Source organism: Erinaceus europaeus, chromosome 16, assembly GCF_950295315.1.
Source record: "Erinaceus europaeus chromosome 16, mEriEur2.1, whole genome shotgun sequence".
Lineage (NCBI taxonomy): Eukaryota > Metazoa > Chordata > Mammalia > Eulipotyphla > Erinaceidae > Erinaceus > Erinaceus europaeus.
This window is the reverse complement of record NC_080177.1, coordinates 48,004,168-48,292,525: the sequence shown is the minus strand read 5'-3', so window position 1 is coordinate 48,292,525 and position 288,358 is coordinate 48,004,168. Positions and strand designations below refer to the sequence as shown.

The 288,358-nt window shown below is 42.2% G+C and overlaps 6 protein-coding genes, 1 non-coding gene and 2 pseudogenes across 18 annotated transcripts; 4 read left to right on the top strand and 5 right to left on the bottom strand.

Annotated features, from left to right (window-relative positions):
• Nucleotides 1-44,682: 44,682 nt before the first annotated feature.
• CCDC32 (coiled-coil domain containing 32) lies at nt 44,683-60,906 on the bottom strand. 2 transcript variants are annotated; one of them, XM_007538060.3, is made up of 4 exons: nt 60,789-60,906; nt 54,899-55,152; nt 48,749-48,905; nt 44,683-45,307 (listed from the first exon to the last, which is right to left on the bottom strand). In XM_007538060.3, the coding sequence occupies exons 2-4, from the start codon at nt 55,140-55,142 to the stop codon at nt 45,169-45,171; spliced, it is 540 nt and encodes a 179-aa protein (XP_007538122.1). In that variant the 5' UTR covers nt 55,143-55,152; nt 60,789-60,906; the 3' UTR covers nt 44,683-45,168. The 2 variants fall into 2 exon arrangements, with proteins under 2 accessions (XP_007538122.1, XP_060031133.1); XM_060175150.1 differs by having other exon boundaries at nt 60,721-60,819.
• On the top strand, nt 60,652-82,957 carry RPUSD2 (RNA pseudouridine synthase domain containing 2). Its single transcript, XM_007538064.3, has 5 exons — nt 60,652-60,937; nt 61,089-61,153; nt 76,299-76,976; nt 78,424-78,720; nt 82,059-82,957. The coding sequence occupies exons 1-5, from the start codon at nt 60,652-60,654 to the stop codon at nt 82,791-82,793; spliced, it is 2,061 nt and encodes a 686-aa protein (XP_007538126.2). The 3' UTR covers nt 82,794-82,957.
• LOC103127168 (small ribosomal subunit protein eS21-like) lies at nt 80,050-80,573 on the bottom strand. The gene is given in 3 exon segments (XM_060175151.1): nt 80,050-80,178; nt 80,181-80,207; nt 80,210-80,573. Coding segments are annotated over 3 exon segments (435 nt in total). The 5' UTR covers nt 80,541-80,573; the 3' UTR covers nt 80,050-80,101.
• Nucleotides 82,958-128,624: 45,667 nt separating the features above from the next.
• Nucleotides 128,625-128,706, bottom strand: TRNAS-GCU (transfer RNA serine (anticodon GCU)). Its single transcript has one exon. It is a non-coding gene; the product is annotated as a tRNA-Ser (tRNA).
• Nucleotides 128,707-128,818: 112 nt separating this feature from the next.
• KNL1 (kinetochore scaffold 1) lies at nt 128,819-213,768 on the top strand. Of its 8 annotated transcripts, none has more exons than XM_060175091.1 (27): nt 128,819-128,942; nt 132,935-132,990; nt 133,495-133,534; nt 135,131-135,190; nt 145,778-145,839; nt 146,860-146,912; nt 147,151-147,184; nt 150,097-150,134; nt 155,706-155,758; nt 158,255-159,023; nt 160,522-165,110; nt 172,398-172,536; nt 174,104-174,171; nt 177,249-177,347; nt 182,696-182,811; nt 184,249-184,339; nt 187,675-187,791; nt 191,290-191,377; nt 198,115-198,192; nt 199,337-199,376; nt 200,237-200,338; nt 204,448-204,548; nt 206,839-206,910; nt 207,498-207,607; nt 208,147-208,265; nt 210,444-210,566; nt 212,443-213,768. In XM_060175091.1, exons 2-27 carry the CDS (start codon nt 132,956-132,958, stop codon nt 212,555-212,557), a joined length of 7,311 nt encoding a protein of 2,436 aa, XP_060031074.1. In that variant the 5' UTR covers nt 128,819-128,942; nt 132,935-132,955; the 3' UTR covers nt 212,558-213,768. The 8 variants fall into 8 exon arrangements, 7 of the variants coding, with proteins under 7 accessions (XP_060031074.1, XP_060031078.1, XP_060031075.1 ...); XM_060175095.1 differs by lacking the exon at nt 128,819-128,942 and adding an exon at nt 129,042-129,338 and having other exon boundaries at nt 161,836-165,110; XM_060175093.1 differs by lacking the exon at nt 128,819-128,942 and adding an exon at nt 129,043-129,338 and having other exon boundaries at nt 158,255-158,804.
• LOC132533348 (small ribosomal subunit protein uS14-like) lies at nt 136,448-137,555 on the bottom strand (annotated as a pseudogene).
• On the top strand, nt 143,745-145,403 carry LOC103126857 (membrane-spanning 4-domains subfamily A member 4A-like; annotated as a pseudogene).
• A 12,724-nt stretch (nt 213,769-226,492) lies between the features above and the next one.
• Nucleotides 226,493-253,304, top strand: RAD51 (RAD51 recombinase). 3 transcript variants are annotated; one of them, XM_007537763.3, is made up of 10 exons: nt 226,493-226,703; nt 228,390-228,494; nt 235,194-235,331; nt 238,964-239,081; nt 244,731-244,822; nt 246,182-246,276; nt 249,364-249,477; nt 250,296-250,425; nt 251,297-251,418; nt 251,813-253,304. In XM_007537763.3, exons 2-10 carry the CDS (start codon nt 228,408-228,410, stop codon nt 251,934-251,936), a joined length of 1,020 nt encoding a protein of 339 aa, XP_007537825.1. In that variant the 5' UTR covers nt 226,493-226,703; nt 228,390-228,407; the 3' UTR covers nt 251,937-253,304. The 3 variants fall into 3 exon arrangements, with proteins under 3 accessions (XP_007537825.1, XP_060031118.1, XP_060031117.1); XM_060175135.1 differs by having other exon boundaries at nt 226,702-226,820; XM_060175134.1 differs by lacking the exon at nt 226,493-226,703 and adding an exon at nt 226,748-226,846.
• Nucleotides 253,305-253,957: 653 nt separating this feature from the next.
• Nucleotides 253,958-287,951, bottom strand: RMDN3 (regulator of microtubule dynamics 3). Of its 2 annotated transcripts, XM_007537765.3 has the most exons (13): nt 287,823-287,951; nt 287,368-287,561; nt 283,605-283,797; nt 282,760-282,903; nt 266,554-266,833; nt 265,616-265,718; nt 259,014-259,074; nt 256,964-257,039; nt 256,734-256,811; nt 255,614-255,712; nt 255,406-255,459; nt 255,242-255,322; nt 253,958-254,665 (listed from the first exon to the last, which is right to left on the bottom strand). In XM_007537765.3, exons 2-13 carry the CDS (start codon nt 287,552-287,554, stop codon nt 254,612-254,614), a joined length of 1,410 nt encoding a protein of 469 aa, XP_007537827.1. In that variant the 5' UTR covers nt 287,555-287,561; nt 287,823-287,951; the 3' UTR covers nt 253,958-254,611. The 2 variants fall into 2 exon arrangements, with proteins under 2 accessions (XP_007537827.1, XP_060031112.1); XM_060175129.1 differs by lacking the exons at nt 253,958-254,665; nt 255,242-255,322; nt 255,406-255,459 and having other exon boundaries at nt 255,608-255,712; nt 266,456-266,833.
• Nucleotides 287,952-288,358: the final 407 nt, after the last annotated feature.

The window sequence follows — 288,358 nt, the reverse complement described above, 5'->3', positions numbered from 1 at the left end:
AACCCTCTGAAACTCTGGCACACTGGAACTCTCGAACTCAGGAACTCTCTCTTACTCTGGAACTCTCGAACTCTCGTACTGGGGAACCCTCTGAAAACTCTGGCACACTGGAACTCTCTCTTACTCTGTAACCCTGAAACTCTCGAACTCAGGAACTCTGGAACTCTGTCTAACTCAGGAACTCAGGAACTCTGGCTAACTCAGGAACTCAGGAACTCTGGCTAACTCTGGCACTCTCGAACTCAGGAACCCTCTCCCTTACTCTCGAACTCAGAAACTCTCGAACTCATGAACTCAGGAACCCTCCCTCAGGGTTCCTTGGGGCGGGGCCAAGCAGGCCCGCGAAATTAATTGGACTGATCCAATTCTCTTGGTTTGGGGAGGGCTAGAACAAACCAATGTAACGCATACGACAATTCTCCCTTTTCTTTTTAACTAAATGACTATAGTATCAAGGGTGTGGGGTGAACAGAAACATATATAACAAAAACCAGCATGTTGCCAAGGGAAGGCCTGAGGGGGCCATATCAAATGGAGAGACCCACTCGATAAAGTTTGGAAAGGGCCTGACCCATTATTGACCATGGGAAGGGGTTTCGCATGCATTTTCCCTCAAAATTTCTCTAAACCTGTCTGGGTTCCTGCCCGCCATGTCCGACAATACCCGCAGGATGGCGCTGTTATTCCTGAAGAACAAGAAATAACACAAGAGGACCAGATGCAGGATACATCCCAGGATCCATAATATGGCATGGCAGAACCTACAAAAGTTGGCTCACAGAGCCCTCTCTCCTACCCCTTCCCTGAATGTCTTATGTTATGAATGGCCAGTTGTGTTTTGTGAGTGAGTGTGCTGAATGACCAAAAATTTTTTGTATGAACCATCTGCTCAGAAGTACTCTAAATGTTAAAACCATTGTTACTAACATGCATTAACTCTCTAAGTAACCTGAGTCTGCTTATAGTCCAAAGTCAATTATAGTAAACCTCTAACTTGTCACAAGTTTTATTGTTTTTCACAAGTAAGTGATTACAGTTATCAAGCCTTCATATGAGGAATCATCTGTTCATACGGTAAGGTATTAAACTGTAAGAAGTTCCTCCATATCCAACCTATGTGAATTAGCAACATTCACATATTCTTGTAAACTTAACTGGTGTATCTTGTCTTGCCACCATAGGCCTGCCTTTGTCAGCCAACAATTTAAAGATGTTTCTCTTTATAACATCACCCATGCCACGGACATCCTTTACTACCCCCAAAGACAAATGGCTGTTCCCCTGGACATCACATTCACTGACTGCTTCCCTTAGACTTGAGATATGCTCCTACCTCTTCATATCAATGGATACATTCCCCCTTCCTTACCTGTATACCCTTAGTTGTGAGACCCTAGCTTGTTTTACTTCTTCTGCTCACAATAGGTCTTATAATTCTTTTTTTTTTCAACATTTTAAATTTATTTATTAATGAGAAAGAGAGAAAGAACCAGACTCACTATGGTGCATGTGCTGCCAGGGATTGAACTCAGGACCTCACACTTGAGAGTCCAAGGCTTTAGTCACTGCATCACCTCCTGGACCACAGTCCTATAATTCTTAACAAGCTCATGGCCTTTTGCAGCAACAGATTGATGCCATAAAGATGCAACCTATACAAAGTCACTATCATAGGCTGGACATGGCAGAATATTGAGTTGCTGTGGAGGATTTGCCCCCCTCCATCAGAACGTCCACCATGTAGAGGGCTGGCTAGCCAATGACGGGTAAGAGGAAACTAGCGCTATCCAGTCAACCTAAGACAGGGCATCTGGTACTACTGGTCAAAAATGACCAGGTGTTCCAATGACGGGTAAGACGGAAGGCTGATCCCCAACCTAAGACAGGCACAGTCCACCCTGCCACAAAACAAAGTCCGCCGAACATCAAAACATGATATAAGACAGGGGGACATGTGGGGAGCCACATGTGCCCTCAAGGTTGCTATTGGCATGGCCATAGAGTTTATGTTAAAAGATAGTTCCTGGGAATCGGGTGGTGGCGCAGCAGGTTTAGCAAGAACTGGCTTGAGGATCCCAGTTTGAGCCCCCGGCTCCTCACCTGCAGGGGAATCACTTCACAGGCGGTGAAGCAGGTCTACAGGTATCTTTATCTCCCTCTGTCTTTCCCTCCTCTCTCCATTTCTCTCTGTTCTATCCAACAACCACAATATCAGCAATAACACCAATATAATTACAACAAGAACAACTAGGGCAACAAAAGGCAAGATACAAGATACAAAAAAAAAAAAAAAGGGATAAGATAGTTCCCGCTTCCCTACACCTTAGAGTCTTTGTTAAAAGATAAGGTCTTTTTCCCCATGAATCACCCAGGACCTTCCAGATAAACGGCTGACTACCATGACAAATAATATAAAATATAATCATAAATGAATAGGAAAGATACATCCCCCAATACTCAGTTGGTCAAGGCACCAAACCTCTTCTTCTATAAAGCATTCAAATCAGATGCCCTGCTAACCACGAGAAGCAGATTGTTTGTGTTTCTTTCACAGGAATCCCGGAAAAACCATCTGAACCCCTGCACACCCTGACTTCACTCACTAGATGGCACGACTACCGTGGCACACCCCCCGAAACCCTAGATGTCACTCAACGCGATCTGAAGAATCTGATTCGCAGACTCCAAGGACAGAACCTTTTTACTGCTTGTCTGCCTTTCCTGCTTTTGCTTTGACCTGTCACGTTTTGGCGGTTCCAGCTCACAATCTACAGAAAAGCAGAATTCCAGAGGCTGACCTTCCTCATGCAGCATTTCATCCCCTGCCATTTCTCCCCCTAGTCGCCTACTTTGGACTGAGACTTCTATCGGACTTGCTGGTATACCCTTTGGACACTTTAGACAATTTTACAGCAGCTTCCTTGCCTTCACGTTGCTGGTTTTTCATAGACTGATCCTGAGTAATTCATAGACTTTACAGACTGTTGCCTTGAGGACTATACAATGCCAAATAGCCCCTCTGTTTGGTGGGTCATGCCTCCCGCCTCCCCCTCATTATGTACCCTTGCCCCTTTCCCCACCCAAACAGGGAATGCTCCTTTACACACCAATCCTTCCCTTCACATCACACTGGCTTTTACTTCTCCCCTTCATGTCCCTTCCTATTTTGTTATGTCATGTAGGCTTATGCCCAAAAGGTTTCTGCCCCATGATAGTCTTTTATAGACTTTGTACATCTTATGCTATTACTAGGTAGAAAGATAGAAAAGATGTAGAGATATTGTGAAGAGATGGTTGAGCAGGCTGCGCTTAAACCTATGAGATGAGTCTCTCCAGGTAAGTCTCTCTCTCTAAAGAGGGGTTGAGCACCGGAGGACGCATAAATCTCACAAGGTTGGCAGCCATTTAAGCCTTCCCTCCTCCACAGAAAGTCCTACATCTTCCCACCCGAGCATGGCATTCCTCTAAAACATTTAAGCCTGCTCCATTTTTCTTTACTGTGTTCATTTAGATATAAAGGGATAGGAGGAGATGTTGCTGAGGACTTATTCTGATGCAGTCTCCGCCCCCAGGTTTTTCTATGCTCCACTAAATCCTAGAGTGCCCCCTTTCAACCAATCCTGGCTCCGCCCCCAGGTTTTTCTATGCCCCGCTAAATCCTAGAGTGCCCCCTTTCAACCAATCCTGGCCCTACACGTCACCCCTGGTTGTCGCCCAATAAAAAGCCCCACGTTGGGCGCCATTTGTTGTTAAAATTCGTAGGCTCTTGCCGGGCCGGCTAGCTTCACGGTGGGTAACAGAGACGCGGAGACAACGGCTGGGGAGGGCAGCTGTATTTCTTTATTCAGAGTTCCTATGCGTTACATTGGTTTGTTCTAGCCCTCCCCAAACCAAGAGAATTGGATCAGTCCAATTAATTTCGCGGGCCTGCTTGGCCCCGCCCCAAGGAACCCTAAGGGAGGGTTCCTGAGTTCATGAGTTCGAGAGTTTCTAAGTTCGAGAGTAAGGGAGAGGGTTCCTGAGTTCGAGAGTGCCAGAGTTAGCCAGAGTTCCTGAGTTCCTGAGTTAGCCAGAGTTCTTGAGTTCCTGAGTTAGACAGAGTTCCTGAGTTCCTGAGTTCGAGAGTTTCAGGGTTACAGAGTAAGAGAGAGTGCCAGAGAGACAGAGTTCCTGGGTTTCTGAGTTCCAGAGTAAAAGAAAGAGTGTTTGCGCCACCGCAAAGAGACAGCGGAGTTCTGTTTGGTGATTAGTTTGTCTTAGTTTATGAATCGTGGTTCCTGAATAAAGAAATACAGCTTCCCTGCCCAGCCATTGTCTCCGCGTCTCTGTTCACCACCATGAAGCTAACCCGCCCAGCCAGAGCCTCCGAATTTTAACAACAGTCATTAGCATAACCATTATACTGTCTCCCCAGCCCAAATAATAGATTTATTAATTTTTTTGAATTTATTTATTTATTATTCAATAGAGACAGAGAGAGAAACTAAGAGGGGAGGAGGAGGTAGAGAGGGAAAGAAACAGAGAAACACCTACAGCCCTGCTTTACCACTCATGAAACTTTCCCCTTGCAAGTGGGAACCAGGGTTTTGATCCGGAGTCCTTGCACACTGTAATGTGTGCACTTAACCAGATATGCCACCACCTGGCCCCATCTTGCAAATCATTATTCCTTTAGTAAAACAATAAAAGAAATGTATCCTAAATTGAGATCTTCCCATGTCTCCAGTTCTGAATTTGGCATTTGGTCAAAAAACTAATTTCTCTTGTGTCCTAAATATAGCAATTTACAATGTTGTAAAAAAAACATTGAAAAAAAAACTTAATATGGGCATTTTACTGTTGAACAACAGTCACTTTTGGTCCATAAGGAGATGGCATAATGGCTATGCAAAAAAGACTTTAATTCCTTAGACTCTGAAGTCCCAAGTTCAACCCCTGTCCTCACCCAAGCCAGAGTTGAACTGTGTTCTTGTTAAACATAAAAACAGTAACATCTGATGTACTTACTTATTTTATGTGCTAATGTGGGATGAGGGAGGGGACAAAATTATGCAATATCTACTTTGTTATAAATAGTCTTCTAAAAATATAGTATACTCTGTTGTTTTTTTTTAATAAACTCCTTCTTCTAAGCAGAGAGACCTTTTTATCTGTGACTAGAACTGAGGAGACTGATACATTAAACCATATTAAAAAGAAACAGCACTCCTGATGGCAAAAAAAAAACATAAAAAAAGTAAAAGACAATGCACACTTAAGGGAAATATTTGCAAGGAGCATCACAAAAACGAAGTTTCCTATGCGGACAAATGAAACTGAACCACTCTGCTTCACCAAACACAAAAGTAAATTCCAAATGGACCAAGGACTTGGATGTTAGACCAGAAACTATCAAAACTTAGGGGAAAATATTGGCAGAACTCTTTTCCATCTAAATTTTACAGGCATCTTCAATGATACGAATCCAATTACAAAGAAGACTAAAGCAAAAATAAACCAATGGGACAACATCAAATCAAAAAGCTTCTGCACAGCAAAAGAAACCACCACCAAAAACAAAGAGGTTCCTTACAGAGCAGGAGAACTTTACATGCCATACATCAGACAAGAGGCTAATAACCAAAATATATAAAGAGCTCACCAAACTCAGCAAAAAAGACTTATCCAACAAAAATAGCAGCAGCAGCATCAACAATAACAGCAACAACAGTGGAAAAAAGATGGCTGCCAGGAGCAGTGGATTCGTAGTGCAGGCACTGAGCCCCAAAGATAACCAGTGAGATAAATCAGAAAGAGAATATTGAATATGGGATGATCTCATTCATAGACCCTAACAGAAGGCAAAATACAAAGCAGAACCTGGACTGAGAACTTGGACTGGGTTTGGTGTATTGCACCAAAGTAAAAGACTCTGGGGGTTAGGGGGTGGGGGAGGGTTCAGGTCCTGGAACATGATAGCAAAAGAGGACCTGGGGGGAGGGGGGAGGGGGTTTAATTATTATGTGGAAAACTGAGAAATGTTATACATGTACAAACCACTGTATTTTACTGTTGACTGTAAACCATTAATCCCCCCAATAAAGGGGAAAAAAAAATTTCCTGCTCTGTAAAGATCTCTTGGTTATGCAAAGAGACTTTAATGCCTGAGGCTCCAAAGTTCCAGATTCAGTCTCTCACAGCACCATAAGCCAGAGTTGAGCAGTTTCTCTGGTAAAAAAAAAAAAAAAAAAAAAACCCTCTTAAGAATAAAACAAACAGCACTAAACACCCAATACAAAAAGTGATCAAAGGGTATAACAGAATAATCATGAATCCAGGGCCTCGTCCTCACTATAAAGTAGCAATGGTAGGAGCTGTCCTACTTTCCGAAGGGAGGTCGAATCAGCCTACTCTGCAACACAAGGAAAACTGGTCCTGAAATGAGTGCAGCCCAGAATGTTCCCAGCTGTGACCATGGTCTGTGAGCTCAGACTGACAGGCACTTAGGTTATACAGGCTCCTGTGCTGAATATGAATACACATAGGCCCTGGATCAGCTTGATGGGGTAGTTATTTGTATTTATGTATTTTCTTCAATTTTAGGAGTTACTCTCTGCCCTAATCTTTTTTTTTAATATTTATTTACTTTCCCTGTTGTTGCTCTTGTTTTTTATTGTTGTAGTTATTATTGATGTCGTCATTGTTAGATAGGACAGAGAAAAATGGAGAAAGGAGGGGAAGACAGAGAGGGGAAGAGAAAGACAGACACCTGCAGACCTGCTTCACTTCCGTGAAGCTTCTCCCCTGCAGGAAGAGAGCCAGAAGCTCGATCTGGGATTCTTATGCCAGTTCTTGCGCTTTACGCCATGTATGTTTAACCAGCTGCGCTACTGCCCAACCTCCTTATTTTTTATTTTAATTTTAATTTTAATTATTTATTTATTTATTTATTTTTATTTTATTTATTTATATATATATATATTTTATTTTTATTTTTTATTTTTATCAGTGACTTAATAATTATTGACAGGATTGTTGTATAAAATTCCCACCACCAGAGTTCTATATCCCCTACCTTCCACTGGAAGTTTCTCTATTCTTTATCCTTCTGGGAGTATGGACCTAAGATCTTTATGGAGTGCAGAAGGTTGAAGATCTGGCTTCTGTAACTGCTTCTCCGCTGGACTTGAGTGTCGACAGGTCAATCCATACCCCCAGACTGTTTCTCTCTTTCCCTACCAGGGTAGGGCTCTGGGGAGGTGGGGATCCAGGACACATCGGTGAGGTCATTTGCCTAGGGAAGTCAGGTTGACACTGTGGTAGCATCTGCAACTTGGTGGCTGAAAAGCAATAATATACAAAGCAGGAAAAATTGTTTAATAATCAGGAACTTAAAAGTAAGAGTATAGCAGATGGGATTTGGGATCATGTGTTAAAAGAAGCTTGGCGCAGCTATTAAGAACAATGAACCCACTTTATCTGAACCATCTTGGACAGAGCTAGAAGGAATTATGTTAAGTGAGCTAGGTAAGAAAGATAAAGATGAGTATGGTATGATCCCACTCATCAACAGAAGTTGAAAAAGAAGAACAGAAAGGGAAACTAAAAGCAGGATCTGATTAAATCGAGAGCAGGGCACCAAAGTAAAAACCCTGAGGTAAAGGAGAAGGGTAACCCTCACCCTCACCCTCACCCTCACCCTCACCCTCACCCTCACCCTAACCCTAACCCTAACCCTAGCCCTAACCCGGGGCAGAGTTTGCAGTGAGTTACCCCCAACACTTCATCTGCACTACTCCAGCCTTTAGGTCCATGATTGTTCAATGATTTGTTTGGCTTTGTATGTTAACTCTCTTTTCAGCCACCAGGTTCCGGATACCAGCATGATGCCGACCAGACTTCCCTGGACTGACAACCCCACCAATATATCCTGGAGCCCCACCTCCCCAGAGACCCACCCTACTAGAGAAAGAGAGAGGCAAACTGGGAGTATGGATTGACCAGTCAATGCCCATTTCAGCGGGGAAGCAATTACAGAAGCCAGACCTTCCACCTTCTGCAACCCTCAATGACCCTGGGTCCATGCTCCCAGAGGGATAGAGAATGGGAAAGCTATCAGGGGAGGGGATGGGATGTAGAGATCAGGTGGTGGGAATGATGTGGAGTTGTACCCCTCCTATCCTACGGTTTTGTTAATGTCTCCTTTCTTAAATAAATACATTTAAAAAAGAAGCTTGGAAGTCTATTTTAGCTATATTCTGATAGGCCCATGACTTACTAATTTTTGCCTGGTCTGAACAGCTAACATGCAGGTGGGCTAAAAGTATTGTCTGGGAGGATTGTGTCAGAGTTGGGAATAGGACCAGAAAGCTGTATCAGGGCAGAGAGTAACCCCCAAAATAAGAAAAGTATATTAATACTGTTAACTGTAAACCCCATCGATCTGACCCAGGGCCCATGTCTATTCGTATTTAGCACAGAAGCCTGAGTAATTTCTGCATTCTTGTCCATCTGAGCTCACATTCCATAGTATAGCTAAGGACATTCTAAGCAACACTTATTTTAGGACCAGTCTTTCTCAAGTGACAGAGTATGTTGACCCAGCCTCCCTTCGGAGAGTGGAGGCAGTTTCTACTACTGTTATTCTACATTGAGGGCAAGATCCTGTAGAAGCCAACAAGAGGGTTTATGATGTTGTTCCTGTTGGAGATGACCAGTGATGGTGTAGAGAGGGATCTGTTAGAGGTCTAGGCCCATCATATGTATGTAGGAATCCCAGGATTCCCTGACAAGGGCCCCGGATAATGGGGTGGCCTGGTAGTGACCAAAAGGGGACATCATTAAAGTGTGCCAGTCTGTTGTCCTTATCCAGCTTTTATAGTCCTTACTTTATCTGACAAGGTTAATCTTAGAGTGATTGAGGGAAGTGAAATAGGAAGTAGGTGAGGAGGGTATCTAGGTATAAGTAGAGAATATTTGCTTAAGTATTTTATGGTATCCTTTTTAAGTCTATTTTCTTGCTTGCTGCACTTACTGAGTCACTGTAGACTATTGCACACTTTTACTTTAAGGTATATATTTTCCCTTAACTTATGGATCTATTTGCACATATGCCCTGTCTCATGGGCCCTGGTCTATATCTAGGTTCTATAACTATGTTAGGAGGTGTGCCACCAAAAATGGAACTTAGGAGTCCTATCGGCTAGGAAAGGTCTCACCCAAGTACTAGAACTAGAGGGTTGACAACCCAGGCCTGTGTAGTTTCTGGACACAGTCTGAAGTGAAACATGTTGAGGTGGCACTGGTTTCACTGATTTGGTTGAGATCAGCAGATGTATTATCAAATGATATGGATCAAAAGAAGCATGAAGGAAAATAAGCAAAGCCCCAGAAGTTCCATATAAGACTTTACCATGATTTATGTCCTTAAAGCTATTTATAAGTAATTATTATCTAATATACTGACAAGACCAGTTGCTTCTGGTCTCCCTGGTCTAAGATTATAGGTTATTTATTTATTTAAAAATAGGAGGAGAAAAAGAACCAGATGTCACAACAACAATAAAACAACAAAGGCAACAAAAGTAAATAAATAATTATTATGAAAAAAAAAGAACCAGATGTCACTCTTGGTACATGTGCTGTTGGGGATCAAACACAGCACCTCATGCTTGAGAAACCAGTGCTTTATCCACTGAGCCATCTCCTGGACTACACAGGTGATTTAATAATTTTTTAAATGTTATTATTAGAAATGTATTAACAATTTAAAATCAGTGTTGAAATTAAGTCAGATCTAGGGCCATACCACCCTAAACATGCCCAATCTCGTCTGAAATTCAGTTTACTAACTTGAAACTTTAAGTGCTTAGATTAAAGGAATATATACTCAGAACTGAAGTCTATACATTAAAAAGCTCTAGACATTCTATTTTTTTGCTGTCATATTGATTAAATAGTGATTTATAAGACTATAAGTTAATAGGAGTGTATATTAACACCATTCTCTACCCCAACCACCCTATAGTGGAGCTACTCTACCCCAGAATTTTTTACTTTAGTGCAGTCCTCCAAACTCAGTCAAATTCTGCTTTACTTTCCCTCTCTATTCTTTCTCAACTTCTGTTTATGAATGGGATCATCCCATACTCTTTCTGGTTTATCTCACTTAACATAATCCCTTCAAGCCCCATCCACAATGGGGCAAAGAAGGTGAATTTATTCATAACTGAGTAGGATTACATTGTGTATATATACCAAACTTTCTCAGCCACTCATCTGTTGTTGGACACCTGGGTTGTTTCCAGGTTTGGGCTATTACAAATTGTGCTGATATGAGCATAGTATATATATTCCTTTAATCTAAGCACTTAAGGTTTCAAATTAGTAGACTTAATTTCAGACGAGATCGGACATGTTCAGGGTGGTATGGCCCTAGACCTGACTGAATTTCAACACTGGGTTTAAATTGTTAACACATTTCTAATAATAACTTTTAAAAAATTACACATATCTTTTTGGATGGGTGTGTTTGACTTTTTAGGATATATTCCTAGGAGAATTGCAGGCTCATATGGAAGGTCCATTTCTAGTCTTCTGAGAGCTCTCAAGACTGTTCTTCACAGAGGTTGGACCAATTGACATTCCCACCAGCAGTGCAGGAGGGTTCCTTTGTCCCCACATGCCAGGAGCCATTTCTCTGCTTGATAGATGATAAGCTTTGAAACAATGGAAGCCCTCGAGACAAGTTTCATTTCCCCCTGGGCAGGCCATTTTCCCCTCAGGTAGACCATTTATCAGAAACAGTGACACAACACATAGTTGTGGTAGCAAACATGATTTCATCCATTATATGTTGCAAGGAACATTCCCCCTTTGAAGATTTCTCCCCCTCCTCCTCCTCCAGCACTTCCCCCTCCTTCCCCAAAGCCTTATAATGCCTGTGTTCACAATAAAATTTAGAGCTTGATCAGAAACTTGACTTGCTCTCGTTCTTCGCGTCTCTTGTCCCTATCATTTCAGGTCTCATTGGGTTGCTAGCCCCTGCTCACCGCCCTGCTGGCTGGGGCACCCACACCCTCTCCAGCATTTGCTGCTGTTACCTTTTCTGATGTATGACATTCTCACAGGAGTGAAGTGGTATCTCATCGTTGTTTTCATTTGCATTTCTCTGACAATCAATGACTTGGAGAATGTTCTCATATGTTTGTTGGCCTTTTGTATCTCTTCTGTAGTAAATATTTTGTTCATATCCTCTCCCAACTTTTGAATTAGGTCATTTGCTTTCTTGTTGTTGACTTTGGTAAACTCCTTACATAGTTTGGCTATTTTGACTATTATCTTGTCTGATGTATGGCATGTAAAGATCTTCTCCCATTCTGGGAGGAGTCTCTTTGAGTGATGGTTTCTTTTGCTGTGCAGAAGCCTTTCAATTTGATGTATTCCAATTGGCTTATTTTTGTTTTATTCTACCTTGAAATTGGGTCTGTATCATCAAGACGCCCTTGAGATTTATATGGGAAAGTGTTCTATCAATATTTTCCTTTAATTATGTTGATAGTTTCTGGTCTAACATCCAGGTCCTAGATCCATTTGGAATTTACTTTTGCGTTTGGTGAAACAGAGTGGTTCAGTTGCATTCTTCTGCATGTTTCACCCTAATTTTCCCAACACCATTTATTGAAGAGAACCTTCTTCCTCCATTTAATATTTGGGCCCCCTTATGAAATATTAGATGTCCATAGGTGTGGGGGATTTTTTCTGGGCTCTCAATTCTGTTCTACTGGTCTGTGTATCTATTTTTGTCCCAGTACTATGCAGTATTAATTATGTTGGTCTTATAATATAGTTTGAGATTAGGGAATGTGATGCCTCCATTGCTGTATCTTTTTCTTAAGATTGTTTTGGTGATTCTAGGTATTTTCTGGTTCCAGATAAATGATTGTAATTTTTATTCTATTAAAGAAAATTGGTGGGACCTTGGTGTGTATCGCATTAAATTTGTATATGGCTCTAGGTAGAATATTCATTTTGATGATGTTAATTCTTCCCATCCATGAGCATGGGATATCTTCCATTTCTTCTAATCCAACTTTATAATCCTATTCTCAACTCTGACACCATTTCCATTTTTTAGCCCATATTTATGTTTCTCAGGCAAAAATCACTAAAGTCATGGGCCTCTAAAAACATACCTAAAATAGACTTCCTAGCTTCTTACCATCCTAAAATCCCTATTCTCACCTGCTCTATTACTACTTTCTGTTTCTTATTTATTAAACATTTTGTTCTGCCTAACAATTTTCTGTCTTTCAGCCACCAAGTTGCAGATACTTCTATGATTCCATCTTGAACTCAAAACCTGGAACCTCATCTCTCCAGAGCTCTATCCTACTAGGGAAAGATAGAAACAGGCTTGGGGTATGGATTGACCTGTTGACACCCATGTTCAATGTAGAAGCAATTACTTTCAGTACCTCCAAAATAAGTTTGGTCCATACTCCCAGAGGGGGAGAAATGTTAGGGGAAGATGACTAGAGAGCTCTGAAACTCAATTCCATCAGGACCTAGAGAGAGAAGAAGAAGAAAGGAAAGACATTCAGAAGTAGTAATAGGAGTAGGTGTGACTTCGAATGGGAGAGAAGGCAGGACCACAGAAAAAATGGGCAAAAATATAGATAGACAGACAGACAGATAGATATATAAATAATAGTCAACCCATATCTGTGACCTTGGGAGAACCACTGCAGTTTCCAAAGGAGTGGGTAGGGACACTGAATTCTGCTGGTTAGAACGGTGTGAAATTATACTCCTATTTTTTTAAAATTTTATAAATCACTAATAAAAATAGGGTAAAAATCACTATATCATATCATTTATATAACTTTATTATTTGTTTATATGAAATGGAGTTCTTTTATTTTTAATATTTATTTTATTTATTTATTCCCTTTTGTTGCCCTTGTTGTTTTATTGTTGTAGTTATTATTGTTGTTGTCGTTGTTGGATAGGACAGAGAGAAATGGAGAGAGGAGGGTAAGACAGAGAGGAGGAGAGAAAGATAGACACCTGCAGACCTGTTTCACTGCCTGTGAAGCGACTCCCCTGCAGGTGGGGAGCCGGGGTTCGAACCGGGATCCTTATGCCCGTCCTTGTGCTTTGCGCCACCTGCGCTTAACCCGCTGCGCTACAGCCCGACTCCCATGGAGTTCTTTTAAGAGAGAAGAAATAAATAGTGTAATGTTTCTTTTTTAGCCAGCAAATGTTGTATATAACTGGCTAGTAACTGTCTGAGTTTGCTTAGGTGAAATAAAATATTTCAGTTTTATTTATTTTTTTAAAGAGATCATGAAGAGAAGTGGGCCTGAAATTATAAGATGCTCAACCTCATTCAGAAGATAAATGTTAAGCTAAAATAACACTGAAAAAAATATATACATACATATGTACATATATGTATATTTAAACATTTTATTATTGATTGATGAGAAAGGAGGAGAGAGAGAGAAAGAACCAGACATCACTCTGGTATATGTGCTGCCGGGGCTTGAACTCAGGACCTCACGCTTGAGAGTCAAGCGCTTTATTCACTGTGCCACCTCCCAGACCACTGTACATATATATTTTTTATTATTTATTTATTCCCTTTTGTTGCCCTTGTTTTATTGTTGTAGTTATTGTTGTTGTTGTTGTTGTTGATGTCGTTGTTGGATAGGACAGAGAGAAATGGAGAGAGGACGGGAAGACAGAGAGGGGGAGAGAAAGATAGACACCGGCAAACCTGCTTCACCGCTTATGAAGCGACTCCCCTGCAGGTGGGGAGCTGGGAGCTTGAACCAGGATCCTTATGCTAGTCCTCGCGTTTTGGGCCACTTGCACTTAATCCGCTGCGCTACTGCCCCACTACCTTTTTTTTTTTTTTTTTTGTCTGCCACCAGGGTTATCTTTGGGGCTTGGTGTCTGCACCATGACTTCATTGTTCCTAGTGTCCATTTTTTTCCTTTTCTTTTCTTCCTTTCTTTTCTTTCTTTTTCTTTTTCTTTTTTTTGCCTCCAGGGTTATTGCTGGGGCTTGATGCCTGCACTACGAATACCATTGCTCCTGGAGGCTATTTTTTCCCTTTTTTTGTTGCGCTTGTTTATCATCGTCGTTATTATTATTGTTATTGTTATTTGCTGCCATTGTTGGATAGGACAGAGAGAAATCGAAAGAGGAAGGGAAGATAGAGGGGGGAGAGAAAGAGACACCTGCAAACTTGCTTCACCACTTGTGAAGCGACCCCCTACAGGTGGGGGGTGGGGGTTCGAACTGGGATTCTTTTTTATTTATTTATTCATTCATTCATTAATTCATTAACTTTTGTTGCCCTTGTTTTATTGTTGTAGTTATTGTTGTTGTCATCGTTGTTGGATAGGACAGAGAAATGGAAAGAGGAGGGGAAGACAGATAGGGGGAGAGAAAGACTGACAGCTGCAGACCTGCTTCACAGCTTGTGAAGCGACTAGGGCCCCTACAGGAGGGGAGCCGGGGGCTCAAACCGGGATCCTTACGCCGGTCCCTGTGCTTTGCACCACCTGCGCTTTGCGCCACCTGCGCTTTGCTGTGCTTAACCTGCTGTGCTACTGCCCGACTCCCTCGAACTGGGATTCTTACGCAGATCCTTGAGCTTGCGCTATGTGTGCTTAACCTGCTGCGCTACTGCACAGCCCCCTTTTTCATTCTTTTTCAGACAGTGAGAGACTGAGACAGAGAGATAAAGGGACAGAGGGGAGGAAAGACACCTGCAGCACTGTTCCACCACTTGTGAATTTTCCCCTGTGCAGGACCTTGAACCTAGGAACTCGTGCATGGTAATGTGCACTTTACCAGGAGAGTCACCACCCAGCCCCCGATAAAAATATTCTCTCTTGGGCTCAGTTCCTGCACAAACCCATTGCTCCCAGAAGCCATGTAATTATTGACTTTAAACCTAAGAACTTTTTTTAATTATCTTTATTTATTTATTGGTTAGAAACAAAGAAATTGAGAAGGAAGGTGGTGATAAGGAAGGGTAGAGACAGAGAGACACCTGCAGCCCTGTTTCACCATTCATAAAGCTTTCCCCTTGCAGGTGGGGACTCTGGGCCACGAACCTGGGTCCTTGTGCACTGTAATATGTGCGCTCAACCAGGTGTACCACCACCTGGCCCCAACCACTTATTTTCTTTTAGATAGAAAGTTAGACACACACACACACACACACAGAGAGAGAGAGAGAGAGAGAGAGAGAGAGGATGACATACCACAATACTACTCCACTGCTGGTAAAATTCCTATGCTATGTGATAGCCTGGGGCTCAAAGTGGGTGAGCTAACTCCTGAATCCCTTATTCTTTGTTTGTTTCATAAAAGAACTGGTGGTAGTGCAGTGAGTTAAAGGTAGTGCAGCAAGTTAAGCGCAGGTGGTGCAAAGTGCAAGGACCGGTGTAAGGATCCCGGTTCGAGCCCCCAGCTCCCCACCTGCAGGGGAGTTGCTTCACAGGCGGTGAAGCAGGTCTGCAGGTGTCTATCTTTCTCTCCCCCCCTCTGTCTTCCCGTCCTCTCTCCATTTCTCTCTGTCCTATCCAACAACAATGACATCAATAACAACAATAACTATAACAACAATAAAAACAACAAGGGCAACAAAAGGGAATAAATAAATAAATAAATACAAAAAAAAATTTTAAAAGAGAGAACTGGTAAGAGAGGACAGAACACAACTTTGACCTGTGTGGTCACTGCAGATTGGACCCAGGACCTCATTCATACAAGCCTTGTGCCCTCTCTACTGAACATCTCCCCAAATGAAAGCACTTTCCACTAAGAGTTTGACAAAAATCTAAACCTTTGACATACTCAGTGGGAGAGGTTGTGAGATAAATAACAGAATATGGGACAACTTCTGCCAAAAGCAATTTAATATCATCTCGCAAAACTAAAGAGGCACTTACTTCTCACCTTACACAGCATTTTCACTTTTAGGAATTTGCCTCAATGATATAGCTTACTTACCAGAATCAGAAACCCAGGAGGTGGCTCAGCAGGTAGAGGGAAGGACTTGCTTGTTTGAGGCCCAGGTTTCCATCCCAGCAACTCTATACTAGAGCCCAGTCCCTCATCCATGATATCAATATTTAGTTATTTACTTACTACCAGGACACTGCTCATTTCTGGCTTAATGTGATGCCAGAGATTGAACCTGGGACTTCAGTGCCTCAGGCATAAAACTCTGTGGCATTACTAACAGGTCGAGCTCGGCCTCGCATGAGCTTAATGTGCAGCTTGGCGATACGAGAATCCGGCATGAAGCCCAGCCAGTCTATCTTGGCGTTACTCTCGATCGCACTCTGTCATTTCACAAACATCTCATAAAAACTGCAGCAAAGGTGGGCGTGAGGAATAACATCATTGCAAGACTGGCCAGCTCCTCATGGGGCGCGAGCGCTTCCACACTACGATCATCATCTCTGGCATTATGCTATTCCACTGCAGAATACTGTGCCCCAGTATGGTTCCGTAGCCCCCATGTTCACTTGGTCGATTCCAAATTATATTCCTCCATGAGGATCATTTCTGGAACCATCCGTTCCACCCCGGTTCCATGGCTGCCAGTTCTTAGCAACATCGCCCCGCCAGATATTCGTCAGGATGCGGCATCATCTAAGTTCATTTCCCACGTCTACACTCGACCAGACCTGCCAATATATGCGGATATCTTCGCCCACCCTGTCCAACGCTTGACGTCTCGTCACCCAATCTGGTCCCCTACGCCTACACTGAACTTCTCTGTTCCAGTCTCTTGGAAACAGAGCTGGCAGTCAGCTGAGGTAAAGAACAAACACCTCATCACAGACACCTGCAAGCGTCAACCCGGCTTTGACCTAGCACGTTATGATTGGGCCCTCCTCAATCGCTATCGAACAGGCCATGGCCGGTGCGCCGCTATGTTCCATCGCTGGGGAGCCAGAGACGACCCGAACTGCCCCTCCGGCTACAGACAGACTATGACCCACATAGTCAACGACTGCCACCTCTCCAGATTCAAAGGAGGTCTCGAAACTTTACATCAGGCTCAACCTGATGCTGTTGACTGGCTATGGAAGAAGGGCAAACACTAGAAGAAGAAGACTAATAGTGTCAATTCCCCAACCAAATAACCAAATCTTTTTCTCTCTTTTTCTCATTCTTTAAAAAAAAAAAAAAAAAGCAACATGTAAACCAGGTTATTCATTGCATTGTTGTTTGTAATAGTGGATACAGTGGAAACCATCTTAACATCCATAGATCAGACAATTGGATAATTAATTTCTGAGTCACTCAGACAATAAAATACAACAAATTCTGGGGGAGTATTTTTTTCTTCTTGCTGACAGGGCTTCAGGTTATAAAAAGGCAGTTGAAGTGGTGCAGTAGAAAAAGTGTTGGACTCTGAGGCATTAGGTCCCAAGTCTGATCTCCAGCATCATGTGCCAGTGATGCTTTGGTTCTCTTTGTTCTCTCTCATTACTAAATAATAAAATAATTTTAGAGCCGTTTTGGCGACTCGGGTGGTGATGCATTGGAGAAAGCATTGAACTATGGGGTCCTGAGTTCAGTCTTCAGCACGGTGTTAGGTTTTGCTGTACAGATGAGCTCTCTCTTTCTCAAAAACCTACTGAACCCAGCAAAGAGCAAAGGCCCAGGCAGGAAGGCCACAGGCTCCCAGCCCCTCAGTGTCTCTGGTAGTGAATGTTGTGTCCCACATTCGCCCCTACCACCACCACCACCTGTCCCTACAGAATTCTCAAGCGAATCTTTCTAGGCAAATTCTAACCCAGTGTCTCTTGGTAGCAAAGTGGAGAGGAAGACAGTTGACCAACCCCCCCCCCCCCCAATCACCACCACCACACACACACACACACACACACACACACACATTCCTGCTTTCTGGCAGAGAAGTCAGGAAATACAGTGGAGAGTTAGGGAGCTCCAGGATCATGGGGAGGGTAGTGACCTTGAGGGACTCTAGGGCCCAATCTGGACGACCTTGACTTTGTGAGAGAGAGCTAGCAATGACTTTGGCACACGCAATGCCAGGGATCGAAATCAAGACCTCATGCTTGAGAGTCCACTGCTTTATCCACTATGCCACTTCTGCTGCCTGCAAGTCTGGGTTTCCAGTTAGTGCAAGGAGCTGGGCTCAATAGACAGCTGGGAGGCAGCAGTTCCAAGCCGGCCTGGGTCAGAGCTTTCGGCACCAACGTGCCTCGGATGGGAGCCTGGGCGGTAGGGTGGCCGGTTGGGCCCAGCTTCTGCCTCGCCCAGGGTCGGCTGCACCTTCCTCCTCGGGCAGAAGTTTGGGTGCAGTAGTGGTGCGGGCAGGATACAGAGCCAGGGGCAGGGGGCGCCCAGCTCCGCGGGGCCAGCGCCTCCCTCACTGGGCGCCCTCCGTCCCGCAGGCCGGGGGCTCGTGCTCCGCAGCGCTGAGCAGCCAGCAGTTGGCGCCCTTTGGGGCCCTGAACGGGAACCTGCAGGGTCGGGGACTAAGTGGGTGTGTGGGGGTGGGGGGTTGGGGGGGCGGAGAGAGGGAGGTGAGAGGGGAGGGGAAGGGAAGATTGGTATTGGGGCCGCAGTGCCTTGGACACCTGCGCTCTGCACAAGGCTTTAGCCCAGAGTTTAATCTCCATGCTTACTCTGGAAGTCACTTAGATTGCCACCCGCCAGTCTGAGGCCAGCTCCTAAAAAGGCCTGATACGGGCCAGCTGCTTCCTACCCACTCAGTGGCCAGGAGTTCCTGAGACGCCCAAAGGCATCCCTTCTGCCACTGTCCTGTCCATCTGTCCTCCCAAACTTCCATTTCAGCTCCCATCACCCTGTATTTCTCTGTGACCTGGGCTCCCCCTAGCTCCTTCCTCAGCCCCACCCCTGGGCTTGTCCCTGATGAGTGCATCAGCTTCATTGGAACCTGGTATTCTGTTCCAGGTCCCACCTTCATTCCTGTTGCCCAACCTTCCAGTTCTGTGACTGTCTCTAGCTCCCTCTGCCCCCACCCTCCCAACCTCCTTCCTTGAGTTGCTTCTCCAGCTGCCTGGTGACTCAGGTCTCCCTACACTTCCCTTGAATCTGGGGTCACTGTACCCAAATAGTGGAACCGAATGTGTGTGGCCTGCTGTGGTCCCCCACAGCATGCATCCTCATTTGAACTTACTGGGCTGTATCAGTGGCTTCCAGAGACTGTTTGCTGGGGTCCACAAAACAGGCAATTTCCTGCTTGCTTGTCTTTCTTTAATTTTTAAAAATTGATTCATTTTTTATTATTTTCCCTTTTGTTGTCCTTGTTATTTTATTGTTGTTGTAGTAATTATTGTTGTTGTTGATGTCATCGTTGTTGGATAGCACAGAGAGAAATGGAGAGAGGAGGGGAAGACAGAGAGGGGGAGAGAAAGATAGACACTTGCAGACCTGCTTCACCACCTGTGAAGTGAGCCCCCTGCAGGTGGGGAGCGGGGAGCTCCAACCGGGATCCTTAAGCTGGTCCTTGTGCTTTGTGCCACATGTGCTTAACCCGCTGCAGGTTGTTGTAGAACAATGTCTAATAAATGGAAGTATAGTCACACTGCAAATGTAATTTGTGAAAATAAAAGTATGGGCTGTATAATACTGTTTTGGTTGCTAAATTTTAGGGGCTGGGAAAGCCTGGAAAAAATATACACCCAAGTGCCTAACCATAGTTATCTCTGGGAGTTAGACTCAGAGATAACTTTCAATTTTTTTTCTCTACTTTCTGAAATATATAAAGCATACATAAACTACATTTATATTAATAAAAACAATGCAAGCACCTTTGAAGACATGTATGAGAGAGGGAAGCAAAGCATCATTCTGGCACATACACTGTCAGGGATTGAATTCGGGACCTCACTCCTAAGAGTCCAGCGTTTTACCCACTCTGCCACCTCCTAGTTACACAGGAATGCTTTTTTAAAAAAATAATTTTATTGAGGGGCTAATGATTTACAGTATAGTTGCTGACACATGGTTAAAATTTCCCATTTCATCATGATAGGTGTCTGCAAAAGACTCTTACCTCCCAAATTAGTTCCTTTTCTACTGTCATATACTAGGACCCAAAGACCACCCCCTACTCCCCAGTGCCGCCAACCACACCCCCCACCTCCCCAGAGTCCTTTGCTTTCGTGCAATACACCAATTTCAGTCCAAAAACAAAAAACATCTCCAGCAATGAATCAGGACAGATACCCAGAAAAAAAAATCCTAACAAGTAAGAAACAAAAAAGAACTATGACAATATCCAGGCATTAGTCGAAGAAATGAATTTTTTAAGGACTATTCGTTAAGTGGTGGGCTGTTTAGGAAGGAGCCCTCCCAGGTTTTTATTCAGAATAAGGGCTATCCCTCGCCACTAGGGGGCAGTGCACCTGTGGCACAACCCTAGAACTCACTGCCTTCAGTAACACCCTAGCACCTGTGTGTGTTTCACTGATTGTGTCCTTTTCTTTTATAATATTTACTTTATTTAATTTTTATTATTATTAATTTTTTTTCATCCAGGGTTATCGCTGGGGCTCAGTGCCCGCACCATGAATCCACTGCTCCTGGAGGCCATTTTCCCCCACCACCCATTGTTGTCCCTGTTGTTGCAGTCCTGTTGTGATTACCATTGTTGTTGATGTCGTTCGCAGTTGGACAGGACAGAGAGAAATGGAGAGAGGAAGGGAAGACAGAGAGGGGGAGAGAAAGATAGACACCTGCAGATCTGCTTCACCACCTGTGAAGCCACTCCCCTGCAGGTGGGGAGCTGGGGGTTATTTCTGTTGTTGTTTTAGATTTCCCATTATATATATACATTTTCCCCCCACCAGGACTATTGCTGGGTCTCCATGTCTACAAGACTCCACTACTCCTTGTAGCCTTTTTTGGTTTTTTAATTTTTTTTAATTTTATTTATTTTCCCTTTTGTTGCCCTTGTCTTTTTATTGTTATTGTAGTTATTACTGTTGTTGTTATTGATGTCATCGTTGGATAGAACAGAGAGAAATGGAGAGAGGAGGGGAAGACAGAGAGGGGAGAGAAAGATAAGACGCCTGCAGACCTGCTTCATGGCTTGTGAAGCGACTCCCCTGCAGGTGGGAAGCCAGGGCTCAAACCGGGATCCTTGCGCTGGTCCTTGCGCTTTGTGCCACGTACAGTTAATGCGCTGCGCTACTGCCCAACTACCTTTTTTGTTTTTTAATAGAGACTGAGAGATGGGGTGGGGAGAGACAGGGAAGGAAAGACACCTAGAGTAATTCTCCCTCTTCTTCTTAAGTGCTGGGGTTCTCAGACCACTTTTTCATTCTAGTTCATGGAAGATGGAACACACACACATATCACAACAGCAACAACAATGGAGCTTCCACTGGTACCACAGCATCTCCCATATGGTGCCAGTACTTGAAGCCAAGCACTGTTGTGGCAAAGCACACACCCCATCTAGGGAGCTATCCTCTAGTCCTTAGCTCAGTATATTCTTTGGAGCAGTAGCTTGCATTATTTATCCTTTGACAACTGCTGTATTATGAAAAGGCCTGCTATGCCCAACGCATTTTGTTCTAGATTCTCGAGACACACAGACAAAATCCACTAGACAAAATGAAGCATAGTATTTGTATGCATAAAGTCCTAGGTTTAGTACCTGGCAATGCATATGCCAGAGTTGACCAGTGCTCTGGTATCTCTCTCTTTCTCTCAAATAAAAATCACAAGTAACTAAATCTCTTTTTTTCTCCTCTAGGGTTACTACTGGAGCTTGGTGCCTGCATTACAAATCCACTGCTCCTGGAGGCCATTTGTCACATTCTGTTGCCCTTGTTGTTGTTGTTGTTATTGTTGCCATTGTTGTTGCTGGATAGGACAGAGAGAAATTGAGAGAGGAGGAGAAGACAGAGGTGGAGAGAAAGATAGACACCTGCAGATTTGCTTCACCCTTCATTCCCAGCCTGCAGGTGGGGAGCCAGGGGCTTGCTTGAACTGCAGTCCTTACTCTGGTCCTTGCGCTACACGCCATGTGTGCTTAACCTACTGTGCTACTGCCCGGTCCCCAAAATAAATCTCTCTCTAAAATAATATTCACTGGGTCGGGTGGTAGCGCTGTAGGTTAAATGCACATGGTGCGGGAGTGGGGCTGTAGCGCAGTGGGTTAAGCGCAGGTGGCGCAAAGCACAAGGACCGGTAGACATAAGGATACCGGTTCGAGCCCTGGCTCCCCACCTGCAGGGGCGTCGCTTCACAAGCGGTGAAGCAGCTCTCCAGGTGTCTATCTTTCTCTCCTCCTCTCTGTCTTCCCCTCCTCTCTCCATTTCTCTCTGTCCTCCAACAACAACAACAACAACAATAATAACTACAACAATAAAACAACAAGGGCAACAAAAGGGAATAAACAAATTAAATATTTAAAAATAAATAAATAAATAAATGCACATGGTGCAAAGCTCAAGGACCGGATAAGAATCCCGGCCCAAGCCCCCAGCACCCCACCTGCAGGGGGTAGCTTCACAGGCAGTGAAGCAGGTCTGAAGGTGTCTTATCTTTCTCTCTACCTCTCTGTCTTCCCCTCCTCTCTTCATTTCTCTCTGTCCTTTTTTTTTATATATACATATACATATATGTGGTATATATATATATATATATATGTAATATATTTTCACTTATTTATTTTTTTATTATTATCTTTATTTATTTATTGGATAGAAACAGCCAGAAATCAAGAGGTAATGGGGAAACAGAGAGGGTGAAAGATAGAGAGACACCTGCAGCCATGCTTCACCACTTGTGAAGCTTTCCCCAAGCAGGTGGGGACTGGGGGCTTGAACCCAGGTCCTTGCGCATTGTAACGTGTGTGCTCAACCAGGTGCACCACCACCCAGTCCATTTTTCCTTATTTTTCATATATATTTTTCCTTATTGCTTAGAAGTGTTTTGGCTATTCATGATTGTGTGTGTGTATGTGTGTGTGTGTTCCTTTTTTTTTTAATTGAGGAATTAATGTTTTAGATTCAACAGTAAGTACAATAGTTTGTACATGCATAACATTCCCCAGTTTCCCATATAACAATACAACCCCCACTAGGTCCTCTGAATCCTTCTTGGACCTGTATTCTCCCCACCCACCCACCCCAGAGTCTTTTACTTTGGTGAGATATGCCAATTCCATTTCAGGTTCAACTTCTGTTTTCGTTTCCGATCTTGTTTTTCAACTTCTGCCTGAGAGTGAGAGAATCCCATATTCATCCTTCTGTTTCTGACTTATTTCACTCAACATGATTTTTTTCAAGGTCCATCCAAGATCGGCTGAAAATGGTGAAGTCACCATTTTTAAAAGCTGAGTAGTATTCCACTGTGTATATATACCACAACTTGCTCAGCCACTCATCTGTTGTTGGACACCTAGGTTGCTTCCTAGGTTTTGGCTATTACAAATTGTGCTGCCAAAAACATATGTGTACACAGATCTTTTTGGATGAATGTGTTGGGTTCCTTAGGATATATCCCCAGGAGAGGAATTGCAGGATCATAGAGTAGGTCCATTTCTAGCCTTCTGAGAGCTCTCCAGACTGTTCTCCACAGAGGTTGGACCAATTTGCGTTCCCACCAGCAGTGTAGGAGGGTTCCTTTGACCCCACACCCTCTCCAGCATTTGCTGCTGTTACCTTTTCTGATGTATGACACTCTCACAGGAGTGAAGTGGTATCTCGTTGTTGTCTTTATTTGCATTTCTCTGACAATCAGAGACTTGGAGCATTTTTTCATGTGTTTCTCAGCCTTTTGGATCTCTTCTGTGGTGAATATTCTGTCCAAGTCCTCCCCCCATTTTTGGATGGGGTTATTTGTTGTCTTGTTGTTGAGTTTGGCAAGCTCTTTACATATGTTGGTTATTAAACTCTTGTCTGATGTATGGCATGTAAAGATCTTCTCCCATTCTGTGAGGGGTCTCTTGGTTTGGGTAGTGGTTTCTTTTGCTGTGAAGAAGCTTTTTAATTTGATGGAGTCCCACAGGTTTATACTTGCCTTAGTCTTCTTTGTAATTGGATTCGTTTCATTGAAGATGTCTTTAAAATTTATTCGGAAAAGAGTTCTACCAATATTTTCTTCTAAGTATCTGATAGTTTGTGGTCTAACATCCAAGTCCTTGATCCACTTGGAATTTACTATTGTATTTGGTGAAATACAGTGGTTCAGTTTCATTCTTCTGCATGTTTCAACCCATTGTTTCCAACACCATTTGTTGAAGAGACTCTGCTTTCCCCATTTAATAGTTTGAGCCCCTTTGTCAAAGATTAGATGTCCATAGGTACGGGTGCTCATCTCTCTGTCCTATACAATATCAATAACAACAAGGGTAACAACAGTGGGAAAAAAATGGCCTCCAGGAGCAGTGGATTCGTAGTGCAGGCACCAAGCCCCAGCAATAATCTTGGAGGCAAAAAAAAAAAAAAAAAAAAAAAAGAATATTCACCATAGGACTGAAAAAATAATTGACCTGGATAGTGCTTCAATTTACCATGCATGAGACGCAAGTTCCAGCCTGGCTCCCACTTCACTACAGGAAGATTTAGTGCTGTGGTCTGTCTATCTATCTGGAAAAATAAAGAGAAGGAGGGAGTGGAGAGAGCCTGGAGTAGTCAAGCTCCAATACTTACAAAAGGAAGAGGGAAAATATTCATTACAAACAAAAGTGAGTGAGAGAGAGAAGGAAAAGGAGGAAAAAGGGGGGAAGGAGGAGGGAGGGAGGAAGAATGATATAAGGCTAGAGAAATAGCTCACTTGGATAGCGCATTGCTTTGTCATGTGTTTGACCAAGGTTAAAGTTCATCTTCCCCTCCTCTCTGGATTTCTTTCTGTCCTATCCAACAGCAATGGCAACAGTAACAACAACAACAAGGGCGACAAAAATGAGAAAAATGGCTTCCAGGAACAGTGGATTGGTAGTGTAGGCACTGAGCCCCAGTGATAACCCTGGAGGCGAAAAAGAAGTTCAGCCCCCAGTGCACTGAAAGAAGCTTCGGTGCTGTGGTCTCTTTAGCTGGATATCTATCTATCTATCTATCTATCTACCATCTATCATATATCTGAAAATTAAAAAGGAAAAATATGTGTAATCTTAGGAGATGCCAAATAATATGGGAAAATGGATCAGTGCAAGAAAAATAATCAGGTGAAGGGGGAGGCATATTTCCATTCTATTTACTTGTTTTTAAAGACAGATTCATTCATTCATTTAGTAACTGAGATCAGAATACTTCTGGGCTAGCCTGAGGGTGTTTCTTCTCGGGCATGTGCTCTCCAGGTTGGAGAGAATTCAACCAGAACTAACCTAGGCTGCTGCTTACTCAGCAATGTGGGAGAGGAACCAGGAACTCTTGTGGCTGAGTGGGAATGCAATGCAATGTTGGCTTTATTCATCTGCATTTATATCTTCCGAGGCGGAAGTGGTAGGTCAGAAAAGGATATACATAGGAGAGTGGGTGGAGAAAAGGAAAAGAGCGAGAATTCCATCTAACTAGTGGGGATTAAACCAATGCCCTGCAGGGCGGGTCTCAGGCAAAACAGTGATTATGTAAATAGACCACAGCAAGCAATGCAGCAGAACTGGCATAATGACCAACAGAATACCATTTGGCTCCAGCACACAGGTTTCCATGGATGGAATGGGACCCAGGATCCCATGAACACAAGTCTTACAGCAGAACCAACTCCCCAGCTGGCTGTGGTGTTTTCTATTATTTATTTACTTCTTTACTTACTGCCCTCCAGAGCCTCATATCAGTGCTTTCTACTTATCCTAGTGACTATTTTTTAAATTCCTTTTTCTTTTCAGTATCAAAGAGATAGGCAAAAAAAGAAGAGAGAGAAGAATAGATACTATAGCATTGTTCTACCATTCATGGAGGCCCTGCCCCATGGTGTACATAGTGCTCCCATATGGTGCCAGAGACTCCTGTTGCCCAGGGTAAAGTGTGAGCTGTACCAGGCAAGCTTTCTCCCCACCCCCTTGTTTCCATGTTAAGTTGAACAATCAAGGTGGACCACATTGAGGAGGTTCCACTTGAGCTAAGACAAAGCTGAGTGACTCATTAATAACAGGTAAAGGAGTGAATAAGCAAGTAAGATTGCTTCTGGGATGTATTTCTTACAGTGCAGATAGGCAACAGGCATTGCTATTCTCAGAAAGATAAATTCCAAGAAAAGATAAGATCAAAGTTTAACAGATCACAGTGGGCAGGGTTGGGGAGCTAGCTCAGCCTGTTAGAACACCAGATTCCATGCCTGAGGCCACAGAAGTTATAGTTTCAGTCACAGGCACCATCATATGCATGAGCTGAGCAGTGCTTTGGTCTCTCTCTATCTCTCCCCCTCTCCCTCTCCCTCCCCCTCTTCCTCTCCATCACTCATAATAAAAAAAAAATTTAAGATGTATTTATGATAGAGAGGAGAGAGAATCAGAGTATCACTTTGGCACATGCGATGCTGGGAGTCAAACTTGGGGCCTTGTGCTGCTAGGTAGCCACTGCACCACCTCCCAGGCGGCTTGAATTGAAAGAGAAAAAAAAATTAAGGTCATAATAGGAGCTGAGATGAAGTTCAGTGGCAGTTTATCCTTCACACGTGTGAATCCCTCCACCAAAAAATTTTGGTCCAATCCCTCATACCAAAAAATAATATAAATCATACCAAATATAGGTTAAGAGAAGACTGACTCATTTCATAAACAGCTTTGCCACTCTAAAGTAACTGCTGAGCAAACAAAGCTTGTGCTATACACAGCAGACAGTATAACAACCAGACTTAGATCCTTGAAAACCACATAGCTCTGTGGCCCAGGAGGTGGTGCTGTGGATTAGGTGTTAGACTCTCAAGCATGAGATTCTGCGTTCAATCCCCAGAATTGCATGTGCCAGAGTGATGTTCTGGTCCTCTCCTCTCATTAATAAATAAGATTATTTTTTTTAAATCACACAGACTGAGAGCCCAAGAAAGTTTGCAATAAGCTGGTAGTTACTAGCCTTGAGGGCACAGATCAAAAGACAGTAGCATGTGCCCTGGCCCTTTGATGTGGCCTAGGGTAAATGCCTAGGCTTATGCTGTGTCAGGACACAGGACCTTGGGCAACAGAGCCCTACCAAGAAGTCTGGGTGACCAGACTGCACAGTTCATATTGACTGGCACTGAAGTCCTTTCAATGCTTCATAACACTATGGTAGTCAAGTAAAGTGGACAGGCAGGGACTGGGTGGTGGCATACATGCTACAGTGTACATGTTACCAAGCTCAAGGACCCAGGTTTAAGCCCCTTGTTCCTACATGCAGGGGGTAAGCTTCACCAGCAGTGGAACAGTGCTACAGGTGTTTCTCCTTCTCTCTCTCTCTCTCTCCCCCCATCTCTTATTGTCTATTACCCTCTATCAAAAATTGGCTGCTAGGAACAGTGGAGCTGTGCAAGCACCAAGCCCCACCAATAATATTGGTGGCAAAAAAAGTAAAATGGACAGCGGGTTAAGCGCAGGTGGCGCAAAGCACAAGGACCGGCATAAGGATCCCGGTTCGAACCCCGGCTCCCCACCTGCAGGGGAGTCGCTTCACAGGCGGTGAAGCATGTCTGCAGGTGTCTTTCTCTCCTCCTCTCTGTCTTCCCCTCCTCTCTCCATTTCTCTCTGTCCTATCCAACAACGACAACAATAATAACTACAACAATAAAACAACAAGGGCAACAAAAGGGAATAAATAAATAAAATAAATATTTAAATAAAAAATTAAAAAAAAAAAAAGTAAAATGGACAAGTAGAATTGCTATGTGTGTTTTCAAAAGTTAAACAATGTGGTACAGTAGACAGAGCACTGGATTCTTAAACATGAGGTCCTGAGTTCAGCTCTACCATCTGTCACATGTGCCAGAGTGATAGCTCTGGTTTTCTCCCTAAATTATAAATAAATACATAAAATAAGCAAATCAATTTTTCATAAAAGGTTTTGTTTTTCTTAGAATGTTGCTGTCATAAATATAGAACTAGAATTGCAATGAAATGAGTCATAACTGAAATGTGTGAAGTTGGCTTACTGTCTAGAGAATTCTTTCTATATAATGATGGAATGTTCTCTAGACAAGTATAGATCACTACATAGTGTACACTGCCCTTTTTTTTGTTGTTTTTTTGCTTACAGGGTTATTGCTGGGACTCAGTGCCAACACTACAAATCCATTGCTTCTGGAGACCTTTCTTTTTCTTCATTTCATTGGATAGGACAGGGAGATAGGAGGAGAGAGAGAGGGAGGAAGACACCTGCAGAGCTGCTTCAACGACATCCACCTTCCACATGGGGAGCCAGGGGCTCAAACTGGGATCTTTGGTCAGGTTCTTGCCTTGCATACTTAAGCTGCATGTGCGCTTAATTTGGTATACTACCACCTGACCCTTACACTGTCATTTTCTATTAAAAATATATATAAATACATACATGGAGGAGGCTGGGAGGTAGTGCAGCAGGTTAAGCACAAATGGCGTAAAGCGCAAGGGCCAGCTTAAAGACCCCGGTTCTAGCCCTGGGCTCCCCACCTGCAGGGGTGGGATGGCTTCACAAAAGGTGAAGCAGGTTTGCAGGTGTCTTTTGCCTGTCGTCCCCTCCTCTCTTGATTTCTCTCTGTCCTATCCAACAACAACAGCGATAACAGCAGCAATAATAGTAACAATGATGATATACAACAAGGGCAACAAAAGGTAAATAAAAAAAAAAGCCTCCAGGAGCAGTGGATTTGTAGTGCAGGCCCCAACAACAACTCTGGAGACAAAAAACAAAATCAAAAACATATATATATATATATATATATATATATATATATAGAGAGAGAGAGAGAGAGAGAGAGAGAGAGAGAGAGGGAGAGAGAGAGAGAGACTTGAACATGCATAGAAGGTCTCTAGAAGCACCTTGAAGAAACTGGCAGTGAAGTTTGTCTCCGTCTATCCCAAGTTATTTGAAAACAGGAAAATAGGATATGTTATGTTTACTGTAGATTCTTATATATCAAAGATATTGTATATCTTTCTTTTTTTTTTAAGTCACTAGGGCTCCACCAATCTAGGCCCACTTTTTCAAATAGAGAAAGACAACAATTCTGTAAATCAACATTTCCTCAAGAAAGTCAAACTGAGGACAGAAAGATAAAAGAGGTTATATCAAAAAGACTCGCATACTTGAGGCTTTAAGTCCCTGGTTCAATCCCCTGCACTGCTCTAGTAAAAAAAAAAAAAAATGGGGGCCTGCAGGCAGTGGTGCACATGGTTAAGTGCATACACTACAGTGAGCAAGGACCCAGGTTCAAGCCCCTGGCCCCCACCTGCAGGGGAAAAACTTCACAAGTGGTGAAGTACAGCTGTAGACTTCTGTCTCTCTCCCTCTACCTCTCCCGTCTTAATTTCCCTCTGTCTCTATCCAATAATAAATAATTAAAAAAAAAAAAGAGAATGCAAAAAGAAAAAAGGGAGACAGGGAAAGAGAACATAACACTCAATGCACAAGGATCTGGGTTCGAGCGCCTGGTCCCACCTGCAAGGGGAAAGCTTTGCAAGTAAGGAATTAGTGCTGCAGGTATCTGTCTCTCTTTCCCTCTCTATCACTCTCTTCCCTTTTGATTTCTGGCTGTCTCTACCCAATAAATAAATAAAGATTAAAATCTAAAAGACACAGAGAGAGACCATAGCACTGAAACTTCCTTCAATTTGGTGGGGGCTGGGCTCTAATCTGGGTAATGCGCATGGCTAAGCAGCTCAGTATCCATGTGAGCTATTTTACTAGCTGTCTTATATCTTTGACCTTTGTACCCTGTTTATGTATTACTTAGTCAAAAGTCAAAAAGTCTTAACACAACATAAAAAAAAGAAAGCACTGCTGTTTCATGATAATTATATAGCCACCCAAATAGCTTCAGAATTAGATAATGAATGTTAGTGCTCCATTGCCAGGGTCAGGGAAATATTGTCTTAGCCTCTTTAAATGTAGTCTGACTATTTATTTATTTATTTATTTATTTTTGCCTCTAGAGTTATCACGGGGGGTGGGGCTTGGTGCTGGCACTACGCATCCACTGCTCCTGGTGGCCATTTTTTTTCTATCTTATTGGATAAAACAGAGAAAAATTGAGAGAAGAGGGGGAAATAAAGAGGGAGAGAGAAAGACACCTGCAGACATGCTTCACCAATCATGAAGTGTCCCCCCTGCAGGTGGGAAGTGGGAGCTTGAACCGAGATCTTTGTACAGGTCCTTGTGCTTAGTACTATGTGTGTTTAACCAGATGCACCACCAGCTGGATTCCTCAATTTTTAAAAAAGGAATTTATTTATTTATTAATGAGAAAGGTAGGTGGAGAGAGAGAGAAAGAACATGACATCACTCTGGTACATGTGCTGAACTCAGGACCCCATGTTTGAGAGTCCAATGCTTTATCTACTGTGCCATCTCCCAGACCACAAAGTTGGGCTTTTTTTCCCCCTGAGGGGTGAACCACTGGCTTCTGGTGAGAACGGGGTTTGAACCTGGAGCTCTGTTTGCCTCAGAGCCCATGAGCACTACACCAGGTCAGCACTCTGCATCTCTGCCTCAATTTTATTTATTTATTTATTTACTTATTTATTATTAGATAGAGACAGAGAAGAATTGAAAAGGGAGGAGGAAACAGAGAGGGAGAGAGACAGAGAGTCACCTGAAGCCCTACTTCATCACTTGTGAAGCTTTCCCCCCTGTAGGTGGGGACCAGGGACCTGAACCTAGGTCCTTGAGCACTATAAAGTGTGTGCTTAGCCAAGTGCACCACTACCTGTCCCCCTCAATTTTGTTTTTAAGAGCTACTCAAGATGCTGTTAGTTTAGTTACATGTCTCTATCAGAGAGGGACCTCTGTTCTGATTTTTTTTTTTTAAAGAATTTATTTATTCATGAGAAAGATAGGAGGAGAGAAAGAACCAGCCATCACTCTGGTACATGTGCTGCCAAGGATCAAACTCAGGACCTCATGCCTGAGAGTCTAGTGCCTTAGCCACTGCGCCACCTCCCGGACCACCTGATTTTTTTTTTTTAATCAAAGATTTATTTACTTGCTTGTCTATTTATTTAGGAGAGAGAGAGAATCAGAGGATCACTCTAACACATATAATGCTCAGAATTGAACTCAGGACCTAATGTTAGAGAGTCCAAGGCTTTGTCCACTACATGACTGTCTGGGCTACCTCTATTCTGATTTCCTAGGGTCCTCCCATATCTGATTTTCAAGATTACCTATTCTCAGGGCTGGGGAGATAGCATAATAGTTATAAAAAAGACTTTTATGCCTAAGACTTTGAGGTCCTAGCTTCAAGCTCCAGCATGACCATAAGCCAGAACTGAGCAGTGCTCTGGCCTTTCACTCTTCTCTCTTTCCTTCTCTCCCTCTCTCTCTCTCTCTCTCTCTCTCTCTCTATATATATATATATATATATATATATGTAATTTTTAACAAGATTGACTTTTCTCTTCATTTATTACATGAGAAAAAGAGTTTCACACGAGACAGACTCACACACACATACGGAGAGAGATGCCAGAACATCACACCTCCACCAATGACATTGGAGATAGAACCAGGAACTTCAGGAATGCAAGACTGATACTCTACTGGAAATTTCCCCAGCCTCAACTGCCTTGCCTTGCCTTTTATTTTCTTTCTTTTTTTAGTCACAGCTTCTGAAATGTGAATACTCTAATAGTTATACGGGGCCAGGGAGACAGTGCCATCAGTAGTGCAGCAGGCTCTCATGCCTAAGGCAGCAGAGGTCCTCAGTTCAAAAGCAACACCACAAGCCAGAGCTGAGTAGTGCTCTAAATAAAATAATAATTATAATAATTCTATGAACCACAAGTATAAACACATATCTCACAAAATACAAATTGCAAACTGAAACAAGGAAAACACTTTACCATAATAATCAAAGAAATTTTAATGATGGGCTAGGGAGAGAAATCAGTGGAAGAGCTCAAGGCTTGCAGGCCTGGGGCCCCAAGTGAGATCTCTGGTGCTGCATAAGCAAGAGTCTCACTTTCTCTCTGATGAATAAATAAATAGGCAAGCAGCCTGAAAGGTGGCACAGTGGCTAGTGTTAAACTAAAAACCATGAGGTCCTGAGTTCAGTCCTCAGTATTATAATGTTCCACAATGATGCTCTGGTTCTCCCTTATAAAAATTAAAAAATAATAACTTTTAGGGGGCCAGGCAGTAGTGCAATGGATCAAGTGCACATGGTGCAAAGTGCAAGGACCAGTGTAAAGATCCCAGTTCGAGTCCCTGGCTCCCCACCTGCATGGGGGTGGCTTCATAAGTGATGAAGCATGTCTGCAGGTGTCTTTATCACCCCATCTTCCCCTCCTCTATTTCTCTCTGTCGTACCCAACAACAACAACAACAGCAGCAGCAGCAGTAACAACAATAACAACAACTAGGGGGAAAAGAGCAACAAAAATGGGGGAAATGGCCTCCAGAAACAGTGGATTCATAGTTCTGGATTCATAGTGCAGGCACCGAGCCCCAGCAATAACCCTGGAGGCAAAAAAATTAATTACTTTCTAATGAGGATGGGAAAGCGTTGAGAGATGGATCACCCACTGGAGCTCACACTTTGTCATATGTGAAGACCACAGTTCAAGCCTTATCTTTGCAAGTTGGCATCTGGGAAACTTTCTCCACTCTCAGAACTCACCTTCTTGGCTTGTCTTTTTCACCGTCTGCAGCTTCTCTCCCCTCTCCATTCAGAAACTGTTTGTTCTGTATTCAGGCAGTTCATAATTCCGTATTCCACTTCACTACCAAAAACTAAAGAGTGGTTTGTCAATGCACTGATTCCTTGCTCAAGTTTCACCAAAGGTATGTCAATCATTGGATTCAAACAATTTGGTGTAGGGATCAGGTGGTGGCTCACCTGATAGAGAACACACATTACCATGCAGGAAGGCCTAGGTTCAAGCCCCTGATCTCCATCTGTGGGGATGGGGTATGCTTCCCTTATCTGGGATAGATCTGGGAGGCTGAGAATGGGTATTTAGGATGAGTTTGGGGTAAAGTGGAACCAAGTATCTAACAGTTTTTTTAATCTATTTTTTAATTGAGGTGGTTAATGGTTTCCAGTGCAGTCATTGACACATGGGTACAATTTCATTGTGCACCAGGACCCCAAAGTTATCTTCTGCAGCTCCCTTCCCTCCCTAGAGTTCTTTGTTTTGATACAATACACCCATTCAACAATTTTTTAAAAGATTTAGGGCCCAGGCAGTAGCACAGCAGGTTAATTGCACATGGCATGAAGAGCAAGGACAAGTGTAAGGATCCTGGTTCTAGCCCCTGGATCCCTGGTTCCACTTCACCCCAAACTCATCATAAATATCTGTTCTCAGACTCCCAGATAAGGAGATAGACATCTGAGCCCTGAACAGACATGGCAACAAGTGGGACCAAACTGGAAAGTAATGACTGTGAACATTAAAAGAGATGAAACTCACAGGCTGCTGGGAGGTGGCTCATACAGTAGTGTCCATGATACCATGTACAAGGGCCTAGGTTTGAGCCCAGGCCAAACCCAAGCATATAGGCACCCCTTAAGGGTGTAAGCTGTGGAACTGTTTCTATGAGACCTCAGTAACCCTGAGGGGAGTGAGCCCTAACTATTCACAGTGCTCACCCCCTAAAGCAAAAGGCCTATATCCAAATCATGTTATGTGCTCAGAGAATATAAAATAGTCAAACAGACCAGAGGGGGCGTTGGACTCTAAAGAATGAGGTCCTGAGTTCAATCCCCAGAATCACATGTGCCAGAGTGATATGCTCTTCTTCTCCCTCTCTCCTTTCCCTCTCCTTCTCAAGAAAGAACTCAGTGATCTTCCCAACCACAGAGAAGGTCCCACAGGGCTGGGCTGAGATGACGCTATCTCTGCTCGTTGGTCAGTAAGCAGATGTTTGTTGGGACTATGGCATTTTCTTTTTTTTTAATTTTTTTAAATTTTATTTTTTTAATTTTATGTTCCCCTTTGTTGCCCTTGTTGTCTTTTTATTGTTGTTGTAGTTATTACTGTTGTTGTTATTGATGTCATCATTATTAGATAGGACAGAGAGAAATGGAGAGAGGACGGGAATACAGAGAGGGGGAGAGAAAGATAAGACACCTGCAGACCTGCTTCACTGCCTGTGAAGCGACCCCCCTACAGGTGGGGAGCCGGGGGCTCAAACTGGGATCCTTACACCGATCCTTGGGCTTTGTGCCACGTGCGCTTAACCCACTGCACTACTGCCCGACTCCCAGAACTATGGCATTTTCATATAAGGAGGGATCAGAGCTTACCAGGTCTCCCTTCCAGATGTCAGGAGATGGGTGGGGGTGGGGTTAGATAGCATAATAGTTATGCAAAAAGACTATCAAGCCTGAGATGCCGAAGTCCCAGGTTCAATCCCCTACAGCACCATAAACCAGAGCTGAGAAGTGCTTTGGGGGGAATTGTGCTGCCAAGAACATATGTGTACACAGATCTTTTTGGATGGATGTGTTGGGTTCCTTAGGATATATCCCCAGGAGAGGAATTGCAGGATCATAGGGTAGGTCCATTTCTAGCCTTCTGAGAGTTCTCCAGACTGTTCTCCACAGAGGTTGGACCAATTGGCATTCCCACCAGCAGTGTAGGAGGGTTCCTTTGACCCCACACCCTCTCTAGCATTTGCTGCTGTTACCTTTTCTGATGTATGACACTCTCACAGGAATGAAGTGGTATCTCATTGTTGTCTTTATTTGCATTTCTCTGACAATCAGAGACTTGGAGCATTTTTTCATGTGTTTCTCGGCCTTTTGGATCTCTTCTGTGGTGAATATTCTGTCCATGTCCTCCCCCCATTTTTGGATGGGGTTATTTGTTGTCTTGTTGTTGAGTCTGGCAAGCTCTTTATATTCAACATAGTGTTGGAAGTTCTTGCCATAGCCATCAGGCAGGAGCAAGGAATTAAAGGCATACAGATTGGAAGAGAAGAAGTCAAACTCTCCCTATTTGCAGATGACATGCTAGTATACACAGAAAAACCTAAGGAACCCAGCAAGAAGCTTTTGGAAATCATCAGGCAATACAGTAAGGTGTCAGGCTATAAAATTAACATTCAAAATCCAGTGGCATTCCTCTATGCAAACACTAAGCTAGAAGAAATTGAAATCCAGAAATCAATTCCTTTTACTATAGCAACAAAAACAATAAAATATCTAGGAGTAAACCTAACCAAAGAAGTGAAAGACTTGTATACTGAAAATTATGAGTCACTACTCAAAGAAATTGAAAAAGACACAAAGAAGTGGAAAGATATTCCATGTTCATGGGGTGGTAGAATTAACATCATCAAAATGAATATAGTACCCAGAGCCATCTACAAATGTAATGCTATCCCCATCAAAATCCCAAGCACATTTTTTAGGAGAATAGAACAAATGCTACAAATGTTTATCTGGAACCAGAAAAGACCTAGAATTTCCAAAACAATCTTGAGAAAAAAAGAACAGAACTGGAGGCATCACACTCCCAGATCCCAAACTGTATTATATATAGGGCCATTGTCATCAAAACTGCTTGGTACTGGAACATGAATAGACACACTGACCAGTGGAATAGAATTGAGAGCCCAGAAGTGAGCCCCCACACCTATGGACATCTAATCTTTGACAAAGGGGCTCAGACTATTAGATGGGTACAGGGGAGTCTCTTCAACAAATGGTGTTGGAAACAATGGGTTGAAACATGCTTCAATTTCTATGTATGACTGAAATCCTCTTCACAACCTCTCCAACAACTCACTTTCAGTGATGGGGTCTCACTACCTTTAATCAGGACCTCATGGTTTAGAGTCCAATGCCCTCTCTGGGCTATTGGACATATTTTATGTTCTTTGAACACATAACATGATTTGGATATAGGCCTTTTGCTTTAGGGGGTGAGCACTGTGAATAGTTAGGGCTCACTCCCCTCAGGGTTGTGACCTGGGAGGTGGCACCCAGGGGCATGGGAGGTACACCACCTCCTGGTCCACAAAGGTGATTTGCTTTCTTCACCACCATACACAGTGCCAAAAGCATGGCAGAGACACTACAAATACTGGTTACATGAGTCTGTGCCTCAAATAATCCAGTTCTGGGTTTAAACAAACAGCTCTCCTATAGACCTAGACCTAAGGTTGCTAGGGCAGCATCCTGTGTGAAATCTTTTTATATATATATATATATATTTGTCAATTTGTTAAGCTTTATACTTTGGTTTTGTTGTTGTTCAGAGATGAGAAGTAGAGAGGGAGAGACAGAGAAGGGGAAGAGTGAAAGAGAAGAGGAGACACCTGGCAACACTGTTTTACCACTCATGAAGCTTCTTCACTACTGATGGGGGTTGGAGGCTTGAACTCAGATCCTTGTGCATGGAAGCATATGTGCTCTACAGGGTACACCACTGCTCAGCCCCTCTTGTGTGAAATCTTTTAACTGAGGTTGGGTCAAAGCTAATTGTGTTGAAATAGAAAACTGTTTCAGGTACCTGGGAAGGCTCTCAGCCTATAGGGACTCTCTCCAAGCTAGTGAGCAAGGACAGGTACTCCAGACACAGGCTTACCAAACCCAGTGATCTGAGCACATGTGCCAGGAGAGAAGTGATAGCTCTTAGCTCACGCACACTGCTTTGGGGATACCAGTTGGCTCTGCTTCTGGCAGTCACTATTTCTCCTTCCTCTAAGGTCTGGCAATGAATGTTGTTCTATTTGCTACCAATTTCTGTTTCAAGAAGACATAAGGCTGGAGAAAAGTCAGAGGCAGCAAGCAAGTCTCTCTGAGAGATGGCATCCACTTGAAGAAGTCCTAACTGGGATCCCTTGGCATTTCAGCCCCAGAGGAAATAAGACAGTGGTTTTTGTGGTCAACACTATTTTTCCTAGGAGATGTCCAATTTCTGAAAAGGAACTGGAACTTAAAGAGGTCACTTGACTTATTTATGATCACACAGCAAGCCACAAGGTAGACAAAGATAGCACCCAAGACTCTTGGTTTCAAATTTAGTTCCACTTCAACAGCCTAAGTTAAATCTGTATTCATTTCATTTGGGGAACTAATATCAAATTTGTTTTTAGTAAATGGAGGGTCATATATTTTTTCTTATTTATTTCTTTTTAGATGGAGACAAAGAAGCAGAGAGAGTGCAGGGGTAGATAGCATAATGGTTATGCAAACAGGCTCTCATGCCTGAGGCTCCAAAGTCCCAGGTTCAATCCTCTGCACCACCATAAACCAGAGGTGAGCAGTGCTCTGGTAAAAAAATAATAATAATAATTTTAAAAAGCAGAGAGAGTAAAAAAGCCACAGCACCAAAACTTCCTTCAATGTAGTGGGGACTAGGCTTAAACCTGGGTTAAATATATGACAAAGTTGGGCAGGGATAGGTAGCATAATGGTTATGCAAACAGACTCTCATACCTGAGGCTCCAAAGTCCCATGTTCAATCCCTGCACCACCATAAGCCAGAGCTGAGCAGTGCTCTGGTAAAAGTAAATAAATAAATAAATAAATAAATAGTGGTCTGGGAGGTGGCACAGTGGATAAGGCATTGGACTCTCAAGCATGAGGTCCTGAGTTCAATCCCCAGCAGAACATGTATCAGAGTGATGTCTGGTTCTTTATTCTCCTATCATTTCTCATGAATAAATAAAATCTTTAACAAATAAATAAATAAATAAATAATAACAAAGCAACACACTATCCAAGTAAGCTATTTTGCCAGCCCCATTTAAAAAAAATATTTAAAAAAATAAAAATAAATAAATAAATAAATAAAAATATTTATTTATTGATGAGAGAAATAGGTGAAGAAGAGAAAAAGCACACATCACTCTGGTACATGTGCCACCAGGGACTGAATTCAGGACCTCTTGCTTCAGGGTTCAACACTTTATCCACTATACCACCTCCCAGACTTCTCTCCTATTTTTTTTTCTTAAATTACTAATTTATTAATGAGAGGGGGCCAGGCAGCGGTACACCAGGTTAAGCACACACATTACAGTGCACAAGGACCCATGTTCAAGCCTCTGGTCCCCACCTGCAGTGGGAAATCTTCACTAGCGGTGAGGTAGGGCTGCAAGTGTCTCTCTGTCTCTTCCACTCTATCTCCTCCTCCTAACTCAATTTCTGTCTCTATCCAATAGTTAAAATAAATTTATAAAAATATTTATTAATGAGAGAGAGAACCAGAGCATCATTCTGGCACATGCAATGTTGGAGATCAAACTCAGGACATATGTTTGAGAGTCCAATACTCTATGCTTCATCATTTCCTGGGCTGTAAGACTCACCTATTTTTCTTTTTTTCCCCCTTTTGTTGCCTTTGTTTGTTTGTTTATTGTTGTAATTGATGTCGTCGTTGTTAGATAAGACAGAGAAATCCAGAGAGACAGGGAAGACAGAGATGGGGGAGAGACACCTGCAGACCTGTTTCACCGCTTGTGAAGCGATTCCCCTGTGGATGGGGATCCGGGGGCTCGAACTGGGATCCTTATGCTGGTCCTTGCACTTTGCACCACGTGCACTTAACCCACTGTGCTACCCACCCGACTCCCCAAGCCTCACCTATTTTTCAAGCCATCACATAAGCTGTCACCAATTAAGAAACCACAGTCACAATTCACTAGATTCCCCTCTGTGGAAACCTGTCTGACTAAAGTGCCAGACCAGACTAGGATCCTTCACCCAGGTATTCATGGAAGGCAAAACATCTTTCAGTCCTGAAGTTCTTTTTTGGTCCCCATACGTGATCATCTCACTTTCTCATGTTAAACTTTGTTTTTGGATTTTGTTTGTTTGTTTGTTTATTTCTAGACAGAGGCAGAGAGTAAAAGAGACCATAGCACCAAAGCTTTCTTCAATGCAGTGGGGACCAGGCTCAAACTTGGATTGTGCACATGGCCAAATGAACAGTTTTGCAACACCCCCAGCCCCTTAACCCCACTTTTTTTGGGGGGTAGTGGTTTACAGTAAATACAATTATTGGTACATGTGTAAAATTCTTCAGTTTTCTGTAAAACACCATCATACCCAGACCAGGTCCTCCTCTATCATACAACAGAAGCTGAAAGCACTCTTCCCCAAGTCTTTTACTTTGGTGCAACACACCAACCAACCCCACTTTTTTTATTTATTTATTTATTCCCTTTTGTTGCCCTTGTTGTTTTATTGTTGTCATTGTTGGATAGGACAGAGAGAAATGGAGGGAGAAGGGGAAGACAGAGGGGGGAGAGAAAGACAGACACCTGCAGACCTGCTTCACCGCCTATGAAGTGACTCCCCTGCAGGTGGGGAGCCAGGGGCTCGAACCGGGATCTTTACGCCGGTCCTTGCGCTTTGCGCCACTAACCCACTGCGCTACCGCCCAACTCCCCCAACCCCACTTTTTAAAAGTTATTTTATTCTATGGCTGGGTGGTGGTACACCTGGTTGAGCACACTTTACAATGCATTTAAGCCCCCAGTCCCCACCTACAGGGAGAAAGCTTTACAAGTGGTAAAGCAGTGCTGTAGGTGTCTCTCTCTCCCTCTTTCCTTTCCCTCTTGATTTCTGTCTCCATCAAGTAAATTAAAAATAACAAATATATTTTTAATTATTTCATTTTAATCAGAGCACTGCTTAGTTCTGACTTATGGTAGTGCTTGAGATTGAATCTAGGACCTTAAATGCCTCAGACATGAAAGGTTTTTGCATTATCACTGCTTTCTCACTGGGCCAAATTTCTATTTCTTGTATAGAAGATGAGAGGAAGGGGGTGGTGATAGATAGCATAATGGTATACAAAGAGATTCTGATGCCTGAGGCTCCAAGGTCCCAGGTTCAATCCCCCACACCACTATAAGCCACAGATAAGCAGTGCTCTGGTTAAAAGAAGAAGAAAAAAATGACAGGGAGTAAAAAGTTAGAACCATCCTAAACTATAGAAACACTAGTTTTTTTAACCAGAGCTCTACTCAGCTCTGGCTTATGGTTGTGCATGAAGATTGAACCTGGGACCCTGAAACCTCAGGCATGAGAGTCTCTTTGCATAACCATTATGCTATCTATTCTCTAGCCAACTTATGACAGCTGCTCTTTGGGAGAGTATTTTAGGAGACTTTCTTATTTTCCTTATATTGTTGTTACTGAAGGAAGATTTAAAAAAAAAATTATGGGGGGGGGAGAGACAGAGAACCAAAGAATCACTCTGGCACATAAAATACCGGGGATCAACTTGGAACCTCATGCTTAAAACTCTAAAGCTTCATACACCAAACCGCCTCCCAGGATACATCAGGAGATTAATCTTTTTTTTAAAATACATTAAAAAAAATTTTTTTTTATTTTATTTATTTATTTATTTATTTTACCAGAGCACTTCTCAGCTCTGGCTTATGGTGGTGTGGGGAATTGAACCTGGGACTTGACAGAGCCTCAGGCTTAAGAATCTGTTTGCATAACCATTATGCTATCTACCCCCGCCCATCTTTTAAAATTTTTTAAAAAAATATTTATTTTATTTATTCCCTTTTGTTGCCCTTGTTATTTCATTGTTGTAGTTATTATTGTTGTCATCATTGTTGGATAGGACAGAGAGAAATGGAGAGAGGAGGGGAAGACAGAGGGGGAGAGAAAGATATAGACACCTGCAGACCTGCTTCACCGCTTGTGAAGCCACTCCCCTGCAGGTGGGGAGCCAGGGGCTCAAACCGGGATCCTTATGCTGGTCCTTGTGCTTTGTGCCACCTGTGCTTAACCCTCTGCGCTACTGCCCAACTCCCTCCATCATATACATATATATATACATATACATATACATATACATATACATATACATATACATATACATATACATATACATATACATATACGAAATAAATCTTAAGATGAAACCTCAATGTTTTTTAAAATTTTTTTAAAAATTGTATTTATTTTATTTATTGGATAGAGACAGCCAGAAATTTAGAGGGGAGTGGGTGATAGAGAGGGAGAGATAGAAAGACACCTGCAGCCCTGCTTCACCACTCACAAAGCTTTCCCCCTGCAGGTGGGGACAGGGGCTCGAACCTGGGTCTTTGCTCATTGTAATATGGGTGCTCAGCTAGGTGTGCCACCACCCAGTCCCTCAATCTTTTCTTTTTAAGCCTATCTACCAGCTGAAAGCAGTCAGCAGTGGGGAAAAGCCTGGCATCCGAACCCCATGCAAAAACTAATCATAGGCAAGCTTGGTGTGGGCAGGATGACCACCAAGGAATAGCTTTCCTCAAAGTGCCTGGTGTATAAAGTGCCCCAGAGCCACACTATACTAATGGTAACCTAATAAAAAGCAGGAAGAGGGGTCAAGAAAGGGGACTTAGCGGTGGAACACATGAGTTGTATGTATGAGGCCTTGAGTTCAATATCCTACACAAGTAGAATACACACTGCAAAAACAAAAAGAACATCATAAATGGTGGAGCAGTACACTAATATCTCAAGAAAAAAAAGGAGTAAAAATAATAGTATCATTAGGCAATCTATTTGTTGTTTTTTAATTTTTTATTTATTTGTTATTGGAAAGAGACAGAGAGAAATTGAGAGAGAAGGGGGAGATAGAGAGTAAGAGAGACAAAGATACCTGCAGACCTGCTTCACTGCCTGGGAAGCAACTCCCCTACAGGTGGGGAGCTGGGGGCTTGAACCGGGATCCTAATCCGTCCTTGCACTTTGCGCCACATGTGCTTAACCCACTGTGCTACCACCCAACTCCCTTGTTTTTGTTTTAAATAGACAGAGAGGTAGAGAGATAAGAGTGATGACCAAGCACCAAAGCTGCCTTCAATGCATTATGGGCCAGGCTCAAACCTGTGTTGCCCATGTGGCCCAGCAGCGTACTATCCAAATGAGCTATTTCACCAGTCCCAGGCAGTCATTCCAAAAAGGAAATTGCAGGGAGCTGGGAGGTGGCTCAACTAGTACAGTGCATGTGTCACCACGCACAAGGACCCAGGTTCGAGCTCCTGCACAGGAAGGCTTCATGAGTGGTGGAGCAGTGTTGTGGTATCTCTTCTCTCTCTCTCTCTCTATATATATATATATATATATATATCTCCTCTATTTAGAGGAAAGGAAAACAAATAAAAGGCTGCCAAAAGCATTGGGGCTGTGCAGACACAGAGCCCCAGTGATATGCTTAATAGCAATAACAATAAAAATGTAAAGTACACCTGGAAATTATAACAAAAATATTCATAAATTATGCAAGTATGTGGTCTGGGAGGTGGTGCAGTGGATAAAGTACTGAACTCTCAAGCATAAGGTTTAATCTTGAATTCAATCCCTGGCAAACACACAGACCAGGGTGATGGCCAGGTCTCTTTTTTTTTAACTTTAATTTTATCTATTATTAGATATATAGAAATTGAGAGGGGAAAGAGAGATAGAGAGGGAGAGAGGCAGACACCTGTAGCTCTATTTCACCACTTGTGAAGTTTACTCCCTACAGGTGGGGACCAGGGGCTTAAACCTGGGTCCTTACACACTGTAGTGTGTGTGTGCTTAACCAGGTGTGCCACTTCCTGACCCCTTTTTATTGGATAAAGACAGTCAGAAATAAAGAGGGAAGGGGTAGATTGATAGGGAGAGAAAAAAAGAGATACCTGTAGCCCTGCTTCACCACTTGCAAAGCTTTTCCTGTAGGTGGGGACTATGGGCTCAAACCTGAGTCCTTGCACACTATAACATGTGCACTCAACCAGGTGTGCTACCACCTAGCCATTATGTCTGATTCTCTCTCTCTCTCTCCCTATCTTGTCATTATTAAATAAAAGAAAACTTTTTTTACCAGAGCACTTGCAGCTCTGGTTTATGGTGGTGCGGCATAAAGAGACTCTCGGGCATGCGTCTCTTTGCATCTTTGCATAACCATTATGCTACCTACCCCCATCCAAAAACAAAATTTTTTTAATTATGTAAGTATATGGAACAACCTGTCTGACTTTTATCCTTTCAAAGAAAACAGACACTCAACTTAGAAATGAACATATGTTCCCTGAAGATTTTTTTTTTTTTTTAGATTTATTTATTTATTGAGAGGAGAGCCAGAATATCACTTTGGCACATGTGATGCAGGGGATCAAACTCAAAACCCATGTTCAAGAGTCCAACACTTGATACACTATGCCACTTCCTAAAGATTTATTTATTTGGCACCAGGGTTATCATCAGGCAGCCATTTTTTCCTTGTTTTTTAAATTTCTATGTTATTTGATAAGACAGAGATAAACTGAGAGGGGAGAGGGAGATAGAAAGACCCACAGCTCACCCCCCTCCCTAAAGATTTTTATAAACAGCCTGCTCATTATTAGGGATCTGGATACTACTACACAGGAAACACTCAATGAAGATACAGTCTTAGCCTCCTACCCCTATAGCACTGGGGCCTAGCTCATCAGAGGGCAAATGTCACCATCTCCCTTGCATTGTCTGGAAACATCTTACCAGGCGGTATCAGGTCAACCGCACCATGTAAGCTATTCTGATGAGATTAAGTTGTATGTGAACAACTCAGGCTGCACAACATAAACAAGGAGGGAAGAGGAGGCTCCACCAGGAAAAGCTCCACAGGAGCACGCTCTTCCTCTGTCTCTCTACCTTTCTTTCTCTATCTCAAAAGCAGCCTGATGGTCCGGAAGGTAGTGCAGTAGATTAAGCACTGAAATATCAAAAATGAGGTCCAAATTTGATCCCTGACACTACATATGCCAGCTCTGACTCTCTCTCTCCCTCTCCCTCTCTCTCTATTACTTGCTCATAAATAAATCTTAATTTTTTTAAATAAGTCTTATTTTAAAGGTGGGGATTGGAGGCAGTGATGCACTGGGTTGAGCTCTCTCTTTACATGTGCAAGGACCTGGGTTCAAACCCCTGGAAGGGAGGAAGCAGGTCTAAGTGATGAAGCAGGTCTGCAGGTGTCTCTCTCTCTTTCCTTTTTTTTATATTTATTTATTTTCCCTTTTTGTTGCCCTTGTTGTTTTTCATTGTTGTTGTAGTTATTATTGCCGTTGTTGTTGATGTGTCGTTGTTAGATAGGACAGAGAGAAATGGAGAGAGGAGGGGAAGACAGAGAGGGGGAGAGAAAGAAAGATACCTGCAGACCTACTTCACCGCCTATGAAGCGACTCCCCTGCAGGTGGGGAGCTGGGGGCTTGAACTGGGATCCTTATGTGGGTCCTTGTGCTTTGCGCCACCTGCACTTAACCTGCTGCGCTACTTCCCTACTCCCATTCTCTCTCTCTTTCTAACTAGTTTTCCCCATCAAATTAAATAAAAAATAATAATAAATTGAAAAAGAAAATTTTAAAGTCAACCTGGAGCAATGAAGTCCCAGTGATAATAATAATAAAAAAAAAACACTTTTGAAACTATTCAAAAGTGATGACAAATTCTACCATCATATTCACAAGTGTAATTTGGAACTCAGCCCATTCTAAGTGGAGGAGAAACTATAAAAGAAACAAAACATACAAACAAAAAATACACAGAAGCATCCTCTTCTCCCCCACTTCCTTTGTCCACTTCCCCAACAATGAACAAATCAGACAAAGGCAAAACTCAGCATCTTTCCCTAGCACCCCTATGTTTATTATGGATGTGCTATGGAGCTCCCCAGATGTTGCTTGACTGCCCAAAGACACAGAATCCTTGACACACAGGGAGATGAGGTCATCCAGGAGAGGCAAGAAAAAATATGGCTTGCTTAGCTTAGACAGAGTCCAAAGGTTTACATCTGTATCTCCAAACACCTTGGACCTGCAGTGGAGTCTCAGCCGATGACTCTCCAGAGCAACAGAAGCTTGGCAGTATTTTGATCCAGCACACATTGGGGGTCAGTCACTTGATCCAAGAGTCACACATATCAACCCCAAGCAAGTCCTCAGAGTGCCACAAGTGTTTGCTTTGTGGAGGAAAAGGCTTGTCCCCTCCCTCTTATTTTTCCTTCCTCCTGCCGCCACACCAAGCACACTTCTTATTCCCTCTGGATTTGAGACAGCTGCTTGGCCTGTGTGTGCATATATGCGTGTGATGTGCATGTGTGATTCACTGCTCAGCTGCTGTTGGCTCATCCTCAGCCACCAGTTTCTCCACCTGTGACTCTGGGGGAATCAGATACTGAATCTCCTCTGTACTGATGGCTACTTTGTCAGGCTGAAGCCACCTTTTGAAATGTTCCAAGGTGCTAGGAGAAAGTGGGAGAGGAAGAAGAGCTGCATCAGACCTGGATAATGATCATCTCCATTCCTCCAACACGCCTTCCTGCCCACCACCCATCTCTTCCTACAGTTGTTTCTCATTGATGCCACAGGGAGAAGAGTGAGACTCCTCTGATAGCTGTGCCTTCTGGCAACTCCCAGGGCATCGTTTACCCCCCGGTGGGCACTTGGGCCAAAGGCAATGCCAGGCTCCTTGCAAATGCAGAGGCTCTAAAATCTTGATGAGAACCACTAAAAAGCATCAGTTCTGTCTATAACCCTGGAAACTGGTGAAGAGAGGAACTGTCAAGGGGAAAAAAGTATTTAAATAAATGCTCAAGTATTAGACAAAAAACTAAGCACCAAGGCTCAGGAGGTAGTGCAATGGCTTGAGTGTTGGGCTTGAGAACATGAGGTCTTGAGTTAGTCCCCAGTATCAAATGTGCTACAATGCTACAGTGCTCTGGTTCTGTCTCTTTCTCTCTTGTTTCTGGTGATATGAACATGCTGGGTGATTGAACATGCTGGGTTCAAGCCCCCTAGTCCCTAACAGCGAGGGCAAGCTTCATGAGTAGTGAGGCAGTGCTGAACATGTCTCTCTTTCTCTCTCCCTTTCTAAACCACCTCCCTATCCATTTTTCTCTAGTTATAAAAAAAGATACATAATAATTTTTTAATATTTTATTTATTAATGAGGGATAGGAGAGAAAAAACCAGACATCACTCTAGCACATGCACTGCCAGGGACTGAACTCAGGACCTCATGCTTGAGAGCCCAACACTTTATCCACTGCACCACTTCCCAGACCACCATAATAAATATTTTAAAAAGCAAATAAATAAACAAACAAGCAAATAAAACAGGCTTAAGCCTAGCCCCACATCATTGAAGGAAGTTTTGGTGCTATGGTTTTTCTCTGTCTCTTTTTAAATTTATTGCCACCAGGGTTATCACTGAGGCTCAGTGTTTACAAAGCAAAACCACCATTCCTGGGATATATATATATATGATAGAAATTGAAAGGAAGAGAGTTAGAGAGAAAGAGAGAGACACCTGTAGATTTGCTCCATCACTAATTAAGTGTCCCCCCTGCAGGTGGAGAATGAGGGCTCAAATTTGGGTCCTCGCACATAGTTAATGAGAGAGACAGAGAAACACCAGAGCACTGCTCAGCTCTGGCTTATGGTGGTGCAGGGGATTGAACCTGGGACTTAGAAGCCTCAGGCATTCAGTCTCTTTGCATAATTATTATGCTATCTAGCCCTGCCCTGAAATGCAAATTCTTTATCATTTTTTTTGCCTCCAGGGTTATTGCCAGGGCTCAGTGCCTGCACTATGAATCCACTGCTCCTGGAGGTTATTTTTTCCCATTTTGTTGCCATTGGATACAACAGAGAAAAATCGAGAGGAGGGGAAGACGGGGAAAGATAAGACACCTGCAGACATGCTTCACCATTTGTGAAGCAATCCCTGCAGGTGAAGAGCCAAGGCTTGAACTGGGGTCCTTGTGTCAGTACTTGCACTTCGTGCCATGTGCACTAACCCACTGTGCTACCACCTGGCCCCCTACACTTATTTTTTTTAAACTATAGCACTGCTCAGCTCTATGGTGGTATGGGGGATTGAACCTGAGACTTTGGAGCTTCAGGTATGAGAGCCTCTTTCCATACCCATTATGCTATCTCCCCACCCTCTCTGTCTCTATCTCTCCTTCCCTCTTGATATCTAGTTGTCTCTACCCAATAAGTAAATAAAGATAATTATACGGGGTCAGGCAGTAGCGCAGCAAGTTAAGCACAAAGACCGGCTTAAGGATCCCGGTTCGAGCCCCTGGCTCCCCACCTACAGGGGAGTCACTTCAAAGGCAGTGAAATAGGTTTGCAGGTATCTATCTTTCTCTCCCCCTATGTTTTCCCCTCCTCTCTCCATTTCTCTCTGTCCTATCCAACAATGACATCGTCAACAACAATAATAATAACTACCACAACAATAAAACAACAAAGGCAACAAAAGGGAAAATAAATAATAAAAAATAATAAAGATAATTATAAAAAAATTAAAGAGAGGGGGCGAATGGTGGCACACCTGGTTAAGCACACATGTTACACTGTGCAAGGACCCAGGTTCAAGACTCTGGTCCCCACCTGCAGGCGGAAAGCTTCTCAAGTGGTGAAGCAAGTCAGCAGGTTGTGTCTCTTCCTCTCTATCTCCCCATTCCCTCTTGATTTCTGGCTGTCTCTATCCAATAAATAAATAAAGATAATAAAACAATTAAAGAGAGAATCAGAGCAGGACTTGCATGTCACGGATTGAACTCAGGACCTTAATGAGTACAAGTTCAACACTCAAATCATTGTGCTACTTCCCAGGCCTCCACCCACATTCTTCTTCTTCTTTATTAATGAGAGAGAAAACTAGAGCATCACTCTGGCACATGCAATGGTGGGATCAAACTCAGGAGACCTCACGCTTGAAAGTGTTAATGCTTTACCCACTGCACCACAATTTGAGCTTTGGTGCTAATTTTATTTCAGAGAAAAAGAATTCCTACTTGAGGGGAGTCCGGCGGTAGCGCAGCGGGTTAAGCACACGTGGTGTGAAGCGCAAGGACCGGCGTAAGGATCCAGGTTCGAGCCCTCGGCTCCCCACCTGCAGGGGATTCACTTCACAGGCAGTGAAGCAGGTCTGCTGGTGTCTGTCTTTTTCTCCCACTCTCTGTCTTCCCCTCCTCTCTCCATTTCTCTCTGTCCTATCCAACAACAATGACATCAGTAACAACAACAATAACTACAGCAACAATAAAAATCAACAATGGCAACAAAAGGGAAAATAAATAAATATAAAATTTTTTTAAAAATTCCTACTTGAGAATTATGGAGGCGAAAGTCTTGTCTTCTCAGTTTTTTCCCTAGTAAGGCATGTGCAGTATGATAACTCTAGCTTGTACTGTCTTTCTCACTTTCTCTCATAAATAAATCATCTTAAAGAAGGAGAAGAAGGAGGGAGAGGGGGAGGGAGAAGAAGGAGGAGAAGGGAAAGGAGGAGGACCAGGTGGTGGCACACCTGGCAGCAAGCACATGTTACCATGCTCAAGGACCTGTGTTCAATGAGCCCCCTAGTCCCCAACTGCAGGGGGGGAAAGTTCAGTGAGGAGTGGAACAGTGCTGCAATGGTCTTTCCTCTCCCTCTCTAATTCTCTATCAAAATAAATATATAAATATAATAAATTTGTTTTCCAGTTATCTAAAAAAAAAATTAAATCAAGGCCAGGTAAGATAGCATAGTGGTTATGCAAAAGACTTTCACACCCAAGGTCCTGAGGTCCCAGATGTAATCCCCAAGCAAGACCACCATAGGCCAGAGCTGAGCAGTGCTCTGGTAAAAAACAAACAAACAAAAAACCTGGAACTGAGTGAGAATCAATTACCTCTCATCAGAGTCAAGTCCATCCATGAAGAACTCTGAGGCTAACTTCTCCTGCAGGAACCGATCCCAGCACTCCTTCTTGGCTTGGGCCAGTGTTCGAAGCATGTCCTTGGAAGTCACTTCCTGATTCAGACCTTTGATTCTTTTCAGCTTCTTCTCTAAAGTCAAAAATAAATAAATAATGTGGGGCTCACCAAGGTGAGTGAGGGCAAACTGAAATTAAATCTAGTACAAAAAATCCACTTAAAAATTCTCTCACTGTGCAACCAGGAAGTGACAACGTGGATGATGGGGTACTGAACCTTTAAGCATGAGGTCCCAAGTTCAATCCCTGGCACTGCATGTGACAGAGTGATGCTCTGGATTTCATGGTCTCTCTGTCTCATTAATAAATAGATAAATATTTATGGGGAAAGTACAGTTCTCTTACTGTGGGGAATTATACCTCTGGGACCAGGTGGTGGCGCACCTGGTTAAGTGCACACACTACAGTGCACAAGGACCCAGGTTCAAACCCCTGGTCTCCACCTGCAGTGGGAAAGCTTCACAAGTGGTGAAGCAGGGCTATAGGTATCTGTTTCTCCCCCTCTGCCTCCCCACCCCTATCAATTTCTCTCTGTCTCTATTCAATAATAATTTTTTAAAGGGGGAGGGCAGGCCTGGTGGTACATTGGGTTAAACACACATAGTACTAAGTACAAGGTCCCACACAAGGATCCTGGTTCGAGCCCCCGGCTTCCCACCTACAGGGGGAATTTCACAAGTAGTGAAGTAGGTCTGCAGATGTCTATCTTTCTCTTTTCTTCTCTATCTCCCCTTTCTCTCTCAATTTCTCTATGTCCTATCCAATATAAAAAAAAAGGGGAAAAGTGGCCATCAATCAAGAGGAAGCCCCAGAGATAACACTGGAGGCAAAAAAAAAAGAAGAAGAAAAAAGAAAGGATACCTGTGAATTCATTTTTGTAAATATTTATTTCCTTTTGTTGCCCTTGTTGTTTTATTGTTGTAGATATTATTAATGTCATTGTTGTTGGATAGGACAGAGAGAAATGGAGAGAGGAGAGGAAGACAGAGAGGGGGAGAGAAAGACACCTGCAGACCTGCTTCACTGCTTGTGAAATGATTCCCCTGCAGGTGGGAGCCAGGGGCTCAAACCAGGATCCTTACACCGGTCCTTGCGCTTTGCGCCACCTGCTGTGCTACTGACCGACTCCGATACTCCCTGAAATCTTATAACCAATGTTAATCACTAATAATGATCTTTTTTAAAATATCTCACATCCTGGGAAGAGGCACAGTAGATAAAACTTTTTTTTTTTGCCCCCAGGGTTTTTGCTGGGGCTTGGTGCCAGCACCATGAGTCCACTGCTCTTGGTGGTTATTTTTTCTATTTTATTGGCTAGAACAGAGAGAAACTGAGAGAGAAGGGGCAAGTAGAGAGGGAAAGAGACAGAGACACCTACAGACCTGCTCCACCACTTGTTAAGCATCCTCCCTGCAGGCAGGGAGTGGGGGTTCAAACCCTAATCCTTTTGTGGGTCCTTGTGCTTAGGACTATGTGTACTTAACTGGGTATGCCACTGCCTGGCCCCCTAAAGCACTGGATTTTCGTGTTTGAAGTCCTGAGTTTGATGCCTGGCATCACATGTGCCAGAGTGATGCTCTAGTTCTCAATTTCTTCCCCTTCTAACTAAGTACATCTTTTTTAAAAAAATTATCTCAGAGGGAGTCGGGCTGTAGCGCAGCGGGTTAAGCGCAGGTGGCGCAAAGCACAAGGACCGGCATAAGGATCCCGGTTCGAACCCCAGCTCCCCACCTGCAGGGGAGTCACTTCACAGGCGGTGAAGCAGGTCTGCAGGTGTCTATCTCTCTCTCCTCCTCTCTGTCTTCCCCTCCTCTCTCCATTTCTCTCTGTCCTATCCAACAATGACAACAATAATAATAATAACTACAACAATAAAACAACAAGGGCAACAAAAGGGGATAAATAAATAAATAAAATTTTTAAAAAAAATTATCTCAGAGGGAACTATCTCAACTAGGGGGCTTGCATGCCTGAGGTTCCCAAGTTAATCCCCAAAGCCACATGGACCAGAGTGGTATTCATGCTTCTAACTCTCTCATGTGGAACTCTTATATGAAGTTTATTATTATTATTATTATTATTATTATTATTATTATTATTATTTATTTTTGCCAGAGCACTACTCAGTTCTGATTTAGAGTGGTACTGGGGATTGAACCTGGGACCTCACAGCCTCAGGCATGACAGTCTTTTGCACAGTCATTATGCTATCTTTCTGACTAAAATCATTTTTTAAAAAGCTAGGGTGGTGCAGGAGGTGGCACAGTAGATAAAAGCATTAGACTCTCAAGAGGTCCCAAGTTCAATCCCCGGCAGCACATGTATACCAGAGTGATGTCTGGTTCTTTCTCCTCCTATCTTTCTCATAAATATATATATTTGAAATTAAAAAACTCTCACTGATAAATACATCTAGACTCCTTGGAAAAAGAGCTTCATTTGGGTGCTGGGCAGTGGCACACCCAGTTGAGTGTACACATTACCATGTGCAAGGACCCAGGTTTGAGCCTCCACTCCCCATTTGCAGGGGGCAGGCTTCACGAGCAGTGAACAGGTCTGCAGGTGTTTATCTTTCTCCATTTCTATTTCCCTCTCCTCTCTCAATTTCTCTCTGTCCTATCAAATTAGATAAAAATAAAAAGGAAAAAGAAAAAATGGTCGCTGGAAGCAGTGGATTCACAGTACCAGCACCAAGCCCAGAAATAACTTTGATGGCAAGAAAATAAATAATTGTAAAAGCTCATTTAAAAAACATATATATTGGGAGTTGGGCGGTAGTGCAGTGGGTTAAGCACACGTGGTGCAAAGCACGAGGACTGGCTTAAGGATCCTGGTTCAAGCCCCTGCCTCCCCACCTGCAGGGGAGTCACTTCACAGGCAGTGAAGCAGGTCTGCAAGTATCTATCTTTTTTATCTTTATTTATTATTTATTGGAATAGAGACAGCTAGAAATCAAGAGGGAAGGGGGGATAGAGAGGAAGAGAGATAGAGAGCCACCTGCAGCACTGCTTCACCACTCGTGAAGCTTTCCCCCTGCAGGTGGGGACTGGGGACTCGAACCTGGATCCTTGCGCACTGTAACATGTGCACTCAACCAGGTGCACCACCACCCGGCCCCTGCAGATGTCTTTCTCTCCCCCTTTCTGTCTACCTCTCCTCTCTCCATTTCTCTCTGTCCTGTCCAACGATGACATCAATAACAACAATAATAACTACAACAACAATAAAAACACAAGGGCAACAAACGGGAAAATAAATAAATATAAAAAAATTTTAAGAAAACATATATTCATGAAAAAGTACAAGAAGGAGCAAGAGAACCAGAGCAACACTTTGGTACATTCAATGCTGGGGATTGAACGAGGACCTCACACCTATGGATCTAGCACTTCATCCACTATGTCACTGCCCAGACTACAAAAAGAGCTCATTTTATACAAACAGATGATTGAAAATGTGCATTTTTCTTTTCAATTTACAATGTCTTTACTCTGTATTGAGCCAAATTAGTGTTTGACCCTAGAAAGGGAAAAAGTCATAGGTTTTCATAAATAAATTGATAACATGTTTTCTTTGAAATCACAGAAGCCCAGTAGGCATTTCTCTTAAGAAAGGCTTTTTTCTTCTGGCTTGACATGTGTACACTGTCATCTTTTTCCAACTTCTTGAAAGCAGTCTCCTGGGAATAAATAGTTCTTTTTTTTTTTTTTTCTTTCCATTACAGTTACACGAAGTGGTTGCCAAACCTCATGAGGAAGAATTAGAGAAAATGACGAGTGAACCAACGGTTCATTAGACACTGAAATTGACTTGTTGAGAACTCAATAGCAAGAATCTTTAAGATATCAATCTGGGGGGTAGGGTGGTAGCGCAGTGGGTTAAGTGCACGTGGCGCAAAGCGCAAGGACCAGTGTAAGGATCCCGGTTCCAGCCCCCAGCTCACCTGAAGGGGAGTCACTTCACAGGCTGTGAAGTAGGTCTGCAGGTGTGTCTATCTTTCTCTCCTCCTCTCTGTCTCCCCCTCTTCTCTCAATTTCTCTCTGTCCTATCCAACAACGAACAACATCAACAACAACAATAACCACAACAAGGCTACAACAACAAGAGCAACAAAAGGGGGAAAAATGGCTTCCAGGAACAGTGGATACATGGTGCAGGCACTGAGCCCCAGCAATAACCCTGGAGGCAAAAAAAAAATCTATCTGATTAATTCTTGATTAAAGAAAAGGAATCTTGGGAGTTGGGCCGTAGCGCAGCGGGTTAAGCGCAGGTGGCAAAGCGCAAGGACCTGTGTAAGGATCCCAGTTTGAGCCCTGGCTCCCCACCTGCAGGGAAGTAGCTTCACAAGTGGTGAAGCAGGTCTGCAGGTTTCTAACTTTCTCTCCCCTTTCTCTGTCTTCCCCTCCTCTCCCCATTTCTCTCTGTCCTATCCAACAATGATGACAACAATAATAACTACAACAATAAAACAATAAGGGCAACAAAAGGGAATAAATGAAAAAAAATTTTTTTAAAAAGAAAAAAAGAAAAGGAATCTTTTAACATTTTTAAAAGTTGCTCAGCTTGTGGTCTGGATATTGGTGCCTAACAAAAACTAACATCATACAGTCCATTTGAAATGATCCATATGGCTTCCTGCTGAAATATATATATAACTACTCTTTGAATTTTAAGTGTAATTATGGAATAGATTCCCCCTTCTGAAGAATATAAAAATGGATATTGCTATTTACCTTCTCACCCTCAACTACAATAATTGAGTAACTGAAGATTTTTTTGGGGGAAGGGATGAATACCAACCCCAGAACCAACAGAAACTTCATGATTTTTCACTACCCTCCCCAAACTTTTTCTGATAGACACAGAGAGAAATAGAGAGACAGAGACATCTGCAACACAGCTTGTGAAGATTCCATGCAATAAGGAGAGATCAGGGACCTCAACCCTGTTTTTATTTCTGAATAAGTCACAAAAGCTAGCAGTCACTGATGAAAATAATAAACTCCTTCTACTGCTACAAGTTACTACCACCAGTTAGTTCATCCATGTAAAAAGTATGAAGTTAATAAAGGTTAAATAAGGTCCACAGCATCACTTATGTCAGTGATACTCTGGTTCTCTCTTTGTCTCTCTCCCCCTTTCTCTTTCTCATTAATAAATGAATCGGAAAGGAAGGAAAGAAGGAAGGAAGAAAGAAGGAACCAGAGAGTGGCATAGGAGGTGGCACAGTGGATAAAGCATAGAACTCTTTAAGTATGAGGCCCTGAATTGAATTCCTGGCATCTCATGTACCAGAATGAGGCTCTGGCTCTCCCCACCACCCCAAAATAAATAAATAAATATTTTCAAATATAAATAAAAGTCAAACATTTGAGGATTTTCCCCCCATGGGAATGTAAAAAGGATTAAGCACATATGGCATGTTGTTGAACAGGCTAGGTGTTTTTTTTTCCCTCCAGGCTCAGTGCTTGCACTATGAATCCACTGCTCCTGGAGGCCGTTTTTCCCATTTTGTTGCCCTTACTGTTTCCCTTGTTGTTGTTATTGTTGTCACTGCTGTTGTTGTTGCTGGATAGGACAGAGTGAAATCAAGAGAAGAGAGGAAGACAAAGAGGTGGAGAAAAAGATAGACACCTGCAGACTTATTTCACCACCCCTGAAGCAACCTAACCCCCCCTGCATGGCTAAGACTCTAATGTTCCAGGTTCAATCCCCTGCACCACCATAAATTAGAACTGAGCAGTGCTCTGATAAGAGAAGAGAAGAGGAAAGGATGGGAGGAGAGGGGAGGGAAGAGAAGGGGAGGGGAGGGGGAGAAGAGGGAAGAGGAGGGGAGGGGAGGAGGTAAAGAGGGAAGATGAGGGGAGGGGAGAGGAGGGGGAAGAGAGGGGAAAGGAGGAAGGGGGAGGGGAGAAGAAGAGGGGAGAGGAGGGGAGGGAAGGAGAGGAGAGGAGAGGAGAGGAGAGGGGAGGAGAGGGGAGGGGAGGGGAGGGGAGGGGAGGGGAGGGGAGGGGAGGGGAGGGGAGGGGAGGGGAGAGAAAAGAAACCAATAACAACAGAACTTACCAAGAGATGCTAAGTATATTTCTGAGTCCTGCAAGGGAGCCCAAGGCTTTGTGGCTGGCTGAACTACAAAGTCTGAGACCTCACTCTGGCCTGCAGTGGGAGGGTTGGAATCCATGAAGGAATCTGAGAACGCATTGCTGGCACCATCCTCCTGGTTGGGATTTGGCAAACAGGAACAGATTTCAGCCCACAGATCCAAGCCGGATTTGGGGGGTGTAGAATCAACACTCTCAAACATTTTCATCTGGACTCAGCTGAAAAACAGAAATGTGAGTGAGCAAAAGATAGGCTTTAAAGAGCAGACTAAGTAGTTAGTACTCAGACATTTGCTTACCCACTGAAAAAAGACAACAGTCTTTTAAAAAATATTAGTGGGGGGTCAGGCTCAATAGCGCAGAGGGTTAAGTGCACATGGCGCAAAGTGCAAGGACCAGCACCGGAGTAAGGATCCCGGTTTGAGCCCCAGCTCCCCACCTGCAGGGAATTCACTTCACAAGCAGTGAAGCAGGTCTGCGGGTGTCTGTCTGTCTCTCCCCCTCTCTGTCTTCCCCTCCTCTCTTCATTTCTCTCTGTCCTATACAACACAACGACAACAATAACTACAACAACAATAAAAAGCAACAAGGGCAACAAAAGGGGAAATAAATAAATAAATAATTTAACAATGGTTTACAAGATTCTAAGATTACAGAATCCTCCCCACTTGCCCCACCCAACAATAACCATCTACTTCTCACAAAGTCTTACAGAAAGTTCGGTCACTTTTGTTTGCTAGTTCATGAATTTCAATTCCCTGTATTCCACATTTTACTGAAATCACCCAATAATTAAGGCAGCAGGTTTTTAAGAAGTGTTTAATAAGGGTTGGATGGTGGTTCAGTGCACACATTACCATGTGCAAGGACCTGGTTCAAGCCCCTGATCCCTACCTGTAGGGGGACACTTCACAAACAGTGAAGCAAGTTTGTAGGTGTCTTTCTCTCTCCCTCTCCCCTCTCAATTTTCCCTTGTCCTGTCACAAATAAAACAGAAAAAGAGGGGGGGAGGAGGAGGGGAACTGTTTAACAAATGGCCTGGGAGGTGGCATATTGGACAAAGTGATGGACTTTCAAGCTTGAGGTCCTGAGTTTGATCCCAGAAGCACATGTGCCAGAGTGATACTCTGGTTCTCTCTTCCAGCCTGTTTCTCATTAAGAAACAAAGAGAATGCTGCACACACTAAAGCAGTACAGTGCACAAAGACCTGGGTTTAAGCCTCTAGTCCCCACCTTCAGAAGGGAAGCTTCACAAGTGGTGAAATCGTGCCTCAGATATTTCTCATTCTCTCTCTATCTCCCCCTTCCCTCTCAATTTCTCTTGACTCTATAGAAAATAAAATATCTTTCAAGGGAATTTAAAAAAAAAAAAGTTTCGTGGTCTGAGAGGTAGCACAGTGGATAAGCATCGGACTCTCAAGCATGAGGTCCTGAGTTCAATCCCTGGCAGCACATGTACCAGAGTGATGTCTGGCTCTTTCTCTCTCCTCCTATGTTTCTTATTAATAAATAAATAAAATCTTTTTTTAAGAAGTTTCTAACGAAATTTAAAATGTCTTCTAGTTTATCCCCATGTTACAGTTAAAATGGCAAAGGGTTGGGGCCAGGTGGTGGTGCACCTGGTTGAGAGCACGTTACATACAATGCACAAGGAACCGGGTTTGAGTTGCTTGTCCCCACCTGCAGGCAGGAAGCTTCATGAGTGGTGAAGCAGTGCTGCAGGTGTCTCTGTTGCTCTTCCTCTCTATCTCCCCCTCCCCTCTCCATTTCTGATTATCTCTATTCAATAAATAAATAAAGATAATTTAAAAATTTAAATGACAAAGGGTGACTGGGTTTCTCTTCTGAATTCAATTTTACATGGTGAAATTTTCATTTGGTTGTTTATGAAAATAGAGACTAAGCTGACAGAGAGTGAAAGAGACCAGAGCACTGAAGCGTCCTTCAATGTGCTGGGGGCCAGCCTCAAACCTGGGTTACTTACCTGGTAAGGCATACATACACTAGCCAAGTGAGCTATTCTGCCAGCCCATAGTGAAGTTTGTTTTTAATAAATATCTAGGGCCACTGAAACAGTTCACTAAATAATGTTCTTCGTTGCTATGTGCAAGACGATCCAGGTTCAGTGCACGACACTGCACTGAAAGCAGTTCTGATGCTATGATCTCTTTCATTTCATTCTCTGTCTTCTTTTGTCCCTATCTAAATAAAAACAACAACAAAACAAAATTACTGGGCCAACAAGATTACTCACCTGGAAGGGTGCCAGCTTTGCCAAGCCAGTAACCCAGGTGTAAGCCTGGATCTCACCACACTGGGGTAAGCTTTGCTGCTATGCTGTCTTTGCCTCTCTGTCTAGCTCTGAGAAAGACAGCCTAAAGTGAAGTCTTGATATGAAAACATAACATTATACTAGGATGCAAAAGGAAAAAGTTCTTGCACTTTGTCTTTGTGGTGGCCTAAACTGAATAAGGGAATATAACTATAGGGTGAGGGAGGGGAAAACAAGATGGGTTGGGGAAATAGCATAATGGCTATGAAAAAAGCCTTTCATGTCTGAGGCACCAAAGGTCCCAGTTTCAATCCCCTGCACCACAAGTCAGAGCTAAGTGTTACTCTGGAAAGAAAAAAAAAAAAAAAAACAGCGTGCAGACACCAAGTCCCAGCAATAACTGTGGAGGCAAGAAAAAAAAAGACCACTGGGCAGAGGGTAGATAGCATAATGGTTATGCAAACAGACTCTCATGCCTGAGGCTCCAAAGTCCCAGGTTCAATCCCCCGCACCACCATAAGCCAGAGCTGAACAGTGCTCTGGTTGAAAAAAAATTTTTAAATAATAATAATAAAAGACCAACAACAATAATAATAAAAACAATAAATAAACAAACATGGGGGCCAGGTGGCCCACCCAACTGAGTGAACACGTTTCCACATACCAGATTCAAGTCCCTGATTGAGACCTACAGGTCATGAGCAGTGAAGCAGTGCTATAGGTCTGTCTGTTTCTATCTTTCTATCTCTCTATCCCGCTCCCCTCTCAATTTCTCTCTGTCCTACCAAATACAAATAAAGATAAAACAGAATAAAAATAGAATTCCTACAAGCCAGACAAAGAGGACAAATATTGGATGAGTTCACATTTGTGGGGTACATACAGTAGTCAAACCCACAAACAGACAGTAGAATGGTGGCTGCCAAGGGCTTGAGGGAGGGGAAAATGGGGTATAATGGCTCAGTTTGAGAAGATAAAAATGTTGCAGAGGGGGCCAGGCGGTAGCACAGCGAGTTAAGCACACATGGCGCAAAGACCAAGAAACAGCGTAAGAATCCTGGTTCAAGCCCCCAGCTCCCCACATGCAGGGGGGTTGCTTCACAAGTGGTGAAGCAGGTCTGCAGGTGTCTATCTTTCTCTCCCCCTCTCTGTCTTCTTCTCTCTCGATTTCTCTCTGTCCTATCCAACAACAACAACAGCTATTATAAGAATAAAAACAACAAGTGCAACAAAAATGAGAGAAATGGCCTATATGAGCAGAGGTGGTGCAGGCACCAAGTCCCAGCAATAACCCTGGAGGCAAAAAAAAAAAAAATGTAGGGAGTCCTGTGTGGCGCAGTGGGTTAAGCACATGTGGCGCAAAGCGCAAGGACCGGTGTAAGGATCCCAGTTCGAGCCCCCAGCTCCCCACCTGCAGGGGAGTTGCTTCACAAGCGGTGAAGCAGGTCTGCAGGTGTCTTTCTCTCCTCTTCTCTGTCCTCCCCTCCTCTCTCCATTTCTCTCTGTCCTATCCAACAACAATGACATCAATAACCACAACAATGTTAAACAACAAGGACAACAAAAGGAAAAATAAATTAAATATATTTTTAAAAAATGTTGGGAGTTGGGTGGTAGCGCAGCAGGTTAAGCGCAGGTGGCACAAAGCGCAAGAACCTGCGTAATGATCCGGTTGGAGACCCTCTCCCCACCTGCAGGGGAGTCGCTTCATAGGCAGTGAGGCAGGTCTGCAGGTATCTATCTTTCTCTCTCCCTCTCTGTCTTCCCTCCTCTCTCCATTTCTCTCTGTCCTATCTAACAATGATGGCATCAATAATAACTACAACGACAATAAAAAACAAGGGCAACAAAATAGAAAATAAATATATAAAATTTTAAAAAATGTTCTAGAGAGAAATAGTTACAATGGCTGCACAACAGTGTGGATGCCACTAAACTGTATATCTAAAAATAGTTAAAGAGAAGCTGGAGAGACAGTGTAATGGTTATGCAAAAGACTCTCATGCTTGAGGTTCTGAGATCCCAGGGTCATTCTCCAGCCCCATCATAAATAAACCATTCTATTTGAATGGGGTGGTGGTGGTCTGGGAGTGGTGAAACTATGGATGCAAGAGATCTCAGCTCTGCAAAATAACAACAACAAACAAAAAAAAAACAAAGTAATAAATAAAAATGGTTAACACAGTTAACTTCACATTATGAATGTTCCAGCACATATGCATGCACACAAAGGAGTTTCTTGGACATTTCCAGTGATAACAGCCATCCTGTACTTTGCTCCAATGATCTCCAAATTCAACTGCTCTGTCCTTAGTGAAATTCTGTCTTTGATATATTTGTATATGGATAGGCAGTTCCACATACATGAGAACAGTAAGAGCACCACTTGGAGCACTGTCTGTCAGAGGTTCAGTAGTTGGGCTATCTGGCTCATGTTCTCACTTTCCCTATCTTCTTCTAGCGTTTGTCCTTCTTCCGTAGCCAGTCAACAGCGTAAGATATTGAAAGACTCCACAGCTGTAAGAAATTATGATATATTCTCCTTTGCTCCCAAAAACTACGGAATTAGAGGGAATCATGCTGAGATAATCCAAATGGAGAAGGACAAACTCCTGATGATTTCACTCATTGATAGGCTCTAAGACACAAAGGAAAGGATCATCCGGGGTGGATCCTCAATGAACTAGTCTATGGCAGCAGATTCAGGGAAGAGCACTAAGGGAAGGTTGGAAATTGAAGTCCCTTTAGTGGAACAAAATGACAGCCTGGTTGGGGGTAGTGTATTGACATCCTTGGTGGAAATATGGAAATGAATCTTTGTGACAACAAAAATTCTGTAAATTAACTTAATACAATGATATTGTAATGGAAATAAAAATATAAATTTAAAAAAGTAAAGCACTGAACGGCGTTTTTATCATGTTACAGAGAATGGTTGCCTTCGGGGTCAAGTGGTGGTGCACCTGGTTAAGCGCACACATCACCAGGAGTAAGGACCCGGGTTCAAGCCCGTGATCCCATCCCCACCTGCAGTGGAGAAGCTTCAGGAGTGCTGAAGCAGGGCTGCAGGTGTTTCTCTGTCTCTTTCCCTCTCTACCTCCCTCCATCAATTTCTCTGTCTTTATCCAAGTATATGTATATGTATATGATGATATTAAAGAGAAAGAGAGAATGATAACTATCAGTCACAGTCTCATAGGACGGGTTAACACCATCTTTCAAGAGACTTGCAGCAGGAAGGCTGCTTAGCGAAAGGTATGAATAATTCTTGAAGAGCGTCCAGTCAGCCCCAGGGCCCGAAAGCCAAAGGTCAGAAACGTCAAATCGGTGGGGGACGAAGTGACGCCGGGCCCCGGATGAGCCCAGCAGCCGTCCGCACCGCAGCCCCGGTCTCTCACCCCACCCCCATGCCACAGTCTCTCCCACCCCAAGGACAGGCTGGACGAATGGAGTCCGAACGCCAAGTCGACCCTCACCACCCCCCACCCCCACCACCCCGACCCCTCCTCACGCACACAATCCATAATGGACAGATCCATAATCGGGAAGACAGGAAGGCAGACGCTCAGCACCAAGAACCTACCGGGACAGCCCGCCAGCGGCCAGCTCCGGATCAGCTGGTAGCTGGCCCGCCAACCCGGAAGCAACAGGGAGGAGGGCGGAGACTCCGCATGACGGGCCAGAGAATCCTCCAAGCAGTGTGTGACAAGGCGATGTTCTGTGCGTCGATTGGTCGCGTGCAATGCAGCGGGTTGCGGAAGTGAGCCGCAGAGTGGGCAGGGCGGTGGGCGGGATTGTTGCCAGGCTACGGCTGAGTCTCCTGTATTGCCTCGCAGGTAGCCAGCACTCAACCTGTGTAGTGTAGTCCTTCTTGTTTCCGCAGCTTTCCGATACACTCATAACCTTTCCCAAGGCTCCGCTGAACTTCCTCAACGCTTCCTTACCCAAGTTAGGGCACTGGAGTGGCTCGGGTGGAAGTGACTTCTTTCTTTATTCTCACAGAAGACCCCATTCCCACACACATGACACAGCTTTCTCTCGCTCTGGTCTCTCTTTGGCTGTATGCTTGGCTTTGTGTTCATTTGGGACCCAAGGCCGATGAAGTGGCGCAGTGGGTAAAGCGTTGGTATCTCAAGCATGAGTTCAATCCCTAGCAATCATCCCTAGTTCTCAGCTACCCCTACCTCGTGGGCAGGCGGTGGAGCACCCGGTCAAGCGCACAATTACCACATTCAAGGATTTGAGTTCAAGTCCCCGCTCCCCACCTGTCTACAGGTCTCTCTCCCTCCCTCCCTCCTTCTCAATCTCTCCTTTCTCTTTCATTTTCTTTCTGTCCTAGCCAATAGAATAGAAAGGTAGAAAAAAATGGCTGCCAGAAGCTGTGGATTCCAGGCACTGAGCCCCAGCAATAACTCTGGTGGCAACAAATAAGTAAGTAAATAAATAAGTAAGTAAATAAATCTCTTTAAAAGATTGGTAGTGCAGCGGGTTAAGCTCACATGGCGCAAAGCGCAAGGACCGGCAGAAGGATCCTGGTTCGAGCCCCCGGCTCCCCACCTGAGGGGAGTCGCTTCAAAGGCGGTGAAGCAGGTCTGCAGGTGTCTTTCTCTCCCCCTCTGTGTTCCCCTCCTCTCTCCATTTCTCTCTGTCCTACCCAACAACGACATCAATAAAACAGCAAAGGCAATAAAAGGGAATAAATAAATATTTTAAAAAGAAGAACTCTCGCTCTGATGTCCCGTCTTTTTTTTTTTTTTGCCTCCAAGTTCATCGCTGGGGTTCTGTGCCTGCACTACAAATTCACTGCTCGTGGAGGCCATTTTTTTTCTATTTTGTTGCCATTGCTGTTATTGTTGCATAGGACAGAGAGAAATATAGAGAGGAGAGGAAGACAGAGATAGGAGAGAAAGATATTCACTGATTCACTGCTTGTGAAGCGACCACCCTGCAGGTGGGGAGCCAAGGGCTCGAACCCTGATGCTTGCCGGTCCTTGCATTTTGCACCATGTGCACTTAAACCAGTGAGCTACTGCCTAGCCCCCTGGGTTTTTTTTTTTGTTGTTGTTTGTTTGTTTGTTTTTGTTTTTTTCCTCCAGGGTTATTGCTGGGGCTCAGTGCCTGCACCATGAATCCACCGCTCCTGGAGGCCATTTTTCCCCCTTTTGTTGCCCTTGTTGTTGTAGCTTTGTTGTGGTTATTATTGTTGTTGATGTCATTTGTTGTTGGATAGGACAAAGAGAAATGAAGAGAGGAGGAGAGACAGAGAGAGGGAGAGAAAGATAGACACCTACAGACCTGTGAAGCGACTCCCCTGCAGGTGGGGAGCTGGGGGCTGGAACCAGGATCCTTAAACTGGTCCTTATGCCCTGTGCCACTTGCACTTAACCCCTGGTTTTGTTTTTTAAATGACTGTCTACTGCAAGTTGGGATTCGGGGAGCTAGAAGTTATTGAATGTTTGAGGCAGTGGAGAAAATATGAGAAGTGGTCACCAAGATTGGAGATCAGACACCAGATTAGGATTTAGGAAGGTTAGCTGAGGTTGGTGGTCCAGAATGCAAAGCTACATTAACCTGCACACCTGCATGGCTTGTTTGCTTTTGTAACACTGATACTGTTGCCTGATATTTGTGAATTTGGAGATTGAATCATTCCTATTGCTGAGGCATGGAATGAATAATCACATGGAGGCATGGTAATAATGATCAGTTTGGAGACTGGGAGTGGCACTGTGAATAAAACATTGAATGGGTTGGGGAGATGTCATAATAATTATGCAAAAAGACTTGGCTCTGAAGTCTCAGGTTCAGTCCCCAACATCATCATAAGCCAGAGGTGAACAGTGGTCTGGTGCTTCTCTCTCTCCTGGTATATCTCTCATTCAATAAATACTTAAACAGTTAAACTAAAACTCATCCATCAAACCTCATGGCTAAAAGGGATATCCCAATGAGGACAACCTTTATCTGAGCCACTGCTTCAGTTTCACTGCTATGCAGTTCTGATAACTGTTTTTGCAGTTAATCATTCAATTTTTTAATAAAGTGCTTTTCTTGATTCCTGTTTTGGCAAATTAAAAAAATAAATAAATACTTAAAAAATTAAAACATAGTGCCCTGGGAAGTAGCGCTGTGGATAAAGTGTAGGACTCTCAAGCATGCAGTCCCAAATTTCATCCGTAGCAGCAGTACATGTATCAGAGTGATGTCTGCTTTTTTTAAAAAAATAATTTTTATTATCTTTATTTTGTTTGATAGAAACAGCCAGAAATCAAGAAAGAAAGAGGTGATAGAGAAGGAGAGAGGCAGAGAGATATCTGCAACGCTACTTCACCACTTGCAAAGCTTTTCCCCTACAGGTGGGGACCAGGGACTTGCACCCAGGTCCTTGCGCACTGCAATGTGTGCACTCAACCAGGTGCACCACCACCTGGCCCCAATGTCTGGTTTTCTTTCTCTTCGCCTATCTCTCTCATTAATAAATGAGTAGACTATTTAATTAATTAAAGCATTGAACTTGAGATCCCAAGTTTGATCCCAGGCATCATATGCACCACAGTGATTTTCCAGTTCTCTCTCATGAATATATATATATATATACACACATATATATATATAGTGTAGTGATTCTTTTTTATATTCTTATTTCTTTATTGGGTGATTAATGGTTTACAGTCGGTGGTAAATACAGTGGTTGTACATGCATAACATTTCTCTGTTTTCCACATATCAATACAACCCCTCACTAGGTCCTCTTGTCATCCTTTTTTATTTATTTATTTATTTATTTATTTTCCTCCTCCAGGGTTATTGCTGGGCTCGGTGCCTGCACCATGAATCCACCGCTCCTGGAAGCCATTTTTCCCCCCTTTTGTTGCCCTTGTTGTAGCTTCATTGTGGTTATTATTATTGCCCTTGTTGACGCAATTCATTGTTGGATAGGACAGAGAGAAATGGAGAGAGGAGGGGAAGACAGAGAAGGGGAGAGAAAGACAGACACCTGCAGACCTGCTTCACCGCCAGTGAAGCGACGCCCCTGCAGGTGGGGAGCTGGGGGCTCAAACCGGGATCCTTATGCCGGTCCTTGTGCTTTGTGCCACATGCGCTTAACCCGCTGTGCCACCGTCCGACTCCCCTTTTTTTTTTTTATTAAAGAAAGGATTAATTAACAAAACCATAGGGTAGGAGGGGTACAACTCCACACAATTCCCCCAATTTCCATATCCCACCCCCTCCCCCGATAGCTTTCCCATTCTCTATCCCTCTGGGAGCATGGACCCAGGGTCATTGAGGGTTGCAGAAGGTAGAAGGTCTGCCTTCTGTAATTGCTTCCTCGCTGAACATGGGCGTTGACTGGTCGGTCCATACTCCCAGTCTGCCTCTCTCTTTCCCTAGTAGGATGGGTCTCTGGGGAAGCTGAGCTCCAGGACACATTGGTGGTGTCTTCAATCCAGGGAAGTCTGGCCGGCATCCTGATGACACCTGGAACCTGGTGACTGAAAAGAGAGTTAACATACAAAGCCAAACAAATTGTTGAGCAATCATGGACCCAAAGCTTGGAAAAGTAGAGAGGAAGTATTAGGGAGGTACTCACTGCAAACTCTAGTATACTTCTGCTTTCTTACTTTGGTGCCATACTCCAAACTCAGTCAATTTCTGCTTTGCGTTTCTACTTCTTCTTTTTTTTTTTACATGCATAACATTCCCCAGATTCCCATTTAGCAATACAACCCCCACTATTTCATTCATCATTTTTCATGGACCTGTATTCTCCCCACCCACCCACACCAGAGTCTTTTACTTTGGTGTAATACTCCAATTCCATTTCAGGTTTGACTTGTGTTTTCTTTTCTAATCTTGTTTTTCAACTTCGGCCTGAGAGTGAGATCATCCCGAATTCATCCTTCTGTTTCTGACTTATTTCACTCAACATGATTTTTTCAAGGTCCATCCAAGATCGGCTGAAAACGGTGAAGTCACCATTTTTTACAGCTGAGTAGTATTCCATTGTGTATATAGACCACAACTTGCTCAGCCACTCATCTGTTGTTGGACACCTGGGTTGCTTCCAGGTTTTGGCTATTACAAATTGTGCTGCCAAGAACATATGTGTACACAGATCTTTTTGGATGGATGTGTTGGGTTCCTTAGGATATATCCCCAGGAGGGGAATTGCAGGGTCATAGGGTAGGTCCATTTCTAGCCTTCTGAGAGTTCTCCAGACTGTTCTCCACAGAGGTTGGACCAATAGACATTCCCACCAGCAGTGCAGGAGGGTTCCTTTGACCCCACACCCTCTCCAGCATTTGCTGCTGTTACCTTTTCTCATGTGTGACATTCTCACAGGAGTGAAGTGATATCTCATTGTTGTCTTGATTTGCATTTCTCTGACAATCAGAGACTTGGAGCATTTTTTCATGTGTTTCTCGGCCTTTTGGATCTCTTCTGTGGTGAATATTCTGTCCAAGTCCTCCCCCCATTTTTGGATGGGGTTATTTGTTGTCTTGTTGTTGAGTCTGGTAAGCTCTTTATATATGTTGGTTATTAAACTCTTATCTGATGTATGGCATGTAAAGATCTTCTCCCATTCTGTGAGGGGTCTCTTGATTTGGGTAGTGGTTTCTTTTGCTGTGAAGAAGCTTTTTAATTTGATGTAGTCCCATAGGTTTATACTTGCCTTAGTCTTCCTTGTAATTGGATTCGTTTCATTGAAAATGTCTTTAAAATTTATGCGGAAAAAAGTTCTTCCAATATTTTCCTCTAAGTATCTGATAGTTTCTGGTCTAACATCCAAGTCCTTGATCCACTTGGAATTTACTTTTGTATTTGGTGAAATACAGTGATTCAGTTTCATTCTTCTGCATGTTTCAACCCATTGTTTCCAACACCATTTGTTGAAGAGATTCTGCTTCCCCCATATAATAGTCTGGGCCCCTTTGTCAAAGATTAGATGTCCATAGGTGTGGGGCCTCATTTCTGGGCTCTCAATTCTATTCCACTGGTCAGTGTGTCTGTTCATGTTCCAGTACCAAGCAGTTTTGATGACAATGGCCCTATAATATAGTTTGAGATCTGGCAGTGTGATGCCTCTGGTTCTGTTCTTTTTTCTCAAGATTGTTTTGGCAATTCTAGGTCTTTTCTGGTTCCAGATAAACATTTGTAGCATTTGTTCTATTCTCCTAAAAAATGTGCTTGGGATCTTGATGGGGATAGCATTAAATTTGTAGATGGCTCTGGGTAATATATTCATTTTGATGATGTTAATTCTTCCAACCCATGAGCATGGAATATCTTTCCACTTCTTTGTGTCTTTTTCAATTTCTTTGAGTAGTGACTCATAATTTTCAGTATACAAGCCTTTCACTTCTTTGGTTAGGTTTATTCCTAGATATTTTATTGTTTTTGTTGCTATAGAAAAAGGAACTGATTTCTGGATTTCAATTTCTTCTAACTTAGTGTTTGCATAGAGGAATGCCACTGACTTTTGAATGTTAATTTTATAGCATGACACATTACTGTATTGCCTGATGATTTCCAAAAGCTTCTTGCTAGATTCCTTAGGTTTTTCCATGTATCCTATCATGTCATCTGCAAATAAGGAGAGTTTGACTTCTTCTCTTCCAATCTGTATTCCTTTAATTCCTTGCTCCTGCCTGATTGCTATGGCAAGAACTTCCAACACTATGTTGAATAGTAATGGTGATAGTGGGCATCCCTGTCTAGTACCTGATCTGAGGGGAAATGCTTCCAGTTTTTCACCATTGAGTATGATGTTGGCTGTAGGTTTGCTATATATAGACTCCACTATCTTCAGGAATTTTCCATCTATTCCTATTTTTTGTAGTGTTTTGATCATAAAGGGATGTTGTATTTTGTCAAAGGCTTTCTCTGCATCTATTGATATGACCATGTGGTTTTTGGTCTTGCTTTTGTTGATGTGGTGGATCACATTGATTGATTTACGTATATTAAACCAACCTTGCATGCCTGGGATAAACCCCACTTGGTCATGATGAACAATTTTTTTGATATACTGCTGTATCCGGTTGGCTAGAATTTTGTTCAATATTTTCGCATCTATGTTCATCAGAGATATTGGTCTGTAGTTTTCTTTTTTGGTTGTGTCCCTGTCTGCTTTTGGTATCAGGGTGATGTTGGCTTCATAGAAGCTGGAAGGGAGTATTCCAGTGTCTTCAATCTTCTGGAAGACTTTTAAAAGCAGAGGTATTAGTTCTTCTTTGAAAGTTTTGTAGAATTCATTTGTAAAACCATCTGGTCCAGGACTTTTATTTTTGGGAAGATTTTTGATAACTGTTTCAATTTCATTAGCTGTGATGGGCCTGTTCATGTTATCCACTTCCTCTTTACTTAGTTTTGGAAGTTGGTAGGTATCTAGGAAATCATTCATTTCTTCCAGGTTCTCTAACTTGGTGGCATATAGTTGTTCATAGAAACCTCGCATGATATGTTGAATTTCTGCAGTGTCTGTTGTGATATCTCCTCTTTCATTTACTATCCGATTTATTTGGGTCTTCTCCCTTTTTTGTTTTGTGAGTCTGGCTAAAGGTTTGTCGATTTTGTTTACTCTTTCGAAGAACCAACATTTACTTTCATTGATCTTTTGTATGGTTTTCCTATTCTCAATGTTATTTATTTCTGCCCTAACTTTAGTAATTTCTGTCCTTCTGGTTGCTTTAGGGTTCCTTTGTTTTCTTCTTCTAGGTCTTTAAGATGTGCAATCAGGCTGTTTATTTGTGCCTTTTCTTGTTTCCTAATGTGTGCTTGTATAGCTATGAACTTCCCTCTTAGGACTGCTTTAGCTGTGTCCCAAATATTTTGATAGCTTGTGTCTTCATTTTCATTGAACTCTCGAAACATTTTGATTTCTTCCTTGATTTCCTCTTTGACCCAGAAGTTGTTAAGAAGTGTACTGTTGAGCTTCCACATTTTGGCACTGTTACTAATCTTTTGTTGATTGTTAAGTGTTGGTTTAATTCCACTGTGGTCTGAGAAGATGCTTGGGATGATTTCAGTGCTCTTGAATAGGCTGATGCTGTCTTTGTGGCCTAACATATGGTCTATCCTTGAGAATGATCCATGTGGATTTGAGTAAAATGTGTATTCCAGTTTCTTGGGATGAATGACTCTGAAAATGTCCAATTCTTCCTGGATGATCTGTCAAGTTGAGAGAGTGGGGTGTTGAAGTCCCCTACTATGATTGTGTTACTGTTAATATATTGCTGTAGCTCTTTCAGTAGAAGTTTGATGTATTTAGATGGTTTCTCATTGGGTGCATAGATATTAATAATTGTTAAGTCCTCTTGATTGACTGATCCTCTGAGCATTAAGTAGTGTCCATTCCTATCTTTTTTAATCTTATCTATTTTAAAGTCTATCATGTCAGATATGAGAATAGCTGTTCCTGCCCTTTTTTGTGGGCCATTGGCTTGAATGATAGTTTTCCATCCTTTCACTTTAAGTCTGTGTTTGTCTTGTTGCGCTAGGTGAGTTTCCTGTAGACAACATATTGTTGGGTTGTGTTTTCTGATCCATCTTCCTACTCTGTGTCTTTTAATAGGTGAATTCAGGCCATTCACATTTATTGATATCAAAGATTGAAGATATTTTAACGCCATTCTGGTAGAGTTTTAGAGTGTTTTGATATATGTTCTATTTGTGGTGGTCCGGTTGTTTATAGGAAACCTTTCAGAACTTCTTTCAAGGCAGGCTTGGTGATGGTTGCTTCCTTCAACTGTTGCTTGTCTGAGAAGGTTTTGATGCTTCCATCTAGTCTGAATGACAATCTAGCGGGATATAGTATTCTTGGCTGAAAGCCTTTCTCATTGAGCACTCGATAGATATCTTACCATTCTCTTCTGGCCTGTAGTGTTTGTATGGAGAAGTCTGCTGCTAATCTTATGGGTTTTCCTTTGTAGGTGACTCTTTGTTTTTCTCTTGCAGCCTTGAGGATCCTTTCTTTATCCTTATTCCTTTCCAATCTAAGTATGACATGTCTTGGTGTCTTTAGGTCTGGGTTAATTCTGTTTGGGACCCTCTGGGCTTCTTGAATCTTTATGTCTTTGGTGTTGTCTAGACTAGAGAAATTTTCAGCTATTATGGCCTGGAGAACGCTTTCTTCCTCCCCTTCTCTTTCTTCCTCTGGTAAGCCAATAATGCGTATATTGTTTCTTTTGAAGTCATCCCATAGGATTCTGTTGTTGTTTTCAGCATCTCTTAATCTCTTTTTGAGATCTCTTACTTCTTTTTTAGTTGTCTCTAATTCATCCTCAATCTTGCTAATTCTGTCTTCAGCCTCATTGATTCTATTCTCTCTGCCCTCTACTGCTTTCTGGAGTTCATCTATTTTGTTGCCCTGCTCTGATACTGTTTTAGCTTGTTCAGCTAGTTGCCTTCTTAGCTCAGCAATTTCAGCTTTCAGCTCTCTAATAACCATGAGATTATTAGAATTTTCTTCCATATTCTCATTTGTTGTTCCTGCAGTTCTGATTACAATTTTTTCAAATTCTTTACTCACTCCTGTTATTATTTCCTTAGCTAATGTTTGGATGTTGAACTCGTTGTTTTGTGCTTCACCCTCTGGAGGACTTTTAGCTGGACTCTTGTTCTGGTTCGAGTCTCCATTATTTTTTCTTGTTGTTTTAACCATTTTATATAAGTTAACAGTTTTTTCAATCCCTGAGTTGGAGTTCAGTGGTGTAAAAGCCTTTTTTTTTTCCCCTGTAGGCTATGGTAGCCTGAGGGCTTTTAAACTATCAATAGGCTTCTTGGCTTAATCAATGACTCCTGACCAAGAGATAAAGCAGGGTGTGGCAGAGATAATCCAGTGGTTATGCAAAGAGACTTTCACAGCCCTTCAGCTATGCCACCGAGGTATAGGTCTTCTCCTGAGTTTCCCGGTTAGATCTCTGTGCCCTGGTGTCCCTCCCTGTTGCTGCTCCAGATTCTGAGGGTAATAGCAATGGAGACTCAGAGTTGTACTTGGTGAGTCTCTGGGGAGTCCTTTCCTCCCTTCAGCTGTCCCCTTGTTGGTGGAGCAGACTGGAGGTGGTGTCTCCACTGACAAACTGTCGAACTGTTAGCAGTCACTTAATCTCTTCTTACGCCCCTCTCTCCTCTCTGTCACCAGCCACGCGTGTTTGTACTCACGGGTGATTTACTGGGTTTCTGTGGTCATTCTAGTCCTGTCTTGTTTCGGTCCGGGTGGTCTCCTTTGGTATTCCTAGTTGATCCGGGAGAGGAGAGGAGAGGAGAGGAGAGAAAGCGATCTGCTGCTCGTAGCTCCGCCTCCGGAAGTCGAATCCCCTTTTTTTTTTTTTAAATATTAAGGAAGAATATCAGCCAGGCATGTAAACCAGCTGGTGTGACAGTGTTAGGGGATAGGCATGGTTACACTACATGACTGAGAACATGAGAGGTACTCTCACTAGTTTGTACCATGTATGAATATATAAGCTAGAGGTTCTCCTCTCAGGAGGCATGGCCATCCTGACTTCCCTTGGAAGACACTCTCAACAATGTGTCCCAGTCTCACCTCTCCAGAGCCCTATCCCACTAGGGAAAGAGGGACAGGCTGGGGTATGGATTGAACTGCCAACACCCATGTCCAGCAGAGAAGCAATTACAAAAGCCAGACATTCTACCTTCTGCACCCCAGAAAGAATTTTGGTCCATAATCCCAGAGTGGTAAAGAGTAGGGATGTTTTGGCGCCAGGTGGTGGCTCACTTGGTTAAGTGCACACATTACAGTGCACAAGGACCTGGGTTCAAGCCCCTGATCCCCATCTACAAGGGGAAAGCCTCATGAATGGTGAAGCAGGGCTGCAGGAGTCTCTCTATCTCTCTCCCTATCTCCTCCTCCCCTTTCAATTTATCTCTGTCTTTATCCAATAATAAATATATTTTGTAAAAAATAATAGGGACGTTTCCAGTGGAGGGGATGGGACATAGAACTCTGGTGGTGGGAATTATATGGAATTATACTCCTATTATCTAACAATCTTATTCATCATTATTAAATCATTAATAACTTTTAAAAAATAATAAAATAAACTATTTTATGACTTAGTGCTACAGAATAACAGAAAAACTACAGTGTATGGGAAGGTCTGCAAAAAGAAATTCTGTCAACTTCTTTACTATATTGAATTTATTGTAGCTCTAAGCCAGGTGTGAAGAAATTTTGCTCAGTTCAAGCGTGCCAGCATTCTAGCTTTGTTCAACCTATAGCAAGTTTTAAGGTATGAGGAAGTCGGGCAGTAGCGCAGCAGGTTAAGTGCAGGGGGCACAAAGCACAAGGACCAACATAAGGATCTCGGTTCGAGCCCCCAGCTCCCCACCTGCAGGGGAATCACTTCACAGGTGGTGAAGCAGGTCTGCAGGTGTCTATCTTTCTCTCCCCCTCTCTGTCTTCCCCTCCTCTTTCCATTTCTCTGTCCTATCCAACAATGATGACATCAATAACAATAGTAATAACTACAACAATAAAATAATGGCAATAAAATGGAATAAATAAATAAATATTTAAAATTTTAAAAAATAAATTTAATTTTAAAAAAAGTTTTAAGATATGGATGAAAACTATTTTATCAATTTGCACATTCTAGTTACTTTGTAGTATCACAATCGAGACTTTTACTTATATAACAGTCAAGGAGTTTGCAACCGGCAAAACCAAGGCTACAGTCCAACATTACTGCTGAGACTTAATTTTTACTTATTTGTTATTTATTATTGGATAGAGAAAAAGAAACATTGAGAGGAGAGAGGGAAAGAGACAGAGAAAGATCTGTAGCCCTGCTTCACTACTCATGAGGCTTTTCTCCTACAGGTCGCCACTACCTACTTGAACCAAGATCCTTGCAAATATAATATGTGCTTAACCAGGTGTACCACTACCTGGCCCCTAGAACACCACCAGTGTTTTATATGTGTGAAAACGGTCTGTTATACACTTATAACATGTCCCACAGTTTCCATTGGTGTGTAAAGTGATAAAAACCCTAAAATCACAACTGTTTTAGCATAATGAAAAGTCCAAAGAGCTCCTATATAAATTATTACAGTTAACTTCCCTTCTTTGATACTTTTAGCTTTCTATGATATTTTTAAAAAATTCAAGGTCGAGAACTCTCTGCTGCCTCTTTGCCCCAAGCACTCTCTCTTACTCTGCACTCCCCAACCCTGGAACTCTGACACTCTCTCACTTTGGAACCCTCTCTTGGGGTTCCTCGGGGCGGAAAACTAACTGGACTGATCCAATTCTCTTGGCGGGGGAGAACTAGGACCCAATGTAAAGCATACAACATGCAGGGGAGTCGCTTCACAAGTGGGGAAGCAGGTCTGCAGGTGTCTGTCTTCTCCTCCTCCTCCTCTCTGTCTTCCCCCTCCTCTCTCCATTTCTCTCTGTCCTATCTAAAAGTGACGACATCGTCAACCACAACAATAATAACTGCAACAACAATAAAAAAAAAAAAAACAAGGGCAACAAAAGGGAAAATAAATAAATATATTAAAAAAAAATTCAAGGTCATTCATATGTATTATGTGAATATGTGCTTTCATTAGCTTGGTTAAATATTTATTTATTTTACCAGAGCACTGATCAACTCTGGCTTATGGTACTGTGGGGGACTGAACCTGGAATTTCAGAGCCTCAGGCCTGAGAATCTCTTTGAATAACCATTATGCTATCCACCCCATCTTTATTTTAAAGATTTATTATTTTTTTATTGTTGTAATTATTGTTTTTATTGATGTTGTCATTGTTGGATAAGACAGAGAGAAATGGAGAGAGGGGAAGACAGAGGGGGAGAGAAATATAGACACCTGCAGACCTGCTTCACCACCTGTGAAGAGACTCCCCTGCAGGTGGGGAGCCGGGGGCTTGAACTGGGATTCTTATGCCTGTCCTTGCGCTTTGCGCCACCTGCACTTAACCCGCTGCACTACCACCTGACTCCCTAAAGATTTATTTTTATATTTTATTTTTACCAGAGCACTGCTCAATTCTGGAATATGGTGGTGCTGGGAAATGAACCTGGGACCTTGTGGCCTCAGGCATGAACATCTTTTTTCTTAACTGTTATGCTGTCTCCCCAGCCTTTGTTTCCTTTCCTTTTCCTATTTTTTATTAGATAGGACAGAAAGAATTGAGAGAACCAGAGAGACAGACATGTGCAGACCTGCTTCACCGATCATGAAGTATCCCTACTACAAGTGGAGAGTATGGGCTCAAACCTGGGTCCTTGTGCATGGTAATATGTGTGCTTAACCAGGTGCATCATCACCTGGCCCCCATTTACAATTCCTTTTTTAAAAATTATTTTATTATTCATTAGTGAGAGAGAGAGGTATATGAGATACTAGGTATGGAATTCGGTAGCCTCACACAAGCAAATCCTGTGCTCTACTCATTGCACCAACTTCTAAGTCACTTGATTTCTTTTATATTTACTTATTATCTTTATTATTTATTTTATCAAAGCACTGCTCAACTCTGGCTTATAGTGGTGTTGGGGATTGAACCTGGGACTTAGCACCTCAGGCATTAAAATCCTTCATAAAATCATTATGCTATCTTTCTGGACCACCTGGCTTGTTTTATTTATTTTAGAGACCGAGGCAAATAAAGGACATGAAAGAGACCACAGTAGAGAAACTTCTCTCAATGTGGTGGCAGCTGGGTGTGAACTTGGATTGTGTACATGGCAAAGAGCTATCCAAATGAGCTATTTGACCAGCCCCTACCTACCTGACCTATTCTAAATGAAGTTCTTTTCAAGAAAAATTTCACAAAATCTAAAGATCTGGTATACATGAACTAAACAAGCAAACAAACAAAAAGCAGATGTGAGGTCTGGCGGTAGCGTGGCGGGTTAAGCGCACTTGGCACGAAGCACAAGGACTGGCCTAAGGATCCCGGTTTGAGCCTCGGGCTCCCCACCTGCAAGGGAGTCACTTCACAGGCAGTGAAGCAGGTCTACAGCAGTCTATCTTTTTCTCCCCCTCTCTGTCTTCCCCTCCTCTCTTCATTTCTCTCTGTCCTATCCATCATAACGACATCAATAACAACAACAATAATAACTACAACAACAGTAAAACAACAAGGGCAACAAAAGGGGGGAGCAAAATATTAAAAAAAAAAAAAAAACAGAGGCCAGGTGGTGGCACACCTGGTTAAGTGCACATATTATAATGTGCAAGGACCCAAGTTCGAGTCCCCCATCCCCACCCACAGGGGGAAAGCTTCAGGAGTGGTGAAGCAGTGCTGCAGGTGTCTCTCTATCTCTCTCCCTCTCTATCTCCCCCTTCCCTCTAGATTTCTGGCTGTCTATCCAGTAAATAAATAAAGATAATTTAAAAAAAAAACAGAAGCAAGCATACTGATTCTTTTTTTTTTTTTCCTCCAGGGTTATTGCTGGGCTCGGTGCCTGCACCATGAATCCACCGCTCCTGGAGGCCATTTTTCCCCCTTTTGTTGCCCTAGTTGTTGCAGCCTCGTTGCGGTTATTATTGCCATTGTTGACGTTGCTTTGTTGTTGGATAGGACAGAGAGAAATGGAGAGAGGAGGGGAAGACAGAGAGAGAGGGGAGAGAAAGATAGACACCTGCAGACCTGCTTCACCGCCCGTGAAGCGACTCCCCTGCAGGTGGGGAGCCGGGGGCTCGAACCGGGAACCTTAGGCCGGTCCCTGCGCTTTGCGCCACGTGCGCTAGTATACTGATTCTAAGACTTGTAAGCACTATGGTGGTTATCTTTGGCAGGTGGGATGGTAGGGGTACAGAACTTTGGTGGTGAATATGGTATGGAACTATAAACTGTAATCTTAATCCTGTAACATACACAAATCAAATTTATTTAATCACAAATAAAGAAACTAAGAATGCAAAAAAAAATATTAAAAATAAAACAAAAGAACAAACGAGTTAAAGGGGAAAAAAGCCATAGAGGACTGTTTGTATGTTAATGTGTTATACATAAACTTTATATATACAATTTATGTGTAAATATATATATATATATATATAAAACTATAAAATTATCTTCCACATGCAACAAACATAGAGCAAATATTCACATGGAATCTACTTTTGATGAGTTTCCTCACTATGTCTCAATTCAGTTCATCCAACTCAACACATTGACTCTCAGCTCACAGTGCTCAATTCATTCTACTCACTCACAGATTTTAAATATAACTTTATTTATTAATAGTATATTACAAGATTATAAGATTATACCAGGGGCAGGGTGGTAGCGCAGCGGGTTGAGCGCACAAGGCCCGAAGCAGCAAGAACAGAGTAAGGATCCCTGTTCCAGCCCTGGCTGCCCACCTGCAGGGGGCTCACTTCAGAGGCGGTGAAGCAGGTCAGCAGGTGTCTTTCTCTCCCCCCTCTGTCTTCCCATCCTCTCTCTGTTTCTCTCTGTCCTATCCAACAACAGCAGTGTCAACAATAACAAGGCCAACAAAATGGCAAAAATGGCCTCCAGGAGCAGTGGGTTCGTAGTGTAGGCACCAAGCCCCAGCAATGACCCTGGAAGGAAAAAAAAGATTAAGAGCAGTGAATAAAACATTTAAAAATTAAAAAAAAAAAAATGACACCACACCCACCACCAAAGTTTTGTGTCCCTACCTTCCTACTTCCCAAAGATAACCACCATAGTTCTCACAAATCTTAGTTTCCTTGCTTCTGTTTTGTTTGGGTGTTTTTTTGTTTGTTTGTTTGTTTTTGGCAAGTTAGGGTTAGGGTTGATTCCACTTGTGAGTGAAACCCCTCTGGCAGTTGTCTTTCATCTCTTATTTCGCTAGGCATCATCACCACCAGTTCCATCCATTTTGTCCTAAAGGACACATCATCTTTTTGATTGCAGAATAATATTCTATATCTTCTTTAGCCAGTCATCTGTTGATGGGCATTTAGGCTGCTTCCACTCTTTGGCTAATGTAAAAAATGCAGCTATGAACACAGGAGTGCATATATCCCTTCGAATTAGTGTTTGAGTGTCCACTGGATAAATGCCCAAGAACTCACAGCCTCTCAACTCACTACTTTCTCAATTCAATGTCTACTACAGCTCAAAACTTCAACCTTGGGAGCCTTTCTCATTTCCCGGGAGCGTCGGCGCCTTACTGATTGGCTGGTGCTGAGTGACGCCCTCAGCATGCGACCCAGGAGTGCGGGGCGAGTGATTATGAGACGGGGAGGCCGGTGCTGGCTCCTGCTACTAGTATCCGGGTGCTCACGTCTCCCGTGCCTCAGCTTTCCTAGGACTTGGAGTAGCCTTGGGGGCCGGATGGCGGAGTCACACTTTGTCCAGACCCCAGCGGCGAGCGAACTGGGGGCTCCCGCTCAGCAGAATGGAGACGGGAGTGGTGAGCTGCCACCAATGCGGCGGGAGCCGGCCCCGGGGGAGGGGAAGCAGGCGCCGGTCCCCGGCAAGCGCAGGAAGCAGCGGGGCACCCCTGGGGAGCGCGTGGTGCCGCCGCCGAAGAAGCGGCGGACAGGGGTGAGCTTCGGCGACGAGCACTTCGCAGAAACTAGCTACTACTTCGAGGGTGGTCTGCGCAAAGTGCGACCCTACTATTTTGACTTCCGGACCTACTGTAAAGGCCGCTGGGTGGGCCGCAGCCTCCTGCAAGTCTTCAGCTCGGAGTTCCGAGCCCAGCCTCTGGCCTCCTATGAAGCCGCTGCCCGGGCAGGGCGCCTGCACCTCAACGAAGAGCCGGTGCGGGACCTCAGCACCGAGCTCAAGGTGGAGTGCAGACTGGAAGTGGGGAGGGAAGGGAGGAAGGTTTCCTTCAGGGTTATGAAGTCAGAGTCATTCCACCGGAAGGGAGGAAGGTTTCCTTCAGGGTTATGAAGTCAGAATCATTCCACCAACACCCTTCAATAAAGTGTTTTTTTCTTTTCTTTTTTTTTTTTCTTCCTCCAGGGTTATTGCTGGGCTCGGTGCCTGCACCATGAATCCACCGCTCCTGGAGGCCTTCCCCCCTCCCCCCTTTGTTGCCCTTGTTGTAGCTTCGTTGTGGTTATTATTATTGCCCTTGTTGACGCAATTCGTTGTTGGATAGGACAGAGAGAAATGGAGAGAGGAGGGGAAGACAGAGAAGGGGAGAGAACGATAGACACCTGCAGACCTGCTTCACCGCCTGTGAAGCGACTCCTCTGCAGGTGGGGAGCCGGGGGCTCGAACCGGGGTCCTTACGCCGGTCCCTGCGCTTTGCGCCACATGCGCTTAACCCACTGCGCCACCGCCCGACCCCCTAAAGTGTTTTTTTCTAGTCTTAATTTTTTCCATACAGCAGTACCATTTTACATTCATACCAACAATGTTCAGAGATTCCCTCTTCTTCCTCTTTTTTTTTTAATTTTTTTTTTTATAGGCAGAGAAAGGGAAAGACACCAGAGTTTCCTCCAATGTTGTGAGATCAGGACTCAAACCTGGGTCACTCTCATGACAAAGCTCACTACCCAAGACCCTTGCCAACTTGTAGCTTCTCGTCTTTTTGATGATAGCCATTCTAGTGGGTGTAATTATATAATTATGATTTTTTTTTAATTTTTTTTTATTAAAGAAAGGATTAATTAACAAAACCATAGGGTAGGAGGGGTACAACTCCACACAATTCCCACCGCCCAATCTCCATATCCCACCCCCTCCCCCGATAGCTTTCCCATTCTCTATCCCTCTGGGAGCATGGACCCAGGGTCATTGAGGGTTGCAGAAGGTAGAAGGTCTGCCTTCTGTAATTGCTTCCTCGCTGAACATGGGCGTTGACTGGTCGGTCCATACTCCCAGTCTGCCTCTCTCTTTCCCTAGTAGGATGGGTCTCTGGGGAAGCTGAGCTCCAGGACACATTTTTTTGTAAACATATATGTATATATAATTTTCACCAGAGCACTGCCCAGCCCCAGCTTATAGTGGTATCAGGGATTGAACCTGGGACTTTGGGGTCTCAGGAATACTAATACTGTGCTCTAACTCATTGAGATATTTTCCTGACCCCTTTTTCTGTGCTTTTCTTGTCCACAATCTGCCTGTTTATATCTTTACAGAGAAGAGAACACACTACACACACTGCTTTTCTACCTAGTTACTGTAGTTATTCTACTGTAGTTATTCTTCCTTATCAGTAAAGATCAGGGTATGCCTGAAAGTGTCAGCACCTGGGCTGACTGGTTGCCTATGTCATTGACAGGACAACGATTTCTTGCGAAACACTGTACACAGGCATGAGCCTCCAGTCACAGCAGAGCCTGTCCGCCTGCTTGCTGAAAATGAAGACATGGTGGTGGTTGACAAGCCTTCTTCCATTCCTGTCCATCCCTGTGGCCGCTTCCGGCATAACACAGTCATCTTTATCTTGGGCAAGGAACACCAGCTCAAGGAGCTGCACCCCCTGCATCGTCTTGACCGCCTCACCTCAGGGGTCCTCATGTTTGCCAAGACAGCTGCTGTCTCTGAGAGGATCCATGAGCAGGTTCGGGACCGGCAGGTGAGCCCATCTTTTGCCTCCTGCAACTCAACGGTTTCTGTTGAAAGACCGTCTCTGAGTTGTACATCTGAAGTAAGCTTTCATGTTTTTTTTATTTTATTTATTCCTTTCTGTTGCCCTTGTTTTATTGTTATAGTTATTATTGATGTTGTTGTTGGATAGGACAGAGAGAAATGGAGAGAGAAGGGGAAGACAGAGAGGGGAGAGAAAGACAGACACCTGCAGACCTGCAGGTGGGGAGCCAGGGGCTTGAACCGGGATCCTTACACCGGTCCTTGCGCTTTGTGCCATATGTGCTTAACCCACTGCGCTACCACCGGACTCCCTAGCTTTCATGTTTATGTAGTCAAGCACCTTACCTTTAGGAAGGTTGATACCCAAAATGCCCAAACAGGTTATATTATCTCATGTTTCAAAAAATCTTTAGTTATTTCTTATTTTTTTATTATTGGATAGAGACAGAGAAATTGAAAGGGGAGGGGGAGATAAAGAGGGAGAGAGACAGAGAGACACCTGCAGCTCTGCTTCACCACTTGTGAACCTTTCCCCCTGCAGGTGGGGACCAGAGGCTTGAGCCTGGGACCTTGTGTGCTGTAATGTGAGCACTTAACAAGGTGCACCACCACCTGGCCCTTAGTTATTTCCTATTAAATGGGTAGCCTAGGAGGCGGACAGTGGACAAAGCATTGGACTTGAAAGCATGCAGTCCCAAGTTCTATCCCTGCTCTGGTGCTGCTCTGGTGTTCTCTCTCTTATACGTAAATATTAAAAAGGGGTGGGGGCTGTGATCCAGGAGGTGGCACAGTGATAAAGCTTTGGACTCTCAAGCAGCGGGTCCTGAGTTCGATCCCTGGCAGCACATGTGCCAGAGTGATGTCTGGTTCTTTCTCTCTCCTATCTTTCTCATTAATAAACAAATAAAATCTTTTTTTAAAAAGGGAGGGGGACAAAGTAGCTTACTTTGCATAGTGCACCTGCTTTGCCATGTGTGTGACCCAAGTTTTAGCCCAGTTTCTACCACATTGAAGAAAACTTTGGTGCTGTGGTTTATTTACCTCTCTCTGCCTTTTTATCATGCTCTTTCTATCTGAAAAAGTCAGCTTAGAATGGTAAATCCCTGGAGACCCCCCCAAAAAAAAGAAAGTTGAATGGTAGTGACTATGATCTTGAGGCTTATAATTGAAGATCTGTTTTATAATCCATGTGAGTGTTTAGCATATGTCAGATTCAGTACTATATACATTGGAGCCTACCTTCCTGAATCCTTATAGCAGCCCTGGGAGTTAATTGTTTTTCTCCCTCTCTCTTTTTTTTCTTTTTTGGAGGGGCGGCTTTCACTGTTTATTTATACAAATACTCCACATAGTGATTTTCCCTGGAGTCAGAAATTCTTTGAGACAATGCCATCCACCTTGGCCAGTCGTAGAATGGAGACGTCCGACTCGCACATCTTGCGATGGTACAGCAGTTTGCGTAGGTTCTGTAAGGCCATTGAACCTGCCGGTTACCTTGTCGACCTCGGCCACGTTCATCCGAATGGACGCTAGGTCCTTGGCACCGATGATGCGGTTGCTGGCGGAGCACTTCCGCCGAATGTACAGGTCCACGAACTCCTTGGCATTGTTCTGCATGGTGGAGCCACGCCTGATGGCTACACAACGGGCGGGAACGTAGCGCGAACATAGAAAGGAAAGAAAGGAAAGTTTTCTTTCTTTCTTTCTTTCTTTCTTTCTTTCTTTCTTTCTTTCTTTCCTTTCTTTCTTTTCTTTCTTTCTTTCTTTCTTTCTTTCTTTCTTTCTTTCCTTCTTTTTTTCCTTCATTCTTTCCTTCCTTCTTTTTTATGCAGTCCTGGGGAATGAATCCAGAGCTTTCTTTGCACTTGTGTATTACCACCACTGACAGGGTTCTCCAGGCCAGAGTTTAATTTTTTTTTAAGATCTACTTATTTCATGAAAGAAATCAATCCGTGTGGGGATAGATAGCATAATGGTTATGCAAAGTAACTCTTATGCCTGAGGCTCCAAAGTCCCAGGTTCAATCCCCTGTACCGCCATAAGCCAGAGCTGAGCAGTGCTCTGATAAAAAAATAAAAAGAGAGAGGAAAGAAAGGAAATGAAAAGAAAAGGAGAGCGATGCAAAGCATCACTGGCATATACAATGCTAGGGATCAAACTAATTATCTCATGCTTATAAGTCTAGAATTCTGCCACTGCACCACCTCCCAGATTGCATCAGGCCACCTTTTCCACTCTTCCATTTTAGGGAGGGAGGACAGACAGGATAGTCTCCATAGTACTGCTCCGCCTGCCATGGAGCTCCTTGTGGTGTTGCTGTCCATTGTGATCCCAGTGTGCCAGGACTCAAATGCTGGGCCTTGCTTGCTTTAAAGCACATGCTTTACCTGGTGAGTTATCTCCTGGGGTACTCTAATTTCAAATTTTCTAAAGTTACTGAAAATTTTTAATAGTTTATATTTTTTAAATTTGTACTTACTTACATATTTTTTAAATTTCTTTATTGGGGAATTAATGTTTTACATTCAACAGTAAATACAATAGTTTGTACATGCATAACATTCCCCAGTTTCCCATATAACAGTACAACCCCCACTATGTCCTCTGTCTTGTACTTACTTATTAGCACAAGACAGGTAGACAGAAAACCAGAGTACTGCTCTAGCACATGGGATGTTGGGGATCAAACTCAGGACTTTGGAGTCTAACACTTTAGCCACTCCACCACCTCCAGCCTCAAGTTACTGAAATTTAAAGAGATTTACTGGGGGTAGAGAGGTAACATGGTTATGCAAAAGACTTGCATGCCTGAGACTGAGGACCCAGGTTCATTCTTCAGCACCACCATAAGCTGAGCTGAGCAGTGCTCTAGTTAAAATAAAAATAAAAAGATTGGGAGTTGGACAGTAGTGCAGCAGGATAAGCGCACATGGCGCAAAGTGCAAGGACCGGCTTAAGGATCCTGGTTCGAGCCCCCGGCTCCCCACCTGCAGGGGAGTTGCTTCACAGGCGGTGAAGCAGGTCTGCAAGTGTCTGTCTTTCTCTCCCCTTCTCTGTCTTCCCCTCCTCTCTCTATTTCTCTCTGTCCTATCTAACAACAATGGCATCAATAACTACAACAATAAAATAACATGGGCAACAAAAGGGGAAAATAAATATAAAAACATTTAAAAAAAATAAAAAATATTAAGTGATGGGATTGTGAATCTGGCAAGTGTGCGACAGTTTGAATCCTCTTCTGACACTGGTGGCTCCTTACTGCTGTAAATTTGGCCTTTCTGAATTTATGCTCTGTGCTGACTTTCTTTTTTTCTTCTGGTGTAGCTGGAAAAGGAGTATGTGTGCAGGGTGGAAGGTGAGTTCCCTGCTGAGGAAGTGACCTGCAAGGAGCCAATTTTGGTGGTGTCTTACAAGGTTGGCGTGTGCCGTGTTGATGCTCGGGGCAAGCCTTGTGAGACTGTGTTCCAGAGACTGAGCTACAATGGCCACTCCAGTGTGGTACGGTGCCGGCCACTCACGGGCCGCACTCACCAGATCCGAGTCCACCTCCAGTACCTGGGCCATCCCATCCTCAATGACCCCATCTATAATTCTGCTGCCTGGGGTCCTTCCCGAGGCCGGGGTGGCCACATTTCCAAGACAGATGAAGAGCTGCTGCGGGACCTGGTGGTAGAACACCAGGCTAAACAGAGCCTGGACATGCTAGATCTGTGTGAAAGTGGCCTGTCTCCAGGCCCTGCAGACTCTGCCCCTCCCTCCTCAGAGCTGGGCAAGGACCACCTGGAAGACTTGACTGCATCTGCCCAGAAGGTGGATGGAGCAGCTGAGAGAGCCCCAGAGGACCTGGGCACAGTGACCACAGCAACCTCGGCAAAGGCTGCTGAAGCAGATGTGGGTCATGAGATAGACCCTCTCTGTGCAGAGTGCCGGCTAGTGCGACAGGACCCTTTACCACAGGACCTTGTGATGTTCTTGCATGCCCTGTCTTACAAAGGGCCAGGCTTTGAGTACTGCTCACCCATGCCTGCCTGGGCACAGGATGACTGGCAAGAGGGCTGAGAGGTTGCTTGAAATGAAACAGTTCTGTGTAGTAGAATCTGACCACATGCTCAGTTTGCAGGAATGAGGTTGGGCTCCAAACAGACCTGCTCATACTTGATAACTCCTTTCCCCCTTCCTCCATCTAGAGTTCAGGGACTCTCAGTTATAAATAAGTCTTTTTTCTATCACCAGTGTGTCTGGTTTTCTTCTTTTTTTCTAAGATAGAGTGAAAAGAGACTGTAGCACCAAAGCTTCCTTAAAGCAGTGGGGTTGGGCTTAAACCTGGGTTGTGAACTTGGTAAAGTGGTGCACTGTTGTTAAAATTTGGGGCGTCAGCAGGCCGGGCTAGCTTCGCGGCGGTGAACAGAGACTTGGGGACACACGGCTGGGCCGGGAAGCTGTATTTCTTTATTCACGAACAACAATTCATAAACTAACCCAAACTAATCACCACACAGATCTCTCCTGCATCCTTTTCCTCACGCAGCCGCGCCAAGAACTCCCACACTATCTAGCATAGGGGGTGGGGAGAAAGTAAGGCGGGAAACTAGCAAGGGCCAAACCAATTTCTCCCAGAGGTGGGGGGAAGAAGACCAAACCAATATGAAACATACAACAGTGCACTATTTAATAAACTTTTATGATTATTACTTTTTTTCCCCCTCCAGGGCTATTGCTGGGGCTTAGTGCCTGCACAACAAATCCACTGCTCCTGGAGGCCAATTTTTCCCTTTTGTAGCCCTTGCTGTTACCCTTGTTATTACTGTTGTCATTGCTGTTGTTGTTGGATAGGACAGAGAGAAATCCAGAGATGAGAGGAGACAGAGAGGGTTGGAGAGAAAGACACCTACAGACCTGCTTCACTGCTTGTGAGGTGATCCCCGCTGCAGGCAGGAAGCCGGGGGCTGGAACCGGGATTCTTGCACCAGTCCTTCGCATTGCGCCATGTGCACTTAACCTGCTGTGCTACCACCCAAACCCCCCCAATTTTTTTTTTAAATATTTACTTACTCCTTTTTGTTGCCCTTGTATTGTTGTAGTTATTGTTGTTATTGATGCCGTCGTTGGATAGGACAGAGAGAAATTGAGAGGGGGGAAGACAACAGAGTGTTGTATGCTTTACATTGAGTTCTAGTTTTCCCCCGCCAAGAGAATTGGATCAGTCCAGTTAGTTTTCACGGGCCCACTTGGCCCCGCCCCTAGGAACCCTGAGAGAGGGTTCCAAAGTGGGAGAGTGGGAGAGCTCGAGAGTTCCGGAGTTGGGGAGGGTTCCTGAGTTCCAGAGTAAGAGAGAGTGCTTGCGCTGCCGCAAAGAGACAGCAGAGTTCTGTTTGGTCATTAGTTTGGTTTAGTTTATGAATCGTTGTTCCTGAATAAAGAAATACAGCTTCCCTGCCCAGCTGTTGTCTCCGCGTCTCTGTTACCCACCCGTGAAGCTAGCCCGGCTGGCTAGAGCCACCGAAATTTTAACAACAACAGAGGAGAGAAAGACACCTGCAGACCTGCTTCACTGCTAGTAAAGCAACTCCCCTGCAGGTGGGGAGTTGGGGGCTCGAACCCAGATCCTTACTCTGGTCCTTGGCTTTGCGCCACTTGCGCTTAACCCACTGCACTACCGCCCCACCCCCAATTTTTTTTTAATTTATTTCTTTATTGGGGAATTAATGTTTTACATTCAACAGTAAATACAATAGTTTGTACATGCATAACATTCCCCAGTTTCCCATTTAACAATACAACCCCCACTATGTCATTTATCATCCTTCATGGACCTGTATTCTCCCCACCCACCCACCCACCCCAGAGTCTTTTACTTTGGTGTAATACTCCAATTCCATTTCAGGTTCAACTTGTGTTTTCTTTTCTAATCTTGTTTTTCAACTTCGGCCTGAGAGTGAGATCATCCCATATTCATCCTTCTGTTTCTGACTTATTTCACTCAACATGATTTTTTCAAGGTCCATCCAAGATCGGCTGAAAACGGTGAAGTCACCATTTTTTACAGCTGAGTAGTATTCCATTGTGTCTATATACCACAACTTGCTCAGCCACTCATCTGTTGTTGGACACCTGGGTTGCTTCCAGGTTTTGGCTATTACAAATTGTGCTGCCAAAAACATATGTGTACACAGATCTTTTTGGATGGATGTGTTGGGTTCCTTAGGATATATCCCCAGGAGAGGAATTGCAGGATCATAGGTAGGTCCATTTCTAGCCTTCTGAGAGCTCTCCAGACTGTTCTCCACAGAGGTTGGACCAATTTGCATTCCCACCAGCAGTGTAGGAGGGTTCCTTTGACCCCACACCCTCTCCAGCATTTGCTGCTGTTACCTTTTCTGATGTATGACATTCTCATAGGAGTGAAGTGGTATCTCATTGTTGTCTTTATTTGCATTTCTCTGACAATCAGAGACTTGGAGCATTTTTTTCATGTGTTCTTGGCCTTTTGGATCTCTTCTGTGGTGAATATTCTGTCCAAGTCCTCCCCCCATTTTTGGATGGGGTTATTTGTTGTCTTGTTGTTGAGTCTGGTAAGCTCTTTATATATGTTGGTTATTAAACTCTTATCTGATGTATGGCATGTAAAGATCTTCTCCCATTTTGTGAGGGGTCTCTTGGTTTGGGTAATGGTTTCTTTTGCTGTGAAGAAGCTTTTTAATTTGATGTAGTCCCATAGGTTTATACTTGCCTTAGTCTTCCTTGTAATTGGATTCGTTTCATTGAAAATGTCTTTAAAATTTATGCAGAAAAGAGTTGTGCCAATATTTTCCTCTAAGTATTTGATAGTTTGTGGTCTAACATCCAAGTCCTTGATCCACTTGGAATTTACTTTTGTATTCGGTGAAATACAGTGATTCAGTTTCATTCTTCTGCATGTTTCAACCCATTGTTTCCAACACCATTTGTTGAAGAGACTCTGCTTTCCCCATGTAGTAGTCTGGGCCCCTTTGTCAAAGATTCAATGACCATAGGTGTGGGGCCTCATTTCTGGGCTCTCAGTTCTATTCCACTGGTCAGTGTGTCTATTCATGTTCCAGTAACAAGCAGTTTTGATGATAATGGCCCTATAATACAGTTTGAGATCTGGGAGTGTGATGCCTCCAGTTCTGTTCTTTTTTCTCAAGATTGTTTTGGCAATTCTAGGTCTTTTCTGGTTCCAGATAAACATCTGTAGCATTTGTTCTATTCTCCTAAAAAATGTGCTTGGGATCTTGATGGGGATAGCATTAAATTTGTAGATGGCTCTGGGTAATATATTCATTTTGATGATGTCAATTCTTCCAACCCATGAACATGGAATATCTTTCCACTTCTTTGTGTCTTTTTCAATTTCTTTGAGTAGTGACTCATAATTTTCAGTATACAAGTCTTTCACTTCTTTGGTTAGGTTTACTCCTAGATATTTTATTGTTTTTGTTGCTATAGTAAAAGGAATTGATTTCTGGATTTCAATTTCTTCTAACTTAGTGTTTGCATAGAGGACTGACTTTTGAATGTTAATTTTATAGCCTGACACCTTACTGTATTGCCTGATGATTTCCAAAAGCTTCTTGCTGGATTCCTTAGGTTTTCCCATGTATACTATCATGTCATCTGCAAATAAGGAGAGTTTGACTTCTTCTCTTCCAATCTGTATGCCTTTAATTCCTTGCTCCTGCCTGATTGCTATGGCAAGAACTTCCAACACTATATTGAATAGTAATGGTGATAGTGGGCAGCCCTGTCTAGTACCTGATCTGAGTGGAAATGCTTCTAGTTTTTCACCATTGAGTATGATGTTGGCTGTAGGTTTGCTATATATAGACTCCATTATCTTCAGGAATTTTCCTCCTATTCCTATTTTTTGTAGTATTTTGATCATAAAGGGATGTTGTCTTTTGTCAAAGGCTTTCTCTGCATCTATTGATATCACCATGTGGTTTTTGGTCTTGCTTTTGTTGACCCCCCAAATATTTTTAAGAGCTATTTATGGGTTCTCTCGGGAAGAGAGAACCAGAGCATCACTCTGGTACATGTGATCCCAGGGCTCAAACTCAGGACTTCATGTTCTCTAGTCAATGTGCCACCTCCCTCACTACCTTCTTACTTATATAAAAAGATTTATTTAGGGGGTCGGACAGTAGTGCAGCGGGTTGAGCGCACATAGCACAAAAAGCAAGGACCTGAGTAAGGATTCTGGTTCGAGCCCCAGGCTCTCACCTGCAAGGGGCTGCCTCACAAGTGGTGAAGCAGGTCTGCAGGTGTCTATCTTTCTCTCCCCCTCTCTTGTCTCCTGTCCTCTCTCCATTTCTATCTGTCCTATCCAACAACAACATCAAGGGCAACAAAAAATGGCCTCCAGGAGCAGTGGATTAGTGGTGCAGGCACAAAACCCTAGTAATAACCCTGGCGGCAAAAAAAAAAAAAAAAGATTTATTTATTAATTTATTAATGAGAAAGAGGAAACAGCATCACTCTGGCACATGCTATGCTGGTGATCAAAATGAGGATCTCATGTTTGAGAGTCCATACTTTATTCACTATGTTACTTTTTTTTTTTTCTCACCACCAGGGTTATTGCTGGGACTCAGTGCCTGTACTACAAATCCACTGCTCCTGGTGAACATTTTTCCTCCCCCCCCCATTTTTTTTTTTATTAGATAGGACTGAGAGAAATTGAAGAGGAAGGGAAGATAGGGAGAGAAAGAAAAACACCTGCAGACCTGCTTCACCACTTATGAAGCGTCCTTCCTCAAATGAGGAGTGGGGACTCAAACCTGGGTCCATGAGCTTGGTAGTATGTGCACTTAACTGGTGCACCACTGCCCAGACCCCACAGGTTACTATTTTAAGATTGATTTATTTAATGGCCTAGGTTTGGCACAGAGATAAGCATTGGAAGCTCAAAAGAGTGAGGATTGAGTTTGAGCCCAGCATTACAGGTACTAGTGGTGCTCTGGTTCTCTCCTCTACCATTAATAAATACTTTGTTGGATATACTTTTTATTGATTTCATATTAAATAGGCAGAGAGAGCTCCACATGAAGGAGAGAGAAACCAAAGCACCATTCAAGCACATACACAGGGACTTAAACCAAGAGCCTTAGACATTATCTCCCTACTCACTAAACAAATCTTGGGTCAGAGGGAGATAGGATAATGGCTATGCAAAAAAACTTTCATACCTGAGGTCCTAGATTCAATCTCCAGCACCACCATAAGCCTAAGCTAAGCTTTTGAGTTTTGGTATGTATTGAAAAAAAAAGAAAGAAAACAGAATTGGGGGCCAGGCAGTGGTTTTTTTTTTAACTTTTAAAATATTTTTATTTATTTATTATTGCATAGAGACAGAGAGAAATTGAGAGTGGAGGGGGAGATAGAGAGGGTGAAAGACTCCTGCAGCTCTACTTCACCACTCGTGAAGCTTCTCCCTGCAGGTGGGGACCAGGGGCTTGAACCTGGGTCCTTGTGCACTGTAATGTGAGCACATAACCAGGTGCACCACTGCCTGGCCCTGGCCCTGGCCCTGGCCAGGCAGTGTTGTGCCTATAGAAAACACATGTTCTACATGTTCAAGGAGCCAGGTTCAAGGACCTGGTTTCCACCTGCAGGTAAAAAATAAATAAATAGGGGCCAGGTGGTGGCACACCTGGTTAAGCACATGTATTACAATGCACAAGGACCCAGGTTTGAGCCCCCACACCCCACCTGCAGGGGGAAAGCTTTATGAGTGGTGAAGCAGGGCTGCAGTTGTCTCTCTGTCTCTCCTTCTCTGTCACCCCTTCCCTCTTGATTTCTGGCTGTCTCCATCCAATAAATAAATATAATAAATAAAATAAACATAAATAAATAAGAACTTGTTTACTTATTTTTAGCTCTGGCTTATGGCAGTGCCAGGGGTCCAACATTAGAGCCTCAGACATGTAAGATGACACTGTTGTACAAGACCATGATGGCTCTTTTGTAAAGTAAATTTCCAAACATTCTAAAGTTGAAGTTAAGATAGGTTATGAGTTTAAAGAAAATACCCTACCTGGTGAGAGAAAGCTTCACAAGTGGTGAAGCAGGGCTGCAGGTGTCTCTCTGTATCCCCTATTCCTCTTGATTTCTGGCTGTTTCTATCCAATAAATAAAGATTAAATTTTTTTAAAAAAATAGTTTTACATGTCATACTGCTGGAGCTCATGTGGAGTGACTCCAGCCAGGAAGGTAAGCTGACCAGTTCTCCCTCTCCGGCTTGAAGGGGCCCAGAGATCAGAAAGGAGACACCAGGGAGCATCTTGATACGAGCACTCAATTTATTCAGGGGTGGGCTTGGGTATATATAGAGAAAGTTAAACAAAGAACATTCTTCAAATACGTCAGAAATTACAGGTTTCTTAAAGGTCAGCTTGCCCCTACGGTAGGGGGCTGGTATGACAAGAATTGATATGATACATAAAGGTCAAGACAATTATTCTCCATGATGCAAACAGGTTAATTATCTAAAGGCATTTGAGAGAAGCATAGGGGTTAAACCAGTAGGGTAAGATAGAAGATAAACAAAACTTGATGTAAATCATAGATATCAAAGGCCATTAAGGAAATAGAAGTTTTTGGGGTTTTCTCTGGTGTTTGAGGTGTAAGATGGAGTGTGTTTCTCCTTTGTAAATGAACCTTAAAGCAGGCAGCCATGTGGCCAGCCAGCAGGAAGAAACTAAGTGCAAGAGGTCTGCAGGTTTTCTGTGAGTCTGGGAGGCTAACAAGGCAAGCTTAGTCTGGGAGACTTTCCCTCTTGGCTCATCTCTATGACGAGAGAGGCTAACAAGCGGGGTGTCTTTCCACACCTCCATCCAAGGATGGGAGAGCTCCCCTAAGCTCTACCAAGCTTTCACATAGTTCCACATCATACTATATCATCCAGAATCAGAATTAAGGCAGGTGGGGGAGACAACATACTCATTAAAACACTTTAATGCCTGATATTCTACAGTCTCTGGTTCAGTCTCCAGCACCACTAAAAGGCAGTGCTCTGATCAGAAAAAGACAAAGAAAAGGGAAAGAGAAGGAAAGAAAGAAAAGAAAAAAGAAGGGGCCAGGCAGATGTGCACCTGGTTAAGCACACACATTACAGGGCGCAAGGACTCATGTTCAAGCTCCTGGTCCCCACCTGCAGGAGGAAAGCTTCACAAGTAGTGAAGCAGGGATACAGGTGTCTCTCTGTCTCTATCTCCCCCCTCTCAATTTCTCTCCATCTGTACCCAATAATAAAAAATAAATTAAAAAGAACATTAAAAAAAGAAAGAAAAGGGGCTGGGTGGTGGCGCACCTGGTTGGGCGCACAGATTATAGTGTGCAAGGACCCAGGTTCGAGCTCCTGGCCCCCACCTGCAGGGGGAAAACTTTTCAAGTGGTGAAGCAGTGTTGAAGGTGTCTTTATCTCTCTCCCTATCACCCCTTTCCCTCTTGATTTCTGGCTGTCAAATAAAATAAAGATAATTAAAAAAATTGTTTAAAGAAAGAAAAAATATTAAGTGGTCTGGGAAGTGGTGCAGTTGATAAAACATTAGACTCTCAAGTATGAGGTCCCAAGTTCAGTCCCTGGCAGCATATGTACCAGAGTGATGTCTGGTTCTCCCCTGTCTTAATAAATAAAATCTTTAAAAAATAAGAAGAAGAAGAAGAAGACTAAATTGATTGGTTGTGTAAGAGATGGTTAGGCCTTCTCTTCAGAGGAACATGAATAAAACAATCATTTACTAAAAAAAATTTTTTTTTAATTGTTATCTATAGCCACTTGTGGTCAGTAGTTCTGTATTCTTTAGGTCAGATAATAGTTACTTGCGGTGCTTGCTAATCCTCCAGTAGAGACCCTCAGACTTCCTTATTTAGACAACGGGAAGATGTGAGCTCTGAAGCCCAGCCCAGGGGTGGAGGAGACAGTTATGCATCAGGTATAAAAGATGGGAGAAGGGTGAGGGAGGCTACTGCCTGACTGCCACTGTGGGCTATATGCCCTTTTGCAAAAGAATAAATGCCTTGCTCCAACTCTTTTGCCTTGATAAGTAATTTTAATTGGATGTCATTTACAGCAGCTAGTAGGTTGGTTTTTGTCAGCAGGGCTTCACAACTCCAGGGTAATTTTTTCAGCTAGAACCAGAGAGACAGAGGGAGAAAGGGAAAGGCTCCACAGCATCTGTTTTCCCTCAATAAGAAGAGGGTCCGGCTAGATGCCAAGTTACCCAAATGGCAAAGCAGGTACCCTCCCAGGTGAATGATTGCTAGTACTGAATTAAGGCAAAATTGTCAAGATTGATATTTTATAAGGCAAGGAATGCTTGCCAGCAAACCAGATAGTAGGGAAGAGGTGTGGAACAGATTTACCCTCAGCATCCTCAAAAGGAGTAGGCTCTGAGCTGGTGAAATAGCTCACTTGGTTAGTGTGTTGCTTTGCCCTATGTACTAGGTTTGAGCCTGGCGCCCACCACATTGGAGGAAGTGTCAATGCTGTGATTTCTTTCACTTTCTGCCTCTTTGTTTCTATCTAAAAGGGGGGGGGGGTAGGGAGACAACATAATGGTTATGCAAGACTCATGCCTAAGGCTCTGAGATCCTGGGTTCAGTCCTTGGTACCACCATCAGCCAGAGCTGAACAGTGCTCTGGTATCTCTCCTTCTCTGTATGTTTCTCTCTGTACCTCCCTCTCATTAAAATAAAGTTAATAAAATATCTAAAAATAAATAAAAATAAAAAATAAAGGTGGGGTGGGTAGGGAGCTAGTCCTGTACACACCATGATCTCAGACTTCTACACTCCAGAACTGTCCATTTTCATTTGGTTAAGAAGAATAAAATTAAGGTCCTAGGGCACTAGGTGGTGGAACACTCAGTAAAGTGTACATGTTACAGTATGCAAGGACCGGGGTTCAAGCCCCCAGCCCCCAACCCCCACATACAGGGAGGAAGCTTCATGAGCAGTGAAACAGTACTGTAGGTGTCTATCTCCCCTTCTCTCTCAATTTCTCAGTCTATCCAAAAATAAAAATAAATAAAATATAAAATTATAAAGTCCTACACCATTAGCTAAAATAAGGTTGCCTTTGTCACTTCCACTGTTACATAAAAATAATAATTGCTGACAGTCATTGAAAAAAGAGTGACAGCCCTGGTTCCCACCTGCAGGGGGAAAGTTTCATGAGTGGTGAAGCAGTACTGCAGGTGTCTCTGTCTCTCTCCCTCTCTATCTCTATCTCCTCTTCCCTCTCAATTTCTCTCTGTCTCTATCCAATAATAAATAAATAAATAAATAAATAAATAAACGACAGAAAGAAACCGAAGCATCTTCCAATGCAGTGGGGGTTGGATTCAAACACAGGTCACACCCATGGCAAAGCAATCACAACTATCCATATGAGCTATTTCACTTTTCATTTGTCTTCCAGTTATACTTTATGCACTTATTAGAGGGATATAACTTAGAAATAATAAGCATGGGGAGTCGGGCGGTAGCGTAGCGGGTTAAACATACATGGTGCAAAGCATTAATGGACCTGCGTAAGGATCCCGGTTCAAGGCCCCGGCTCCCCACCTGCAGGGGAGTTGCTTCACAGGCGGCGAAATAGGTCTGCAGGTGTCTGTCTTTCCCTTCCCCTCCTCTCTCCATTTCTCTCCGTCCTGTCCAACAACGATGACATCAATAACAACTACAATAAAACAACAAAGGCAACAAAAGGGAATAAATATTTAAAATTAAAAAAAGAAATAATATGTATGAACCAAAATATTCAGATAAGACTACCAAGAAAGTCAGAATCTGAGATGGCTTGGTAAGCTTTTTTTTTTTTTTTTTTTTAAAGATAGATGGGGGGGCGGAGTGGGCAGTGGAGACCACAGTACTGAGGCTTCCTTCAGTGCAGTGGGGACAAACCTGGCCATGAACATGGCAAAGCAGTACACTATTCAAGTGAGCTGTCTCACTGACCTATGAGCTTTTATTAAATTCAAAGAGAAATGGGCTGGGAAGACAGCATAATGGCTATGCAAAAGACTCAGGCCATAGGCTCTGAGGTCCCAGGTTTAATCCCCTGCACCACCATCAGCCAGGGTTGAGCAGTGCTCTAGATTAAAAAAAGAAGAAAAAAAAGCAATTTGGGCAGCTGGACTGTGGTACACCCAGTTGTGTGCACATTACTATGCGCAAGGACCACTACTGGAGGGGGGAGCTTCACATGAGGTGAAGCAGAGCTGCAGGTGTCTCTCTTTCCTTCTCTATCTTCCCATCTCCTTTCAATTTCTCTATGTCCTATCATGTAAAAACAAGCAAAACAAAACAGAATAGCTGCCAGGAGCAGTGGACTTATAGTATAAGCACTGAGTTTCATCAATAATTCTGGTGGCAATATAGATAAATAAATGGAATTTTTGATATCTGGGGCATTGGTTCCCTTGAAGAAAAGGTATAACTGTTTAGCAATCCAGAAGGTGGTGCAGCAAGTAAGGCATTGGGCTCTGATGAGTGAGGTCCTGAGTTTGATTCCTGGCATTGTATGTGCCAGAGTACTCTTTAGGTTTTCTCTCTCTGTCTCATCCTCTCTGTCACTAATATGAATTAAAAACAATGTAAAACAAAAACTTCAGCACCACCATCAACCAGAGAGACATGCAGCACTTTTCCTAAAGCTTACTCACTGCAGGTACAGTCTGGGACCTTGAACCTGGTCCTTCCATGTGGAGACATGTGTATTCTTCTGTGTGTGCCACTGCCTGGCCCCTTATATATTTACTAATGAGAGAGAAGTAGGGGAAAAGAACCATAGCTTCACTCTGGCAAATTCGATGCTGGAGATCAAACTCAGAATCTTACACCTAATGGTCTGATACTTTAGCCACTGCATAACCTTCCAGGCCACAAAATTATTATTTTTCAACTCAGACATTCCAAAAAGCTATTACAGTGAAATGTGTATTTTCACATGATAACATGCAACTCAAAGAATGAGTCAAGCAAAAAGAAAAAAAGAGTCAATTCTGTCTTTGCTTGCCTCTCAGAACTAATCTTAGCAAGGCTTGTAGTACAAAATCTGGATGTTTCTTTTTCCTCTCCTCTATCTATCTATCTATTTCAATCTCTCTTTCTTTCCCATAAGGGCTTCAATGGGTTCTCTTTCCCTCTGAAACAGAGATGAGAAACAAGGAGATAGAATGAAAGACACCACAGCACTACTCCACCTCTCTTGTCAAGGACCCAGGTTCAACCCCTGGCACCACAAGTCAGAGCTAAGCAGTACTCTGGTAAAAATAATAAATAATTAGAGAGTTACAGTACCCTTTGTATGGTATTCCCATGTGATAAACTTAGGCTCAAACCTGGCTCTCCATGAGCATGGTGAATGTGTGCTCTACTGGATGAGTTATCTGCTGGCATCCCCCTAAACCAGAGCTGAAGAGTGCTCTGGTAAGGGGGGTGGGGGGCAAATAGCAACACAAAGTAAAACAAAGCAAAACAAAAGAAAAAAGATCCTATGTTTAGCGCCCAGCAATGCATGTGTCAGAGTGAGCTCTGGTTCTCTCTCTCCCCTTCTCTCTCTCATGTTAATAAATAAATGAAGCAGCCCAGGCGGTTGTTCAGTGATTAGAGCATTGAACTCTCAAGTTCAGTCCTCAGTGCCAGAGTGACAGCCTGGTTCTTTCTCTCTCTCCTCCCCTTCCCTCCCATCCTCTCTTTCTCTCTTCCTCATAAACAAATAAATAAGGTGGCCAGGGAGGTGACACGGTGGATAAAGCATTGGACTGTCACACATGAGGTATAAGTTTGATCCTCACTATGACATATGCCAGAATGATGCTTTGAGTCTCTCACTCCTCCAAGTAAATAAATAAATAAATTGCTAAAAAATAAAAGAATAATTAAACTATATTATAAATAAATATTTTAAAATGTAAGCAGAAGGCAAGGGAGATAGCATAATGGTTACAAAAATAGATTTTCATGTCTGAGGCTCCTAGGTCCCCACACCACCATAAGCCAGAGCTGAGCAGTGGACTGGTTTTAAAAAAAAAAGTTAAAAAAATAAAATGTGGGGGCTGGAGGTAGTGCAGTGGGTTAAGTGCAAGGACTGGTGTAAGGATCCCGGTTTGAGCCCCGAGCTCCCCACCTGCAGAGAGGTTGCTTCACAAGTGGTGAAACAGGTCTACATGTGTCTATGTTCTGTCTTCCTCTCCTCTCTTGATTTCTCTCTGTCCTATCCAACAACAACAATAACAGTAAGGGAAACAAAATGGGAAAAAATGGCCTACAGGAGCAGGGAATTCGTAGTGCAGGCACCAAGCCCCCAGAGATAACCCTGGAGGTAAATAAATAAACAATAATGAAATGTAAGCATAAACACATTCATTAAAAATAAACAGGGATACATCCATCCAAAAAGATCTGTGCACACATATGTTCTTGGCAGCACAATTTGTAATAGCCAAAACCTGGAAGCAACGCAGGTGTCCAACAACAGATGAGTGGCTGAGCAAGTTGTGGTATATATACACAATGGAATACTGCTCAGCTGTAAAAAATGGTGACTTCACCGTTTTCAGCCGATTTTGGATGGACCTTGAAAAATTCATGTTAAGTGAAATAAGTCAGAAACAGAAGGATGAATATGGGATGATCTCACTCTCAGGCAGAAGTTGAAAAACAAGATCAGAAAAGAAAACACAAGTAGAACCTGAAGTGGAATTGGCGTATCGCACCAAAGTAAAAGACTCTGGGGTGGGTGGGTGGGGAGAATACAGGTCCAAGAAGGATGACAGAGGACCTAGTGGGGGTTGTATTGCTATATGGGAAACTGGGGAATGTTATGCATGTACAAACTATTGTATTTACTGTTGAATGTAAAACATTAATTCCCCAATCAAGAAATTAAAATAAATAAATAAATAAATAGGAACCTGGTGGCGGTGCACCCAATTGGATGCACACTTTACTACCATGCACAAAGACATAGGTCAAGACCCCAAACCCACCTGCAGGAGGGAAACTTCAAGAGTGGTGAAGCAATTCCCAAACAGACTTGATGGGCCTAGAACTCGAATATATCCCTCTCTCCATTGTTACCTGTCATTTCTATCAGGAACAACAAAATAGACCCCTTTGTGGGCCCCCATAGGACCTTGCCCTCAACTTGGATCAACAATGGTAGAGAATGTTTCATCCTCCGAAGGGAGGCTGGACAACATACCCTATGCTACACCTGAGGAAGATGGATCAATATTGGGGCAGCATGGGAGGTTCCTACTGATGACCACAGAATGTGAGCTCAGATCTACAGGGATGCAGAGGTCACACAGGCTCCTGAGCTAATTATAGGTCACAGATCACCTCAAATTGATGGGGTTTACAGTCAACAATATTTATACCCCTTTCCCATATTAGGGAGCTACTCTCTTCCCTGATCCAGCTTTCTGGTCCTTTACCCAGCCATGACATCATCTCCCCAGACAATAACTTAGATCCACCTGCATATCAGATTTCAGGCTCAGGCAAAAAAAAAAACAAACCACTAGTATAGCTACAGGCCCTTTGAAATATAACTAAAATATGCCTACTAGCTATCTACAAAATGGAGGAAACCCCCCCCCCCAACACTTCATCTACACTATTCCAGCCTTTAGTTCCATGATTGTTCAACAATTTGTTTGGCTTTGTATGTTAACGCTCTATTCAGCCACCAGGTTCCAGATGATAGTAGGATGCTGACCAGACTTCCCTGGATAGTCAACCCCACCAATGTGTCTTGGAGCTCCGCTTCACCAGAGCCCTTCCCCACTAGGGAAAGAGAGAGACAGACCGGGAGTATGGATCAACCTGTCAACGCCCAGGTTCAGCAGGGAAGCAATTACAGAAGCCAGACCTTCAACCTTCTGCATTCCACAATGATCTTGTTTCCAGTATCCTAGAGGGTTAAATAATAGGAAAGCTCAAAGGAGACTACCCGGGACCGAAACAAGACAGGACTAGAATGACCACAGGAACCCAGTATATCACCGGTGAGTACAAACACGTGTGGCTGGTGACAGAGAGGAGAGAGGGGCCTAAGGAGAGATTAAGTGACTGCTAACAGTTCAGCAGTTTATCAGTTGAGACACTACCTCCAGTCTGCTCCACCAACAAGGGGACAGCTTAAGGGAGGAGAGGACTCCCCAGAGACTCACCAAGTGCAACTCTGAGTCTCCATTGCTACTACCCTCAGAATCTGGAGCAGCAAGAGGAAGGGGCACCAGGGGACAGAGATCTAACCAGGAAACTCAGAAGACCTATATCTCGGTGGCATAGCTGAGGGGCTGTGAAAGTCTCTTTGCATAACCACTGCATTATCTCTGCCACACCCTGCTTTACCTCTTGGTCAGGAGTCAATGATTAAGCTAAGAAGCCTATTGATAGTTTAAAAGCCCTCAGGCTCCCATAGCCTACAGGGAAGGAAAAAAAAAAAAAAAAGAAAGAGACTTTTAAACCACTGAGCTCCAACTCAGGAATTGAAATAACTGTTAACTTCCACCACTGTGAACCCTTTAATTAACTTACTTAGACACAAGTCAATCCAGGCAATAGTGATCAATAATTTGAAAAGTACTGATAAAGAGAACTCATAACATAATATATAAAATGGTTAAAACAACAAGAAAAAATATTGGAGAATCGAACCAGGACAAGAGTACAGCTAAAAGTCCTCCAGAGGGTGAAGCACAAAATAACGAGTTCAACATCCAAATATTAGCTAAGGAAATAATAACAGGAGTGAGTAAAGAATTTGAAAAAATTGTAATCAGAAATGCAGGAACAACAAATGAAAATATGGAAGAAAATACTAATTATCTCATGATTATTAGAGAGCTGAAAGCTGAAATTGCTGAGCTAAGAATGCAACTAGCTGAACAAGCTAACACAGTATCAGAGCAGGGGAACAAAATAGATGAACTCCAGAAAACAGTAGAGGGCAGAGAGAATAGAATCTATGAGGCTGAAGACAGAATTAGGAAGATTGAGGATGAATTAGAGACAACTAAAAAAGAAGTAAGAGATCTCAAAAAGAAATTAAGAGATGCTGAAAACAACAACAGAGTCCTATGGGATGACTTCAAAAGAAACAATATACGCATTATTGGCATACCAGAGGAAGAAAGAGAAGGAGAGGAAGAAAGCATTTTCCAGCTAAAAACTTATCTAGTCTAGACAACACCAAAGACATAAAGATTCAAGAAGCCCAGAGGGTCCCAAACAGAATTAACCCAGACCTAAAGACACCAAGACATATCATACTTAATGGAAAGGTATAAGGATAAAGAAAGGATCCTGAAGGCTGCAAGAGAAAAACAAAGAGTCACCTACAAAGGAAAACCCATAAGATTAGCAGCAGACTTCTCCATACAAACACTACAGGCCAGAAGAGAATGGCAAGATATCTATCGAGTGCTCAATGAGAAAGGCTTTCAGCCAAGAATACTATATCCTGCTAGATTGTCATTCAGACTAGTTGGAGGCATCAAAACCTTCTCAGACAAGCAACAGTTGAAGGAATCAACTATCACAAAGCCTGCCCTGAAAGAAGTTCTGAAAGGTCTCCTATAAACAACCAGACCACCACAAATAGGACATATATCAAAACACTCTAAAACTCTACAAGAATGGCGTTAAAATATCTTCAATCTTTGATATCAATAAATGTCAATGGCCTGAATTCACCTATTAAAAGACACAGAGTAGGAAGATGGATCAGAAAACACAACCCAAGAATATGTTGTCTACAGGAAACTCACCCAACTCAACAAGACAAACACAGACTTAAAGTGAAAGGACGGAAAACTATCATACAAGCCAATGGACCACAAAAAAGGGCAGGAACAGCTATTCTCATATCTGACATGATAGACTTTAAAATAGATAAGATTAAAAAAGATAGGAATGGACACTACTTAATGCTCAGAGGATCAGTCAATCAAGAGGACTTAACAATTATTAACATCTATGCACCCAATGAGAAGCCATCTAAATACATCAAACTTCTACTGAAAGAGCTACAGCAATATATTAACAGTAACACAACATAGTAGGGGACTTCAACACCCCACTATCTCAACTTGACAGATCATCCAGGAAGAAAATCAGTAAAGACATAAGGGAGCTAAATGAAGAGATAGATAAACTAGAACTATTGGACATTTTCAGAATCATTCATCCCAAGAAACTGGAATACACATTTTACTCAAATCCACATGGATCATTCTCAAGGATAGACCATATGTTAGGCCACAAAGACAGCATCAGCCAATTCAAGAGCACTGAAATCATCCCAAGCATCTTCTCAGACCACAGTGGAATTAAACTAACACTTAACAATCAACAAAAGATTAGTAACAGTCCCAAAATGTGGAAGCTCAACAGTACACTTCTTAACAACTTCTGGGTCAAAGAGGAAATCAAGGAAGAAATCAAAATGTTTCGAGAGTTCAATGAAAATGAGGACACAAGCTATCAAAATATTTGGGACACAGCTAAAGCAGTCCTAAGAGGGAAGTTCATAGCTATACAAGCACACATTAGGAAACAAGAAAAGGCACAAATAAACAGCCTGATTGCACATCTTAAAGACCTAGAAGAAGAACAACAAAGAAATCCTAAAGCAACCAGAAGGACAGAAATCACTAAAGTTAGGGCAGAAATAAATAACATTGAGAATAGGAAAACCATACAAAAGATCAATGAAAGTAAATTTTGGTTCTTCGAAAGAGTAAACAAAATTGACAAGCCTTTAGCCAGACTCACAAAACAAAAAGGGAGAAGACCCAAATAAATCGGATAGTAAATGAAAGAGGAGATATCACAACAGACACTGCAGAAATTCAACATATCATGCGAGACTTCTATGAACAACTATATGCCACCAAGCTAGAGAACCTGGAAGAAATGGATGATTTCCTAGATACCTACCAACTTCCAAAACTAAAGAGGAAGTGGATAACATGAACAAGCCCATCACAGCTAATGAAATTGAAACAGTTATCAAAAATCTTCCCAAAAATAAAAGTCCTGGACCAGATGGTTTTACAAATGAATTCTATAAAACTTTCAAAGAAGAACTAATACCTCTACTTTTAAAAGTCTTCCAGAAGATTGAAGACACTGGAATACTCCCTGCCAGCTTCTATGAAGCCAACATCACTCTGATACCAAAAGCAGACAGGGACACAACCAAAAAAGAAAACTACAGACCAATATCTCTGATGAACATAGATGCGAAAATATTGAACAAAATTCTAGCCAACCGGATACAGCAGTATATCAAAAAGATTGTTCATCATGACCAAGTGGGGTTTATCCCAGGCATGCAAGGTTGGTTTAATATACGTAAATCAATCAATGTGATCCACCACATCAACAAAAGCAAGACCGAAACCACATGGTCATATCAATAGATGCAGAGAAAGCCTTTGACAAAAGACAACATCCCTTTATGATCAAAACACTACAAAAAATGGGGATAGAAAATTCCTCAAGATAGTGGAGTTTATATATAGCAAACCTACAGCCAACATCATACTCAATGGTGAAAAACTGGAAGCATTTCCACTCAGATCAGGTACTAGACAGGGATGCCCACTATCACCATTGCTATTCAACATAGTGTTGGAAGTTCTTGCCATAGCAATCAGGCAGGAGCAAGGAATTAAAGGCATACAGATTGGAAGAGAAGAAGTCAAACTCTCCTTATTTGCAGATGACATGATAGTATACATGGAAAAACCTAAGGAATCCAGCAAGAAGCTTTTGGAAATCATCAGGCAATACAGTAAGGTGTCAGGCTATAAAATTAACATTCAAAAGTCAGTGGCATTCCTCTATATAAACACTAAGAAGAAATTGAAATCCAGAAATCAGTTCCTTTTTCTATAGCAACAAAAACAATAAAATATCTAGGAGTAAACCTAACCAAAGAAGTGAAAGACTTGTATACTGAAAATTATGAGTCACTACTCAAAGAAATTGAAAAAGACACAAAGAAGTGGAAAGATATTCCATGTTCATGGGTTGGAAGAATTGACATCATCAAAATGAATATATTACCCAGAGCCATCTACAAATTTAATGCTATCCCCATCAAGATCCCAAGCACATTTTTTAGGAGAATAGAACAAATGCTACAATTGTTTATCTGGAACCAGAAAAGACCTAGAATTGCCAAAACAATCTTGAGAAAAAAGAACAGAACTGGAGGCATCACACTCCCAGATCTCAAACTGTATTATAGGGCCACTGTCATCAAAACTGCTTGGTACTGGAACATGAACAGACACTGACCAGTGGAATAGAATTGAGAGCCCAGAAATGAGGCCCCACACGTATGGACATCTAATCTTTGACAAAGGGGCCCAGACTATTACATGGGGAAAGCAGAGTCTCTTCAACAAATGGTGTTGGAAACAATGGGTTGAAACATGCAGAAGAATGAAGCTGAATCACTGTATTTCACCAAATACAAAAGTAAATTCCAAGTGGATCAAGGACTTGGATGTTAGACCACAAACTATCAGATACTTAGAGGAAAATATTGGCAGAACTCTTTTCCGCATAAATTTTAAAGACATCTTCAATGAAACGAATCCAATTACAAGGAAGACTAAGGCAAGTATAAACCTATGGGACTACATAAAATTAAAAAGCTTCTTCACAGCAAAAGAAACCACTACCCAAACCAAGAGACCTCTCACAGAATGGGAGAAGATCTTTACATGCCATACATCAGATAAGAGTTTAATAACCAACATATATAAAGAGCTTACCAGACTCAACAACAAGACAACAAATAACCCCATCCAAAAACGGGGGCAGGACTTGGACAGAATATTCACCACAGAAGAGATCCAAAAGGCTGAGAAACACATGAAAAAATGCTCCAAGTCTCTGATTGTCAGAGAAATGCAAATCAAGACAACAATGAGATATCACTTCACTCCTGTGAGAATGTCATACATCAGAAAAGGTAACAGCAGCAAATGCTGGAGAGGGTGTGGGGTCAAAGGAACCCTCCTGTACTGCTGGTGGGAATGTCAATTGGTCCAACCTCTGTGGAGAACAGTCTGGAGAACTCTCAGAAGGCTAGAAATGGACCTACTCTATGACCCTGCAATTCCTCTCCTGGGAATATATCCTAAGGAACCCAATACATCCATCCAAAAAGATCTGTGTACACATATGTTCTTGGCAGCACAATTTGTAATAGCCAAAACCTGGAAGCAACCCAGGTGTCCAACAACAGATGAGTGGCTGAGCAAGTTGTGGTATATATACACAATGGAATACTACTTAACTGTAAAAAATGGTGACTTCACCGTTTTCAGCCGATCTTGGATGGACCTTGAAAAAATCATGTTGAGTGAAATAAGTCAGAAACAGAAGGATGAATACGGGATGATCTCACTCTCAGGGCGAAGTTGAAAAACAAGATTAGAAAAGAAAACACAAGTTGAACCTGAAATGGAATTGGAGTATTACACCAAAGTAAAAGACTCTGGTGTAGGTGGATGGGTGGGGAGAATACAGGTCCATGAAAGATGATGAATGACATAGTGAGGGTTGTATTGTTAAATGGGAAACTGGGGAATGTTATGCATGTACAAACTATTGTATTTACTGTTGAATGTAAAGCATTAATTCCCCAATAAAGAAATTATTTTTAAAAAATCCTATAAATGAGCATCTCCTTAATAAAAATAAATAAATAAAAGTACTGACAGTGCACACACCCCGCGAGATGGCAGATGTTTCGAGTTTAGTCCCTGGCATCACATCCCAGAATGTTGTGCTGATTCTCATAATTCTTTTTTCTTTTTTACCAGAGCACTGCTCAGCTCTGGCTTACAGTGGTGCAGGGGATTGAACCTAGGACTTTTGCAGCCTCAGGCATGAGAGTCTCTTTGCAGAACCATTATGCTATCTCTCCCTGCCCGATTCTCACAAATTTTTAATTAAAAATATTTAAAAGATCTAAAATATATATATATATATATTTTTTAGGGGGCCAGGTGGCAGTGCAGCGGTCAAAGCGCAGGTGGTGCAAAGCTCGAGGACCAGCATAAGGATCCCAGGTGGAGCCCAGGCTCCCCACCTTCAGGGGAGTCGCTCCACAAGCAGTGAAGCAGCTCTGCAGGTGTCTATCTCTCCCTTCTCTGTCTTCCTCTCTTGTTTCAATTTCTTTCTGTCCTATCCAACAACAACAACATCAATAAAAACAATAATAACAACAATAAACAACAAGGTCAACAAAATGGAAAAAAAAAGGCCTCCAGGAGCAGTGGATTCATAGTGCAGGCATCGAGTCCCAGCGATAACTCTGGAGGCAAAGAAATATATACATATATATATTTAAATATTTTTAAAAACTAAGCAGGGAGCCAGAGAGTGCTGCACCTGGTTTAGTGCACAGGTTGCCATGCACAAAGACCTGGGTTCAAACCCCCACTCCTCACCTGCAGGGGGAGTTTCACAAGTGAAGCAGTGCTGCAGGTGTCTCTCTTCCTCTTTTTTTTTTTTTTTTTTTTTGCCTCCAGGGTTATCGCTGAGGCTCCATCCTTGTGCTTCATGCCATGTGCACTTAACCCGCTGTGCTACCACCCAGCCCCCTCTTTATCCCTTTCTAGTCCTCCCCTTAGCCTTTCAAACTTTCTCTGTCTCTAATAAATAAATAAAATATTAAAGGAAAGAAAGACTGCAAGCATAACCCTCTCCCCCCAAAAAAAAAGATTGGATTTTAATTTCACCTCTTCTTTCAGAACTGTGTCATGTAAGGACTGTGGGCAGACACTGGACCCTTCTTTCCACAGTACCACATTCTCTAGAGAGATTGGGTCTTCAATAGCTGGACCAGGAGAATGAAGACCATTATGGCACTGAAAAGGACTTGTGAAGACGAATTCTGGTGCTGGTGTAGTTCGGGCTCCTCCAGCAGTGGTTGGTTGATAATTTTTTGATGATTATTTTCTCAAAGAGCCACAGCCATCCGTTCCTGTAGAACTTTTCTCCAAGTTTTGCGATTACCAAGGCTCCAGCAGAGGGCGCTGCTAAGTCTTTTACTGGCTTTGTTTTACACACCCCTTTCTCTTTTTCTCTCTCACTAATCCAGGTACTTTTTTGCTTGTGTTTTTAAATAATCTGCCATGCTGTTGAAGATTGCAAAGTAAGCACAGTTCTTTTAGATCAGGAAAATGTAGAAGCAGATTAATGTACGAAGACTTACTACAATTTCACATAACAGAAATTAGAAATGAACTAAGCACAAAACCAGGGTAATACCCCTGAATACATCATAAATCCTGTGAAGACCCCAACTATTCTCACACTAGGACTATCCCTGAGCCAAGACCCTATATAAGGCCCACTAGCCTGTCCCAGGGCAGGCTCCTCAGGTCCCCTGGCTGTTGTAGCTGGGTTACTCAAGCTTTCCCCCAGCTACTACATTAAAACTTTCTTTTGACCTGCAGGGGAGTCGCTTCACAGGCGGTGAAGCAGGTCTGCAGGTGTCTTTCTCTCCTCCTCTCTGTCTTCCCCTCCTCTCTCCATTTCTCTCTGTCCTATCCAACAACGACGACAACAACAATAATAACTACAACAATAAAACAACAAGAGCAACAAAAGGGAATAAATAAATAGAATATTTAAAAGAAAACTTTCTTTTGTCTACACACCTGACTCTACTTGTCTCATTTGTGTCTAATATTTCTAACACACGGTACAGTGTGCAAGGACCAGCGTTCAAGCCCCTGGTCCCCATCTGCAGGAGGAAAGCTTCACAAATAGTGAAGCTGGGTTGTAGGTTGTCCTTTCCGCCCTCTCTCTCCTTTCCCTCTCAATTTATCCCTGTATCTATCCAATAGTAAATAAATAAAAAGTTGTTTAAGGGCGGGGGTAGATAGCATAATGGTTATGCAAACAGACTCTCATGCCTGAGGCCCCGTCAAGTCCCAGGTTCAATTCCCCACACCACTATAAGCCAGAGCTGAGCAGTGCTCTGGTTTAAAAAAAAAAATTAAAAATTAAAAGTTGTTTAAAATATTAATATTAATTGAGAGAGAGAGATGCCACACATTTCAGTACTGAGAAAGAATTTCAAAATTTTAGCCCCTGGATATGCTTATAATATATGCTTATAATCTTTTTAAAATTATCTTTATTTATTGGATAGAGACAGCCAGAAATCAAGAGGAAAGGGGGTGACAAAGAGGGAGAGAGACAGAGACACACCTGCAGTCCTGCTTCACCACTTGTAAAGCTTTCTCCCTGCAGGTGGGGACGGGGGGCTTGAACCCGTGTCCTTGCACATTGTAATACATGCACTTAACCAGGTGCACCACCACCCGGCCCCAATACATGCTTATAATCTGATTGTGATGCATTTGTAAGTAGGCCTCAATACAGGACAGAAAGACTGAAAACATAATAAAGGGTTAAGAATGTGTAGAAAGTCTGAGATAGTGCAGGTGGTTAGTGTAAGCTGGTCTTCACTGAGTGAGCAAATGATAACAAGTAGAGATGATGGTCAAACTGAACTTTTACTGTGAAGGCAGCTTCTGTAACCCTACCCTCTTAAAAGGTACCCCCACTCCCCAGTGGTTTATCTTATGTTGAAGCTAAACTTTCCCAGACACAGCTCTGCAGGAAAGATAACAGTAACTAAGGCAACCAGACCCTGAGCAATGGGTACACATCCCATCCCTTAACCTTGCAGCCTCTGCTTCTGTAATGACGCTTTTTGCTCTCAAACCTGCACCCCCTATATAAACTTGTACCGTCCCTTTGTTTGGTGCCAGAATTATCAGAATGATCTGAGCTCCTGGCCTGTGAGTAAATAAAAGGCTATTTTCTTCCTCTACCCACCTCAACTTCAGTTATCTTGATTATTAATAGAGTTCCTTAACAGTACCAGGTACCAAACCAGGAATTTCAGGATTGCAAAACCTGCATTCTACCAATTGAGCCATTTCCCCAGTTGCTCTACTCACTTCTGTTGGGATTGGCCAATTTGGGGGCTAGTTGGTGGGCATCTGATTAAGCGCACATAGTATTAAGCTCAAGGACCCTCGAAAGGATCCAGGTTGGAGCCCCCCAGCTCCCCACCTGCAGGATGGTCACTTCAGAATCAGTGAAGCAGGTCTGCAGGTTTCTCTCTGTCTCTTTCCCTCTCCATCTCCCCAACCCACTCCCCAATTTCTTTCTGTCCTGTCCAATAAAATGGAAAAAAAGGCCAGCAGGAGCAGTGGATTTGTAGTGTAGGCACCGAGCCCCAGCGATAACCCTATAGACGAGAGGGAGAGAGAGAGAGAGAGAGAGAGAGAGAGAGAGAGAGAGATTGGTCATTTTGATATACCTTAACAATTTTCCACAGGAAGTCAATATTGGAAGAAGGAGGCAAAGCTCAGAAAAAAATGGTCCAGCCCTACCTGAACTCAGGGAAGTAACATTTCCAAGGGATTTTGGATCTAAGAAGTCAAAGGTGGCCAAACAGTGACTACTGCCATCTGTCCTCGTTGTCAAAAAATCTTGTTGAAGTATTCAACAAAAGCTAACTTCTGAAACATTTTGTTGCAGACAACAGCATGAAAAAGAATGTGTGAACTAGCACGGCAAGGAATTGATGAGTACTGTAAACCAGTCTCCAGGAAACTATGAGATGGTGATGAAAGGACACTGATCCTAGGTAACACTGCCCATTTTGTAATTATAGAAACTGTATGTTGGGCTGGGGAGACAGAATAATGGTTAAGCAAAAGATTTTCATGCCTGAGGCCCCCAGGTTTCAGGTTCAGCCCCCAGCACCACCATGAGCCAGAGCTGAATAGCGCTCTGGTTTCTCTCTCTCTCATTAAAATAAGGTAAATAAAACATTAAAGGAAGGAAGGAAGAAAGCAAGAAAGAAAGAAAAAAAGAAACTGAATGCCCAGGCTGGTAAGACAGCCTAATGGTTATGCAAAAGACTTTCATGCTGGACAAAAAAAAAAAAAAAAGACTTTCAAGCTGGAACCAGGCAGTGGCGCAAGGACCCAGGTTCAAGTCCATGGTCCCAACTTGCAGGGGGAAAGCTTCTATTACCCCCTTCTCTTTCAATTTCTTTCTCTATCCAATAATAAATAAATAAATAATGTTTAAAAAAAAACTTTCTTGGGGAATGTTATGCATGTACAAACTATTGTATTTACTGTTGAATGTAAAGAATTAATTCCCCAATAAAGAAATAAATTATTTAAATTAAAAAAAAAGAAAAAAAAACTTTCTTGCCTGAGATTCTCAGATTTACTCCCCAGCACCCCCATAAACCAGAGCTAAGCACTGCCCTGGTGCTCTCTTTGTATCTTTCTCTCTGTATTTATCTCAGAATAAAACAAATTAGAGATTATATGCACTTGGGTAAGTTTATCTTCTAGTAGTCTGATCAATAAAGTGGAGTAGTAAAAGCAACTTGTGACCCAGTAGGTGGTGCAGTGGGTAAAGCATTGAACTCTCAAGCATGATGTCCTAAATTCAATCCTGGCATTACATGTGCCAGAATAATACTCTGTTTTCTCTTTCTTCCTCTTTCTCATAAATAAGCACATAAATAAATCTTTTAAAAATTTAGAAGGGTTGGGGAAGAGCATAAGAGTTATGAAAAAAAAAAAAAAGAATCTCAGGGATTTGAGCTGTAGAGCAGCAGGTTAAGTGCACGTGGTGCAAAGCACAAGGACCGGTGTAAAGATTTGGTTTGAGCCCCTGCACCCCACCTGTAGGGAAGTTGCTTCAGAGGTTATGAAGTAGGTCTGCTGGAGTCTATCTTTCTCTCCCCCTCTCTGTCCCCTCCTTTCTCCATTTCTCTCTGACCTATCTAACAAAGATGACAACAACAACAATAATAACTACAACAACAATGAAAAACAACAAGGGCAACAAAAAGGGAAAACAAATATTTAAAAATGTTTTTAATATTAAAAAAAGAGTCTCTTGCCTGAGGTTCCAAGGTCCCAGGTTTAATTCCCCACACCACTATAAACCAGAGCTGAAATTACAGAAACCAGAACTCCAAAAAGAATTTTGGTCCATACTCCCAGAGGGATAAAGAATAGGGAAGTCTCCAATGGAGGGGATGAGACACAGAACTCTGGTGGTGGGAACTGTGGGGAATTATACCCCTATTATTTTACAATTTTTTAAGCCATTAGTAAATTAAAAAAAAAACCTCCAGAACTGAGCAATGCATCAGTTTAAAACAATAATAATAGATAGATAAAAGAGCTGACTTTAAAAACAAAAACAGTGGTCTGAGAGATGGCACAGTGGATAAAGCAGTGGACTCTCATGCATGAGGTCCCAACTTCAGTCCCCAGCAGCACATGTACCAAAGTAATGTCTAGTTCTCGTTCTCTCTCTCTCTCTTCTCCTATCTTTCAAATAAATAAATAAATAAATAAATAAATAGGGCCAGGCAGTAGCACAACTGGTTAAGTGCACATGGTGTGAAGAGCATGAACCATACTAATGATCCCAGTTGGAGCCCCTGGGTCTCCACATGCTGGGGAGGCGTTTCACAAGTGGTGAAGCAGGTCTTCAGGTGCCTATCTTTCTCTCCCCCTCTCTATCTTCCCCTCCTCTCTCCATTTCTCTCTGTCCTATACAACAACAACAGCAATAACAACAACAAGGGCAACAAAAATGGGGGAAAACAATAAATATCACATCAGAGAATAAATAAATAAATAAATAAAATATTAAAAAAGAAAAACAAAGTGATGAATTAAAGTGGTGCCACTATGCAAAATGTATGATTCCTGGAGATAATAAGCAGGATAGCCCATTAAATAAGTTCAGTGAGTGAATCTTCCTGGTGTCCTTTCCTTTTTTTTTTTTTTAAATTCTTCATTGGGGAATTAATGTTTTACATTCAACAGGAAATACAATAGTTTGTACATGCATAACATTCCCCAGTTTTCCATATAACAATACAACCCCCATTAGGTCCTCTGTTATCCTTCTTGGTTGGATCTGTATTCTCCCACCCACCCACCCCAGAGTCTTTTACTTTGGTGCAGTATGCCAATTCCAGTTCAGGTTCTACTTGTGTTTTCTTTTCTGATCTTGTTTTTCAAATTCTGCCTGAGAGTGAGATCATCCCATATTCGTCCATCCAAGATCGGCTGAAAATGGTGAAGTCACCATTTATTATAGCTGAGTAGTATTCCACTGTATATATATATACCACAACTTGCTCAGCCACTCATCTGTTGTTGGACACCTGGGTTGCTTCCAAGTATGGGCTATTATAAATTGTGCTGACAAGAACATATGTGTACACAGATCTTTTTGGATGGATGTGTTGGGTTCCTTAGGATATATCCCCAGGAGAGGAATTGCAGGGTCGTAGGGTAGGTCCATTTCTAGCCTTCTTTTTTTTTTTTTTTAATTTTTTATTTATTTAGTTATTTTACTTTAAAAAAAAATTTTTTTATTTAAGAAAGGATTAATTAACAAAACCATAGGGTAGGAGGGGTACAACTCCACACAATTACCACCGCCCAATCTCCATATCCCACCCCCTCCCCAGTAGCTTTCCTATTCTCTATCCCTCTGGGAGCATGGACCCAGGGTCATTGAGGGTTACAGAAGGTAGAAGGTCTGGATTCTGTAATTGCTTCCCCGCTGAACATGGGCGTTGACTGGTCGGTCCATACTCCCAGTCTGCTTCTCTCTTTCCCTAGTAGGGTGGGGCTCTGGGGAAGCTGAGCTCCAGGACACATTGGTGGGGTCTTCAGTCCAGGGAAGCCTGGCCGGCATCCTGGTGGCATCTGGAACCTGATGACTGAAAAGAGAGTTAACATACAAAGCCAAACAAATTGTTGAGCAATCATGGACCCAAAGCTTGGAATAGTGGAGAGGAAGTGTTAGGGAGGGTACTCACTGCAACTCTAGTGTACTTCTGCTTTCTTACTTTGGTTCCATACTCCAAACTCAGTCAATTTCTGCTTTGCGTTTCTACTTCTTTTTTTTTTTTTTTTTACATGCATAACATTCCCCAGATTCCCATTTAACAATACAACCCCCACTATTTCATTCATCATTTTTCATGGACCTGTATTCTCCCCACCTACCCACCCACCCCAGAGTCTTTTACTTTGGTGTAATACTCCAATTCCATTTCAGGTTTGACTTGTGTTTTCTTTTCTTTTTTTTTTTTTTTTTTTTTTTAATTTATTTTTTTTATTTAAGAAAGGATTAATTAACAAAACCATAGGGTAGGAGGGGTACAACTCCACACAATTCCCACCGCCCAATCTCCATATCCCACCCGCTCCCCCGATAGCTTTCCCATTCTCTATCCCTCTGGGGGCATGGACCCAGGGTCATTGAGGGTTGCAGAAGGTAGAAGGTCTGGCTTCTGTAATTGCTTCCTCGCTGAACATGGGCGTTGACTGGTCGGTCCATACTCCCAGTCTGCCTCTCTCTTTCCCCAGTAGGATGGGTCTCTGGGAAGCTGAGCTCCAGGACACATTGGTGGTGTCCTCAATCCAGGGAAGTCTGGCCGGCATCCTGATGACACCTGGAACCTGGTGACTAAAAAGAGAGTTAACATACAAAGTCAAACAAATTGTTGAGCAATCATGGACCCAAAGCTTGGAATAGTGGAGAGGAAGTGTTAGGGAGGGTACTCACTGCAACTCTAGTGTACTTCTGCTTTCTTACTTTGGTTCCATACTCCAAACTCAGTCAATTTCTGCTTTGCGTTTCTACTTCTTTTTTTTTTTTTTTACATGCATAACATTCCCCAGATTCCCATTTAACAATACAACCCCCACTATTTCATTCATCATTTTTCATGGACCTGTATTCTCCCCACCTACCCACCCATCCCAGAGTCTTTTACTTTGGTGTAATACTCCAATTCCATTTCAGGTTTGACTTGTGTTTTCTTTTCTAATCTTGTTTTTCAACTTCAGCCTGAGAGTGAGATCATCCCATATTCATCCTTCTGTTTCTGACTTATTTCACTCAACATGATTTTTTCAAGGTCCATCCAAGATCGGCTGAAAACGGTGAAGTCACCATTTTTTACAGCTAAGTAGAATTCCATTGTGTCTATATACCACAACTTGCTCAGCCACTCATCTGTTGTTGGACACCTGCAGTTGCTTCCAGGTTTTGGCTATTACAAATTGTGCTGCCAAGAACATATGTATACACAGATCTTTTTGGATGGATGTGTTGGGTTCCTTAGGATATATCCCCAGGAGGGGAATTGCAGGGTCATAGGGTAGGTCCATTTCTAGCCTTCTGAGAGTTCTCCAGACTGTTCTCCACAGAGGTTGGACCAATTGACATTCCCACCAGCAGTGTAGGAGGGTTCCTTTGACCCCGCAACCTCTCCAGCATTTGCTGCTGTTACCTTTTCTGATGTATGACATTCTCACAGGAGTGAAGTGATATCTCATTGTTGTCTTGATTTGCATTTCTCTGACAATCAGAGACTTGGAGCATTTTTTCATGTGTTTCTCAGCCTTTTGGATCTCTTCTGTGGTGAATATTCTGTCCAAGTCCTCCCCCCATTTTTGGATGGGATTATTTGTTGTCTTGTTGTTGAGATTTGCAAGTTCTTTATATATTATGGTTATTAGACTCTTGTCTGATGTATGGAATGTAAAGATCTTCTCCCATTCTGTGAGGGGTCTCATGGTTTGGGTAGTAGTTTCTTTAGCTGTGAAGAAGCTTTTTAATTTTATGTAGTCCCATAGGTTTATGCTTTTCTTAGTCTTCTTTGTAATTGGATTTGTTTCATTGAAGATGTCTTTAAAATTTATGCAGACAAGAATTTTGCCAATATTTTCCTCTAAGTATCTGATAGTTTGTGGTCTAACATCCAAGTCCTTGATCCACTTGGAATTTACTTTTGTATTTGGTGAAATACAGTGGTTCAGTTTCATTCTTCTGCATGTTTCAACCCATTGTTTCCAACAGCATTTGTTGAAGAGACTCCCCTGTACCAATTTAATAGTCTGGGCCCCTTTGTCAAAGATTAGATGTCCATAGGTGTGGGGGCTCACTTCTGGGCTCTCAATTCTATTCCACTGGTCAGTGTGTCTATTCATGTTCCAGTACCAAGCAGTTTTAATGACAATGGCCCTATAACACAATTTGAGATCTGGGAGTGTGATGCCTCCAATTTTGTTCTTTTTTCTCAAGATTGTTTTGGAAATTCTAGGTCTTTTCTGGTTCCAGATAAACATCTGTAGCATTTATTCTATTCTCCAAAAAAATGTGCTTGGGATCTTGATGGGGATAGCATTACATTTGTAGATGGCTCTGGGTAGTATATTCATTTTGATGATGTTAATTCTTTCAACCCATGAACATGGAATATCTTTCCACTTCTTTGTGTCTTTTTCAATTTCTTTGAGTAGTGACTCATAATTTTCAGTATACAAAACTTTCACTTCATTGGTTAGGTTTACTCCTAGATATTTTATTGTTTTTGTTGCTATAGTAAAAGGAATTGATTTCTGGATTTCAATTTCTTCTAGCTTAGTATTTGCATAGAGGAATGCCACTGACTTTTGAATGTTAATTTTATAGCCTGACACCTTACTGTATTGCCTGAAGATATCCAAAAGCTTCTTGCTAGATTCCTTAGGTTTTTCTGTGTATACTATCATGTCATCTGCAAATAGGGAGAGTTTGACGTCTTCTCTTCCAATCTGTATGCCTTTAAGTCCTTGCTCCTACCTGATGGCTATGGCAAGAACTTCCAACACTATGTTGAATAGTAATGGTGATAGTGGGCATCCCACTAGTACCTGATCTGAGTGGAAATGCTTCCAGTTTTTCACCATTGAGTATGATGTTGGCTGTAGGTTTGCTATATATAGACTCCACTATCTTCAGGAATTTTCCATCTATTCCTATTTTTTGTAGTGTTTTGATCATAAAGGGATGTTGTATTTTGTCAAAGGCTTTCTCTGCATCTATTGATATCACCATGTGGTTTTTGGTCTTGCTTTTGTTAATGTGGTGGATCACGTTGATTGATTTACCAACCTTGCATGCCTGAGATAAACCCCACTTGGTCATGATGAGCAATCTTTTAAATATACTGCTGTATCCGGTTGGCTAGAATTTTGTTCAATATTTTCGCATCTATGTTCATCAGAGATATTGGTCTGTAGTTTTCTTTTTTGGTTGTGTCCCTGTCTGCTTTTGGTATCAGAGTGATGTTGGCTTCATAGAAGCTGGCAGGGAGTATTCCAGTGTCTTCAATCTTCTGGAAGACTTTTAAAAGTAGAGGTATTAGTTCTTCTTTGAAGGTTTTGTAGAATTCATTTGTAAAACCATCTAGTCCAGGGTTTTTTGGGAAGATTTTTGATAACTGTTTCGATTTCATTAGCTGTGATGGGCTTGTTCATGTTATCCACTTCCTCTTTACTTAGTTTTGGAAGTTGGTAGGTACCTAGGAAATCATCCATTTCTTCCAGGTTCTCTAGCTTGGTGGCATATAGTTGTTCATAGAAGCCTCGCATGATATGTTGAATATCTGCAGTGTCTATTGTGATATCTCCTCTTTCATTTACTATCCGATTTATTTGGGTCTTCTCCCATTTTTGTTTTGTGAGTTTGGCTAAAGGTTTGTAGATTTTATTCACTCTTTCAAAGAACCAACATTTACTTTCGTTGATCTTTTGTATGGTTTTCTTATTTTCATTGTTATTGATTTCTGCCCTAACTTTAATGATTTCTATCCTTCTGGTTGCTTTAGGGTTCCTTTTTTCTCCTTCTTCTAGGTCTTTAAGATGTGCAATCAGGCTGTTTTGTTGGGAAATTGTTCAGATGTGGTTGAACATTGGCAGGGCCCACAAACCACTATATTTCCATACAAGTATTATTTACAGATCCCCACTATGTCATCCCCTCACGGTATTGCTAATTCAGTTAAACCATTGCATCAGTTGCTAAGGATGCTTCCACCTTCCCAGCATGCCTTTTGCCTCTTTCCACTCCTTTCCTAGCCAATTTGGTCCCAACTTGCCACTTCTGGAATTCTCCTATAAAGTCACTCCTGTTTCTGCTTTCTCTTTTTCTCTTCCGCATCCCGACCTGGAGAAGGGCTGGTGGGCATAGCGGGAGGTGGCCATTTTGCTAGCTCCACATGGCCTAAACCCACTGTGCCTACACCCAACTCTGGGGCGTCCACGTGAATAAAGATTTATGTTCACGCTCCACCACAAGTTCTTGGTCTCTTCTATCTCACGCAAGCAACCCGACATTTGGTGCCCAAACAGGGACTTCTGGCTCCACACAGGTGGTAGACATACGAAGGCACACTAGATAAGTATACAGCCCCTTGGCTCTCTGTGGCCTCATGTTTAACAAAGGCACTGCGATTCCTTTTCTCCCTCTTCTTATTTCCCTGAGACCCCTCCGCCATGGGCGACCTTCCTTCTCATGAGGAGGTTTCCCAAACCCTCTACTCTTTTTTCTCTAGACAGTTTTTATATCTCTGGGACATTTTGCTAAGAGCCACACCTTTGATCCTCTTGACCATGGTCACAGCTTTCAGGGGATATGTAGGGCACCCTCCCAAAAGGCAAAGGGACCTTGAGGCTGCTATCCAAGACTTAAAGGAGATGGTCATTCCGCTTACCCAGCACCATACATGCTTTCTAGATAAAGCAAAGCCTGCCTCGATCCTGACCCACCCTAAGCCGTCTGCATTTTGCCCAGAGGCTCCCGTTTTGGCAGACATGTGTCTGGCTGCTGCTGCCACTTCTATGGCCCCTTCCCCTGCTGCTATGCTGCTATTGGACACATAATACCTTTTCTGGCTTCACTTTTCCTCCTGAGCAAGTCCACACATTCCCAGTAAACATTACCACCAATAGACAGAGACCATGGGGATGGTACCTGTATTCCTCCACAGATCTTAAAGGACTTCGACAGACAATTGAGGATGACAGAGTTCATGCTGCAGGGACCAGGTCCATTTTACAAGGCCTTCTCCAGAAGCTTAATATGCCCCAAGACTAGAGGGACATAGCTCACGCTACACTCCCAGGCCTTCTCTTCCTTCAATGGGAGGCATTTTTTAGAGATGAATATTTACAGCAATCCCAGAGAAATAGCCAGAATCAGCCCAAGTGGGACTTTGAGGCTCTGTTTGGAATGGGTCATTTGGGAACCGGGATTCAACAAGCAGAGGCCAAGTTTCCACCCAGCTATTTTGATCAGGTACACCTCTGCACATTACAGGCATAGGAGAGGTTAACACCCCCAGGTGTGGCCTCAGGAGTGGCCTCAGCCCCTATTCTCTCCCTTCTCCGAGAAGCTGATGAATTTAACCTAGCTAAATTCATTACCAGGGTCCAATCAGGCTTGGAGAGAAAGATTTATGATCCTGACACCCTTTTACTCTTCCTGCATTCTATTGTCTGGGATGGCATATTTCCAGACTTCTGTCAGGCATGCCTCAGTCTTAAAAACGAACATCCAGATGCCTGGATTTTAGTGACACAGGAGCTTAGATAAAGCTCTTATCAGGCACCCATTATGACACAGGCCTTTGCAGCTGCCCAAAATAAGCAAAAGGGGGCTAGCTTTCAGTGCAGTCGCCAAAGGCATTGGCATATCCAATGTTCAGAAAATAAATGGCGACCCCGCCTCCAGTCAGGGATCCAGAGGCCCTGAACACCTTGTCCTAGATGTGAGAAAGATTTTCATTGGAGAAGAGATTGATGGTCTAAATTTCATAGAAATGGCACACCCCTGCCAAATGTAGATTTAAATAGGGATTTAAACTAGGTGTGGGGCATTCCTCAGCCCCGCCTTCAAGAGGGAGTCAAGCAGGTCACCCACTAGGCGCCACACCTTTCTTCCGTAAACAAGAGCCCAGCCCGGGACCCAACCCATCGCTCCTCCCACCATGCCATGTAACAATAGCAGAGGGTGAGTTGGAGGAGGAGCGCATGGAGTATGGGAACTCCCAGTGTAAAAATAGCCAGCTGGAGCAAGTGAATGGCATGGATTCAGAGCCTGAGATTTTGTGGACCACCCCTGCTTTATAAAGGGGTCACCCTACTAAGACAGTAAGAATTGGTAATATTCCTTTTAAGTGTTGATTGATACCAGAGCAGTCAAGACAATTTTAAGGCAAGCGGAGGTTCCCCAGAGTTGGGAACTCCTTCCAGGACCACATCTACCTGGTGTTGGAGGGTTGACACAAGATTTACTCACACGAGATTCACTTGTGTGGGAAGACCCAGGAGGGACTACCAGACACTTTCGTCCTTTGATAGCTGATATTAGCACCAATTTATTGGGCAGAGACTTGCTGTAATTTCTTAATGTGGTAATATCCTTAGACGCCTCTGCGGGACACCACACTCACTTCTAGATCTGACCAGCACCCCCAATACTAACTGCCACTGTTTGTAACAGAACTCCCTGCTTAGATTGGCTTTTTTATTTTTATTTTTTAATTTTTTTTTATTTAAGAAGGGATTAATTAACAAAACCATAGGGTAGGAGGGGTACAGCTCCACACAATTCCCACCACCAAATCTCCATATCCCACCCCCTCCCCCGATAGCTTTCCCATTCTCTATCCCTCTGGGAGCATGGACCCAGGGTCATTGAGGGTTGCAGAAGGTAGAAGGTCTGGCTTCTGTAATTGCTTCCCCACTGAACATTGGCGTTGACTGGTCGGTCCATACTCCCAGTCTGCCTCTCTCTTTCCCTAGTAGGGTGGGTCTCTGGGGAAGCTGAGCTCCAGGACATATTGGTGGGGTCTTCAATCCAGGGAAGTCTGGCCGGCATCCTGATGACACCTGGAACCTGGTGACTGAAAAGAGAGTTAACATACAAAGCCAAACAAATTGTTGAGCAATCATGGACCCAAAGCTTGGAAAAGTGGAGAGGAAGTATTAGGGAGGTACTCACTGCAAACTCTAGTGTACTTCTGCTTTCTTACTTTGGTGCCATACTCCAAACTCAGTCAATTTCTGCTTTACGTTTCTACTTCTTCTTCTTCTTTTTTTTTTTTACATGCATAACATTCCCCAGATTCCCATTTAACAATACAACCCCCACTATTTCATTCATCATTTTTCATGGACCTGTATTCTCCCCACCTACCCACCCACCCCAGAGTCTTTTACTTTGGTGTAATACTCCAATTCCATTTCAGGTTTGACTTGTGTTTTCTTTTCTAATCTTGTTTTTCAACTTCAGCCTGAGAGTGAGATCATCCCGTATTCATCCTTCTGTTTCTGACTTATTTCACTCAACATGATTTTTTCAAGGTCCATCCAAGATCGGCTGAAAACGGTGAAGTCACCATTTTTTACAGCTGAGTAGTATTCCATTGTGTATATATACCACAACTTGCTCAGCCACTCATCTGTTGTTGGACACCTGGGTTGCTTCCAGGTTTTGGCTATTACAAATTGTGCTGCCAAGAACATATGTATACACAGATCTTTTTGGATGGATGTGTTGGGTTCCTTAGGATATATCCCCAGGAGGGGAATTGCAGGGTCATAGGGTAGGTCCATTTCTAGTCTTCTGAGAGTTCTCCAGACTGTTCTCCACAGAGGTTGGACCAATTGACATTCCCACCAGCAGTACAGGAGGGTTCCTTTGACCCCACACCCTCTCCAGCATTTGCTGCTGTTACCTTTTCTGATGTGTGACATTCTCACAGGAGTGAAGTGGTATCTCATTGTTGTCTTGATTTGCATTTCTCTGACAATCAGAGACTTGGAGCATTTTTTCATGTGTTTCTCAGCCTTTTGGATCTCTTCTGTGGTGAATATTCTGTCCAACTCCTCCCCCCATTTTTGGATGGGGTTATTTGTTGTCTTGTTGTTGAGTCTGGCAAGCTCTTTATATATGTTGGTTATTAAACTCTTATCTGATGTATGGCATGTAAAGATCTTCTCCCATTCTGTGAGGGGTCTCTTGATTTGGGTAGTGGTTTCTTTTGCTGTGAAGAAGCTTTTTAATTTGATGTAGTCCCATAGGTTTATACTTGCCTTAGTCTTCCTTGTAATTGGATTCGTTTCATTGAAAATGTCTTTAAAATTTATGCGGTAAAGAGTTCTTCCAATATTTTCCTCTAAGTATCTGATAGTTTCTGGTCTAACATCCAAGTCCTTGATCCACTTGGAATTTACTTTTGTATTTGGTGAAATACAGTGATTCAGTTTCATTCTTCTGCATGTTTCAACCCATTGTTTCCAACACCATTTGTTGAAGAGACTCTGCTTCCCCCATATAATAGTCTGGGCCCCTTTGTCAAAGATTAGATGTCCATACGTGTGGGGCCTCATTTCTGGGCTCTCAGTTCTATTCCACTGGTCAGTGTGTCTGTTCATGTTCCAGTACCAAGCAGTTTTGATGACAATGGCCCTATAATACAGTTTGAGATCTGGCAGTGTGATGCCTCCGGTTCTGTTCTTTTTTCTCAAGATTGTTTTGGCAATTCTAGGTCTTTTCTGGTTCCAGATAAACATTTGTAGCATTTGTTCTATTCTCCTAAAAAATGTGCTTGGGATCTTGATGGGGATAGCATTAAATTTGTAGATGGCTCTGGGTATTGATTTCAGTGCTCTTGAATTGGCTGATGCTGTCTTTGTGGCCTAACATATGGTCTATCCTTGAGAATGATCCATGTGGATTTGAGTAAAATGTGTATTCCAGTTTCTTGGGATGAATGACTCTGAAAATGTCCAATAGTTCTAGTTTATCTATCTCTTCATTTAGCTCCCTTATGTCTTTACTGATTTTCTGCCTGGATGATCTGTCAAGTTGAGAGAGTGGGGTGTTGAAGTCCCCTACTATGATTGTGTTACTGTTAATATATTGCTGTAGCTCTTTCAGTAGAAGTTTGATGTATTTAGATGGTTTCTCATTGGGTGCATAGATATTAATAATTGTTAAGTCCTCTTGATTGACTGATCCTCTGAGCATTAAGTAGTGTCCATTCCTATCTTTTTTAATCTTATCTATTTTAAAGTCTATCATGTCAGATATGAGAATAGCTGTTCCTGCCCTTTTTTGTGGGCCATTGGCTTGAATGATAGTTTTCCATCCTTTCACTTGAAGTCTGTGTTTGTCTTGTTGAGTTAGGTGAGTTTCCTGTAGACAACATATTCTTGGGTTGTGTTTTCTGATCCATCTTCCTACTCTGTGTCTTTTAATAGGTGAATTCAGGCCATTCACATTTATTGATATCAAAGATTGAAGATATTTTAACGCCATTCTTGTAGAGTTTTAGAGTGTTTTGATATATGTCCTAATTTTGGTGGTCTGGTTGTTTATAGGAGACCTTTCAGAACTTTCAGGGCAGGCTTGGTGATGGTTGCTTCCTTCAACTGTTGCTTGTCTGAGAAGGATTTGATGCTTCCATCTAGTCTGAATGACAATCTAGCAGGATATAGTATTCTTGGCTGAAAGCCTTTCTCATTGAGCACTCGATAGATATCTTGCCATTCTCTTCTGGCCTGTAGTGTTTGTATGGAGAAGTCTGCTGCTAATCTTATGGGTTTTCCTTTGTAGGTGACTCTTTGTTTTTCTCTTGCAGCCTTGAGGATCCTTTCTTTATCCTTATTCCTTTCCAATCTAAGTATGACATGTCTTGGTGTCTTTAGGTCTGGGTTAATTCTGTTTGGGACCCTCTGGGCTTCTTGAATCTTTATGTCTTTGGTGTTGTCTAGACTAGAGAAATTTTCAGCTATTATGGCCTGGAGAACGCTTTCTTCCTCCCCTTCTCTTTCTTCCTCTGGTAAGCCAATAATGCGTATATTGTTTCTTTTGAAGTCATCCCATAGGACTCTGTTGTTGTTTTCAGAATCTCTTAATCTCTTTTTGAGATCTCTTACTTCTTTTTTTAGTTGTCTCTAATTCATCCTCAATCTTGCTAATTCTGTCTTCAGCCTCATAGATTCTATTCTCTCTGCCCTCTACTGCTTTCTGGAGTTCATCTATTTTGTTGCCCTGCTCTGATACTGTTTTATCTTGTTCAGCTAGTTGCCTTCTTAGCTCAGCGATTTCAGCTTTCAGCTCTCTAATAACCATGAGATAATTAGAATTTTCTTCCATATTCTCATTTGTTGTTCCTGCAGTTCTGATTACAATTTTTTCAAATTCTTTACTCACTCCTGTTATTATTTCCTTAGCTAATGTTTGGATGTTGAACTCATTGTTTTGTGCTTCACCCTCTGGAGGACTTTTAGCTGGACTCTTGTCCTGGTTCGAGTCTCCAATATTTTTTCTTGTTGTTTTAACCATTTTATATAAGTTAACAGTTTTTTCAATCCCTGAGTTGGAGTTCAGTGGTGTAAAAGCCTTTTTTTTTTCCCCTGTAGGCTATGGTAGCCTGAGGGCTTTTAAACTATCAATAGGCTTCTTGGCTTAATCAATGACTCCTGACCAAGAGATAAAGCAGGGTGTGGCAGAGATAATCCAGTGGTTATGCAAAGAGACTTTCACAGCCCTTCAGCTATGCCACCGAGGTATAGGTCTTCTCCTGAGTTTCCCGGTTAGATCTCTGTGCCCTGGTGTCCCTCCCTGTTGCTGCTCCAGATTCTGAGGGTAGTAGCAATGGAGACTCAGAGTTGTACTTGGTGAGTCTCTGGGGAGTCCTTTCCTCCCTTCAGCTGTCCCCTTGTTGGTGGAGCAGACTGGAGGTGGTGTCTCCACTGACAAACTGTTGAACTGTTAGCAGTCACTTAGTCTCTCCTTAGGCCCCTCTCTCCTCTCTGTCACCAGCCACGTGTGTTTGTACTCACGGGTGATTTACTGGGTTTCTGTGGTCATTCTAGTCCTGTCTTGTTTCGGTCCGGGTGGTCTCCTTTGGTATTCCTAGTTGATCCGGGAGAGGAGAGGAGAGGAGAGGAGAGGGGAGAAGAGAAAGCGATCTGCTGCTCGTAGCTCCGCCTCCGGAAGTCGAATCTCCCTAGATTGGCTTTCTAATGAGCCTGTCTAGGTGGAGCAGTGGCCTTCTCCCAGGGAGAAGCTAGAAATTTTAAAACAGCTCATCCAGGAGCCATTGTCCTTGGGACACATTCACCATTCCTGGAGCCCATGAAATAATCCTGTCTTTGTGATTAAAAAGTGCTCAGGAAATTGGCGCCTCCTCTAAAATCTCCGTGCGGTTATTAAAACCATACAGGTTTGGGGCTCCCCCCAAAAGGGGTCTTCCTCTTGCTTCTGTGATTCCCATGGGAATTCCAATCATAGCTGTTGATATACAGGATATTTTCTCTCTATTCTCTTGCACCCACAAGATTGTAAACGTTTTGCCTTCTCTGTTCCTTCTATTAATAACGCCAGCCCTGCTGATAGATTTGAATAGGTGGTACTGCCCCAGGGCATGGCCAATAGTCCTACTATTTGTCAAGAGGCTGGTAGTGGGGGCACTGTGGCAGAAGCATGGCTTTCTCCAATGGCTTCATAAGCCATAGGGGGAGCTCCAAGACTTCTTACCGAGATAGATGCCTTAGCACCTATGATTCGCCAAGCAAGAAACAGATCAATTCAGGTCTTAGGAAGGGAACTGGATTCAATTATTCTTCCTTTTTCTCTCACAGATACAGAATGGCTCATATGCCACCATTCTCATTTTGCCATAAGTTTAATGGGTTTTCCAGGACAATTAGATAATAATTTTCCTTCTAATAAACTGACAGCTTCTTTACCTCTTTTGCCTTTACTAGTACCTAAACTTTTCTCTCGAGATCTCATCCCCTCTGCTCCTTCAATCTTCACTGATGGTGGAAAAAAGGGAGCTGTTCCCCTTATATATTATCCAGACCAGCAATATCCCAAATCTCTCTTTACTGAGCTTCATGATAATTCCCCTCAGTACAAAGAACTTTATGCTGTTTTCCTTGCATTAAAAGCCATACCAGAATCCTTCAACCTTTTTTCTCACAGTGTGTATACTGTTAACTTACTTCCATGGATGCTCGTTCTTATGTGAGAATTGATGACAACCCACTTTCTCCTCTCTTAATTCAAATTGCCTCTATGCTCTGTTCTCGAACCCAACCCCTGTATGTTCAACACCTTCGTTCCCACAGCCCTCTTCCTGGTCCCCTGTCTGAAGGGAATGCTGCAGCTGACTGCCTCACCCCCACAGGAATTCTCCTACCCTCTGTCTCTAATCCTGTTGACTTTCATTCCCTAACCCATGTTAATCTTAAAGGCCTTTGAGCTCGATTTCCTGATATTCCTGTGGCACAGTTGAAACTTATTCTTATTACATAGTCCTCCTGTGCAGGTCTAATCAAGACACCTGCTGTTCAAATTCTTGGGGTTAACCCCTGAGGCTTAAAAGCCAACACTCTTTGGCAAATTGATGTCACCCACTTACACAACTTTGGCAAACAAAAATATGTGTTTGTCTCAATTGATATCTTCTCTAAGTTTATGTGGGCTACAGCTCAGACAGGAGAAAGCTCAAAAAAAGCTTATAAACCATATGCTTGCTCTCCTGTTTTGTTGTAATGGGCATTACTCTTCAACTTAAAATGGACAATGAACCTGCTTTTACCAGCAAACAATTGAAAGATTTTTGTTCCCTCTGGAACATTACTCATACTACAGGCATTCCCTATAATCCACAGGGACAAGGCATTGTCGAGAGGGCCCATCAAACCCTTAAGGCGCAATTAAATAAAGAAAAATGGGGACTATACCCCTCCAAATATCCAGCTGGCAAAAGTCTTAACTACATTAAACCTCTTTAATATTTACAAAAACTCAAACCAACCTCCTATTATTCTTCGTTGGCAAACACCATACATTCTCCCAGATATTAAGGTCAAGTTGAAAGACCCACTTGATAAAATTTGGAAAGGGCTTGACCCCCTGTTGACCATGGGGAGGGGTTTTGCATGCGTATTTCCGCAGAATTACTCAAAACCTGTCTGGATTCCTGCCCACCATGTCCGGCAATACCCGCATGATGGCACTGCTATACCTGAGGAACAAGAAACACTGCAAGAGGACTGGCTTCAGGACGCACCCCAGGACCCATAATACGGCATGGCAGAATCTGAAAAATCTGGTTCACAGAGCCCTCTCCCCCCTTCTCTGAATATCTTGTTATGACTGGCCATCTGTGTTTTGTGAGTGAGTGAGTTGAATGACTAAAAAAAAATTTTTGAGTGAGTTGAATGACCAAAATTTTTGCAGGACCCATTTTGCTCAGAGTACTCTGAAACTGAATTGACTTTATATAAAAATACTGGCTGCAGCCATGGTTTCTGGAGACGTCCAGAAACAGTCCAAAAAATTGTTTTTTCCTCTTTTGATTTTTTTTAAGTCTTGGTATAAATGTGAAACCTTTAGTCTTAAACTGTGTGAGTAGAAATGGTTCAACTAAGAGAGTACAGATCTAAATTCATGTTTAAAATGATATGTCTTCATAACAAAAGTTTTTCTCCTACTGTGTGTTATAAACTACATTTTTATGTGTGTGTTTCAAGTTTGGTAAACATTAACTTAATGGTTAAAAGTGTAACTTTGAAGCTACATTCTTACCAGGCAAGGTAAAATTAATTTGCTAAAGTAACTGAGTAGTTAAAGTAAAAGTCTAAATATTTAACGTGACAATTCATCTCCAAAAGTAAAATACAAATTCCCTATACAGGACACTTTTTTTTTTTTTAAAGATTTTATTTATTTCTGAGAAGGATAGGAGGAGAGAGAAAGAACCAGACATCACTCTGGCATATGTGCTGCCGGGGATCAAACTCGGGACCTCATGCTTGAGAGTCCAAAGCTTTATCACTGCACCACCTCCCGGACCACTACAGGACACTTTTGAAGTGTCCCCAAAAATGCCCTTTAAACTAATCTTGTGACAATTAATACACACAAATCTGGCATCAATCTGACATTGTAAATGTTCAAAAAAAAACATTGTCACTAACATGTGTTAACTCTCTAAGTAACCTGAGTTTGTTTAAAGTCCAAGTAAAAAAATAGTTAAAAATCAATATATATTTTAATTAAATTTGGTCTTTCCTCTTTGACCCAGAAGTTGTTAAGAAGTTTACTGTTGAGCTTCCACATTTTGGGACTATTACTAATCTTTTGTTGATTGTCAAGTGTTAGTTTAATTCCACTGTGGTCTGAGAAGATGCTTGGGATGATTTCAATGCTCCCGAATTTGCTGATGCTATTTTTGTGGCCTAACATATGGTCTATCCTTGAGAATTACCCATGTGGACTTGAGTAAAATGTGTATTCCAGTTTCTTGGGATGAATGATTCTGAAAATGTCCAATAGTTCTAGTTTATCTCTCTCCTCATTTAGCTCCCTTATGTCTTTATTGATTTTCTGCCTGGATGATCTATCAAGTTGAGAGAGTGGGGTGTTGAAGTCCCCTACGATGATTGTGTTACTGTTAATATATTGCTGTAGCTCTTTCAGTAGATGTTTGATGTATTTAGATGGCTTCTCATTGGGTGCATAGATGTTAATAATTGTTAAGTCCTCTTGATTGACTGATCCTCTGAGCATTAAGCAGTGTCCATTCCTATCTTTTTTAATCTTATCTATTTTAAAGTCTGTCATGTCAGATATGAGACTAGATGTTCCTGCCCTTTTTTGTGGGCCATTGGCTTGTATGATAGTTTTCCATCCTTTCACTTGAAGTCTGTGTTTGTCTTGTTGAGTAAGGTGGGTTTCCTGTAGACAGCATATTGTTGGGTTGTATTTTCTGATCAATCTTCCTAGTCTGTGTCTTTTAATAGGTGAATTCAGGCCATTGATATTTATTGATCTCAAATATTGAAGATATTTAAATTCCATTCTTGTAGAGTTTAGAGTGTTCTGATATATGGCCTACTTATGGTGGTCTGACTGTTTATAGGAGAACTTTCAGAACTTCTTTCAGGGCAAGTTTGGTGATAGTTGATTCCTTCAACTGTTGCTTGTCTGAGAAGGTTTTGATGCCTCCATCTAGTCTGAATGACAGTCTAACAGGATACAGTATTTGCTGGGAAATTGTGCAGATGCAGTCACATCTGTCATGTTGTCCCCTCAGGCTATTGCTAGTTGCCGAGAGAGTTGGGACATTCTCAGAGTACCTGTTCTGCCATGTTGTGCCCTCAGGGCGTTGTCTATTCCCCGCAATGGTTGCGGTGCTCTGGTTGCTCCTCCCCCTTCCCATTCTCATGAGAGTTGTTATCCTACCCTGGAGTGCTGTGGTTACTCCTCCCCCTTCCCATTCTTGCAAGAGCTACTCCCATAAAAGCCCTTCTTCTTCCGTACCTCGCTCTCTTGCCGGCTCTTCACTTCAGTGTTTAGATGCAGGAAAAGCTACTGTGTGAGGCGGCCATTTTGCTACCTCCACGTGGCCCAACCTGTTTCTCTCTCACCCAACTCTGAGGTGCCAGCGCAAATAAAGATTTGTGTTTCCTCTTCGCTCCGGATCTCCTCTCTCTCTTCTCCGCAGCTCAGCCCTACACCTGGCGCCCAACGTGGGGCTGAGCTTCACTGACAGGAGACAGATGACCAAGGACTCATGGCTGGGTTGTACGCAGTATCTCTTTATTCATGCAGAACGCAGCAGAATCTAAGCCAAGCTAAACTAAACTAAAACTAAAGTAAAACTCACAATGCTGTCTTTATATATACTTGCCAAGTAGGTGGTAAACAGGATGTGATGTAGAGAGGGTGGAGAGAAAAGTGACTGGTGAAATTCAGGGTGTGACAAGGAGAGGGGGCGGAGCAGGTGATAATTCTACTACTAAACTACCAATGCCCTGGAGGGAGGGTGGTGCTTAGTTAGTGATTTATGTAAATAGACTGCAGCTTTGAGTGGGATCAAACCAATGCCATGCAGGCATGCTGGTGCTTAGTTATGTAAATAGAATAGTGTTAAGTAGGGGGGATTAAACCAAATGAAACAGAAGGGGTTTTTAGAAGCAGAATTAGAAGCATACCAACAAGTATTGTTGATTGAAAGCCTTTCTCATTGAGCACTCAATAGATATTTTGCCATTCTCTTCTGGCCTGCAGTGTTTGTGTGGAGAAGTCTGCTGCTAATCTTATGGGTTTTCCTTTGTAGGTGACTCTTTGTTTTTCTCTTGCAGCCTTCAGGATCCTTTCTTGATCCTTATTTCTTTCCATTCTAAATATGATATCTCTTGGTGTCTTTAAGTCTGGGTTAATTCTGTTTGGGACCCTCTGGGATTCTTGAATCTTTATGTCTTTGATGTTGTCTAGACTAGAGAAGTTTTCAGTTATTAGGGCCTGAAGAATGCTTTCTTCCTCTCCCTCTCTTTCTTCCTCTGGTAAGCCAATAATGCATATATTGTTTCTTTTGAAGTCATCCCATAGGTCTCTGTTGTTGTGTTCAGTATCTCTTAATCTCTTTTTGAGATCTCTTACTTCTATATATTATGTTATGAGTTCCCTCTCTCAGTACTTTTCAAATTACTGATCACTACTGCCTGGACTGACTTGTGTCTAAGTAAGGTAATTAAAGCGTTTACAGTGGTGGAAGTTAACAGTTGTTTCAATAGTATTTTAGTCCCTGATTTGGAGCTCAGTGGCTTAAAAGTCTCTTTTGTGCTTTTTCTTCCCTGTAGGCTAAAGGAGCCTGAGGGCTTTTAAACTATAAGTAGGTTTCTTAGCTTAATCACTGACTCCTGACCAAGAGATAAAGCAGGGTGTGGCAGAGATAATCCAGTGGTTATGCAAAGAGCTCCACCGCTATGCCACCAAGGTATAGGTCTTTTCCTGAGTTTCCTGGTTAGATCTCTGTCCCCTGCTGTCTCTCCCTGCCGCTACTCCAGATTCTGAGGGCAGTAGCAATGGAGACTCAGAGTTGCATTTGGTGAGTTTCTGGGGAGTCCTCTCCTCCCTTCAGCTGTCCCCTTGTTGGTGGAACAGACTGGAGGTGGTGTCTGTGATAAACTGCTGGGCTGTTACTAGCCACTTAATCTCTCCCTAGGCTCCTCTCTGTCCACCAGCCACACATGTTTGCACTCACCAGTGATTTGGTAGGTTCCTGGAGTCATTCTAGTCCTGTCTTGTTTGGGTCCCAGGTGGTCTCCTTTGGTATTCCTAGTTGATACAGAAGAGGAGAGGAGAGAAGAGGAGAGGAGAGGAGAGGAGAGGAACAGATCTACTGCTGCTCGTAGGCCTGCCTCCAGAAGTCTCCCCTGATGTCCTTTCAAGAGGGAAATTTCTTTTCTTTTTTCTTTTTAATATTTTTCTTTTAAATTTTTTAATTATCTTTATTTATTAGATAGAGACAGCCAGAAATTGAGATGGAACGGGGTGCTAGAGAGGGAGAAAGACCTGCATCATGGCTTCACCACTCGAAAAGCTTTCCCCCTACAGGTGGGGACCTGGGGCTTGAACCCAGGACCTTGTGCATTGTAATAGGTACACTCAACTAGGTGCACCACCACCTGGCCCCTCCTTTTTTTTTAATTGGGAGGGGTTAATAGTTTGTAGTCAATAATAAAATACAGTAACAAAAATAAATACAGTAGTTTGTACATATAACAGTTCAACCCCTTCTAGGTTCTCTGACATCATGTTCCAGGACCTGAACCCGTCCCCCCACCCCAGAGTCCTTTACTTTGGTGCAATACACCAAAAGGAGGGAAATTTCTATACTTTTCTGCTCCCATTGCCTCCGAGTTCCTCCCTGATTAAACCTGAGAGGATTTAACTCTTTCATTTTACCTGGAGTAGGTAGCCACGTTTCAGGTCTTCAGTCTCTGGCTTCTATATACTCTTAAGGTTTTACAGGTTGTCAATATATTTTTAGTGTTTCTGAGTGCATACTTCTATTAAGCGCCCACACTGAAAAGTAAATAAATCAATGAAAGGCGACCGGGCGGTGGCGCACCGGGTTAAGCCACATAGAATACATAGAATGAAGCGCAAAGACCTGCGCAAGAATCCTGGTTACAGCCCGGGGCTCCCCAACTGCGGGGGGGGGGGGGGGAGGGGGGGGCGGTTTGTGAAGCAGGTCTGCAGGTGTCTCTCTGCCTCTCTATCTCCCCCACCGCTCTCGATTCTCTCTTGTCCTTGCCAATACAAATGAAAAATGGCTGCCAGGAGCAGTGCCAGCACCAAGCCCCAGTGATAACCCTGGAGACAGAAAAGCGAAAGGAAGGAAGGAAGGAAGGAAGGAAGGAAGAAAGAAAGAAAGAAAGAAAGAAAGAAAGAAAGAAAGAAAGAAAGAAAGAAAGACTAAGAAAGAAAAATAATAACTACAATAAAACAACAAGGGCAACAAAAGGGGAAAATAAATATAAAAAAGAAAGAAAGGAAGGAAGAAAGAGAAGTCCCTCGGTGAAGCCGACTGGTTTTGAAACATAGAGGGCATATACTGAGAGCTTTGCCTATTCTTGAAATAATGACTTCCTATAGAAAATTACAAGAGAAATCCTGAAGTCTGTCTTTCGCTGTAATTTTTGAAGTGAAATTTGATATTTCATAGTAAGGACGCGAATAAACAACCCTGGGGTAATCGTCCCCAATAAGTCAATAAGTAAATAGGGTCCCTTCGTGAAGCAGGCAGACCAGTACTGGAACATTTTGGAATGGTAATTATCGTGGAATTCTATGCTCTTTTATTTCACATAAAATTTAATTTAGCACAGACGTATTTTCTTTCTTTTTTTTTTATTACTTTCCTTCTCTTTTCTTTACCTGTGAGGTAAGGATATTTTGAAAGATGATTTTCAAATATTTATAATGTGAGATTGAGAGCATTAGGGTAAAAGAACTAGCAAATCGGACCCGCACTATTCAGCTGTTTCCACTTCGCTAACTAAATTCATTCAAGTCAAAAGCAAAAAGCAGCACCGACGAGGATGGGATTCGAACCCACGCGTGCAGAGCACAATGGATTAGCAGTCCATCGCCTTAACCACTCGGCCACCTCGTCCCCAAAGCGGTGTGTGTCCTGGCAGCTATAGGGAGCAATACCAAGGGGATGTGACGTAACGTCATGGAAGTTACCATTTTGTACGGAAGCCGACTGTTTCCATAGCAACGATAGAAGTAAGATGGCTGCTCCCATTCTCTGGCTTTTTGTACGGATAAGAACAAAGGAAAGTTTCTTATGCAGCGAAGTGACCTGGAAGGAAGATAGTGTGGCCTACACTGGAAGTGACTCGGGAGGTGAGCCCTAAGGCGTCCGGAGACTTGGGGTGGGGGGAGGGGAATTTTGCGACATTCGAGGGCGGGGCCGCGGAGACGATCTGCGCACGCGCGCGGCCGGGCGGTTAAATTTGAACGCGGGTGGGCGGCTGGCTCGGTTCAGCAGTTGAGGCGGCGGCGCGGTGCAGCGGCGCGTCAGGAGCCTGAGGAGACTGTCAGCTGGTGAGCGGCAGTACGGCGGGAAGCTGACCATTGTTTCTGGGTCTTGGGAGCTTTCGGCTTTCCAGGGCACACAGTCGAACCCACGTCGTCGCCTTCCGCCCTCCCGGCGGCCTGCACAGGCCTCCCCAGCCCCTGTTCCTTCAGGCGGCCGCCATCTTCCGTCAGGCTGTGGAACCTTCCGGCGCGGCCAGCGAGGTGACAGCGGCTGGTGACCCTGGGCCGGGGGTGTCTGGCAGCTCGACGGGTTTCCGACTTCCTGAGGACACAAGAATCATTTTATTTCTTTTCTGTGACAAGGTCGGAGTGACGCGCCTGTGACGTCCGCCTGCGCCCGGGAGGGGCGTTCCCACCGGTTTTGATCAGGCTCTTGATTGGGTTCCGGGGCGCCCGTCCCGAGGGGCAGGGAGCTGCGCGGCGGGGAGACTGGGGTGCGGAGAGGAGCCCCTGAAGTAGACCTCGCGCGTTGTGACTTCAAAGCCGGGCCCTGCCCTGTCGCTCCAGGCACAGGCGGACGGGGCCTCGGTGGCTACTGCTGGCCTCCGCACGGGTGGAATGCTAATTGTGTTCCTCCGCGAGAGGCTGCAGGTGCTGGAGGCAGCTGCGCGGGGCACCGCTGGCACCAGAACTTCCTGCCTCTTTATGCCCGCGCGGCCCTGTGAGCAGGCCCAAGGACTGGGGTTCTTGGCTTTGTCTTTTAATATTCTTTTTCTTTCTTTGATAGGGCAGAGAGGAATTGGGAGAGAAAAAGACATATGTAGCACTGTTTCACCACTCCTGAAGCCATCCGCCCTGCAGGGCCTGGACCCGAGGTCCTGGTGCATGAGAATGTGTGACCGCCCAGCTCGCAGGACTGGACTTTGAAAATATACATATGATTTATTTATTTATGAGAGAACCAGATTATCACTCTGGCACATAGAAAATAGAAGGGTAGGACTTGGGACCTCGTGTTTTAAAGTCCAGTGCTTGCTTTGTTTGTTTGTTTGTTTGTTTTTACCAGAGCACTACTCGTCTCTGGGTTATGGTGGTGCAGGGGATTATACCTGAGGCTCCAAACTCAGGCATGAAAGTCTCTGTTGTCTACCTCCGCCCAGCCCAGTGCTTTTTATCTACTTCCCAGGCGCATATAGATAACTATATTTATATATCAGGCTTTAATTATTATTATTTGCCTCCAGAGTTATCGCTGGGGAACCAGGGCCAGCACTACAAATCAATTGTTCCTGGTGGTCATTTTTTCCATTTCACCAGAGCAATGCTCTGGTAAAATAAATAAATAAAAGAGGGAGAGAGAGAAAGAGACACACACCTGCAACATTACTTTACTGCATGTGAAGCCTCTTCCCTGCAGGCAGGGACCTGGGGGTCAAACCTGGAGCCTTACACTTTGTAGCATATATACTCTACCAAAGTGACACCACCCAGTCTCTCCGCCACCCCCAGTACTGCTCAGATATGGCTTATAGTGGTGTAGAGGATTGAATCTGGGCATTCAGGTGTGAAAGTCTTTTTGCATAACCAATGTACTGTCTCCTCTGCCCATAAAAAAATTTTGAGGCCGGGAGAAGGAATTGCTGTTTCTCTCAAAAAGTTGAACTCTCCAGGCTATCTCAGTTTACTGTAGCCCCTGTGGAGTTTTGGAGCTAGTCCTTTAATGTGACCTTGATAAAAAATTCAACCATGGTAGATGGGGAGATGGTGAAGAGCCAGGGCTTGAGTGAATTAAGATTGTGCGTCTCGGGGGGTCAGGTGGTAGCGCTTCTGGTTAAGCGCACATGGCACAAAGTGCAAAGGCCTGCATAAGGATTCCGGTTGGAGCCCCTGGTTCCCCACCTGAAGGGGGGTCCTTCACAAGCGGTGAAGTAGATGTACAGGTGTCTTTCTCACCCCGCTCTGTCTTCCTCTCCTCTCTCGACTTCTCTGTCCTATTCAACAACGACAGTAATAACAGCGATGGACAACAAAAGGGAAAAAAATGGCAAAAAAAAAAAAAAAGATTCTGTCTGACCCCTGCATATACAGAATAACATTCTGGGGGTGTTTTTTTTTTTTTTTTTCATATATATATATGTGTGTGTGTATGTATGTATATATATATATATATATATATTTACATTTCCTTTTTTTTTATTGTCACCAAGGTTATTGGTGGGGTTCAGTGCAGACATTACATTGTTTTTTTATATTTATTTATTCCCTTTTGTTGCCATTGTTGTTTTATTGTTGTAGTTATTATTGTTACTGATGATGTTGGATAGGACAGAGAAATTGAGAGAGGAGGGGAAGACAGGCGGAAAGAAAGACACCTGCAGACCTGCTGCTTCGCTTGTGAAGTGACTCCCCTGCAAATGGGGAGCCAGGGACTCAAACCCGGATCCTTTTTTTTCCCCCTCTAGTGCCTGCACTATGTATCCACTGCTCCTGGAGGCTGTTTTTTCCTTTTTGTTTTCCTTGTGTATCGTTGTTGTAGTTATTGTTATTGCTGCTGTTGTTGGATTCATTGTTGTTAGGACAGAGAGAAATAGAAGAGGGGAAGACGGGGGTGGGGGAAGAGGAAGATAGACACCTGTAGACCTGCTTCACCTCTTGTGAAGCGACCCCTCCCCCCACCCCCACCCCCGCAGGTGGGGAGCTGGGAGCTCAAATGCTTGGTGGCTTGTGCACTTAACCTGCTGCACTACTTCCTAGCCCCCCATTTTTTTCCTTTTTTTTTTTTAAGATTTTATTTATTAATGAGAAAGATAGGAAGATGTTGGTATGATTCATATTGGTTTGCTCCCCTAGCCCGGCCTGCTGGAGCCTCCGAACTTTAATAACAGGAAGAGAGGGGAAGGAAGCAAGGAAGGATGAATGAAATGAAAGAAAGGAAGGAAAGGAGGAAAGAAAGAGAAAAAACCAGACATAACTCTGGTACATATGCTGCTGGGGATTGAACTCAGAATCTCATGCTTGAGAATCTAATGCTTTGTCAACTTTGCTATCTCCTGCAGCACCTCCCCCCTTTCTATTTTATTTTATAGGACAGAGAGGAATTGAGAGGGGAGGCAGAGATAGGAAGAGAGAAAGAGAGATACCTGCAGTTCTGCTGCAGGTAGGGACCAGACTGTGAGCCCAAGTCCATCTATACCACTGAGGTTCAAGTCCAACTTCCACGGCAATAAAAGGAAGCTTTGGTGTGCTTTCACTCCCTCTGCCATTCTGTGTCTTTTAAAAAAAAACATACTTGGTAGGAAGGAAAACAATATTTTTATTGAATTTTCATAAGATAAATTTGCATAATATGCAAATCTACTGTACTTTGATACCTAGTTGGCTTTATTTTGGGATTAAATTACTATATGATCCATAAAGCCCATAGGGCCAATTCTTTTTGAACCATTAACTTGTATAACATCCAGTTACTTACTGGTTTTACCTTGAATACTATATATATGTGTGTGTGTGTGTATATATATATATATATATATTTTTTTTTCTTTTTCTCAGAGCACAGCTCAGTTCTGATTTATGGTGGTGCTCAAGATTGAACCTAGGACTTCCAAGACTCACAAAAGTCATTTACGTAATTATTATACTATCTTCCTAACCCAGAATTTTTTCTAACCCAATAATTTTTCCAGAAGTATTAACAAGAAAGTTGTTTATCTCAGAAATTATATATATTTATGTAGTTTTGTTTTTTTTTACATCTTTCTGGAGGAGATAATTCTGAAGTCACAGCTGTGTTCTTAATCCTTTCATAGACTGGAATTTCTCTTCTTACTTTTTCTGACATTGTGTATTTGTTACAGAAAAAAACATTTCTTCAAAAGATGAATGGAATATCTTCAGCTGCTAATGAAGAAAAGTAAGTTCAGAAAAACAACTGAATACACTAAATTCTTTATTAGACAAAGCTTCTTTTCTAACTAGTAAGACCTGCTAATATATTCTGAAATGATTTTCCATTCTATACAAGTGAAAAGAAGTTATAAAGTCATATCCCAGTTCCTATCTTTCCCTTTCCTCTTGATTTCTTCTTCTTTAAATCTTTATTTATAGGATAGAGACACCCAGAAATTGAGAAGGGAATAAAAAGAAAGAGAGATACCTGCAGCCCTGCTTTACCACTGCTGAAACTTTCCCCCTGCAGGTGGGGACCAAGGGCTTCAACCTGGGCCCTTGCACATTGTAACATGTACATTCAACCAGGTGCATCACCACCTGGCCTCCAAATAAATAAATAAAAAATATATAGTTCTATAATATGAGTTTTGATAAGAGAAGAGTGCTGTTACAGAAACAAGATAGGCTATAACAATGTCTTGAATTCGTTCTTTTTTCAATGTATGTATTTCTTTTTCTCTTGCAGTGACAGTACAGAAAGACCTGCTAGAAGACGACGTTCCTCAGTAAGGAACACTTACTTAGGGGTCGGGCGGTAGTGAGAGGGTTAAGCACACATGATGCAAAGCCCAAGGACCGAAGTAAGGACCCCAGTTCCAGCCCGTGGCTCCCCACCTGCAGGGGGGTTGCTTCACAGGCAGTGAAGCAGGTCTGCAGGTGTCTCTTTCTCTCTCCCTCTCTGTCTCCCTCTCCTCTCTCGATTTCTCTCTGTTCTATCCAACTACGACAGCAGTAACAACAACAATAATAGCCACAATGATAAACAACAAGGGCAACAAAAGTAAAACTATAGCCTCCAGGAGCAGTGGATTTGTAGTGCAGGCACTGGGCCCCAGAGATAACCCTGGAGGCAAGAGAAAGAAAGAAAGGGCAGTAGTGCAGTGGGTTAGGCACAAAATATAGCACCGAATGGGATGAACTTGACAAGTTATAGAGGTTTAATTTTATTTATTTTGGATAGAGAATAATTAAGAGGAAAAGCAGAGGGGAGAGAGAGAGATACTTGCAGCTCTACTTCCCAACTCAGGAAGCTTCCCCCCTGCAGATGAGGACCAAGGGCTTAAACCAGGGTCCTTACACATTGTAACATGTATAACTCAGCCAGGTGGCCCAGCCCCCATTTTAGAAGCTTCTACAGGAATGTTAATTTCATGGGCTGGGGAGACAACATAAAGATTATACAAAAGACTCATACCTGAGGCTCCAAGGTACCAGGTTCAGTCCCAAGCACCACTATTAAGCTAGAGTTGAACATTGCTCAGGTCTCTTTCTTTCTCTCTCTCTCCCTCTCTGTTTAATTTTTAAAAATATTTTATGTATTTATTTTTAATGACAGAGAGATACCAGAACACTGATTAGTTCTGGCTTAAAGTGGTGTTGGGGATTGAACCTGGGACTTTGGACCCTCAGGCGTGAAAATCTTTTGTATAACCATTATGCGGTCTCTCCAGCCCTGTGTCACTCTCATTTAAAGTAAATAATTTAGGGAGTCAGGCGGTGGCGAAGTGGGTTAAGCTCACGTGGCGCAAAAGGCAAGGACCGGCTTAAAGGATCCCGGTTCGAGTCCCTGGCTCCCCACCTGCTGGGGAGTCGCTTCACAATCAGTGAAGCAGGTCTGCAGGTGTCTTTCTCTCCTCCTCTCTGTCTTCCCCTCCTCTCTCCATTTCTCTCTGTCCTATCCAACAACAACAATAGCAATAACCACAACAGTGTTAAACAACAACGGCAACAAAAGGGAAAATAAGTAAATAAATAAAATGTAAACAAAATATTATTAAAAAAATTAATTATTTATTTTATTATCTTTATTTATTGGATAGAGATAGCCAGAAATCAAGAGGGAAGGTGGTGATAGGGAGAGAGACACCTGCAGCCCTGCTTCACCACTCATGAAGCTTTCCCTGTGTAGGTGGGGACCAAGAACTCAAACCTGAGTCCTTGTGCACTGTAACCTGTGTGTTCAGCCAGATGCAACACCACCAGCCCCAGTAAATAATATTTTTAAAAGGAATGTTAGTTTCTCTATCTTTCTACCCATGGTGTAACTTGAACTGACTAATAATAGAAATGCAAGATTTTCTTAAATATTTCCTCTCTTCTAGATTTTGAAACCCCCAAGGAGTCCTCTTCAGGACCTCGGAGATGGAAATGAAATAACACAGGTAAGTCTATAGTATAAATGCTTAAATATGATGACTTCCGGTGATAATTTAATTTTTTGGAAGGAAAATCAGGGTCTTTCTTGCCCATGTGTTATTTCATGTTCTGGGCAATTTCGCTGTCTCTTTTTAATTCATTCACTTATTGGATAGTCAGAGAGAAACTGAGGTGGAAGGAAGAGACAGAAAAGGAGAAAGAAAAACATCTGCAGTACTGCTTTATCACTTCAGAAATTTCCCCCTGCAGGTAGGAAATGGGGCATTGAAACCTGGGTCCTTGAGTGCTGGTCCCTTTTCAGGCGCCAGATGCCAGGATAGCTTCGCGGGTGGGAGAGAGATGACCAGGGACTCATGACTGATCTGGGAAGCAGTGCAATGCAATGCAGTGCCATGCTGGCTTTATTCATCTGCATTTATACTCTCCAGGAAGAAAGTAATAGGATGTAAAACAGGATGTGACGAAGAGAGGGTGTAGCGAAAAGAGAGTGCAAGCCAATGGGGATTAAATGGTGGAAAGTAGGGTGTGACTAGGAGAGGAGGTAGAGTGGAAAAAGAGTGAAAACCATGGGGATTAAAACAAAACAATGATTATGTAAATAGACCACAGCATTAAGCAATACAAGCGAACCTAACATGATCAAAACAGAAGGTCTTATAAGCAGAATTAGAAACATACCAACACTTGAGCCTGGTAATGTGTGATCAAGTGTGCCACTGCTCTTAGACCATTTTTTCATTCAGTTAGGGGAGGAGGAGGACAGAGGACACAGCACCCAAGTATAGCACCTCCCATGTTGTGTCAGGGCTCAACTCTGGAATGTGCACATGGTAATGCACATGCAATATCTGAAGCTATCTCTCCAAACCCTGAGGGTTTCTTTTTTCTTGTTTTTAATTTTTTTATTATCCTTATTTACTTATTGGATAGAGACAACCAGAAATCGAGAGGGAAGGGGGTGATAGAGAGGGAGAGAGACCTGTAGCACTGCTTTCCCCCTGTAGGTAGGAACCGGGGCCACAAACACAGTTCCTTGCACATTGTAACATATGTGCTCAAACAGGTGCACCACCACCCAGCCCCAGATTGCTCATTTCTTTTTTTGTTTAAATTTTATTTTCCCCTTTGTTGCCCTTGTTTTTATTGTTGTTGTAGTTATTATTGTTGTCGTTGTTAGATAGGACAGACAGAAATGGACAGAGAGGGAGAAGATAGACATCTGCAGACCTGCTTCACTGCCTGTGAAGTGCCTCCCATGCAGGTGCAACTCCCATGCAGGTGCGGAACTGGGGGCTCGGGAGTCCTTGCTCTTACACCGGTCCTTGCTCTTTGTGCCATGTACGCTTAACCCGCTGCTCTACCGCCCGACTCCCCAGATTGCTCATTTCTTATCTCCCACACATTAATGAAATCATTTGTCTTCATAAGACTAATTTTACTTTGCATAATTCTCTCAGTGTCTACTTATGTTGCAAGGGAAAGGCTTCTTTTATATATAGCTGAGATTTAAAATATTTTCTTTTTTTTTAACTTAAATTCTTTTTATTTTATGTACAGAGATGTCATTCCTACTGTAAATGTCTTGAATGGCCAATTCCAGAAAGTACATTCAGTCCAACTTAATGAATCCAATGTCCTTCGCATACTGGCGGAAATACTGACATTTGAAGCTGTATTTCCAGATCAGACTGTGCCGGTTTGAGCAGACTCAGCAAGAGCGAGAACCCTGGCTCAATTTTCTTGGGTGGCTCCAGTAGAGCTGCTGATGACCCATCTTGCTTTATCGAGTGCAACAAGGCGAAAGGAAGTGGCGAGTTCACACATGTGCTCTTCAAATTTTGTGGTCAAGTTACCCAGAATCAATTTTTTCATACATTTATTTTACTTCACTAATGAGAGGGGCAAGGAAAAGAGAGAAACTGATTCGCCAGGCATAATTTTGACACATATAATACCAGGGATTAAACTCAGGGCCTCTTGCATCTTATTCACTGAACTACCTCCCACTTTGCTAGCTGAGTCGTTGCTACCCTCTGTATATATACTAAATTTTCTTTTTTTTTTTTTTATTTTACTTTCTTCATGTAATTTCTTTTTTTTTTTTACCAGAGCACTGATCACCTGTGGTTTACAGTGGTGCAGGGGATTGAACCTGGGACTTTGAAGCCTCAGACATGACAGTCTGTTTGCATAACCATTATTCTATCTACCCCTGCCCTTATTTTATTTTTTTTATTACTGTTGTGGTTATTGTTGTTGTTATTGATGTCATTGTTGTGGATAGGACAGAGAAATGGAGAGACATGGGGAAGACAGAAGAGGGGAGAGAAAGACACCTGCAGACCTGCTTTACCATTGGTGAAGCGAGCCCCCTGCAGGTGGGGAGCCAGAGACTCGAACAGGGATCCTTACACCAGTCCGTGTGCTTTGCGCCATGTGTGTTTAACCCGCTGCGCTACTGTCTGAACCCCCTTTATTTATTTTTATTCCCCCTGAGAACTGTTCATCTCTGGCTGTTAGTGGTGTGGGGGATTGAACCTGGGACTTTGGAGCCTCAGGCATGAGAGAGTCTCTTTGCATAACCATTATGCTGTCTACCCTTGACCCATTTTCTTTATTCTGGATGAGAGTGCTGCTTAGGTCTGACCTATATGATGGTGCTGGGGATTGAATCTGGTACCTCAGAGACTCAAATATGAATATTTTTCTTTGTTTATTATTTTTTTTATAAGACAAAGAAATTGAGAAGGGAGGGGCAAGATAGAGAAGGAGAAGAGAAAGATAGGCACCTGCAGACCTGCTTCACCGCTTGTGAAGTGACCTTCTGCAGGTGGGGAGCTGGGTAATCCAACTGAGATCCTTGCAGTTCATACTATGTGTGCTTAAGCCAGTGTGCTACCTACCACCTGGCCCCCCAAAATCTTTCTTATCTTTATTTATTGGATAGAGACATCGAGAAATCGAGAGGGAAGGGGGAGATAGAGCGGAAGAGAGACAAGGCAGAGATAGATAACATAATGGTTATGCACAGAGACACTCACACTTGAGGCTCCATAGTCCTAGGTTCAATCCCCCATACCACCATAAGCCAGAGCTGAGCAGTGCTCTGATAAACAATAAAAAAATATTTTAAAAAAGTGAAAAATAGGGGTCGGGCAGTAGTGCACCAGGTTAAGTGCACATGGCACAAAGCGCAAGGACCAGCTTAAGGATTCCGGTTGGAGCCCCCAGCTCCCCACCTGCAGGAGAGTCGCTTCACTGCCTGTGAAGCAGGTCTGCAGGTGTCTATCTTTCTTTTCCCCTCTCTGTCTTCCCCATTTCTCTTCATTTCTCTCTGTCCTCCCCATTTCTCTTCATTTCTCTCTGTCCTATCCAACAATGACGACATCATCAACAACAACAATAATAAGTATAGCAACAATAAAAATCAACAAGGGCAACAAAAGGGAACATAAATTTTTAAAAAGTGGAAAAAAAACTAAAAAAAATATAATTTATAAAAAAAAAGAGAGAGACAAAGAGATACCTGTAGCATTGCTTCACCACTCAAAAAGCTTTCCTCCTATAGGTGGTGAACCGGAGGCTCAAACCTGGATCCTTGTGCATTGTAACATGTCCACTTAACCAAGTGTGCCACCACCCTTTCTTTCTTAATTAATTAATTAGAAAGATAGGAGGAGAGAGAAAGAACCAGACATCACTCTGATATGTGTGTTGCCAGGGATTGAACTCTGCACCTCATACTTGAGAGTTCAATACTTTATCCACTGCACCATCTCCTGGCCCACATGAAAATCTTATATAACCACTATGTTGTCTCCCTGACCCATATATGAGGTTTTTTTTGTTTGTTTGTTTGTTTGTTTTTTACCAGAGCACTACACAGTTTTGATTTGTGGTGGTATGGGGGATTGAACCTGGACTTTGGAGCCTCAGGCATGGGAGTCTCTTTGCATAACCATTATGCTATCTATACACCCCTATATCAGATCTTCTTTATCTACTTAGCCATTGCTAGGCACTTGGATTATTTCCATGTCTTGAAATAATGTAATGATGTGTATTTCTTTCTGAATTAATGTTTTTTCTTTTTTAATTCCTGAATTCTTTTATATTTTATTTATTATTGGATAGAGACTGAGAAATTGAGGGGGTGGTAGGGGTAGAGAGGGAGAGAGACAGAAAATCACCTAAAGCTCTACGTTACTACTCCTGAAGCTTTCCCCCTACAGGTGGGGACCAGGGACTTGAACCTGGGTCCTTGTGCACTGTAGTGTATGCACTCAACCATGCCTGTCCCCTGAATTATTTTATTGAGAGATAAAGATACACAGAGAGAGACTAGAGTCTGTTTAGCTCTGGCTTCTGGTTGTGATAGGTATTGAACTTCAAGCTTTGGAGCCTTAGTGATGAAAGTCTTTTTGCCAACTCCCCTGCCACCAGGTAAGCTATTTCATTGGCCCTTTTCTCTCCAATTTTTAATCATGTTTTTGTTGTTGTTTTATAATTTGGATTTTGTTTATGTATTTGTCTAGAAAATGAATGAAAGAGGCCACAGCACCAAAGCTTCCTTCAATGCAGTGAGTGCTGGGCTCAAACTTAGGTCACACACATGGCAAAGCAGTACATTATCCAGCCCAAACATGGTAGTTTCTTTAAAATGAAGGAGAATTATGGGGAGTTGGGCAGTAGCGCATTGGGTTAAGCGCACATGGCGCAAAGTGCAAGGACAGGTTAGGATCCCGGTTCAAGCCCCCGGCTCTCCACCTGTAGTGGAGTCGCTTCACAGGCAGTGAAGCAGGTCTGCAGGTGTCTCTCTGTCTCTCTTCCTCTCTAACTCCACCTTCTCTCTCAGTTTCTCTCTGTCTTTATCCAATAACAAATAAAAAATTTAAAAAAAAAGAGAATTATGACATGGCAATTCCACTCCATAGTATATGCCCAAAAGAACTGAAAACAGGATCTTAAAGATGCTACTCCACATAGCATACTTCTGTCATTCACAGTAGTGAAATGGCAGAAGCAGCTCAGTACTGATTGAGATGAGTGGGTAAACAAAATATGTTGATGAAATGTTATGGAAATTCTGCTGAGGAGATAACATAATGGTTATGCAAAAGACTTATTTTTTCAAATAATTAAAAATATTTAAAAAATTTATATTATTCCCTTTTGTTGCCCTTGTTTTATTGTTGTAGTTCTTATTGTTGTTACTGATGTCGTTGTTGTATAGAACAGAGAGAAATGGAGAGAGGAGGGGAAGACAGAGATGGGGAGAGAAAGATAGACACCTGCAGATCTGCCAGAGCCGAGCAGTGCTCTGATTTAAAAAAAATAAATAAAAGAGGGGGCTGGGTGGTAGTGCAGTGGTTAAGCACACATGGTATGAAGCACAAGGACTAGCAAGGATCCCGGTTTGAGCCCCCCTGCAAGGGGATTGCTTGACAAGCAGTGAAGCAGGTCTGCATGTGTCTTTCTTTCTCTCCCCCTCTCTGTGTTCCCCATCTCTCAATTTCTCCCTTTCCCATACAACAATAACAATAATAACAATGACAACAAAATGGAAAAACAGGCCTTTATTACTAGTGAATTCATAGTGCGGGCACCAAGCCCCAGCAGTAACCCTGGAGAAAGAAAAAGGTAAGGAAGAAGAGGAGGAGGAGGAAGAAGAAAGGAAAAGAAAAGAAATGAACGAAGGAGAGAGGGAAGGAGCCAGTAGAATAGCTTCATGGGATAGTGCACTGCTTTGCCATGTGCATAGAGGTTTGAGCCAAGGAAGCTTCAGTGCTGTGATCTCTTTCACACACTCTCTGCCATTCTGTCTTAGAAAAAAAAGAAAGAAGGGGGCTGGGCAGTAGCACACCGGTTAAGCGCACGTAGTACAAAGTGCAAGGATCCCAGTTCAGGCACCCGGCTCCCCACCTGCAGGGGGGTCGCTTCACAGGCGGTGAAGCAGGTCTGCAGGTGTCTGTCTTTCTCTCCCCCTCTGTCTTCCCCTCCTCTCTCCATTTCTCTCTGTCCTATCCAATAACAGCAGAAAAAAACCAACCAACAAAAAAAAATTCTTACACATACTACAATGTGAATGAACCCTGCGAACATTATACTGAGTGAAACAAACTAGTTACTTGTAAACAATACTTTTTACTTGTGAAGTGTATAGTCAACTCATGGAGAGTTGTAGTATGGTATATGCAGTGAGGGTGGAGAAAATGAAATTTTTTAGTGAATAGAGTTTCAGTTTTGCAAAATGAAGAGTTCTAGTGATTAGTTACAAAACAATGTTGATATACTGAATATTGTTGAACTGTACAGTTAAAAGTAGTTCAGTGGTCCAGGAGGTGTTGTAGTGACTACAACTTTGGACTTGACTTCATGAGGTCCTGAATTTAGTCACTTGTACCACATGTGTCAGAGTGATGCCTTGGTGATTCTGTCGTCCCCTCACCTTCTTCCACCAGTGTTAATAAATGAAGCTTTAAAAAATGGGCTGGGTGGTGGTACACCTGGTTGAGCATGTTACAATGTAAAGGACCCAGGTTTGAGCCCCCGGTCCCCACCTGCAGGGGGAAAGCTTTGCTAGTGGTTAAGCAGTGTTTTAGGTGTCTCTCTGTCTCTTTATCTCTATCACTCCTTCCCTCTTAATTTCTGACTGTTTCTATCCAATAAAGAAATAAAGATTAAAAATAATTGAAACCATACCTGCTTGACAGTACCACTTATATGAGATACCTAAAGTAGTCAAACTTATGGAAGCAGAAAGTAGAACAGTAGTTGCCAGGGACAGAGAGCAATTGGGTTGCTAATTAGCAGATATAGTTTCAATTATTCTAGATGAGTAACTTCTAAAGCGTTGCTATACAGGGGCTGGGTAGTAACACACCTGGTAAAGTACATGTGTTACCATGCCAGGGGCATGCTTTGCAAATAGCGAAGCAGTACTGCAGGAATCTGTCTCTCTTTCTTCACCTCCTTTTCACGTCAGTTTCTCTCTATCTGATCAAATTAAAGTTTAAAAAAATGGGAGTCGGGTGGTAGCTCAGCAGGTTAGCGCAAGTAGTGCAAAGCACAAGGAAGGACCAGCATAGGATCCCGGTTCAAGTTCCCGCCTCCCCACCTTCAGGGGAGTCGCTTCACAGGCGGTGAAGCAGGTCTGTAGGTGTCTATCTTTCTCTCCCCCTGTCTCTGTCTTCCCCTCCTCTCTCCATTTCTCTCTGTCCTATCCAACAACGACGACAACAATAATAACTACAACAATAAAACAACAAGGGCAACAAAAGGGAATAAATAAATTTAAAAAAACATTAAAAATAATAAAATATCTGCTGTACAACATCGCTCATATAGTTAACAGTATTGTATTATACTTAAAAGTTTGCTAAGAGGTGTTACTACAAAAAATAAAAGTGAAATGGATAAACGTACAGTTTGTCAGACATTTTGCCATTAATTTTGTTAATTTTAAAAGTAATATATTAAGGGTTCCGCGCAGAGGGTTAAGTGCACGTGGTACAAAACGCAAGAACTGACATAAGGATCCCAGTTTGAGCCCCCCAGTTCCCCACCTGTAAGGAGGTTTCTTCACAAGCGATGAAGCAGGTCTTTCTCATCCCCTCTGTCTTCCCCTCTTCTCTCCATTTCTCTCTGTCCTATCCAACAATGACAGCAACAACAACGATAAACAACAAGAGCAACAAAGGGGAAAAAATGGCATCCAGGAACAGTGGATTCGTAGTGCAGGCACCAAGCCCCAGCAATAACCCTGGAGGCAAAAAAAAAAAGTATATTAAGTTTACCATAAAAGGTAACATATTGCATACTATGTTCCTGGTCTTTCATGGTTTTGACAGCAAAATAACCACTCATTCAAAAGGATTGAGGAAAAGTACAATAGGGAGCCAGGCAGTGGCACACCCCGTTAAGTGCACATAGTACTAAGCACAAGGACCTGAACAAGAATCTGACTGGGTTCGCGTCCCCAACCCCCACCTGCAGGGGGAAGTTTCAAAAGCAGTGAAGAAGGTCTTTCTCTTTCCCCCTCTAGCTCCCCATTCTCTCGCAATTTCTCTGTCCTATTCAATAAAATGGACAAAAATAGCCACTAGGAGAAGTGTATTCATAGTGCTAGCACTGAGCCCCAGCAATAACCCTTCAGCAAAAAAAAAAAAAAGAACAAACTCAAAGGGATAGTAATCACCTACCTATAGGTAATGTTTTTTTTTTATTATTATTTTCCCTTTTGTTGCCCTTGTTTTATTGTTGTAGTTGTTACTGTTCTTGATGTCATCATTGCTGGATAAGACAGAGAGAAATGGAGAGAGGAGGGGAAGACAGAGAGGGAGAGACAAAGAGACACCTGCAGACCTGCTTCACCGCCTGTGAAGGGACTTCCCTGCAGGTGGGGAGTCAGGGGCTCAAACCAGGATCCTTACGCATGCATTTAACCTGCTGCGCCACCACCCAACTCCCCTATAGGTAATGTTTTTATATCCATTTGCTTATATATGCATTGAAAACCACATTCATGAGGAGTGAATATCACCAGCGCCATCTTTGTTGCAGTAGGCATGTCATTCACTACAGTTGGTTTGATTGAGTTCGAGTTATCTCATCCTCAGAGTAAAGAACATTGCATGGCCACAGCTATTTTATTGAACCTTTTCTGCTGCCATGACAACCATGCAAGGGACAGAACAGGACACACCAGTCACTGGTTCCACTGGGTACCATATGGGACAGCCCATAGCTCTGCATCCATATCTGTGGAAAGGCTTGGCAGAGAAGTTCTTAAAGGGGGAGCCCAAGGTCTTGGGTGTTGTACAAATCATGATTGCCCTGATGAATTTCAGTTTTGGAGTCATAATTATGAGTGTCACAGTAACATATCATGGACAGTATCCCTTCTCAGTATACACATGCTACACAATCTGGGGGTCAGTGATGTTTATTGTTTCAGGGTCATTATCAGTAGGAGCAGGGAAAAGAACTACAAAGGGTATGGTCTGAGGTAGCCTAGAGTAAACACTACAAGCTCCATCTTTGCTGCAATAGGGATCATATTCATGGCAATCAGCTTGCACATTTATTCATTCCATCCTTACATCTGTTATGGCACTAAGATGCAAGAGGATTGTGCCATGGTCATATCTATTATAACGGGTCTAGAATTCCTAGTGTTAATTTTAAGCATGCTGGAGTTCTGCATTGCTGTGTCCCTATCTGCTTTTGGATGCAGAGTCACCTGTTGTAATCCTAGTGGGGTTGTACTCATTATGCCATCCAATTCTCACATGGCAGAATCATCACCATCTGCACCATTTATGGACCATTCGACGCCAGCAATAGTTCAACAGAAAAACGTTCAACATGAAAGTAATGCAAGTAGCATGCTCGGAGAAAGTCCCAGAATCCAACTTTGATTTATAATGTGTTAAATTCAAGTCAGGTTTCCATCCCCCCCCCCCCATGAACTCAGTAACTCAGATTAGTGCTTCTTTGTCAAGAAGAACAGTTGTGAAAGGAACAAACCAGATGTTGAAGGTGTCAATAGTCTTTGGAAGTTTTTCACTCATATCTAGAGCTTGACGTAATAAGGTGAAACTAGTAAGTGAAATCTGACAAAGGACGGAACACTGCAAGGAAGCCTCCTTGGAGAAGATACATTTTTTTCCCCCACCCCCTGAGAAGATACATTTATAACCTTTTTTTTTTTTTTTTACAGTTTTGCTTATGCTTATTAGCTGTGTTTCCTTTTTTTCTCTCCTTTTTTTTTTTTTTTTTCAGTTAGTGATTTAACAGAATTTTCCAAAAATCAACATTCCACTGGCATAATTTTACACAAGCATGCATGGTCAGTGTAAGTGAAGATACTTTTGCTGTGCTGGAAAATATCTCCCATGTTTTCCAATAGTTTGGATTTTTCTGACTACTATGTTCACTTCACCCAGAATGCCACATCCCAGGCCCCTAGTTGGTTTTTTTTTTCCTTATTCCATGGTAAAGAAGCTGTACCATGTACTTGTTTTAACTCTTATTCTTAATAAATAACTTTTATTGTTTCAGTCACGGGACCCATGCTTCTTGTTGACTGAAGCATAAGGTTTTTGTTGTTCTTCCTCTTGATGAGTTTTTCATGATCTTTATATATTTTATTTTACTTGTTACCTGTGTATATTTCATAATTATTGGTAACAATCCATCATCTATATTGGATGATAAAATTCTATTTTTCATTTATGTTTGGTATCTTGAAAATACTTTTAATTAGATAGTCTGTCATTTTACCTGATTTCTTCATATTGTTTTAACATTTTTTTTCATTTTTCATCTCAATTTTGCAACACATTCTTTTGTAATTCACTTTTACTTCTTTTGTGACTTTGTAGCTGGGATGTATTAGTGTTGTTTATGAATATTCTCAAATGCTAAATATAAAAAAAAAGAAAATCACATTCATGTTTATTATTCTACTTGGGGATATTTTGGAGAAGGAAAATAACAATATCAGATTAATTCAGAATAAGACTTGGTTTGCAGTACTGAAGATATAATCACAGTCATTTTACTAAGAATCATATATTCTCTGCCCTTAGGGACCCAATGCCTTCAGAAGTAGGAAAAGTTCTCGTCGAGTAAGCTTTGCAGATACTATAAAGTAAGTTTCAAAGCAAAATAATTAAAATCTTTGGCAAATAGTGTTGCTGTATTAAATAGATTGGTACTGACTGGGATGAGTGATGTTTCAATAGGTAAACATTAGAGAATTGTTATTTAAACATTTAGCTGAAAAGAGAAACATTAGAAATATTTCTTCTAACGTAAGGAAAAAAAAATAAAATAACTATACCCTACCACTGTTACTTAGTGTTGTAATTGGAGGCACTAGTCAACCAAAATAAGCCAAAGAAAGGAAATGGAATTATAAAAATTGGAAATACTGACCGGCCTAAGGATCCCGGTTCGAACCCCGGCTCCCCACCTGCAGGGGAGTCGCTTCACAGGTGGTGAAGCAGGTCTGCAGGTGTCTATCTTTCTCTCCTCCTCTCTGTCTTCCCCTACCTCTCTCCATTTCTCTCTGTCCTATCCAACAACGACAACAACAATAATAACTATAACAATAAAACAACAAGGGCAACAAAAGGGAATAAATAAAATAAATATAAAAAAAATTTTTTTAAAAATTGGAAATACTGGCCTAGGAGGTGGCTCAGTGGCTAAAATGTTGAACCTAAGAACATGAGGTTTCAAGTTCAGTGCCTGGTATTGCATATGCTGAAGTTGTGTTCTGTTTGCATCTAGATGTTTGTAATGTTCTCTTATTTCTGCAGAATGAATTATAATATCACCCCTCTTATTTCTAATTCTTTAAAAAAAATTTATTTATTTATTGGATAGATAGTCAGAAATAGAGAGGGAAGAGAGGGATTGAGAGACAGAGAGACAACTGCAGCACTGCTTCACCACTTGTGAAGCTTTCCCCCTGCAGGTGGGGACTGGGGGCTCAAACCTGGGTCCTTGTGCATTGTAATGTGTGCTCAACCAAGTGCACCACCACCCAGCCCACTCTAATTCTTTGTATTATAATATTCTCTCTTTTTTCCTTGGTGAGCTTAGTGACGGATTTAACTATTTTATTTATCCTTTAAAAAAAATTATCTATTATTTTCTCTTCTAGGGTATTCGAGACAGAATTGCATATGAAAACAGAGAAAAAGTCAGAAAATTCAGGTGAAATATGTTTCTGAATCTTTGCTTTGAATTTTGAAATATGTTTCAGAAATCTGTTTTTTGCATCTAAATAACCAAATAATTGGTGTAATTTATTGTCTCTTATTGTTTAAAAATTATAACTTGAGTCATTGGGCAGGTTGTATGGGCAGTTTTTTTTTTTTGTTAATCTTCTTATATATGTCTTCTAATACTCTTAATTTTCTCTGAAAATATTTAATTTTTATTTTACTTTTAGAAACAGAAGGAAGAGAAAATGTTATTTTTATACAGTAAGTAAATATCTTAATCAAATTATGTTTTGAAAGCTATTTATGTCTAGTAGATGTTTTTATTTTTATTTATTTTTTTATATTTATTTCCCCTTTTGTTGCCCTTGTTTTTTTATTGTTGTTATAGTTATTATTGTTGTTGTTATAGATGTCGTCATTGTTAGGACAGAGAGAAATGGAGAGAGGAGGGGAAGACGGGGGGAGAGAACGATAGATACCTGCAGACCTGCTTCACCGCCTATGAAGCAACTCCCCTGCAGGTGGGGAGCCGGGGGCTCGAACTAGGATCTTTACTCCGGTCCTTGTGCTTGGTGCCACATGCACCAACTGCACTACCGCCCAACTCCCACAGTAAATATTTTTGAACTAATGTTTTACCACTTTTGTAGAATAGTCAAGAAGAAAAATTCTGTGTAGAATTTTATATAGTTATATCTGATAATTATCTGCATTTATAGCTTATCCTTTTAGTAGTGACAAAACACTCTCATAAGTCTTCAGATATACCAGCTATGTAAAATGATAAATACCATGTACCAACTACATCAGTAACAACAACAATAATAACTATAACAATAAAACAACAAGGGCAACAAAAGGGAATAACAATATTTTTTAAAAATTAAAAATTTTGTTTTTATTTCAATACATTACTGGGAACAAATCCAAGGTATCAAATATGTATATAACTGTCCCTCATTTGCAATATTTTATTTTGTGTGAGGGAGATACCAAAGCACTGCTCTACCAGTGGTGGCTTTACACCCATTTTAGTCCTAAGTGCTGGCCATGGTGCTCCCTTGTGGTGTTAGAAAGTGAGCACCTTATGCATGGAAGTCATATGCTTTACCGCTGAGCCATTTCATGAGCTTCTTACAATTTTCTTTTGTGTTTTTATTTTTCTGTTTTGTTTAATTTTATTGGGGGGGTTAATGGTTTACACTATAGTCTTTTAAAAAATATTTTATTTATTATTAGAGACAGATTAAAAGGAAAGGGAGATAGAGAGACAGAAAGACAGACACCTGCAGAACTGCTACACCACTTGTGAACCTTTTCCCCTAAAGGTGGGGGCCACAGGCTTGAACCTGGGTCCTTGTGCATTGTAAGATGTACATTCAACCAAGTGCACCACCACTGCCCATCCTCATTTTACCATTTTACTCACTTTTTTTTTTTTTTTTTTTGCCTCAAGTGTTATTACTGGGGCTTGGCGCCTGCACTACAAATCCAATGCTCCTGGAAGGCTTTTTTTTTTTTTCCTTTTATTGCCCTTGTTTTATCGTTGTTGTGGTTATGATTATTGTTGTCATTATATTGTTGTTGCATAGGACAGAGGGAAAGTAGAGAGAGATGGGGAAAACGAGGAGACAAAGACAAACCTGCAGACCTGCTTCACCAACTGTGAAGAGACTCTCCTGCAGGTGGGGGAGCTGGGGGCTCGAACCGGGATCCTTAAGCCAATCCTTGGGCTTTGCACCCGTGTGCGCTTAACCTGCTGCACTACCGTCTGACCCCCTACTCACAATAAATGCTTATCTTGTCTTAGCAGTATCATACTTGGGAATCAAAATGTTTTTAGTGCACTTAACCAGGTGTGACCCCATCAAAATGTTTTTAAATAGTGAATATGTGGGATTCGAGTGGTAGCGCAGCGGGTTAAACGCAGAGGGTTAAACTCAGGTGGCGCAAAGCGCAAGGACCCCGGTTCAAGCCCTCGGCTTCCCACCTGCAGGGGAGTTGCTTCACAAGTGCTGAAGCAGGTCTGCAGGTGTCTCTCTTTCTTTCCCCCCTTTGTCTTCCCCTCCTCTCTCCATTTCTCTCTGTCCTATCCAACAACGACGACATCAACAACAACAACAACAATAATAACAACAACAATAAAAAAACAAGGGCAACAAAAGGGAATAAATATATAAAAAAAGAAAATACGTTAAAAATTTTTTAAATAGTGTATATGTAAAATTATTCACTGAAATATTTACTAAATAGCAAAATATATTTAAAATATTGATGATCAATCAACCTAGTTAAGGAAAAAATTTCCATATAATTGCTTACTGTTGAACTGGAAAAGAAAATTCTCTTAGGGTCTACTGAGGGGTGTGATAGAGAAGGAGACAGACAGAGAAACACCTGCAGCCCCGCTTCACCACTTGCAAAGCTTTTCCCATGCAGGTGGGAACCAGGGGATTGAACCCAAGTCCTTACACATTATAACAAGTGTGCTCAACCAGGTGTGCCACCACCCGGCCCCCCTGCCTTATGTTTAGTTTTGTTTTTCACTAGAGTACCACTTAGCAACCACTTAAAAGCAGTTTATGGTGGTTCTGGGGATTGAACTGGGTGGGACCTTTGATGCCTGATGTGTGAAAGTCTTTTTGCATAGCTGTTATGCTGTCTCTCCAGCTCACTTTATTATTATTTATTGTTTTAATAAGACAGAAAGTGAGGTCACTTAATAACATTTTAGCACATTCTATTTTGTTACATATACATCTCCCTTTCTCTATGATAATCTGTTGTATGACTGTACCATTATTTAGTCAACTCATTATTGATAGATACTTGATTTTTGTCTTTCATTTACGTTTTAAATTTTAAAGCTAATTTCCTAGAACACTGATTCATAGAAATTTCTTTTTGAAATAAAGCACCATGTTAAGCATGTTTTATAGTATTGAAATTTGCAAAGCAATAAAAGCAATGTTTAAAGGCCTTCAATTGCCTTGGAATTTTTTTCTTCCAGTACTACATTAGTCTTTTTTTAAAAGATGTTTTTGTATTTTTCTGCTAGTTATTCTGTAAAAATCTTCCACTTCTCCTACTCTTTTCATTGTGATTTTTGGGAATTATTTGTGCATATATTCTGGGGGGAAGGAAATATATATCTAATACTTCTTAACTTTCAGGAATAAAAGTCCAGAAGATAACAACTGTGAAATTACTGGTAAGTATCACTAGGATGCTTTTTTCCATCATGTTTTTCTACTTGTCCAGACTCCTTGAGAAGAATTATGTAGAAGCATGGAAAGAATATGAAGACAGCTCTGTTTTTTATTAAATTTAAATTAAATTTAATGATTATCAAACTGTTGATCAAGTCTTCGTTCCTCTAATTTTTCTCTGTTTTGAACGGCACTCATTCATTCAAATCAGGAACTGAATGAATTTTTTTTTTAATTTCTTTATTGGGGGATTAATGTTTTACATTCGACAGTGAATACAATAGTTTGTACCTACATAACATTTCTCAGTTTTCCACATAACAATACTACCCCCACTAGGTCCTCTGTCATCCTTTTTGGACCTGTAGTCTCCCCTAGTCCCACCCCAGAGTCTTTTACTTTGGTGCAATACACCAACTCCAGTTCAGGTTCTACTTGTGTTTTCTCTTCTGATCTTGTTTTTCAACTTCTGCCTGAGAGTGAGATCATGCCATATTGAATTTTTTACTTTATAGGACAGAGAGAAATTGAGAGGGGAGGGGAGATAGAGAAGATGAGCAGCATTGGACACCTGCAGCACTCCTTCACTTATTAAGCTTCTCCATGCAGGTGGGAACTAGAGGCTTGAACCTCAGTGCTTGTGCACTATAATGCATGCACTCAACCAGGTTCACTACCACCTAGCCCCCTGAGTGAATTTTAAATTTTTTCATTTATTCCCTATATCCATTTGGCCCTGTTCTCATTCTATTCTGTCTCCTAAATATCATTTAAATCTGATTCCTATTCTCTGTTGTTTTTTGTTCCTTTTTAACTTCAAGTTCTCATTATTTCTTGGGTTATTTAATTTTTTATTTTATTTATTTATTTTAAAGATTTTATTGATTCATGAGAAATAATAGGAGAGAGAGAAAGAACCAGACATCACTCTGGTACATGTGCTGCCAGAAACTGAACATAGGACCTCATGCTTGAGAGTCCAATGCCTTAACCACTGTGCCACTTCCTGGACCACAAGATAGATACCTGCAGACCTGCTTTACCACCTGTGAAGCTACCCCCCTGCAGGTGGGGAGCCCGGGGCTCAAACCAGGATCCTTAAGTTGGTCCTTTTGTTTTATGCCATGTATGCTTACCACCACCCCCTGCCTTTGTTTTATATTTTTTTTATGGATAGAGACAGGGAGACATTGAGAGGAGAAGGGAAGATAAGGTTGGTGAGTGGTACAGCATATGGTGCAGTAGATAAAGCATTGGACTCTCAAGCAGGAGGTCCTGAGTTTAATCTCCAACAGCACATCTACCAGAGTAATATCTGGCTCTTTCTCTGTCCTATTTTTCTCAATAAATACATAGAATATTAAATACATAAAAATTATTTTTATAAAAAAATATGGGAAGGCAAAAGAGACAACTACATCACTGCTTTACCACTTGTGAAGCTTCCTCTCAGTACATAGGGACTGGGGACTTGAAAATACAGAGTTTATGCAAGTCCCTTAATCTCATCAGTTTGCAAGCTGGCACTATACAACAAATATCATGGGCTTAAACAAAACATTCTCTGACAAAGTCAAGAAGTTAGTCACTTTATCTCCCCCCCCCCCTTTTCTTTCACCTCCAGCATTATTGCTGGGGCTTGGTACCTGCACTACAAATCCAGTGCTCCTGGACGCCATCCCCCCCCTTTTTGTTGCCCATTGTTGTTGTTATGTATTATTGTTGTATAGTACAGAGAGAAATCAAGAGAGGAAGATGGGGGGGGAGAATGATAGACACCTGCAGGCCTGCTTCACTGCTTGTGAAGTGATCCCCCAGCAGGTTGGGAGCCAGGGCTTGAACCGGGATTCCTATGCTGGTGCTTGCACTTTGTGCCATGTGCACTTAACCCGCTGCGCTACTGGCTTGCCCCCACAATATCCCTTTTATGTCCTAGTCTGTCTGAGAATTTATTATATTATTTGACTAATCCTTAGTTGAACTCTTTAGTTGCAGAAATTTTGTCCTGTTCTTTGCGTTAGGAGATAGTTGAGTTTTAGGGCACATAATATACTCTCAATATTTGTTCATAAATGAGTGTAAAATTTAATATATAAGGGAGTCGGACTGTAGTGCAGCGGGTTAAGCGCAGGTGGCGCAAAGCACAAGGACCGGCCTAAGGATCCCGGTTCGAACCCCGGCTCCCCACCTGCAGGGGAGTCGCTTCACAGGCAGTGAAAGCAGGTCTGCAGGTGTCTATCTTTCTCTCCTCCTCTCTGTCTTCCCCTTCTCTCTCCATTTCTCTCTGTCCTATCCAACAACAACAACAATAATAACTACAACAATAAAACAACAAGGGCAACAAAAGGGAATAAATAAATAAAATAAATATTTTTTAAAAAAGAAAAAAAATTTAATATATAAATATTTCATTAAAATCTATTATACTCATTAGAAATTGCCATATTTTTATCTAATTATCTTTTTTTATTTATTGGATAGAGACTGCCAGAAATGGAGAAGGGAGGAGGTAATAGAGAAGAAGAGAGACACCTGCAACACTGCTTCACCACTTGCAAAGCTTTCCCCCTGTAGGTGGGGACTAGTGGCTTGAATCTGAGCCCTTGTGCCTTGTAATGTGCACTCAACCAGGTGTGCCACCACCTAGTCCTCATTTTACTTTCTTTGTCTTTTTAAGTTTTTTTGCCATAATGTTTAAAAATTATTAGAGACAGAAACTAATATAGAAGTTTTCTCCCTGCATGGGGGGAATGGGTGCTTGGTAACATGTGTAGTTAATCCAATGTGCCAGTACCCACCCTTACCATAGCTTTAAAAAATATATATTTGAGGGAGTTGGGCAGTAGCGCAGCGGGTTAAGTGCATGTGGTGCAATGCGCAAGGACCGGCAGAAGGATCCTGGTACGAGCCCCCGGCTCCCCACCTGCAGGGGAGTCACTTCACAGGCGGTAAAGCAGGCAGGTCTGCAGGTGTCTATCTGTTTCTCCCCCTCTATGTCTTCCCCTCCTCTCTCCATTTCTCTCTGACCTATCCAACAACAATAATAACTACAATAACAATGGAAACAACAAGAGCAACAAAAAGGAAATAAAATTTTTTTAATTTTTGAAACTAAAGATTTGTTGTTAAAGTTACGTGTTTTCAAATTCATTTCCTATTTTATTACAGCATTTTTCATCCTTTATTTGCATAATTCACTTGCTGTGTGAACATCTTAAAATGTTTTTGGAGGTTGGGGAGCATAATGGTTATGCAAAAAAGACTTAATCCTTAAGGCACCAAAGTTCCCAGGCCCCAGCACCACCATAAACCAGAACCAAACAGTGCTCTAGTTAAAAAAAAAAAAGTAAACCTTTATGTTTCAGGGTTTCTTTTTTTAAATTTTATGGGGGGGGGAATTAATGGTTTATAGTCAACAATAAATACATGGTACGTAGTATTTCTCAGTTTTCTGCAAAAAACTCTACTACACACGCACACGCACACGCACACACACACACACACACACACACACATACCCACACCCACACCCCAAGGTCCTCCTCTACCATCATGCATCAGGATCCAAAAGCCTCTCCCTCTAGTACTTTACTTTAGTGTAGTATACCAAACCTAGTCCAAGTTCTGCTTTGTGCTTCCCCTCTGTTCTTATTTCTCAACTTCTATCTTTGAGTGAGGTCATCTTAATACTCATCCTTCTCTTTCTGGCTTATCTCACTTAGCATAATTTGTTCAAGCTTCATCCAAGATGAGGTGAAGAAGGTGAATTCATTTTTTATTTATTTATTTTTTGCCTCCAGGATTATCTCTGGGGCTTGGTGCCTACACTCCAAATCCACTGCTCCTGGCTTTTTTTTTTTCCCCATTTTGTTACCCTTGTTATTATTGTTGTTATTGTTATTGCTGTTGGATAGGACAGAGAGAAATTGAGAGGGGAGGGGAAGATAGAGAGGGAGAAAGACACCTGCAGACCTGCTCTACCGCTTGTAAAGTGAGCCATCCCCCTCCCCCCCCCCCGCAGGTGGGGAGCCAGGGGCTCGAGCTGGGATTCTTATGCTGGTCCTTGTACTTTGCAATATGTGTGCTTAACCTGCTGTGCTACCACCTGGCCACCAGAATTCATCTTTTTTTTGTTTTGTTTTCTTTATTGGGGGATTAATGTTTCACAGTAAACAGTAAATGCAATAGTTTGTACATGCATAACATTTCTCAGTTTCCCGCACAACAGTACAACCCCCACTAGGTCCTCTGCCATCCTGTTCTAGGACCAGAATTCTCCCTCCCACCCACCCCAGAGTCTTTTACTTTGGTGCAGTACACCAACTCCAGTCGAAGTTCTGCTTAGTGTTTCTCTTCTGATCTTGTTTTTCAACTTCTGCCTCTGAATGAGATCATCCCATATTTATCCTTCTGTTTCTGACTTACTTCACTTAACATGATTTCTTCAAACTCTATCCAAGATGGACTGAAAATGGTAAAATCACCATTTTTAATACCTGAGTAGTATTCCATTGTGTATATATACCACAACTTGCCCAGCCACTCATCTGCTGTTGGACACCTGGGTTGCTTCCAGGTTTTGCCTATTACAAATTGTGCTGCTATGAACACAGGTATGCACCAGAATCCATCATTTTTAATACCTGAGTAGTATTCCACTATGTATACAGACCACAGCTATCTCAGCCACTTATATGATGTTGGACACCTAAATTGCTTCCAGGTTTTGACTATTACAAGCTGTGCTGCTACGAACATAGGTATATAAAGATCTTTTGGGATGGTTGTGTTTGGCTCTTTAGTATATATCCCCAGGATAATAATTGTAGGATCATAGGGTATGTCCACTTCTGGCCTTTTGAGAGTTCTCTAGATTGCAGTCCACAGTGGTTAGACCAAGTTACATTCCCACTAGCAGGGCAGAAGAATTCTTTTGCCTCTATTTGGAGTTTACTTTTGTGTGTGTGGTGAAATGTAGTGGTTCAGTTTCATTCTTCTGCACATTTCAACCCAGTTTTCCCAACACCACTTATTGAAGAGATTCTCCTTTCTAAATTTAAGAGTTTGGGCCCACTTTGTCAAAAATTGGATGTCTATAGGTATGGGGTATGTCTAAATTCTTAAATGCCTTGAATCTAATTCCTTATTCTTATTGTCTGGTTCATCTTCTCATCAATTTACATTTTTGGCTTTTGTTTTTTTCTTTCTCTGGAATTTTATAAAATACGAAGCTTAGTATAGAATTATCTAGATTCTTTAACATAGCATAAGAGATGTTTAAAGATCTTATGCTAGCAACTGAGTGTTGTTAGTATTTCTTAACCTGTAATCTCTACTGTTCATAAAATAAAAATGGAGAAGTGAAGGTGAGTGTTTCAGGGTAGTCTCTACTTTCCACATTTAAAATCTATACCACATTCTAAAAATATTCCAGTCACACATGCAACTTAATACCTAAGTTCAACTGATGAAATTTCAGGAAATACTTAAAACTGAAGTACCAAAGAAGAAAATTATTCACTTTGTGATATATATATTTCATTGACTATAGCTGTTTTTCACCCCCTCTATAGGAATGAACACATTGCTTTGTGCTCCTATTCAGACACAGGTGCAACGGAGAAAGGTAGGTGTTTATGCATGTTCCTTCATAGTGTAATCTCTTGACAATAAAAACATTAAAAACGGGAGTCGGGTGGTAGCGCAGCGGGTTAAGCGCAGGTGGCGCTAAGCACAAGGACTAACGGAAGGATCCCGGTTCGAGCCCCCGGCTCCCCACCTGCAGGGGAGTCACTTCACAGGCGGTGAAGCAGGTCTGCAGGTGTCTGTCTTTCTCTCCCCCTGTCTTCCCCTCCTCTCTCCATTTCTCTCTGTCCTATCCAACAACAATGACATCAATAATAACTACAACAACAACAAAAAAAAAAACAAGGGCAACAAAAGGAATAAATAAATAAATAAAGTTAAAAAAATTTTTTAAAAAAACATTAAAAACACAAAAGTTAATGGTAGCAAAAGCTTTCTATCTGAGGCTAGTAAAGCCACTGCAAATCTAAATCATAGAGAAATATATAAATTATGTTTTTTTTTTTGGGGGGGGGTTGGTGCCAGTACTACAAATCCACCACTTCTGGTGGCCTTTTTTCTTTTTTTTCTTTTCTTTTGATAAGACAGAGAGAAATTGAGAGGGGAGAGGAAGAGAGGGAGAGGAGGGGGAGAAACACCTGAAGACCTGTTTCACTGCTTGTGAAATGACACCCCCCTCCCTGCCCCGCAAGTGGGGAGCAGGGACTTGAACTAAGGTCCTTGCATTTAGTAATATGAGCGCTTAATCTAGGGCGACACTGCCCAGCCCCCATATTAGAATTCTTTAAACTTATAGCAGTCATGTGAATTATTAAAGGACTTTGTTAATGTATAGATTCTTTTTTTTAATTGTTGTTATTGGTGGTGGTGTTGTTGGATAGGACAGAGAAATGGAGAGAGGAGGGTAAGACAAAGAGGGGGAGAGAAAGACACCTGTAAACCTGCTTCAGTGCTTGTGAAGCGACTCCCCTACAGGTGGGGAGTCGGGCTCAAACCAGGATCCTACGCCAGTCTTTGCGCTTTGCGCCATGTGAGCTTAACCCACTGCACTACTGCCCAACTCCTTCAATGTATAGATTCTTATCCAGTAGATGTGGGATAAACACTGAGATTTTATACTTTCTCCTTTCTTCCTCCATTCATTTCCTTTTCTTCCTTTCTACTTCCTCCTTCCTTCCTTCTTCCCTTCCTTCCTTCCTTCCTTCCTTCATCAGAGCACTGAAGGGTAGGGCAGGGACTGGGGAGGGGAGATTGAATTTGGGGCTTTGGAGCCCTAGCCACAAGTCTTTCTGTGTAACCATTTTGTTGTCTCCCCCTACTCAAGATTCTGTACTTATAACATTATCGTAGGTAACAGTTTACTGTTACTCAGATCATCTTCCTGTAGCAAGCAGTTAGAGTATGGCCTTCCTTAGCCTAAACATTTATTTTGTGTGTATGTATGATTTTTTTAAAAAAAATATTTTTATGGGAGTCCAGTGGTAGAGCAGCGGGTTAAACACATGTGGTGCAAAGCACAAGGACCGGCATAAGGATCCCAGTTCGAGCCCCTGGCTCCCCACCTGCAGGGGAGTCGCTTCACAAGTGGTGAAGCAGGTCTGCAGGTGTCTCTCTTTTTCTCCCCCTCTCTCTGTCTTCCCCACCTCTCTCCATTTCTCTCTGTCCTATCCAACAATGACGATAACAGTAAGTACAATAATAAAACAAGGGCAACAAAAGGTAATAAATCAATAATAAAATTATTTATTTATTTATTTATTATTGGATAGAGGCAGAGAAATTGAGAAGGGCATTGGAAAGAAACAGAGACATAGGAAGAGAGAGAGAGCATTAATTGCATCCCTGCTTTACCATTTGTAAAGCTTTCCCCCTATAGATGGGGTCTAGGGGCTTGAAGGTGGATCCTTGCACACTGTAATGTGAGCACTTAACCAGGTGAGCCATTTCTGCCCCCCCCCCCAATTTGGTTTTTGTTAGAAGCAGAGAAGCAGTGGGAAAGTGAAAGATACCACAACACTAACACTTTTTTCAATGCTGTGGATACTACTCTTCTACCCAGTTTTCTCACATGGCACGTCAGCTCACTGTCCAAGTGAACTATCATTATCATCCCTACATCCCAACATCCCTACAGGTGTCTATCTTTCTCTCCCCCTCTCTGTCTTCCCCATCTCTCTCCATTTCTCTCTGTACTATCCTGTTAACAACAAGGGCAACAAAAGGGTATAAATAAATAAACAAACAGAAAGAAGGAAAATGAAATAAAGAGGGAGCAAGAAATAGCAGCACTTGCCACACTGCTTTACTGCAAGTGCAGCTTCCTCCCTGAAGGCAGGGACTAGGGGCTTCAATACCAATCCTTGTACATTAGAACATGCACACTCAACTAACTAGGTGTGCCACTGCCATCCCCACTTTTCAAATACAGTGCTGTGAATTGAACCCAAGATCACTTATTTGCAAGTCATGCTCTCTACCACCGAACTACTTACCTGGCTGTGATTTGATCTTTTCCCTATCTTTGCTTTCATTGTAGATTTCAAGTACAGAGCATAATTATGAAAGGACTCATCCAAGTGACCAGACAGCCATCTTTCCAGATGAAAACAAGATGGATTTCACAGCAAGTCACACTGTCATGATTACCAACGGCCTCTTAGCTTGTACCAAAAGTGAAAAATCTAGCAAGATAGATACTACTTCATTTCTGGCTAATTTAAAGCTTCATACTGAGGATTCAAGAATGAAAAAAGAGCCAATGTTTTCCTTGGGTCAAAATAGCACTTCAGAAAGGAAAATAAATTTCAATGACTTCAAAAAAAGATTGGAAGCTGGAAAATTTAATGCTTGTTCTTCTACAGGACCTGATAAAGAAAATTTAGAGATACCAGTTTATTACAAAGATTCAAATAGGGGTTCTGCTATACATCAAAAACATGTAGCTTTCAATGCTGATGAAAATAACAGTAATATGACTAAAATCTTAAGAGAACAAGATGATGTGATGAATTTCACCCAGTGTCATACAGTGAATATTCAGACTTTGGTTCCCACACCCAGCAAGGCCCATTTAAGGGAATTTAAAGGTGATGATACTACAATTTGTGGCAATGACTGTATGGACTTGACAACTAACCACACTGTACAGATTTTACCCTCAGCAGATAATTTATCTGAATTAGAAAATCAGACTCACGTCTTGATGGATATTGCAACAGATTATGGAACTAACACTCAGGGGATTAAGATAATCTTTAAGGATAAATTGAATACTTCCTTTCAAGATCCTTCCTTAAACCCAAAAGGTGAAATACACATTACTAGAAATTATATTAAAGGGACAGAAACTCACACAATCACACAGATGTCTAACCAAAATGTAAGGTCATTGCCAATGACCCTAGAATCTATACATTCCAGTCCAGCTATTGAATATTATAAGACATTTTTCTATTCTAGTTGTAATGATGCTATGGAACTAATGAAATGTCTCTCAAATATGAAAGAGAAGAAAATTATGCTTAAAAATAATAGTAATTATTCTAATATGCATCCTAATTTGAATGCATTCTCTCTTATAGATAAAACTGTTCATTCAGGAGAGACTAGCATGCACATTACCAAGAGTCACACAGTTGTAATAGATAGTCAAATTTTTAAACAATGTGAGGCAGATGCACAAATGACTACCACCACACCATTATCTAAAAAAAAAAAAAAAAGGTTTCATAATCACTTGATTATATCAGAGCATGCAGGAGTGAATGTAAAGTGTGGGTTAGTTCCTTTTTTATCTAAGAAAAAATTACAACAGAGCCTGAAAAATCCTTTATTTCATTGACTGAAAAAAAGACTGAAATCTTCGCAGGTGAAGATAATATGACTAAAACTTCTACAGTTAACTTAGGAAGTCAAACTCCTCTCACACCTTGTAGTCTAGCAACCAAAAATATCAGTAAATCTCACTCTCATAACAAAAGCCCTGCAGATGAATAGGTACTTTTATCAGAAAGACAATCTGCCATGAAAAATCACAGTACAGCTGTTAGCAGGCATATGTTGAAATCAGTACTAGGCCAAAATTCTAAATTTCCTGAGCCACTGAGGAAAAGTTTAGGCAGTCCCACACTTGGCTATCCTCATAACAAGACAAATATTTATTCAGAAGAGGGGCACAATATGGATCTTACCAAGAGCCATACTATTGACATTGTATTTGGTCATTCTGAAGTACTAGAATGTGGTAAGAGTAAATTAGAGAACACTAACAGCCAGCTAGCAACAATAAGACAGATAGCTGTAAAACTTCAAAAAATGTAATAACTGTTCTATAGAAAAATGAGTCTTTTTTAAAACTTTTTTTTAAAAATTAACTTTATTTATTGGATAGAGACAGCCAGAAATTGAGAGGGAAGGGGGTGATAGAGAAGGTGAGAGACACCTACAGCCCTGCTTCACCACTTGCAAAGCTTTCCCCCTGCATATGGGGACTGGGGGCTTGAACTCGGGTCCTTGCACATTGTAATGTGTGCTCAACCAGGTGCACCACCACCTGGCCCCTGTCTTTCTTTCTAGTGATATGAGTGCATTTGAAGACAAGTGTACAGGAACCTAAATTTATAAATAAAGAGCAGGATGTCAAAATATGTGGAAAGAAATGTGTTGGTAGACTAAATATCAGTAAGATTCTTCTATTTTCAGAGAGTGATGAGAATAACAAAGATATCTCTAAAAGTTGTACAGTAGAAATAAATCATAGACCTTTGTTAAGTGAACATAATTCCCATTTTGTTCCTTTGGCAGGAACTTCAGAAACAGCTTTGTATGCATGTGGTCAGGAAGACATGGAGGTAACTAGAAGTCACACAACTGCCATCGATTGTAAAACTGTCACCACTAATGAGATTTTTAGACCTATGGACAAAACTGTAATGTTTGTAGATGATCGTGATGAACTAGAAATGACAAAATCTCATACCATTTTCATCGACTACCAAGCACTGGAAAAAACTGAACTCCCAGGCACACTTAACTCTGAACTATCTGAAAAGAAAAGCCTCAAAAAATCAAAAGTGGTATCTATTCCTGCTGAGGAAAGTGTTTTCTTTCCAGAGAATGGTGAAGGTGGTGACCATTCAACAGCAAAAGTCAGCCAGCTAACTCTACCAGGAGTAGGGTCTGATAATGACCCTGGGAAGAAAGTGGCAGCACTTGTAGGTGATGGTAACATGGAAGTATCTCAGTCAGCTGTTGGGAAAAGTAGCAGACATGTACAAAATCCTGAGTTTCTGAGTGAATTAAGTCAAAGTCAGAGAAGAAAAAGCCTCAGACTCAAAAATGACAAGACTATTGTATTTTCGAAGGATGATGATGACATGGATATCACCAGGAGTTGTACAGTAGAAATTAATCATAGACCTTTGTTAGGTGAACATAATTCCCATTTTGTTCCTTTGGCAGGAACTTTAGAAACAGCTTTGTATGCATGTGGTCAGGAAGACATGGAGGTAACTAGAAGTCACACAACTGCCATCGATTGTAAAACTGTCACCACTAATGAGATTGTTAGACCTATGGACAAAACTGTAATGTTTGTAGATGATCGTGATGAACTAGAAATGACAAAATCTCACACCATTTTCATCGACTACCAAGCACTGGAAAAAACTGAACTCCCAGGCACACTTAACTCTGAACTATCTGAAAAGAAAAGCCTCAAAAAATCAAAAGTGGTATCTATTCCTGCTGAGGAAAGTGTTTTCTTTCCAGAGGATGGTGAAGGTGGTGACCATTCAACAGCAAAAGTCAGCCAGCTAACTCTACCAGGAGTAGGGTCTGATAATGACCCTGGGAAGAAAGTGGCAGCACTTGTAGGTGATGGTAACATGGAAGTATCTCAGTCAGCTGTGGAGAAAAGTAGCAGACATGTACAAAATCCTGAGTTTCTGAGTGAATTAAGTCAAAGTCAGAGAAGAAAAAGTCTTAGACTCAAAAATGACAAGACTATTGTATTTTCGAAGGATGATGATGACATGGATATCACCAGGAGTTGTACAGTAGAAGTTAATCATAGACCTTTGTTAGGTGAACATAATTCCCATTTTGTTCCTTTGGCAGGAACTTTGGAAACAGCTTTGTATGCATGTGGTCAGGAAGACATGGAGGTAACTAGGAGTCACACAACTGCCATCGATTATAAAACTGTCACCACTAATGAGATTGTTAGACCTATGGACAAAACTGTAATGTTTGTAGATGATTGTGATGAACTAGAAATGACAAAATCTCACACCATTTTTATCGACTACCAAGCACTGGAAAAAACTGAACTCCCAGGCACACTTAACTCTGAACTATCTGAAAAGAAAAGCCTCAAAAAATCAAAAGTGGTGTCTATTCCTGCTGAGGAAAGTGTTTTCTTTCCAGAGGATGGTGAAGGTGGTGACCATTCAACAGCAAAAGTCAGCCAGCTAACTCTACCAGGAGTAGGGTCTGATAATGACCCTGGGAAGAAAGTGGCAGCACTTGTAGGTGATGGTAACATGGAAGTATCTCAGTCAGCTGTGGAGAAAAGTAGCAGACATGTACAAAATCCTGAGTTTCTGAGTGAATTAAGTCAAAGTCAGAGAAGAAAAAGTCTTAGACTCAAAAATGACAAGACCATTGTATTTTCGAATGATGACATGGATATCACCAGGAGTTGTACAGTAGAAATTAATCATAGACCTTTGTTAGGTGAACATAATTCCCATTTTGTTCCTTTGGCAGGAACTTTGGAAACAGCTTTGTATGCATGTGGTCAGGAAGACATGGAGGTAACTAGAAGTCACACAACTGCCATCGATTGTAAAACTGTCACCACTAATGAGATTGTTAGACCTATGGACAAAACTGTAATGTTTGTAGATGATCGTGATGAACTAGAAATGACAAAATCTCACACCATTTTCATCGACTACCAAGCACTGGAAAAAACTGAACTCCCAGGCACACTTAACTCTGAACTATCTGAAAAAAGCCTCAAAAAATCAAAAGTGGTATCTATTCCTGCTGAGGAAAGTGTTTTCTTTCCAGAGGATGGTGAAGGTGGTGACTATCCAACAGCAAAAGTCAGCCAGCTAACTCTACCAGGAGTAGGGTCTGATAATGACCCTGGGAAGAAAGTGGCAGCACTTGTAGGTGATGGTAACATGGAAGTATCTCAGTCAGCTGTTGGAAAAAGTAGCAGAGATGTACAGAATCCTGTGTTTCTGAGTGAATTAAGTCAAAGTCAGAGAAGAAAAAGTCTTGGACTCAAAAATGACAAGACTGTTGTATTTTCGAAGGATGATGATGACATGGATATCACCAGGAGTTGTACAGTAGAAGTTAATCATAGACCTTTGTTAAGTGAACATAATTCCCATTTTGTTCCTTTGGCAGGAACTTTGGAAACAGCTTTGTATGCATGTGGTCAGGAAGACATGGAGGTAACTAGAAGTCACACAACTGCCATCGATTGTAAAACTGTCACCACTAATGAGATTTTTAGACCTATGGACAAAACTGTAATGTTTGTAGATGATTGTGATGAACTAGAAATGACAAAATCTCACACCATTTTCATCAACTACCAAGCACTGGAAAAAACTGAACTCCCAGGCACACTTAACTCTGAACTATCTGAAAAGAAAAGCCTCAAAAAATCAAAAGTGGTATCTATTCCTGCTGAGGAAAGTGTTTTCTTTCCAGAGAATGGTGAAGGTGGTGACCATTCAACAGCAAAAGTCAGCCAGCTAACTCTACCAGGAGTAGGGTCTGATAATGACCCTGGGAAGAAAGTGGCAGCACTTGTAGGTGATGGTAACATAGAAGTATTTCAGTCAGCTGTTGGGAAAAGTAGCAGAGATGTACAGAATCCTGAGTTTCTGAGTGAATTAAGTCAAAGTCAGAGAAGAAAAAGTCTTAGATTCAAAAATGACAAGACCATTGGATCTTTAAAAAGTGATGAGAATGACATGGATATCACCAAGAGTTGTGCAGTGGAAATAAATAGCAGTAGTGACCTGGAAGACAAACAGGACTCCCATTTGCTTCCTTTGTCAGTAACATCTAAAACTCTCTTATATACATGCGGGCAGGATATGGAACTCACTAGAAGCCATACAGCTGCCTTACAATGTGAAACTGCCTCAATAGATAAAATAACCATTAGACCTTTGGACAAAACTGTAATGTTTGTAGATAATCACAATGAACTGCAAGTCACCAAGTCCAATACTGTTTTCATTGATTGTCAAGAGACAGAAAAATTACTTTATGAATCCACTAAACTTGGAATTACAAAAAGTAACACCCTGAGTATTTCTTTTCCTACAAACAGTTGCTCTTTTAAAGAAATGACCAATAAACAAGCACTGGATGTAGAAGACAAAATTATTATTCACAATAAGAAAAACCATCGTGTACTACCCTTTATTCCTACTAATACATTGTCTAAGAGTCAAAGTGAAATAGAAATCAAGTCCCATAGCAATTCTGTGGATAAAGAGGTTATGGGGAAAGTTGCAGACCAGGCCTGTACATTGGAAAAAGCCCAACTTGAAAACTATCAACTAAATCGTGACAATCTGTTGGATATTAGTAACCTTAATTCAAAGCAAGTGTCATATAACCTGGAAGACCCTATAATTGCATCAAATTCTGGAAATATTAGTAATATAAAGCCAGATCTGAATAATATGGATGGAAAAGCTAAAGAATTTTTAGATTCCCAAACTGTTCATGTACCCCCTTCTTCAGTACTGGAATTAATAAGTAAGGCAAATGATACAAATATAGTGCAAGCTGCCAAGGTAGATACTTTTAACACAGAGTCCAGCAAAATTAAAGATGACAGAGCTGAAGAAAATACAACATCTTGTAATGAAGATGCCAACCCTATACCATTAACAGCAGTTGTAAAAGATAAAATGAGAAGATGTTCTTTGGGAATATTTTTGCCTAGATTGCCAAACAAGAAAAATGTTAGTGTCACAGGTATTGATGATTTGGAACAATTTCCATTAGACACAACTGATTTATATCACTTAGAAACTCAACCAGTCTCCAGTAAGAATACAGGCACTGGATTTGTTGTAACTAAGCTGGACTTTAGTCCTTCACAATATATAAATGAGGAGAATCTTCCTATATATCCTGGTGAAATTAATTCCTCAGACTCTATTAGCCTAGAATTGGAGGAAAAGGCTTTGACTGAGACATGCCAAAAAGAGATTTTGCCACTTGAAAATAAAATGGAAGAAACCTGCAATAGCCAAAAAAGAAGCTGGGTACCAGAAGAAGATGATGTTCAGAATGAGAAAAAAATCAGAAAAAGCAACACTAGGGTTAGTGATACTGCACCAGATCAGGTAAGCCCTGTCTTTTTTTTTCCCCCTAATATATATTTATTCCCTTTTGTTGCCCTTTTTTTTTTTTTTTTTTTTGTTATTGATGTCATCGTTGTTGGATAGGACAGAGAGAAATGGAGAGAGGAGGAGAGAAACATAGATGCCAGCTTCACCACTTGTGATGGGACTTCCCTGTAAGTGGGGAGCCAGGGGCTCGAACCGGGATTCTTAGCCTAGTCCTTGTGCTTTGCACCACCTGCGCTTATCCCACTGCACTATTGCCCAACTGCAGGAAAGCCCTGTCTTTGAACTAAGTTCTAAGTATTAAAAAAAAAAAAAAAAAAACTGGGTACTTTAATTTTTTTTTGAATATTTATTTATTGGGAGTCAGGTGGTAGCGCAGCGGGTTAAGCACACATTGTGCAAAGTGCAAGGACCGGTGTAAGGATCCCGGTTCTAGCCCCTGGCTCCCCACTTGCAGGGGAGTCACTTCACAGGTGGTGAAGCAGGTCTGGCAGGTGTCTTTCCCCCTCTCTGTCTTCCCCTCCTCTCCATTTCTCTCTGTCCTATCCAACAACGACTACAATAATTATATATATATATTTCCTTTTTGTTGCCCTTGTTGTTTTATTATTGTTGTAGTTATTGTTGTTGTTACTGAAGTCATTGTTGTTGGATAGGACAGACAAATGGAGAGAGAAGGGGAAGACAGGAAGAGAAAGATAGACACCTGCAGACCTGCTTCACCGCCTGTGAAGCAACTTCCCTGCAGGTGGGGAGCCAGGGACTTGAACCAGGATCTTTATGCTCTTAACCCGCTATGCTACCACCCAACTCCCAAGGTATTTTAAATTTTAGTCTTGGTTAGGTAGGAATTGAATATTTCCAATTACAGAACTGGAGAAATAGTCTTTTGTAAATCAGAAAGAAGTAATTGATTAGCAGTCAGATTTTAAAAACTTATAAGTGGCAATTGGTCACAAAATTGAAAAATAAGGGGGTACAGGTGGTGGCACACCTGGTTAAATGCACACATTACAGTGTGCAGGGATCCAGGTTCAAGCCCCTGGTCCCCACCTGAATGGGGAAAGCTTCATGAGTGGTGAAGCAGGGCTGCAGGTGTCTCTCTGACTTTCTCCCTCTATATCTCCGCCTCCTTTCTCACTTTCTGTCTCTATCAAATAATAAATAAATAAAAATGAAAATTAATGTGAATAGTAATTTTGAAAGAAATATACTGCCCCTATATAGAGTTTAGTCATTATATGTTTGCGAATGAGAATGTTTAAGTAAGGTATATATTGTTTGCAGTCATTTGGAGTGTCGTAAATATTTTTTTAAGGATCTAGGTGGTAGCACAGTGGGTTAAGGTACATGGCGTGAAGCACAAAGACTGGCATAAGGATCCTGGTTCAAGCCCTTGGCCCCCCACCTGCAGGGGGGTCGCTTCACAAGTGATGAAGCAGGTCTGCAGGTGTCTGTCTCTCCCCCTCTCTGTCTTCCCCTCTTCCCCATTTCTCTCTGTCCTATTGAACAACAACAATAGCAGTAACAATAAGGGCAACAAAATGGAAAAAATGGTCTCCAGGACCAGTGGATTCATAGTGCAGGCACCAAGTCCCAGCGATAACCCTGGAGGCAAAAAATAATAATGATAATCGAATAATAATATATATTTTAATATATTTTTTAGTATTTTTATTTATTAATGAGAAAGATAGGAGGAGAGAGAAATAACCAGACATCACTCTGGTACATGTGCTGCTAGGGATCAAACCCAGGACCCCATGCTTGAGAGTCCAAAGCTTTATCACTGCGCCACCTCCCAGACCACAGTATTTTTATTTATTACTGGATAGAGACAGAAATTGTGAGAAGAGGGGGAGATAGGGAGGGAAAGAGACACCTGCACCCCTGCTTCACCACTCATGAAGCTTTCCACTGCACTTGGAGACTAGGGCGTGAAACTGGGTCCTTGCATGCTGTAATATGTGCGCTTAACCAGGTGCACCACTGCCTGGCACCATATCATAATTTTTTTGTATACCAACTGCATAAAGAAAATACCTGAATTTTCATGAGTGATGAGGAAGTTTAGTCATATTTCTCTAATGGAATGGAGAATATCAAGGTAAGTGGGCCAGGTCCTAGCGTAGCAGGTTAAGCACACGTGGCGCAAAGTGCAAGGACTGGCGTTAAGAATCTCGGTTCAAACCCCAGGTTCCCCACCTGCGGGAGGGTCGCTTCACAAGTGGTGAAGCAGGACTGCAGGTGTCTTTCCCTCCTCTGTCTTCCCCTCCTCTCTCAATTTCTCTCTGTCCTATCCAACAACAATGACAACAATAACAACAACAATAAACAACAAGGGCAAAAAAGAAGGGAGAGTAATACCTTCCAGGAGCAGTGGATTCTTAGTGTAGACTCTGAGCCCCAGCAATAACCCTAGAGAAAAATAAAATAAAATAAATAATTTTAAAAAAGAATATCAAGGTAAAACCTAATATTTCAGAATAAAGTGACATCATTTTTTTTGGAAGACATCATTTGAAAGTTGAGAGAACCCTGAATTGGATAACTTGTGGTGAATAAAACCTACCTCTTGGGGGTCAGGCAGTAGAGCAGTGGGTTAAGACAAAGCACAAGTGCACGTGGCACAAAGCGCAACGACCGGCGTAAGGATCCTGGTTCGAGCCCCCGGCTCCCCACCTGCAGGGGAGTCCCTTCACAGGCGGTGAAGCAGGTCTGCAAGTGTCTGTCTTTCTCTCCCCCTCTATCTTCCCCTCCTCTCTCCATTTCTCTCTGTCCTATCCAACAAAGACGACACCAATAACAACAACAATAATAACTACAACAATAAACCAATAACAAGGGCAACAAAAGGGAATAAATAAATATTAAAAAAAAAAAAAAAGACAAAGCACAAGAACTGGTTCAAAAATCCCGGTTCCAGCCCCTGGCTTCCCACCTGCAGGTGGTTTCAATAGCTATGAAGCAGGTCTGTAGGTGTCTTTCTCTTCCCCTCTCTGTCTTCTCTCTCGATTTCCTTCTGACCTATCCAATAACAACGACATAAATAACAATAACAAGCACAACATTGATAAAACAAAAGGCGAAAAAAAAATAGCTTTCAGGAGTAGTGGATTGGTGGTGCAAGCACTGAGCCCCAGCAATAACTCTGAGGCAAAAAAAAAAAAAAAAAAAAAAAGAACCTACCTCTCAAACTGATTTGTTAAGTGTACATATTATGCAGGAGGACCCAAGTTCAAACCCCTGGTCCCCACCTGCATGGGGAAGGCTTCACAAGTGATGAAGCAGGTCTGCAGGTGTCTCTCTGTCTCTCCCTCTCCCTCTCTATCCCCCTTCACTTTCAATTTCCTATCAAATTAAATAAAGTTTTAAAAAATCTTTTAGAAAGAAAGAAGCAGAGTACATAGATAATAATGTTTAAAGTCTGGGCTGGAGGAAGTAGTGAAGTAGTTTATGCAGTGGACTTTCATTCCGGTAACACTATAAGTCCCAGTTCTGTCCCCAGTACTACTGTAAGTCACAGCTGAACAGTGCTAAAGAAAAGGAGAGGAAGGAGGAGAGAGAGAGAGAGAAGAAGAAGTAAACTCAGTTTATTTATTTATTTTTTTTAATTTTTTATTTAAGAAAGGATTAATGAACAAAAACATAAGGTAGGAGGGGTACAACTCCACACAATTCCCACCACCCAATCCCCATAACCCACTCCCTCCCATGATAGCTTTCCCATTCTCTAGCCCTCTGGGAGCATGGACCCAGGGTCGTTGAGGGTTGCAGAAGGTAGAAGGTCTGGCTTCTGTAATTGCTTCCCCGCTGAACATGGGCATTGACTGGTCGGTCCATACTCCCAGTCTGCCTCTCTCTTTCCCTAGTAGGGTGTGTCTCTGGGGAAGCTGAGCTCTAGGACACATTGGTGGGGTCTTCGATCCAGGGAAGCCTGGCCAGCATCCTGGTGGCATCTGGAACCTGGTGATTGAAAAGAGAGTTAACATATGAAGCCAAACAATTTGTTGAGCAATCATGGATCCCAAGCTTGGAATAGTGGAGAGGAAGTGTTAGGGAGGTACTCACTGCAAACTCTAGTGTACTTCTGCTTTCAGGTATATATTTTGCACTAGTTTATGGATACGTGTGCACATAAGCTCTCTCTCACAGAAACTGGTGTATATCTAGGTTATGGGACTTTGTTAGAAAGTGAACTACCTGAGATGAAATTAGAGTGTACTATAAAAGGAAAGGTCTCACCCGAGTAATGAAGCTGAAGGGTTGTCATTCCACACGTGAAGTCTCTGGATACAGTCTGAGGTGAAGCATGTTGAGGTGGCAATCGTTGCATTGTAACTCAGTTTATTTCAGTGATTCTGTAAGAGATTCTGAGGAAACAGTCTATGAACCTTTGACAAAATATTAACAGTAATAAAATTTATAATTTGATAGGTCATATGGAAACCCAGTATTTTTTTAATAAGCATTGAGCTGCTTTGTTCTAGGTACTGCTTAGGTGCTGGGAATGCATCTGTAACAACATAAAGATGAATTAGTTAAGGATTAATTAATTAAAAATATATTCTTCTAAAAATATATCTTCTTATGAAAATAAACTTTTTTTTTTTTTTTTTTTTTTTTGCTTCGCGGGTTATTGCTAGGGCTCTTTGCCTGTACTACGAATCCACTGCTCCTGATGGACATCTTTTCACATTGTTGTTGTTATTGCTGCTGATGTTGTTGGATAGGACAGAAAATTAGGGAAAACAGGGAGAGAAAGATAGGCACCTGCAGACCTGCTTTACTGCTTGTGAAGCAAACCCCACCTAGGGCTTGAACCAGGATCCTTGCATGGGTCCAAGCACTTCACACTATGTGTGCTTAACTTGGTGCATTAGTGCCCAGCCCCCCTTTTTCCTTTTTAAAAAAATATTTATTTATTTATTTTTTAATTATATTTATTTATTGGATAGAAACAGCGAGAAATTGAGAGGGAGGGGAGAGGCACCTGCAGCCCTGCTTCACCACTCGTGAAGCTTTCTCCCTGCAAGTAGGGACCAGGGACTTGAACCCGGGTCCTTGTGCACTGTAATATGTGTGCTTAACCTGGTGCACCACCACCTGTCCCTCTTTTTTCATTTTTTATCTCTATTTACTAGATAGAGACAACCAGAAGTTGAAAGAAAGGGGGAGATAGAGACACCTGCAGCACTGCTTCACCACTTGTGAAGCTTTCCCCCTGCAGATGGAGACTAAGGGCTTGAACCCAGGTGCACCACCACTGCCCCTGAAAATAAACTCTATACTCTAGTCATGCCCACCATGTACAGCAGTAATATACATAGGCCTGGGAGGTGGCACAATGGATAATGCACTGGACTCTCAAGCATGAGGTCCCGAGTTCAGTTCTCAGCAGCACATATACCAGAGCGATGTCTGGTTCTTTCTCTCCCTCCTCCTTTCTATCTTATTAGTAAATAAACGAAATCCACATATAATTTAATTTTGTATAGAGACAGGAATTGAGAGGGAATGGGATGATTCGGGACACGGTGCAGTGGATAAAGCACTGGACTCTCAAGCATGAGGTCCCAAGTTCAATCCCCAGCAGCATATGTACCAGAGTGATGTCTGGTTCTTTCTCTCCTCAGATAGAAGGAAGATAGTTCTCATTAATAAAGAATATCTAGGGAGTCGGGCGGTAGCACAGCGGGTTAAGTGCAGGTGGCGCAAAGTGCAAGGACCGGAGTAAGGATTCCGGTTCGAGCCCCCGGCTCCTCACCTGCAGGGGAGTCGCTTCACAGGTGGTGAAGCAGGTCTGCAGGTGTCTATCCTTCTCTCCCCCTCTCTGTCTTCCCCTCCTCTCTCCATTTCTCTCTGTCCTATCTAACAACGATGACACTGATAATAACTACAACAATAAAACAAGGGCAACAAAAGGGAATAAATAGATAAATATTTAAAAATAAATAACATCTAAAAAAAAGGGAATGAGGAGCTAGAGAGAGAAAGAAGAGAACACTTGCTTGAAGGTTGATCTCTTTAGCCATTTCTCAGGCTAAAGTGTGTGTGTGTGTGTAATGAGGGGTGGGGGTAAATAGCATAATTGATATGCCAAGAGATTCTCATGCCTGTGCCTTCCTAATTCCAAGTTTAATTTTCTGTACCACCATAAGCCAGGACTGAGCAGTGCTCTGGTTTTAAAGAGAGTGAGGGAGAATAAGAGATAGGGACTGGAGAAATCACTCACTTGGATAGTGTGCTTGCTTTGCCATGTGCACAACCCATGAGCCTGGACCCACTGCATTGAAGGAAGTTTTGGTGCTTTGGCCATTTTCATTCTTCTACCTCTCTGACTTCTCTGTCTCTCTTTAGAAAAGGAGAAGGAAAAAAAAAAAAAAGGAGAAGGAAATAAGAGAGGAAGAGAGAGAAAGATACATCTACCCAGCCATGGAGTTGCTCTTATTTTGTCTTAGTTGTTCTCTTGAACACAGAGCTCTCATTCACACACATAAGATGCACATTCTACTACTGAGCCACTTTCCCAACACACGAGCACACACATACACACACACAGACACCACCCCTCATCATCTTTTTGGAGGATGGTGGTCATCTCCAGGGCTTTACTATTCTGTACTGAATTTTCAGAGAGGCAGAGAGAGGGAAGTAAGTCACAGCACCAAAACTCCCTGCAATGAAGTGGAAGTCAGACTCAAACCTGGGTCACATGCATGGTAAAGCAATGTATAGCTCACACTAGTGAGCTATTTAAAAAATATATAAATATATATACTTTTTTTTTTTCTTTTTTGCCTCCAGGATTCTCGCTGGGCTTGGTGCCTACACTACGAATCCACTGCTCCTGGAGGACATTTTCCCCATTTTGTTGCCCTTGTTATTGTTATAGCTGTTGTTGTTAGATAGGACAAAGAGAAATCCAGAGAGGGGGAGAGACAGACACCTGCAGACATGTTTCACTGCTTGTGAAGCAGTCCCCCTACAGATGGGGAGCCAGGGGCTCAAACCAGTATCCTTACTCCATTCCTTGCACTTTGTCTTATGTGATTAACCTGTTGTGCTACTGCCCAGGAACCCCCTTTTATATATTTTTTGATAAAACTGTTTGACTTTAATGGCCTAGGTTGTCTGTTCTAATTTTCACTGTATTATTTCATATGAATCATAGGTAAATTTTATATTAGCAGTAGCTTTTCTGGTAGTGTTCTGTAAACATTGAGTCATTTTAAATATACAGATAACTTTATCTTAATGGTATTTTTTATTTAATAATTTCAGATTTCTGATCACCATACTGAAGGGGATACAGATAAAATTACTAACAGTGCATTAATAAAAAGCCTAAGCAGAACACCATCCAGCTGCAGCAGTTCTCTGGATTCACTCAAGGCTGATGGAACCTCTCTGGACTGCAGCAGTAAGATCTTCATAAAGGCTAAGCAGAAGCCATCTGATTACATTACTACTAATAAATGTATCTCAGGGGGTCAGGTGGTGGCGCACACATTACAGTGTGCAAGGACCAGAGTTCAAACCCCTGATCCTCACCTGCAGGAGGAAGCTTCATGAGTATTGAAGCAGTGCTGCAGCTGTCTGTCTCTTTCCATCTCCCCCCCCATATATATATACACATACATATGTATACATGATAAATATATTTCAATGTAGGGACTATTTGAATGTTGATCAGATTTGGGGATGTTATTAAAATAAGATTTTGGGGTGTTACTGAAAATTAGGCCCTGGAATATAGCTCACATGTAGCACATACATTTTAACAATGTACTATGGGTTTGAGCTCCCAGCCACCTTACAGGAGCACCAAGCAAAGAAGAAACTTCATGAGCAGTAGAGCAGTATTGTAGTGTCAGGATGAAGGTAAGAAGGAAGGAAGGGGAAGGGGAAAGGAAAGAGGGTGAGTGAGTGAGGGAAGGAAGAAATGAAAGAAGGAAGAAAGCCTGAGGCCTCTATTATAGAATCATGCAGGTACAAAGTCTCCTCTAGACTGAGAATGTGAGACAGGGAGAGAGAAGGAGAGACACTGCAGTATTGCTTGTGAAGCTTCCCTCTTGTGAAAGCTGGCAACTTTAACCAAGGTCCTGTGCATGGTAACATGTAGTCTAGCCCTCAATTCTTAGTTATTTTAATAAAAATAATGATGTATAGGGATTAGGGTGGTAGTGCAGTGGGTTAAGCGCATGTGGTGCAAAGCGCAAGGACCAGCATAAGGATCCCAGTTCGAGCCCCCAGCTCCCCACCTGCAGGGGAGTCTCTTCACAGGTTGTGAAGCAGGTCTGCAGGTATCTATCTTTCTCTTCCCCTCTCTGTCTTCCCCTCCACTCTCCATTTCTCTCTGTCCTATTCAACAACAACATCAATCATAACTACAACAGTAAAACAACAAGGGCAACAAAAGGGAATAAGTAATAAATAAATGAGTAAAAATAGTGATGTTGTAAAACATTAATTCCCCAATAAATTAAATAAATAAATAAAAATAGTGATGTATTAAGAGTGGTGAAGTAATGCAGCAGGTGTCTCTCTGTCTCTCTCCCTCTCTACTCCCCCACCCTTCTCAATCTCTGTCTCTATCCGATAATATATTTATAAAAATACTTAATAAAATATTTATAATTTATTCATTAGCAACAGAGAGAAATTGAGATGGAAGGGGGAGACAGAGAGGAAGAGAAGACACTTATAGTACTATTTCACCACTCTTAAAATTTCCCCCCTGCAAGTGGTACTGGGGGCTTGAGCATGGTAACATGTGCACTCAACTGAGTGTGCCTGGCCCATATTAGTAGAGAAACTTTGAATGAAACCCAGAAACTATTTAGTACTTACCCTATAAATTACTACCTTCAGGAAATATCCTCACATATAGCTTTGGAGACATGAATTATATATAATCTGAAGGATAACTAGCATTATGTTTACAGTTTAATTTGATTTGTTCATTACCTGATTTGCTTTACTTCTAGCACAACACAGTAGTCATATGGAATCACAGTATCTCAGAGACACTATTTGTGAAGACAACTTGAAGGAGGTATTTTGAACTATCATTTCTGATGCAACATGTTTCCTTGTTTTATTTTCTCTTTATTAAAAAAAAAATTAAATGTTTCACCTTAAATTCAACCCATTGTTACTGCAAGTTCTGAAACAAAAATAGCACCTGTGACAAATGGGCAATCGTTCACTTGGTAGAGGACATACTTTACATTACACAAGGACGTAAGTTCAATTCCCAAGTGACAACATGGAAGCACCTACAAAAGGAAACTGCACAAGTGATGGGACAGTGGTGCTGTGCTGTCTCTCCTCTCTGTGTCTCTTTCTTGGTCTCCTATCCTTTTTTTTTGCCTCCAGGGTTATTGCTGGGGCCCAGTGCCTGCACCATGAATCCACTGCTCCTGGTAGCCATTATCCCCCCTTTCGTTGCCCTTGTTGTTGTAGCCTTGTGGTTATTATTGTTGCGCTGATGTCATTTGTTGTTGGATAGGACACAGAGAAATGGAGAGGGGAGGGGAAGACGGGAAAAGAAAGATAGACATAGGCAGACCTGCTTCAATGCCTGTGAAGTGACTCCCCTGCAGGTGGGGAGCCCGGGGTTCGAACCTGGACCCTTAGTCTGGTCCTTTACGCCTAGCACCACATGTGCTTAACCCACTGTGCTACTGCCCGACCCCCCCCTCTTTTTTTTTTTTTTCCCCTCCAGGGTTATTGCTGGGCTCGGTGCCTGCACCATGAATCCACCGCTCCTGGAGGCCATTTTTCCCCCGTTTTGTTGCCCTAGTTGTTGCAGCCTTGTTGCGGTTATTATTGCCATTGTTGACGTTGCTTTGTTGTTGGATAGGACAGAGAGAAATGGAGAGAGGAGGGGAAGACAGAGAGAGAGGTGAGAGAAAGATAGACACCTGCAGACCTGCTTCACCGCCCGTGAAGCGACTCCCCTGCAGGTGGGGAGCTGGGGGCTCGAACCGGGATCCTTACGCCGGTCCCTGCGCTTTGCGCCACGTGCGCCCAACCCACTGCGCCACCGCCCGACTCCCTGCCTCTTTTTTTTTAAGAGTGTTAATTAAGAGTGCCAACCAGAATTCTGGCAGTAAAAAATTAATCTCAGCAGCAGGTTAGATTATCTATGCTACTGTCACTGATGAATTTGTTCTGTGTGGTCTATCATGAGCCTGTGTGTGCCGTAAACCCAGCTGACTGCCCCAGTCTGTCTCTCATCCTTTAACTGACATATATCAAATATTCAAGTGGCTCAGGTGGTAGCACACCTGACTTGCAAGCATAGGGTCCTCAGACTGATGCCTGTCATTACATGTACCAGGGTAATGCTTTTGTTCTCTTTATTTTTTTACAGTAATATAAATATTATTTATATTATACTTTATATAATGTTATTTCTATTATATTGTATATACTACATCTATATAATGTATTTTATATTAATATTTAATTTTTACATATAATTATATGTTGTAGAAATTACTACTAGGGGAACGGGAGGTATTGTAGTGGGTTAAGTGCACATGGCGCAAAACGCGAGGACCGGTGTGAGGATCCCGGTTCGAGCCCCTGGCTCCCCACGTGCAGGGGGAGGTCACTTCATGAGTGGTGAAGCAGGTCTTCAGGTATCTATCTTTATCACCCCCTCTGTTTTCCCCTCCGCTCTCGATTTCTCTCTGTCCTATCCAACAATAACAGTAGCAACAATAATAATAATGACAAACAACAAACAATAATGATAAACAACAAGGGTGATAAAAGGGAAAAATTAGCCTCCAGGATCATTGGATTCATAGTGCAGGCATCAAGTCCCAGCAATAACTCTGGAGGCCAAAAAAAAAAAAAATTACTACTAGAGTGTCTTTTTTTTTCTCCCCCTATTTCTACTACAATTAATAATGCTGAAAAAGTACTAGATGTTTTTCATTTTTTTAAAATTTTTTAAATTATCTGTTTATTTGATAGAGATAGCCAGAAATCAAGAAGGAATTGGGGGGGAGGATGACAAGCCTGAGGCTCCAAAGTCCCAGGTTCAATCCTCTGCACCACCATAAGCCATAAGAACTGAACAGTGTTCTGGTTAAAAAAAAAAAAAATTGGGGGGAGTCAGGCAGTAGTGCAGCAGGTTAAGCATAGGTGGCGCAAAGCACAAGGACTGGTGCAAGGATCCTGGTTCGAGCCCTGGCTCTCCATTTCTCTCTGTCCTATCCAACAACAATAACTACAATAAAACAAGGACAACAAAAGGGAATAAATAATTAAAAAAAAATTTTTTTTTAAAGAGAGAGAGACCTATAACACTGCTTCACCACTCACAAAGCTTTCTCACTATAGGTGGGGACCAGGGGCTCGAACTCTAGCTATTGCGCACTATAATATGTGATCTCAATCAGATGTACCACCACCAGGTCCCCACCTTTTTTTTTTTTTTTTTTTTTTTTGTCACTAATATTACGGCTGGGGCTCAGTACCTGCACACATCCACTGTTCCTGCTGGTTTTCTGGTAGAGGGTTAGAGACAGAGACACACACAGAGAGGAGGAAAGATACTTAAAGCACTGCCCACTAGTCATGAAGCTTCCTTCATGACTAGTGGGGAGCCAAGGCTTGGACCTGGCTTCCTCACTCATGGTAACAGGCACACTATCAGTTGAGCCCATTATCCCTGTTGTTTTTTTTTTTTCACATTGAATTTCACTTAGCGTTATCAAATCTGATGTCCACTCAAAGTTTAGAATACAGATAACTAAAACAAACGAGCCTGCAATAATCATCAGCATCAAACTCATAGAGTCTGACAATTATAGTGTTACTGGCAGGAAGGGGGAGGTAAGTGGAGGATCACAGGCACAGGATGTCTGGAGGTAGATGCAGTAAGTCATGTCACATATAAAATCATGTGATAATTGTAAACAAATGTTGAATCAATTAAAATACAGCATTTCAAAAATAAATGTTAGGTAAAATCCCTCAAACATAGCCTACAAATATCTGAATAACATCCACAAATATCTGCAAAATATCTTAAGCTCTTTAGACATAATTGGCGTGGTTATATTCTAAATGAATGCACTCTGATTGGTCATGTAAACTTTTTTCTTTCCTCAGAAACTCAAAGATGGGAAAATAACACTAAAAGAATTCTTGATACTCCTTCAAGTTCATATTTTAATACAGAAACCCCGACAGAGCAGTCTCCCAGCCAAAGTAAGTATTACTTCAAGACTAAGTAATTTTATTAATTAAAACATATTGTGGGGAGTCAGGCGGTAGCACAGCACGTTAAGCATATGTGGCGCAAAGCGCAAGGATGGGTGTATCCCGGTTCTAGCCCCTGGCTCCCCACCTGAAGGGCAGTTGCTTCACAAGTGGTGAAGCAGGTCTTCAGGTGTCCATCTTTCTCTCCCCCTCTCTGTCCTCCTCTCTCCATTTCTCTCTGTCCTATCCAGCAATGATGACATTAATAATAACAATAATAGCTACAACAATAAAACAACAAGGGCAACAATAGGGAATAAATACATTTAAAAAAAATAATAACTACAACAATAAAAAAACAAGGGCAACAAAAAAGAGAATAAATAAATGGATTCCCTGGCTTTAATCTCAGCCTGGTAATCTTCAGAATAGTGCACTACTCTGGTTTCTCTCTCACACACATAAATCTTTAAAAACATACATACATACATATATATATATATTTTTTACCAGAGTACTGGTCAGCTCTGACTTTTGGTGCTGTAGAGGGATTGAACCTAGGACTTTGTGGCTCAGGCATGAGAATCTCTTTGCATAACCATTATGATATCTACCCCTGCCTTATACATAAATCTTTAAAAAGAAAAGTGGTCTTCATGATAGTTTGTTTACCCATTAGGCTATATACCATGCTATGAATACAGCCCAACTTAAAAACCCAGCACCATGAGGCCAGGACAGTCCTGATACTGTTCTCTCTCCCCACCATCTCTGAAATAATAACTTAAAGGCAGTGAAATCTTGCATGTGTGAGGTCCCAAAGCCACAAAAATTTACTAAATATCATACCTGAGGTACCAAAGATTCCAGATTCCATTCCCAGCACTACCATAAGGCAGAACTGAGCAGTGCTCTGGTTAAAAATAACTAAGTAGGGGCCCTGGTGGTAGCGCAGGGGGTTAAGCGCATGGTTCAAAGCATACTGACTGGTGTAAGGATCCTGGTTCGAGCCCCCAGCTCCCCACCTACAGGGGAGTTGCTTCACAGGCAGTGAAGCAGGTCTGCAAGTGTCTATCTTTCTCTCTCCCTCTCTGTCTTCCCCTCCTCTCTCCATTTCTCTCTCTTATCCAACAGCAATGACAACACCAATAATAACTACGATAATAAAACAAGGGCAACAAAAGGGAATCAGTATTTTTTAATTAAATAAAATGAACAGTTAATACCAAATCTATGAAATATACAGTAAAATTTACACTTAGCAGAAAATTAAGTATTGGTTATTATTGTTTTTTTCCCCCTCAAAGCATTTTATTGGGGGATTAGTGGTTTATAGTACAGTTGTTTGTATAGGGACAATTTCTCATCTCATAATAGGTGCCTGCAAAACACTCTCACCTCCAACCATTATGTGTTTTGTTGTTGTTATTGTATTTAATGTTTTTATTTATTTTTCCCTTTTTTCTCTCAGGCCTTATAAAATGAAGACTGAATATTAGGAAAATAGATCAGGGGGCTGGGTGGTGGTGCACCTAGTTGAGAGCACATGTTGCAATGCACAAGATTCAAGCCCCTGCTCCCCACCTGCAGGGGAAAAGCTTCACAAGTGATAAAGAAGTACTGTAGGTGTTTCTCTGTGTCTCTCTCTTTCTATCTCTGTCTTCCTTCTCAATTTCTAGCTGTCTCTATCCAATAAATAAATATTGATTTAAAAGGGGAAATAGATCAATAGGTCAGGAAACAAATCCATCAAGATGGAGAAAGAACCCATGCTATCTCAGAATATAAATGTTAAAATCTTTAATAGGAGTAGAGCGGGGATAGATCTGGTCGGATCCTGCTGACCAGGAACAGTAATACCTGGAGAGGGCACTAGGATTGAGAAAAGAAAAAAGAAAGTGCAATGGGATCGGGAGGGCCCCAGTTCATTAACTGAGTATCCAGATTTATTTTCTCACAGTCCTTTTATAACACACAGCAAGAAGCCTAATTATGCTGGCTCTGCATAAGGTTTCATAAAACATAATCCAGGTGCATAAGCAAAGTACAGTTTCTCAAAACATGAGCAAGATATAGTTGGGGCAAAAGTTCATGTACTTAGACACTTATCATTCTCCCAGAGAGTCTGCAAAGTCTTTATCATTTTCTCAGCTTTCTCCAGTCATCCTAGGGGAAAGGTCAGGGGCTCACAGAAGGCCTACTTTGCCAGCCTTCTGCTCACAGGCCCAGGGGCCTTGCCTTTCAAGGACCTGCTGCCTCCGACAGATAGATAGCATAATGGTTATGCAAAGAGACTCATGGCTGAGGCTCCACAAAGTCCCAGGTTCAATCCTCTGTACTACCATAAACCAGAGCTGATCAGTGCTCATAAGCATGAGGTTGCGACATCCTGTATGCCAGAGTGATGCTGTTTCTCTCATTCCTTTCTCTTTTCATTAGTAGATACATGGGGGGGGGGGGGGGGGTGGCCTCAATGAAAATCCTTAAAAAAAAATAATTCAAATAGTAGAAATAAGTCCCCTGGAGAAAATTCTAGAAATCAAATCACTGGTTCAAAGGGTATGTATATTCACATTTAGATTGAAATTTTCAAAATTAACCATTGTAGGGAGTTGGGTGGTAGTGCAGCAGGTTAAATGCAGGTAGTGCAATGCGCAATGACTGGCATAAAGATCTGGGTTCGAGCCCCCGGCTCCCCACCTGCAAGGGAGTCTCTTCACAGGCAGAAAAGCAGGTCTGCAGGTGTCTATCTTTCGCTCGCCCTCTCTGTCTTCCCCTCCTCTCTCCATTTCTCTGTGCTATCAAACAGTGATGACAACAATAATAACTACAACAAGGGCAACAAAAGGGAATAAATAAATAAATGTTTTAAAAATATAAAATAAAAAGCAAAATTAACCATTGGAGAGGTTTTACATATTATACGAGGTTTTACATATTATACTCTTTACATTCACTCTCAAATCTAAGAACCTTTTAGTTGTTTTGGTCATTTCCAATCTAATAATAAAATATTTTTCATTGAGATAAAGAAAAGGTCTGGGGGGTGGCATAGTGCATAAAGCATTGGACTCAAGCATGAGGTCCTGAGTTTGATCCCTGGCAGCACATGTACCAGAAAGATGTCTGGGTTTTTTCTCTCTTTCTCTTCTTATCTCTCTCATTAATAAATAAATAAAATATTTAAAAAAAAAAAAGAAAGAAAGAAAAGTGAAAGGAAGGGAGCCATAGATCTTTAAGGGCTGGGAAAACAGCAATGACATGCAAATGTCATTCAAGTTGTTATCTTGAATGTTATGCAACTGACTTTCAAGTCCAAGGCTCTGAGCTCCCAGTTTAGAACCTCAGCACCATCATAAACCAGAGCTGAGCAGTGTTCAGTTAAGGAAAAAGAGGAAGTCGGGCGGTAGTGCAGTGTGTTAAGGTGCAGGTGGTGCAGTTAGGAAAAAGAAATATATATATATATATATGTATATATTATATTAAAGCAATACATTTTTAAAACCAATCGCTATAGGGAGATAGTAGGGTGATAATGTAAAAAGGCTTTTATATCTGAGGCACCAAAGGTTCCAGGTTCAATCCCCAGCACTACAATATACCAGAACTCAGTAGTGCTCTTGTGAAAATAATAATAACAATTAATAAAAATGAAATAAAACAACCAAATCTTCAGTGTCACATCTTGTAATTTTTCATTGCTTTATTGTTTTTTTAATATTATTTATTTTACTATTGGATAGAGACAAAGAAAAATTGGGGGGGATGGAAAGGGGAGAGACAGAGAGACACCTGCAACCTTCACCACTCCTGAAGCTTTCCCCCTGCAGGTGGGGGGCTGGGGGCTTGAACCTGGGTCCTTGCACATTGTAATGTGTGTGCTTAACCAGAAGTGCTACCACCTGGCCCCCCCATTGCTTTATTTTGCATATGCTGGAAAAGTTTGAGTTTATCCTGGGATACCAGTGATAATTGATGCTAAAGAATGAAAATATAAAGAGACAATCTAGAGGGTGGGGTAGGTAGCACAATGATTATACAAAGAGACTCTCATCCCTGAGGCTCCAAAGCCCTAGGTTTAATGCCCCGCACCACCATAAAGCAGAGCTGGTAAAAAGTAAATAAATAAAATTTTTATAAAAGAACAATATGGGAGGGAGTCGGGCTGTAGCTCAGCGGGTTAAGCGCAGGTGGTGCAAAGCACAAGGACCGACATAAGGATCCCAGTTCAAACACCGGCTCCCCACCTGCAGGGGAGTCGCTTCACAGGCGGTGAAGCAGGTCTGCAGATGTCTGTCTTTCTCTCCTCCTCTCTGTCTTCCCCTCCTCTCTCCATTTCTCTCTGTCCTATCCAACAACGACAACAACAATAATAGCTACAACAATAAAACAACAAGGGCAACAAAAGGGAATAAATAAATAAAATAAATATTAAAAAAATAAAAAATAAAAAAAAATTACAAAAAAAAGAACAATATGGGAAACTGAAATCTTTTTCTTTTAGTGACAGTTCCTTTTATTTTTTAAAAAAATTATTTATTGAATAGAGACAGCCAGAAATTGAGAGGGAAGGAGTGATAGGGAGAGAAACAGAGAGACACCTTCAGCCTGGCTTCACCACTTGCAAAGATTTCCCCTGGCAGGTGGGGAATGGGGGTTTGAATCTGGGTCCTTGGGCACTGTAACATGTACACTCAACCAAGTGCACCACCACCCAGTGACAGAAAGTTTCTGGTAAATTGAGATATTTAGATAAATGCATAGACATTTTCAGAATCCTTCAAGCTCCTGGTTAATGGGACATTCACAGTAAGCATCTGTTGAACTTTGATATTAGAAATTTGAATTGAAAAAAAATTGAATTGAAATTCTCAGTTCTAACTTGCTGAATTTAATAGAGTATTTGGGATTTTGTTTGTTTTAAAATAGGCACTCTGGAACTTGAAACAATTCATTTTTTATTAGTGATTTAACATTAATTCACAAAATTATTTGTATTCTGCTTATAAGTGAAATCATCCAGTAGTGTCTCTCACTTCTTACTTATTTCTCTTAGCATAATCTTTTACCTACAATTCTCTTCATTTAGTCCCAAAAGATACAGTATCTTTTTTTGGATGCATGTCAGTGTTCTGTTGAATCCCACAGTCATCTGTCATTAGACATTTGTATTGCTTTCATATACTGGCTATTCTAAATAGTGCAGCTATGAACATAGAAGTACATATATCCTTTGGAATTTCTGTTTTCATGTCCTTTAGGCATGTGCCTAGGAGTGATATCACTGAATCACAAGGTCTTTTTTTTTTTAATGATTCCTAAACATGACTTTATCTTATCTCTGCTTTTTTTTTCAGTTGACGGTAAATACACCCCCTACTCCAGAAGACATGATGTTAAGTCAATATGTTTACCGACCTAAGATACAGATTTATAGAGAAGATCGTGATGCTCTTCACCGAAAGATTGAAGAGTATGAAATTTTTCATTCTGAGTGTGCTTTGTTGACTGGGTAAATAATATGTGCGATGAGGTTTTAATTAGAATAGCACAAATGGGGAGTTGGGCGGTAGCGCAGCAGGTTAAGTGTATGTGGCGCAAAGCGCAAGGACCTGCAGAAAGATCCCGGTTCAAGCCCCCGACTTCCCCCCCCCTGCAGGGGGGTCACTTCACAAGCAGTGAAGCATGTCTGCAGGTGTCTGTCTTTCTCCCCCTCTCTCTGTCTTCCCCATCTCTCTCCATTTCTCTCTGTTTTATCCAACAATGACGACATCAACAACAACAATAATAACTACAACGCAATAACAACAAGGGCAACAAACGGGAAAATAAATATAAAATTTTTTTTTTAATTATACCTTAGAATAGCACTAATATAGAAAAAATGCATTTTCGGGACCAGGTGGTGGTGCACCTGATTAAGCACTCACAGTGCCTAAGGACCTGGGTTCAAGCCCCTGGTCCACACCTTCAGGGAGAAAGCTTCACAAGTGGTGAAGCAGGGTTGCAGGTATCTCTCTGTCTCTCCCCCTTTCCTTCTCCCTCTCCCCTCTCAATTTCTGGCTGTCTCTGTCCAATAACTAAATAGAGATGAAATCAGAGGTGAAATATGCGGGGCAGTATTCTTTAGTGAATCCCCATTTTTAAAAAAATAATTTATTTTCCTTTTTGTTGCCCTTGTTTTTTATTGTTGTAATTATGCTTATTGTTGTTTTTGTTGTTGTTGTTTTCCTCCAGGGTTATTGCTGGGCTCGGTGCCTACACCATGAATCCACCGCTCCTGGAGGCCATTTTTTCCCCCTTTTTGTTGCCCTGGCCATTTTTTTCCCCTTTTTGTTGCCCTTGTTGTAGCCTCGTTGTGGTTATTATTATTGCCATTGTTGATGTTGTTCGTTGTTGGATAGGACAGAGAGAAATGGAGAGAGGAGGGGAAGACAGAGGGGGAGAGAAAGATAGACACCTGCAGACCTGTTTCACCACCTGTGAAGCGATGCTCTACCGGGATCCTTAAGCTGGTCCCTGCGCTTTGCACCACATGCGCTTAACCCACTGCGCCACCACCCGACCCCCACTTGTTGTTGTTGCTATTGATGTCGTCATAGTTAGTACAGAGAGAGGAATGGAGAGAGGAGGGGAAGACAGAGAAGAGGAGAGAAAGACAGACACCTGCAGACCTGCTTCACCGCCTGTGAAGACTCCACTGCAGGTGGGGGGGGGGGGCTGGAACCAGGATCCATAAGCCAATCCTTGCGCTTCACGCCACAAGTGCTTAACCCACTGCACTACCACCCAACTCCCAATCTTTTTATGTAGCAAAGAACTAGAAAGAATTAAGTGTGTTTTTAAATCTGAACTGACTTATTCGAGCTGACTTCTGAACCAGATACTAATAAATTTGTCTATATTTCAGACTAAATATCTCTGCATTGAGTCAAGATAAACTGTTGACTGATGTAAATAGGGACCTATGGGAGAAAATGAGACTCTACTCTGATGAAGAGGTACTTTTATCTGCTTCCAAATGTGAATTGTATAGGTATTTTGAACAATATTATCTAAACTGTTGATTTGATAATTTGTAATCAGTATTTTTTGTTTGGTTTTTTTCATTTCTGGGACATCACCACTCTGCATTGACTTTTTTGATAGAAAAGAATGAGACCGAGAGGAAGGAAATAAACTACCCTACCAAAGTTTCCTTCAATGAAGTAGAAACCTGATTTGAACCTGGGCCATGCACATGGCCAAACAGCATACTATTCAAGTGAGCTGTTTTGCCAGCCCTAGTGATGACTTCTCAGTTATGCACACATAATAATAACAACAATAGTTTATTTTAATTATTGTTGTTGCTATTATTTTCTCAAAGCACTGCTGAGCTCTGGCTTACTGTAGTACTGAGGACTGAACCTGGGACCTAGAGCCTCAGACCCTGAATGTCTTTTGTAAAACACCATACTCTTTCCCTGGCCCTTCTTTTTTTTTTTGCCTCCAGGGTTATCACTGGGGCTCAGTGCCTGTACTACAGATCGATCCACTGCTCCTGGTGGCCATCTTTTCTTTCTTTCTTTCTTTCTTTCTTTTTTCGGTTTTGTTTTTGTTTTTGTTTCATTGAGAGAGGAGGGGAAGACAAAGAAGGAGAGAGAAAGATAGACACCTGCCGGCCTGCTTCACTACTTGTGAAGTGATCCCCCCAACCCCGGCAGGTGGGGAGCTGGAGGTTCAAACGGATCCTTGTACCGGTCCTTGTATTTTGTATTATGTGCACTTAACCTACTGCAATACTGCCCAGTCCCTCTTTCTTTTCTTTTCTTTTTTTTTTTTAATAAATTTTATTTTAATGAGAAAAAGGTAACAGTGAGAAGTAAATACAGAGATCACGACACTGCTTACTCTGTGGTGGTGCTGATTGAATCTGGGATCTCAAAACTGAAGGCTTGAAAATCTTCTGCATAACCACTATGTACTCTTTTTTTCCTTCTTACCTTCTTTCCTCTCTCTCTCTCTCTCTTTCTCTCTTGTAATTGTTAGATAATGTTTTCAAACCTGAACTAATCCAACATACATAATTGAAATGTATTTTAAGCTCTGTCTTTATTTTCTTTTTTAAAATGTTTTTAATGTTTTATTTATTTATTATATTGTATATATATAGAGAGAAATTGAGAGGGGAAGATAGGGAGAGAGACAGAGAGACACCAGCAGCCCTGCTTCACCACTTGTGAAGCTTTCCTTCTGCAGGTGGGGACCAGGGGATTGAACCTGGATCCTTGCATACTTAATGTGCATGCTTAACCAAGTGTGCCACCTGTGGCCCCTAAGCTCTGTCTTTGTTGTTAATTTTCGGGCTGGCTTCACGGGCAGGTAACAGAGACGACCAGAGATACACGGCTGGGCTGGGAAGCTTTATTTCTTTATTCACGAACAACGATTCATAAACTAAACCAAACTAATCACCACACAGCTCTCTCCTGCATCCTTCTCCTCATGCGGAACTCTGTAGGGGTTCCCTTGGGGCGGGGACAAGCGGCAGGCGAAACTAGCAGGGGCCAAACCAATTTTTCTGGTGGGGAGAGAGCTAGACCAAACCAATGTAAAGCATACAACAATTCCCCCTTTTTAACTAAATGACTACAGTATCGGGTGTGGGGTGAACAGAAACCTATATCATACAGGCATTTTCAAAAAAAAAGAAACTGGCACAAACATGGAGAAACATGTAAGCGAGTAACAAGAACCAGTGTGCTGCCAAGGGAAGGCCTGAGGGGGCCATTTTTTGCCTCTGGGCAAAACTTTATTAGCTTAAAAAAAACATTTCCTGCCCCTTGGGGGGGACGTACTTGCCTCGACGGGCATTTTCTAGCATGGGGGGAGGGTGAGGCCTAGAGTCCCAAGGCATGGCTGCAGTCAGTCTTTGAGAAACCCAGCAGCATAAGGGAAGCTGCTAGTTTTGTGCAAAGTGTCCGAGGTGTACCAGTGAGTGATAGAAGTCCAAAGCAGATGTCCACCGAAGAATTGCCAGGGGGTGAATTGTTGTACGTCTATCTCGATGGGGAATGTCAGCCATCGGAATTCTGCTTTTCTGTAGAGAACTTGACAGCTGCAATTCACTTACTTATGAAACAAAACTTGTAGCAGGTTAGAAGCTTATCACAATTGATAACTCTATTACAATTAGAAGTCTTTTTTAGAATGATTTTAAGGTTGTTTAAAGTTTAAACAATAGAATGTGAAAAGGTAGACATAAGTCTCTTTGCATAACCATTATGCTATACCCCCACCCACTTTAATTGATTAAATGATGAGCATCTCACATTCTGTGTGCCCTGATATACTAAGAGTTTTCTCAATTCTGAGCCAATAATTTTCTAATTTGTAATATGAAGAAGTGAGTTAAAAGCAAAAATCAAAACTTAAATTATACAGTGGGGATAGATAGCCTAATGTTTATGCAAAGCGACTCTCATGCCTGAGGCTGCAAAGTCTCAGGTTCAGTTAAGCCAGAGCTGAACAATGCTCTGGTTAAAATATATATATATATATATATATATATATATATATATATATATATATATATATATATATATATGGTCCTGAGTTCAATCCCCAGCAGTACATGTACCAGAATGATGTCTGGTTCTTTCTCTTTCTCTTCCTATCCTTCTCATTGATAAATAATACACACACACACACACACACACACACACACATGGTTCTGGTCTTAAAGTATTTAAATTAAACTGTTTGAAGCTGTCTCACTGTGGTAGGGAACTAGGAATTTGAACCTGGATCCTTGTGCACTGTTAAAAGTCCACTCTATCAGGTGGTCCCTCTATTTATTTATTTACTTATTTATTTATACTGCCAGACCACTTTTCAGCTCTGGCTTATGGTGGGGCAGGAGAATGAACTTGAGACTTTGGAGCCTCAGTCATGATAGTCTGTTTGCATAACCATTATGCTATCTACCCTCTACCCTATTTATTTATTTTATTATTGGATAGAGACAAAGAGAAATTGAGAGTTAATGAGGGAAAGAGACAGAGAAACACCTGTATCCCTGCTTCACAACTTGTGAAGCTTTCCTCCTGCAAGTAGGGACTAGGGGCTTGAATCTGGTCCTTGCACAATGTAATTTGCACACTTAACCAGGTGCCACTGTCTGGTGTCTGGCATCTGGCCCCTCTATTGTTAAATTATTAAATTTGCAAAAAAGTCTATCTAGGCATTGAATATAGGATATGGGTAAAGCTTAGTACATAGCAGCTGAAGCAGCCTTCCAGACCTTTTCTAACTCATTTGTTTCAGTGCATTGTAACTTTTGACTCCATTACAGCTGAAGGCCTTTGGATTTTACCTGAACAAAATTAAGTCACGCTTTACCAAGATGACTAAAGTCTTTACTCACCAAGGAAAAGTGACTCTCTACAGCAAATTGGTGCAGTCTGCTCAGGTAATTTAAGATATTTAATAGTGTTGAAAGATCAATTGAATTACTTAATATCAATTATGAAATATGGAGAATGTTCATTAGAACACATTAAAGATTAGAGTAAAAGTTTGAACAATTAAAAATGATAGTTGGAATTAATATTCAAAGTCCTGATTTGAGCCTTGGCATCATAAAAAAATAATTTACTAAAAGTTATAAATTCTGGCATTTTAGTAATATCCAAATATATTTATTAATATGGTCCTATACTTCATCTCAAATTTGTTAGCCATTATACATATTTAAAAATAATATATATATATATATATGATAGTTAACCCAGTAGATGACATGCCTTACCAAGTGCAAGGCCTGTGTTCAAGCCCTGGCACCACATATGGGCACTATGGACAGGGCTAGGGGAACTTAATGGATGATGGAGCAGTACTATGTTGTGTTGGGTCACTCTATCTCCCTCCTCTTCTTCATTCTTTGCTACCACAAAATAGTACTAATACTACTACTAATAATGTAGTTATAAGAAAAAACAGTAGCGAGTCAGGTGGTGGTGCAACGGGTTAACCGCAGGTGGCGCAAAACCCAAGGACCAGCATAAGGACCCCTATTCAAGCTCCTGGCTCCCCACCTGCAAGGGAGTCAATTCACGAGTGGTGAAGCAGGTCTGCAGGTGTCTGTCTTTCTCTCCCCCTCTGTGGCTTCCCCTCCTCTCTCCATTTCTCTCTGTCCTATTCAACAACATCAATAACAATAACAACAATAAAACAAGGGCAACAAGAGGGAATAAATAAATATATTAAAAAATATAAAGAATAGACAGTAGAGGGGCTGGGTTGAGTACACATGTTACAATGCCCAAGCACCTGGGTTTGAGCCCCCTGGTCTCCACCTACAGGGGGAAAGCTTCATGCGTGGTGAAACAGTGTTGCAGATATCTCTCTCTCTCCCTCTCACCCCCTACCCTCTTGATTTCTGGCTGTCTCTACCAAATAAATAAAGATATTTTTTTAAAAAAGAAAGAAAGAGAAAGAAAAGACAGTAGAAGGGCTGTATTGTAGAATTATATCCTCAAGTTCATATCTAGCTGTACAAGTGTGTGAATGGCTCTTTAAAAAACTTGTAAAGCTGGAGTTGGGCAGTAGCGCAGCTGGTTAAGTGCACGTGGCGCAAAGCGCAAGGACCAGTGTAAAGATCCCAATTCGAGCCCCTGGCTTCCCACCTGCAGGGGAGTCGTTTCACAGGCGGTGAAGCAGATCTGCAAGTGTCTTATCTTTCTCTCCCCCTCTCTGTATTCCTCTCTTCTCTCCATTTCTATCTGTCCTATCCAACAACGATGACAACAATAATAACTACAACAATAAACAACAAGGGCAACAAAAGGGGAAAAAAAGTTTTATTTTAAATAAATAAAACTATAAAATAAATGAATGAATGAATAAATGAATGAAAAAAACCTTGCAAAGCGCAAGGACCGGCATAAGGATCCCGGTTAGAGCTCCTGGCTCCCCACCTGCAGGGGTGTTGCTTCACAGGCGGTTAAGCAGGTCTTGTAGGTGTCAGTTTTTCTTTCCCCCTCTCTGCTTTCCCCTCCTCTCTCCATTTCTCTCTGTCCTATCCAACAACAACAACAGCTATGACAACAATAACAACTACAACAAGCACAACAGCAAGGGCAACAAAATGGGAAAACTAGCCTCCAGGAGGAGTGGATTCGTAGTGCAGGCACCAAGCCCCAGCAATAACCCTGGAGGCAAAATAAATAAATAAATCACTTATAAAAATTTTTTTAACTTTTCATTTCAAATAAATGAGAAATGTATGCATTATGCTTCTTTTGAAGCAATAAAATTAGCTTTTGAAGTCTAAAGTTTGAAGGGGCTTTTTTGTTTGTTTGTTTTGGTTTTTTACCAGAGTATTGCTCGGCTCTGGTTTATGGTGGTGGTGGTGGTATTGTAACTTGGACCTGGGAGCTTCAGGCTTTAGAGTCTGTTTGCATAACCGTTATGCTCTCTACCCACCCATGAAGTCTGAAGTTTTAATTTTTTTTTTAATATAAAAAAAGAAAATGCTAGTGGGTAGAGCAATACCATAAGTGGTTATGCAGAGACTCATAACAGGTTCTGAAGTCTGAAGTTCAATCCCCTGTACCATCATAAGCCAGAGCTGATTAGTGCTCTGGTAAAATGCTTTACTAATGGACTAGTTTCCCCCATATTTGATTATATAAATTTCTTTTCACAAAAAAAAAAACAAAACCTTAAGGAACTCATATTAGCACCTTGTGTTGCATGGAAATGCTGGAATGAAGTATAAAAAAATGCATTTGTCAGAGGAAATTTCTCTGCTAGTAGAGCGCAGGATTTTCATGCCTGCGGCTCCCAGTTTAATACCCAGTGCTACATGTATCCGGAGTGTGATTGTGGTTCTTGGTTTTTATACCAGAATTCAGCTCTGGTTTGTGATAGTGCTGGCAATTGAAGTTAGACTTTTGGAACCTCAGGCATGAACGGCATTTTGCGTAACTATTATGCTGTTTCCTCAGCTCTCTAGTGGGATTTTGGCTTTTCTATTCTTTCTTGTGAAACTCTTTCTTTGTATCACATATGAAATGAATAAAATAGTGTATTTTTTTATTTATAAAAAGGAAACATTAGTAAACCATAGGACAAGAGGGGTACAACTTCACACAGTTCCACCACCAGAACTCTGTATTCCATCCCCTCCCCTGATAGCTTTCCTATTCTTTAACCCTCTGGAAGTATGGGATGCAGAAGGTGGTGCAGGGGATTGAACCTGGGACTTCAGAGCCTCAGACCTGGCAGTTTGTTTGCATAACTATTATGCTATCTACCCCCACCCTTAATTATTTATTCATTAAACTTTAAAAAATTGTATTATCATTATTTATGTATTGGATAGAGACATCCAGAAATTGAGAGGGAAAGTGGTGGTATGGAGGGAGAGAGACACCTGCAGCATTGCTTCACCACTTGGAAAGCTTTCCCCCTGCAGGCATGGACCAGGGGGCTCGAATCTGGGTCCTAAGCACTGTAACATGTGTGCTCAACCAGGTGTGCCACCACTTGGCTCCTCCTTTATTTATTTATTTTTAACCTACTTATTTTCTTTTTTTTTAAGTTTTTTTTTTATTTATTAATGAGAAAGGAGGACAGAGAAAGAAGCAGACATCACTCTGGTACTTGTGCTGCTAAGGATTGAACTCAAGCTCATGCTTGAGAGTCCAGTACTTTATCCACTGCACCACCTCCTGGACCACCCTACTTATTTTCAAAATTAATGTATTTTATGATTGTGAGAGAAAGCAAACCAAAGCACCATTTTAGCATATGGAGTACTGAGAGTGAGTCCAGGGTTTCATATATTCATGTCCTATGCTTTCTTACTGATCTTCTGACACAGCAATGTCAGCTGTTTAAAGTACTTATGATGTTATTATGGTTTACTTGGAGATTTAACTGGACTGTAATATTATATATTTAGAAGGAAAAGGAAAAACTTCAGATGAGGATAAATGAAATGGACAACATACTTCAGAAGATTGATAAGTGCCTCAATGATGTGGAAATAGGTAAAGTATTTGGAGTATTTTTCTAAAGAAAATTCACTTGTATCTAAATGTTTCTCTGCAGTACAGGTTGCAGATAGCATTGTGTGTAAAGCCTTGGATTAGCAATTTGAGACATTATATCAGAATAAATTAAAACTCCATTACTTTGGTAATCCATGATACAATAAACAAAAGATGAAAGGATACTAATTAAATAATACTTCATAACATGCAATTTGCAGGGGGTTATATATATATATTTTTTTTGTTATCTTTATTTGATAGAGACAACCAGAAATTGAGAGGAAGGGGTGATAGACAGAGAGAGACACCTGCAGCACTGCTTCACCACTTGTGAAGCTTTCCCCTGCAGGTGGAGACCAGGGGCTTGAACCCAGGACCCTGTGCTTTGTAACATTCACTCAACTACGTGTGTCACCACTCAGCCCCCACTCTTGTGTTTTTTCAAATATACTTATCTCCATTTGAGAATCTGTGCTCATTCTCTTTGATCTCTCATAATCCTGATTTATTAGTATTGTTGTTCTGAAATTGCCTGCTCAAAGATCACAAAATTCCATATAATTATCAGTTTTTAGACAGCTTTATCATTAGACACTGCTGATTATTCTCCCTGAAATTTCACTACCTCAATCCTATTCTTTTCTCCTGGGCTTAACATTCCCTTTAACTTATTTTTTCCTCCTCTTCCTTCTTCCCTTCCCCCACCACCCTCCTCTTGGGCTGTACCGCTTCCAGCTGACTTTCAAATAGAAAAAGTGAGACATAGAAAGAGAAAGAAAACACAACATCAAAGCTTCCTTCAGTGTAGTGGGGGCCAGCTTGAACCCAGATGGTGCACATGGCAAAGCAGTGCACTGAGTTATTTTTCCAGACCTGTTGGCTTATTTCTGTAGTTCCAGAGTAGTGGGAACCAAGCTAAAACCTGGGACATGCACATGGTGAAATAGCATTATCTGAGTAAGTTATTTTTCTGGCCTTAGACCATTCTTCTCTTGAAACCGATATGGCTGCCTAAACTTAGAAGGACAGACAGACATAAAGGTAGATTCCATAACACAAAAGCTTCTTTCAGTGTGCTGGGGCCAGGCTAGAACCTGGGTTATGCTCATGACAGTGTAAGCTATCTTTGACTCCCCACCCCCACCCCATCTTTTATATATCCAAACTCTTCCTCTATTGGATTTATTCACCTCTCATATTTTAGAAATACCAGTAACCACATTTCACCTTTTTTGTTGTGCCTTCATTATTATTTGAGCAAATATGAGTACCTACTATGTGTCATGTACAGTGGTCAATGCTAAGAATATCATGATTGAAAATGTTTTTACTGAGCAGGGGTAGATAGCATAATGGTTATGCAAAGGGACTGTCATGCCTGAAACTCTGAAGTCCCAGGTACAATCACCTGCACCACCATAAGCCAGAGCTGAGTAGTGCTCTGGTGTTTCTCTCTGTGTCCATCTCTCTCAAAAATAAAATAAAATACTATAAAAAAAAAAAAAGAAAGAAAACATTTTTACTATGGAGCTACAAGAGAATACAAGAATTTTTTTGTGTGTGTACTTTGGAAAACAGGTTACAGAGCTGGATAGATAGCATAATGGTTGTGCAAAGAGACTGTCATGTCTGAGTCTCCAAAGTCCCAGGTTCAATCCCCTGCACCACCATAAACCAGAGCTGAGAAGTGCTCTGGTTTAAAAAAAAAAAAAAAAAAGGTTTAGGAGATGGCACAGTAGATAAAGTATTGTACTTTCAAGAATGAGGTCACAAGTTCAATCCCCAGCAGCACATCTATCAGAGTGATATTTGGTTCTTTCTTTCCTTCTGTCTTTCTCATGAATAAATAAATACCTTTTTTTCCCCTCCAGGGCTTTCTTTGGGGCTCAGTGTCTACACTAGGAATCCACTGCTCCTGGAGGCCATGTTTCCCATTTTTGTTGCCCTTGTTGTTATTGCTGTCATTGTTGGATAGGACAGAGAGTTTGTTTTATTATTGTAGGTATTGTTGATGTTGTTATTGATGCTGTTGTTGTTGGATAGGACAGAGAGAAATGGAGAGAGGAGGGGAGACAGAGAAGGGGAGAGAAAGATAGACAATTGCAGACCTGCATCAGTGTCTGTGAAAGGACTACCCTGCAGGTGGGCCGGGATCCTTTTGTCAGTCCTTGCGCTTTGCACCACGTGCACTTAGCCCGCTGCACTACCGCCAGACTCCCTTTTTTCTTTTTATTTACTCTTTTCTTTTTGTCATGTGCGTTTAATCCACTGTGCTACCACTTGGCCCCCTAAATATATTTTTTAAAAAAAAAACCAAAAAAACGAGACCAAGTAGTAGTGCACCTGATATAGTACACACAAAATAGTGTGTGAGGGCCTGGGTTTAAACCCCTCAACCCAGGAATTGGGAAGTAGCGCAGCGGATTAAGTGCAAGTGGCACAAAGCGCAAGGACCAGAGTAAGGATCCTGGTTCAAACCCCCACTTCCCTACCTGCAGGGGAGTCACTTCACAGGTGGTGAAGCAGGTCTGCAGGTGTCTGTCTTTCTCTCCTCCTCTCTGTCTTCCCTTCCTCTCTCCATTTCTCTCTGTCCTATCCAACAACAACGATAGCAATAATAGCATTAATAACTACAACAATAAGACAAGGGCAACAAAAGGAAATAAATAAATAATAATAATAAACTCCTTGGCCCTACCTGCAGGGGAAACTTCATAAAAGATAAAACAGTGTTGCAGGAATCCCCCTCTATCTCCCTCTTCCTTCTCTCTGTTTTTATCTAAAATTAAGAAGTAAATATAAAAAAAAGTCTAAAAATAATGATTAAAAATAAGAGTAGTAAATAATGATGATTTTAAAAAATTAGTATCATGGGCCAGGCTGTGGAACACCTGGTAAAGCTCATACATTACAGTATACAAGGACCCAGCTTCAAGCCCCTAGTCCCCACCTGCATCATGAGTGCTAAAGCAGGGCTGCAGGTATCTTGTCCCTTTCCTTCTAGTATCACCCTCTCCCCTCTCAATTTCTCTTTATCCAATAATAAATAAACATTTTTAATGTTTTTTTATTTTTTACATTTATTTAGCTATTTTCCCTTTTCTTGCCCTTGTTGTCTTTTTTTAATTGTTGTAGTTATTATTGTTAATTGATGTCATCGTTGTTAGGACAGAGAGAGAAATGGAGAGAGGAGGGGAAGACAGAGAGGGGAGAATAAGACACATTCTGGTATCTCTCCCTCCCTGTCTGTCCCTCCTTCTCAATTTCTCTTTGTCTCTAATAAAAATAAATAAATTAAAAAAAATAAAGAACTGGGGAGTCGGGTGGTAGTATAGTGGGTTAAGCGCACATGGCACGAAGCGCAAGGGACTGGCTTATGGATCTGGGTTCGAGCCCCCGGCTCCCCACCTGCAGGGGAGTCGCTTCACAAGAGGTGAAGCAGGTCTGCAGGTGTCTACCTTTCTCTCCCGCTCTGTCTTCCCCATCTCTCTCCATTTCTCTCTGTCCTATCTGACGACGACAACAACAATAATAACTACAACAATAAAACAAGGGCAAAAAATAATGAATATTTTAAAATTTAAAAAATAAAGAACTGTACTGTGTTTGGATATGACAAAAGAATTTTAGTAATGCCTCCAAGATTTCAAAAACAATTTTTTTTTTTTAACCAGACCACAGCTTAACTCTGGATTATGGTGGTATAGAAAATTGACCCTGGGGGGTGGGGTGGTAGTGCAGCGGGTTAAGCGTACATGGCGCAAAGCCCAAGAACAGACGTAATCAGGATCCATGTTGGAGCCCCTGGCTCCCCACCTGCTGGGGAGTCGCTTCACAAGCGGTGAAGCAGGTCTGCAGGTGTCTTTCTCTCCCTCTCTCTGTTTCCCTCTCCTCTCTCCATTTCTATCTAACAACGACGACAACAATAATAACTACAACAATAAAACAACAAGGGCAACAAAAGGGAATAAATAAATATTAAAATAAAAAAAAAAAAAGAAAGACAGAAAATTGAACCTGGGTGGTCCGTGAGGTGGCACATTGGATTAAGCACTGAACTCTCAAACATGAGGTCCTGAGGTCGATCCCAGGCACACGACTACCAGAGTGATGCTTGGTTCTTTCTCTCTCTCCTCCTATCTTTCTCATTAGTAAATGAGAAAAATATATTTTTTAAAAATGAACCTGGTACCTTGGAACCCCATGCATAAAAGAAAGTCTTTAAGACATTTTGGGGAGTTGGGCGGTAGCGCAGCGGGTTAACTGCAGGTGACGCAAAGCATTGTTGGATCAAAGGTGATCCAACAATGACAACATCAATAACAACAATAATAATAGCTACAACAATAAAACAAGGGCACCAAAAGGGAATAAATTAATTTTTTTAATTAATTAATTTATTCCCTTTTGGTGCCCTTGTTGTTTTATTGTTGTAGTTATTATTGTTGTTGTCGTCGTTGTTGGATAGGACAGAGAGAAATGGAGAGAGGAGGGGAAGACAGAGAGGAGGAGAGAAAGATAGACACCTGCAGACCTGCTTCACCGCCTGTGAAGCGACTCCCCTGCAGGTGGGGAGCCGGGGTTCGAACCGGGATCCTTATGCCGGTCCTTGTGCTTTGCGCCACCTGCGCTTAACCCGCTGCGCTAAAGCCCGACTCCCATAAATTAATTTTTTTTTTTTAATTATTTTAGAGAGTCGGATGGTAGCATAGCGGGTTAAGTGCACGTGGCGCAAAGAGTAAGGACCAGCATAAGGATCCCCGTTCCAGCCCCGAGCCCCGGCTCCCCACCTGCAATATTAGATATTTTCCATCTCAAAATGACCATGAAATGCTGCTATTGGAGTATATTGCTATATAGCTTAAGGTTTACTCTCTGACATCTAAAGCAAATACTTCTATGAATCTATAGTTATGAATCACTGCATATTTCTAGGAAAGATTCATGTTTGTAATATATTCTTTGTAAAAAAACTTTTATTTGTGAGTAATGGTAGGTTACCAGATTATATGATTACATTGTGTAGTTCCACACCACCCCCACCATCAGAGTTCTGTATCCCCATCCTCCCACCTCCCAAACATAGCCACCATCATTGTTACAAGTCTTACAGTTTGCTTGCTTCTGTTTTTTTTTTTCCCAAGTGTTCTCTCTTCTCTTCTCGTCTCTTTTCTCTCTCTCTCCCCCCCCCCTTTTTTTTTTTTAACCAGAGCACTGCTCAGCGCTGGTTTATGATGGTGTTGGGGATTGAACCTGGGAATCTCAGGCATGAAAGTCTGTTTGCATAACCATTATACTATCTCCCTCGCCCATGTATCAGTTCTTTAGAATCCACCTATGAGTAGTCCCGGAGGTGGTGCATTGGGTAAAGCATTGAATTCTCAACCCGAGTTCGATCCCTGGCAGCACATGTACCAGAGTGATATCTTTCTCTCCTCCTGTCTTTTTTTTCAATATTTATTTATTTATTCCCTTTTGTTGCCCATGTTGTTTTATTGTTGTAGTTAATTGTTGTTGTTGTTATTGATTTCATCGTTGTTGGACAGGACAGAGAGAAATGGAGAGAGGAGGCGAAGACAGGGGGAGAGAAAGATAAACACCTGCAGACCTGCTTCACCACTTGTGAAGCAACCCCTTGCAGGTGGGGAGCCATGGGCTTGAACCAGTATCCTGTCCTTGCACTTTGCACCACCTTCGCTGAACCCACTGCACTACTGCCCGACTCCCGCTCTCCTCCTATCTTTCTCATGAATAAATAAATAAATTCTTTTTTAAAAAAATCCACATATGAGTGAAACCGTCCGTTATGTTTTGTCTCTTTACTTATTTCACTAAGCATAATCACCTGTCGTCCCGTCCATTTTTTCCCAGAGTACACAATATTATCTTTTTTGATTGCAGAGTAGTATTCCATGGAATATATCCCATAACTTCTTTAACCAGTCATCTGTTGATGGGCATTTATATTCTTTTTTTTTTTTTCCCTTTTGCTACCCTTTTTTTTGTTGTAGTTATTATTATTGTTATTGATGTCGTCGTTGTTAGATAGGACAGAGAGAAATGGAGAGAGATGGGGAAGGTGGGGAGAGAAAGATGGATACCTGCAGACCTGCTTCACTGCTTGTGAAGCGACTCCCCTGCAGGTGGGGAGCCCAGGGCTCGAACTGTGATCCTTACTGGTCCTTGCGCTTTGCACCACGTGAGCTTTGCACCTGCTGTGCTACCTGACTCCCGGCATTTATATTCCTAATACTTCATTTTAGAACTATATGTCATTTTCATATTTATTTATTTATTGGTTTTGTTTTTAATTTTTTTATATTTATTTTCCCTTGTTTTTTTATTGTAGTTATTATTGTTATTGATGTCATAGTTGTTAGAACAGAGAGAAATGGAGAGAGGAGGGGAAAATGGGGCAAGAAAGATAGACACCTGTAGACCTGCTTCACCGCCTGTGAAGTGACTGCCCTATAGGTGGGGAGCCCAGGGCTTGAACTGGGATCCTTACTGGTCCTTGCTTTTCACACCACATGCGCTTAATCTGCTGCACTAACGCCTGACTCCCTGTTTTTGTTTTTTACCAGAGCACTGCTCAACTCTGGTTTATGGTGATGCAGGGGATTGAATCTGGGATTTAGGAGCCTCAGCCGAGAGAGTCTCTTTGCATAACATCATGCTATCTACCCCGCCCTCTTTATGTTTTACTCTATTCTTATACACATTTGCTAATTTAGAAACTAAGAGTTTGGAGCATGAAGAAAAAGACAGTTTTATGGAAGAATGGGGTTCTGAAGTGAAATCTGCAGAGAAAGGTAATTGAATTAAGGAAATAATGGGAAAAAAAGTTCTATGTTTATATATTTTCTTTCTTTCTTTCTTTCTTTTTTTTTTTTTGCTTTCAGGGTTATCACTGGGGCTTGGTGCCTGCACCACGAATTGCTCTTGGAGCCTGTTTTTTTTCACCCTTTTGTTACCCATACTGTTTATAGTTGCTGTTGTGATTGTTGTCATTGCTGTCATAGTTGATAGATAAGACAGAAATTGAGAGAGGAGGAGACGGGGGGGGGGGGGTGGGGGGGGGTGGGGAGAGAAGGATAGATAACTGCAGATTTGCTTCACTACAGATGGGAAGCCAGGGGCTCAAACCGGGATCTTTAAACCGGTCCTTGCGCTTTTCGCCCCGTGTGCCTAACCTGCTGTACTACCATCCAGCCCCCTCTTTCTTTTTAACCACAGCACTGCTCAGCTCTAATTTTTGGTCCTGCTGGGAATTGAACCTTGGACCTCTGGTGTTTCAGGCATGAAAGTCTGTGGTGTTAATACTATGCTGTTTCCCCAGCCCCTATATATTTATTTCAAATACAAAAAATCTTTTCCTTTGGTTTTTTATTTATTATTGGACAGAGACAGAGAAATTGAGGTGGGAGAGTGAGATAGAAGAGAGAGATAGAGAGATACCCTGCTTCACCACTTGTGAAGCTTTTCTCCTACAGATGGGACTAGGGGCGTGAGCCCAGGTCCTTGCCCATGTAATGTGTGCGCTTAAGGTACGCCCCCGCCTGGCCCTTACTTATTTATATAGAGAGACTAGAGCATCGCTTCTCATATGTATTGCTATGCTGGAGGTTGAACCTTACACATGCAAGGGTATTGAACCATCCCTCTTACTGAGTTTATTTATCTAGGTGGAATTAAGTGAACTAGAAAAAATTTAAGTGATTTATTTATGGGGTGAAGGGGTCTATCCAGAGCATCTCTCTTGTGTATATGATGCTGCGACTCAAATTCAGGACCTTATATTTGCAGATTCAGCACTTTATCCTGAGGCTTAAGAATCCAGTGTTTTATTCATGTGCTGCTTTCTGTGCCTCATGAACTAGAATTTTCAATAACACAGATGGTTTTGGTAGCAACATTTTAATGTGTCCATTCTGTTGTGTTGTTTTTGTTTCAAAGAACTGGAACAGTTGAAAACTGAAGAGAAAGAGCTTCAAAGGTCAGACTTCAATTGGATGCTAAATTCCACAAATCTGTTACTTCCACTGTTCAGAAGCTGACAAGAGTGGGGATATAAGTATTGTTTACAGCTGACTAAGGGGTTCTGTTGCACTTTGTTTTGTTTTGTTTTGTTTTGTTTTGTTTTGTTTTGTTTTAAAGACAGAGAAAGAGTGAAAGAAACCATAACACCAAAGCTCCCATCACTGTGGTTGGGGCTAGCCTTGAACCTTGGGTCACACATATGACAATGCTTCTGCTATACTTTAAACTTGACCTTGAAGACCATCTTTGTCAATTATACTTTCTAAGTACTTACTGTGTACCAGGTATTAACCCAAAACAATGTTACTCATGCTTGAATAATATTAGGATCCTTTTAAAGAAAATAAAACATAGCATTAACTGCTTTTATATCATATAAATTACATACGTTACCATGTGCAAGGACCTGGGTTCAATCCCTGGCTACCCCACCTGCAGGGAGCAAGCTTCAGAAGCTCTATATGTTCACCACTGGCTGGCTCCCAGATAGCATTACAATGACATGTGATATTTATCTGAAATTAAATTGGTTCAAGCAAGTGATTTAACAATGTATAAGCTCTGTTTAACTCTGATCAGCTTAAAGATTGTCAAGAATGTTTTTGTGGGTCCTAATTTAAGAGTCATTATGGTAGGTCTTTTCTATATAGACTCACACCTAAAGAAATAACTTAGAAATAACTAAGAATTCCAAAATTGATGCATTCACTTCATCAGGGAGCCATCTAGCTTTATGACTTCTTGAAATAAACCTTTTATTTTAGTGGAATTCAGAATTATCTAACAATAGCCTTATCTTTCTGGTTTTACCTGTAGAAATCTCTTAGAATTGGAGGTGCACAAAAAACAGACCCTTGATCAAATAAACTTAGTGAGAAAACAAACAAATGAGACTGAAGAGCTACTGGATCAACTGAGGTAAAGAAAATCAGCTTTTTGTTTTTGTTTTTTGTTTTTGTGGTGCATGGATTGAACCTGGGACTTTGGAGCCTCAGGCATGAGAGTCTCTGCATAACCATTATGATATCTACCCCGTCTCTTGTTTTTCTTTTCTAAAATAGATAGATGTTATATGACTGGGAAATGGCACAGTGAATAAAACCTCAGACTCAGAAATATGACTTTGGCATATCATGTGCCAGAGTAATGCTCTGGTTTTCTCCCTCTCTCCTCCTCCTCTTTCTATCATGAATAATCTTTTGGGGCAGGGGTAGATAGAATAATGGTTATGCAAAAAAAATATATATATATATATCAAGCCTTAGGCTCCAAAGTCCCAGTTTAAATATCCCACACCACCATAAGCCAGAGCTCTGGTCAGTGCTCTGGTAAAATAAGTAAACAAATAACAAATGATTTTTAAAAAATAAAACAGGTATTAGTTTTTGCTTTTACTGTGTGTGTGTGGTTGACGTGTTTGTAATGGTTATCACCTCTTTTTATTATTATTTATTCCCTTTTGTTGCCCTTGTTGTTTTATTGTTGTAGTTATTATTGTTGTTGTCGTTGTTGGATAGGACAGAGAGAAATGGAGAGAGGAAGGGAAGACAGAGAGGAGGAGAGAAAGCAGACCTGCTTCACCGCTTGTGAAGGGACTCCCCTGCAAGTGGGGAGCAGGGGGCTCAAACCAGGATCCTTACTCCGGTCCTTGCGCTTTGTGCCACCTGCGCTTAACCCGCTGCGCTACTGCCCGACTCCCGGTTATCACCTCTTATAGCCTATGTTACACTAGATACTCAAAGAGAGGCAGTGTGCTCATACTAAGCTAAAATGAGATAGAGCTATAGAATTAAAATTTTTAGGGGGGTGGGCAGTAGCACACATGGCGCAAAGCACAAGGATCAGCATGAGCATCCCGGTTCAATACCCTGGCTCCCCACTTACAGGGAGGTCGCTTCACAAGTGGTAAAGCAGGTTTGTAGGTGTCTTTCTCTCCCCCTCTGTTTTCCCCTCCTCTCTCCATTTCTCTCCATCGTATCCAACAACAAAGAGATCATTAACAGCAATAATAATAACGATAAAACAACAAGGGCAACAAAAGGGGGGAAAAGCCTCCAGAAGCAGTGGATTCCTGGTGCAGGCACTGAGCCCCAGCAATAACCCTGGAGGCAACAAAAAAAAAAGAGGGAGTCTGGCGGTTGTGCAGCAGGTTAAGCGCATGTGACGCAAAGTGCAAGGACCGGGGTAAGGATCCCGGTTCCAGCCTCTGGCTCCCCACCTGCAGGGGAGCCACTTGATAGGCGATGAAGCAAGTCTGCAGGTGTCTTTCTCTTCCGATCTCTGTCTTCCCTTCCTCTCTCCATTTCTCTCTGTCCTATCCAACAACAACGACATTAATAATAACTACAACAACGAAAGGGAATAAATAAATATTTTAAAACATTAAAAATGTTTAAGTATTAACATCTTATATTGGCTACAGTTGGACATGGGAGATAATATAATAGTTATGCAAACCAGATTCTCATACCTGAGACTTCCAGGTCCAAGATTCAATCTCCTGCACCGCCGTAAGCCAAAGCTGAGTAGTGCTCTTGGGGGGGATAAAAAAAAATATATATATATATGTGTGTGTGTGTGTGTGTGTGGGTGTGTGTGTGTGTGCTACAGTTGGTCTTTCAGTTCTATAACTACAGGTTGGAGTCTTTTTTCTTTCAAAGACATAAGTTTATACATTCACAATCGTTTGTGTTTTTTTTTTTTTATTTTTATTTATAAAAAGGGAACACTGACATAAACCATAGGATAAGAAGGATACAACGCACAATTCCTACCACCAGAACTCTGTATCCATCCCCTCCCCTGATTGCTTTCCTATTCTTTATCCCTCTGGGACTATGGACCCAGGGTCATTATAGGGTGCAAAAGATGGAAGGTCTGGCTTCTATAATTGCTTCCCCGCTGAACATGGGCATTGACAGGTCGATCCATACTCACAGCCTCTCTCTCTCTTTCCTTAGTGGGGCAGGGCTCTGGGTAAGTGGAGATTCAGGACACGTTGGTGGGGTCATCTGCCCAGGGAAGTCGGTTGGCATCATGTTAGCATCTGGAACCTGATGGCTGGAAAAAAGACTTAAGATATAAAGCCAAACAAATTGTTGACTAATCATGAACCTAAACGTTGGACTAGTTCAGACAAAGAGTTGGGGGAGGGGTCTCCATTTTGTAAATAGTAGGACTATTTTAGGTATATTCCAAAGATCCCATGACTATACTAGTTTTTGTTGGGTTTTTTTTTTGTTTTTTTTTTTCTTGAGCCTGACATCTGATATGCAGGTGGATCCAAGTTATTGTCTGGGGAGATGATGTCATGGCTGGTAAAAGTAATCTTATTTTTTAGACTTTTTAAATTATATTTATTTATTTATTGGATAGAAACAGTCAGAAATCAAGAGGGAAGTGGGGGATAGAGAGGGAGAAAGACAGAGAGACACGGGCAGACCTGCTTCACCACTCGAAAAGCTTTCCCCCTGCAGGTGAGGACAGGGACTCAAACCCAGGTCCTTGCACATTGTAACCTGTGCTCAACCAAGTGTGCCACCACCACCCCCTTTTTTTTTTTTAAGTGAAGGCTTTGCACATTTAGACCCTTCAGATCTGAGAAACTTTTTAAAAAGTATTTATTTATTTTAATGGAAAGAAAGATCGAGAGAGACACCAGCACATCGCTTACCTTTGGTTTATAGTGGTGCTAGGGATTGAACCTGGGGCTTCAGAGCCTCGGGCATGAAAATCTTTTTGCATAGCTATTATACTGTCTCCCTAGACCTACATTCACAGTCTTTAAATGAAATTATTGACTCCTAACCCCCCCCCAAAAAAAAAAGAAACTAGCAGGTGGCACTAGTGTTCATCAGGCAGTATCAAAAATTAACTATGGGTCAGGCAGTAGCACACCAAGTAGAGTACACACATTGCCATGCACAAGGCTTGGGTTTAAGCCCCCAGTCTCTCTCTACCTCTAGCTCCCCATCTCCCTCTCAGCTTCTCTTTTTCTATCAAAAGAGAGAGAAAGAAGAGGAGAGTGGACTAAGCCTATGGTACTTATAGATTCATTATGTAAGCCCCAACCCTGGTAGTAATAAAAAATAATTAAATAAATAAATATAAAGGACTTAACTTTCAGGATTAAAGGGGTGGCTGAGCAGTATAGCGTATGCTTGAGATGCTAGATCTGATTCCCATCACTTCATGAAAAATGGCACCTTGTCTTTTCCAATCAGTTTTTAATTTTTTAAGATGGTAAAGAAGTTCACTTTTTATTTCCACCAGAGTTATCACTGGGGCTCAGTGCCAACACTGAAAATCTTTTTATCTTATTTAATAGGACAGAGAAAAATTGAGAGGATGGGGGAAACAGGGAGAGAGAGAGACCTGCAGACCTGCTTCCCTTTTTTTTTTTTTTTCCTCCAGGGTTATTGCTGGTGCTTGGTGCCTGCACCACGAATCCACTGCTCCTAGAGGCTATTTTTTTTCCTTTTTTTTGTTGCCCTTGTTGTTTTCTTATTTTTTGGTGGTTATTATTATTGATGTCATTGTTGGGTAGGACAGAGAGAAATGGAGAGAGGAAGGGAAGACAGGGAGAAAGATAGACACCTGTAGACCTGCTTCACTGCTCATGAAGCGACTCCCCTGCAGGTGGGGAGCCGGGGGCACGAACCGGGTTCCTTAAACTGGTCCTTGCACTTCATGTCATGTGTGTTTAACCCGCTGTGCTACCGCCCAACCTCCCCTGCTTCACTTCTTGTGAAGCTTCCCCACAGCAAGTGGGCAGCACGTGCTTGAACCCCTGGCCTTGTACATAGTAACTGGGTGTGCCTCCACTCAGTCTCCTAGGTTAACATTTCTTTAAATTAATTAATTAATTAATTAATTAATTAATTAAATAAAAGGGCTTTTGGGTTGGAGAGTGTGCTGATTTACCATGGGCACAACCCAGGTTTGAGCCCAGTCTCCCCCCCCCCCCACCCCCAATGCTGTGTTCTTTTACTCTTTGTAAAAACAGTTTTTGTCTTTTCTCTCTGCAGCTTGTCTGAGTGGGATATCATCGAGTGGAATGATGATCAAGCTGTGTTCACTTTTCTTTATGACACAGTAGAGCTTACTATGACTTTTGGAGAGCAAGTAGGTAAGTAGCTAAGTAAAATAATTTCTGTGGCCCAGGTGGTACAGTGGATAAGAGGTATAAGCATGAGTTCCTAAGTTTGTTCCCTGGCATCAAGTGTGCCAGAGTGATGTTCTGGTTCTCTCTGTCTCAAATCCTGTCAATAAATGAAATCCGGATTCAGGTGGTAGCGCTGCGCGTGAAGCACACATGGCAAAGCGCAAGGACCAGCATAAGAATCCCTGTTCAAGGGAGTTGGGCAGTAGCACAGCGGGTTAAGCGCACGTGGTACAAAGCCCTAATGGACCGCGTAAGAATCCCAGTTCGAACCCCTGGCTCCCCACCTGTAGGGAAGTCACTTCACAAGCAGTGAAGCAGGTCTGCAGGTGTCTGTCTTTCTCTCCCCCTCTCTGTCTTCCCCTCCTCTCTCCATTTCTCTGTCCTATCCAACAAAGATGACATCAAGAACAACAACAATAATAACTAAAACAGTACAACAAGAAGGGCAACAAAAGGGAATAAATAAAATAATATTTTTTTTTAAAAAAAGAATCCCTGTTCGAGCCCCTGCAGGGGAGTCGCGTCACAGGCAGTGAAGCAGGTCTACAGGTGTCTATCTTTCTCTCCCCCTCTCTGTCTTCCTCCTCTCTCCATTTCTCTCTATCCTATCCAACAACAACGACATCAACAACAACAATAATAACTACAACAATAAAACAACAAGGGCAACAAAAGGGAATAAATAATTTTTTTTTAAATGTGTGTGTGCGTGTGTATGAAAATCATAGCCATTTTACTTGCATGGATCCTGAAAAAATTTGCATAAAAATTAGGAGTCAAAGGAGATCTAGATTGATTTATTAGAAATGTAGTACAGCGGGTTAAGCGCAGGTGGCGCAAAGCGCAAGGACCGGCATAGGGATCCTGGTTCGAGCCCCTGGCTCCCCACCTACAGGGTAGTCCTTTCACAGATATTGATGCAGGTCTGTAGGTGTCTGTCTTTCTCTCCCCTTCTCTGTCTCCCTTACTCTCTCCATTTCTCTCTGTCCTATCCAACAACAACAGCATCAATAACAACAACAATAATAACTACAACAATAAAACAAGGACAACAAAAGGGAATAAATAAATAATTATTAAAAAAATAGAAATGTATAGCATCTTTTTTTTCTCTCATTATATTGGGTAGTTAATGGTTTACAGTACAGTTGGTAACATATAGGTATTTATTAACATAGATTTCTCACCTCCTCCTGATAGGTATCTGCAAAACACTCCTTTTCCCAACTGAAATTCCCCCCCGGGCCCCAGCTGCCTCTTTCCCAAAGTTCTTTGCTTTGGTGCAATACACCACAGCCAATTGCAAGTGTTTTCTCTTTCTGTCCTTGTCTGTCTGTCTGTCTGTCTGTCTGTCTCTCTCTTCTTCCTCCCTTCTCCCCCCCACCTTCAGCTAAGATAGCATATGAGAATAGAATTAATCCAGAATGTCAAGTCCAAAGCAAAGGCGCAAAAGGGGCTATGTTTTGGTATGAGCAAGGAAGGTCCCTCAAAAATGTTAATGAAAAACAATCCACTAAAACAAAGTTCTGGGTTGTAGCAGTGAAGTCCAGTTAGTACCAGTGACTCTGGCCTCCAGCATTTATTTTGCTCCTGTGGCTTTCATGGGTGCACAAGTCTACTTGGACCTCTGCTTCAACTTTTGTGCTTCAGCCTACACGTTCCCTTCTTCCTCAACCTGGCTTTCATCATGCCAAAGCTTCCAGGAAGATGGCGTTAGGGCCAAGAGTTCTGTACTTATTACTTAAGTTCCACCTATGAGTGAGAGCATCTAGTAGTACTCATCCTTTTTTTTTCTTATCTCATTTAACATGATTTCCTCAATCTCCACCCAAGATGAGGGGAAGGAGATAGCTTCTTTTTTTTTTTAATTTGTTTATATTTTCCTTTTTGTTGCCCCTGTTTATTATTGTTGTAGTTATTATTGTTGTTGTTAGATAGGACAGAGAGAGATGGAGAGAGGAGGGGAAGATAGAGAGAGAGAAAGACACCTGTAGACCTGTTTCACCGCTCATGAAACGACTCCCCTGCAGGTGGGGAGCCGAGGGCTCGAACCGGGGTCCTTACGCTGGTCCTTGTGCTTAGCGCCACCTTCACTTAACCCTTTGCAGTACCACCCAACTCCCGTTTCTTTATTTTCAATATCATCAGACCATTTACCTTATACAGAGAATAACAGGATTTAGATTAACTGAGTTGCATGTGACTTAAAATTGGATAATAAAAAGAAAGATTCCCCTTTTCTGTTTCTTCCTAGTTGGTGTTCCTTTCTTGGATAAGACTTTTTATAGGAAGATCGATAATTTGAATTTTCAGTCTCTGTTAGATGGTAAGTTCAAAGATTTTAAATCACTAAAAATTTATTGGTAATTTCAAGTATAAGTGGTTCCTTGTGAGATAGGTATTATTCCCTGTTTTATAAAGTAGGAAACTACAACTCAAAGTATCTATAGGCCCAAAAGATAGCTCATTGCATAGGAGCTTTATTGATATTCACCCAAACTGGTAGAACTCTGGCTCCTCATGGAAGGGCTCTGCACCAGGGGGTTCTCTGGTGGTGAGGGGTGTCTGTGTCTGTCTGTCTGTCTGTCTCTCTCTCTTTCTCTCATATAGAAGTATATAAAAATTAGTTCAGGAACAGTGAAATTGTGTGTATGTATGGCCCTGGCACCAAACATACAAAAAGAATAAGTGTACTGAGGATTACTAAGATAGTAAGAAAAGTCAAGATTTAATCTCATGCAAGACTGACTTAAGTTCATTGCATGTATTGATTTATTTGCTTGAAATAAAATGAAAAGGATCCATGGACACGTGGTAGTTTGGAAGTATTTTTAGATTTGATAATAATTCTAGCTTGTATGTATATCAAGTATTTAAATAAGTAATGTTCAACTTTTGATTTCCCCCCCTCAGAGGATAAAGCTCCTCTTTCCACCTTGTTAGTTCATAAGCTTGTCTTCCAGTACATTATGGAACAAGGGTCCTGGAAGAAGAAATATACTACACAGCATCAGGTACCCAAGGTAAATTCTGATTTCAGTATTTAAAGAAAAATGTCGTGGTCCAGGAGGTGGCGCAGTGAATAAAGCATTGGACTCTCAAGCATGAAGTCCTTAAGTTCAATCCCCAGAAGCACATGTGCCAGAGTGATGTCTGGTTCTTTCTCTCTCCTATCCTTCTCATGAATACATAAATTCTTTATAAAAAGAAGAAAAGAAAAATGTCATCTGTCTCTAAAAGTAAAGCTGAAATTTTATGTATGTAGTAGTGAATCTTGAAGTGGTAAACATACTAAATCTAACTTTGGGAACTTTTTTCTTTTTTAATTTTTTTATTAATTTTATTTTTGAGAGAGATGCAGAGAGAGAGAGAGAGAAACACCAGAGCACTGCTCAGCTCAGACTTATGGTGGTGCCGGGGATTGAACCTGGGACTTAGGAGCCTCAGGCATGAGAGTCTGTTTGCATAACCATTATGCTGTCTCCCCCGCTGGGAACTTCTTTATAAGAGCCATAAATAATGAAATCTTTTCATGATATCTCTTTTTCCTACTTTTCATAAGATGCTTCAAGAAATCTCACTGGTAACGAGTCGTTGCAGACTTCTTGGAGAGGAGATTGAGTTTTTAAAGAGATGGGGACCAAACTATAACTTAATGAACATAGATGTGAATAATACTGAGTAAGTGTATTTAGTTCTCTAGAACTGCTATAACAAATACCAATAACTGGGTAGTTTAAATAGCATAAATATATTGTCTCACAATTCTGAAGTCTAGAAGTCTGACATTAGTGTGTCAGCAGGGTCAGTCCCTTCTGAGAACTGTGAAAGAAATCTGTTCCATGACTCCTATCTTCTTGTTCTTTGCTATTAGTCTGGTATTCTTTGTATGTATATAACTTCGTCATCTGCATTCTTCTCGTGTGCAAATCTGTGTCCAAATTTCCCCTCTAAGGACTCTGGTAATTTTGGAACTGAGCCTATAGAACTTCATCTTAACTAAATTTTCAATGACCCTATTTTCACAAAAGGCCTTATTTTAGGTTCTGGAGTTCAAAGCTTTAGTATATGAGTTTTGAGTAAACCCTGTTCAACCTATAACAATAATTCATTGAAAACTTATTAAGAAGCTGGGGAGATAGCATAGTGGTTCTGCAAATAGACATTCATGCCTGAAGCACCAAAGTTCCCAGGTTTAATCACCTGCAACAACGTAAACCAGAACTAACCAATGTTCTAGGAGAGAGACAAGAAGAAAAAAAATTTTTTTTTGATTTTGAGTGTCCATATGGTGACTCACTCAGGAGAATGCACACCCTGCCATGCTCAAGGACCTGAGTTCAAGCTCCCATCCCAACCTGCAGTGGGGGGAGCTTTACAACAGTGGAGCAGTGCAACAGGTGTCTGCCTCTTCTGTGTGTGTGTGTGTGTGTTCTCATCCTCTCTTTCCCTTCCCCTTTGTCTATCTCTATCATACATTACCATGTGTAAGGACCTGGTCCCCTCCTCCAGGGAGGAAGCTTCATAAGCAGTGTCTCTTTCTCTCTCTCTCTCTCTCTCTCTTCCTTCCCCTTTCAAATTTTCTCTGTCCTGCCTAATAAAAAATAAAAATTTAATTAAAGGAAAAAGGGGCTTCCAGGAAGGATAGATTAAAAATAAATACATAAATAAAATATTTAATTTTATTAATGACAGTGGAATAAAAAAGGACCATAATGATTTGTTTTGAATGTGATTAAAAACATTCATTTATAAGGGCTGGGTGGTGGTGCACCTAGTTGAGCACACACACTGCAGTGCATAGCACCTTCCTTCAAGCCCCTATCCCCCACCTGCAGGGCAGAAACTTCACGAGTGGTGAAACAGGGCTGCAGGTGTCTCTCTCTCTCTCCATCTCTATCTCCCCATACTCTCTCTATTTCTGGCTGTCTCTACCCAGTAATAAATAAATAGAGATTTTTAAAAACAAACAAAAAATTCATTTAATTATTTAATTTTACTAGAGCACTACTCAGCTCTGGCTTATGGTAGTGATGGGAACTGAACCTGGAACCTTTGGTGCCTCTGGCAATAAAGATTCTTTGCATAACCATTTTGCTGGATTCACCAGCCCTGTTTAAAAATACTTATTTTAATGAGAAACTGAGACTTCTGAGCCTTAGGTGTGAAAGTCTGGTGTGACTCACTACAGCATTTTCCTGGCCTGTTCCAAATGTCTTTACCCTTTGTTCATTGACAGGGGAAATAATTTTTGGCTCAGAGAGAAAGTTAACCAGGTACAATGTGTGCCTTGTCATTATTACATAGCCTACATTTAAGTCCCAAGACCACATGCAAGGTGTTATGACACTGGAGGTGCAGTGTTTCTATCCCTTTCTGTCTCTATCTCTATCTGAATGAAAAAGTAGCCCAGAACTCGGGCGGTAGCACAGCAAGTTAAGTGCACATGGTGCAGGGCACAAAGAACAATGTAGGGATCCCAGTTTAAGCCCCAGGTTCCTCACCTGCAGGGGGGTTGCTTCACAAGTGAAGCAGATCTGCAGGTATCTATCTTTCTCTCCTTCTCTCAGTCTTCCCCTCCTTTCTCGATTTCTAATAACAATAGTGATTTAAAAAAGGGGGGGGGCAACAAAAAATAGCCTCCAGGAGCAGTGGATTCATAGTGTAGGCACTGAGCCCCAGTGATCACCCTGGAGGTGAGGCAAAAAAAAAAAGTAGCCTAAAGATGTGGATATGCACATATGGGAGACCCCAACTTAGCAAAAGGAAAAAAATTTGCACACAAGTTTCACATGGAAACTGTTGTTTGTTCTATTTTTTTACTTCATATTTTTTAACTGAGGCTCTTGTCTTTTACAGATTAAAGCTTTTATTCTCTAGCTCTGCAGCATTTACAAAGTTTGAGATAACTTTGTCTCTCACAGCTAATTATCCATCTGTACAGTTACCTTTATCCATTCACATTCACCTTGGAGACATTGGGTGAGTACAAAACCAACAGGATATGACTTCCTTGTGTTAGATCATTTGAAAAGTTTTTTTTTTTAATTTCTTTATTGGGGAATTAATGTTTTACATTCAACAGTAAATACAATAGTTTGTATATGTATAACATTCCCCAGTTTCCCATATAACAATACAACCCCCACTAGGTCCTCCGTCATCCTTCTTGGACCTGTATTCTCCGCATCCACCCCAGAGACTTTGGTGCAATACGCCAATTCCATTTCAGGTTCTACTTGTGTTTTTTTGTTGTTTTTTTTTCTGATCTTGTTTTTCAACTTCTGCCTGAGAGTGAGATCATCCCATATTCATCCTTCTATTTCTGACTTATTTCACTTAAAATGAATTTTTCAAGGTCCATCCAAGATCGGCTGAAAACGGTGAAGTCACCATTTTTTACAACTGAGTAGTATTCCATTGTATATATATATACCACAACTTGCTCAGCCACTCATCTGTTGTTGTACACCTGGGTTATGAAAAGTTTCTGAGACCTAGGAAATGGCTCAGTGAATAAAGTATAGAATTCTCAACCATAAGGTCTTGAATTTGATCCCCAGTGTCACATGTGCCAGAGTGATGTTCTGGTTTTTCTCTCAAATAAGATAGATAGATAGGTGGTCCAAGAGGTGGCGCAGTGGCTAAGGCACTAGACTCTCAAGCATGAAGTCCTGAGTTCAATCCCCAGCAGCACATGTACCAGAGTGATGTCTGGTCCTTCCTCTCTCTCTCTCTCTCTCCCCTTCTCTCATATCTTTCTCATTAATAAATAAATAAAATATTAAATATATAGAGAGAGATAGATGAATGGATGGATACATAGAAACATACAAAAACTCATGGTCCAGGAGGTGGTGCAGTGGATAAAGCACTGGACTCTCAAGCATGAGGTCCTGAGTTCAATCCCTGGCAGCACATGTACCAGAGTAATGTCTGGTTCTTTCTCTCCTCCTTTCCCATTAATAAATAAAGTACATAAAAAAAAAAAAAAAAAAACCTCCCTGAAAGTGCTCAGCAAATAGACCACAATGAAAGTAAAATGTCATTTTGAAGAAGTTGTTCTTTTAAAGTCAGTGACCTATATTGCTATCTAGTCATTGCTAAGAGACTGGTTGGTCTATTCTTTTATACTTGCTTATTTATTTTATTTATTTATTGGATAGAGACAGAGCAATCAAGGAAAGGCAGAGATAGAGAGGGAGAAAGACAGAGACACCTGCAGTAGTGCTTTACAACTCCAGAAGATTCTCTCCTGCAGGTAGGGATCAGACCCTTGAACACTGGTCCTTTTGCATTGTAACATGTCCACTCAACAAAGTGTGCTACCACCTGGCCCCCTTGCTTTATTTTTTAAACAATCCTACCTAAACTATTAACCAAGAAGGTAAAAATTTCACATAAGCTTCACCCATATCACATATAAACTTTCATGGTCTTTAAAAAACAAAACTGTTGGGAGTTGGGCACAGCAGGTTAAGCGCACATGGTGCAAAGCACAAGGTCTGGCATAAGGATCCCGGTTCAAGTCCCTGGTTCCCCACCTGCAGGGGAGTCCCTTCACAGGTGGTGAAGCAGGTCTACAGGTGTCTATCTTTCTCTCCCCCTCTCTGTCTTCCCCTCCTCCCTCCATTTCTCTCTGTCCTATCCAACATCGACGACATCAACAACAATAATAACTACAACAATAAACAGCAAGGGGAATAAATAAATATATATTTTTTTAAATGTCACCTAAACTGTGCAGTTATAGTGCTTTTCTCAGTTTAGTCTGTTTAAGTATTCATACTCAATATTTGGTAAATGTTCAGGCTATTTATAGATTATCTAGCATAAACTATTATTTTGTTATTTATAGCAAAGATGAAATCACTGCTGTTCTGTCTAAAGTGCCACAGAAGGACAACTACCTCAAGAATGTGGTCAAGCACATTTACCAAGATCTGCTTCAGGACTGCCATTTCTCCCCCTAGACCCATGGGCCACAGCTATAACAAGCAATTACAATGTACTTAATGATACTATGTCAGAGTTTCCTTTGTTGTTTAATCTTTGTTTTTACATCATAGATAGAAGCCTAGTAAAATTCCTTTTGATGATATTACAGTTTACAATATGATTTGTAAGTTTTTACAGTAAGAAATGATCAAAGACCTTCAATAACCTGCTGTCTGCTTGTTCACTTTTCTAGTAAAGGTTTAAGTAGAACACTTAGAAGAAAATTCTCCTGGGAGTCAGGCTGTAGCACAGCGGGTTAAGCGCAGGTGGCGCAAAGCACAAGGACCGGCATAAGGATCCTGGTTTGAACCCTGATTCCCCACCTGCAGGGGAGTCGCTTCACAAGCGGTGAAGCAGGTCTGCAGGTGTCTATCTTTCTCTCCTCCTCTCTGTCTTCCCCTCCTCTCTCCATTTCTCTCTGTCCTATCCAACAACGACAACAACAATAAAACAACAAGGGCAACAAAAGGGAATAAATAAATAAAATAAATATTAAAAAAATAAAAAGAAAAAAAAGAAAATTCTCCTAACTGAAGCAGTACTCTATCCTTTGTTATATGCTATAAATCGTAACTTTTAAGTCCAAGAGGAGGAATCACCACTAAAAAACTTTAACTATTTCCCCATATATAGAATTATGATTTCTAGGTTGCTTTGCATCTGCCTAGCAGATATATCTGGAATACAGACAAGTCTGTTTACAAACTACTCATTCTCCTTTTTTCCATTGCAGACATACTACTGAGTTATTGGGAAAGTTATGACATATTTTGTTGTTTTTCTATGCAAAAATGCATCATATTTCTGACAACTCAAGAGAATAATAGTACTCAACTACTGCAATGGTTGTCATCTTTTCTGGAGGGGGCCTGGCATTCTTTTATTATATAGTATCAGTGTTTTCTCAATAAGTATAATTTTGACCCAACATATGTATAAATATATTTTTTTTCTTGTGATACATTAAGATCAAGAAAAATGTGTGTGCTTGTGTGTGTGTTATGTATAGCAGAGCTGGTGAAGTGACTCAGCTGTAGAGCACTGACTCAGCATATGTGAGGCTTAAGGGTTATCTCTACACCAAATGAGAACAATTAGGAGAAACGTGTTGGTGTTGGAGCAGTGATCTGCACTCACACTCATATGTGCGCTCTCTCCAAAATAAAAGAAGGTACTATGGAGCTGACTGTACTGTGGAGCTGACTCAGTATTAAAACATGCATTAAGACCCTAAATTCAATCTCTAGCTCAATGTTAAGAAAATAATAGGGGCCAGGTGGTGGCGCACCTGGTTGAGCGCATGTGTTACAATGCCCAAGGACCCAGGTTCAAGCCCCCGGTCCCCACTTGCAGGGGGAAAGCTTCACAAGTGGTGAAGCAGTACTACAAGTGTCTCTCTGTCTCTCTTTCCCCCACCCCCTCAATTTCTGGCTGTATGTATCCAATAAATAAAGGTGGGAGTCAGGCGGTAGTGCAGTGGGTTAAGTGCAGTTGGCACAATCACAAGGACTAGAGTAAGGATACTGGTTTGAGCCTCCAGCTCCCCACCTGCAGGGGAGTCGCATCACAAATGGTGAAGCAGGTCTGCAGGTGTCTTTCTTTTCCCTTCTCTGTCTTCCCCTTCTCTCTCCATTTCTCTCTGTCCTATCCAACAACAATGACATCAATAACAACTACAACAATAAAACGAGCAACAAAAGAATAAATATTTTTAAATAAAGATAATAAAACAATAAAGGTATACTTTTCTGCATTAGCAGTTACCATTTTTCTAAAGATGCTTTTTAAACATTTTTATCCTTTCATTTAAAATATAATTTATTTATTTGATAAAGAAATTGAGAAATAAGAGGAAGATAGAGAAAGAGAGGCACCTTTAGCACTGCTTCACCACTCAGGAAACTTCCCCCAGTAGTGGGGACCATGGGCTTGAAGCTGGAGCCTTCCACTTCATTATATGTGCACTCAGTCAGGTGCACCACCACCCAGCCCCCAATGTCTTAATTTTATATACAGAATTTTTTTTTTTGCCTCCAGGGTTATAGCTGGAGCTCGGTGCCTGCAATACAAATCCACTGCTCCTGTAGGACATTTTTTCCATATATATATATTTTTTTTTTTTTTTGAGAAGGGAGGGAAAGAGAGAGAAAGAGAAAGGCAGACCTGCTTCACCGCTTGTGAAGCAACCACTATGTTGGGGAGCCAGGGGCTTGAAATAGAATCCTTGTGTGGGTCCTTGCACTTCCTACTATGTGCACTTAACCTGGGTTGCTTGGCCCCCTGATTTTTTTAAATATTTATTCCTTTTTTGTTGACCTTGTTTTATTGTTGTAGTTTTTTTTATTGATGTCGTTGTTGGATAAAACAGAGAAATGGAGAGAGATGGGGAAGACAGAGAAGGGGAGATAAAGTCACACCTGCAGACCTGCTTCATCGCTTGTGAAGCGACTCCCCTGCAGGTGGGGAGCTGGGGCTAGAACCAGGATCCTTAAACCGGTCCTTGCGCTTTGCTCCTCGTGCGCTTAACCCTGACTCCCAATTTTTTTTTCATACAACTTTATATGTTTCAAGTCTCTAGATTCTGTAGATGAGTGCAATTATCCTGTAATTGTCTTTTACTTTTTACTTCACTTAGCATAATCACTTCAAGGTCCATACATTTTGTGCTGGTACTCGTGTGGATCAGAAGTAAGCCATACTGGCCTCTTGTGTTAGCTCTATGGCTAACAACAGGAAAAGACCAGGAGACCATTTAGTCACAAACAATCCATTTATTGCACAGAAGGCAGGGTTTAAATAGCAGAAGGGAACAAAGGATATTTTTCACATTTGGCGGTAAGGGTGGACTTTGAAAGGTCAGAACCCCCATGGTGTAGGTTCTAAGGAATGATTAGTGGCAATTGGGTAAGAGTCAAATAGCTGAAGGTGTTTAGAAGGACATGTTAATTATCTCAACAAGGGAGAAGCAGAGTATAGCCTTGAAGGAAGATAGAGTAGTTAAATCAAAGTGGAGGAGGGGTTTAAGGAAATAGGAAGAGCCTTTTGGTCAAGGCAGAATGTGTGATCACAGCAGGTGAACTATAGTGAACTTTAAACCATTTGGTTTATAACAAGGAAATGAGTTAAGTGTTAGGGGGTATAGGTTCTTGTGATGCTTGGGAGACTGACAAGGGGAAACTGAGTCAGGAAAGCTTTTCCCTCCATGCTCAATCCATGGAAGGGAGAGGCTGACAGGTGGGGTATCTTTTCAGACCTCCCATCTCTATGATGGGAGTTCCCCTATGCTCTTACCATGCTTTCACAACCCCTCACCAGAGGACACATCTTGACTTGAATAAAATCCTATCCAGAGTTTTCATTTTTATTTTAGTTTCTATTTTAATTACTAATGAGAAATCTAGGATAGAGAGCAAGAACCAGACATCACTCTAGTACTTGTGCTGCCAGGGACTGAACTCAGGACCTCATGCTTGAGAGTAATGTTTTATCCACTGCACCACCTCCCTGACCACCAGAATTTTTATTATCTTTATCAGATAGAGAAAGCCAGAAATTGAGAGGAATAGGGAGATAGGGAGAGAGACAGACACCTGCAGCCCTGCTTCACCACTCGTGAAGCTTTCCCTCTGCAGGTGGGGGCCGGTGTTCAAACCCAGTCATTGTGCACTAGAATATGTGCACTCAACCAGGTACACCACCCAGCTCCCCAGAACTTTTATATTAAACTAAGACAATGTATTGTTTAATTGTTTAGAGTACTGTTGAAACATATTTCCTTTGGGTTTTTTTGTTTGTTTGTTTTATTTACTTGATAGGACAGAGATACTGAGAAGGGAAGGGGAAGTAGAGAAGGAGAGAGAAACATCTGTAGTTCTATTACACCACTAGTGAAGCTTTCCCCCTGCAAGTGGAGTCCAGGAGCTTGAATCTTAGGCATGATAGTGTAACCACTCGACTGAGCACATCACTGTCCAGCCCCTGATAATTTATATTTTAAGCTAATCCACTTTATATTTTAGAATCACACTGAAGTTCTATGGGTTCCATAGTGTTATCTTCCTTGTTGACTGATTGTTACTTTTGAGTTACTAGTCAGGTCATTTTGAGGCCAGGAGATAGTTTGTCTAGTACGGCATAGTGCCTTACCATGCACGAGACCCTAGGTTCAAGCTTTTGCACCACATGGGTACAACATGGATGGTACCTGGGGAGGTCCACAGATGTTGGAACAGTGCTGTAGAATTCTCTGTCTCTCCCTCTTTCTCTAAAAATGGAAGAATGAAGACAGTTGGCCCAAGGGATCAATGCTAATCAGTAGTGTCACACATATGACTCTGGTGCTTACCCTTGGAAATTGAATTCAGGACTTAATGCTGGTGAGACCAACGTTTTGTCTAGGCCACTCTGGTTCCATGTTTAAAGAAAAAAAAGTTACATCTAATTTTTTTCTTCTTTTTGCCTCCAGGATTATCACTGGGGCTCAGTGGGAGGCCATTTATCCTATTTTGTTGCCCTTGTTGGATAGGACAGAGAGAAATTGAGAGAGGAGGTGAAGACTGATAGACACCTGCAGACCTGCTTCACCACTTGTGAAGCGACCCCCCCCCCCCCCCCGTGGGGAGCTGTGGGCTCGAACCGGGATCCTTAGACTGGTCCTTGCACTTTGCACCATGTGTGCTTTAACTTGCTACTGCCCAGTCCCTACGTCTAATCTTCCTTTACAATTCATCTTTCTCAGCTTTCTTTTTTAAATTTTAGGTTCATAATTAATAATTTGTTTGGCTTTGTATATTAACTCTCTGTCAACCACCAGGTTCCAGATGCTAGCATGATGCCGACCAGACTTCCCTGGACAGACAACCCCACCAATGTCTTGGAGCTCTGCTTCACCAGAGCCCTTCCCCACTAGGGAAAGAGAGAGACAGGCTGGAAGTATGGATCGACCTGTCAACACCCATGTTCAGCGGGAAAGTAATTACAGAAGCCAGACCTTCAACCTTCTGCATACCACAATTGGGCCCATATTCCCAGAGGGTTAAAGAATAGGAAAGTTATCAGGGGAGGGAGGAGAGGGGATACGGAGTTCTGGTGGTGGGGATTGTGCGAAGTTGTACCCCATAGTTGTATCCTATGGTTTTGTCAATGTTTCAGTTTTATAAATACAAAATTAAAAAAAAATAAAGATAATTTTTTTTAAAAAATGGAAATACAAGACTATAGGCTAAGAGAGGTACAATTCCCACTACTAAAACTCCATATTCAATCCCTTGATGGCTTTCTTATTTATTTTTCTTTTTTTTTAAATTAATTTATTTATTTAAGAAAGGAGACATTAACAAAATCATAGGATTGGGGGGGTACAACTCCACACAATTCCCACCACCCAATCTCCATATCCCATCCCCTCCCCAATAGCTTTCCCATTCTCTATCCCTCTGGGAGCTGGACCCAGGGTCACTGTGGGTTGCAGAAGGTGGGAGGTCTGGTTTCTGTAAATGCTTCCCCGCTGAACGTGGGCTTTATTTATTTTTAGACTTTATTCATAAGAAAGATCAGAGAGAGAGAACCAGGCATCACTCTGGTACATGTGCTGCCAAAAATTAAACTCAGGACCTAATGCCTGAGAGTCCAATGCTTTATCCACTGTGCCACCTCCTGGACCACAGCTTTCTTATTCTTTATCCCTTTGGAAGTATGGACCCAGGGTTATTATGGGATGCAGAAGGTGGGAAGTCTGGCTTCTGTAATTGCTTCCCTCTGAAGATAGGCATTGACAGGTTGATCCATACTCCCATCCTGTCTCTCTCTTTCCCTAGTAGAGTAGGGATCTGGGGAGGTGGGGCTCCAGGATAGCTTGGTGGGGTCGTCTGCGCAGGAAAGTCAAGTTGGCATCATGATAGCGTCTGGAACCTGATGGCAGATACCTCTAATTTTAAAGAGGGAGGGAGAGACCAGAACACCCAACTCTACATGCAGTTCCAGGTATTGAAGCAAGGGCCTTATGAGTTCAAGTCCTATACTCTATCTGCCAAGACACTTCTCCAATTACTACATGACCTTTAAACTCAAACTTCAACATGAACTCATTTGCTAAAAAAATTAAGATGTAGGGAGTCAGGCAGTGGGTTAAGCTCAGGTAGTGCAAATCACAAGGACCAGCATAAGGATCCCGGTTTGAGCCCCCAGCTCCCCACCTGCAGGGGAGTCACTTCACAAACACTGAAGCAGGTCTGCAGGTGTCTGTCTTTCTCTCCCCCTCTGTCTTTCCCTCCTCTCTCCATTTCTCTCTGTCTTAACAATGATGACATCAATAACAACAATGAAAAAGAACAAGGGCAACAAAAGGGAAAGTAAATATTTTAACATTTTTAAAAATAAAAAATAATTAAGATAAAAAATAATTAAGATAACCTCTGGGGCAAGGTTATGATGATCTATGAAAACACCAATAAAGCGAAATCAAGATAGCCAAGCTATCAGAAATAATTTAGGAAATTGTCAAGAAATTTGAACAAATACAAACAGCTGAAATTAGCATAGAAAAATGGATTAACCGGCCAGTCAACACCCATGCTCAACAGGGAAGCAATTACAGAAGCCAGACCTTCCATCTTCTGCAACCCACAGTGACCCTGGGTCCATGCTCCCAGAGAGATAGAGAATGGGAAAGCTATCAGGGGAGGGGGTGGGATATATGGAGATTGGGTGGTGGGAATTGTGTGGAGTTGTAACCCTCCTACCCTATGGTTTTGTTAATTTATCCTTTCTTAAATAAATAAATAAATAAATAAGGAAATTCAAAAAGAAAAAAGAAAAATGGATTAAGATAGAAATTCATGATCTCAAAGACTCAATTGGATAGATATGAGAAAATGAAAATGTAAAATGCATAGCTACAGTGTTTGAAGGATATTTTGCATTCCACTTGCAAGTCAAGGAAACAGGCTTACCCAATTAGAAGAGAGAACATCAGGAATAGAAAACAAAACAATCTGGAGTCATGCGCAGCAGGTTAAGCGCATGTGGCACAAAGCACAAGGACCCTGTAAGGATCTCTGATCAAGCCCCCAGCTCCCCACCTGAGGGGAGTCACTTCATAAGTGGTGAAGCAGGCCTCCAGGTGTCTATCTTTCTCTCCCCCTGTCTTCCTCTCCTCTCTTCATTTCTCTCTGTCCTACCCAACAACGACATCAATAACAACAATAAAACAAGAAGGGCAACAAAAGGAAATAAATATTTTTAAAAATTAAAAAAAAAAAATGACCATACTCTGACTTTAAAGTGGAAGAGGGGGGAAAAAAAGCTTAGAAAAAATGAAACAACTCTTCTTTTTTTTTTCAATTTTTTAAATATTTATTCCCTTTTGTTGCCCTTGTTTGTTTTTTTGTTTTGTTTTGTTTTGTTATTAGGGAATTAATGTTTTATATTCAACAGTAAATACAACAGTTTGAACGTGCATAACATTTCCCAATTTCCCATATAACAATACAAACCCCACTAGTCCTCTTTTCATCTTTTTGGACCAGTATTCTTTGGTGCCATATGCCAATTCCAGTTCAGGTTCTACTTGTGTTTTCTGATCTTGTTTTTCAACTTCTGCCTGAGAGTGAGATCATCCCATCTTATTGTTTTATTGTTGTAGTTATTATTGTTGGTGGTGGTGGTGTCGATATTGGATAGGACAGAGAGAAATGGAGAGAGGAGGGGGAAACAGAGAGGGGCAAAGAAAGACACCTGCAGACCTGCTTCACCGCTTGTGAAGCGACTCCCCTGCAGATGGGGAGCCAGAGGCTTCAACCAGGGATCCTTATGCTGGTCCTTGCGCTTTGCGCCAGCCACGTGCACTTAACCCGCTGCGCTACCGCCTGACTCCCATGAAGCAACTCTTAAAAAGTGTATCTTTCTCTCTGTATCCCTCTTTCACTAAAAATAAATAAAATAAAAAAATTTTTAAATCTCATTAAATATTTAGAGCTGGGGAGATGGCATAATGGTTCTACAAGACTCCTGCCTGAAGCTCTGAGGTTCAAGGTTCAGTGCCGAATTGAGCAATGCACTGGTATTTCTCTCTCATCTTACCCTCTGTGCTTCTCATTAAAATAAATATTTAAAAAGCTAAATATTTAATAACAATTATGGGATGGTCAGGAGTGTTATAACTGGTTGAGCATACATGTTACCATGTCCAAGGACCTGGGTTCAAGTCCCTGCTCCACACTTGCAGGGGGAACACTTTATGAGTGGTGAAGCAGATCTGCAATTATCTCTCTCTCTCTCTCTCCTTTCCTCTCCATTTCTCTCTGTCCTATCATATAAAATAGGGGGAAAAAAGAAAAAAAAAAAAAAAAAATGGCTGAAGGGGCAGTGACTCATAGTGCCAGTACCAAGCCCTAGCAATGACCCTGGTGGCAAAAATTTATGTGTGTACATGTGTGTGTGTATATATATATATATACTTTTTTTTCTCAGAAGAAAGAAGAATGGAGCAGAAACCATATTCACAGAAATAATAACATCATTCCAAGTCTGGGATGTAGATACAAAAGAAGAGGAAAAAACTCCCAAATTCCCAATCTTCAAATAAACCTACACCAAGATACATCATTGTGAAATTATTAATAAATATTTTTTCCAAGCATTCCAGGGAAAAGAAAGCAACTTATAAAGGCAGCACAGACTTATATCAGACTTCATAGCAGGAACCATGAAGGCCAGGAAAGAGAGGGGTGTTAAAAGACAACTGGTAGCCATACATACTTCACCTTGTAAGATTATCATTCAAGTATGAAGTACCAGAGGGAGTCGCGCTGTAGTGCAGCGGGTTAAGTGCACGTGGCGCCAAGCGCAAGGACCAGCATAAGGATCCCAGTTCCAGCCTCCAGCTCCCCATCTGCAGGGGAGTCGCTTCACACGCGGTGAAGCAGGTCTGCAGCTGTCTATCTTTCCCTCCCCCTCTCTGTCTTCTCCTCCTCTCTCCATTTCTCTGTCCTAACAACAATGACATCAATAACTACAATAGAACAAGGGCAACAGAAAAGGAAAATAAATATTAAAAAAAAAAAAAAAAAACAGTACCAGAGTGGTCCGGGAGGTGGCGCAGTGGACAAAGCATTGGACTCACAAGCATGACGTCCTGAGTTCCATCCCCTGCAGCACATTACCAAAGTAATGTCTGGTTCTCTCTTTCTCCTCCTGTCTTTCTCATAAATAAATAAAATATTTTTAAAAAACTACCAGATATACAAAAACTAAAGCACTTTTTCATTACCAGACTTGGTTTGCAAGAATTACTGAAAAATAAAAACAAGGGGGCTGGGCGGTACAGCGCCTGTTTAAGCACGCATAATACTATGCACAAGCATCCCAGTTTGAGGCCCCGCTCCCCACCTACAGTAGGGAGCACTTCCCAAGTGGGGAAGCAGGTCTATAGTTGTCTTATTTTCTCTCTTTATCTTCCCTCTCAATTTTTCTGTCCTATTGAATAAAATAGAAAAGAGAGAGAAAGAAAAATGGCTGCACCATTAAAGAAAGATAGAAACAGGCTGGGGGTATATATCAACCTGCCAATGTCCATGTCCAGCAGAAAAGCAATTACAGAAGCCAGATCTTCCACTTTCTGCACTTCAAGAATTTTGGTTCACACTCTCAGAAGGGGTAAATGTTATGTGAATGATGACCAGAGAGCTTTGAACACCAGGACCTGCAGAAGAAGACAGAAAAACAAAACAAAAAAAAAAGACAATCGGCTGTACAGCAGGTTAAATGCACATGGCGTGAAGCGCAAGGATCAGCATAGGAATCCCAGTTTGAGCCCCTGGCTCTCCACCTGAGGTGCAGGGGGGGAGGTCACTTTACAAGTGGTGAAACAGGTCTGCAGGTGTCTTTCTCTCCCCCTGTCTTCCCGTCCTCTCTCAATTTCTCTCTGTTCTGTCCAACAACAACCAGCAATGGCAACAATAAAAATTAGAGCAACAAAATGGGGAAACTGTCCTCCAGTAGGAGTGGATTTGTAACAAAAAAGACACTCAGAAGTAGTAGGTGTGACTTAGGAAGGCAGGATCATGGTTATATATATATATATATATATATATATATATATATATTCAACCCATTTATGACCTTGGGAGAATTAACACAGTTTCCGGTGGAGGGAATAGGGACACAGAACATTATACAAAGGTGAAGGAACTGACCTAAACCATTGCTGAAGTGTCCCACAAACTCCCCCCACCAAAACTGTGGCTACAAGAGGCAGTGTTTTTCCAGTCACAGTGTTGGATGGAAAGGCACTTCACCTCTGCTGAATTGACTGAATCCTTTTCACCTATCAGAGCTAAGTGCTGAATTCTACATGTGTATCACACATACACACACAAACACATATGGCTGTTGGGTATTACCCCGTATCATTACCTCACCCCTAAAGCAGCTAGGAATCTACTTTTATTTATTTATTGAAGAGACAAAAAAATTGAGAGTGAAAAGGAAGATAGACACCTGTAGCACTGCTTAACTGCTAAAGAAGCTTCCCCCTAAAGGTGAGGACTGGGGGCTTGAACCCAAGTCCTTGAGCATGGTAACCAGGTGTGCTACCCAGCCCCACAATTTACTTTATTAGTGTTTTAATAGTGATTGACAAGATTGTAGGATAAGAGGGGTAAAATTCCATATAATCCCCACCACCAGAGTTCCATATCCCATCCCCTTCACTGGAAGGTTCCATATTCTTTTTATTATTTATTTATTCATTCCCTTTTGTTGCCCTTGTTTTTTGTTTTTTTATTACCAGGGCACTGTTCATCTCAGGCTTATGGTGGTGCAGGGGATTGAACCTGGGCTTTGGAGTCTCAGGCATGAGAGTCACTTTGCATAACCATTATGCTATCTACTCTCTGCCCTGTTTTATTGTTGTTATTATTGTCATCATTGTTGGATAGGACAGAGAAATGAAGAGAGAAGGGGAAGACAGAGGGGGAGAGAAAGATAGACACCTGCAGACCTGCTTCACGGCTTGTGAAGTGACTCCCCTGCAGTTGGGGAGCTGGCCCTAACCGGGATCCTTCCGCCGGTCCTTGTGCTTTGCGCCACCTGCGCTTAACCCGCTGCGCTACCGCAGGACTCCCAGGTTCCATATTCTTTATTCCTCTGGGAATATGAATCAAAAGTCTTTATGAGAATCTACTTTCTATCAGCATAAATTTGCCCACTCTGAACATTTTCTTTCTTCCTTCCTTCATTATTTATGAGAAAGAGAACCAGAGCATCATTCTGGTTTAGCCAGTGCTGGGGATCAAACCTGGGATCATCACACTTGCAAGTCATGTGTTCTCCCAGTGAACCACCTCTTAACTGCAATCTGAACTTTTTTTGTTTTTGTTTTGCCACCAGGGCTATTGCTGGGGCTTGGTACTAGCACTACAAATTCACATCAGGTGGCAATTTTTCTTTCTTCCTATTTTAATGGATAGGACAGATAGAAATTGAGAGGAGAGGGAGAGAAGGACACTTACAGACTTCCTTCACTGCTGGTCAAGCATCCCGCGCTGCAGTTGTGGAGTGGGGTTTGAACCTGATACACCATTGCCTGATGTCTCTCTCTCTTTTGCCTCCTGGGTTATTGCTGGAGCTTGGTGCTGGCACTATGAATCTACCATTCCCAGTAGCCATTTTCTCCATTTTTGTTTTTCCTTCCTATTTTATTCTATAGGACAAAAAAAAAAAACTGACAGGTGAGGGGGTAGATTCTAGAGAGGAAGAGGAAGATAGACACCTGAAGACCTGCTTCACCACTTGGGAAGTGTCCTCGCTGCTGGTGGAGAGCAGGGCTTGAATCCCAGTCCTTGCTCATAGTACAATGTACGCTTAACCGGGTGTGCCATCACCTGGACTCCTCAATTATTCTTCTTTGTCTTATCATCCACATGACCAACAAGGTTGTTGAGCTTAGAGGAATTCCACTGAGAATGAAATCAAAGAACTTATAATTTTTTTTTTTCTTACCAGAACACTGCTCAGCTCTGGCTTATGGTAGTATGGGGGATTGAACCTGGGACTCTGTAGCCTCAGGCATGAGTCTCTGCATAAACATTATGCTATCTACCCTCTGCTCAAGAATTTATAACTTGGGGGTGGGTGGGTGGAGAGAATACAGGTCCAAGAAGGATGACAGAGGACCTGGTGGGGGTTGTACTGTTACATGGGAAACTCGGGAATGTTATGCATGTACAAAATATTGTATTTACTGTTGAATGTAAAACATTAATTCCCCAATAAAGAAATTTTAAAAAATTGTAACTTTTGAAAGGATATTAAAGGCAAGAACTTAAGCAGGACTTGGTAAGGATAATGCAGGGATTAATAAAACCTCTCCTTTAAAAACATTTTTTTGGGGGGTCGGGCGGTAGCCCAGCGGGTTAAGCGCACGTGGCGCAAAGCACAAGGACTGGAGTAAGGATCCCGGTTTGAGCCCCGGCTCCCCACCTGCAGGGGAGTCACTCCACAGGCATTGAAGCAGGTCTATCTTTCTTTTCTAGCTTGTGTCTATCTTTCTTTTCCCCCTGTCTTCCCCTCCTCTCTCCATTTCTTTCTGTCCTATCCAACAATAAACGACATCAGCGGCAATAATAATAAACACAACAAGGCTACAACAAAGGTAACAAAAGGGGGGGGGAAGGCCTCCAGGAGCAGTGGATTCACAGTGCAGGCACTGAGCCCCAGCAATAACCCTGTAGGCAAAAAAAAATTTTTTTTCTAATATTTAAAAGAGACAGACATCAAGAAGGGAGGGGATAGAGGGAGAGAGACAGCCATCTGTAGGCCTGCTTCACTGCTCATGAAGCTTTCCCCCTGCAGGTGGGGACCAAGGACTTGAACCTGGGTCCTTGTGTACTGTAATGTGAGTGCTTAAATGTGCCACCACCCTGCCCCCCTTCTCTCCCCTCTCTATCCATCCTTTATTCTCTTCCTTTCTGAAGTAGAGCAGGTATCTCTCTGTCTCTCTACTTCCCCCTTCCCCTCAATTTCTGGTTGTCTGTATCCAATAAATAAATAATTGATTTTCAGCCACACTCATTCCTCTAAGAGACTGTTTAGAGTCTGACAGCCACCATGGCTATCACTGGGGTTTAGTACTTACACAATGAATTCATCGCTCCCAGGGCCCCCCTTTTTTCCCCTAACCCAGAGCACCACTCAGCTTGTGCCTCTGGTGGTGCTGGGAGTTAAACCTGGGGCCTTGGAGCTTTAGGAATGAATAAAGAAAAAAAATTTTTTTTTCTTTATCAGAAAGAGACAAATTGACAGAGGAGGTGGGACAGAGAAAGACACCTGCAGCCCTACCTCACTACTCCTGAAGCTTCCCCCTGCAGGTGGGGGCCAGGCACTTGAACCCGGTTTCTGGCTACAACTCCACGTCTTCACAGCCGTCTACTTATCTCTCCCTCACCCAGGACACCCGGTTGCTCCTCTTAAACTGGAATCACAGTCACACTTCTACTAAAAGATACCGATATTCACCTCCCCAAATCAGAACCTCCCTCTCCAGCCTGACTTAGCGTTCCGCTATTTCTTTTTTTTCCTCCCCTAGCTGATTCCCACTGCCATCCGTGTCCTAGAGTCTCGTTAGCTCTGTCACCTCCAGGGACCCGGGAAGCGCCTGTCGCTCGGAAGCCCGCACAAGTATCCAAAAAGTTGTTTACTGAGCAAATTCAGCGCTACCCGCCGAACCAACCAGTCCCTAACTCCTTGGAGGCGCTCGGCCGACAGGGCGTCCGCTGCGCATGCTGGGAGATGTAGTCTCCGGTCGCCCCGTTGCCTCTTGGGAGTTATAGTCCTTGATCCCATAAACAAAAGAGGGCAGCGACTCTCCCATCCAGAATCAGTCCTGGCAGCTGGGGGCAAACCAGGGAAGCCGCACTACCAAGGCAGGTGAAGGCCCTCACGCCGCCTCTCCAGCCTGGCAGGTCAGCAGCGTCCGGGAGACGCTCCGGGGAAGGGCGCAGTCACGTTACGTTGACGCGGGCGTGGCCCCGCCCCGAGTCTTGGCGGGATTTCCGAAGGCTGGAGCGGCCCTGTTGCCGAGCCTTCAGGCCCAGCCTGTGGGGAACCGACACCCGGACTGAAGTGAGCGGGTGCTCGAGGCCGCAGTTGAGAATCGAGAGAGGCTGGAGGAAGGGCGCGAACGAGGTGACCGAGGTTGCGTCCGGTTCAGCTGTGCGTCCCGCCGCAGCGAGCGGCGCGGTGAGTGGGAGCGACCGGGGTTGGAGGTGCCCGCCGGGGACGCGGTGTTCGGGAAGCGGGGAGGGGCGCGGGACTCGCCGCGCTTCCGGTCAGTGCTGTTCATCCTGGCATTTTGGTGCTGTGCGCCGACCTGCAGCTGCCTGTGAGCACCCACTGAGATAAGCGCCCTGAAATTCAGGTCCCAAATTGGGGAAAAACCCCTCTGGGAGGCACGTAAACATAGGACAGACACCCTGTCACCTCTCAGTCCAGCCAGAAACACCCCTGCCCTCAGTTCCTCAAAGACAGGTTTCTGCCACTCAGTAGATGTATGATACTATTGATCAGTTTTGCTCCGATGCATTTAAAAAAAAAAAAAAGAGCGGGACATAGTTAACTTTTTAAAAAAATATTTATTCCCTCTTGTTGCCCTTGTTGTCTTATTGTTGTCGTCGTTGTTAGATAGGACAGAGAGAAATGGAGAGAGGAAGGAAAGACAGAGAGGGGGAGAGAAACACGGACACCTGTAGACCTGCTTCACCGCTCGTGAAGCGACTCCCCAGCAGTTGGGGAGCCGGGATTCTTACTCTGGCCCTTGCTTTTTTGCGCCACCTGCCCTTAACCCGCTGCGCTACAGCCTGACTCCCCATAGTTGACTTTTTAAAAAGTATTTATTGTTTGTTCACTTACTAGAGAAAGAAAACCAGAACACCACTCTAGTATGCGCATTACCAGGGATTGAACTCAGAGCCCTGTGCTTGAGTTCTGCGGTTTATCTACTGCATCCCCTCCCGGTTATTTAATTTTGTTGTTGCCAGGGTTTCATGCCTTCATCATTTCCAGTTCTCCCATGTGGTGGCTGAAGACTCACCCAGGTTTTTGCACATGACTAACTGTGCACTCTTTTGTGTGAGCTATCTCCTAGCTGCCCCCTTCCTTATATTTTGTTTCTAAAATGAACAGTGGTCACTTTTGCTAAGGGCTCTCTTGTTCTAGGTAGTAGGGTAAGTTGATAAGGTGTTGTCCTTTATTTTATTTGTAAAATGGAAATATTGACAAGACTATAGGATAAGAAGGGTACATTTCCACACAATGTCCACCCCCAGAGCTCCATATCCAATCCCTTCCCTTGGTGGCTTCCCTATTCTTTATCCCTCTGGGAGTATGGACCCAGGATCATTATGGGATGCAGAAGGTGGGAGGTCTGGCTTCTGTAATTCTGCTTTCCCACTGAACATGGGCATTGGCAGGTGGATCCATACTCCCATCCTGTCTCTCTCTTTCCCTAGTGGGGCAGAGCTCTGGGGAAGTGGGCCTCCAGGACACATGGTGGGGTTCTCTCCCCGGGGAGGTCAGGTTGGCATCGTGGTATAATCTGGAACCTGGTAGCCTCTCCGGAGATTTCCAGGCTGAAAGCAGCTTCCTTGCAGAGCTCACACCAAGGTGTTGTCTCCAGGCTGCCATCTTGGCTTCTCCGGTGTCTGTCCTTTCTTTTGTGATTAGACAAAATGTAATTCCTAGAGGTTAGTGACAAAACTAAACTTGAAGCTCTCTTTTGTTTTCTTCCTGATAACTTCCTGTGTTTTTCAGGGTTGAATATTCCGAGTGATGGCTATGCAGATGCAGCTTGAAGCAAGTGCAGATACGTCTGTGGAGGAAGAGAGCTTTGGACCACAACCGGTTTCAAGATTAGAAGTATGTGCTTCCGGTGGGGGTAGATAGCATAATGGTTATGCAAACAGACTCTTAAGCCTGAGGCTCCGTCAAGTCCCAGGTTCAACTCCCTGCACCATCATAGGCCAGAGCTGAGCAGTGCTCTGGTAAAAATAAAAAAAGTATGTGTTTCTGCTGTAGATTTTGGAATTATAATGCTGAACTAGATTATTCTATCTAGTGGGAGAAATCAAATAAACTCTTGATTTACCACCTAAAACCTTAGGTTACATTTTTTTTTTATTTTTTATTTTTTATTTAAGAAAGGATTAATTAACAAAACCATAGGGTAGGAGGGGTACAACTCCACACAATTCCCACCACCCAATCTCCATATCCCACCCCCTCCCCCGATAGCTTTCCCATTCTTTATCCCTCTGGGAGCATGGACCCAGGGTCATTGAGGGTTGCAGAAGGTAGAAGGTCTGGCTTCTGTAATTGCTTCCTCGCTGAACATGGGCGTTGACTGGTCGGTCCATACACCCAGTCTGCCTCTCTCTTTCCCTAGTAGGATGGGTCTCTGGGGAAGCTGAGCTCCAGGACACATTGGTGGTGTCTTCAATCCAGGGAAGTCTGGCCGGCATCCTGATGACACCTGGAACCTGGTGACTAAAAAGAGAGTTAACATACAAAGCCAAACAAATTGTTGAGCAATCATGGACCCAAAGCTTGGAAAAGTGGAGAGGAAGTATTAGGGAGGTACTCACTGCAAACTCTAGTATACTTCTGCTTTCTTACTTTGGTGCCATACTCCAAACTCAGTCAATTTCTGCTTTGCGTTTCTACTTCTTTTTTTTTTTTTTACATGCATAACATTCCCCAGATTCCCATTTAGCAATACAACCCCCACTATTTCATTCATCATTTTTCATGGACCTGTATTCTCCCCACCCACCCACCCACCCCAGAGTCTTTTACTTTGGTGTAATACTCCAATTCCATTTCAGGTTTGACTTGTGTTTTCTTTTCTAATCTTGTTTTTCAACTTCGGCCTGAGAGTGAGATCATCCCGTATTCATCCTTCTGTTTCTGACTTATTTCACTCAACATGATTTTTTCAAGGTCCATCCAAGATCGGCTGAAAACGGTGAAGTCACCATTTTTTACAGCTGAGTAGTATTCCATTGTGTATATATACCACAACTTGCTCAGCCACTCATCTGTTGTTGGAAACCTGGGTTGCTTCCAGGTTTTGGCTATTACAAATTGTGCTGCCAAGAACATATGTGTACACAGATCTTTTTGGATGGATGTGTTGGGTTCCTTAGGATATATCCCCAGGAGGGGAATTGCAGGGTCATAGGGTAGGTCCATTTCTAGCCTTCTGAGAGTTCTCCAGACTGTTCTCCACAGAGGTTGGACCAATTGACATTCCCACCAGCAGTGCAGGAGGGTTCCTTTGACCCCACACCCTCTCCAGCATTTGCTGCTGTTACCTTTTCTGATGTGTGACATTCTCACAGGAGTGAAGTGATATCTCATTGTTGTCTTGATTTGCATTTCTCTGACAATCAGAGACTTGGAGCATTTTTTCATGTGTTTCTCGGCCTTTTGGATCTCTTCTGTGGTGAATATTCTGTCCAAGTCCTCCCCCCATTTTTGGATGGGGTTATTTGTTGTCTTGTTGTTGAGTCTGGTAAGCTCTTTATATATGTTGGTTATTAAACTCTTATCTGATGTATGGCATGTAAAGATCTTCTCCCATTCTGTGAGGGGTCTCTTGATTTGGGTAGTGGTTTCTTTTGCTGTGAAGAAGCTTTTTAATTTGATGTAGTCCCATAGGTTTATACTTGCCTTAGTCTTCCTTGTAATTGGATTCGTTTCATTGAAAATGTCTTTAAAATTTATGCGGAAAAAAGTTCTTCCAATATTTTCCTCTAAGTATCTGATAGTTTCTGGTCTAACATCCAAGTCCTTGATCCACTTGGAATTTACTTTTGTATTTGGTGAAATACAGTGATTCAGCTTCATTCTTCTGCATGTTTCAACCCATTGTTTCCAACACCATTTGTTGAAGAGACTCTGCTTTCCCCATGTAATAGTCTGGGCCCCTTTGTCAAAGATTAGATGTCCATAGGTGTGGGGCCTCATTTCTGGGCTCTCAATTCTATTCCACTGGTCAGTGTGTCTGTTCATGTTCCAGTACCAAGCAGTTTTGATGACAATGGCCCTATAATATAGTTTGAGATCTGGCAGTGTGATGCCTCCGGTTCTGTTCTTTTTTCTCAAGATTGTTTTGGCAATTCTAGGTCTTTTCTGGTTCCAGATAAACATTTGTAGCATTTGTTCTATTCTCCTAAAAAATGTGCTTGGGATCTTGATGGGGATAGCATTAAATTTGTAGATGGCTCTGGGTAATATATTCATTTTGATGATGTTAATTCTTCCAACCCATGAGCATGGAATATCTTTCCATTTCTTTGTGTCTTTTTCAATTTCTTTGAGTAGTGACTCATAATTTTCAGTATACAAGTCTTTCACTTCTTTGGTTAGGTTTACTCCTAGATATTTTATTGTTTTTGTTGCTATAGAAAAAGGAACTGATTTCTGGATTTCAATTTCTTCTAACTTAGTGTTTGCATAGAGGAATGCCACTGACTTTTGAATGTTAATTTTATAACCTGACACATTACTGTATTGCCTGATGATTTCCAAAAGCTTCTTGCTAGATTCCTTAGGTTTTTCCATGTATACTATCATGTCATCTGCAAATAAGGAGAGTTTGACTTCTTCTCTTCCAATCTGTATCCCTTTAATTCCTTGCTCCTGCCTGATTGCTATGGCAAGAACTTCCAACACTATGTTGAATAGTAATGGTGATAGTGGGCAGCCCTGTCTAGTACCTGATCTGAGGGGAAATGCTTCCAGTTTTTCACCATTGAGTATGATGTTGGCTGTAGGTTTGCTATATATAGACTCCACTATCTTCAGGGATTTTCCATCTATTCCTATTTTTTGTAGTGTTTTGATCATAAAGGGATGTTGTATTTTGTCAAAGGCTTTCTCTGCATCTATTGATATGACCATGTGGTTTTTGGTCTTGCTTTTGTTGATGTGGTGGATCACATTGATTGATTTACGTATATTAAACCAACCTTGCATGCCTGGGATAAACCCCACTTGGTCATGATGGACAATCTTTTTGATATACTGCTGTATCCGGTTGGCTAGAATTTTGTTCAATATTTTCGCATCTATGTTCATCAGAGATATTGGTCTGTAGTTTTCTTTTTTGGTTGTGTCCCTGTCTGCTTTTGGTATCAGGGTGATGTTGGATTCATAGAAGCTGGCAGGGAGTATTCCAGTGTCTTCAATCTTCTGGAATACTTTTAAAAGTAGAGGTATTAGTTCTTCTTTGAAAGTTTTGTAGAATTCATTTGTAAAACCATCTGGTCCAGGACTTTTATTTTTGGGAAGATTTTTGATAACTGTTTCAATTTCATTAGCTGTGATGGGCCTGTTCATGTTATCCACTTCCTCTTTACTTAGTTTTGGAAGTTGGTAGGTATCTAGGAAATCATTCATTTCTTCCAGGTTCTCTAACTTGGTGGCATATAGTTGTTCATAGAAGCCTCGCATGATATGTTGAATTTCTACAGTGTCTGTTGTGATATCTCCTCTTTCATTTACTATCCGATTTATTTGGGTCTTCTCCCTTTTTTGTTTTGTGAGTTTGGCTAAAGGTTTGTCGATTTTGTTTACTCTTTCGAAGAACCAACATTTACTTTCATTGATCTTTTGTATGGTTTTCCTATTCTCAGTGTTATTTATTTCTGCCCTAACTTTAGTAATTTCTGTCCTTCTGGTTGCTTTAGGGTTCCTTTGTTGTTCTTCTTCTAGGTCTTTAAGATGTGCAATCAGGCTGTTTATTTGTGCCTTTTCTTGTTTCCTAATGTGTGCTTGTATAGCTATGAACTTCCCTCTTAGGACTGCTTTAGCTGTGTCCCAAATATTTTGATAGCTTGTGTCTTCATTTTCATTGAACTCTCGAAACATTTTGATTTCTTCCTTGATTTCCTCTTTGACCCAGAAGTTGTTAAGAAGTGTACTGTTGAGCTTCCACATTTTGGCACTGTTACTAATCTTTTGTTGATTGTTAAGTGTTAGTTTAATTCCACTGTGGTCTGAGAAGATGCTTGGGATGATTTCAGTGCTCTTGAATAGGCTGATGCTGTCTTTGTGGCCTAACATATGGTCTATCCTTGAGAATGATCCATGTGGATTTGAGTAAAATGTGTATTCCAGTTTCTTGGGATGAATGACTCTGAAAATGTCCAATAGTTCTAGTTTATCTATCTCTTCATTTAGCTCCCTTATGTCTTTACTGATTTTCTTCCTGGATGATCTGTCAAGTTGAGATAGTGGGGTGTTGAAGTCCCCTACTATGATTGTGTTACTGTTAATATATTGCTGTAGCTCTTTCAGTAGAAGTTTGATGTATTTAGATGGCTTCTCATTGGGTGCATAGATATTAATAATTGTTAAGTCCTCTTGATTGACTGATCCTCTGAGCATTAAGTAGTGTCCATTCCTATCTTTTTTAATTTTATCTATTTTAAAGTCTATCATGTCAGATATGAGAATAGCTGTTCCTGCCCTTTTTTGTGGGCCACTGGCTTGAATGATAGTTTTCCATCCTTTCACTTTAAGTCTGTGTTTGTCTTGTTGCGTTAGGTGAGTTTCCTGTAGACAACATATTGTTGGGTTGTGTTTTCTGATCCATCTTCCTACTCTGTGTCTTTTAATAGGTGAATTCAGGCCATTCACATTTATTGATATCAAAGATTGAAGATATTTTAACGCCATTCTTGTAGAGTTTTAGAGTGTTTTGATATATGTTCTATTTGTGGTGGTCTGGTTGTTTATAGGAAACCTTTCAGAACTTCTTTCAAGGCAGGCTTGGTGATGGTTGCTTCCTTCAACTGTTGCTTGTCTGAGAAGGATTTGATGCTTCCATCTATTCTGAATGACAATCTAGCAGGATATAGTATTCTTGGCTGAAAGCCTTTCTCATTGAGCACTCGATAGATATCTTGCCATTCTCTTCTGGCCTGTAGTGTTTGTATGGAGAAGTCTGCTGCTAATCTTATGGGTTTTCCTTTGTAGGTGACTCTTTGTTTTTCTCTTGCAGCCTTGAGGATCCTTTCTTTATCCTTATTCCTTTCCATTCTAAGTATGACATGTCTTGGTGTCTTTAGGTCTGGGTTAATTCTGTTTGGGACCCTCTGGGCTTCTTGAATCTTTATGTCTTTGGTGTTGTCTAGACTAGAGAAATTTTCAGCTATTATGGCCTGGAGAACGCTTTCTTCCTCTCCTTCTCTTTCTTCCTCTGGTAAGCCAATAATGCGTATATTGTTTCTTTTGAAGTCATCCCATAGGACTCTGTTGTTGTTTTCAGCATCTCTTAATCTCTTTTTGAGATCTCTTACTTCTTTTTTAGTTGTCTCTAATTCATCCTCAATCTTGCTAATTCTGTCTTCAGCCTCATTGATTCTATTCTCTCTGCCCTCTACTGCTTTCTGGAGTTCATCTATTTTGTTGCCCTGCTCTGATACTGTTTTAGCTTGTTCAGCTAGTTGCCTTCTTAGCTCAGCGATTTCAGCTTTCAGCTCTCTAATAACCATGCGATTATTAGAATTTTCTTCCATATTCTCATTTGTTGTTCCTGCATTTCTGATTACAATTTTTTCAAATTCTTTACTCACTCCTGTTATTATTTCCTTAGCTAATGTTTGGATGTTGAACTCGTTGTTTTGTGCTTCGCCCTCTGGAGGACTTTTAGCTGGACTCTTGTCCTGGTTCGAGTCTCCATTATTTTTTCTTGTTGTTTTAACCATTTTATATAAGTTAACAGTTTTTTCAATCCCTGAGTTGGAGTTCAGTGGTGTAAAAGCCTTTTTTTTTTTCCCCTGTAGGCTATGGTAGCCTGAGGGCTTTTAAACTATCAATAGGCTTCTTGGCTTAATCAATGACTCCTGACCAAGAGATAAAGCAGGGTGTGGCAGAGATAATCCAGTGGTTATGCAAAGAGACTTTCACAGCCCTTCAGCTATGCCACCGAGGTATAGGTCTTCTCCTGAGTTTCCCGGTTAGATCTCTGTGCCCTGGTGTCCCTCCCTGTTGCTGCTCCAGATTCTGAGGGTAGTAGCAATGGAGACTCAGAGTTGTACTTGGTGAGTCTCTGGGGAGTCCTTTCCTCCCTTCAGCTGTCCCCTTGTTGGTGGAGCAACAAGTTGGAGGTGGTGTCTCCACTGACAAACTGTCGAACTGTTAGCAGTCACTTAATCTCTCCTTAGGCCCCTCTCTCCTCTCTGTCACCAGCCACGCGTGTTTGTACTCACGGGTGATTTACTGGGTTTCTGTGGTCATTCTAGTCCTGTCTTGTTTCGGTCCGGGTGGTCTCCTTTGGTATTCCTAGTTGATCCGGGAGAGGAGAGGAGAGGAGAGGAGAGGAGAGGAGAGGAGAGGAGAGGAGAGAAAGCGATCTGCTGCTTGTAGCTCCCAGGTTATATTTGATAATTGATTTTAAAACACCTTGTAGGGCATAGATTTCAGATTGTTTACATGTTCTTCATAATTCTTTAAGACAGCTCTGTTAGGTAAGTAGCTATGACAGTTACTTATATTAGACAAGATGTGACACAAAAGCTTAAATTTGTCCGTGGTTTTCTTAACTTGCAGCAATGTGGCATCAATGCAAATGATGTGAAGAAATTGGAAGAAGCTGGATTCCATACTGTGGAAGCTGTTGCTTATGCACCTAAAAAGGAGCTAATAAATATTAAGGGAATTAGTGAAGCCAAAGCTGATAAAATTCTGGTAGGTATTGCTTGTGTGACAGGGAGACATCAGTGAGTAAAATATCCAAAACAAGAACGGTCTTCTTCAACTCCTCTTTGTGCTGTCCTGTTTCCATATCCAGGGGTGACATTGCTAACCAGTAATCTTTTTTTTTTTTTAATATTTTATTTATTTATCAATGAGAGTGATAGGAAGAGAAAGAGAAAGAACCATACATCACTCTGATATATGTGCTGCTGAGGTTCAAACTCAGGACCTCATGTTTCAGAGTCCAATGCTTTATCTACTGTACCACCTCCTGGACCACAGTAAGTTGAGATTTCTCTAGGGAGTTATAGTCTCATAGATTGTGGTATACATATGGTAATTTGATCATCAAAAATAGAGTGTTCTGGTTTCTTTCTTTCTTTTTTCTTTTTTATCTCTAGGGTTATTGCTGGGGCTTGGTGCCTACAGTACAAATCCACTGCTCCTGAAGGCTATCTTTTCCCCCTTTTTGTTGCTCTTGTGGTTCATTGTTGTTGTTGTTGTTATTGCTGTCGTTGTTGGATAGGACTGAGAAATGAAGAGAGGAGGGGAAGACAAAGAGGGGGAGAGAAAGATAGACACCTGCAGACCTCCTTCACCACCTGTGAAGCGACCGCCCCCTGCAGGTGGGGAACCAGGGGCTCAAACCAGAATCCTTACACTTTGCGTCATGTGCTCTTAACCTCCTGCACTACTGCCCGGCCCCCAAGTACTCTTGTTTCTTTTCTTAGTAAAGGGAAAAGTAACAAGCATTCATTAATTAGTATATTAACACTAAAAACAATTTAGAATAGTCATTGGCATAGAAAAGTGTTGACATAAGAAAATTCACTGACATTGTGTGTGTGTCATAAGCAAGATTCTACTTACTTATTTTAAATATTTTTATTATCTTTATTTATTGTATAGAGACAGCCAGAAATTGAGAAGAAGGGGGAGATAGGGAGAGAGACACCTGTAGCTCTGCTTCACTTGTGAAGCTTCCCCCTGCAGGTGGGGACTAAGGGCTTGAACTGGGTTCTTACACACTAAAACGTGCACTCAACCAGGTGCACTACCACCCAGCTCCTTTATTTATTTATTTTTACCAGAGCATTGCTCAGCTCTGACTTATAATGGTGCAGGGGATTGAACCTGGGACCGCGGAGTCTCAGTCTTGAGAATCTGTTTGCATATCCATTATGTTACCTTCCATGCCGAAGATTCTTTAATAATGACAAGACAATTTGGTTTCAAGTATATGCTTGGCCTTCTTCTTTTTTAAAATATTTATTTATTTCCTTTTGTTGCCCTTGTTTTTTTTTTTGTTTTTGTTTTTTTATAAATATTTTTTATTATTCCCTTTTGTTGTCCTTGTTTTATTGTTGTAGTTATGATTGATGTCGTTGTTGTTGGATAGGACAGAGAGAAATGGAGAGAGGAGGGAAAGACAGAGAGGGGGAGAGAAAAACAGACACCTGCAGACCTGCTTCACCACTTGTGAAGCGACTCCCCTGCAGTTGGGGAGCCGGGGGCTTGAACCGGGATTCTTTTTTTTTTTTAATTTTTTTTTAATATTTATTTTATTTATTCCCTTTTGTTGCTCTTGTTGTTTTTTTATTGTTGTTGTTGTTGGTTAGGACAGAGAGAAATGGAGAGAGGGAGGGGAAGACAGAGAGGAGGAGAGAAAGATAGACACCTGCAGACCTGCTTCACTGCCTGTGAAGCGACTCCCCTGCAGGTGGGGAGCCGGGGTTCGAACCGGGATCCTTATGCCGGTCCTTGTGCTTTGCGCCACCTGTGCTTAACCTGTGCTACCGCCCGACTCCCTGCCCTTGTTTTTTTTATAGTTTTAGTTATTATTGATGTCATTGTTGGATAGAAATGGAGAGAGAAGGGGGAGACAGAGAGGAGAAGAGAAAGATAGACACCTACAGACAGACCTGCTTCACCGCTTGTGACTCGACTCTGCTGCAGATGGGGAGCCGGGTGCTCAAACCAGGATCCTTATGCTGGTCCTTGTGCTTTGTGCCGCCTGTGCTTAACCCACTGCGCTACTGCCCAACTCCCTTGCTTGGCCTTTCTTTCTTTCAGCAGCATAAAAGTGACTTAAATAAAAAAATAAAATAAATTTTTTTTAAAAGTGACTTAACTGGCATAACCAAAATAAGGTAATTCCTTCCTTCCAACACTGCTGATGGTGGTGCCAAGGATTAGGCTGGTACATTGCAGCCTCATGCATGAAAGTCTTTAGCATAACTACTATGCTATGTATCATGCCCCCAGTTTCTTTCCTTTTTCTTCTCCTTTCCTTTTGCCCCTCTTTTTTCTTTTTCTTTTTTTCTTTTTTTTGCCTCCAGGTTTATTGCTGGGGCTCAGTGCCTGCACTGCTCCTGGAGGCTATTTTTTCCCATTTTGTTGGCCTTGTTGTGCTTGTTGTAGTTGTTATTGTTATCATCGCTGTTGTTATTGGATAGGACAGAGACATGGAAAGAGGAGGGGAAGACAGAGAGGAGGAGAGAAAGAGATACCTGTTTCACTGCTTGCAAAGCAACCTCCTGCAGGTGGGGAGCCAGAGGCTCCAACCGGGATCCTTACGCTGGTCCTTGCGCTTTGCGCCATGTGCGCTTAACCTGCTGCGCTACCGCCTGACTCCCTCTTTTTTTTCTTTTTCTACCAGATCACTGCTTAGCTGTAGTTTTTGGTGGTGCTGGGACATTTGGTGCCTCAGGCATGAAAGTCTTTGCATAAGCTTTATGCTACCTTTTTTTTTTTTTAAAGTTAGTTTATTTGAGGGACCAAACCAGAACATCATTCCAGCATGTGCCATGTTTGCAATTGAACTCAGACATCATCCATGCTGTCCCTTGAGCTACCACTGAGCTACATGCTTAGAGGCTTCTTATGCCTTTGTTGTTATGTGGTATCACAGGTTGAACCTAGGGCCTCACACATGGAAGGCTTGTGTTCTACCTGCTAAACTTCCTTGGTTGTTTTTTGCTTGTTTGTTACTGTTTAGCTCTGGTTTATGGTGGTTTATGGATTGAGACCAAGAGCCTCAGGTATGAGTCATTTACATAAACGTTATGCTGTCTCACCAGCCCTCCTTTGCTTTGCTTTCTCATGTATTATAGGTGGGAGACTAGGTTATTGATTTCAGATCTTTCTAATCTAGTAGTTTACAGCTATAAGTTTTCCTGTGTTATTTTTCTGGCTTATGATGATGCTGGAGACTGAACGTGAGACCTCTGGTTCCTCACACATGGAAGTCTGTTGCATAAACTGTTCCTTTTTCCCTATTTCAATGATATATATATATTAATATTTATTTATTTATTCCTTTTTGTTGCCCTTGTTTTATTGTTGTAGTTGTTGTTGTTGTTATTGTTGTTGGATAGGACAGAGAAATCAAGAAAGGAGAGCAGACAGAGGGGGAGAGAAAGATACCTGCTGACCTGCTTCACCACCTGTGTAGTGACTCCCCTGCAGGTGGGGAGTCCAGGGTTCGAACCGGGATTCTTACGCTGGTCCTTGCACTTTGCGCCATCTGCGCCTGAAGATTTTGTTACATGTCTCTTCCCATTTGTATGTCTGGTTCTTGTTTTACTAAGCATGTTTTGTTGATCTGACATTTCTTATTCTAGACTGAGGCAGCTAAATTAGTCCCTATGGGTTTCACCACTGCAACTGAGTTCCACCAAAGGCGATCAGAGATCATACAGATTACAACTGGCTCCAAAGAGCTTGACAAACTACTTCAAGGTATAATAATTCCTTGTCTTATGTTTCTCACTGCAGTTAATCCTGCATGCAGGTCATAGAACAGATCTTAAGTATTTATATAGACTCTGTTAGAAAAAGTAAAATGGGGGTGGGGGATGGGGGGTAGTAGTATAATGGTTATGCAAAGAGTCTCGTGCTTGAGGCTCTGAAGTTCCAGGCTCAATCCCCTGCAGCATAAGCCAGAGCTGATCAGTACTCTGGTTAAAAAAAAAAAAGTGAGTCTGATTTAGTAGGTCAAAATCATCTGTAGTGGACTGGGAGTTCCTTCATCTGGTACAGCACACACTTTACTATACATGAGGACTTAGATTGAAATCACCCACCATCACCATGTGGAAGCAGTATGTGGGGCGGGAAGCTTCACAAGCAGTGGAGTGGTGTCTTTCTGTCTCTCACCTTCTATCTAAAACCAAATAAAAACAAAACTGCTAGAAGGTATGGAATCATGCAGGTGAGATGCTCCAGTGGGGGTAAACGTACTTGGAAGACAAAGGAAACATTTTAAACTCCATTTAATATTACACTTAGAGAGTAAACTCCTAACCTAAATAACTATAGATATCAATTTATAGTTTACCACAAGGTTGAAAATCTAATGACTAAAACATTCCACATTTGAAATATTTCATGAGGCAGAGGGACCAAAGCATCACTGGTATATGGGGTGCTAAAATTGAACCCAGGACTCAAACTTTCAAGTTTTGACTTTATTTTAAGAACAGTATTTTTACTGATTTCACTTTATTCATTTAAGGACATTATTTTTATTGATGTCAGATAAATATTTGTTTTATTTTATTTTTACCAGAGCTCTGCTCAGCTCTGGCTTATGGTGGTGTAAGAGATTAAACTTGGCACCTCAGAGCCTCAGGAATGTTTTGCATAACCCATTATGCTGTCTCCCCTACCCACCACTTTTATGATTTGTTGTTGTGACAGCTTCACTGGTCGAGGGTCAGCATTCTCAGATAGAAAGAGACATGGGAAGAAAGCTGCCACAGCATGGAAACTTCCTCTCATGTAGTAGAGCTTGACTCAAACCTGGGTGGCTTACCTGCCAGCAGACACACAATCAAAATGAGCTATTTTGTCAGGCCCATCTGATATTTAAAAGCTACACTGTGGGGAGTTGGGCAGTAGTGTAGCGAGTTAAGCTCATGTGGTGGAAAGCACAAGGACCGGCATAAGGATCCCTGTTTGAGCCTCCGGCTCCCCACCTGTAGGGGAGTCACTTCACAGGTGGTGAAGCAGATCTGCAGGTGTCTATCTTTCTCTCCCCCCTCTGTCTTCCCCTCCTCTTCATTTCTCTCTGTCCTATCCAACAACAACATCAGTAACAACAACAATAATGACTACAACAATCAAACAACAGGGCAACAAAAGGGAATGAATAAATAAATATTTAAAAAAATTAAAAGCTACACTGTTTACCAATATATTGTAGAATACACTATAATCTTGCTCTCTTTTTTTCTTTAATCAGAGCACTGATCATCTCTGGTTTATAGTGTTGTGTGGGGATTGAACCTGGGACCTTGGAGCCTCAATCATAAGAGGGGTTTTTTTTCCCATAGCCATTATGCTAATTACCCCCACCTCCACACTAATCTTTTTTAATAGGTAATTTTGTTTAATTTTTTTTTAATATTTTTTGTAAATGTTTGTTTATTCCCTTTTGTTGCCCTTTTTTATTGTTGTTATTATTATTGTCGTCATTGTTGGATAGGACAGAGAGAAATGGAGAGAGGAGGGGAAGACAGAGGGGGAGATAAAGATAGACACCTGCAGACCTGCTTCACCACCTGTGAAGCGACTCCCCTGCAGGTGGGGAGCCAGGGGCTGGAACTAGGATTCTTCCACCAGTCCTTGCGCTTTGTGCCATATGGTAATTTTGTTTATTAAGGAGAGAGAACCAGAACATCACTCTGGCATATTTGATGGTGAGAATCAAACTCTGGATTTAACAGTCCAGCACTTAATCTCCTGTGCCACCTCCCAAGCCACAGAATGCATTAATCTTTAAAACTTTCTGTGTGTATATGTATGTATGTATGTATGTATGTTTAGATGTAAACCAAGATTATTTTGCTTTTTAAGTAATGTCCTTAAAGCTTAGTAAACATAAATTATTATAAGTCATTTCAGAAACGACTCTTTTTTAATGAAGCTGTTTTAAAAATGCAGTTTCTTTTTTTTACTTACTCATTTTGGATAGAAACAGAAAATGAGATGGAAGGGGGAGATTGGGTACAAGAGAGACACCTACAACACCACTTTACTGCTCATAAAGCTTCCCTCCTGCAGGCCAAGTGGTGGCGTACCTGGTTGAGCACACATTACAATGAGCAAGAACCCAGATTCAAGTCCCCAGTCCCCACCTGTAGGGGGAAGTTTCACAAGCAGTGAAGCAGGGCTGCAGGTGTCTGTCTCTCTATGTCCCCCTTCCTCTCAGTTTCTGTCTGTCTCTACCTAATAAATAAAGATCATAAGAAATAAAAACTTAAAAATAAAAAATAAGATGACCTCCAGGAGCAGTGGATTTGTAGTGCAGCCCCAGTGATAACCCTGAAGGCAAAAAGAAAAAAATTTCTATTTTATTAGTTGGAATTAAATGATGCAGAATGATGGAGGTAGTTCACTTGATGTGGTATGTTGTGTACCTTGCCATGCAAAGGTCCTACATTCAAGCATTAGCACCATATGTTTGTATCATGGCATTGGCAGGAACTCTGATGCTGTCATATCTGTCTCTGTGTCTCTCTCAGATTAAAAAAAAAAAAAGGAATAAGTTTCTCATGAGGAACACTGGAACTGTGTATGCATGAGACCCTGGAACTCTTCTTCCCTGAATTAAATATATTTAAAAATAACATTTATATGTAGATCTGTATATTAGGGCCCAGTTAAGCATACATATTACAGTGTGCAGGGACCCAAGTTCAAATCCCTGGTTCCCACTTGCAAGTGGAAAGCTTCATGAGTGGTGAAGCAGGGCTGCAGGTGTCTGTCTCTTTTCCTCTCTCCCTCTCCTCTCTAATCTTATCTCTGCTTCTGTTTAACAGATAAATAAAAATAGATTTGTATATCTACATACAGATTCAAATATACATATAGCACAATGATACCAAGCACATAGGAAACACTTAGAAATGTTAGTGGACCAAGCAGCATAATGGTTATGCAACTTTCATGCCTTAAGTTCTGAGGTCCAGGTTCAGTCCCCTGAACCACTATATGCCAGAGCTGGTAAAAAGAAAAAAAAATCATGATATTTATAATTTTCTCCTCCAGGATTTTCATTGGGGGTCAGAGATTTCACAGTTCCACTATTTCTGGCAGCCAAGTTTCTTTTCTTTCTTTCTTTTTTTAAATATTTTTTTATTTTTATTTATTTTATTTTTGAAAGAGAGACAGAGAAACACCAGAGCACTGCTCAGCTCTGGCTTATGGTGATGTGGGGGATTGAACCTGGGACTTAGGAGCCTCAGGCATGAGAGTCTGTTTGCATAACCATTATGCTATCTCCCCCGCCCCCTTTTTTAATATTTATTCCATTCTGTTGCCCTTATTGTTTTATTGTTGTAGTTATTGATGTCGTCATTGTTGGATAGGACAGAGAGAAATGGAGAGAAGAGTGGAAGACAGAGGGGGAGAGAAAGATAGACATCTGCAGACCTGCTTCACCACTTGTGAAGCAACTCCCCTGCAGGTGGGGAGCTGGGGGCTCGCACCAGGATCCTTAAGCCAGTCCTTGAGCTTTGTGCCATGTGTACTTAAACCACTGTGCTACCACCCGACTCCCACAAGTTTCTTTTCTTTATAGTGAGTGGGTGGGAGAAATCACAAGAGAGATAGACAAAGAAAAAAAGACACCTGTAGCACTTCTCCACCAGCTGTGAAGCTTCTCTGCAGGTGGGGATCATAGCTTGAACCAAGTGTGTGTTGGGGGGTTTGGGAGCAGATAGCAGAATGATTATGCAAAGAGACTCATGCCTGAGTCTTTGAAGTCCCAGATTCAATCCCTTGCACCACCATCAGCCATAGCTAATCAGTGCTCTGGTAAACAAACAAAAAAGACACCAGGTCCTCAAACATGGTAACTTGTGCGCTACCAGATGAGCCACTACCGTATTTACAGTTCTATTTTTGGATAATCACTGGTTGGCTTGTGATGGTATAGTTATATATATTGTGGTAATCACTTACACATGATAAAATTATATAGAACTACATACATACACATAGATACATGTGTAAATGGAGAACACTGACTAGGTACTAGATTGTATTTAACAAGAGTTATCTTAAGGGAGTCGGGCGGTAGCGCAGCACGTTAAGCGCAGTGGCACAAAATGCAAGGACAGGAGTAAGGATCCAGGTTCGAGCCCCCGGCCCCCCACCTGCAGGGGAGTCACTTCACAGGTGGTGAAGCAGGTCTGCAGGTATCTATCTTTCTCTCCCCATCTGTCTTATCTTCCTCTCTCGATTTCTCTCTGTCCTATCCAACAGCAATGGCAACAATAATAACTACAACAGTAAAATAACAAGGGCAACAAAAGGGAATAAATAAATAAATATTTTAAAGAGTTATCGTAAATGGTATAGTGTTGGACAGCTGGGTAAAAAAATGCTTAGAGAGGGATTCGTGCAGTGGGTTAAGCGCATGTGGCGCAAAGCACAAGGACCGGTGGATGCAAGGATCCCGGTTCAATCCCCTGGCTCCCTATCTGCAGGGGCATCACTTCATGGGTGGTGAAGCAGGTCTGCAGGTTTCTTTCTTTCTCTCCCCCTCTCTGTCTTCCCCTCCTCGCTCCATTTCTTTCTGTCTTATCTAACAACGATGACATCTACAACAACAACAACAATAATTACAACAACAATGAAAAAAACAAGTGCAACAAAAAGGGAAAATAAGTAAAAAAAATAAAAATAAATGCTTACAGGGGGCTAGGCGGTAGCATAGCGGGCTAAGCGCACATGGCACAAAAGCGCAGGGACTAGCGTAAGGATCCAGGTTTGAGCTCCAGATCCCCACCTGCTGAGGGGGGGGGTGTCACTTCACAATTGGTGAAGCAGGTCTGTAGGTGTCTTTCTCCCTCTCTTGTCTTCCCCTCCTCTCGATTTCTCTGTCCTAGCCAACAACAGTAATGACAACAATAACAATAAATACAACAAGGGCAACAAAAATGGGGGAAAATGGCCTCTAGGAGCAGTAGATTTGTAGCGCAGGCACCAAACTCCAACAATAACCCTGGAGGGGGAAAAAATGCTTAGATGTCTTTGTAATTTTCAGTGAACTATATTTAAAAATAAAGTGTACCTTTAAAATTACAGCTTGTTCAAAATTAGACTTCCAAACTGTTAACTTCTTTCTCATGAATTTCAAAGACATTTCTGGGATTGTTGCTTTTAAACATTAATGTGCTGAGGTGTTTTTTTGTTTCCTTGTTTTCTTTGCATAACCATTATGCTCTCTACCCTTGCCCCTGTTTCCTTGTTTTCATATGAAAGAGAAAGCATCAAGCCAGAGCATCTCTTCAGTATAGATGGTGCAGATCATGGGAGAAACTTTAGGTATGCAGTTCCTGTACTCTAATAGCTAAGAAATGTTTCTTATTACTCTTTCAGGAGGAATTGAGACTGGATCTATTACAGAGATGTTTGGAGAATTCCGAACAGGGAAAACCCAAATCTGTCACACATTGGCTGTAACATGCCAGGTAAGCTATTGGGAATCTCAGTAATTAAGCAAGAATGAGTTGATTCTCACTCTTTGTAAGCACCTATTGGGTGGGCCTTAATAGATACTTTATCAGGTTCTCAAGTATTGCTTCTGTTTGTTTAATATTTTATTAATGAGGAAGGAGAAGAGAGAATCAGACATCTGGTACATGTGCTGCCAGGGATTGAACTTGAGACCTTAGACTTGAGAGTCCAATGCTTTATCCACTCCACCACCTCTCAGATCACTTGATTTTTTTCAATTTTTATTTCTTGTATGTGGTGCAGGGAAAGAACCCAGTATACTATAACACTGACCCCATTCCTTCCCTTGTCCAACTTTTATTATGTATTTTTTTTCTTTTTTAAATATTCATTTATTCCTGAGAGAGATAGGAGGAGAGAAAGAACCAAACATCACTCTGGTACATGTGCTGCCAGGGATCGAACTCGGGACCTCATTGTTAAGAATCCAATGCTTTATCCACTGTGCCACTTCCCGGACCATTATTATGTATTTTCTAACAGAGACCTATCAAAGTACTTCTCTATCATTCATGGAATTTCCTTTGTATTGTCCGTGGTGCTGTATAGATGGCTGGTGCTAGGGATCAACTGCAGGACCTTGTGGATTGTAAGGAATTTATCATTTGTTGACAGTCTCAGATTTATATCCCCCCACCTTTATCTTCTCAGTGCCTACTCCCCAATAGCCAATCGTGAAATTGATTTGATTTAGCTTAAATTTAAGATGACAAACTTTGGGGCTTGGATGGTGGTGCACTCGCTTAAGTGTACATGTTACTTTGCACAAGTACCTGAGTTCAAGCCCCTCCTGCGCGTGTCTTATTTTTCTCCAAAACAACACACTCTGCTTCATAAATGTAAGTTCTACTATTAGATATATAAATTTGGCCTGGATATGCTTTGATTAGTTGACTAATGCATCAGCATTCCTTATTTAAATGATCTAAAAAAATTTTACACTTGGAAGAATGGTCATAGAATTTATTATGTACCTTGAACTATATTTCCAAGCAGTACAACTCTGGCAATACTCTAGTCTCACATGCTATGGGACACAGTCAGTTACAAATATAGTTACATTTCTGTCAGAAGGGACTTTCTTCCTAAAGTGTTTCTCTTGTTTGCTGTATAGGAATGGGGGAAATTATCATCATGGGAAAGTTGGTCGGTGATATCAGAAGTATGGTATTCTTTCAGTGGTGGGTATGGTATGGAACTGTACCCTGTGAACTTACAATTTACAAGCCACTATTAATCACAAATAAAGAATGACTTAATAATAAAAAGAAAAGTATGATATTCATTTCCATATTCATCTTTGTTCTCTCTAGCTTCCCATTGACCGAGGTGGAGGTGAAGGAAAAGCCATGTACATTGATACTGAGGGGACCTTTAGACCAGAACGACTACTAGCAGTGGCTGAAAGGTAGGTTACTAGAGCAGATGATAGAATCACTGAACTTGTTACTATAGTGATTGCCACAGCCAGTTTGACTAAACAATCCCTCTTTTATTGTTCTGTATCCCAAAGTTTTATATTTGAGTTAAAAGAATAAGCTTCCTCAATAGAGGAAAGCATTCCGTAGATATATATATATGTATGTATGTATGTATGTATGCATATATGTATATAAATACACACACATATATATATATTTAAATTTTTTGTATTTATTCCCTTTTGTTGTCCTTATTTTATTGTTGTAGTTATTATTGATGTTGTTGTTGGATAGGACAGAGAAATGGAAAAAGGAAGACAGAAAGGGGGAGAGAAAGATAGACACCTGCTGACCTACTTCACTGCCTGTGAAGTGATTTTCCTGCAGGTGGGGAGTCAGGGGCTTGAACTGCGATACGCCAGTCCTCACGCTTTGCGCCACCTGCGCTACTACCTGACTTCCTGTAGGTAAAAATGTATGGATCACTGTCAGACAAAGTTAAAAATGAGATCCAGCTATGAGCTGTTTGGGGAACCACTTGATTCAAAGGTTAAAAATGAAAGGATATGTGGTCCAGGAGGTGGCACAGTGATAAAGCTTTGGACTCTGAAGCATGAGGTCCAGAGTTCGATCCCCGGCAGCACATTTGCCAGAGTGATGTCTGGTTCTTTCTCTCTCCTCCTATCCTCATTAATAAAATCTTTAAAAAAAATAAAGTGAAAGGATATAAAAAGATTCCTTGGAAACAGTAACCATAAAAGAGCTGGAGTGACAACGACGACATTAATAACAACAACAACTACAACAATAAAACAACAAGGGCAAAAAGAGGGAATAAATAAATAATTTTTAAAAATTAAAAAAAAGAGCTGGAGTGTTCATTGACTATAGTAGTATTAAACAAAGTAGATTTTAAGATTAAAATACTAGAGACAAGTCAGTTCATTAATCAGGTTATAATTTTTTCCTTTTAATTTTGTAGTTATGTTTTAAAATATTTCATTTATTATGAATAGAGACAGAAATTGAGAAGGATGGGGGGAGAGAGACACCTCCAGCACTGTTTGACTACTCATGAAGCTTCCCAGCTGCAGGTGGGGATGGTCAGTTTATAATTTAAAGGTCAGTTCATTTTGGGAAGATGTAACAGTTATAACCATAAACACCACCAAATTCTTAAGAGTCCTAAAATATTTGAAATAAAAGTGGATGTATTTAAAGATCTATATCATTCTCAATGCTGGATAGGACATGTATCAGATGTTCTGGTGATGGCATCTGGATAATTTATAGTTAAGAGTGACAGTCTGAATGACAGTCTCTTTAATATTACTATCTCTACATGGATTACTAGACTGCTTCTTTAAAAGATTAATCATGCCTGGCAGAATAGCTCACCAGATAAGAGTGCCTGCCTTACCATTTTGCATGGCCTAGATTCAGGTGCTGTCACCATACAGGACTGCCACTAGAATGAGTAGCTTTGGTACTGTGGTCCTGTCCTTTCCCTCCATATGAAAAATTGACCCATGGCTCAGTCACCATTATTTTTCTTCCTATATAGAAACAATTTGTATGGTGGCCTGGGGAGTGTTATAGTAGATAGAGTCTTAAGTTCAGCCCCTGACATTGCATGTGTCAGAGTGATGCTCTGGTTCTCACTTGTGATAATAAATTAGTCTTTAAAACGCAAATTATATGAATTTATAAGATCTTGTTTCCTTTATTTCTTTGCATAGAGACAGAGAAGTTGAGGGGGAAGGGGGCAGATAGAAAGGAGAAGAGAGCACTGCTTCAGCACTAATGAAGCTTCCCCCTGCCAGGAATGGCTTAAACCTAGGCCCTTATACATGTATGAGTTCAACCAGGTGTACCACCTGTTAACTTGTTTATTCCAGGAGAATATTGTTTCCTTAGTTTGGAAATTCCACTTTTTAGTTCAAGATTCCCAAAGAATAAATTTGATTTAATCTGGGAATCAGGCAGCGCAGCAGATTAAGCACACATGGTGTGAAGCAAGGACTGGTATAAGGATCCCGGTTTGAGGCCCAGGCTCCCCACCTGCAGGGGAGTCGCTTCACAGGTAGTGAAGCAGGTCTGCAGGTGTCTGTCTTTCTCTCCCCTTCTCTGTCTTCCCCTCCTCTCTCCATTTCTCTCTGTCCTATCCAACAACAACAATAACTACAGCAACAATAAAAAAAAATTGATTTAATCTAAAGTCTTACCAGGTAGATCTCAAAAGTTCACCTAATGTTCCCAATAGAAGGAGAATTGCAGTGTGTGTGTGTGTGTGGTCACTGAGTGAACCTATAGTCTCCCACAATACCTCAAAGTGGTCTCCCTAACCCATTTTTTGTTTATTTCTTGAGAGGAAAGTCAGCTACAGCTCAGATTAACCACCCATGGTGTTGCTCCCAAGTGATGCCAGGGCTTAAACCCAGGGTTTCATACATAGCAAGGTATGCGATCTACCAGTAGATCTTTCTACCAGTAGATCTTTCTCCCAGCATATGGAATTACGTTTAACACCAGCACACTTTTTCCCTGCCTCACACCTAAACACTTCCATTGATTCTAATGAACTTATTTCTTTCTTTCCTTTTTCCTGAGGCTTTGAAGACTCAGACTTGAGAGTCTCTTTGCAAAATTACGATGCTCCCCCGCTTTTTTCCTTCTTAGAATTTTTAGTTAGGGGTTGGGGTAGATAGCATAATGGTTATGCAAACAGATTCTCATGCCTGAGGCTCTGAAGTCCCAGGTTCAATCCCCACACCACCATAAACCAGAGTTGAGCAGTGCTTTCATAAAATGAAAATTTCAGAGGAAACAGTGTGCCACCACAGCACCACTCCACTGTTTGTGGACCCCACACACACACACCCCAACGCCCCATATGGTGTTCCTGTGTGGTACCAGGTGCTTGAACCTGGGTCTTTGCATGTGGCAAATTGTGCACTCTACCAAGTGAGCCCCCAACACATTTTTCTACCCAGCCAGGTAATTTCACTGTTAGAAATTAATTTCACATTTGCTTGAGTTCTATGTACAAACTAAAAATGTTCTCTTTCCTCAAGATATGGCCTCTCTGGCAGTGACGTCCTGGATAATGTAGCATATGCTCGAGGGTTCAACACAGACCACCAGACACAGCTCCTTTATCAAGCATCAGCCATGATGGTAGAGTCTAGGTATGTGCACAGTAAATATACCAAATGTGTTCCCAGGTTCCTGACCTTGAGTCTGGATTAGGTTATTTGGCCAAACTGGTAATAACTTGAAGTAAAAATGAGATTTACATGTGTCAGGGAGATAGCACCATTGGTAGTACAATAGCCTGACACACTGACAGTCTCAAGATCATTCCCCAACACTGCCATAAGGCAGCGCTGAGCAGTGCTGTGGCTAAATAATAATGAAACAGTTATAACAGGGGTAGTTAGCATTAATGGTTATGCAACAGACTCATGTCTGAGGCTCCAGTCCCAGGTTCAATCCCCCACACCACCATAAACCAGAGCTGAGCAGTGCTCTGGTTAAAAAAAAAAAAAAAGTAGCAGCTATATATTTTTTCCTTTTGTAGGCAATATTATTTTGTAGTTTAAGTCATCAAAACTGCTTACTAGATAAAGCTGTTGCTCACCTGATTTTGTTACATGGTGTCTCAGACATAAAGGCTGTATGGTTGGTTCTGTTTTGTTTTTTAACCAGAGCATTGCTCACCTCTGGCTTATGGTGGTGCAGGGGATTAAACCTTTTTTTTTTTTTTTAAAACCAGAGCACTGCTCAACTCTGACTTATGGCAGTGTGGGGAACTGAACCTGGGACCTTGGAGTTCTAGACATGAGAGCCTCTTTGCATAACCATTATGCTTTCTCCCATGTGCTATACAGATATTTTCATAAAACATACAAGTGTATGTAGTATACAGGTGTTACTATGGATATGAATTTTAGGGTGATGACAGAGGAATCTGACAAACTAGATCTCAGAAAATCCTTCCCCGTAGGTACGCACTGCTCATCGTAGATAGTGCCACTGCCCTCTACAGAACAGACTATTCTGGTCGTGGTGAGCTCTCAGCCCGACAGATGCACTTGGCCAGATTTCTACGGATGCTTCTGCGACTTGCTGATGAGGTCAGCACCGAGAATGCCTGCTTTCAGGGCCCATGAATTCCAGGACATCAGTGTAGCAAGGGTGGGGGTGATAGGTGGGTAAGAGCACAGGACTTGCATGCCCGAGGTTTCATTTAATTCCCCAGTGCACCATGTGCCGGAGTGGTGCCCTGCTTCTCTGGCTTCTTTCTCTTGTCTGTCGTGAATTTTTCTCTTTTTCTTTTTTATCTTTATTGGATAGAGACAGCCAGAAATCGAGAGGGAAGGGGTGATACAGAGGGAGAGACAGAGAGACACCTGTAACACTGCTTTACCACTTGCAAAGGATTCCCCCGCAGGTACTGACTAGGGGCTCAATCCTGGGTCCTTGTGCACTGTAGCATGCGCACTCAACAGATGCACCCCCACCCAGTCCCATCCTCTGATTTTATAAACAATTTTTTGTTTGTTTTTGTCTCCAGGGTTATCACTGAGTCTCAGTGCCTGCACTACAAATCCAGCTCCTGGCGGCCATTTTTTCCATTGTTGTTGCTGTTGTTGTTGTTGCTGGATGGGACACAGAGAAATTGAGAGAGGAAGGGAAGACAGACAGGAGGAGAGAAAAGATAGACACCTGCAGATCTGCTACACTGTTTGTGAAGCGACCCCCCTGCAGGTGGGGAGCCAGGGACTTAAACCAGGATTGTTGCTCCAGTCCTTGTGCTTTGTACTATGTAAGCTTAACCTGGTGCACTACTGCCCAGTCCCACTTTTTTTTTTTTTAAAGATATGCTACCAAGTTAGATATGAAGAGAGACTTAAGTTGCAGGGGGGTGTATGGGCTGGCAGGGCTTGGCTGTAAATTCCTTAGAATGTCTGTAGTAACTGAAAATAACATCCTTTTCCTAATCAGTTTGGTGTAGCAGTGGTCATCACCAACCAGGTGGTAGCACAGGTGGATGGAGCAGCTATGTTTGCTGCAGACCCTAAAAAACCTATTGGAGGAAATATCATTGCTCATGCCTCAACAACCAGGTAAAGTGATGGAGTAGATGACTTGGAAAGTCATTTACTGAGAAGTAGACAGGAAGATAAATCATTTCCCCTTCTAGCTATTCCAGTGTGATTAGATACAGAAACCCTTGTTAAATCTAATTACCATGCAGTGTTCAATACAGGTGTTTGCTTTAGTTCATAAAGGGATTTAAACCCTCAAATGGGGAAGAATGAAGAATTGATATGCCTCTCCCTAATTATTAAGTAATTATGTCGATCTCAAAAGTGTGATAGTGAGCATAAGGGAGCAGGACAGAAATGGATCTCTCCAAGTTGGAAGTGTTCCAAGGAAAATTTATGTTTAAAATAATTTTAGGTCTATTACAAGAATGGAATTTGAAATAACTTTAGTGCTGTGGTGTTTTCTGTTCAGATTGTACCTGAGGAAAGGAAGAGGGGAAACCAGAATCTGCAAAATCTATGATTCTCCCTGTCTTCCTGAAGCTGAAGCTATGTTTGCCATTAATGCGGATGGAGTCGGAGATGCCAAAGACTAAATGAGCCTGCCTTTGCCTGTGTCCTAGTGGAAAGACCTGCACCCTGGAGGGTTCTTCCAGGAAATCAGCTGTTTTATCAGTTTTTCTAATAGTATGCACAGGTCAGTAGTCACAAACTGACCTAAAGAGTTTACTATTTGTACAGTGTATTTATCTCTGTGTATTGGTATTGGGAGGGGAGGCATAGAAAACCTTTCAAATCAAAGCTTTGCCGTTGACTCAAGGCTAGTAGCTATCTGTCTTTTGTCTCTAAGAGACAAACTTAAAACTGGAGACCTGACTCTTCTGATTGGATAATGTTGAAAATAAGGCCTGAGCTATGTAGCAAAAGGAATTGTCATTCTTTTTGCTGCCAGCAGAACTAGCCCTGTCAGGAGCAGATTTTTAAGTTTGAATGCCTGGACTGTTTCATATAAAAAAAAGTTTAGTTAAGGGGCACCAAGCAGGTATTTCTGGGTCCCCATCTTCATCTGTTTGCTTGGTTCTTGAATTTCAATCATCTCAGCTGTTCTCAATTAGATTCAGTGTGAGATTGCTAATTAGTCATCTGTAGTGAATATGCTATCTACAGGAGTAATTCTGGTCCAAGCTGAATATTTCAGTGTAGGAACTTTTTTTTTTTTGCGTTAATTTTTAAAAGAGGAAGTCCTGCATTTATTAGTTGGTTCACTTTATTGTTAACTCGATTAAGAAAATGTCCCATAAAGTCTCATATCAGAGGTCCAGTGCTTGCCCTGTAATTCTACACTATGTATTCAAGATCCTCCTTTTCTCCCCCAGCCGTCCGTTAACAGCTTTCACATACTTAAAAGGGCCTTAGCTAGTATAGGGAGGAGAGGCAGTTTCCACCTCTGCTCTGGCTCCTTTGTATATAGAGAGACAGGAAGACACTCAGTTAAATGCAGGGTTTTTGGGTTTTTGTTTGTTTTTTCTTTGCTGTTGTATTACAACATCCTATTCCTTAACTTGATGGAGAATGAAGGACACCTCAGATGTTCTTTTGTTTCTCCACCCGTCAGACAAACCTGGCATGGTGTGATAAAACCACAGATTCTGGAGTGGAAGCTTGGTTCTTCCAAAAAAGCATATATTTTGTTGTATAAAGTATATAAATGATTTTGATTTAAATGTGGCTCAGGTTTTTATTTTCAAATGCTATTAGGTATGGTGATTTGGGGCTTCAAGAGGGAAGCATAGGGAATATCTGCCCAAGTACTCGGCTTTTTTCAATTAAACTGCCTTGTGTTTTACAAGCAGTTAAGATTCTACCAAGTAGTGTCAACCAGCTTATTGTAAACTCTTCAGTGCTGTTTTCCTATTTGTCTCTGATAGCTTGTCCTAGGAAATAAAGACATATCATGTCCCTGACTTTGGTTTCCGAGTGACGGCTGTCTGCAGTCTGCTCTTTGAGGTCATCTGTTCACGCTGCTGCTGATGGTCCTGATGGGTGCAACCTAGAGGCTGCCCAGGCCCCATGCACAGGTCCATTCCTGGGGACCATGGACATCACCACTGGGCTCACCTCTTGCTTCTTGTGTTTCCTCCTGGGAGGGCTACATGCTGTCTCACCTAGACAGCTACAAGAACTAAGGGTGAAGGGTCAATCCTCTCCCTAGTGGCCCAATCCCGATCTTTCCTCATCATGTCTACATTCCTGGCCCGCTGCCCCATCATGTCCTTAGTCACAGTTACCTCTCTGCAATTATGACCTTATTTCATTTTATCTTTTTTTTTTTTTTTTTTAATATTCATTCATGAGAAATGAGAAAGAACCAGACATCACTCTAGTACATGTGCTACCAGGGATTGAACTTGGGACTTCATGCTTGAGTCCCAATCAATGCCTTCTCCACTGTACCACCTCCCAGACCACCAATCATGACCTCCTGATCTCTGATGATATTCTGGGACCACATGACATTTGATAAGGCCTCGCCCTGTAGGGACCCCCTTGAAACAAAATCTACATAAACCATGAGAAAAGAAGACATGTTATGAAATAATAAGCCAATAAGCATAGCAAGGGGAATATAATCACTTTGGTTTATTTCAAGTTTGTACCAAAATATATTCCATGTATCTCCTCATATCATTTCAGTCTTATAAAACTCATGCCACCTTCTGTTGCAAAAGCTGTCATGATTCTGGAAATCATGTGATCCTGCCTCTCAGCCCAGAAATTCAGTTAGAATACACTTAGTGGAAAGAGGAAAGTATCTGGACCATCCTCCCCTTTACCTTAGTAGGAAGAAAGTGATTTTAGGACTATATGCTTTGGTGTTAAATATTTAATCAGTGAAAAAGAAGTGAATTCTGTGTTTTAGTCCCATAGCTCTTTGCTGTGCTTCTACCTTACCAGCAGTGGGAAGGAAAGCAGCCTCAGTGCACTACTAGTCTTGATGGTCAAGAATGTATGTAAGGGAGAAAACAGAAACCCAGGTCTCAAGTACTTACTTCCCCAATTTAGGTTATGTAAGGGGCTAGAATAAATTAACCAGTGGATAAAGGGCAAGAAATTGGGGGAAATTGCAGCAGGTACTAGTCAGGCCAAGGGATCAGGCTATTCCTATAACCAGTCTTGATCAGTTGCCTGATCTGGGAGGGCCCAAGGGAAGAGACTTGATTTCCCCCCTTAAATAGTACTATCCCTGAAGTCAAAGTTCATTAAAATGTGCTTATTTTCCTAACATTACTTCCAATTCTTCCAGGTCCTTCTGGAAAGCGAAATCCTAAGGAGACAAAGAGAAGATAACTAAGACCCAAAATCTAGGCCAATATTTTCCAAACCACTGGTCTAGAAGGCTCCTGTGCTTCCTTTCCAGGGTTCTTTTATTCTTTTTCTTAGCATGTCCAGTATGACTTAGGTGATAATATAGGCAGGAGTCATGGGAAGCTGGGGCTGGAGAGAGCTCACCAGCCAGGCACGCACCACCTCGCTCACAGCCCAGGTTAGAGCCACAGCAACACAGGACACTGATCTCTAGCTGAATAAGAAAGTGGCTTGAGGTGATGAAACTGCACATATGCAAGGCTTGGGCTCTGCAAAAACAAGGCTGGAAACTAGTATTAGAAATACTAGTTACTAGCGCAAGGACTGGCATCAGGATCCTGGTTCAAGCCCCTGGCTCCCGATCTGCAGGGGAGTTGCTTCCCAGACGGTGAAGCAGGTGTGCAGGTGTCTGTCTTTCTCTCCTTCTCTGTCTTTCCCTTCTCCATTTCTCTCTGTCCTATCCAACAACAACAACAATAAAGGGGGCAACAAAAGGGAATAAATAATAACAAAAAAAACCTCTTTGAATTGTTACCTCTTTAGTAACATTTGGCAGCTCCAGGGCCAACTTCATCCACTCTCTAGCTTCAGCATTTTTCCCCAGTTCTCTGTAGCACTGAAAGGAGACAATAGTGAAAACCTGGGAGCAATAGCATTAACATTTATACTTTTCATCTATGTTGAAATAGGTAAATTTACCTTAGAAATATATATTCTTCCTGCTTTGGAAAATCCTGGCTGTAATTCTTCTGCCTGAAAAGGAGGGAGGAAGGAATTGTCAGAGACTGCCCTCCAGTTCCCAACCTGGCTACCCCCAGAGGAGGACTTTTAAGCTTTTCAGGTGGCTATGACTTTCCTGTACAAGAGACAAAAGTTTCCACCTCCCAGAAGCCTCCCCCTGTGGTACCTTCAGGAAACTCTGGAGGGCGTCCTGCAGAGTAGCACTGAGAGGGCTTTCAAACAACGCTGTAGCAGTTTTTCTCTCTAGCCAGCTTAGGTGAGAGACCTGCCATCAAAAGATTCAAGTATGAAAAGAAAATGTTAAGGGGGCCAGGTGGTGGTGCACCTGGTTGAGCGCACATTAATGCGCAAGGACCCGGGTTCGAGCCCCCAGCCCCCCACCTGCAGGAGGAAAGCTTTGCAAGTGGTGAAGCAGTGCTACAGATGTCTGTCTCTCCCTCTCTATCACCCCCTTCCCTCTCAATTTCTGGCTGTCTCTATCCAGTAAATAAAAATATAATAATAAAAAATAAGTATCTTTAACAACAGATTTAATAAGCATCACTCTTGGGACACACAATGCCAGGGACCGAACCTGGCACCTCAACTCTTTCCACTGTGCCACCTCCTGGGATACAGGGACATTGAATGTTTTGTAGTAAAAACAAACAAGATGTGGTCTGGGAGGTGGCACAGTGGATAAAGCATTGGACTCCAGCATGAGGTCCTGAGTTCGGTCCCCAGCAGCACATGTACCAGAGTGATGTCTTTCTCATAAATAAAATCTAAAAAAAAAAAAGAAGAAAGAAAACAAACAAGATTTTGGGGCCAGGAGATAGGTCACTGTACACTTTACCATGCAGGACTGGGTTCAAGCACCCAGCCACTACATACAAGTAATACACAAAAGGAAAGCTTCAGGAGCTACTAGTAAAGCAGTATGGTGGTGTCTTTCTCTCATCCTTTATCTTAAAGGGGCGAAAGGGTCTCATCAGGCACAGAGCACCAGCAATAACCCTGGTGACCAAAAAATATATACACACACATATATATCTGAAAGCTGGCAAAATAGCTCACTTAAGTAGTTCACACTCAGCCCCTACCACATTAACGGAAGCTTCGGTACTTGTCTCTGCCTCTATCAAAAAGGCATCAAAGTGATCACACACATACCCAACCCTTGCTATAATAGACCTTTCAGAAGAAATAGCACCTGAGTCAGCACTTAAGTCAAAACAGGCTGAGGCTAACCCTGCTGTTGTGGCAAGATCTCTGACACATCGTTTCAGCCATAGAAGTTAGCTCACCTGGTAGCACCATCTGCCAAGAAGAAAGTGATTCATGGGGTTTCCTGGCTGGAGAGCAATGGCTTTGTCCACATGCTCCTGCAGAGAAAATGTAAACACATCAAGAGACACCAGAGTTCAGTGAAGGAAGGTGAGTCAGAGGCTGTAGCATTACCCTTTCTAAGAAGCTAGGACAGCAGGGGGATCCAGACCAGAACAGCACTAAGACAGGAGGCGGTGCCTTTCCTCACCTTGAAGCTAAAGCCACTCTGGATGCGCTTCTGGATGCCCTCATGCTCAGCCAGCTGACCACAAAGCACCGCGTACCTAAGGGCAAGAGCAGCGGCCAGCTCAGGGACTGGGCTTCCCAACCATGGTCTCTCTACCCTGCCCTCTGTCCCCTTAACTAGAGTGAAAATATTTTTATCTTTTGAAGATTATTTATTAATGAGAAAGATAGGAGAGAAAGAACCAGACATCACTCTGGCACATGTATTGCCGGAGATTGAACTCAGGACCTCACCCTTGAGAGTCTAATGCTTTATCCACTGTGCCACCTCCCAGACCACAACTGAAAATATTTACACCTTTTCTCACAGACCTGTTAGTTCCATATTCTCCACCAAGTAGCTGTGGCTCACAGTTGTTCAAAGTGTACTAGGTACAGAATATACAAGACACTGAATTCTAACAGTAAGGCTCTCGGTCTAAACACACACACCCATGGACATAATAGCCAAAGATATAATTTGGAAGCAAAGTGACCTGAGTACACACTAAAAGATCTCATTACCTTGGAACTACGGATTTGTCCTTGGCACCTGAAAACATATTCTAGAATATACTGTGTTGGAACACCGAATTTCAACAGTTAATATAGGATTTCTTTGTGGTGGCAGGCCTCGCACTATCCCACTCCTGGGCCAACTGTTGTTTCTGAAAAGGCAGTTGATGTTAGAAAAAAAATGTAACTGAGGGCTGGGAATAGCATAATGGTCATGCAAAAGACTTTCCTTCCTGAGGCTCTTGAGGTCCCAAATTCAATCCCTGGCACCACATAAGCCAGAGCTGAGCAGTGCTCTGGTCTCTCTCTCCCACTCTTTATCATTAAAATAAAATTTATCTTTAAAAAAATGATAATTGTTAACCTACAAGTATCTGATCCAAAAAGTGTTGTTTCTTGTGTTTTTCATATATCAAATACTTCCAGAGGTTCAAGTCCATGTTTAGTCCAAATAGCAATTCTTTTTTTTTTTAATATTTATTCCCTTTTGTTGCCCTTGTTATCATTATTGTTATTGTTGTCATAGTTGTTGGATAGGACAGAGAGAAATGGAGAGAGGAGGGGAAGAGAGGGGGAGAGAAAGATAGACACCTGCAGACCTGCTTCACCATTTGTGAAGCGACTCCCCTGCAGGTGGGGAGCCGGGGGCTCGAACTGGGGTCCTTATGCAGGTCCTCGCGCTATGCGCCACCTGCGCTTAACCTGCTGCACTTAACCTGCTGCGCTACCGCCCAACTCCCCCCAAATATCAATTCTTTAGGAATAGCTAATAAAGTATAAACCCAGGGTAAGGGAGATACTGTTATGCAAAAAGACTTTAATTCTCAAGGTTCTAAAACCCTAGGTATAATCCCTAGCACCAAGGTAAAGCAGAATTGAGCAGCGCTCTGGTTTAAAAAAAAAAAAAGTATAATCCTAATTTCTAACCTTGGGAACACAGGAGCTATGAGAACACCAACAAAGTCTCAGCAACAAGTGTGGAAACAGCCTCTCCCAGCTCACACCCACGTCTCAGAACAAAGGTGGGATGGGAATGCTGGAACCAGAACTGGGGCATGAACTGGCCCTTGCCAATGCAGGCGAGTAGACCTTTGCCTCACATGACACTGCACATAGGGCTGCAAAGCTCACAACCACATTTCCTCATGCTGGCCAAGCAAAAAAAAAAAAAAAACAGCCAAGTCTACTACAAGCTGGGGATACAGGTGGGGAGAAAGCTTGTGCAGGAGAAAGGAGATGCAAACTGCCCCAGCCTTCCTGAGGAGCAAAGCAACCACAAGATATCTGGCCAGCATGATTCTTACAAAGCCACTTATTTCTCCAATCCCCAATAGAAAAGCTTGTGTTCCCCCACTGACTTGTCTCAAGACCTGTGCATCCCTTACAAGTGGGGGCAGATGGAGTTTCTTTAAGAAAGGCTAGAGGTCTCTCTTCCCCATAAGCTCTGGCAAATGCCTTGTGAGGTAAGGGCCATGAAAAGGAAGGGCTCTTCCTCAGATCCAGCAGGGGGTTATTACCACTGGTGAATGTCAGCATCCTTGTCTCCCTTCTGCAGTGCGGCCTCCGCTGATTCTTTTCCTGCAGGAGAAGGGTGGCCCAGAGTTGAGAGAGTCCCATGCACATTTCCAAAGCAGAAGTTATACAAGAATGACAGTTCTAGCTCTTACTGCTCCCTACCCAACCTGGACTTGTCCAGAAGGAGCTGTGAATGTGAGAACTGCCCTACTTCCCACCATTCTCTCATCAGCGGCTCAGCTATCTTGTTTTACAATACCTGATAAGGACCAAATGACACTCAGAAACTGTTCTCAATATCTTACCCTGAAAAGGGGTTGATTTAAGGTCTGTAGACAGGTTTTAGGTTTTCTGTGAACCCCTCTCAAGTTGTAGACAAGTTTAGATACTTGTGAATTTTTACTAAGAAGGATTCAAAATTTTGAGCAAATTCTCTTTGCATAGCCATCAGCCCTGCCCTAGCAAATTCTCAAAAGAACCCCAAACTCACCAGAGTCAAGTGGACAAAGATGACTTTTACCTATTCTTACCTAAGCTTTTAGCCACTAAGATTAACAAAGCAAGGTTTAAGTATGTGAAAGCTCTGGAGGATTCCCTAGACATTAAGGAGCCTGGGGCATTTAGGATAAGGACCATCCAGCCTACACATTAATTTCTCTGCTTTGCAAAAGGAGACTTTTAAAAAAATATTTATTTTCCCTTTTGTTGCCCTTGTTTTATTGTTGTAGTCATTATTGTTGTTACTGATGCCCTTGTTGGATAGGACAGAGAGAAATGGAGAGAGATGGGGAAGACAGGGGGAGAGTAAGACAGACACCTGCAGACCCGCATCACCGCCTGTGAAGCGACTCCCCTGCAGGTGGGGAGCCGGGGGCTCGAACCAGGATCCTTAACACCAGTCCTTGCGCTTTGCGCCATGTGCGCTTAACCCACTGTGCTACCGCCTGACTCCCAAAAGGAGACTTCTTAAGACAGGCAGAACTTGGGCCAGATACGGGCACATACTATAAAACTCAAGGACCCAGATTTAAGCCCCTAGTGCCCATCAACATGGGTGAAGGCTTCTTGAGTAGTAAAGCAGTGTTGCAGGTATCTCTCTCCATCTCCCCCTTTCCATCTCAGTTTCTCTCTGTAGGTATCCAATATATGAATCAAAGGGGTCAAGTGGTGGCACACAAGGTTGAGCGCAAATTACAGTACGCAAGGACCCAGGTTGAAGCCCCTGATTCCTACCTATACGGGGGAATGCTTCACAAGCAATAAAGCATTGCTGCAGGTCTCTTCCCACCCCACCCAACTTCTGTGTCTATAAAGAAAATTGTTTTAAGTCCAATATATGAGTTAAAAAAAAATGGGCAGAGCCTGGAAGGAATATGGAGAAAATTGGACAAAAGTATTATTTCCTCATACTTATAGTAATTATGGAATGATATAGTTACGTTCAACAAATATAATTTTTCTTTTTTTAAAATTTTCTTTTTATTTATTTATTTTACCAGAGCACTGCTCAGCTCTGGCTTATGGTGGTGCAGAGGACTGAACTGGGACTTTGGAGCCTCAGGCACAAGAGTGTCTTTGTATAACCATTATGATATCTACTCTCCACCCACAAATGTTTATTTTACTTTTTATTTTAGATGAGACAAATTGAGAGGGAATGAGGAGATAAAGAAGGTCAAGTGCCCCCTGCCCCTATAAATACATTAAGACAGCTGATAGGAGCCTACATCCCCTTGTCCAAACACAAAAACCATGTGACCTGATCAATGAGAGATGATCTCACTGAGAAAATACAGGATTAATGAGAGAACCAATTCTTGCCAAGCTAGGCTGAGGAACAGTGATCACCTGAGGTCCCAGAATAATTGCTTCCTAGTAATCACACTTTTCTCTCTTTCTTCTTTTCTTTCTTTCTCTTCTAGTTGGGGGGATTAATGGTTTACAGTAAATATAGTTGTTGTTACATGTGTAAAATGTATCAGTTCTCTGTAAAACACTCTCAACCCCCAGACTGAATCCTTCTCCACCATCAGCACTAGGACTTGAAAGCCCACACACACCACCACCCCCAAAAATCCTTTTTTAAAAAAATAAATAAGTGCCTTGTACAATAATTTATTTTATTTAATCTTTTTATTTATTTATACCAAAGCAGTGGCTCAGCTCTGGCTTATGGTGATACAGGGGATTGAACCTGGGACGTTTGAGCTTCAGGCACTAGAGTCTCTTTGCATAACCATTATGCTGTCTCCCCAGTCCTTTTTTTTTTTTTTTTTTTTTGCCTCTAGGATTATTGCTAGGGCTTGGTGAAGCAGGTAGGTAGGGAGCTGGGAGCTCAAACTGGGATCCTTGCGCTGGTCCTTATGCTTAACCCACTGCACCACCACCCAGCCCCCTCCTTTGGGGAATTTTTTTAAAAGCTGTCTATGAAGAAACTAAGTATCTGCCTATATATTTTTATTTATCTATTTTTAAAGATTTTCATGCCCAAGACTCTGGGGGCCCAGGTTCAGTCTCCAGCATCACCATAACCCAGAGATCACACTCCCTTACTGTTCACATTAAAATAAATAAGATAGATAAATAGGGGTCAGTGGTAGCGCAGTGGGTTAAGCGCATGTGGCGTGAAGAACAAGGACCAGATTAAGGATCCTGGTTCAAGCCCCTGGCTCCCCACCTACAGGGGGTCACTTCACAGGTGGTGAAGCAAGTCTGCAGGTGTCTTTCTCTCCCCGTCTTCCCTTCCTCTCTCAATACCTTTGTCTTACCTAACAATGACATCAATAACAACAACAACAACAAAAAAAAACAAGGGCAACAAAAGGGGAAAAAGCAAATTAAAAACAAACAAACATATATATATATATATGTTTAAATATATATATTTAGTGGTCCGGGATGTGGCATAGTGAATAAAGCACTGAACTCTCCAGCATGAGGTCCCAGATTCAATCGCTGGCAGCACATGTACTTCTGGTACAGAGTGACGTCTGGTTCTTTCTTATTTATTTATTTATTTATTTATTTTTCCTTTTGTTGCCCTTGTTCTAATTATTATTGTTGTTGTTACTGATGTCGTTGTTAGATAGGACAGAGAGAAATGGAGAAAGGAGGGGAGACAGAAAGGGGGAGAAAAAGATAGACACCCGCAGACCTGTTTCACCACCTGTGAAGTGTCTCCCCTGCAGGTGGGGAGCCGGGGGCTCGAACTGGGATCCTTATGCTGGTCCTTGTGCTTTGCGCCATGTGCACTTAACCCACTGTGCTACCGCCCGACTCTCATCTCCCTTTTTTAATATACATATGTTTTATTTATTTTTTAATGAGAGGGATAGGAGGAGAGATTGAAAGAACCAGACATAACTCTGGTACATATGCTGCTGGGGATCAAACTCAGGATCTCATGCTTGAGAGTCCAACACTTTATCCACTGTGCCACCTCCCAGACCACCTTTCTCCCTTTCTATCTCCCCTCCTTCTCAATTTATCTCTGTCCTGTTCTATCAAGTATAAGAGGAAAGAAGGGAGGAAAATGGCTGCTGGGAGGCATGGATTCACAGGACCAGCAACAAGCTCCAGCAATAACCCTGGTGGCAAAAGAAAAAAGAAAAAAAAAGAAGAAGGGAGTTGGGTGGTGGTGCACAGGGTTAAGAGCACAAGGCACAAAGCGCAAATAGTGGCGTAAGGATCCCAGTTCAAGACCACGGCTCCCCACCTGCAGGGGGGTCGCTTCACCAGTGGTGAAACAGGGCTGCAGATGTCTATCTTTCTCTCCTACTCTCTGTCTTCCCCTCCTCTCTCAATTCCTCTCTGTCTTATCCAACAACAACAAAATGGAAAAAATGACTGCCAGGAGCAGTGGATTTGTTGTGCAGGCACTGAGCGCTAGTGATAACCCTGGAGGCAATAAAAAAAAAAAGGGAAAATCCACAGAGCCTTTAAAGATAAACATATCAAAAAAAAAAAAAAAGATCAACATATCAGGGCTAAGCAGTGGCACACCTGGTTAAGTGTGTGTTAAGCCATCAAAAAGCTTCAACATTGGCAAAACAGAACTGCAGGTGTCTCTATGTCTCTCTCTGATTCTCCATCCCTCTTTCCCTCTCGGTTTCTCTCTGTTCTATTATATAAAGTTAAAAATTTAAAAAGGGGGAGTTGGGTAGTGGTGCAGCAGGTTAACCAGTGCACAAGGCGCAAAGCACAAAGACTGGTATCAGGATCCCAGTTCAAGCCCCCGGCTCCCCACCTGCAGGGGGGTCGCTTCACAGGCCGTGAAGCAGGTCTGCAGGTGTCTATCTTTCTCTCCCCCTCTCTGTCTTTTCCTTCTCTCTCCATTTCTCTCTGTCTTAACAACAGCAGCAGCAATGGCAACAGTAACAGTAAGGACAACAACAAGGACAACAAAAAGAAAAAAAAAAGGCCCCCAGGAGCAATGAATTTGTAGTGCAGGCACCGAGCCCCAGCAATAACCCTGGAGGCAAAAAATAAAAATATAATAGAGGGACGGGCTGTAGCGCCACACACATGGCACGAAGCGCAAACACCAGCATAAGGATCCCGGTTCAAGCCCTCAGCTCCCTTCCTGAAGGGGGACACATCACAAGCAGTGAAGCAGGTCTGCAGGTGTCTATCTTTTTCTCCCCCTCTGTCTTTTCCTTCTCTCTCTATTTCTCTTTGTCCTGTCCAACAATAATGACAGTGATAACAACAATAACAACAAGAATAAACAACAAGGGCAACAAAAGGCCTCCAGGATCAGTGGATCTGTAGTGTAGGCACCGAGCTCCAGCAATAACCATGGAGCCAAAATAAATAAATATATGTTTTCTTAAGAAAAAAAAAAAAATCACCATCTGTCCCCCAGATTTGTCCAGGGGTTCCATGGTCCAGATGCTAGACTTGCTCAGCACTGGGTATAGCTGCTCCTCTTGCTACTGCCCACCTGCCTCCACCCTCAGGGTTCATGATTTCTAAGTATTAATAAGAGATGGTCAGTGATCAAAGACAAACACAAGGTAGTTGTGGATACCAAGAGTGCTGGGGGAGCCAGGCGGTAGCGTAGTGGGTAAAGCGCACTAGGCGCAAAGCGCAAAGACTGGTATAAGGATCCCGTTTCGAGCCCCCGGCTCTCCACCTGCAGGGGATTCGCTTCACAGGCGGTGAAGCAGGTCTGCAGGTGTCTATCTTTCTCTCCCCCTCTCTGTCTTCCCCTCCTCTCTCCATTTCTCTCTGTCCTATCCAACAACAATAACTACAACAATTAAAAAAAAAAAAAAAGTGCCAACAAGGGCAACAAAAGGGAATAAATAAAATAAATAACTAAATAAATAAAAGTGCAAAAAAAGGGAAAATAAGTACAAAAGAATTAAAAAATAAGTAAAAACTTTTAAAAAGTCTAGAAGCTAGTCAGAATACGCACCTGCAACACAGATGGAGAAGGGCAGTAATTCTTGAAGAGCAGCAGGTGGTAATTAGGCAAGTACCTTTTATTAAAATCTCAAGAAATTTTCCTGAAAACCTCTATCCATAAGCATTCACCTCAATCAGCTGTTTCTGTTTCTTTTCTTTCTCTTTTTTTGACTATTTATTTATTAATGGGGAGAGCACATCAGAACATCGCTCTGGCATGTGAAGCTCCAGGGACTGAATTCAAGACCTCACAAGGCTCACAAGCACTCTATCCACTGCACCACCTCCAGGGTCACCTGTTCTTTCTATTCAGTTGCTTACTACAGAGACTTCAAGGTATTGTTTGAGAACACATTACCAGTGATTGCATAAAGTCCATAAAGTATACATCTGTGAGGGGGAAACAGACAAGCCTACTCCAGATTAGTTAACCTGAGCTAAATAAACACAGAACTGGAAGCCCCTTGGTGGCACCAGTCGCAGAGACGTGACCAGGTAGGACACACATCATCCATCTGCCACACAAAACTAGTCACTTAAAACCCCAGGATTTAGGCAGGGGAGATAGCATAATGGTTATGCAAACAGACACTCATGCCTGAGGCTCCAGAGTCCCAGGTTCAATCCCCCGCACCACCATAAGCCAGAGCTGAACAGTGTTCTGGTGTTTCTCTGTGTATGTGTGTCTGCATCTCTCTCAAAAATAACATAAATAAATTAAAAAAAAAAAAAAACAGGATTCTCTGAGCTCTTGACATAAATCACATGTACCCACTTTCAAGGTGTAGACTTTGCCACCAGGTTCAAAAGGTCTGAAGGGTTCCTAAACTGGCAAGTGGTGCTCTCCCAAACTGCTTCCTAATAGGTAAACACAGAACACTCATCACATCAGGTTCCATCAAGGAAACCACATCCCTGACAGCAGCAGAGCTCCCCAGAGGATCTCAAGAGGGGGTTCTTATCTCCTTGTGGTTGGGAGTGGAAGCAAACCATCCAGCTAATGTGATATAACTACTCTGGAAGCACTAAGTACCCTAGTTACTAAGTCCCTGCCCTATAAAGAGCAGAGCACTCTGTTCCAAGAAGGAAGCAGTGAGCTCTGGAAGCTAGTTTGTACCCAGTTACATAAGTGACAACTATCACTCCCAGCCTGCATCTTGATGGTCTTTCCCACAGGGAGCCTGTCAGCACTCACCATCCTGGGCATAGAGCTGCTTCTCACTCGCCTCCTCACTGAGCTCACACATGTCACTGTAGGCCCGTGCCAGGCGCCAGAGGAAGTCCTGCCGGCCTCCATACTGCAGAAGAAACAAAAAGGGGTTATCTCCTTCCCTCAGCTGCAAAGAGCTCTCTCCCCATACCTGAGGGTGAGTCTCCAAGCTAACTTATTTAAATCATGAAATCACACTGGTCTTATGCAACCCTCCACCCCCACCTGATGGCCATGTATCTCTACTCAGTAGAAGACATGACAGCTGAATGAGGAAAGGTCAGCTCCAACATGACACAGCAAGAGACAAGTAACTGTTGTTTTTTTTTTTTTTTAATATTTATTTCCTTTTGTTGCCCTTGTTGTTTTTTGTTGTTATTGATGTCGTTGTTGGATAGGATGGAGAGAAATGGAGAGAGGAGGGAAAGACAGAGGGGGAGAGAAAGACACCTGCAGACCTGCTTCACCACCTATGAAGCCACTCCCCTACAGGTGAGGAGCCGGGGGCTCGAACCGTGATCTTTGTGCCACCTGCGCTTAACCCGCTGCGCTACAGCCCGACTCCCACGGTGAATCATAAGGAAAGGGATTGTGGTTGACTTACACCATTTGTCACTTGAGATAGAAAAGTTAAGGGCAAGTGGGCAGACATCTTGTGTTCTACCTCAAGGGAAATAAATGGTGGCGGTGGGGGGGAGGGTTTCCAGTTATTTCCATGGTTTCTCCTGCTACTCTTGCAGTGTTTCTACAGAGGCAGCCATCTGCCATGCTCAGAGTAAGGTTCCCCACCCTGCCAGCCAGAGGCAGAGTCAGCACCTCACTCGCCTTCCTTCCCAGGGCACCGTGCAGGGGGGGTCAGCACAGGAGTCTGCCTTCCTGGTGGGGAGAGGACAGGAGAAGCAGATGGGCAGCCCCGGCCTCACCACCAGCTTCTTGTTGAGCAGCAGCTGGAAGCCTTCCCGCTTGTCCTGCTCACTGCCCTGGTGCAGCTCATCCACCTGCTGGAGCAGGGGCAGCACATCTTCCAGGCCGGGGGAGTCTTCAGCTTCTGGAGCAGGTGCCAGGCCCAACACCTCCACCTCCAGGTCCAGAGAATCCTTCCTCCCCATCTTCACAGTCTCGCAGCTCACTTCGTCTTCCCCATCCTCACTTTCCCTGTCAGAGTCCCGCTCATAGTCAGACTCAGCATTGGCCGTGGTGTAGCTGGCAGAGAGATGGGGGTAGGGTCAATGGAGGTGAGTCACCAACCTCAGAGCCCCTAGGGATCACTCCAGGACATTCTCCAAAGCACCACTTGAGAACCATCCCCACTGCTCTGGACATTGTCCCTGAGGGAAACGTTTTTGTGGGAACTATGGGATGGGAAAATTACCCCAAAGGGAATTATCACAGCCTTGATAATTGATAATCCAATATGATAATCCCCTACTTAGCCACCTTCAAGTCTGGCAGAAAAGAGGAAAATGAAAAAAGCCTAGAGCAGCTCAGGAAAAGGCACAGATGGAGGTCCCTGGGAACACATGTTATAGCGTTGATTCCCTCCCTCACCCACTCTCTTTCTCTCATTAAGAAATAAGATATTTTGGAGTAGGGCACCAAAGTAAAAATCTCTGGGTGGAGGATGAGAGTAAAAAAATAAATAAATAAACAACACATACTTTTTTAAAGGGGAGGAGGCTGGGGAGATAACAATGGTTTGGCAAAAAACTTTCATGCCTGAGGCTCTGAGTTCCCAGGTTCAATCCTCAGTACCACAAACCAGAACTGAGTGCTCTGGTGACAATCTCTCAATCTCTCTCTCTCCTGTTCCTCTCTCTCTCCTTTTCTCTGTATCTTTCTCATTAAAATAAAAGTAAATAAACATCCTAAAAACTGGGGGGAGAGGAGGGGAGAATGATAGTCCATGGTAATATTCTACCTGGTGTGAGGATCCAGGTTTAAGCTCCTGTCCTTACCTGCAGGGGGAAAGCTTCACTATCAGTACAGCAGTGTTGTGGCTATCTTTCCTCTCTCTTTTATCTTCTATCAAAAAGAGGGAAAAGGTCACTGGAAACAATGGAGACATAAGTAGACACCAAGCTCCATTGATAACCCTGGTGGTGGAAGGGAGGGTGGATCCAGAAAGACAAGTATCAAAAGATTACAAGAGATCTCAGCATAGAAGAATTAAAGAAGGGAGGGGTCTCGGCAGTGAAATAGCTGACTTGGATAGCACACACAGTGCTACTTTACCATATGCATGACCCAGGTTCGAGGCCGGCCGCCACCACATTCAAGGAAGTTTCAGTGGTTTCATTTTCTCTCTCTCGCTTTCTTTATTTCTCTCTCCCTTTGTCATTTATTCTATCAGAAAAAATCAGCCATGAGTGGCAAACTCTGGAGACAATAAACAAACAAAAAAGGGTGACTGGAAAAATAACTCAGCTAGTAGAGTATCAGCCTTGAGTCCCTGAAGTCCTTGGTTCGACCCCTGGCACACGTATCAAAGTGGTACTCTGGCTTAGCTCTCTCATTCTCTGTCTAATGTGTAATAATAATAATAATAATAATAATAATAATATATTTTAGAATTATTTATTTATTCCCTTTTGTTGCCCTTTTTTATTGTTGTAGTTATTGTTGTTGTTCTTGATGTCGTCGTTGTTGGATAGGACAGAGAGAAATGGAGAGAGGAGGGGAAGACAGAGAGGGGGAGAGAAAGATAGACACCTGCAGACCTGCTTCACCGCCTGTGAAGCAACTCCCCTGCAGGTGGGGAGCTGGGGGCTCGAACCAGAATCCTTATGCCGGTCCTTGCACTTTGTGCCACGTGCGCTTAACCCGCTGCACTACAGCCTGACTCCCAAAATATAATTTTTTAAAGAATAGAGCCTGGTAGTGTTGCATCTGGTTGGGCACATGCCACCACCATGTATAAGAAGAACCTGGGTTCTAAAACCCACCTGCACGGAGTAATTTCATGAGCAGTGTTGCCCTATGTCTCCCTTCCTTCTCAATTTCTCTTTTCCTTACCAAATAAAGAAAAATAAAGGAGGCCGGGCAGTAGCGCAGCAGTTTTAGCACAGGTGATGCAAAGCGCAAGGACTGGTGTTAAGGATCCCGGTTCGAGCCCCAGTTCTCCCACCTGCAAGGGGGAGGTCACTTCACAAGTGGTGAAGCAGGTCTGCAGGTATCTGTCTTTCTCTCCCCATCTTCCTCTCCTCTCTCCATTTCTCTCTATCCAACAACGACAGCAATAACAACAGCAATAAACAAGGCAATAATTCTTAGTGAATGAATTCTTAGTGCAGGCACCAAACCCCAGCAATAACCCTAAAGGCAAAAAAAAAAATTAATTAGAATTAATGGAGGGAGTCAGGCAGTAGTGCAGCGGTTAGCGCACGTGGCGCAAGGACTGGCCTAAGGATCCCGGTTCGAGCCCCTGGCTCCCCACCTGCAGAGGAGTCGCTTCACAGGCGGTGAAGCAGGTCTGCAGGTGTCTATCTTTCTCTCCTCCTCTCTGTCTTCCCCTCCTCTCTCCATTTCTCTCTGTCCTGGCCAACAACAATGACATCAATAACAACAATAATAACTACAACAATAAAACAAGGGCAACAAAAGGGAATAAATAAAATTTAAAAAAATTTAACAAAAAAAGAATTAATGGTATTCTATTTCTATCTTTTAATACATGCAGCTGCTTTAGTGAGCACATATTATTCTAATTAGAAACAAATGTTTAAAATAAAGATGCAGGTGGAAATGAGCTAACCTGAGCAAGTCAGGCTCAAAGGTCACTGATCTTTGCTTTATCAGCCAAAGGCACCTGCCACAACCACTGTGGGTAAGTGCCAGCCTGAGACAGACACAAACATCAAACAAGTGTGATGTACTTTTGCCCTAGGTTACAGATCAGGCCTGGGAATAAGGGTGGTGGTGGTGGTGGTATGAAAAACAACCTTCCAGGCTTCCACAAGCAAGAAGTCTCTAGAGAACCCTGAGCTTGAGGCTTCCCTGTAACAGCCATGGTCCTCCTAGACTTCAGCCTCCACCATCAGCTAATGATGGTGTTTCCCATAATTCCACACAAATCAGACAAAGCTAAGCAAGGGGGAATGTGAACCTTCCTGGGGTCAGAACCAGACCAGAGAGTCTTCCAGACTGAGTTCAGGGAAAGTTGGTTATGTTAGAGAAGGCTCTGAGCACAGGGAAGAACTTGTGATCATTAGGCAGAAGCCTTTCTCCATCTTGAAATGAAAAAATGGGGGCATAGTTCCCACAGTGGGAGCTAAAGAGAAAAAAAAGTAAAACAGGAGTCGGGCACTAGTGCATTTATAGCTGTTGTTGCTAGATAGGACACAGAGAAATGGAGAGTGGAGGGAAAGACAGAAAGGAGGAGAGAAAGACACCTGCAGACCTGCTTCACCATCTGTGAAGTGACCCTCCGCAGGTGGGCTCTAACCAGGATTCTAACACTGGTCCTTGCGCTCTGCACCATATGCGCTTAATCCCATCCCCCTTTTTTAAAAAATATTTTTTAAATATCTTTATTTATTGGATAGAGACAGCCAGAAATTGAGAGGGTAAGGGAGATAGAGAGGGGGAGAGAAAGAGAGACACCTACAGCCCTGCTTCACCATTTGCAAAGCTTTCCCTCTGCAGGTGAGGACCAGGGGCTTGAACCCAGGTCCTTGAGCACTGTAACATGTGCACTCAACCAGGTGCGCCACCACCTGGTCCCAAACAGATGCCTTTTTTTTTTTTTCATCCTTTCTGACCTTAAAATTTCAGGCGGGGGTAGATAGCACAATGGTTATGCAAAGAGATTCTCATGCCTAAGGCACCAAAGTCCCAGGTTCAATCCCCTGCACTACCATAAGCCAGAGCTGAGCAGTGCTCTAGTAAAAATAAATAAATAAATAAATAAATAAATAAATAAATAAATAAATAAATAATTTCAGAAAGCAGATGGACAAGGAGAAACCTGGGATTGGATTTCAATGAGTGGTCCATATAATGGCAGCCTGGAGTGCGCACAAGGAACCCAAAGTCCTGACAATCACAGAGTTTATTCAAGTCCCTACTCAGCCCAGGCAGACTCAAAGGCTAAGGGCGCTGCAGGGGTAAAAAGCTGAGGAGAGACTGCCTTAGCCATGCTAGAGGTCTCTAGTGAGAAAGACCCCTGCTAAAGCACAGGTGAAGGCAGTCTTCAGGAAGCTGGCCAGGGAAGCTCTGCTATTCTGTAATGTGTATCTCTAGATCTGAAAGGCCACAGAGTTCACAACCACTGAAACAGAGCTGGCAGAGCCCACTTGAGTGCGAGAACTAGGAGGGAGCACCCTGCTGCACCTCTTCCAGAAGCTCTGGGTTGGCCGGCCACCAGTGCCCCTATGGCCCAGCGTGTATTCAGTAGGCAGAAGAATGCCCCTATGAAAACAGACATCAGGTGGTCCGGGAGGGGGCACAGTGGAGAAAAGCATTGGACTCTCAAGCATGGGGTCCTGAGTTCAATCCCCAGCAGCACATGTATAAGCGATGTCTGGTTCTTTCTCTCCTCCTATCTTTCTAATAAATAAAATCTTTTTTTTTATTTTCCCTTTTGTTGCCCTTGTTGTTTTTCATTATTGTTGTAGTTACTGTTGTTGTTATTGATGTCCTTGTTGTTAGATAGGACAGAGAGAAATGGAGAGAGGTCGGGAAGACAGGGGGAGAGAAAGACACCTGCAGAGCTGCTTCACCGCCTGTGAAGCGACTCCCCTGCAGGTGGGAAGCCGGGGGCTCGAACCGGGATCCTTAAGCTGGCCCTTGAGCTTTGCGCCACCTGCGCTTAACCCACTGCGCCACCGCCCGACTCTCAATAAATAAAATCTTAAAAAAAAGAAAGGAAGAAAGAAAAAGAAAGAAAGAGAGAAAGAAAGAAAGAAAGAAAGAAAGAAAGAAAGAAAGAAAGAAAGAAAACAGGGCGGGAGAGACAGCATCATGGTTATGCAAACAGACTCTCATGCCTAAGGCTCCTAAATCCCAGGTTCAATCCCCCGCACCACCATAAGCCAGAGCTGAGCAGTGCTCTGGTGTTTCTCTCTGTGTCTCTCCCTGCATTTCTCTCAAAAATTAAATAAATAAAATATTTTAGAAAAAAAGAAAGAAAACAAAACAAAAAAAAACAATCAGGCTCATGGATTCCAGGACTTGAGATCATGTTGTACCAGCTGCTCTCTCTAGAGCCACACCATTCTCATACACTATTTAGCCTATTTTTTTTGGGCACCAAGGTTATCACTGGGGCTTGATACCTACACAACTACATCACTTCTGGTAGCCATTTTGTCTTGATAAAGACAAGAGAGACATCTGCAATACTGCTCCAATGTTTGTGAAGCTTCTCCCCTATAAGTGGGGACTGGAGGCTTTCAGTTCTTGAACTTTTTCATGTTTCTCTCTTTTCTTTTCTTTTTCTTCTTCTTCTTCTTCTTTTAGGTAGAGATTGACAGAAAGAGATCATAGCACCAAAGCAGTGTGGGTTGGGCCCAAACCAGGGTTGTGCACATGACAAAGCAGTGCACAACTTCTCCAGTCCCAGTCCTTAGACTTGTAGCCCAGCCCTTAGAGAAACCTACCAGAGGGAGAAGGGGCACATTTTGTTTAAATCTGTAACTGTTGAGATGAGCCAAAAATCAATAGGGCCCTCTAGAAAGTACCTTGGAAGTGTGGATTCAGAAAAAACACCATATTCTCACAACGGTGAGAGGCCCACAACTCCCTCTAAGCAAAGAGGCTAAAGCTGTTCTTGCTTGGGGTGATCTCCTAAGTCAGTGGCCCAGAACTCAGTCACACATACATTCTCTCTTTCTGGAAATTTCTTTTCAGTTCTTCCTAAGTCCCACCAGAAGGGCTAACAGGAGGCAATCAAAGACAACCAGGCATGCATCCTGGCCCAACAGACTCAGTGGTAGGGGAGATAAGACTAACCTCAAGGAGGTGATAAATGCCCAATAAGGAGTGGCAGTAAGGCTGAAGTTCACTGCTCCTGGCTGGTGTGGCTGGAAAGGTTGGCAGGAGCTCTTCAAGGCTGAGTTGTATTACCATTATTATTTTACCAGAGCACTGCTCAGCACTGCCTTATGGTGGTGCTGGGGATTGAACCTAGAGCCTCAGGCATGAAAGGCATAGGCATTTGTATAACCACTATGCTGTCTCCCCTCCCAGCTAAGCTGTACTGGTCCAGTGGTCAAGGAGCATATCCACATGGTCAATTCCTGGGGAACTTGAAATCTCATCCTCTGATTCTGCAAAGAGGCACTCTTTCCCCCAGCCCGTGTTCAAAGCCATTCCAGAGTCTGTAGTCTCCTCCCACAATTCCCTCTGACCTACATGGAACTGGTTGTGGCCGCTGCCCCAGATGGCAGTCAGCTGAACCAGAGTCTCACACTACATGCCATGGGATCAGTCATGGGGCTAACTCTGCTGGAGCTGTGTGACTCAGAAAGCTTCTCTTCCTCCCATGTCCCCACAGGTTTGCCCAGCTCCCACTTTCTGGTGTTGAGAGGCCCAACACCAGGCAGTGAAAACCCAGCAAGTTTCTCTGGCTAACCTATGGTTCTCACTGATGCAGTGTGTGTATAAATTCTTTAGATCACTGAGGGCCTGGAGTTCATTGTGACTGGAAACTCTCCTGTTGTATCAATTCCCTTCCTGAGTGACCTGCTTCCCTGGGTGGAAGACACTCCTGAAATCTCACTGCCAACTACTTCCTCCCTCTCTTCCATCCACAGGTGTTAGTAGCAAGTTCACTTTAGACCACCCTCCCATAACCATCTGACTACCTCTCTAGCCCAGAAGTATTAGGTAAATCCATAGAAAAGAGTTAACTTCTGTCAGTTTTGGAGGCTATAGTATGAATCCGACAGCCCAGGCAATGGTAGTCACAGGTGGTCCCACCAGGACTTCACTTGTTTTAAGAACCTGAACTCTGCAATAATAATAATAAAAAAAAAGATATTGTGTCCTTTGGGACAAAAATGGATGGAACTGGAACTAGAGGTGATTATGCTTATTGAACTAAGTAAAGAGATGAAAGTCAACTACCAGATGGTTTCACTCATATGTAGAATCCAGAGAATTGATTTACATGAACTTGCTAAAAAAAAAAAATTCAAACAAAACAGAAGCAAACTGTAAGACCTAGGACAACTTCCAGCCATGACATCATCTCTCCAGACAATAACTAGGATCCACCTGCATATCAGATTTCAGGCTCAGGGAAAACAAACAAACAAACAAAAATAACTAAACTAGTATAGCCACAGGCCCTTTATAATAGAACTAAAATAGGTCTACTAGCTATCTACAAAACGGAGACCCCCCCCCCCCACACTCCCAACCCTTCATCTGTACTACTCTAGCCTTTAGGTTCATGATTAGTCAACAACTTGTTTGGCTTTATATGTAACTTTCTTTTCAGCCACCAGGTTCCAGATGCTAGCATGATGCCAAACAGACTTCCCTGGACAGACACCCACCAATGTGTCCTGGAGCTCTGATTCCCCAGAATCCCACCCCACTAGGGAAAGAGCGAGGCAGGCTGGGAATATGAATCGACCTGTTAATGCCTATGTTCAGCAGGGAAGTAATTACAGAAGCCAGACCTTCATTCAACCTTCTGTATCCCACAATGACCTTGGGTCCATACTCAAGTCCAGAGGGTTAAAGAATAGGAAAGCTATCAAGGGATGGGATGGGATACGGAGTGCAGGTGGTGGGAATTGTGTGGAGTTGTACTCCTCTTATCCTATGTTTTTTTCAGTGTTTCCTTTTTACAAATAAAAAAAATAACAATAAAAATAAAGACTTATGAGAAGTAAGGTGAGGTAGGAGGGTAGGGATACAGAACTTTGGTGGTGGGTGTGGTGTGGGACTATACATTGTAATCTTACAATCTTGCAAGAAATATTAACGAAAAAATTTTAAAAAAAAAGAGGAACCTGAGTGAGTGAGGACTGGGAGGTGGCAGTAATGAACTCTTAAGCACGGTGTCCTGAGTTAATAAATAAAATGTAAAATAATAAAAATAGGAGCAGCAATTAGATGAAGAGAACAGCAGTGACAATGAAAAGAGAGTGTAGGAGTGTAGTGCTACTCTTCCAAAACCAAACAAGGACAGGGAAGTCCAATGGCCCAAACAAGGAAACAGGGCAGGATTTCTTGAGTAAGATGTACTCGACAAACTATCACTATGTGCAGATCTTATGGGCAGTGAGCTGCTGCAGCTCTTAGTAAAAGGGAAGAACCTCCAAAGCTGCATGTGATATGTCTTCCTGTGTCCTGGCAGCCTCAGCATGTAAGCCTACACAGCCCTGTTGGCAAGAGAACAGAACTTACAATCTGGGAGATGGCACAGTGGATAAGGTGTTGGATCCTCAAGTATGAAGTCCTAAGGTCAATCACAGGCATCACGTGTGGTAGAATGATGCTCTGATTCATTCTATATCCCACCCCTCTTCTCTTAAACAGATAAATACATCTTTTAAAAAATATAGAGAAAAAAATATATATCCACATGTCAATTGCTGTACTGTAAACTATTAACCTCACCAATAAAATGATCATATATATATGATATATATATCTCGCAAGGACCAATGTAAGGATCCCGGTTCGAGCCCCCAGCTTCCCACCTGCAGGATAGTTCCCACAAGCAGTGAAGCAGGTCTGCAGGTGTCTATCTTTCTCTCCCCCTCTCTGTCTTCCCCTCCCCTCTCAGTTTTTCTCTGTCCTATCCAATAACAATGACAATAAAAATAGGGGGAAATGGCTTTGAGGAGCAGTGGATTTATAGTGTAGGCACTGAGCCCCAGCAATAACCCTGGAGGCAAATATATATATAAAATATCAAAGCACAAGAATTGGCATAAAGATCCCGGTTCGAGTCCCTGGTACCCATCTGCAGAAGAGTCGCTTCACAGGCGGTGAAGCAGGTCTGTAGGTGTCTATCTTTCTCTCCCCTTGTCTGTCTTCCCCTCCTTTCTCCATTTCTCTCTGTCCTCTCCAACAACGATGACATCAATAACAACAATAATAATAACTACAATAAAACAACAAGGGCAAAAAAAGGGAATAAACATTTAAAAAATAAATAAGGGAGTCGGGCTGTAGCGCAACGGGTTAAGCGCAGGTGGCGCAAAGCATAAGGACTGGCATAAGGATCCCGGTTCGAACCCCGGCTCTCCACCTGCAGGGGAGTCGCTTCACAGGTGGTGAAGCAGGTCTGCGGGTGTCTATCTTTCTCTCCCCCTCTGTCTTCCCCTCCTCTCTCCATTTCTCTCTGTCCTATCCAACAACGACAACAACAATAATAACTACAACAATAAAACAACAAGGGCAACACAAGGGAATAAATAAATAAAATAAATATTTTTTTAAAGTAATAAATTAATTAATTAATTAAAATATATATATATATATATATATATATATATATGTATGAGAGAAAGAGAGAATACAACTCAGGGGCTTGGAGATTGCTTACCCAGTAGAGCACACACTTTACCATGTGCAGGGATTGGTATGTATAATCCTGGGCAAAGCATCACAACCTCACCAGGACTCAAATCTCTGAAAAATAGAGAGGAGAGTAGTACCCACAGTGTAGGATCCTTGTGAGGGTTAAGAGAGGGAAAGCTTCTTAGCACTGAGCACAGCGCCTGTCACAGAGGAAACATAAACAGTGGTGTATAAGGTGCTTCAGCTGAAGAGAGACAGTTCTGCCATGATCATCCTGAGTGGTGTTGAAAACTTCCAGTTTCCATGTGTATGGTCATTGCTAAATTACCTTGACCTGACAGGCTTATTTATTGCCAAACAAGCTGAATCCATTGCTAAACTGGCCTGGTCTAATCTCTGAACCAACCTTTCCCTTGGGTAAGAAGCTAGGTCACACAGAGTGCTAAGGAGCACTTGCCATTACACCTCACATGGGCCACCAGGAGGGGTGACCACATAGCAGACAAATGCAGATGCTGCCAGCAACACTGTCAAGCACTGCAACAGAGAAGCTTGTAAAGCTTTATCTTTGGGACTCCAGTTTCAAAATGTTCACAGTTTAAAATAAAAAATAAATAAATAAATGGGGTTAATAGTCAACAATATTTATACAACCTTCCCATATTTAGGAGCTACTCTCTTCCCTGATGCAGCTTTCTAGTCCTTTTTCCAATCATGACATCATCTCCCCAGACAATGGCTTGGATCCACCTGCCTATCAGATTTCAGTCTCAGGGGAAAAAAAAAAAAACTAAACTAGTATAGCCACAGGCCCTTTATAATAGAACTAAAATAGGTCTACTAGCTATCTACAAAACGGAGACCCCCCCCCCCACTCCCAACTCTTCATCTGCACTACTCCAGCCTTTAGGTTCATGATTAGTCAACAACTTGTTTGGCTTTATATGTTAACTCTCTTTTCAGCCACCAGGTTCCAGATGCTAGCATGATGCCAAACAGACTTCCCTGGACAGACACCCACCAATGTGTCCTGGAGCTCTGATTCCCCAGAACCCCGCCCCAATAGAGAGGGAGAGAAGCAGGCTGGGAGTATGGATTGACCTGTCAATGCCCATGTTCAGCTGGGAAGCAATTATAGAAGCCAGACCTTCCACTGTCTGCATCCTACAATGACCTTGGGTCCATACTCCCTGGGGGTTAAAGAACAGGAAAGTTATCAAGGAAGGGGATGGGATGCAGAGTTCTGGTGGTGGGAACTGTATGGAGTTGTACCCCTCTTATCCTATGGTTTTGTTAATGTTTCCTTTTTATAAATAAATAAATAAATAAATAAATAAATAAATAAATAAATAAATAGGGAGTTGGGCAGGTTAAGCGCATGTGGTGCAAAGCGCAAGGACCGTACAAGAATCCCGGTTTGAACCCCCAGCTCCCCACCTACAGGGGAGTCACTTCACAAGCGGTGAAGCAGGTATGCAGGAGTCTGTCATTCTCTCCCCTCTGTCTTCCCCTCCTCTCTCCATTTCTCTCTGTCCTATCCAACAAGGACAACATCAATAATAACAACAATAATAACTACAACAATAAAAACAAGGGCAAAAAAGGGAATAAATATTTTAAAATCTTTTTTAAAAAAATTAATTTAAAAGCTTTGCAACTGGGGAAATAGCTTAACTGCTAGAGATCAAGTCTGAGGTTTATAGTTCACTTCCTGGCACTGCATGCTCAAACTGATGTTCTGGCTTGTCTTCCTACCTAATGTAAAATTTACTCACACATTTAATAAATTTAAGGGGCTGGGTGGTGGCACAGCTGGTAGAGTATACACAGTATTATGTGCAAAAACTCAGGTTCACTCTCTTCTTCTCTATCCCCTTTCCCTCTTGATTTCTGGCTGTCTCTATCCAATAAATAAATAAAGATAATAAAAAAAAAAGGGCTGGGTGGTAGTGCATCTGGTTGAGCACAGGTTACAATGTACAAGGACCCAGGTTCAAGTCCCCAGTCCCCACCTGAAGGGGTCACAAGTGGTGAAGTTGTGCTCAGGTGTTTCTCTGTCTCTCTTCTTTTCTATCCCCCCTTCCCTCTCCATTTCTGGCTGTCTCTATCCAATAAAAAAATAAAAATAATAAATAAATAAATCTCAGGTTCAAGCCCCAGTCTCCACCTGCAAGGGGAAGCTTCACCAGTGATGGAGGAGTGCTACAATTGTCTCTTCTCTCTCACCATCTCTGTCTGTCTTTCACCTTCTACTGAAGATAAAGAAAAAAAGGGGGGGGGGGTTTGGCTCCAGGAGCAGTAGAGTTGAGCAGCCATTGAGACCTACCAATTATCCTGGTGGCCAGGTTTCCGATGCTAGCATAATACCAACCAGACTTCCCTGGACAGACAACCCCACCAATGTAACCTGGAGCACCGATTCCCCAGAATCCCACCCCACTAGGGAAAGAGCGAGGCAGGCTGGGAATATGAATCGACCTGTCAACACCCATGTTCAGCAGGGAAGCAATTACAGAAGCCAGACCTTCAACATTCTGCATCCCACAATGACCCCTTGGGTCCATACTTAAGTCCAGAGGATTAGAGAATAGGAAAGCTGGGGGACGTTCAAAGGAGGGGCTACAAAGCAGTAGCAGCTGTGTTTCTCTCCTCTTCTATCCCGGATCAACTAGGAATACCAAAGGATATAATCTGGGACAGCAACAAGACAGGACTAGAACGACTTCAGGAACCCACCAAATCACTGGAGTGAGTGACTAAGTTATGAAGCCTACTTATAGTTTAAAATCCTTCAGGTTCCCATAGCCTACAGGGAAGAAAGAGAACAAAAGAGGCTTTAAGCTACTCTGTTCCAACTCAGGGATTAAAATAATATGAAACAACTGTTAATTTCCACAACTGTGAACTCTTTAAGTACCTTACTTAGACACAAGTCAATCCAAGCAAGAGTGATCAGTAATTTCAATAGTACTGAGAGAGGAACCTCATAACATACTATATAGAACGGTTAAACCAACAAAAAGAAATACTGGAGAAATGAACCAGGACAAGAGCCCAGCTAAAAGCCCCCCAAAAGGTGAAGCACAAAATAATGAGGTCAACATCCAAACACTAGTTAAGGAAATAGTCATAGGAGTGAGTAAAAAGTTTGAAAGAATTGTCATCAGAAATGCAGAAACAATAAATGACACTCTGGAAAAAAACACTAATTATTAGAGATTATTAAGGTTATTAGAGAGCTGAAAGCTGAAATAGCTGAGCTAAGAACACAACTAGCTGATCAAGCTAAAACAGTATCAGAACAGGGTAGCAAAATAGATGAACTCTAGAAAACAGTAGAGGGAAGAGAGAATAGAATAAACGAGGCTGAAGACAGAATTAGCAAGATCAAGGACGAATTAGAGACAACTAAAAAAGAAGTAAGAGATCTCAAAAAGAGATTAAGAGATACTGAAAACAACAGAGACCTATAGGATGACATCAAAAGAAATAATATATGCATTATGGGCTTACCAGAGGAAGAGAGGGAGGGGAACAAAGCATTCTTCAGGACATAATAGCTGAGAACTTCTCTAGTCTAGACAACATAAAAGACATAAAGGTTTGGGAGTCGGGCAGTAGTGTAGTGGGTTAAGTGCAAATGGCGCAAAGCTCAAGGACCTGCATAAGGATCCCGATTTGAGCCCCCAGCCCCCCACCTATAGGAGGAGTCGCTTCACAAGCAGTGAAAACAGGTCTGCAGGTGTCTATCTTTCTCTCCCCGTCTTCCCCTCCTCTCTCGATTTCTCTGTCCTAACCAACAATGACAATAGTAACTACAACAATAAAGCAACAAGGTCAACAAAAGAGAATAAATAAATAAATATTTTTAAAAAAGGAAAAAAAAAAGGTTCAAGAAGCCCAGAGTCCCAAACAGAATTAACCCAGACTTAAAGACACCAATACACATCATATTTAGAATGGAAAGGATTAAGGATAAAGAAAGGATCCTGAAGGTTGCAAGAGAAAAACAAAGAGTCACCTACAGAGGAAAACCCATAAGATTAGCAGCAGACTTCTCCACACAAACACTACAGGCCAGAAGAGAATGGCAAGATATCTATCAAGTGCTCAATGAGAAGAGCTTTCAACCAAGAATATTGTATCCTGCTAGACTGTCATTCAGACTAGATGGAAGCATAAAAACCTACTTAAGCAACAGTTGAAAGAATCAACTATCACTAAGCCTGCCCTGAAAGAAGTTCTGAAAAGTCTCCTATAAACAGACCACCATAAATAGAACATATATCAGAACACTCTAAAACTCTACAAGAATTGTGTTAAAATATCTTCAATCTTTAATATCAATAAATGTCAATGGCCTGAATTCACCCATTAAAAGGCACAGAGTAGGAAGATGGATCAGAAAACACAACCCAGCAATATGCTGTCTACAGGAAACCCATCTAACTCAACAAGACAAACACAGACTCAAAGTGAAAGGATGGAAAACTATCATACAGGACAATGGCCCACAAAAAAAGGGCAGGAACAGCTATTCTCATATCTGACATGATAGACTTTAAAATAAATAAAATTAAAAAGATAGGGGTAGACATTACTTAATGCTCAGAGGATCATTCAATCAAGAGGACTTAACAATTATTAACATCTATGCACCCAATGAGAAGCCATCTAAATAACATCAAACTACTGAAAAGAGCTACAGGAAATATTAACAGCAACACAGTCATAGTAGGGGACTTCAACACCCCACTCTCTCAACTTGACAGATCATCCAGGCAGAAATTCAATAAAGAAGTGAGGGAAAACATTAATTCCCCAATGAAGAAATTTAATAAAAAAATTTTTTTTAATGTTACTGAGAAAAATTAAAAAATAATTTAAAAAAATAGGAAAACTATCAAGGGAGGGGATGGGATACGGAGTTCTGGTGGTGGGAATTGTGTGGAGTTGTACCCCTCTTATTCTATGGTTTTGTCAGTTTCCTTTTTATAAATAAATAAAAATTAAAAAAATAATAATAACAATCCTGGTGGCAAAAAATTACAGCAGCCAGGAGGTGGCACAGTAGATAAAGTGTTGGGTATTCCAGCATGAGGTCCTGAGTTCAATCATTAGCATCACATGTAGCAGCATTCTGGTTTTCTTTAATAAATACATATTAAATATATGTAAATTTAAAAGGACACAAACCACTTAATTAAAAAGGCCTTCGGGGGCGGGGAGGGGTCAGGCAGTAGTGCAGCGGGTTAAGTGCACTGGCATAAGGATCCTGGATTGAGCCCCAGGCTCCCCACCTGCAGGGGAATCGCTTCACAGGCAGTGAAGCAGGTCTACAGGTGTCTAGCTTTCTTTCCCCCTCTCTGTCTTCCCCTCCTCTCTCCATTTCTCTCTGTCCTATCCAACAACGAATGACATCAACAACAACAACAATAACACAACACGGCTACAACAACAAGGGCAACAAAAGGGGGGGGGAGGCCTTCACATAGCCCATGGCCAAACACAAGACTGTCGATGAGACCCCTGCCTGCCATGTCTATAGTCAGAGCCACTGCACCACTAGTTATTTAGGGCAGCAACCCTCCCCATACCTGTAAAGGCGGCAAGGGAGTGTGAGCAAGCCTCCAGCCTCTCAATGGGAAGATGCTACAAAAATCAGACATCACACCACTCAGTGAGGAAAAAAAACCATAGAATTATGCTTCTGAAGTCCTTGTTGATAACACAAGTTAAGTGCCCAACTAATGATACAGAAGAAAGAAAAATATGGAGGGCCAACAAAATAGCTCACTTGGATAGTGGGCTGCTTTGCCATATGTACAACCTAGGTTCAAGATGCCACCACACTGAAGAAAGCTTTGGTCTCTTTCACTCTCTCACTCTGCTTCTCTGTCTCTATCTTAAAGTAATAATAATATGTTTACATAGATATAAACTTTAACTGGTCAGCTGGCAGAATGCAAGACTTGCATGCCTGAGGCTCCCAGCTCAATTCCATTTTATATCATCATCATCATCATTATCATTATTATTGTTATTATTTAACCAGAGTACTGCTCAGCTCTGGCTTATGGTGGTGTGGGGATTGAACCTAAGACTTTGGAGCCTCAGGCATGAGAATTTCTTTGCATAACCATTATGCTATCTACCCTCTGCCCCTCCCAATCTCTCTAATATGAAAATTTTATTTCATGAAATAAACAAAAGTATACTTAGAGAAAATAGGGGGCCAGGTGGTGGTATACTTGGTTGAGCACACAAATTACAATGCACAAGGACAAGAGTTCAAGCCCCCAGTCCCCACCTGCAGGGGAAAAGTTTCATAAGTGGTGAAACAGTGCTACAGGTGTCTCTGTCACTCTCCTTCTTAATCCCCCTCCAATTTCTGTCTCTATCCAAAATAAAGACAAGAAATTTTTATTTAATTTAAAAAGAGAAAGAGAATAGCTGATGCAAGCAGTAAAATTTGTTTGTCTGGATGACATGAGACTTTTCTTGTTTCACCCACCTCTGTATTTATATTTATATACCCTTAACCCAATCTGAAAATCTTTTCCACCTGCCTGAACCAAGTTTTCCATGGATACACATTATCTGCACAAGACACGAGCATGACGGAACCACACTGTCTTCTGGAGACTCACCCCCCTTCACTCTCAGCATCTGTGAACGTGGCTCCTGAGGCAGCTGTGAAGTAGACAGAGCTGGAGCCAGTGGAGTCACTCCTCTCTCGAGTGAATGGAAACCTTCTCCGTCGAGTGGCTCTTTGGTTCTCTTCCATGTGAGATCTGCAAAGCAAGTTCCTGTCAAAAGGGTGCCTCTAGGCCCCATCAAGTCTGTCTTTCCCCTCACCGTAATAGTGCCTCTTAGCACTGCTCTTCATTAAAAGGCCAACAGAGGTGGTCTGGGAGATGGCTCAGTGGATAAAGCACTGAACTCTCAAGCATGAGGTCCTGAGTTCAAGCTGTAGCAGCACATGTACCAGAGTGATGTTTGGTTCTTTCTCTATCCTCCTATCTTTCTCATTAATAAATAAAATATTTAAAAAAAAAAAAGATCAACAGAGTAAACCCTGGGCCTATACCTTCAGAAACAGAAGAGCTCCCTGGACCCTACCTGCATGAGCAGTCTCGGTTAGTAAGAACAAGACATTTCAAGGGCACACACAAGCAAGGAACTTATATAAAGTAGGTACCAGCAACTGACTTTCCTCCTAACTAAATGAGAAGCTATAAAGTTGGATGCTTCTTTAGAAACAGATGACAAAGGTCAGAAAATATCTTAGGTGGAAAAGCTAGAGGCAGGGAAGTCAGGTGCAAGGGAGAAGGCAAGTGAGGAGGGCCAGAGAAACAGTACAGTGGTTTATGCAACAGACTCCCATGCCTGAGGCTCTGAGGTTCTAGGTTCAATCCCCAGCACCACTAGAAGCTGAGCAGTGCTGCGGAGGGAAAAAAAATGGGGAAGCAGGTGAGGAAACTGCATTACTTACCGAACCCCCTCAACAATATCCCCAGCAAGTGCCTGCAGGCTGCTCCGTAACTCTTCTACCTCCTGCCGCAGAGCCACCAGACTGGTTAGCACAAAGTCCAGGCGGGCCAGCACCTCCTCCTGCCCTTCTCCTGGAAGACTGGGCAGCACCACAGCATCTCCAGCCTCACCTGGGACTGCACGCAGTGGCCTCACTAAAGGGAGAATAGGAGAGTGAGGCCTACAGCCAACAAGAAGAAAGGATGCTGCAACTGCTTCTTACTGCAGTTCACTTTACGGGTAAGATCTTTAAGACTGAGGTAGCATGTGTTCACTGGTAAATTCTGTCATCAACCTCTAAACAGGAGTCTCTGTTACAAGAACCTTCAATATGCCACAGAAGATACTATAAAACACTTTCAGAAGTGCAATGCCTAGAAGGTAGAATAACTGTCCTACTAAAGTACAAAAAAATTTACACAGATATAGTGTCCAGATACCATGTAAGTAACACTTAAGCTTAAAAAAAAGGGGGTGGGGGCTGTTTGAATTTTACTTGAATAAGAGAGAAGAAAAACCAGAGCATCATATTCTGGCACGTGTGGTGCTGGGTTTTGAAGTCAGAACCTCACAATGTAAGTCCTATGCTCTATCACTGAGCCACTGCCGGGCTAGCTTCACCGGAAAGAGAGATGAGGAACTCGTGGGGGCGTGGTAATACAATTCTTTATTGATACAGACACTCCAGAGTCGGGTGTGAGCACAGCGGGTTTAGGCCACGTGGAGCTAGCAAAATGGCTGCCTCCCGCTATGCACGCCAGGCCTTCTCCAGGTCTTCTCCAGGTCGGGATGTGGAAGAGAAAGAGAGAGAAACCAGGAACAGCAGCAGGTTTTATAGGGTAAAAACAGAATTGGCTAGGGAAGAGGGTGGAGAAAAGAAAAAGGCATTCTGGGAACTTCCTTAGTTGTGGTTGCTGTAGTTTTAGCTGGCGGGAATTAGCAATACCCTGAGGGGATAAAGTGGTGGGGGATATGTAAATAATACTTGCATGGAAATATAGTGGTTTCTGGGCCCTGCCAATGTTCAACCACATCTGTACAATATCCCAACAAGCCACCTCCCCTGCCCTGATCTCTCATGTCACAAAGAACAGCAAAGGAAATGCAGTTCCTTTCATGAACTTTATTCAGTATCATCAAAAAAGAAAGAAAAAAAAAAGGACGAAGAGAAAATGGGCAGTTACTAAGAGAAAAGGCATACTCGAAAAAGTGGTCTGGGATGTGGCACAGTGGATGAGGCAATGGATTCTCAACCATGAAGTCTTGAGTTCAATCCCCAGCAACACATGTACCAGAGTAATGTCTGGTTCTTTTTTCTCATTCCTATCTTTTTCATGAATAAATAAGTTCTTTTTCTTTTTAATTTTTTTAAATCCTTATTTATTGAATAGAGACAGCCAGAAATCAAGAAGGAAGGGGGTGACAGAGGGAGAAAGGCAGAGACACACCTTTAGCACTGCTTCACCATTCACAAAGCTTTCCCCCTGCAGGTGGGGACCAGGGGCTGTTAATAAATTCGCATTGGTCCAGGAGGTGGAGCAGTGGATAAAGCATTAGACTCTTAAGCATGAGGTCCTGAGTTCAATCTCCGGCAGCCATGTACCAGAGTGATGGTTGGTTCTTTCTCCTCTCATCTTTCTCATTAATAAATAAAATATTGGGGGTTGGGCGGTGACACACTGGGTTAAACGCATGTGGCGCAGGGACCGCAGGGACCGGCATAAGAATCCCGGTTCAAGCCCCCGGGGCCCCACTTGCAAGGGAGTCACTTCACAGGCGGTGAAGCAGGTCTGCAGGTGTCTATCTTTCTCCGCTCTCTGTCTTAACCCAATAAAACAAGGGCAACAAAAACGAAAATATGTGGTCCGGGAGGTGGCGCAGTGATAAGCTTTGGACTCTCTAGCATGAGGTCCCGAGTTTGATCCCCAGCAGCACATGTGCCAGAGTAATGTCTGGTTCTTTCTCTCTTCTTCTTTCTCATAAATAAATATTTTTAAAAAGAAAAAGAAATGAACAAAACCTGCTTTTTTTAAAAAAAAAAAAAGAAACTAAATATCTAAAGAATGTTTTAAAAGAGAGAATTCTAAAAAATAATAATAAATAGCTAAAATAACTGAGCTAGAAAACAGGAAAAGAAACCTGTAAGGTAGGACTCACAGTCTAGGCAAGCATAAGCCTGTTAAAGAAAATCTAATAAGATTACAGAACACACCCCACAATGTTCAAGGATGTAGAACAAGAGAGATCCCTGGGAATGTGGCCACTTCCTCCCAACCTCAAGAGAAGACAGCCCACTACTGAGAAGTGAACAAAAGCACAAGGGAAGGAAGGAAAGGCAAGCACATATGAATTATTAGGTTACTTCCAGATTATAAAATGCTGCCAGTGTGGCCAAGGAAGCAACGTAAGGCAATGAATGGGCTCTTAAACATGAAGTCCTGAATTCAATATCTAGCATCATATGTTCTGGGGTGATGCTCCAGCTCTCTAAATTCCCATTAATAAGTAAATTTTTTAAATAATAAAATGCTAACAGTTACAAAATAAGTTGATAACTCTTTGAGACCTCTACTAAAACTAAATTTTCAGAACCATTTCACATCTATAGTAAGAGGAAAAACTCATTACCGATTAGCATGGGGTGGATGATCTGAATGCACACTCCTACATGGGCACAAGGGGAGTGACTTGAATAAGCTAAAGATATATTATATTGCTCTAATGACTTAACATGAAATCTTGCAAAACTGAAACCATCACCACTTTAACTGGCTACCAGGCAGATTCAGGTTCAATTGCAGTAAGCCACTCTCAGACAGACTATGACCCACATAGTCAACGACTGCCACCTCTCCAGATTCAAATGAGGTCTCGAAACTTTACATCAGGCTCAACCTGACGCTGTTGACTGGCTATGGAAGAAGGGCAAACACTAGAAGAAGAAGTTCCCTGATGTGGAAAGTCCACTGCACTTGGTGGCTAGGCACAATCTCATAATTTAATTGCTCTGTCAAGAAAGTTACACAGTCTTTTGGAATCTTTCCTTATGAGGGAAAAAAAAAAGCAGATATTCAAAGATATAAGTTCCTTCTAATTCTAATGTATCATTTTAATATGTAATTAAAGACTTAATTCCTGCACGATTGGTTATTCCTTTTCCTTCCTTCCTTTTTTTTTTTTTTTTTTTTTACTCCGTATCCCATCCCCTCCCGATAGCTTTCCCATTCTCTATCCCTCTGGGAGTATGGACCCAGGGTCATTGTGGGATGCAGAAGGTTGAAGGTCTGGCTTCTGTAATTGCTTCCCTGCTGAACATGGGTGTTGACAGGTCGATCCAAACTCCCAGCCTGTCTCTCTCTTTCCCTAGTGGGGAAGGGCTCTGGGGAAGCGGAGCTCCAGGATACACTAGTGAGGTTGTCTCCTTTTCCTTCCTTTTGGACACTTCTTTACTCATTAACACCTTACCCAATGGTAAGCCTTTAATACATTCATAGCAATTCTGTGGCAAGAACCAAAAGCGAAAGCTGAAACTTTTCTTCCACGTTATGCTTTCCTGGGAGAGTAGAAGGGAAGGAACAGAAAATAGAAAAACAAAGCCGCTTTCCTTTCCAATAAACTTCGGGAACAATAGACAATCTCAAGTTCTCCGCACCTCCCCCTCCCCCCAGAACCGACAGATACCGCCTGAGAGCTCAGGTGCTCTGTCGGCCGGGACTGATTGCTACCGTGATGTCCAGGCTCCGCCGTCTGCGTGTAGTCCAGAGAGTTGGGCAGGCTCAGCCTCTGGCCCCGCCGCTGAGTCCGTCTCCAGCGCTGGCTGTACAGGGCGCAGAGCACCCCAATGCCAGCGGCGGTGCCCAGCAGCAGCCCCAGGCCCGCTCGGGCACCGCTGAAGGTTCCCAGTCTAGACATGCTGCACCTGCGAACCAGGGGAGCAACAAGCACAGTCGGTGACACTGGTCTCCCCGCCCCTCCCCAGGCTAAGCCCTCGGAACGACCCAGGTCCAGACTCTGAGCCCCGACCCGCGCGTCCCCGGGACCCCTACGCCACACCGGCCCCACGCAGTCCCCGGCTGCACGCCTGGCCCGACTCGGGGGCGAATCTCTGGGTTTCCAGAGGCCCGTCATCCAGCCTTGGCACTCCAAGCCCCCCGCCGTCCTCCGCCGCCGGCACCCCGACTGACCCAACAGAAGCTGCTCTCAGGTCTGCTGTAGGCGGTTCAGCACCATAGAACTACCCTCCCAGGTGGCCGGCGCCTCACCGCCTTCATGGCTGTGACGTCATCAAACCGCGCCGTCACAGAGCGCTACGAGATTATGCGAGGCCCCGCCTTCAGCCCCGCCTCCCAAGAAAGGGCCAATGGTAGTGTGGGACGTGATTGGAGGGGGGGGGGAATGCATTGGATCGACCTTCTCATGGTGCATCTCGTGAGTACCCATTCATTGGGGAAACTGACGATCCTTCCTAGCCGACTGAATCCTCATGGATCCCAGTCACTTTCAAAGCCAGCAACAAGCAGCTCCTGACAGCTTTCAACCTGACGCTGTTGACTGGCTACGGAAGAAGAGCAAACGCTAGAAGAAGAAGGAGGGGAGGGGAAGAGAGCTGGAAGATGGATGGATGGTCAAGTAACTTAACTACCTGGCGGGCTTGGAATCTAGCACCAGAGCACTAGGGCAGGCCTTGCTGCCTTATTCCGCCTCTATTTTATTCGA

Excerpts from the sequence above, each read along its gene's own strand:
- CCDC32 (XM_007538060.3), bottom strand. The coding sequence starts at position 55,142 with ATGAAAATGTTTGAGAGTGTTGATTCTACACCCCCCAAATCCGGCTTG. Across the intron at positions 48,906-54,898 it reads AATATACTTAGCATCTCTTG|AGAAGAAGCTGAAAAGAATC; the intron begins GTAAGTTCTGTT and ends TTTTGACTTTAG. Across the intron at positions 45,308-48,748 it reads GGACTTGACTCTGATGAGAG|CACCTTGGAACATTTCAAAA; the intron begins GTAATTGATTCT and ends ACTTTCTCCTAG.
- RPUSD2 (XM_007538064.3), top strand. The coding sequence starts at position 60,652 with ATGGAGTCCGAACGCCAAGTCGACCCTCACCACCCCCCACCCCCACCA. Across the intron at positions 76,977-78,423 it reads ACCTCAGCACCGAGCTCAAG|GACAACGATTTCTTGCGAAA; the intron begins GTGGAGTGCAGA and ends TGTCATTGACAG. Across the intron at positions 78,721-82,058 it reads AGCAGGTTCGGGACCGGCAG|CTGGAAAAGGAGTATGTGTG; the intron begins GTGAGCCCATCT and ends CTTCTGGTGTAG.
- KNL1 (XM_060175091.1), top strand. The coding sequence starts at position 132,956 with ATGAATGGAATATCTTCAGCTGCTAATGAAGAAAA. Across the intron at positions 174,172-177,248 it reads GTGAAGACAACTTGAAGGAG|AAACTCAAAGATGGGAAAAT; the intron begins GTATTTTGAACT and ends TTCTTTCCTCAG. Across the intron at positions 210,567-212,442 it reads ATTCACCTTGGAGACATTGG|CAAAGATGAAATCACTGCTG; the intron begins GTGAGTACAAAA and ends TGTTATTTATAG.
- RAD51 (XM_007537763.3), top strand. The coding sequence starts at position 228,408 with ATGGCTATGCAGATGCAGCTTGAAGCAAGTGCAGATACGTCTGTGGAG. Across the intron at positions 235,332-238,963 it reads CCAAAGCTGATAAAATTCTG|ACTGAGGCAGCTAAATTAGT; the intron begins GTAGGTATTGCT and ends TTCTTATTCTAG. Across the intron at positions 251,419-251,812 it reads GCTCATGCCTCAACAACCAG|ATTGTACCTGAGGAAAGGAA; the intron begins GTAAAGTGATGG and ends TTTTCTGTTCAG.
- RMDN3 (XM_007537765.3), bottom strand. The coding sequence starts at position 287,554 with ATGTCTAGACTGGGAACCTTCAGCGGTGCCCGAGCGGGCCTGGGGCTG. Across the intron at positions 283,798-287,367 it reads GGCGGAGCCTGGACATCACG|TGAGGCCACTGCGTGCAGTC; the intron begins GTAGCAATCAGT and ends TTCTCCCTTTAG. Across the intron at positions 254,666-255,241 it reads TGCCAAATGTTACTAAAGAG|GATTTCGCTTTCCAGAAGGA; the intron begins GTAACAATTCAA and ends TTGTCTCCTTAG.